Source organism: Pogoniulus pusillus, chromosome 42 (assembly GCF_015220805.1).
Source record: "Pogoniulus pusillus isolate bPogPus1 chromosome 42, bPogPus1.pri, whole genome shotgun sequence".
NCBI lineage: Eukaryota > Metazoa > Chordata > Aves > Piciformes > Lybiidae > Pogoniulus > Pogoniulus pusillus.
This window is the reverse complement of record NC_087305.1, coordinates 417,930-655,638: the sequence shown is the minus strand read 5'-3', so window position 1 is coordinate 655,638 and position 237,709 is coordinate 417,930. Positions and strand designations below refer to the sequence as shown.

Genomic DNA, 237,709 nt, shown 5'->3' with positions numbered 1-237,709 from the left:
GTTGAAGCCCATCACTGGCAGGGTCTATGCTCAGCCCCTCCAGAAGGCTTCTTGGTACTGGCCTGGGCAGGCAGCAGCGTGGTGGTGGCTCCTGGTGGTGGATTTGTGCCGTGTGGCTGGAAGCTGTGCCAGAAAAGTGCTTTTAGCAGAAAGCAGTGAAAGCAGAGAGTGGGCAGTGGGGCTGGGAGGACTACACCAGCCCACTCCCTGCTGCCTGCCCTTGACTGGAAAGGAGCAGAAGTGGCTGAGGCAATGTGAACTGCTCCAGATCAGCTCCTGCAGGAGATGTGATAAAGAGCAAGGAGAAAATCCAGGTGTTCCCTTGGCAGCAGGACTGGCTGGCATCTTCACCCCACAGTCTGGATGCCAGCCTTGGGTACCCAGCAAGGACACAGCTTCCTGCTCTCTGTGCCTGCTGCCAGCCTTGGAGCCTGCAGCCTGCCCAGCCAGGGCCAGGTGCTGCTTCACCCTCCCTTTGAGGGCTCTTGGCCAGACTTGGGGTGCCCAAGCGAAGAGCTTTGGCCAGGGCAGTGCCCACCCTTGCCCCAGGGAAAGCAGCACACGATGGGATGGGAAAGGTTTAGGCTGGAGTTGTTCAGCAACTGAACACCTCTGGCATGAAGCTGCTTTCCCTTTTTTTTCTGTTGGCTTCCCCCCTCCCTGGATTTTTTTTTGCTTTATGTGTTCCCTGCTCTGCAAAATCAGCTGAGTCTGCTCCCCAGGAGCAGAAATCCCTCTGGTTTGTCCCTGCCCTCTCCAGCTGTGTGACAGCTGTGCTTCAGCTCAGCCCAGCATCCAGTGGAGCTTTCTCAGTCAAAGTCTGAGCATCAATTGAACTTAACAAGGTCAAAGCTGCACCTCCCTGAGTCTGAGGAGCTGCTCCTCCAGCCTCAAAGCAGCCTAGGAGAGAGAGAGAGAGACGGACCCCACATTTTTGGGAGGGCTAAGTGTCTCAGAGGGGGCTGTGTGGAGATGCTGGAGAGCACTGCAGGCCAGGAGCAGGGGTTGGTGCAGATGGTACAAGTGTTAATGTTTGCTGTTCAATTGTAGCAGCCCAGAGCAGCAATTCCCTTTCCTTCTCCTTTCTGCTTTGTTTGCACTGGGGCTTGCTTGGGGCTGGCTGCCTGCTGAGCTCCTGCCTCGTGGGTGTCCCAGAAGTGTTTTGGCAGCCGGGTGAGCCTGTCCATCAGTCCATCAGCACCTGGCAGTCGTGCTCTGACCTCATTCCTGCAGCACACCCAACGCGGAGGGGCTGTGGTTACCTCCGTGCAAGGCTTCGCAGGCAGGGGAGGACCAAAGGCTTTGGTTGCTTGAGGATTGCAAACTTTCCTCAGGCCTGGGATGGTAAAACAGAAGTTGGTTGCACAATTAGGGTTAATTATCCAGGAGGAGAAACTACCGGTGGCTCCAGCTCTTCTTGCAACATTCCCGTTCTCATTCCCACCCTCCTGCATCCCCAGGACAGCAGCAGGGCTGGCGGCGAGGCAGAGCCGAGTGTGTGCAGAGCTGGGCTGGCCTCCAGCCCCTTCCTCTGATGCTGGAGGTGCTGTGGGGAGGAATTCTTCTCCCCTCCCCAAGGCCCAGGCAGATGCAGCCAGACCAGGATGGAGCTTGGGGGTGGTTTGTTTTAAAGCAAGCTGAGCCTCTCTCCTCTCTGCCTTCGCCTCTCGGCTCTGCTGCGTCCCCGCAGCCGCTCCCATGGGAGCAGGAGGCTGTGCTGGCAGCGTTCCAGCTTCCCTAGGGATGTGTGTGTGGGTTTGGGTTGCCTGCTGTTGGGAAGGGTGGTAGTGAGGGATGGGTTTGCTCCTTGCTGTGGCAAGTCCCAGGCAGTTGCAGCCAGGCCTGTGGTTCTCAAGTGCTCTTAGGGTCAGCGATGCTGCGGTGGTGTCGGTCACTCACCTCCCCACTCCTGCCCCCACCTGCTGCCTGCAGGAGATGAACCTCTCTGTGCCCTGTGTTTTTAAATAAAGAAGGAAGTCCCAGTGGCTTTTCTGGGCTCTCTGGTTTGGGTCATGATTGCTGCTGGAGTTGAACAGCATCCCCAGGGGGGTGCCAAAGGAGCTCCCCCAGCCTGGAGCCTTTGTGGGGTGGTTGTGGCGCAAGTCAAGGGACTCCACTCTGGTGAGACCTCACCTGGAGCACTGTGTCCAGTTCTGGAACCACTATTACAAGGATCTGGACATGCTGGAAGGTGTCCAGAGAAGGGTACCAGGGATGCTCAGAGGGCTGGAGCTGCTCTGCTGTGGGACAGGCTGAGAGAGTTGAGGCTGCTCAGTCTGGAGAGGAAAAGGCTCCAGGGAGACCTTCTTGTGGCCTTCCAGGGGCCACAGGAAAGTTGAGGAGGGGCTTTTTAGAGTGTCAGGTAGTGATGGGACTAGGGGGGATGGAGCAAAACTGGAAGTGGGGAAATTCAGCCTGGATGTTAGGAAGAAGTTGTTCAGCAGGAGGGTGCTGAGAGCCTGGCACAGGTTGCCCAGGGGAATGGTAGAAGCCTCATGCCTGGAGGTGTTTCAGGCCAGGCTGGATGTGGCTCTCGGCAACCTGCTCTGGTGTGAGGTGTCCCTGCCCATGGCAGGGGTTGGAGCTGGATGGCCCTTGAGGTCCCTTCCAGCCCTCACCATTCTGTGAAGTGCAGAACCCAGCACTTGGCCTCACCCCACTGGCCCCAGGTCTCTCTATAGAGCCTTGTGCTTAGAGCTGCTGTGCTGTGTGCTTCGTTGGGGTGCATTAAGCAGAGTGTGTCCAGCAGAGCCAGAGAGGTTCTCCTCCCCCTCTGCTCTGCCCTGCTGAGACCTCATCTTGAGCACTGCCTTCAGTTTGGGGCTCCCCAGGTGAAGAGGGACAGGAACTGCTGGAGAGAGTCCAAGGGAGGGCTGTGAGGATGATGAGGGGACTGGAGCAGTGCCTGGTGAGGAGAGGCTGAGGGACCTGGGGCTGCTTAGGCTGCAGAAGAGAAGACTGAGAGGGGATTGAATCAATGTCTGTAACTCTCTGAGGGCTGGGGGTCAGGAGGGGGGGACAGGCTCTGCTCACTGCTCCCTGGGACAGGACAAGCAGCAGTGGATGGAAGCTGCAGCACAGGAGGTTGCAGCTCAGCACAAGGGCAACTTCTTGCCTGGAAGGGTCCCAGAGCCTGGCACAGGCTGCCCAGAGAGGTTGTGGAGTCTCCTTGTGTGGAGCCTTTGCAGGCCTGTCTGGATGTGTTCTGTGTGCCCTGAGCTAGCTTGGATGGTCCTGCTCTGGCAGGGGCTTGGACTGGATGAGCTCTTTGGGTGCCTTCCAACCCCTGACATCTGTGAGCACCACAGCCTGGGTCCTGCTCCCTGGGGCTGCAGGGTGGGTGTAGGATGGGATGAGTGCTGCTTTTTGGCTGGGATGCTCCACGTGCCCTGCAGTGGGGGCTGGTCCTGCTCCTCCCTGGGCCCTTTCCCACCCCTGACGTCCTGGGATGCTGTGCCAAGCAGTCAGCTCGAGCTGTCGCCACGAGGTGGCATTCTCTGAGCTCTTTTTGCTAAGGCAGAGGGGGGGAAAACCCAACCCACCGCAACCCAAGCGAAAAACCAAACGTAAGCATCCTTAATAACCACACTAATAACTAAGGGAGGGGGAAACCTCCAACCCTCCCTGTGCTGTCTGAAGTCCGCGACAAAGAAAGATTTGTTCGGAGGCTTCTTCCTCCTCTTGCTGCCTCCGGAGGGGCTGAAGTGAGACCGAGGCTCAAGTCTCTTTAAATCCAAAAAAAAATAAAAACCCCGAGCCGTGGAACAGGGAATTGTGCATCTGGAAACCTGAAACCAAGCAACAGAGCTGCGAGGGAAACAAGGGGGAGAGCCTCGCAGCTCGCCGGGACGACTGCTGCCAGCCGAGCTGTAAGGGCTGAAAGCTCCATCTGTGCCTTCCCAAGGTCGTTGAATGGCTTTTGTGGCTGGAGCTGTGAGATAGAGGAGCCTGGGCAGAAGAGCTTTCTTCCTCTCCTCTCCTCTCCCTCTCCTCTCCCTCTCCTCTCCTCTCCTCTCCTCTCCTCTCCTCTCCTCTCCCTCTCCTCTCCCTCTCCTCTCCCTCTCCTCACCCTCTCCTCTCCCTCTCCTCTCCCTCTCTTCTCCCTCTCCTCTCCCTCTCCTCTCCCTCTCCTCTCCCTCTCCTCTCCCTCTCCTCTCCCTCTCCTCTCCCTCTCCTCTCCTCTCCTCTCCTCTCCTCTCCTCTCCTCTCCTCTCCTCTCCTCTCCTCTCCTCTCCTCTCCTCTCCTCTCCTCTCCTCTCCTCTCCTCTCCTCTCCTCTCCTCTCCTCTCCTCTCCTCTCCTCTCCTCTCCTCTCCTCTCCTCTCCTCTCCTCTCCTCTCCTCTCCGGGTACCATGGCCCTTGTGCAGCAGAGCACCTTGAGGGCTGGCTTCAGATGTCTCTTCCTAGCGACCTTTCTGCTGGCCTGTGATGGACAAGGTGGAAGAAGAGAGAAGGGAGGTCCTGCCTGCTACGGAGGCTTTGATCTCTATTTCATCCTAGACAAGTAAGTGGCTTCTGCTCTTCTCTGCCAGAGAAGTCTTTCTCTGGGCATGAACTGGAGCGGCAAAGGTTAACACCCAGGAGGTTTTCCTGGGACGTTGGGTGTGTAGAAGTCGCTGTGTCCCCAGGGGACCTGTGGGACTCCTTCCTGCTCTTGTTGTGGTGCTGACCTCTTCGCTGGCTTTGCTGTCCGCCCCCCATTGTGCTCTTTAAATGCAAGTTTACTGCAGCTGCTGCAGAAGCCTCGTTGTGTTCCTGCCCCTGTGCCCCTCAGCTTGCCCCTGGGGTGCTGTGGTCACCATCCTGCTCTGTGTGTGCTACGAAGCACAAAGGCTGAGGCACCCCAAAATCCAAGGGGCTGGGGAGTTGTTACTGTGCAGGCATTGGCTCCGTGGAGGAGATGTTGGCCTGCCTGGAGGGCTGCCTCTGTACTCCTTGCCCCTCGGCTCTGAACCTCCCAGAAGCAGCAGCTTGCAGGGAAAGCTCCAGCTCTGAGAGGGGGCTCTGGGTTGGGTGGTGCTGGCAAGCAGCTAAGATGCCCTGTTTCAGGAGAGCTTCCTTTGCCCCACACCGAGTCACATTTCCTTTTGTTTCCTGCTCACCAGAGGCGTCCTCTGACTGCTTCACTCTTTCTCCTGCAGAGAGCTTCCTACCTCCCTGTTTTCATCCCTGGTTATGGCAGTGCCATCTCCTTGGCACTGCTACCTTTGCCCCTTCAGGCTCTGGAGGGAGCAAGGCGAAACAGATGTGGGAAACTTCACATTGAAGCAATCCAACAACTCACAGAAACATTCCCCCCCAAAAAAACATCCCAAACCTGCTCTCTAAAGCCATTCTCCTGCTTTGTCTTGAGGTGGATGAGCTCCTTTGAACCGAAGGGTTGGGAGCAGTGCAGGGTGTGCCCACCAGAGCCCTGCCACTGACATTATTAACCATCAATTTCCACGACAGGAAAGTATTTGCAGGCTGCCAAAAGCTCTCTGGCAGACAAAGCTTTTTCAGAGTGATCCACTGGAGTGCTTTGCAGTAGCTCCCACATTCCAGCAGTGGAAATGCCTTGGAATTACATAAGGCTTACAAAATCCTGGGTGAAGTGCAGGGCCGAGGCTGGCCGTGGTGGTGTGGCAGCTGCCTGGAGTGCTTCGGGGGGAAAGACTTTGGTTTGACTGGGGAAAAGGCTTTGGTTTGACTGCCTGATGCATTCTGTTCTTCTGGCTGCTGGGTTAGTGGTTGGGATGCTTTGATTGCTGCATGTGAAGAAGAAAAAGAAACAAAGCCCCAAACCCCAGCAGGAGTTCTCCTGCCAACAACCTCTGCAGACTGAGTTCCCCTGGAGGCTGAAGCAGAGCTGAAGGTTTCCTCCTGTCTGCTTGGATGTGCTGGGTTATAACTCTGAGCTGATCTGCTTTTAGCAGGCATTTAGTCCAGGTCCTGTGCTGCCTCCTCACTAAAAGCCATGGCTTGCTCAGGGGATTGGCAGTCTGGGTGGGAATCTGGAGCCTGGCACAGCCTTGCAAGTAGGCAGAGGCTGCCTCAGTGCACTCATCCCACAGAGGAACCTGCTCTGGGCAGCTGCAGGGTTCCCATTTCTGGCATTGTGGTTTTTTTTCCTGGTGTTGGAAATGTGCCATTGTCCCTCATCCTATCACCTCAAACCCTTCTCAGCAGTCCCTCCACAGCCTTCTTCTAGGTCCCCTTCAGTTCCTGAGATGCAGTGTCTGGTGTGAAAAAACGTCCTTGGGTCTCCCAGTAGGATTGGGAGGAGAAGTTTGGTGTTTAACCTCCCAATAGGTACAATGTGCCCTGGGCTTGGCTGCTTCGAGGAGGCTGATGGTGGTAGAGCAGCTTGTCCCAAATCCTTTGTCTTTAAAACTCTCTTTGATGCCTCAGATGCTGAGATGAGGCTCTGGGGGGAAAAAAAAGTGGAGTTGTATTTAGCCTGAGTTTTCTCAGCTTCTCTACCTTCTGATTGTCTGGTGCCTTCTCTACCTCCTCAGCTTCTCTACCTCCTCATCTTCTCTACCTTCTAATTGTCTGATGCCTTCTCTATCTTCTCAGCTTCTCTACGTCCCCAGCTTTCTCTACCTTCTTATTGTCTGATGCCTTCTCTACCTCCTCAGCTTCTCTACCTCCTCAGCTTCTCTACCTTCTAATTGTCTGGTGCCTTCACTACCTCCTCAGCTTCTCTACCTTCTGATTGTCTGATGCCTTCTCTACCTTCTCAGCTTCTCTACCTTCTAATTGTCTGATGCCTTCTCTACCTTCTCAGCTTCTCTACCTCCTCAGCTTTCTCTACCTTCTTATTGTCTGATGCCTTCTCTACCTCCTCAGCTTCTCTACCTTCTTATTGTCTGATGCCTTCTCTACCTTCTCAGCTTTCTCAGAATGGGCTGCCCAGGGAGGTGGTGGAGGCACCAACCCTGGGGGTCTTCAAGAAAAGCCTGGATGAGGCACTTAGTGCCATGGTCTGGTTGACTGGATAGGGCTGGGTGCTAGGTTGGCCTGGATGATCTTGGAGGTCTCTTCCAACCTGGTTGATTCTATGATTCTATGATTCTCTACCTTTCTCAGTTTTCTCTACCTTCTAATTGTCTGGGGAAACACAGAATGTGACAACGAGAAGGTAGAGGCTGGAGGGGACCTCCAGAGATCATCCAGGCCCAACCCTCAACCTGCCCAAAGCAGGAATGTGTTGAGAACTGCTGCCTGCAGAGCAAGGTGGTGCTTGCTTGGAGGCCTTCAGGCAATCTGTGGAGTAGCAGATTCAGAGGTTTTTTATTTTTATTTTTTAAATAGCTCTTAAAAAAAAAAAAAAAAAGAGGCTTAAAATGATTACAAATTGGAGGGAAAGGAAAAAAAAAAAAACCCAAAGTGAGGCAGAAGAGATTTGGGTTCTGAGATGTGAAATGTTCGTTTCAGTGGTGGAAGGAAGCCACCGACCCATTAAGCAACCTCCTTTATGGGATCAAAAGGGTAATACAAAACCAACAAACACAGCCCTGGAAATCACCAGGGCCAGAGCCTTCTGCCTGACCCTTCCCTGCCTCAGTGCCTGCTTGGATTTAGGGATTTCTCCAGCCCATTTAGCACCCTGTGTGTGCTGCTCGCCGGACGCGTCCCAGCTGCTGCAGTCCTCTCGCGGCTCTTGAAGCAGTAACTGGTGGCCACAAGAAGCCCTCTCAAAGGGAAGAAGCAACCCACTGGGGAAGGGACTTTTGTTCTGGGCTGTCCTATGACATGAGGACAGGCTGAGAGAGTTGGGGCTGCTCAGTCTGGAGAGGAGAAGGCTCTAAGGAGACTTTATTGTGGCCTTCCAGGATCTGCAGGGGGCTACAGGAGAGCTGGGGAGGGACTTTTTAGGGTGTCAGGTAATGATAGGACTGGGAGGGATGGAGCTACCTGTTCTGGTGAGAGGTGTCCCTGCCTATGGTGGGGGGTTAGAGTTGGATGAGCTTTGAGGTCCCTTCCAGCCTAAACCATTCTATGATTCAGATTGGATGTTAGGAGGAAGACCTTATTGTGACCTTCCAGGATCTGCAGGGAGCTACAGGAGAGCTGGGGAGGGACTTTTTAGGGTGTCAGGTAATGATAGGACTTGGAGGGATGGAGCAGAACTGGAAGTGGGGAGATTCAGGGAGGTTGTGGATGCTCCCTCCCTGGAGGTGTTCAGGACCAGGTTGGATGAGGCCTTGAGCTACCTGTTCTGGTGGGAGGTGTCCCTGCCTGTGGTGGTGGGTTAGAGTTGGATGAGCTTTGAGGTCCCTTCCAACCTAAACCATTCTATGGTTCAGACTGGATGTTAGGAAGAAGACCTTATTGTGACCTTCCAGGATCTGCAGGGAGCTACAGGAAAGCTGGGGAGGAACTTTTTAGGCTGTGAGGCAGTGATAGGCATGGGGGGAGATGGAGCAACACTGGAAGTGGGGAGATTCAGACTGGATGTTAGGAAGTTCTTCAGCATGAGGGTGCTGAGAGCCTGGCAGGGGTTGCCCAGGGAGGTGGTGGAAGCTTCATCCCTGGAGATGTTTAAGGCCAGGCTGGATGTGGCTCTGAGCAGCCTGCTCTGGTGTGAGGTGTCCCTGCCCATGGCAGGGGGTTGGAGCTGGATGGTCCTTGAGATCCCTTCCAGCCTTGCCAGTTACTCTGTGATGCTCTGGCTCTCTGCAACGTTCTCCTCAGCAGACTGCTGCACACAAGCAGGGTGAGCTGTTGGAAGGAAAGCAGCTCTCCTCTGGCTGTCTGCAGCCAGCTGGAGCTGTGGCTCCCTGCAGCTGGCACGGCTCAGAGGACCTGAAGCAAAGCTCCCATTCCTCATGGACATGAAGTGGAAGGGAATCCATTACTCAGCCAGCCAGAGATAATCCTGTTATGTTGTACAGCCAGAACAAGAGGCCACAGCCTCAAGCTGTGCCAGGGCAGGTTCAGGCTGGATGTTAGGAAGAAGTCCTTCACAGCAGCTGAGATTGACATTGGAATGGGCTGCCCAGGGAGGTGGTGCAGTCCCCGTCCCTGGAGGTGCTTAAGAGCAGGCTGCATGAGGCACTTAGTGGTTGGTTCATCAGAAGGGGTTAGGTGAGAGGTTGAACTTGGTGATCTTGAAGGTCTTTTCCAGGCTGATTAATTCTGTGGTTCTGTGGTTTTCACCTAACAACCTGAGCTAAAGCTTGGCTGACACTTGCTGGGTTTCAGCAGCCTCCCTGACCCCTGTGCAGGCACTTGCTCGGCTGCAGTCCCCTCCCAGAGTCCTCACACAGCTTAGGCAGCAACTGAAGAGGTCCTCTGATGCTGTGACCATGGGACCTGAGGCTAGCAGAGTGAGGTTCCAGAAGTGCTGCAAAGGCTGCCCAGGGCACTGTGGTTGGGCTTGGGCAAACTCCTTGCCAAGTGCAGCCGAAGCTGTCACGCTGCTGGCGGTGCAGGGCTCCAGCTCTGAAGGAAGCTGTGGTTGGAGGCCTCTGGAGAATCCTTTGCATGCAGCAGACTTAAAAGGTCAAAAATGGCATTGCCCAAACAGCAAACCCGAAAGCCTGAGCTGCCTGGCAGCAGGGATTGTGCTCACAGGAGCTAAGAGTGGATTGATGCACTGAGCCCCTGTCTTGGTTGCAAAAGTACCCCAAAAGGTGGTGAGGGCTACAGCTGCAGCTGTATGGGGGCTTGAGCACAGCTGTCTGCTGCCAGCTGGGTAGGGTACCATGGCTGCAGGGTGCTGGGCAGCTCAAAGTGGCCACAGCAAGTTGGACCCAGGGTTGTGGAAAGTAAAGCTGAGTTATCTTGTTGGGAGAGCTGCTCCTAGATGGCATCTCACAGGCTCACAGATTGCATTGAGGTGGAAGGGACCCCCCAAGGACATCTTGCCCAGCCCCCTGCATTCAGCAGGGACACCTCCAGCCAGAGCAGGCTGCACAGGGGCACAGCAAGGCTGAGCTTGAATGTCCCCAGGGATGGGACCTCAAGCACAGCTCTGGGCAGCCTGTGCCAGGCTCTCACCGCCCTCATGATGCACAACTTCCTCCTGGTGTCCAACCTAAATCTTCCTTGCTCCAGTTTCAAGCCATTGTCCCTCACCCTATCACCTTCTCAACAGTCCCTCCCCAGCCTTCTTCTAGGTCCCCTTCAGTTCCTGAGATGCAGCCCTAAGGTCTCCCTGAAGCCTCCTCTCCTCCAGGCTAAACAATCCAAATCCTTTCAGCCTGGCTTCGTACCAGAGGTGCTCAGCCTCAGGTGCTCAGCCCTCTGATCATCTCCGTGGCCCTCTTCTGCTGTGGTGCTGAGGACTGTCCTGCACCGAGGCTCCCACAGGCTGAATGGTAGCAAAAGCAGGGCAGAGAATGTGCAGCCTGCAGGGGAGCTGAGCTGTGAAGCCTTCACTGAGGAGGAGGAATGTGGAAAGAGAGAGATGCTGATAGAAGCCCAAACATTTGGGTTTGCTTTTGACTCGTTGGTGTTGTTGTTTGGGGTATTTTTTTGGTGCTGATGTTTGCTGCTTGGTCTAAAAATAGCCTGCGTGTGACTGATGAATGGAGCTCATGACCCAGCCCCAGTGCCGCAGTGTCTGCTGCCGCAGAATGCACAGCGCCCCCCAAGGAGCACAGCTGGAACCTTCAGCTCCCGGATTAAGGACTTTCCAGGGAGGGAAGGAGCAGCAGCACTGAGCCAGACTGCTCAGCATCTCTTGCTGTGCCCTCTGGCTGCAGAGGGGGTGGGGGGTGGGCTCCTTGCTCTGCTCTTGCCCGTGGCGTGCAGAGGCATTTCCCTCCCCTGTGCAGCCAGCACGCAAGGAGCTGCACATGTGTGAAGGAGAAGTTGGCTCTGAGAGCCCTGCCAGAAGCTCAGAGCCACAGAACCATCCTGCTTGGGAAAGCCCCTCGGGAGCACCAAGTCCAACCCCTCTCCACCAGGCTCAGCCTGAACCACAGCCCCAAGCACCACATCCAAACCACCTTTAACCCTCTCCAGGGCTGGGGACTGCAGCACCTCCCTGGGCAGCTCATTCCAGTGCCTGACCACTGCTGCTGGGCAAACCCTGCCCAGTGCCAGCCTGAGCCCATCCCCTCCTGTCCTCTCCCTCACTGCCTGTGAGCAGAGCCCAGCAGCAGCCTCTGCACAGCCTCCTCTCAGCCAGCTCTGAGCTCTGCCCTCAGCCTCCTCTGCCTCACCCTGACCATCCTCAGCTCCTTCAGCCTCTCCTCAGCAGGTTAATTCCCCAGGCCCTTCCTTGCCCTCCTCTGCCCTGGCTCCAGCCCCTCCACATCCCTCCTGTCCTGAGGTGCCCAACACTGATCCCTGCACTCGAGGTGTGGCCTCAGCAGAGCTGAGTGCCAGGGGACAATCCCTGCCCTGCTGCTGGGCACAGCATTTCTGATGCCAGCCAGGATGCCAATGGCTTTCTGTGCCAGCTGGGCAATGAAAATGAAGCAAGAGCCCCAAGCTGCTTCCTGTGATCCCTTTGCTTCTCAGCCAGCTGAGCTCTTTCTGCCAGCTGTCCTGAAGGGCAGCTCCTGCCCCAGGTGCTTGTGGCTGCTCTGTGAGTGCAGCTTTAGCAGCTGTGCTCACCAGGTGGGACTAAGCCTGGATGTGCTCAGGGGTGGGGAGGAACAAAGGGGCCACGGTGGGGAGGAAGCAGGCAGGGAGGCTGACCTGCAGGAACCACTGCTGGCACCAAGTGCTCCTCCCCTGGGGACCTGAGCCCTCCAACAGAGCCAACCGCTGGACTTTCTGGAGCTGCTCTGATCCACAGAGGTACCACCCTGGGGGGCATTGCTAAAACCAGCTGCAGGAGCAGATTCAAAACCATCTCTGAGTGATTCCTTCACTGTTTTGTTCTCTGGAGTCCCAGGCCTGAATCCAGAGGGTCGCAGAGGGCTGCAAGTCTGCAGAGGCAAAGTTTGGCTTTGCTTCAGCAGGAGGGGCGAGGCAGGTCAGGGAGGTAGGGTGGAGAGAGATGCCGGGGAGGGAGGGTGGAGAGGGCTACTTGGGGAGGAAGGGAGGGTGGAGAGAGATGTCAGGGAGGTAGGGTGCAGGAGGAGGTCAGGGAGGCAGGGTGCAGGAGGAGATCAGGGAGGCAGGGTGCAGAGGGATGCTAAGGAGGTAGGGTGCAGAGAGATGCTAAGGAGGCAGGGTGCAGAGAGATGCTAAGGAGGCAGGGTGCAGAGGGATGCTAAGGAGGCAGGGTGCAGAGAGATGCTAAGGAGGCAGGGTGCAGAGGGATGCTAAGGAGGTAGGGTGCAGAGAGATGCTAAGGAGGCAGGGTGCAGAGGGATGCTAAGGAGGTAGGGTGCAGAGAGATGCTAAGGAGGCAGGGTGCAGAGAGATGCTAAGGAGGCAGGGTGCAGAGGGATGCTAAGGAGGCAGGGTGCAGAGAGATGCTAAGGAGGCAGGGTGCAGAAGGATGCTAAGGAGGCAGAGTGCAGAGAGATGCTAAGGAGGCAGGGTGCAGAGGGATGCTAAGGAGGCAGAGTGCAGAGAGATGCTAAGGAGGCAGGGTGCAGAGGGAGGTCAGGGAGGCAGGGTGCAGAGGGATGTTAAGGAGGCAGGGTGCAGAGGGAGGTCAGGGAGGCAAGGTGCAGAGGGATGCTAAGGAGGCAGGGTGCAGAGGGAGGTCAGGGAGGCAAGGTGCAGAGGGAGATCAGGGAGGCAGGGTGCAGAGGGAGGTCAGGGAGGCAGGGTGGGTAAATTTGTGCCTTCTGGTGCCTTTTTGCTGGTTGCCTGAGGGGTGACTCTAACCCCTGAGCCTGCAGCAGGCAGTGAGTGCAAGGAGCTCAGGTAACAATCAGATCCTTGCCCAAGGTGAATCCAGGGTTAAGTATTCCTTGGTAGCAGGGGTGGGTGGATGCTGCCTCACACCCAGGGTTGTGTGGCCTGCAGCTCTCTGCTCTTTCCTGCTTGAGGTGAATCCAGTCCATGGTTGGTCATCAGCTGTGGCTTTGTGTGTCCCCTGCCAGGCAGGAAGAGAATGTCCTTGGACTGCAACTGGGCTTAAAGGCTTATCCTGCTCTGAACTGGACCTCTAGAGACCCTGCAACCCCAAACCACAGCGTCACAGAGTGACTTGAATGAGAAGGAATCTCAAAGCTCACCCAGTTCCAACCCCCTGCCATGTGCAGGGTCACCTCCTGCCAGCCCAGGGTGCTCAAAGCTGCATCCAACCTGGCCTCAACTCCTCCAGGGCTGAGGTGCCCACAGCTTCTCTGGGCAGCCTGTTCCAGTGTCTCACAGTAAAGAATTGCTTCCTAGTGACCCACCCAGACCTTCCCTGCCCTCCAGCTGTCACCACACACCCTTGCCAAAATGCCCTCCCAGGTACTGGCAGGCAGCTCTGAGCTTCTCTTCTCCAGCCTGAGCAGCCTCAACTCTCCCAGTCTGTCCCCACAGCAGAGCTTCTCCAGCCCTTGGATCCTCTTAGTGGCTTCCTTTGGCCTCCTTCTGTTGCTCCATGTCCCCTTGTGCTGGGGCCTCTGGAGCAGTGCTGCAGGTGGGGTCTCAGGAGAGCAGGGTGGCAGAATCCCCTCCCTTGATCTTCTGACCATGCTGGGAAGAAGTTAGATGTTAGGGAGACGTCTTCAGAGCAAGAGTGGTTGGCACTGGGATGGGCTGCCCCAGGGGGTGGTGGAGTCCCTGTGCCTGGAGGTGCTTAAGAGGAGGCTGCCTGAGGCACCTGGGGCCATGGGTTGGTTAGCAGGGGTTAGGTGAGAGGTTGGACTCAATGATCTCAGAGGTCTTTTCCAACCTGCTTCATTCTGTGATTCCTTTGATGCAGCCCAGGACACAGGTGGGCTTTGGGCTGCCTGCACCCATTGCCAGCCCCTGCCAAGCAGCTCATCTGCCAGCACCCCAAAGCCTTCCTCTGCAGGGCAGCTCTAAGCCACTTCTCAGCCTGCTTGGGATTGCCCCAGCCCAGGTGCAGGACCTTGCACTCTGCTGAGCTTCATGAGGTCAGCCTGGCCCCACCTCTCCAGCCTGCCAAGGTCCCCCTGGGTGGATCCCTTCCCTGCAGCACACCAGCCAGGCCACACAGCTTGGTGCCACCTCAGACTTGCTGAGGGAGCCTCCATAGAATCACAGAACCAAGCAGGCTGGCAGAGAGCTCCAAGCTCCTCCAGCCCAACCTAGCACCCAGCCCTGCCCAACCAACCAGACCATGGCACTCAGTGCCCCAGCCAGGCTTGGCTTCAACACCTCCAGCCATGGGCACTGCACCACCTCCCTGGGCAGCCCATTCCAGTGCCAATCACTCTCTGCCAACAACTTCCTCCTAACCTCCAGCCTGAACCTGCCCTGGCACAGCTTCAGCCTGGGTCCCCTTCTTCTGGCCCTGGCTGCCTGGCAGCAGAGCCCAACCCCACCTGGCTACAGCCTCCCTGCAGGCAGCTGCAGGCAGCAATCAGCTCTGCCCTGAGCCTCCTCTGCTGCAGGCTGCACCCCCCCAGCTCCCTCAGCCTCTCCTCACAGGGCTGTGCTCCAGGCCCCTCCCCAGCCTTGCTGCCCTGCTCTGTTCCAGTATCTCAAATCCCTGCCCTGCTCAGAGCTCTTGGCCTGCCTTAGCAGAGGCTTTCCAAGAGACAAATGTCCCTCACTGCAGCAGCACAGGTGAGAGCTCTGCAGTTGAATGCTCTGAGCTGATCTGCTGAATTCTCCATGGACTTGAGCATCTCCCCTGTGGAGAGAGACTGAGAGGCCTGGAGGTGTTTAGCCTGAAGAAGAGAAGCAGCAGGGCAAGGGAGGGGATTCTGCCCCTTCCCTCTGCTCTCCTCACACCCCACCTGCACTCCTGGGGGCAGTGCTGGAGCCTCCAGCACAAGCAGCACATGGAAGGGTTGGAGCCAGCCCAGAGGAGGCCACCAAGATGCTGAGAGGGCTGCAGCAGCTCTGCTCTGAGCACAGGCTGAGAGAGTTGGGGCTGTGCAGGCTGCAGAGGAGAAGGCTTCCAGGAGAGCTTGGAGTGGCCTTGCAGGAGCTGAAGGGAGCTGCAGGAGGGCTGGGGAGGGAATATGGACAAGGTCTGGGGATGGCAGGAGGAGGAGGAAGAATGGGTTTGAAGTGTGAGAGGGGAGGTTGAGAGTGGATGTTAGGAGGAAGTTGTTGGCAGTGAGGGTGGTGAGAGACTGGCACAGGTTGAGGGTGGTGAGACCCTGGCACAGGTTTCCCAGGGAGGTTGTGGAGCACAGATCAAAGATCCCATTCTGTGCTTCTGTGCTCCTCAACCTCCCTGGAGAGGTGCTCAGGACCCAGGTTGGATGTGACCCTGAGCAACCTGTTCTAGTGAGATTGAAACTGAATGTTAGGAAGAAGTTCTTGGCTGTGAGGGTGATGAGACTCTGGCACAGGTTGCCCAGGGAGGCTGTGGAGCCTCTTTTGAGACTTTCTAAACCCCACCTGGATGTGTTCCTGTGGGACCTGCCCTGGGTGCTCCTGCCCTGGCAGGGGGGGGTTGGGCTGAATGATGTTTCAAGCTCCCTTCCACCTGCTGCCATTCTGAACCAGCTCTTCCTTCGCTCAGGCTCTGCTGTTCCAGGCTGTGCTGCAGGGTTGCTGCCCCTGCAGTTTGCTATTCCCAACTCTAGCCTGGAATGTGAAGCATTTGTGCTTTCCCCAGTCGAGTAGGAGATGACAGTTACAGCCCAGAGGCTCTGCAGAGCAAGAGCAAGGGCAGGGAGTGTTAAACTCAGTCAGAGCAAGAGCAAGGGCAGGGAGGGTTAAACTCAACCAGAGCAAGGGCAGGGAGGGTTAAACTCAACCAGATCAAGGGCAGGGAGGGTTAAACTCAACCAGAGCAAGGGCAGGGAGTGTTAAACTCAACCAGAGCAAGAGCAGGGAGGGTTAAACTCAACCAGAGCAAGAGCAAGGGCAGGGAGGGTTAAACTCAACCAGAGCAAGAGCAAGGGCAGGGAGGGTTAAACTCAACCAGAGCAAGGTCAGGGAGTGTTAAACTCAACCAGAGCAAGGGCAGGGAGTGCTAAACTAAACCAGAGCAAGGGCAGGGAGGGTTAAACTCAACCAGAGCAAGGGCAGGGAAGGTTAAACTCAACTGGAGCAAGGGCAGGGAGGGTTAAACTCAACCAGAGCAAGAGCAGGGAGTGTTAAACTCAACTGGAGCAAGGGCAGGGAGGGTTAAACTCAACCAGAGCAAGGGCAGGGAGGGCTAAACTAAACCAGAGCAAGGGCAGGGAGGGTTAAACTCAACCAGAGCAAGGGCAGGGAGGGCTAAACTAAACCAGAGCAAGGGCAGGGAGGGTTAAACTCAAGCATCCAAGCGAGCAGCTGGGCAAGGGGGGAGGAAGCATTCGGTGGGCACAGCTCCAGCAGCAGCAGTGGCACTGAGGTCTCCTGTCCCCTCTGTCTCCTCAGGTCAGGCAGTGTCCTGCACCACTGGAACGAGATCTATCACTTCGTGGAGCACTTGGCCCATAAGTTCATCAGGTAAGCAGGGGGCTGCAGTGCCCAGGGCCCTGCCAGAGGGGTGCCAGGGACTGCTGGCAGAGGCTGGGGCAGGTCCTTGGCTGGAGAGCAGCTCTGAGAGCTGCCTGCTGCCCCCCAGGCTGCTGCTGTGCAGGGGGCAGGAGCTGTTCCCTTCCCCCTGCCTGACTGCCCTGGGTCAGATCCTGGTTTGCTGGGGAAGGAATGTTTGAGGTGGCTGCCTGCTGCCTGAGCAATGAGGCCTTGGCACTAGAAGGTCACTGGGAGCACTGGGAAGGGATTTTGGAGTCACTGGGAGCACTGGGAGAGACTGGGGGGGAGGGCACTGGGGCCACGCTGGGAGCACTGGGAGCATCGTGTGCTCCTGGGGGCACTGGAAGTGGTTGGGAGGACACTGGGAGGCACTGGGAGCACTGGAGTGGTTGTGAGGACACTGGGAGGCACTGGGAGCACTGGAGTGGTTGGGAAGACACTGGAGGCATGCTGGGAGGTGCTGGGTGTTTCTGGAAGCACTGGAAGTGGTTATGGGGACACTGGGAGGCACTGGAAGCACTGGAGTGGTTGGGAAGACACTGGGAGGCACTGGGAGCACTGGAGTGGTTGGGAAGACACTGGGAGGCACTGGGAGCACTGGAGTGGTTGTGAGGACACTGGGAGGCACTGGGAGCACTGGAGTGGTTGTGAGGACACTGGGAGGCACTGGGAGCACTGGAGTGGTTGTGAGGACACTGGGAGGCACTGGGAGCACTGGAGTCGTTGGGAAGACACTGGGAGGCACTGGGAGCACTGAAGTGGTTGTGAGGACACTGGGTGCATACTGGGAGGCACTGGGTGGTCCTGGAAGCCCTGGAAGTGGCTGGGAGGACACTGGGAGGCAGTGGGAGCACTGGAGTGGTTGTGAGGATGCTGGGGGCATACTGGGAGGGCCTGGGCAGCGCTGGGTGTTACCAGGAGCACTGGGAAGAGGTTCTGGGATGCTGGGAGGGAGCAGGTCTGCCTTCAGGCACTGGGACTCATTGAAGCCTTTCTGCCTTGGCCACCCTGAAGTGCTCCTTCCATCTCCTGGAAGGATTCCTCGTGGCTGGCTCAGGGCAGAGCATCTGCCACAGCTCACTCCTGCCCCTGTGGAGCTGGAATCTGGAGAGCAGTCCCAGCCCTGTGTGTTTAGTGCTGCCCAGGCTGGGAGCTGTGGTCTGGAGGACCAAAATAACTCCTCCTGTTCTCTTCTTCTCCCTCTTTTTCCCTCTTTCCCCCCTTCTGCAGCCCCCAGCTGAGGATGTCCTTCATTGTATTCTCCACCAGAGGGACGATTCTAATGAGGCTGACAGAAGACAGGTAAGGGCAGAGCTGCACAGCAGCGTTTGTGTCCTTGTAGCTGCCTTCACCTTTCCTCCCTCAGCCTTTGCCACTGGAATGGGCTGCCCAGGGAGGTGGTGCAGTGCCCATGGCTGGAGGTGTTGAAGCCAAGCCTGGCTGGGGCACTGAGTGCCATGGTCTGGTTGGTTGGGCAGGGCTGGGGGCTAGGTTGGGCTGGAGGAGCTTGGAGCTCTCTGCCATCCTGTTTGATTCTGTGATTCATTTCCCTGTGGGCAGTGCTGGGACACTCCTGTGCTTCCCAGCTCAGCTGCTTGCATCCCCTGCCCATCCCCACACCCACTCTGCTGCAGTGCACTCCAGGCCTCTCAAAGCAGAGGTTGCCTTCTGCATTTTAGCTTCCAAACCTCTTCCTGTCAGCACTGAGAGCTCCCAAGCTGCTTTCTCTGAGAGGGAGTCTGCATTCCATGTGCAGGTGAGTGGCAGGAGGCTGGAGCCAGCTCTGCCCAGGGATGCCCACTGACAGCACAGGGGCAATGGTGCAAGCTGAGGCAGAGGAAGCTCCATGGAAACAGGAGAAGGAATTTGTGCCCTGGGAGGGTGCCAGAGCCCTGGCACAGGCTGCCCAGGGGGGCTGTGGAGTCTCCCTCTCTGGAGATGTTCAAACTCTGCCTGGAGGTGTTACTGTGTGCTCTGCTCTGGGTGCTGCTGCTCTGCAGGGGTTGGGCTGGCATTGAGCTCTGGAGGTCCCTTCCAGCCCCTGGCACTCTGTGATTCCAGTTTTTTGCTCGGGAGCAGGAGCCTTGCTGCCTTGGAAACTGCTAGGGACTTAATTCTGCAAGCAGGTCCCTGGGCCAAGCTGGAGAGCTGGGCAGGGGTGACCCTCGTCTGCCACAAGAAGCTCCTGGCCAAGCTGGCAGCTCCTGGCTGGGACAGATTCACTCTGTGCTGGGTCAAGAACTGGCTGGATGGCAGAGCCCAGAGAGTGGTGGTGAATGGTGCCACATGCAGCTGGCAGCTGGCACCAGTGGTGTGCCCCAGGCAGCAGTGCTGGGCACAGTCCTGTTCAGTGTCTTTATTGATGATCTGGAGCAGGGCATGGAGTGCCCCAGCAGTGAGTCTGCAGCTGGCACCAAGCTAGGAGCAGCTGTGGAGCTGTTGGAGGGTAGCAGAGCCCTGCAGAGGGACCTGGCCAGGCTGCATGGGTGGGCAGAGGCCAAGGGGATGAGACTGAACAAGGCCAAGGGCAGGTTCTGCACTTTGGCCACAACAACCCCAAGCAGCTCCAGGCTGGGGCCAGAGTGGCTGAGAGCAGCCAGGCAGAGAGGGCCCTGGGGGTGCTGATAGAGGGTAGCTGAAGCTGAGCCAGCAGTGCCCAGGTGGGCAGCAGAGCCAATGGCATCCTGGGCTGGCTCAGGAGCAGTGTGGGCAGCAGGACAAGGGAGGTTCTTGTGCCCCCCCCTGTGCTCAGCACTGCTCAGGCCACCCCTGCAGTGCTGTGTCCAGTTCTGGGCTCCTCCATTGCAGAGAGATGTTGAGGTGCTGGAAGGTGCCCAGAGCAGGGCAGCAAGGCTGGGGAGGGGCCTGGAGCACAGCCCTGTGAGGAGAGGCTGAGGGAGCTGGGGGGGTGCAGCCTGCAGCAGAGGAGGCTCAGGGCAGAGCTGATTGCTGCCTGCAGCTGCCTGCAGGGAGGCTGTAGCCAGGTGGGGTTGGGCTCTGCTGCCAGGCAGCCAGGGCCAGAAGAAGAGGACACAGCCTGAAGCTGTGCCAGGGCAGGTCTAGGCTGGATGTGAGGAGGAAGTTGTTGTCAGAGAGAGTGATTGGCACTGGAGTGGGCTGCCCAGGGAGGTGGTGGAGTCACTGTGCCTGGAGGTGTTCAAGAGAAGCCTGGATGAGGCACTCAGTGCCATGGTCTGGTTGACTGGACAGGGCTGGGGGATAGGTTGGACTGGATGAGCTTGGAGGTCTCTTCCAACCTGGTTGATTCTATGATAAGCACATGCAGAGTCCTGCAGCTGGGGAGGAGCAGCCCCTGGCAGCAGTGCAAATGGGAGCTGACCTGCTGAGAAGTAGCTCCATGGGCAAGCACCTGGGGGACAACCATGTGCCCATGTGCCAGCAGTGTGCCCTTGTGGCCAGGAATGGGGTCCTGGGGGGGACAGGAAAAAGAGTGTGGGCAGCAGTTGGAGGAATGTTCTTCTTCTCAGCTCTCTGCCCTGCTGGAGCCACATCTGGACTCCTAGGTCCAGTTCTGGACTCCAGTTCAGAAGGGACAAGGAACTGCTGGGGAGAGTCCAACAGCAGGGTACAAGGATGGTTAGGGGCTTGGAGCACCTCTGTGAGGAGCAAAGGCTGAGAGCCTGCAGCAGAGCAGCCCCAGAGGGGAGCTTAGCAATGCATGCAGAGAGCTAAAGGGTGCAGGGCAGGAGCCTGGGGCTGGGCTTCTTCACACTGGTGCCCAGGGGCAGGACAAGGGGCACTGGGCACAAACTGGAACCCAGGAGGTTTCACTTGAACTTAGGGGAAAACTTCTTCACTTTGAGGGTGCTGGAGCCCAGGAGCAGGCTGCCCAGAGAGGTTCTGGAGTCTCCTTCTCTGCAGACTTTCCAAACCCACCTGGATGTGTTCCTGTGCAGCCCGACCTAGGCAAAGCTGTGTCAGCAGAGGCTTGGGCTGATGCTCTCCAGGCTGTAGCCAGGTGGGGTTGGGTTCTGCTGCCAGGCAGCCAGGGCCAGAAGAAGGGGACACAGCCTGAAGCTGTGCCAGGGCAGGGTCGGGCTGGAGGTAAGGAGGAAGTTGTTGTGAGAGAGAGTGATTGGCACTGGAATGGGCTGCCCAGGGAGGTGGTGGAGTGCTCATGGCTGGGGGTGTTAAAGAGGAGGTTGGATGGGGAACTCAGTGCCATGGTCTGGTTGGTTGGGCAGGGCTGGGGGCTAGGTTGGGCTGGAGGAGCTTGGAGCTCTCTGCCAGCCTGCTTGGTTCTGTGGTTCTGTGAAGCTCCCTTCCCATCGAACAGACTTGCAAGCTGATGGTGAGGCAGGGGTGAACCTGATTCCTTAGGAGGACTGAAGGGACCTCAAGCACAACTCCAGGCTGGGTGGGGAATGGCTGAGAGCAGCCCTGAGGAAAAGAACCTGGAGGTCTCTCTGGGTTAATGCAAAGCTCCACAGGAGCCTGCAGTGTGAGTGCAGCCCAGACACAACCCTGTGCTGGGCTGCAGCAGGAGCAGTGTGGGCACAGGGCAAGGGAGGGGATTCTGCCCCTTGGCTCTGCTCTCCTCACACCCCACCTGCAGTCCTGGGGGCAGTTCTGCAGCCCCCAGCACAAGCAGCACATGGAAGTGTTGGAGCCAGCCCAGAGGAGGCCACCAAGATGCTGAGAGGGCTGCAGCAGCTCTGCTCTGAGCACAGGCTGAGAGAGTTGGGGCTGTGCAGCCTGCAGAGGAGAAGGCTTCCAGGAGAGCCTGGAGTGGCCTTGCAGGAGCTGAAGGGAGCTACAGGAGGGCTGGGGAGGGAATATGGACAAGGTCTGGGGATGGCAGGAGGAGGAGGAATGGATTTGAAGTGTGAGAGGGGAGCTTGAAAGTGGATGTGAGGAGGAAGTTGTTTGCACTGAGGGTGGTGAGACCCTGGCACAGGTTTCCCAGGGAGGTCGTGGAGCACAGAATGGATCTTTGATCTTTGATCCCATTCTGAGCTTCTGTGCTCCACGACCTCCCTGGAGAGGTGTTCAGGACCAGGCTGGATGAGGCTCTGAGCAGCCTGTTCTAGCAGGATCTGTCCCTGCCCATGGCAGAGGGCTTGGCACTGGCTGAGCTCTGAGCTCCCTTCCAACCTAAACCCACTCTATGACCCCCCCCCCAGGCAGACAGTGTTTAGGGAGGTGCTGCAAGGCTCTGCTCTTCTTGGCAACAACATCTTTGGCTGCCACATTTCTGGAGCACCTTCTTGTCACCCCTCCCCACCCCCCCTCACCTTGTGCATCCCCAAGTTAAACCCCAGCCAGGTCTATGGGATGGATTTATTCATTTAGTCATTTATTTGGGTGAGGGTTTTTCTTTTCTTCCTAGCTCTGGCTTCCATGGAGAGCTGGATGAGGTCCTTGGATGGTTCCTGCTAGCTTCATTGCCACGTGGAGCAGGGATATAGGTTCCACATGTGAAGGCTGGAGGAGCCAGCATGTGTTTTACACATTGGATGTCCACAAAGCTGCATACCAGGGCAGCTCCTCTAGAGCAGCCACTCAGGAGCTGGCTACACTCCCACAGCCACAGCAGTCATGAATAAATGCCTTCAACCCCCCCCCCAACCCCAGCAGGCTGCAGGTTGCTTTGGGTGGAGAGAGCCAACAGCCTCTGAATGTGTGCCAAGGGGAAACCTGCTCCCTGCCCCCCACCCCTCCAGGGTTCCCCTCACTGCAAAACTCTCTGCTCTGTTAAAGCTGTGAGGTTTAGCAGTGAGGTTTAACTCTTCCCTGGGGAGAAGTGTTTCATATTTATCCAACTGACCCAGAAAGCCTCAGCTGGGAACAGGATATTGAGTCTTGAGGTGGTGTTAGGGTAAGGGCAGCTGACTGGGGATGGTTAGCCTGGAGAATCACAGAGTCAGACAGGGGTGGAAGGGACCAGCAGGGGCTTTGAACACCTCCAGGGAGGTTGTGGAGCACAGAAGCACCCAACGTGATCTTTGATCTTTGATCACGTTGGGTGCTTCTGTGCTGCACAACCTCCCTGGGCAACCTGTGCCAGTGTCTAAGCACCCTCAACCTGTGCCAGTGTCTCACCTCCCTCACTGCCAAGAGCTTCTTAGAATCACAGAACCAGGCAGGGTTGAAAGGAACCACAAGGAGCAGCCAGTTCCAAGACCCCTGCCATGCCCAGGGACACCCTACCCTAGAGCAGGCTGCACACAGCCTCAGCCAGCCTGGCCTCAAACACCTCCAGCCATGGGGCCTCAACCACCTCCCTGGGCAACCCCTGCCAGGCTCTCACCACTCTCCTGCTCAACAACTTCCTCCTCACCTCCAGCCTCACTCTCCCCACCTCCACCTTTGCTCCATTCCCCCCACTCCTGCCACTCCCTCACAGCCTCAAGAGACCCTCCCCAGCTTTTTTGGAGCCCCCTTCAGATCCTGGCAGGCCACCAGAAGGTCTCCTGGGAGCCTCCTCTGCTGCAGCCTGCACAGCCCCAACTCTTTCAGTCTGTGCTCACAGCAGAGCTGCTGCAGCCTCTGAGCATCCTCCTGCCCCTGCTCTGGACACTCTCCAGCATCTCCACAGCCCTCTTGTCCCAGGGGCTCCAGAGCTGGATGCAGGACTCCAGGTGGGGTCTGAGCAGAGCAGAGCAGAGGGGGAGAATCCCCTCCCTGGCCCTGCTGGCCACACTGCTGCTGCTGCAGCCCAGGCTCTGGCTGCTCTCTGGGCTGCAAGTGCTCACTGCTGGCTCCTGCTGAGCTTCTCCTCCAGCAGCACCCCCAAGTGCCTCTGCTCAGGGCTGCTCCCCAGCCTGGCACTGCCCAGCCTGGAGTTGTGCTTGGCATTGCCCACACCCAGCTGCGGGACCTGGCACTTGGTCCTGTTGAACCTCCTGAGCTTGGCTTGTGCCCACCTCTGCAGCCTGTGCAGGTCCTTCTGGGTGGATCCTGCCCTCCAGCCTGCCTGAGCAGAGCAGAGCAGAGGGGGAGAATCCCCTCCCTGGCCCTGCTGGCCACACTGCTGCTGCTGCTGCTGCTGCTTAGGGCAGGCTCAGGGCAGAGCTCATTGCTGTCTGCAGCTCCCTGAAGGGAGATTGTAGCCAGGTGGGGTTGGGCTCTGCTGCCAGGCAGCCAGGGACAGAAGAACGGGACACAGCCTCAAGCTGTGCCAGGGCAGGTTCAGGCTGGGTGTGAGGAGGAAGTTGTTGGCAGAGAGAGTGATTGGCCCTGGAATGGGCTGCCCAGGGAGGTGGTGCAGTGCCCATCCCTGGGGGTGTTGAAGAGGAGGCTGCATGAGGCACTCAGTGCCAGGGTTAGGTAATTAGAAGGTGATAGGTGAGACTCAATGATCTCAGAGCTCTTTTCCAACCTGGTTAACTCTGTCATTAGCTGGGAACGTTTCTGCTCCATTCCTCTTCCTCACCCAGCCACCACCTTAGCCTCCAGCATCACCTGGGCCTATAGGAATGCTGGGCTGAGCCTTTTCCCCCTCTCTGTGTCTGGCTCAGCCATGCACTCTTCACCTGCATATCAGCCCCTGACAAGTGTGGGCTGGGATCTAACAAGGGCTCTGCCTCCTCGCAGGGAACAGATCCGGCAGGGTCTGGAGGAGCTGCAGAAAGTCCTTCCAGGAGGCGACACCTACATGCATGAAGGATTTGAAAGGGTAATTCGATGCATGCTCTGCTGCCTCTAAACTGTGTCTGGCTGCTCCTCAGCAAGTGTGGAACAAGGAGTCTGGCTAGGAAGTGCCTGGTGGGTAAGCAGAGCCATTCCCCTGCAGGCCATGGGTGCTCTGCAGCCTGCGCGTTGGGTTGGAGGTGCCATGAGGCAGCTGCAAGCTCTGCTGCTGATCTTCCTTCTTGCCTTCAGCTTGCTTGGGTTGGGGAGCTGCCTGCTCAGCTTAGGGCAAGGCAGGAGGCTTTGGCGTGGCAGCCCCACGTGGAGCCATGCTCACAGAGGGCTGGGAGCTGTGCTGCAGTGGCTTGTCAGGGGTGGGTGGGGGCTGAGGCTGTGACCTTAGCCTGTTCTCAGCGGTGCACAAAGAATACTGCACAGAAGCTGTTGCCTGCTGTGCTCTGCTCCCTCTGTCTTTTACAAGCTCAAGCGTTTTCTCTGCACCTGAAGTCCTCAACTCCCTCCCAAATGCACTTCTGGAGGAGTGAGGAAGAGGCAGACTTGGAGGAGTGTGGAGCAGTCTATGGCCAATGCATGTGAGCACACAGCCAACCTCCAGCTGAGCTGCCAGAGAGCTGCTGGCGCTCTGCTTGGAGCCCAGAACCAAGCCCCACACCAAAAGCCTCAATGCAGGCTCACAACAGAAAGGGAACTGAAAAGCCAAACGTGGTCAGGGTGGACTCTGCTTTGATCTGAACTGATGCACACTGAGGTCTTAGCCCTGCAAAGCAGCACAGAAATGACAGAAGGACAATGAGGTGAAACCAGAACGATGCAAAAGTGATGGCAGAAAAACAGTGACACAAAACCAGTGACATAAAAAGGGGCATGGAAATGATGGCACAGGAGTGACAGCATGAAAACTGCGACACAAAAATGATGGCACAAAGAAGGTGACAGAAAAAGGTGACACAAAAGTGACATAAAGATCATGACACAGAAGCAGTGATGTAAAAATAGTGAGATAAAAATGATGGCATGGAAATAATGACACAGAAACAATGGCAGGAAAATAGTGAGATGAAAGTGAGGACAGAAAAATGAGGACAGAAAAATGAGGGCACAAAAATAGTGATGTAAAAATAGTGACACAAAGGCAATGACATAAAAATAGTGAGGTAAAAATGATGACACAGAAGCAATGACATAAAAATAGTGAGAGAAAAATGAGGACACAAAAATAGTGACACAAAAAGAGTGACATAAAAATGAGGACACAAAAATGAGGACACAAAAATAGTGACACAAAAATGGTGATGTAAAAATCCTGACACAGAAACAATGACATAAAAATAGTGAGATAAAAATTATGACACAAAAAGAGTGACACAAAAAGAGAGACATAAAAATGAGGACACAAAAACAGTGACACAAAAAGAGAGAGATAAAAATGAGGACACAAAAACAGTGATGTAAAAATCCTGACACAGAAACAATGACATAAAAATGATGACATTGAAATAATGACACAAAAACAATGGCATGAAAATAGTCAGATGAAAATGAGGACAGAAAAATGAGGACACAAAAAGAGTGACATAAAAATGAGGACAGAAAAATGAAGACACAAAAAGAGTGACACAAAAATAGTGGTGTAAAAATAGTGACACAAAGACAATGACATAAAAATAGTGACATAAAAATGATGACACAGAAGCAATGACATAAAAATAGTGAGATAAAAATGGGGACAGAAAAATGAGGACAGAAAAATGAGGGCACAAAAATAGTGACATAAAAATAGTGATGTAAAAATAGTGACACAAAAATGACATAAAAAATCCTGACACAGAAACAATGACATAAAAATAGTGACATAAAAATGATGACAGAGAAATAATGACACAGAAACAATGGCATGGAAATAGTGAGATGAAAATGAGGACAGAAAAATGAGGACACAAAGACAATGACACAAAAATAGTGACATAAAAATGATGACACAGAAGCAAGGACATAAAAATAGTGAGAGAAAAATGAGGACAGAAAAATGAGGACAGAAAAAGAGTGAGATAAAAACAATGACACAAAGACAATGGCACAGAAACAGTGACACAAAAAGAGTGACATAAAAATGAGGACACAAAAATAGTGACATAAAAATCCTGACACAGAAACAATGACATAAAAATGATGACATTGAAATAATGACACAGAAACAATGGCATGAAAATAGTGAGATGAAAATGAGGACAGAAAAATGAGGACATAAAAATGAGGGCACAAAAATAGTGACATAAAAATAGTGACACAAAAATGACATAAAAAATCCTGACACAGAAACAATGACATAAAAATAGTGAGATAAAAATGATGACATCGAAATAATGACACAGAAACAATGGCAGGAAAATAGTGAGATGAAAATGAGGACAGAAAAATGAGGACACAAAAAGAGTGACATAAAAATGATGACACAGAAACAATGACATAAAAATAGTGAGAGAAAAATAAGGACATAAAAATGAGGACACAAAAACAGTGACACAAAAAGAGTGAGATAAAAACAATGACACAAAGACAATGATACAAAAAGAGAGACACAAAAATAGTGACATAAAAATCCTGACACAGAAACAATGACATAAAAATAGGGAGATGAAAATGATGACATAGAAATGATGACACAGAAACAATGGCATGGAAATAGTGAGATGAAAATGAGGACAGAAAAATGAGGACACAAAAACAGTGACACAAAGAAGTGGTGTAAAAATAGTGACACAAAGACAATGACATAAAAATGGTGACATAAAAATGATGACACAGAAGCAATGACATAAAAATAGTGAGATAAAAATGAGGACATAAAAATGAGGACACGAAAAGAGTGACACAAAAATAGTGACATAAAAATCCTGACACAGAAACAATGACATAAAAATGATGACAGAGAAATAATGACACAGAAACAATGGCAGGAAAATAGTGAGATGAAAACGAGGACATAAAAATGAGGACACAAAAATGGTGACACAAAAAGAGAGACATAAAAATGAGGACACGAAAATAGTGACACAAAAAGAGAGAGATAAAAATGAGGACACAAAAACAGTGACACAAAAATAGTGACATAGAAATGATGACTTAAAAATGAGGACATAAAAATAGTGAGATAAAAATGAGGACACAAAACCAATGACACAAAAATAGTGACATAAAGACAGTGAGATAAAAATGAGGACACAAAAAGAGTGACACAAAAATAGTGACATAAAGACAGTGAGATAAAAATGAGGACACAAAAACAGTGACACAAAAATAGTGACATAAAAATGAGGACACAAAAATGAGGACACAAAAATAGTGAGATAAAAATGAGGACACAAAACCAATGACACAAAAATAGTGACATAAAGACAGTGACATAAAAATGATGACACAAAAACGGTGACACAGCAATAGTGACATGAAGACAATGACACAAAAATAGTGACATGAAAATGCCATAAAAATAATGAGACAAAAATAGTGACACAAAAAGTGACATGAAAAATGGTGCCAGAAAAATGATGGCACAAAAAGAGGGACAGAAAAATTACTTCAAGATAATGACATCAAAATGGTGACACAAAAATGACACAAAAGTAGTGACATAGAAATAATGACATAAAGATGATGACACAAAAACAGTGACACAGCAATAATGACATGAAGACAATGACACAAAAATAGTGGCAAAGACAATGACATAGAAATGATGACTTAAAAATGAGGACATAAAAATAGTGACATAAAAATGATGACTTAAAAATGAGGACATAAAAATAGTGAGATAAAAATGAGGACACAAAAACAGTGACACAGCAATAATGACATGAAGACAATGACACAAAAATAGTGACATGGAAATGATGACTTAAAAATGAGGACATAAAAATAGTGAGATAAAAATGAGGACACAAAAACAGTGACACAGCAATAATGACATGAAGACAATGACACAAAAATAGTGACAAAGGCAATGACACAAAAATAGTGACATAAAAATGATGACTTAAAAATGAGGACACAAAAATAGTGACATGGAAATGATGACATAAAAATGATGACTTAAAAATGAGGACATAAAAATAGTGAGATAAAAATGAGGACACAAAACCAATGACACAAAAATAGTGACACAAAGACAGTGACATAAAAATGATGACACAAAAACAGTGACACAGCAATAGTGACATGAAAAGAATGACACAAAAATAGTGACAAAGACAATGACACAAAAATAGTGACAGAAAAATGCTGACTCAAAAGTGACACAAAAAGAATGACATAAAAATAGTGACACAAAAATGACACAAAAATAATGGTACTAAAGCAATGACACAAAAAGAGTGACACAAAAACAGGGGCATAAAAATAGTGAGAGAAAAATGATGGCACAAAAATAGTGACAGCAAAATGATAACACAGCAACAATGACATAAAAATAGTGAGATAAAAATGAGGACATAAAAAGGAGGACACAAAAATAGTGAGGTAAAAATGATGGCACAAAGACAATGACACAGAAAGAAGGACACAGAAAGAAGGACATAAAAATAGTGACATAAAAACTGATGGCACAAAAACAGTGACATAAAAATGACATAAAAGTAATGGCACAGAAATAATGACATGAAGATAATGGCATAAAAAAATGGTGACACAAAAATAGTGACACAAAAATAGTGACACAAAAATGGTGACACAAAAATAGTGACACAAAAATAGTGACACAAAAATGGTGACACAAAAATAGTGACACAAAAATGGTGACACAAAAATGGTGACACAAAAATAATGACACAAAAATGGTGACACAAAAATGGTGACACAAAAATGGTGACACAAAAATGGTGACACAAAGATAATGACACAGAAATGATGACACAAAAATGGTGACACAAAAATAATGACACAAAAATGGTGACACAAAAATGGTGACACAAAAATGGTGACACAAAAAATGGTGGCACAAAAATAATGACACAAAAATGGTGACACAAAAATGGTGACACAAAGATAATGACACAGAAATGATGACACAAAAATGGTGACACAAAAATAATGACACAAAAATGGTGACACAAAAATGGTGACACAAAAATGGTGACACAAAAACAATGACACAAAAATGGTGACACAAAAATGGTGACACAAAAATAGTGACACAAAAACAATGACACAAAAATGGTGACACAAAAATGGTGACACAAAAAATGGTGGCACAAAGATAATGACACAAAAATGGTGACACAAAAATGGTGACACAAAAATGGTGACACAAAAACAATGACACAAAAATGGTGACACAAAAATGGTGACACAAAGATAATGACACAGAAATAATGACACAAAAATGACACAAAAAGAATGAATTTAAAATGACGATAGAAAAACAGTGGCATAAAAAAATGGCACAAATAAAATGGCACAGAAACAATGACACAAAAACAACGGCATAAAAAGGGTGACATAAAAATGGTGCCACAAAAATAGTGACATAGAAACGACACAAAAAGAGTGACATAAAAATAGTGACATAAATATGACACAAAAGGATGACACAAAAATAGTGACAAAAATGACACAAAAAGAATGACACAAAAATAGTGATGTAAAAAGAATGAAACAGAAACAGTGACATAAAAATGACACAAAAAGGAGACAAAAATAGTGACATAAAAATAGTGACATAAAAATGACACAAAACCAATGGCACTAAAGCAATGACACAAAAGGATGACACAGAAATAGTGACATAAAAATGACATTAAAAGAATGACACAGAAATAGTGTCATAAAAATAGTGACATAAAAATGACACAAAACCAATGGCACTAAAGCAATGAGACAAAAAGAATGACACAGAAACAATGAGACAAAAAGAAGGAGACAAAAAGAGTGGCACAAAAGGAAGGACACAGAAACAATGAGACAAAAAGAATGAGACAAAAATAGTAACATAAAAATAGTGACATAAAAATGACACAAAAGGATGACACAAAAATAGTGACATAAAAATGACACAAAAAGAATGACACAAAAATAGTGACACAAAAAGAGTGGCACAAAAAGAATGACACAGAAACAATGAGACAAAAAGAAGGAGACAAAAATAGTGACATAAAAATAGTGACATAAAAATGACACAGAAAGAATGACACAAAAATGACACAAAACCAATGGCACTAAAGCAATGACACAAAAGGATGACACAAAAATAGTGACATGAAAAGAACGACACAGAAATAGTGACATAAAAATAGTGACATAAAAATAGTGACATAAAAATGACACAGAAAGAATGGCAGTAAAGCAATGACACAAAAAGAATGACACAGAAACAATGAGACAAAAAGAATGAGACAAAAAGAGTGGCACAAAAGGAAGGACACTGAAACAATGAGACAAAAAGAAGGAGACAAAAATAGTGACATAAAAATAGTGACATAAAAATAGTGACATAAAAATGACACAAAAATAGTGGCACCAAAGCAATGACACAAAAAGAGTGACACAAAAAGAGTGGCACAAAAAGAATGACACAGAAACAATGAGACAAAAAGAAGGAGACAAAAATAGTGACATGAAAATAGTGACATAAAAGTGATGACACAAAAATAGTGATGTAAAAAGAATGACACAGAAATAGTGACATAAAAATGACACAAAAAGAATGACACAAAAATAGTGATGTAAAAAGAATGACACAGAAATAGTGACGTAAAAATGACACAAAAAGAATGGCACTAAAAGCAATGACACAAGAAGAATGACACAGAAACAATGAGACAAAAAGGAGACAAAAATAGTGACATAAAAATAGTGACATAAAAATGACACAAAAAGAATGACACAAAAATAGTGACACAAAAAGAGTGGCACAAAAAGAGTGGCACAAAAAGAATGACACAGAAACAATGAGACAAAAAGAAGGAGACAAAAATAGTGACATAAAAATAGTGACATAAAAATGACACAGAAAGAATGACACAAAAATGACACAGAACCAATGGCACTAAAGCAATGACACAAAAGGATGACACAAAAATAGTGACATGAAAAGAATGACACAGAAATAGTGACATAAAAATGACACAAAAGGATGATGCAAAAATAGTGACATAAAAAGAATGACACAGAAACAATGAGACAAAAAGAATGAGACATAAATAGTGACATGAAAACAGTGACATAAAAATAGTGACATAAAAATGACACAAAAGGATGACACAAAAAATAGTGCCATAAAAGGAATGACACAGAAATTGTGACATAAAAATGACACAAAAAGAATGGCACAAAAAGAATGACATAGAAACAATGAGACAAAAAGAAGGTGACAAAAATAGTGACATAAAAAGTGACATAAAAATGACACAGAAAGAATGACACAAAAATGACACAAAACCAATGGCACTAAAGCAATGACACAAAAGGATGACACCAAAGTAGTGACATTAAAGTGACACAAAAAGAATGGCAAGAAAAGAATGAGACAAAAATAGTGACACAAAAATAGTGACATAAAAATAGTGACATAAAAATGACACAAAAATAATGGCACCAAAGCAATGACACAGAAAGAGTGACATAGAAACAATGATACAAAAAGAAGGAGACAAAAATAGTGACATGAAAATAGTGACATAAGAATGACACAGAAAGAATGACGCAAGAATAGTGACATAAAAGTGATGACACAAAAAGAATGACACAAAAATGACACAAAAATAGTGATGCAAAAAGAATGACACAGAAATAGTGACATAAAAATGACACAAAAAGAATGAGACAAAAATAGTGACATAAAAATAGTGACATAAAAATAGTGACATAAAAATGACACAAAAATAATGGCACAAAAATAGTGACATAAAAATAGTGACATAAAAATGACACAGAAAGAATGACACAAAAATGACACAGAACCAATGGCACTAAAGCAATGACACAAAAGGATGACACAAAAGTAGTGACATTAAAATGACACAAAAAGAACGGCAAGAAAAGAATGAGACAAAAATAGCGACACAAAAACAGTGACACAAAAATAGTGACACAAAAATAGTGACACAAAAATGACCCAAAAAGAGTGACACAAAAAGAGTGACATAAAAATGACACAAACCCAGTGGCGCTAAAGCAGTGACACAAGAGGATGATGCACGAACAACGACAGGAGCACAGCACTGCCTCTCTGCAGTTGGCTTCTCTGCTCTCTGGGCAGCTGATCTGGGGGTGTTAGGAACCCTCTCAACGGAGCTGGGAAGCTTCTCAAGGAGGCAGGAGAGGACTGGAGGTGGCAGAAGTGTGAGGGCTCCACTGATGCTGCGCAACAGCCTCAGGCTCTGAGCTATAAGACCTTGGGGGGACGGCAGCATCCAAACCATGGTTCAGTGAAGCAGGAACTCTGCAAGCAGAGGTTGTGTGCAGGCTCCAAGCACCACCTTCTCACTGCCTTCTCCTCTTCTCCTCACTGCCGCCTTCTCCTCACCGCCTTCTCGTCTTCTCCTCACTGCCCTCTTCTCCTCACTGCCTTCTCCTCTTCTCCTCACTGCCTTCTTCTCCTCTTCTCCTCACTGCCCTCTTCTCCTCACTGCCTTCTGCCTTCTCCTCTTCTCCTCACTGCCTTCTTCTCTTCTCCTCACTGCCCTCTTCTCCTCACTGCCTTCTGCCTTCTCTTCTCCTCACTGCCTTCTCCTCTTCTCCTCACTGCCTTCTTCTCCTCTTCTCCTCACTGCCTTCTTCTCCTCACTGCCTTCTTCTCCTCTTCTCCTCACTGTCTTCTCCTCCTCACTGCCTTCTTCTCCTCTTCTCCTCACTGTCTTCTCCTCCTCACTGCCTTCTTCTCCTCTTCTCCTCACTGCCTTCTTCTCCTCACTGCCTTCTTCTCCTCTTCTCCTCACTGTCTTCTCCTCCTCACTGCCTTCTTCTCCTCTTCTCCTCACTGCCTTCTTCTCTTCACTGCCTTCTTCTCCTCTTCTCCTCACTGCCTTCTTCTCTTCTCACTGCCTTTTTCTCCTCTTCTCCTCACTGCCCTCTTCTCCTCACTGTCTTCCTCTCCTCTTATTCTCACTGCCTTCTCCTCCTCTTCTCCTCACTGCCTTCTTCTCCTCCTCTTCTAGATGCCCCCAAACTGCTCTGAAGTCATTGCTAACAGCCCTCTGGTTTCATTGCAGGCAAGTGAACAGATTTACCACGAGAACGTTCACGGTGAGAGACTTTCTTCATCCTTGCATTGCCTTTTCCCTCTTTCTTTTTGCCTGCTTGAGGGGTTTGAAGTGCACTGGCACCAAGGCCCTCGATTAGCAGCTCTCTGCTCTGGCAGTCATTGCAGGAGTTGCTCATTTGGATCTCTGTCCTCTCAGCAGCAGCTCGTTGAAGGTTATGCTCCTAACCTAACCCTAGAGGTTATGCTCCTCATAACGGCAGCAGAGTGCCTTGGGTGGTTGGAGGGTTAGAAGGTGATGATGCACACAGCTTGGCACACTCAGCCTTTATCTTTCCTGAGGGTGTCTGCACCTGCAGAGCTCCTTCAGAGCAAGTCCACTGTCAGAAATACAAATTCATTCTCTTCACCCCCCCAAAAAAACCAATCTCAGACCTGTCAAGCCCAAGTCATAACCCACACAAGGGGAAGGCTGCAAGGTTTGACTGCTGCTGGAATGAGATCCAGGGAAAGCTGAAGCTGGGAGGGTTTAGTCCCTTTTCCTAGCACAGCTGTTGAAATCCCAACTGAGCTCTTCATCCCAAGCTGAACAGAAATTAAAGGCACCTCTGAGCTCCTTGAATTGACAGGGAAAAGACCTCTAGGAACACCTTACCTGGGATTTTTGGGGGGCTGCAGTCTGATCTACTGCTCTGGGAGATTGAAGTAGTTAGGAGGGGCTGGCAAGTGAAAAGGAGAGTGGCATAAAGCTGGCACCGAGGGCAGGTGTGTGAGTGGGGAAGGTGCAGAGCTTCATGTCTGCTGAAAACAGGGAGGCTGAGGACGTGGGCATGGCAGCCACTGCCTCTGGTCCTTTCAGTGTGCCAGCAGCTCAGCAGCAGGATGCTTTCTAGGCAGGTTTAGCAAACACAGCTCAGCCCCCAGCGGTTAAAACGTGTGCCTGTGTTCAGGTTACAGAACTGCCAGTGTCATCATTGCTCTGACAGATGGAGAGCTCCACGAGGACCTCTTTTTCTACTCTGAGAGGGAGGTGAGTGTGCTACTCCTTGCCAGCCAAGGAGGCAGGGGAGTGTCTGGGATGGCTGCTTTGAAGGCTTAGAAAGGGGAAACTTCTTTTCCTCTAGCAGCAAATCTTCACTCTGGTGATCTGGGGGTGTGAATCTTAAGGATAAACATTACCAGCAAGAGTGCTTCTGACTCATCCCAACGAAGACTGTTCATAGGGGAGGAGGGAGGAGTAAATTTCCAGATCAAAAGAACCCTGAGGGATTGTAGAATGCTCAGGGCTGGAAGGGTCCTGCAGGATCATTCAGCTCCAAGCCCCCTGCCATGGGCAGGGACATCTCACACTGGGTCAGTCTGTCCACAGCCTCATCCAGCCTGGCCTGAAACACCTCCAGGCATGAGGCTTCCACCACCTTCCTGGGCAACCTGTGCCAGGCTCTCAGCACCTTCATGCTGAACAACTTCTTCCCAACATCCAGTCTGAATCTCCCCACTTTCAGTTTTGTTCCATCCCCCTGAGTCCTATCACTACCTTAGCCTAAGAAGTTCCTCCCCAGCTTTCTTGTAGCCCCCTGCAGATCCTGGAAGGCCACAAGAAGGTCTCCCTGGAGCCTTTTCCTCTCCAGACTGAGCAGTCCCAGCTCTCTCAGTCTGTCATCATAGCAGAGCAGCTCCAGCTCTCTGCTCATCCTTGTGGTGCTTCTCTGGACACCTTCCAGTCTGTCCAGACCCTTATTGTAATAGAGGCTCCAGAACTGGACACAGTGCTCCAGGTGAGGTCTCACCAGAGCAGAACAGAGGGGCAGAATCCCTTGCCCTCTGCCCACACTTGTCTCAAAGCAGCCCAGGGTCTGGTTTGCTCTCTGGGTTGCAAGGAAGGAGCAGTTCACAGATGAGCAGTCTCAGTGTCCACCAGATTCTCCTGGGAAATACCTGAGTCTTCTCCCTTCCTTCCTCCACGAAAGGTAAAGCCTGCAGAAGAGGATGATCATTTTCTGTCAGATCAGAGGACCAGCAATGAGCCAGCAGTGTGCTGAGGCAGCAGTGTGCCCAGGTGGGCAGCAGAGCCAATGGCATCCTGGGCTGGCTCAGGAGCAGTGTGGGCAGCAGGACAAGGGAGCTTCTTGTGCCCCTGTGCTCAGCACTGCTCAGGCCACCCCTGCAGTGCTGTGTCCAGTTCTGGGCTCCTCCATTGCAGAGAGATGTTGAGGTGCTGAAGGTGCCCAGAGCAGGGCAGCAAGGCTGGGGAGGGGCCTGGAGCACAGCCCTGTGAGGAGAGGCTGAGGGAGCTGGGGGGGTGCAGCCTGCAGCAGAGGAGGCTCAGGGCAGAGCTGATTGCTGCCTGCAGCTGCCTGCAGGGAGGCTGTAGCCAGGTGGGGTTGGGCTCTGCTGCCAGGCAGCCAGGGCCAGCAGAAGGGGACAGAGGCTGAAGCTGTGGCAGGGCAGGTTCAGGCTGGATGTGAGGAGGAAGTTTTGTGTTGTGGAGTCTCCTTCTCTGGAACCTTTCCAGGCCTGTCTGGATGTGTTCCTCTGTGATCTGCATTAGATAGGATTTTCCTGCTCTGGCAGAGGGGTTGGACTCGATGATCTCCTTGGGTCCCTTCCAACCCCTGACATCCTGTGAGCCTGTGACACAGAGAGAGTGACTGGCACTGGAATGGGCTGCCCAGGGAGGTGGTGCAGTGCCCATTCCTGGAAGTGTTCAAGCCAACCCTGGCTGGGGCACTCAGTGCCATGGTCTGGTTGATTGGGCAGGGCTGGGTGCTAGGTTGGGCTGGAGGAGCTTGAAGGTCTCTCCCAGCCTGGTTGATTCTATGATCAAATCCAAACTTTCCACCAACCTTTGCAGCACTCCAGGCTGTACTTTCAAGGCCTCATTACATGATCCAGCTGTTATGCAACACGTTAGATAAACAGCAGGTTGGCCACTTGAAAGCTTTGCTGTGTGGTGCTCTCTCCTGCTGGCCTTTTGGTGGTCACCTCTGCAGGGCTGAACCAATTTTCACCTCTCAGTCAAACCACTTAAGAGGACTTAAACTTGGAAGGTGCTCTTGTGGCATGGATGTGTTGTGGAGAGAACTTTTCCTCTCTATACCTGTCCAAAGTGCAGCTTTCAACCCAACCACAACAAAGAATGGCCTTTGGAGAATCAGCTCAGTACTGCTCCAGCACAAACTAATGCCATGGATCCAGAGCTCCCCTCCCTACTCTCCACCTCCCTTCTCTGCCCTTCTGATAGCAAAAATCCACAAGAAAAAAGAGTTTTAGGGGCAAATGAAGAAGTTGGTTTGGTTTGGGGAGGAGCAGTGAGTGAGTTCATAGACTCATACACTGTGAGTTGCTTGAGTTGTTTGGGTTTAAGCTCCTCAATGTGAAACTGGAGTGATGTGAAACTGGAGTGATGCGAAACCAGAATGATGTGAAGCTGGGGCGGTGTGAAACCAGAGCAGTGAAACAACTGGAGTGATGCAAAACAACTGGAGCGATGTGAAACAACTGGAGCAGTGTGAAAGTGGAGTGCTATGAAACTGGAGCAGTGTGAAACTGGAGCAATATGAAACAACTGGAGCAATGCAAAACAACTGGAGCAATGCAAAACTGGAGTGGTGTGAAAATGCAGCAGTGTGGAAATGGGAGCGATGTGAAACAACTGGAGCAATGTGAAACTGGAGTGATGCAAAACTGGAGTGATGCAAAACTGGAGTGATGCGAAACTGGAGTGATGTGAAACTGGAGTGATGCAAAACTGGAGTGGTATGAAAATGGAGTGACACAAAACTGGAGTGGTGCAAAACTAGAGCGATGCAAAACTGGAACGATGCAAAACTGGAGCAATGAGAAACTGGAGCGATGAGAAACTGGAGCAGTACAAAACTGGAGTGATGCAAAACCAGAGCAGTGTGAAACAACAAGAGCAATGTGAAACTGGAGTGATGCAAAACTGGAGCAGTGCAAAATTTGAGCAATGTGAAACTGGAGCCGTGTGAAACTGGAGCTGTGTGAAACTGGAGTGATGTGAAACTGGAGCTGTGCAAAATTGGAGCTGTGCAAAATTGGAGCAGTGCAATGCAAAACTGGAGCAGTGCAAAATTGGAGCAGTGTAAAACTGGAGCAGTGCAAAACTGGAGCGGTGCAAGGCAAAACTGGAGCGGTGCAGTGCAAACCTGGAGCAGTGCAGTGCAAACCTGGAGCAGTGCAAAACTGGAGCGGTGCAGTGCAAAACTGGAGCGGTGCAAGGCAAAACTGGAGCAGTGCAGTGCAAAACTGGAGCAGTGCAATGCAAACTGGAGCGGTGCAGTGCAAAACTGGAGCGGTGCAATGCAAAACTGGAGCGGTGCAGTGCAAAACTGGAGCAGTGCAAAACTGGAGCAGTGCAGTGCAAAACTGGAGCGGTGCAGTGCAAAACTGGAGCAGTGCAAAACTGGAGCAGTGCAGTGCAAAACTGGAGCAGTGCAAGGCAAAACTGGAGCAGTGCAGTGCAAAACTGGAGCAGTGCAATGCAAAACCGGAGCGGTGCAGTGCAAAACTGGAGCGGTGCAATGCAAAACTGGAGCGGTGCAGTGCAAAACTGGAGCGGTGCAATGCAAAACTGGAGCGGTGCAGTGCAAAACTGGAGCAGTGCAATGCAAACTGGAGCGGTGCAGTGCAAAACTGGAGCGGTGCAATGCAAAACTGGAGCGGTGCAGTGCAAAACTGGAGCAGTGCAAAACTGGAGCAGTGCAGTGCAAAACTGGAGCGGTGCAAGGCAAAACTGGAGCGGTGCAGTGCAAAACTGGAGCAGTGCAGTGCAAACCTGGAGCAGTGCAATGCAAAACTGGAGCAATGCAGTGCAAAACTGGAGCTGTGTGAAACTGGAGCTGTGCAAAACTGGAGCTGTGTGAAACTGGAGCTGTGCAAATCTGGAGCTGTGCAAAATTGGAGCAGTGCAATGCAAAATTGGAGCAGTGCAAAATTGGAGCAGTGTAAAACTGGAGCTGTGTGAAACTGGAGCTGTGTGAAACTGCAGCTGTGCAAAACTGCAGCTGTGCAAAATTGGAGCAGTGCAATGCAAAACTGGAGCAGTGCAAAATTGGAGCAGTGTAAAACTGGAGCTGCGTGAAACTGGAGCTGTGCAAAATTGGAGCAGTGCAATGCAAAACTGGAGCAGTGCAAAATTGGAGCAGTGCAAAATTGGAGCAGTGTAAAACTGGAGCAGTGCAAAACTGGAGCTGTGTGAAACTGCAGCTGTGCAAAACGAGCTGTGCAAAATTGGAGCAGTGCAATGCAAAACTGGAGCAGTGCAAAATTGGAGCAGTGTAAAACTGGAGCAGTGCAATGCAAAACTGGAGCAATGCAGTGCAAAACTGGAGCTGTGTGAAACTGGAGCTGTGCGAATCTGGAGCTGTGCAAAATTGGAGCAGTGCAATGCAAAACTGGAGCAGTGCAGTGCAAAACTGGAGCGGTGCAAAACTGGAGCGGTGCAAGGCAAAACTGGAGCAGTGCAGTGCAAAACTGGAGCAGTGCAATGCAAAACTGGAGCAGTGCAATGCAAAGCTGGAGTGCTGCTTTCCTTCTGAAGCTCTCTGTGCTCCGCCAGTGTGAGCTCCTGCTGGCTCTGGTAGGACCTGGCTTGCTGCCGTCTGCTCGGGGGGAGGCTGCGCTCAGCTGTTCCCGTTCCAATGAAATGCGTTGCAGTGACCTCACTCAGACTGCTGCAGGGAAGAGCCTCGACAGCAGCTGGGGCTCGGACTGCGACTGCATCTGCAAACAGCAAACCTGTGAGTGTGCTCCCTTTGCTAGCAGGAGATGCTGTGTGAACAGTGCAGGAGTGGTGCAGCTCTGTGGCAGCTCAGACGACTCTGGAATCACAGAATCAAAGAACCAGTCAGGGCTGGAAGGGACCACAAGGCTCAGCCAGCTCCAACCCCTGCCATGGGCAGGGACACCTCACACCAGAGCAGGCTGTGCACAGCCTCATCCAGCCTGGCCTGAAACACCTCCAGGGATGAGGCTTCCACCACCTCCCTGGGCAGCCCCTGCCAGGCTCTCAGCACCCTCCTGCTGAACAACTTCTTCCCAACATCCAGGCTGAATCTCCTCATTTCCAGCTCTGTTCCATCCTCCCCAGTCCTGTCACTACCTGACAGCCTAAAAAGTCCCTCCCCAGATTTCTTGTAACCCCCTTAAGGTACTGAAAGGTCACAACAAGGTCACCTCAGAGCCTTTTCCTCTCCAGCCTGCACAGCCCCAACTGCCTCAGTCTCTCCTTGGAAGGGATCTTAAAGCTCATCCAGTTCCAACCCCATGCCACAGGCAGGGACACCTCCCACCAGCACAGGCTTCTCAAGGCCTCATCCAAACTGGCCTTGAGCACCTCCAGGCTTGGAGCAACCACAACCTGCCTGGGCAGCCTGTGCCAGTCTCACAACCCTCACTGCAAACAACTTCTTCCTCACATCCACTTTCAGTCTCCCCTCTGCCACTTCAAGCCCATTCCTCCTCCTCCTGCCATCCCCAGACCTTGTCCATATTCCCTCCCCAGCCCTCCTGCAGCCCCCTGCAGACCCTGCAAGGCCACTCCAAGCTCTCCTGGAAGCCTTCTCCTCTGCAGGCTGCACAGCCCCAACTCTCTCAGCCTGTGCTCAGAGCAGAGCTGCTGCAGCCCTCTCAGCATCTTGGTGGCCTCCTCTGGGCTGGCTCCAACACTTCCATGTGCTGCTTGTGCTGGAGGCTCCAGCACTGCCCCCAGGACTGCAGGTGGGGTGTGAGGAGAGCAGAGCCAAGGGGCAGAATCCCCTCCCTTGCCCTGTGCCCACACTGCTCCTGCTGCAACCCAGCACATACCTTTGCCCTGGGGCTTTCCTTCTTTCACTTCAAGCCAAACTCCACTTTTGAGGCTGCATTTGAAGATGGTTTTGCCCCAGAGCAGCTGCAGGTTGGTCAGGACAGTGCCATGCAAGGTGCTGCTGAGCAAACACTGCCCCAGCCCCTGCTGCCTCCTCTGGCCTGGCTCAGTTTTACACCAAAGGGTATTACTTAACATCCTTTTTTCCACCCTTTCCACGCTGCAGGAGGTTGCCCAAACGCTGTTGGAGGAACCTGCCTGTGTTGGGGCAAGACCTGTCAGGAACCTTCATTCCACCACCTTTGCATTCACCTTCTGCTGCTTTCCTTCTTGCAGGCTAATCGGTCGCGGGACCTGGGAGCCACAGTCTATTGTGTTGGGGTGAAAGACTTCAATGAGACTCAGGTAAAGGAGCCCCCAGTGCTTGCTGGGGTACTTAGAGGCATGTTGAACACACACAGACACAGACACGCTCCTAAATCACCTCCTCAAGGCTCCTCAAGTGGGTCCTTCTCTCCTTCTCCTGCCTGCTTGATAAAGTGACTGCCTGCTGTTGGGTTTATTCCCCTTTCTGCCTGCATCAGAGCATCAAGGAATGGTTTGGGTTGGAAGGGAGCTCCAAAAGTCATCCTATCAGAGAGTCATAGAGTCATAGAATGGTTTAGGTTGGAAGGGAACTCAAAGCTCAGCCAGTTCCAACTGACAGCTCCCACTAGAAGAGGTCAATCAAGGCCTCATCCAGACTGGCACTGAACACCTCTTCAGGGAGGTTGTGGAGCACAGAAGCACCCAATGTGATCTTTGATCACATTGGGTGCTTCTGTGCTCCACAACCTCCCTGGGCAACCTGTGCCAGGGTCTCACCACTCTCAACCTGTGCCAGTGTCTCCCCACATTCAACCTGTGCCAGGGTCTCACCACCCTCACTGCCAAAAACTGCTTCCTCACATCCACTTTCAATCTCCCCTCTCACACTTCAAACCCATTCCTCCCCCTCCTGTCATTCCCAGACCTTCTCAATAGTCCCTCCCTAGCCCTCCTGGAGTCCCCTTCAGATCCTTGAAGGCCATTCCAAGATCTCCTAGAAGCCTTCTCCTCTCCAGGCTGCAGAGCCCCAACTCTCAGCCTGTCCTCAGAGCAGAGCTGCTTCAGCTCCAGCAGGACAGCTCCAGGGAAGAGGCTGAGGAACCTGCAAGCATCCTGCTTTCCAGAGGCTCCTGTGGCTTGGCCAACAAGCAGTGAGCATCTTCAGCACCTTCCCAGAGCAGACAGGGGAGGGCTGCCCAGAGGATTGCTCTGGATGCAGAGCAGGAGGCTGGCAGCTGGGTGCTTTGCTGCAGCAGCATGGAGTCAGAGGACCATGAAGGTTGGAAAAGACCTTGAAGTAATCACTGAGCTGGAAAGGTGCAGCCAGCAGGGTCCAGGCACAGAATCACAGAATGTTAGGGGCTGGAAGGGACCTCAAGGCTCAGCCAGTTCCAGCCCCCTGCCATGAGCAGGGACACCTCATGCTAGAGCAGGTTGATCACAGCCTCATCCAGCCTGGCTTTAAAGACCTCCAGGGATGAGGCTTCCACCACCTCCCTGGGCAACCCCTGCCAGGCTCTCACCACCCTCATGCTGAACAGCTTCATCTTCACATCCAATCTCAATCTCTCCTCCTCTAGCTTGTACACATCCCCCCAGTCCCATCACTGAGGGGCAGGGAAGTCCCTCCCCAGCTTTCTTGCAGCCCCCTTCAGCTACTGAAAGGCCACAAGAAGGTCACCTCAGAGCCTTCTCCTCTCCAGACAGAACAGCCCCAACTGCCTCAGTCTCTCCTCATAACAGAGCAGCTCCAGCCCTCTGCTCATCCTCATGGACACCTTCCAGCACCTCCAGATCTCTCCTGTAACAAGGCAGGAATCTGCAGCTGCTCTGCTGCCTCCCACCTGTGGCGCTGCAGGAGACGCTGGGGAGGGCTGCGGGGCAGAGGCTGCCTCTGGCCTCTGCCGTGGCAGAGAATGACTGCAACAAGCCTTGGCCTGGCAGCAGCAGCAGCAGAACTTGATCCTGCTCCAGCAGATGCATGGAGAGCTCATTACTTCCAAACTGGGCTCGGCGTTTTGCCTTAACCCTTAGCATGCTGTTGAGAAGTGAACTTGCAGGTAGCCCTTTGCTGCTGCTGTCTTGGACCCCCCTGTCACAGGATCAGGGATGTTAGGGGCTGGAAGGGACCCAGAGACCTCATCCAGTCCAAGCCCCTGCCAGAGCAGGACCATCCAAGCTAGCTCAGGGCACACAGAACACATCCAGACAGGCCTGGAAAGGCTCCAGAGAAGGAGTCTCCACAACCTCTCTGGGCAGCCTGTGCCAGGGCTCTGGGAACCTTCCAGCCAAGAAGTTGCCCTTGTGCTGAGCTGGAACCTCCTGTGCTGCAGTTTCTATCCATTGTTGCTTGTCCTGTCCCAGGGAGCAGTGAGCAGAGCCTGTCCCCCTCTCCTGACCCCCAGCCCTCAGCTCTTTATAAACACTGATCAGATCCCCTCTCAGTCTTCTCTTCTGCAGACTCTCAGCCCCAGGGCCCTCAGCCTCTCCTCACAGGGCACTGCTCCAGCCCCTTCAGCATCTTTGTAGCCCTCCCTTGGGCTCTATCCAGCAGATTCCTGTCCCTTCTGAACTGGGGAGCCCCAAAGATCTTTACTGCCCTGGGGATCTGCCACCCTGATGCTGTGGCCTGTCTTGGCTGAGGACTTGTCTGTCCCAGAGCCCTGGCACAGGCTGCTCACAGAGGTTGTGGAGTCTCCTCCTCTGGAGCCTTTTCAGGCCTGTCTGGATGTGTTCCTGTGTGCCCTGAGCTAAATTGGATGGTCCTGCTCTGGCAGGGGCTTGGACTGGATGAGCTGTGGAGGTCCCTTCCAAGCCCTAACATCCTCTGATCCTGTGGTGCTGTGATGCTGTGATGCTCAGTCTAGGGGGGGGACAGGGTTTGCACTCAGGTCTCTGGGCACCAGCACAAAGCCACATTCTGCCTGGTCTGCAGAGCTCAGGGATGCTGCAACAGCTGAGTGCGGAGGATGCGCTTTAATTGCTGAGTTAATTGGCTGCCTCCTGGCTGACTCATCTCATTCTCTGCCTTTCTCTTTTGTGTGCTTCTGCCCCTCTGCCAGCTGGCTAGAATTGCAGACAGCAAGGACCACGTCTTCCCAGTCAATGATGGCTTTGAAGCCCTGCAGGGGATCATCGACTCTGTAAGTACTGCCCACCTCTGCGGGATGCACCTCTGCAGGTCCCTTGCTGTTTGCTTGCACAGTTGAAGGTTTTCTTATCAGAGAATCAATGAATCAATGAATTGTTTAGGCTGGGAAAGGCCTTGGAGATCCTCAAGTCCAACTGTTAACCCAGCACTGCCAAGTGCACTGCTAAACCATGTCCCTCAGGGACCTGCTGAGTGCTGCTCTGTCGTTTAAACGTTTGGTCTTTGTCCTAAAACTGCTACCCCAAGGTAGGGTTTGTCACTAAGTCACAGCAGAGGGAGGTGTCGGCTCAGACAACACCTTCCTGTGCCTCCCTCCTTGATGGGAGTGGGGACAGCTTGAAAATCGCCTGCCATGGGCTGGGACAGCAGAGACCCTGGCATCCTAGAACGGCTCAGGTTGGAAGGGACCTCAGGGATCAGATGATCTGCACTGGCTCCAGCAGGTCTCTCAGGCGCCTGGCTGCAGTGGTGCACACTGCTCTGGCCAGGCAGCACCAGGCAAAGCTGTTCCCTTGGCACAGGCTCACTGTTCCTCAGTGCTCTCACGAGGAGGTGGAATCTGATCCCTTGCTTAGTGCTTTTCCTGGCACTCTCCAAGTGTGGGGCTCCTGCCTCAGCTCCCTTGGGCAATCAGGTGGTGCATGGCATTTAGGAAGGCAAACCACCACTTTGCTTCCCAGCTCTGCATTCCCTGAGCAGCTGCTTTTAATGAATGCCAGCAGCAGTCCTGACTGCCTGGAAGACTTCAGCCTCCAGGAACCTACTCAGGAACTGCTGCAGCTGAGTGGTGCAAGATTTATCAGCCCTGGCAAGGAGACCTTGCAGGGAAGTGTCACAGAACCAGAGGATCCTAGAAGCTGGGATACAGCTCCAAGGTCATCAAATCCAGCCTGTGAGCTAACACCACCACATCAACCAGACCACCCCCAGGGGTGGGCAACTCCACCACCTCCCTGGGCAGTCCATTCCAGTGGCCAATTACCCTTTCCATGAGGACGTGCTCTCAAACATCCAACCTAAACCTCCCCTGCCACAGCTTCAGGCAATGCCTTCTCTTCTTGTCACAAGTTGCCTGGGAGCAGAGCCTGACCCCTACCTTGCTACAGCTTCCCTTCAGGTAGCTGTGGAGTGTGGTAAGGTCCCCCTGAGTCTCTTCTTTGATCAGCCCTGGTGAAGCCACACCTCGAATACTGGGTTCAGTTTTGGGCTCCTCACTACAAGGAGGACATTGAGATGCTGCAGCACATCCTGAGGAGTGTAACAAAGCTGATGAAGGGTCTAGAGAGTGCAGCAGAGCCAATGGCATCCTGGGCTGACTCAGGAGCAGTGTGGGCAGCAGGACAAGGGAGGTTCTTGTGCCCCTGTGCTCAGCACTGCTCAGGCCACCCCTGCAGTGCTGTGTCCAGTTCTGGGCTCCTCCATTGCAGAGAGATGTTGAGGTGCTGGAAGGTGCCCAGAGGAGGGCAGCAAGGCTGGGGAGGGGCCTGGAGCACAGCCCTGTGAGGAGAGGCTGAGGGAGCTGGGGGGGTGCAGCCTGCAGCAGAGGAGGCTCAGGGCAGAGCTGATTGCTGCCTGCAGCTGCCTGCAGGGAGGCTGTAGCCAGGTGGGGTTGGGCTCTGCTGCCAGGCAGCCAGGGCCAGGAGAAGGGGACCCAGGCTGAAGCTGTCCCAGGGCAGGTCTAGGCTGGATGTTGATAGGAAGTTGTTGTGAGAGAGAGTGATTGGCACTGGAATGGGCTGCCCAGGGAGGTGGTGCAGTGCCCTAGAGGTGTTGCAGCCAAGCCTGGCTGGGGCACTGAGTGCCATGGTCTGGTTGGTTGGGCAGGGCTGGGTGCTAGGTTGGGCTGGAGGAGCTTGGAGTTCCCTTCCAACCTGCTTGGTTCTATTCTCTTCTATTGTATTCTAGAGCACAGGTTTTACAAGGAGCAGCTGAGGAACCTGGGGTGGTTTAACCTGGAGAAGAGCACCCAGCGTGGGCAGCATTGCATCTCCTAGGCCTTGTGTGCTGGAGGACCAAGGGATCTGTCCCTTGGGTTTGAGTGTTTGCATTAGGCTGGGCAGAAATGAGGTGTGTGAAAGCAGTGGCCAGAAGGACACAAATCACTGTGTAGGAGCACAAAGAATCTGTCAGACTCCTGTTGGAGCTGGAAAATGAACTCCTTCATTCCTCCTCTTCTTGTGCTTGCCAAGCATGGCTGTCCAGAGGGCATTTGTGTGCCCAGGAAAGCATTTCAGTGCTGGAAGAGCCCTGAAGGTTGGAAGCTGCTTTTCAGCTCCTGGGTAAGAGCAGCAAGGATGCTCAGCCCTCTGGGGAGGAGCTTGCTCAGGGTACCAGCTGCTGGTTGATGTAGCAGGGGAAGGAAAGGCAAAGTGGTGACCCTGGGGGAGATCAGTGTTTGGGGTCACTCTGGAGATGTGAAGATCTCAGTTGGTCCTGCTCTGCACTGATTTGCTGTGGACTGCTGAGGTGGGCAGACTCTTCCCTCCTCCCCTGGGCCTGAGCAGTAGATCTTTGCCCATTCTGTGTGTGCAGAGGACTTAGAGGCCCCTCTGGAGCAAGGAAGAGAGTGGGAGCTGGGAGTGGTGGAGCTTGAGGCTGCCTTGGCTGGGCCTCTCCATCTGCTGAGCAGAGATGCTCAGGGTAGTGGTTTGCAAATATTCCTCTCCCGTGGGGGGGGGGCAGCAGGTTCTAAGTTAGCAGCTGCAGGGGGCTCTGCTTGGTGCCTTCAAGAGAGGGGGGAAGAGTCTCCCATTGAGCACCACTGAGATACTCAGACTGTGCCCTGGAGGCTGTGCCAGAGTCCCATGCTGTAGTCATGCTTAAACCATGACCCTTAGTGGGAGCTGAGGGCACTCAGGGCACTGTAGGGTTTGGTCCTTTCTCTCCTACACCTTCCAATGCTGGGGAAGAGTCTGGAGAACAAGGCTGGGGAGGAGCAGCTGAGGGAGCTGGGGGTGTGCAGCCTGCAGAAGAGGAGGCTGAGGGGAAAACTCATTGCTGTCTGCAGCTGCTAGAGAGGAGGTTGGAGTCAGGTGGGGGTTGGGCTCTGCTCCCTAACATCAGGTGACAGAACAAGAGGCAAGGGCCTGGAACTGTGCCAGGGGAGGGTTAGGTAGGAAAGAGGGAAAATTTTCTTTGCTGCAAGAGTGGTCAGGGACTGGCCCAGGCTGCCCAGGGAGGTGGTGGAGTCTCCATGCCTGGAGGTGTTCAGGAAACCTGTGGCCATGGCACTCAGGACCGTGGTGCTGTTGGGTTGATGTGGGATGACCTCAGAGGCTTCCCAAACCCAAGCAATCCTCTGCCTCTGGGATTCTCTGCTCATTAAGCAAACATTTGCTTTGTCTCTCTGAGAGTGCTGCAACTTCTCCTCCCCCCATGGTGAATGCTCCAGGCACAGACAGCCCAAAAGGCTCCTGCAGTGTATCAGTGATAACTTCTTGATGCAGGCAGTGGAGGAGCCAGCAAGGAGAGCTGCACTGCTGCACCTTGGCTTAACTAGTATAGAGGGACTGGCTGGGGACATTAAGGTGGGGAACAGCCTTGGGGGCAGTGACCATGACATGGTGGAGTTCAGTATTCCAAGGGCAATCAGAGCAACAGGCAGAATTGCAACTCTGGGCTTCGGCAGAGCTGACTTTGTGCTCCTCAGGGCCATGCTGGCAGCAATCCCATGGGATAAGGCTCTGGAGGGGAAAGGAGCCCAACAAAGTTGGCTGATTTTTAATGATCACTTCCTCCCAGCCCAAGCCAGGTGTGTGCCCCTGAGGGAAACATCAGGCAGACCTGCTAGGAGAGCTGCATGGCTGAGCAGGGAGCTCCTGAAGGAACTCTCAGGGAAGAAGGAATCTTACAGGCCATGGCAGAAGGGATTGGTCACTTGGGAGAACTGTAGAGGAGCAGTCAGGGCTTGTAGGAAGGCAGCAAGGAAGGCCAAAGCCCTCCTGGAACTGAAGCTGGCAAAGGAAGCACAGCAGAACAAAAAGGCTGCTTCAAACCCATCAGCAGGAAGAGGAAGCCCAGGGAAGGTGTGGGCAGTGCTGAGCCAGGAGGCAGCCTGAGAGCTGAGGGTGCAGAGAAGGCAGAGCTGCTGAATGCCTTCTGTGCTTCAGTCTTTGCACCTAAGGCTGAGCTCCCCTATGGACTGCAGACCCTGGGTGAAGGAGAGGAAGCCTGGAGGAGGGAAAGCTCCCCACTGCTCAGTGCAGACTGGGTTAGGATCAGTTACACACATTGAACACTCACAAGGCCCTGAGGAGATGCACCCAAGGGTGCTGGGAGAGCTGCCTGAGGTTATCACTCTGCCACTCTCCATCATCTTTGCCCAATGGTGGAGAGTTGCCTGAGGGCTGGAGCAGAGCCAATGGCACTGCAGGCTTCAAAAAGGGCAAGGAAGAGGTTCCAGGGGACTACAGAGCAGGCAGCCTCACCTCCAGCCCTGGAGAAATGGTGGAGTGGCTCCTGATGGAGGGCATCTCAAGGCACCTGGGAGAGAAGAAGGTGATCAGGAGTAGTCAGCATGGATTTGCCAAGGGGAAGTCCTGCTTGGCTAACCTGAGAGCATTCTGTGGTGACATAGCTGAAGGGGTAGATGCAGGGAGAGCAGTGGATGGGGTCTGCCTTGGCCTTAGCAAGGCCTTTGACACCATCTCCTGTGACATTTTAGTGAGCAAGCTGAGGCAGTGTGGGATGGAAGAGCAGACATGAGGTGGGTTAGGAATTGGTTGTGAGATAGAGTTCAGAGGGTGGTGATCAATGGTGCCAGGTCCAGCTGGAGAGCTGTGACCAGTGCAGTCCCCCAGGGATCAGTGCTGGGGCCAGTCCTGTTCATTCAGCATCTTCATCAATACCATTGATGAGGGCACAGACAGACAGAGTCTGCTCAGCAGGTTTACTGCTGACACCAAGCTGGGAGGCTTGGCTGAGACAGCTGCAGGCTGTGCTGCCATCCAGAGAGTCCTGGGCAGGCAGAGCTGGGCACAGAGCCCTGGGCAGACAGAGCTGGGCATGAAGCCCTGGGGAGACAGAGCTGGGCACAGAGCCCTGGGCAGACAGAGCTGGGCACAGAGCCCTGGGCAGACAGAGCTGGGCACAGAGCCCTGGGGAGACAGAGCTGGGCACAGAGCCCTGGAGAGACAGAGCTGGGCACAGAGGAACCAGATGAGGTTCAACAAGGCCAAGTGCAGACTCCTGCACCTGGGGAGGAATAATGAACTGCCCAGTACAGGCTGGGAGGTGACTGCTGGAGAGCAGCCCCAAGGAGAGGGAGCTGGGAGTGCTGGGAGAGAATATTCATGGCACAGCAATGTGCCCTGGGGGCCAAGAGGCCAATGGGGTCCTGGGGTGTATTAGGAGGAGTGTGTCCAGCAGAGCCAGGGAGGTTCTCCTGCCCCTCTACTCTGCCCTGCTGAGACCTCATCTTGAATACTGTGTTCAGTTTGGGGCTCCCCAGTTGAAGAGGGACAGGAACTGCTGGAGAGGATCCAGCAGAGGGCTGTGAGGATGATGAGGGGACTGGAGGGCATGGCTGATGAGGAGAGGCTGAGGGACCTGGGACTGTTTGGTCTGGTGAAGAGAAGACTGAGAGGGATCTGATCAGTGTTTATAAAGAGCTGAGGGTCAGGAGGGAGGGCACAAACTCTGCTGAGCTGTGCCCTGGCACAGGACAAGCAGCAGTGGATGGAAGCTGCAGCACAGGAGGTTCCAGCTCAGCACAAGGGCAACTTCTTGCCTGGAAGGGTCCCAGAGCCCTGGCACAGGCTGCCCAGAGAGGTTGTGGAGTCTCCTTGTGTGGAGCCTTTGCAGGCCTGTCTGGATGTGTTCTGTGTGCCCTGAGCTGGATTGGATGGTCCTGCTCTGGCAGGGGCTTGGACTGGATGATCTCCTTGGGTCCCTTCCAACCCCTGACAGCTGTGAGCCTGTAATGAGAATGTTGAGTGTTGGGAGGGCAGGTGGCAGTCAAGGTCAGAGCTTTGCTTGGACAGAAACTGTTTGGAAGAGTTGTTCCTTGGGACCAGCCAACTCCTGACCCTTGCTGGTCATTAACCAGGGGCACTGGCTCAGAGCTTATCTCACAGTTGTAACTCCTTAGTAAGGACACTGAGGGGACTGCAGGAAGCCTGATGAGGCAGTTGTGATGTCTAAGCAGTGAAGCAGTGTGAGCTACCCTGTGGGACCCTCCTCTCTGTATGAAGCACCCAAAGGATTCATCCTGTCAAGCAGCATCTCCTGTGCGCTCCTCTCGGAGCACCTGCAGTGGTGGCCACCTGCCCCCAGCAGTTTTCCTGCCCTCCCCCTTGCTGTGGCAGTTCAGCACTGCTTTAGCCCAGAGATTTCAGCTTGGACATGTCCTGTCTGCAAATCTACTGCCACACAAATGCTTTCTGGGCCAGACTGCAGTGCTGGAGGTGTGCAGTGTGGTGACTTCTGCAGGAGCTTGGTGTGGGCGACAAAGCAGGAGAGCGATGCTGTGAGCAGCCTTAGGTAGCTGCTGGGAACAGATGCATTGGTGCTGGGACACTCCATGGATGGGGCAGAGAGGTGAGAGAATCCTGCTTGCTGTGCAAGGCACAGCCTGGATGTGCAAACTCTGTGATGCAGACAAAGTGTCTGGGCCAGCTGCCTGCTGGTGTGGAGTCTGAGCCGCACGTGTCCGCTGCCCAGGGTCAGCAGGCTGGGCTCTGGGAGCAGCCAGGAAGGAAGGTTGGGATCTCCAGGGGGCAATTCAGAGCAGGAGCTTCACACAGATATCCTGAATCTGCCTTCTGTCAGAGCCAGGCTGTCTAGAGAGGCCAGAGGGAAAGCCAACAGCTCAGGTCTCAGCCACAGAGTATTGCTCTGAGTGATATTTATGACCCCATTTTCTGCCTCTTTCTCCCCTCAAGTGCATCCTTACTAAAGACTCACACAGATTCCTTTTGCTTAGCTCATGCAGCTGCTGCTGGCCAGCAAACACATCATCAATAAATTGCTGCCTTGGAACTGGCAGCAGACTCCTGCTGCTTGCTGCTTCGGCAGAGCCTGCTGCTGAGCACCAAGGCTCAGACCCTGAGGCATCCACACTGGCAGTGCCCTGCTGGTAAACTTCAGCATCCTGCTTGCTGCTTAGAATCCCCACGTTGGTGAAAAACAGTAGTGTGAGAAGCATGCAGCTGCTGTGGGGAAGTGATTTGCCTGCATGCCTGTGGAGCAGCGTGCCAAAAGAGAGCTCTCAGCAGCAGAGTTTCTCTGCCCTCCTTCCTCTCCTCTCTGCCATGCCCAGCTGGCCTGCAGGGCCACTCTTAGCCTTTAAGGAAACAGGTTCCAGGAGTGGCAGCCCAGTTCTGTCCTACAGAGGCAGTGTAACAGGTAAAGCTGAGCTGCCACAAGCATGTGCTGCAGTTGCTGTCTGCTGTGCCAAGAAGCATGAGCAGGAGAGCATCTCAGGAGCCTGCAGGGAGCTGGAGCAGAACTGGAGTTGGAGAGGGACAGGAACTGCTGGAGACAGTCCAAGGGAGGGCAATGAGGATGATGAGGGGACTGGAGCAGTGCCTGGTGAGGAGAGGATGAGGGACCTGGGGCTGAGAGTCTGGAGAAGCCTGAGAGGGGATTGAATCAATGTCTGTAACTCTCTGAGGGCTGGGGATCAGGAGGGGGGGACAGGCTCTGCTCACTGCTCCCTGGCACAGGACAAGCAGCAGTGGATGGAAGCTGCAGCACAGGAGGTTGCAGCTCAGCACAAGGGCAACTTCTTGCCTGGAAGGGTCCCAGAGCCCTCGCACAGGCTGCCCAGAGAGGTTGTGGAGTCTCCTTGTGTGGAGCCTTTCCAGGCCTGTCTGGATGTGTTCTGTGTGCCCTGAGCTAGCTTGGATGGTCCTGCTGTGGCAGGGGCTTGGACTGGATGAGCTCTTTGTGACCCTTCCAACCCCTGACATCCTCTGAGCCCATGTGAAGTCCCAGAGAGTGCCACAGGAGGCTGCTGCTTGGGATCCAGCTGGCATCCATGGGCCTGCAGACAGCTACCAAGAAACCCAGCAGTGTGGCAGTGCTCCCTGGGGGAACCAGGCTGGGGAGTCAGTTCCCCCATCAGCACCTTTGGAGCAGGTTAGTGCTCAGCTGAGAGATTGCATCACCTCTGCTGCCTGCTGCTTTGCTTTCCTGGGCAGGCATCCTGCAGTGACTGAAGTGCACCTGCAGCCCACACGAGGCTGTGCAGTCCTTGAGGCAGGAGAGAGCAGAAGGTCTGTTGGCATCTCCTACAGTGGATGTGCTGAAGTCCTTCTTGGATCTGATTTTGTGATGAGGAAGGGACATAAAAGAAATTCTTCTGCATTAGGCACTGCTGCCTGATTCTCACTCCAAGTCAGAGTGGGTGCTTGGAGCTCTGGAAGCTTGGCACCATAAAAAGCCATGGAGGGCAACCTTTTATAGTCATGCAGTGGACTGGACTGGGTTGGGTTGGATAGGGTTGAATTGGGCTGGATTGGAATGGATTTGATTGGGTTGGACTGGATAGGGTTGGGTTGTACTGGATTGAATAGGGTCGAATTGGGCTGGATTGAATTGGGTTTGATTGGGTTGGACTGGATAGGGTTGGATTGGACTAGATTGGATTGGGTTGGACTACATTGAATAGAGTTGAATTGGGCTGGATTGGATTGGGTTGGTTGGATTGGGTTGGATTGGACTGAACTGGGTTGGGCTGGACTGGATTGGGTTGGACTACATTGAATAGGGTTGAATTGGGCTGGATTGGATTGATTTGATTGGATTGGATTAGACTGAGTTGGATTGGGTTGGATTGGACTGGATTGGATTGGGTTGGACTGGATTGAATAGGGTTGGATTGGGCTGGATTGGGTTGGGTTGCTTGGATTGGATTAGAATGGATTAGATTGAGTTGGATTGGACTGAATTGAATTGAGTTTGATTGGATTGGACTGGACTGGATTGGGTTGGGTTGGATTAGACTGGATTGGGTTGGATTGGATTGGATTAGATTGGATTAGATTGAGTTGGATTGGACTGAATTGGATTGAGTTTGATTGGATTGGACTGGACTGGATTGGGTTAGGTTGGGTTGAATTGTACTGCATTGGGTTGTATTGGATTGAGTTGGTTGGATTGGATTAGACTGGATTGGATTGAGTTGATTTGGACTGAATTGGATTGAGTTGGATTGGATTGGACTAGATTGCCTTGGATGGAATTGATTGAGTTGGTTGGATTGGACTGGATTGGGTTGGATTGGATTGGATTTAATTGAGTTGGTTGGATTGGATTAGACTGGATTGGATTGAGTTGGAATGGACTGAATTGGATTGAGTTGGTTGGATTGGATTAGACTGAATTGGATTGAGTTGGATTGGATTGGAATGGATTGGCTTGGTTTGGATTGAGTTGGTTGGATTGGATTAGTCTGGATTGGATTGAATTGTATTAGACTGAACTGGATTGAGTTGGATTGGATTGGACTGGATTGGGTTGAATTGGATTGGATTAAATTGGTTGGATTGGATTAGACTGAAATGGATTGATTTGGATTGGATTAGACTGGATTGGATTGAGTTGGATTGGATTGGACTGGATTGGATTAAGTTGGTTGGATTGGATTAGACTGGATTGGATTGAGTTGGATTGGACTGAATTGGATTGACTTGGATTGGACTTGACTGGATTGGATTGAGTTGGATTGGACTGGGTTGGGTTGGACTGGTCTGGATAGGATTGGACTGTAAGAAGCTCTGCATCACCTAACCGAGAGCCCTGCAATTCCACCCCCATCCAAGCTGGCTCACACAGGGATGTTTGCAAGGGGCAGGCCACAGGTGATGATTTCAGACCCAGTCGTGGGAGGCTCCACTTGACTGGAATAAAAGGGAAGCACTGAGGGAGTTTTTCATGCTTTTGTTCTCCACTCCTTTGGCTGCTCCACAGACTGATAGAGTCCTGGCAGGGGCTGGGTGGGAGCCTGCAGCATTCTCATCTTTCACTCCACTGCTGAAAGGCAGTGAGGGGGAAAACAGACACTGAGCCTTTTGGGGGCTGCTGGGGGGAGAGGGAAACAGAACCCGAAGGGGAAACAGGCAAGGTGTGAGCAGAATCTCTTCCTAAAGGAGAAGGTTGTCAGTGGAGGGGAGAAAGGCTTGGAAAAAGATCAGCTCTTAGCTGTGCTCATTAGCCCTGGCAGTGACTCCAGGAGAAAAATGCTCTATCAGAGGAGCAGGACTTGGAAGGAGTCAGGGGTGGGGAGCAGAGGACTGGCAGGGGCCTCGTGGATGCTCCGGGAGAGTGCTCTTGCAGTCCTCTTTGTTTGGAGTGTGTTTTCCTTCCTCTGCCTCTCAAACTCCTCCAGTGCTTTTTCACTTCTCAGCTGCTGACTTTCTCTCTCTCTCTCTCTCTCTCTTTTCCCACTTGACAGTTCCTGTGTAACCTTCTTGCTGCAAACCTTCTCTCTCCTCCCTGGTGCTGCCAGCAGCTCAGACGGTCCTGGGTCCTTCAGCCCTTTGGTGCTCTTTCAGCCTCTCCCAGCCCTCCTCCTGAGCCACTCAACCTTCTGTTTAGGAGCTGTGACAAGTGACTGGTGGCTCTGTCTGTGCCTTTTGCCAGCAGGTATTAGAGGCAGAAAATCATGACTGGGGAGGGGAGGGTTGGGGGGAGAAAGAGATCCTCCTTTTGGTGCAGACTTCGTCCTGCTGGTGGCTGCTTGCTCCTTACAGATGTTTCAGTTTAAAGCTGGGGGAAAAGAATTCTTTCCTTGGCTTGGAGTCATGGTGCTTGGCTGACATTTCTTTTGCCTCTTGGAGCTGACCTGAACTGATCACTTGTTGCCAGCTCCAGGGGCTGCTCAAGCCCCGCGGAGCACCCACAGCGCTCAGCCGCCGCTGCTGTTCCCACAGCGCCTCGCAGACACTGCCACGAGTTGGCTGAGGGGGTGCAGAGGAGGCTCCGAGCTGATCTGCAGAGCAGGGATAAGGCTGCTGCAGGCACACGGCAGCCTGAGCAGTTGTAGCACCCTGGGGGAATAAAGAGTGTCCAATGGGGGTGCTGCTGGAGGAGAGGCTCAGCAGGAGCCAGCAGTGAGCACTTGCAGCCCAGAGAGCCAAGCAGAGCCTGGGCTGCAGCAGCAGCAGTGTGGCCAGCAGGGCCAGGGAGGGGATTCTCCCCCTCTGCTCTGCTCTGCTCTGCTCTGCTCAGACCTCACCTGGAGTCCTGCATCCAGCTCTGGAGCCCCTGGGACAAGAGGGCTGTGGAGATGCTGGAGAGTGTCCAGAGCAGGGCCAGGAGGATGCTCAGAGGCTGCAGCAGCTCTGCTGTGAGCACAGACTGAAAGAGTTGGGGCTGTGCAGGCTGCAGCAGAGGAGGCTCCCAGGGGACCTCCTTGTGGCCTGCCAGGAGCTGAAGGGGGCTCCAAAAAAGCTGGGGAGGGACTTTTAGGCTGTGAGGGAGTGGCAGGAGTGGGGGGGATGGAGCAAAGCTGGAGGTGGGGAGAGTGAGGCTGGAGGTGAGGAGGAAGTTGTTGAGCAGGAGAGTGGTGAGAGCCTGGCAGGGGTTGCCCAGGGAGGTGGTTGAGGCCCCATGGCTGGAGGTGTTTGAGGCCAGGCTGGCTGAGGCTGTGTGCAGCCTGCTCTAGGGTAGGGTGTCCCTGGGCACGGCAGGGGAGTTGGAACTGCCTGATCCTTGTGGTCCCTTCCAGCCCTGACTGATTCTGAGTGTCCAGCCCCAGTGTGCTCCTCGTGCCCTGCAAGCAGCCTGCCAAGCCTGGTTCAGAAGTGCTTGTGTGGATCACTGCAGATGGAGTGGGTAAGGGCAGTGCCAGCTCTCACTGCTCACTATAGGCTGGGTTCAAGTAGAGAGCATCTGCTCTTGTGCCTTGCTTTGAAGTGGCAGTGCAGCTCTGAGGGTGCACTCAGCTGTGCTCTCACAGAGCAGGAGTCTGAGCCTCTTGGTCAGAGGCTGCAGCAGGGACTGTGGAGCTGTTCCTGGGATGTTCCCATGCAAAGGAAACATCTTAAACCCGGGATGATGGATTGGGAGTGTTTGGCTCCAGGAGCATTTTGGAGAGGGAGGTTTGACTGCACAGGCAGGACACTGATGTTGCCCTGCAGCCCCCTCACAGTGCCCCTTGGCAGTCAGAGATGAGAGAACCACAGAATGGCTCAGGTTGGAAGGAAGCTCAGAGCTCATCTCCTCCAATCTCCCTGCCATGCCCAGGGACACCTCTCAGCTACACTCAGCTGCTCAAGGGCTCACCCAGCCTGGCCCTCAACACCCCCAGGCAGGAGGCAGCCACAGCCTCCCTGGGCAGCCTGTGCCAGGCTCTCACCACCCTCACAGTCAACAGCTTCTGCCTCAGCTCCACTCTCAGCCTGCTCTGCCTCAGCTCCAAACCATTGCCCTTGGCCTGGCTCAGGCTCCCTCAGCAGAAGTCTCTCTGCAGCCTTCCTGCAGGCTCCCTCCAGGCTCTGGCAGCAGCTCTGAGCTGCCCCTGGAGCCTTCTCCCCTGCAGGCTGCACCCCTCCAGCTCCCTCAGCCTGTGCTCACAGCTCTCCCCACCTGCTTTTGCAGAGGGAATGGTACTTTTATGGGTCCCCTGCATGAAGCCAAGAAGGAGCTGAGCAGCTGCTTTGGGTTTTTTGCTCCATAGGCAGGAGGAAAAGTCAGACCTAGAGAAAAGGAGTTCAAAAGCCAGGGGTGGCAAAAGCAAAGGCAGTGAGCACCATGGATCCAGGTTCACTGATCCTGAAGGTCTTGATGGGTGAGGGAGCTCCCAACTTTCCCTGTTAACTTGGAGGGTTTAGAATCACAGAATAGTAGATTCAGTCAGGGTTGGAAGGGACCAGAAGGCTCAGCCAGTTCCAACCCCCCTGCCATGGGCAGGGACACCTTACACTAGAGCAGGCTGCTCAAGGACTCATCCAACCTGGCCTTGAACACCTCCAGGGAGGTTGTGGAGCACAGAAGCACCCAATGTGATCAAAGATCACATTGGGTGCTTCTGTGCTCCACAACCTCCCTGGGAAACCTGTGCCAGTGTCTCACCACCCTCACTGCCAAGAACTTAGAATCACAGAATCAGTCAGAACTGGAAGGGACCACAAGGAGCAGCCAGTTCCAAGCCTCCTGCCATGCCCAGGGACACCCTACCCTAGAGCAGGCTGCACACAGCCTCAGCCAGCCTGGCCTCAAACACCTCCAGCCATGGGGCCTCAACCACCTCCCTGGGCAATCCCTGCCAGGCTCTCACCACTCTCCTGCTCAACAACTTCCTCCTCACCTCCAGCCTCACTCTCCCCACCTCCACCTTTGCTCCATTCCCCCCACTCCTGTCACTCCCTCACAGCCTCAAAAGTCCCTCCCCAGCTTTTTTGGAGCCCCCTTCAGGTCCTGGCAGGCCACAAGAAGGTCCCCTGGGAGCCTCCTCTGCTGCAGCCTGCACAGCCCCAACTCTTCCAGGCTGTGCTCACAGCAGAGCTGCTGCAGCCTCTGAGCATCCTCCTGGCCCTGCTCTGGACACTCTCCAGCATCTCCACAGTCCTCTTGTCATAGGATTTTCTCCAGTCCCACCCATGGTCACAGCTCCCCACTCAGCTGCTGTGGTCACAGCACCAGCTCTGGGGTCAGTGGTGTGTGGCAGTGCTGCTCTCAGGGTGCTGCTTTGGCTCCAGGCTGCTGTCTCAGTCATCTTTGAGGGTCTTCTCCATCCAAAGGCTCACAAAAGAAACTTGTCAGAGTGAGCCCCAGCATGCACCTGGGAGCAGGACTTGTGTCCTTGTCTGGTTGCCAGCTGCTAGAGTGGCAGGGGTTGTGCTCTCTGCAGGCAGGCAGGGACCCCCCTGGGACATGGGGGGTGACAATAGCTAGGGGAGGAAACCAATGCTGAGGCAGTTAGAGGGAGACCAACTGAGCTCCTTGCAACAGCAGAGCTGCTGCAGCCCCTGGATCATCTTTGTGGCCTCCTGTGGCCTCACTCCAGCAGCTCTGTGTCCTTCTTCAGCTGGGGACAGCAGAGCTGGAGGCAGGATTGGAGGTGAGGTCTGAGCAGAGCCAAGGGCCAGAACCATTTCTGACCACAGCCTGCACCATAACCTGTAGCACAGGCAGCAGCAAGCTACAGGAGAGCATCAGCATCCATTGCCTTCCTCCCTGGGCTCCTGGACACAGCCTGGCTGGTCCAGAGGGAAGAGCTCAGGTGGCAGAGTTGTGCCAAGCACAGAGTGGAGCTGAGCACTCACTCACTCTCCTGCTTGCAGCTTTCTGTTGCTACAGAGCCAGGCCTGAGGCACTTCATGACCTCTCTTTCTGTCTTTCAGATCTTGAAGAAGTCCTGTATAGAGATTCTGGCAGCAGAGCCTTCCAGTATCTGTGCAGGAGGTGAGTAGAAACTGAGGCTCTGCTTCTTCATGTGCTCTGAAATGCATCTTTCTGTCTGTCTCTAACTGCTGGAGGGTGCAAGAGTTGCTCATGAGCTGCAGCTACCTCTTCTGGGGTCTTTGGTGGCTCTTTCTCATCTTACAGCAGCTTGCACACATCCAGTTTCTGCCTGCTGATGCCAAATGAGAAGTTCTTGCAGCAAGGGCTTGGTTGTGACCCTTCTGCCTAGCTTCTTGCTCAGCCAAAGCACTCTGCTGTCACAGAGCCACAGCATCAGAGCCACAGAGTGCCAGGGGCTGGGAGGCACCTCCAGAGCTCAGCCAGCCCAACCCCTGCAGAGCAGCAGCACCCAGAGCAGAGCACACAGCAACACCTCCAGGCAGAGTTTCAACATCTTCAGAAAGGGAGACTCCACAGCCCCCCTGGGCAGCCTGTGCCAGGCTCTGGCACCCTCCCAGGGCACAAATTCCTCCTCCTGTTTCCATGGAGCTTCCTCTGCCTCAGCTTGCACCATTGCCCCTGTGCTGTCAGTGGGCATCACTGGGCAGAGCTGGCTCCAGCCTCCTGCCACTCACCTGCACAGCTTTACATGCACTGCTGAGGTCACCTCTCAGCCCCCTCCAAGCTCCAAGCTCAGCTCCTCAGGCTCTGCTCATAAGGAAGATCTTCCACTGCCTTCAGCATCTCTGTGGCTCTGTGCTGAGCTCTCTCCAGCAGTTCCCTGAGGTCCTTGAGCTTGGGGGCCCAGAACTGGACACAGGACTCCAGCTGTGGCCTCAGCAGGGCAGAGCAGAGGGGCAGGAGAACCTCTCTGCCCTACTCACCACAGCCCTTCTGATCCACCCCGGGATGGCACTGCCCCTCCTGCCCACCAGAGCTCATTGCTGGCTCCTGGGCAACCTTCCACCCACCAGGACCCTCAGGACCTTTTCCCTTTCACTGCTCTCCAGCAGCTCAGTCCCCAACCTATCCTGCTCCTTGGGGTTGTGCTTTCCCAGGTGCAAGACTCTCCCCTTGCCCTGCTGCCCCTCAGCCCATGGCTCCCTGCCCAGCTCTCAGCCTGCCTCTCTTGGCCTCTGCCACACCCCAAGGAGATGCACTGTAAACTGCAAACCCAATCACAGAAAGAGACTTGGATTAGGTTTGGAGTTCTGCAGATTCATCATCCCAGAGGATCACAGAGTGATAGGGGTTGGAAGACCTCAGAGATCATCCAGTCCAAGGCCCCTGCCAGAGCAAGCTCCCCTAGGGAGGTCACACAGGAACACATCCAGGAGTCCACAGGAGACTCCAGAACCTCTCTGGGCAGCCTGCTCCAGGGCTCAGCCACCCCCACAGTGGCTGCCTGCTCCCTGGAGGTGTTCAAGGCCAGGCTGGATGAGGCTGCCCATGGCAGGGGGTTGGGGCAGATGAACTCTGAGCACTTCTAGGGTCTTATGATTTCAGCCCCAGGCAGAGGCAGAGTCTCTGTGGCCCCTCTGACCTCCCTGCCAGGCTGCTCTCCAGCTCTGCCTGCTCTCTCTCTCCTTCCCCAGCCCTTCAGGCTTCTGGGATCTCTCTCAGGCGTTCAGCAGCCCCACACCCCGGAGCAGAGCTCTTCTCACACCCCCCTACTCTTCCCAAATGCTCTTGGACAGCACAGAACGGGCCTGAGGGGCAGCTTCCCTGGCTGGACCTGCTGGGATGATTTGCAGCTTGGCTGTGAACGAGTGGGAGCTGGAAGAGAGCCCAGATCCCAGAGCCAGGCTGCCTCCCTGGCCAGGGCAGTGTGCAAGTCCTCCAGGGAGATGAGAGGCAGTCAGGGGCTGCAAAGTGCAAGGCCAATGGGGGTCTGCAAGCCCTGGGCCCCCTGTGCTGCTGGCAGGGGGCTGCAGGAGCAGGGTGGGCTCTGCACTCTCACTGTCCCCTGCCTGCTGAAGCGTTTTGCTCTCAGCCACGCTGCTGTGGGGTCTGAGTGCCTCTCCCAGGCAGTGCCAGGACTCGTGGGGGCTGCTCCCTTCACCGTGGGCAAATGCAGAGTTTGGGGCCCTGTGTCTGCTGCCAGGACTGTTCTGGGCCTGCAGTCTGAGCACTGCTTGCTTGCAGGGCAGCCTCGGTGCTGCTGGCTGCAGGATGCCTGCGGACCCCTCCCGGTGCACAGAATGGGCTGGGCTGGGAGGGACCTCCAAAGGAACACATCCAGGCAGGGTTTGAATATCTCCAGAGAGGGAAGCTCCACAGCCCCCCTGAGCAGCCTCTTCCAGGGTTCTGTCACTCTCACAGTGAGAAAATTCCTCCTCCTCTTCCCATGGAGCTTCCTATGCCTCAGCTTGCACCTACTGCTCCTTGATCTGCCTCTGAGCTCACCAAAGGGCATCCAGACCAACCCCCTGCAGGCACAGGGACACCCTCCCCTAGAGCAGGTGCCCAGAGCCTTCTCCAGCCTCACCTTGGATATCTCCAGGCATGAGGCTTCAAACACCTCCCTGGGCAACCCCTGGCAGTGCTCCAGCAGCCTCCTGCAGCAGAACTTGTTCCTCACATCCCATCTCAATCTGCTCTGCTCTCATCTCAAACCATTGCCCTGCTCCTGTCCCTGCAGGCCTTTGAGCCCAGTCCCTCTGCAGCCTGCTTGGAGCCCCTGCAGGCTCTGGCAGCAGCTCTGAGCTCTCCCTGGAGCCTTCTCCTCTCCAGGCTGCACACCTCCAGCTCCCTCAGCCTGTGCCCACAGCAGAGCTGCTCCTGCAATACTTCTCCTGGCACTCAGCTCTGCTGAGGCCACACCTCGAGTGCTGGGATCAGTGTTGGGCACCTCAGGACAGGAGGGATGTGGAGGGGCTGGAGCCAGGGCAGAGGAGGGCAAGGAAGGGCCTGGGGAATAAACCTGCTGAGGAGAGGCTGAAGGAGCTGAGGATGATCAGGGTGAGGCAGAGGAAGCTGAGGGCAGAGCTCAGAGCTGGCTGAGAGGAGGCTGTGCAGAGGCTGCTGCTGGGCTCTGCTCACAGGCAGTGAGGGAGAGGACAGGAGGGGATGGGCTCAGGCTGGCACTGGGCAGGGTCAGACTGAGGGGTGGCTGTCAGATGAAGGTGCTCAGTGATACAAGCAACAACAGGCACCAGAAGGCTCCACCTCAACAGGAGGAGAAACTCCTTTGGTGTGAGGATGACAGAGCCCTGGAGCAGGCTGCTCAGAGAGGCTGTGGAGTCTCCTTCTCTGGAGACATTCCAAACCCACCTGGGTGTGCTCCTGTGTGCCCTGCCCTGGTTGACCCTGCTCTGGCAGGGGGAGTTGGCCTGGATGATCTCTGGAGGTCCTTTCACTGAGCCACAGAGTGCCAGGGGCTGAAAGTGACCCCCAAAGCTCAGCCAGCCCAACCCCTGCAGAGCAGCAGCACCCAGAGCAGAGCACACAGCAACACCTCCAGGCAGAGTTTCAACATCTTCAGAAAGGGAGACTCCACAGCCCCCCTGGGCAGCCTGTGCCAGGCTCTGGCACCCTCCCAGGGCACAAATTCCTCCTCCTGTTTCCATGGAGCTTCCTCTGCCTCAGCTTGCACCACTGCCCCTGTGCTGTCAGTGGGCATCACTGGGCAGAGCTGGCTCCAGCCTCCTGCCACTCACCTGCACATCTTTACATGCACTGCTGAGGTCACCTCTCAGCTCCTGCTCTCCCAGCAGCTCAGCCCCAGCTCCCTCAGCCTCTCCTTCTAACGGAGCTGTTCCATTCTCTATGGCTCTGTGCTGGACTCTCTCCAGCAATTCTGTGCCCCTCTTGAGCTGGGGGGGCCAGAAGTGGACACAGGATTCCAGCTGCAGCCTCAGCAGGGCAGAGCAGAGGGGCAGGAGAACCTCTCTCAACCTACTCACCCCAACCCTTCCAATCCACCCCAGAGGTGGCATCCCCTACCATCTGTGGCTGTGTGCCACAAGCAGTCTTTGCCCCAGGCAGCCAACAACCTCCTGTCTCTGTGCTGGATAAGGAACTGGCTGGATGGCAGAGCCCAGAGACTGGTAGTGAATGGTGCCACATGCAGCTGGCAGCTGGCACCAGTGGTGTGCCCCAAGGATCAATGCTGGGCCCAGTCCTGTTAAATATCTTTATTGATGATCTGGAGCAGGGCATTGAGTCCAGCAGCAGTGAGTTTGCAGCTGGCACCAAGCTAGGAGCAGCTGTGGAGCTGTGGGAGGGTAGCAGAGCCCTGCAGAGGGACCTGGCCAGGCTGCATGGGTGGGCAGAGGCCAAGGGGATGAGATTGAACAAGGCCAAGGGCAGGTTGTGCACTTTGGCCACAACAACCCCAAGCAGCTCCAGGCTGGGGCCAGAGTGGCTGAGAGCAGCCAGGAGGAAAGGGACCTGGGGGTACTGATAGAGAGTAGCTGAAGCTGAGCCAGCAGTGTGCCCAGGTGGGCAGCAGAGCCAGTGGCATCCTGGGCTGGCTCAGGAGCAGTGTGGGCAGCAGGACAAGGGAGGTTCTTCTGCCCACCCCTGTGCTCAGCACTGCTCAGGCCACCCCTCAGTGCTGTGTTCAGTTCTGGGCTCCTCCATTGCAGAGAGATGTTGAGGTGCTGGAAGGTGCCCAGAGCAGGGCAGCAAGGCTGGGGAGGGGCCTGGAGCACAGCCCTGTGAGGAGAGGCTGAGGGAGCTGGGGGGGTGCAGCCTGCAGCAGAGGAGGCTCAGGGCAGAGCTGATTGCTGCCTGCAGCTGCCTGCAGGGAGGCTGTAGCCAGGTGGGGTTGGGCTCTGCTGCCAGGCAGCCAGGGCCAGGAGAAGGGGACAGAGGCTGAAGCTGTGCCAGGGCAGGTCTAGGCTGGATGCTAGGAGGAAGTTGTTGTCAGAGAGAGTGATTGGCACTGGAATGGGCTGCCCAGGGAGGTGGTGCAGTGCCCATGGCTGGAGGTGTTGAAGCCAAGCCTGGCTGGGGCACTGAGTGCCATGGTCTGGTTGGTTGGGCAGGGCTAGGAGCTAGGCTGGACTGGATGAGCTTGGAGCTCTCTTCCAACCTGGTTGATTCTGTGATTCTATGATTCTTTCTCTGCAGAGTCCTTCCAGGTGGTGGTGAGGGGCAATGGATTCCGCCACGCTCGGAACGTCGACAGAGTGCTCTGCAGCTTCAGGATCAACGACAGCCTCACGCTCAGTAAGCTGCCTGGGCTGCTCCTCTCCCCCCTCCCGGCACTGCCAGCACTTTGCTTGCAAAATAGCTTGGGTGGGTTTGTTTGGATCCTCAAATGCTTTGCCTGAGGAGGTCATAACTGTGGGATGAGGAGGAAGATGCTGAAGGGGCTGGAGCAGTGCCCTGGGGCTGCTTGGTCTGGTGAAGAGTAGACTGAGAGGGGACCTGATCAGCGTTTGCAGGTCCTGATCAGTGTTTGCAGGATCTGATCAGTGTTTGCAGGACCTGATCAGTGTTTGCAGGTCCTGATCAGTGTTTGCAGGTCCTGATCAATGTTTGCAGGACCTGATCAGTGTTTTTGCAGGACCTGATCAGTGTTTGCAGGACCCGATCAATGTTTGCAGGACCCGATCAGTGTTTGCAGGACCTGATCAATGTTTGCAGGACCTGATCAATGTTTGCAGGTCCTGATCAATGTTTGCAGGACCTGATCAGCGTTTGCAGGACCTGATCAGTGTTTGCAGGACCTGATCAGTGTTTGCAGGACCTGATCAGCGTTTGCAGGATCTGATCAGTGTTTGCAGGATCTGATCAGCGTTTGCAGGACCTGATCAATGTTTGCAGGACCTGATCAGTGTTTGCAGGACCTGATCAGTGTTTGCAGGACCTGATCAGTGTTTGCAGGACCTGATCAGCATTTGCAGGATCTGATCAATATTTGCAGGACCCGATCAGTGTTTGCAGGACCCGATCAGTGTTTTTGCAGGACCTGATCAGTGTTTGCAGGACCTGATCAGTGTTTGCAGGACCTGATCAATGTTTGCAGGACCTGATCAGTGTTTGCAGGACCTGATCAGTGTTTGCAGGACCTGATCAGTGTTTGCAGGACCTGATCAGTGTTTGCCGGACCTGATCAATGTTTGCAGGTCTTGATCAATGTTTGCAGGACCCGATCAGTGTTTGCAGGACCCGATCAGTGTTTGCAGGACCCGATCAGTGTTTTTGCAGGACCTGATCAGTGTTTGCAGGACCTGATCAATGTTTGCAGGTCCTGATCAGTGTTTGCAGGACCTGATCAATGTTTGCAGGACCTGATCAGTGTTTTTGCAGGACCTGATCAGTGTTTGCAGGACCTGATCAATGTTTGCAGGTCCTGATCAGTGTTTGCAGGACCTGATCAATGTTTGCAGGACCTGATCAGTGTTTTTGCAGGACCTGATCAGTGTTTTTGCAGGATCTGATCAGTGTTTGCAGGACCTGATCAATGTTTGCAGGTCCTGATCAATGTTTGCAGGTCCTGATCAGCGTTTGCAGGACCTGATCAGTGTTTGCAGGACCTGATCAATGTTTGCAGGACCTGATCAGCGTTTGCAGGACCTGATCAGCGTTTGCAGGACCTGATCAGCGTTTGCAGGACCTGATCAGTGTTTGCAGGACCTGATTAATGTTTGCAGGACCTGATCAGTGTTTGCAGGACCTGATCAGTGTTTGCAGGACCTGATCAGCGTTTGCAGGACCTGATCAGTGTTTGCAGGTCCTGATCAATGTTTGCAGGTCCTGATCAATGTTTGCAGGACCTGATCAGTGTTTGCAGGACCTGATCAATGTTTGCAGATCTTTGATCACATTCAGTGCTTCTGTGCTCCACAACCTCCCTGGAGGTGTTCAAGGCCAGATTGGATGAGGCCTTGAGCAACCTGTTCTAGTGGGAGCTGTTCTAGTGGCAGGGGATTGGAACTGGCTGAGCTTTGAGCTCCCTTCCAGCCTAACCCATTCTGTGGTTCTGTGGTTAAATATCTGAGGGCTGGGGGGCAGAAGGGAGGGCACAAACTCTGCTCAGTTGTGCCCTGGGACACGACAAGCAGCAATGGATGGAAGCTGCAGCACAGGAGGTTGCAGCTCAACACAAGGGCAACTTCTTGGCTGGAAGGGTCCCAGAGCCCTGGCACAGGCTGCCCAGAGAGATTGTGGAGTCTCCTTGTGTGGAGCCTTTGCAGGCCTGTCTGGATGTGTTCTGTGTGCCCTGAGCTGGATTGTGTGGTCCTGCTCTGGCAGGGGCTTGGACTGGATGAGCTCTTTGGCTCCTTCCCAACCCCTGACATCTGTGAGCCTGCAAAGTGGGAAGCCCTCAAGATGCTCCAGTGCCAGAGCATCATTTGTCTCCCTGCCTGGGGTGGAAGACAATGGTGTGCTGGAGAGAGAGCCCAGGGCACTGCACCCACTGCTTGGAACCTTCCTGCACCTCAGCTTCCTCCACTGCCCCTTCTGCTGCCAGTGAGCATCACCCAGCAGGGCCTGGCTCACCACCCTCACTGTGAACCACCTCCTCCTAGTGCCCAGCCTTGATCTGTCCTGGGCTAGATTCAAACCCCTGCCCCTTCTCCTGCCACCACAGGCCCTTACAAATGGCCTCTCTGCAGCTTTCTGCATGGAGTGAGATCAGTTCTGCTTCTCTCCTCACCACATCTTGGTAACAACACTTGGGGCACAACAGCCCCAGGCAGCACTACAGGCCTGGGGCAGTGTGGCTGGAGAGCTGCTGTCAGAAAGGGACCTGGAGGACTGGAATAAACAGGAGCTGAGTGTGCCAGGCAGTGTGCCCAGGGGGCTGAGTGTGAGCCCAGCAGTGTGCCCAGGCAGCTGAGTGTGAGCCAGCAGTGTGCCCAGGCAGGTGAGTGTGTGCCAGGCAGTGTGCCCAGGGGCAGAGTGTGAGCCAGCAGTGTGCCCAGGGGGCTCAGTGTGAGCCAGCAGTGTGCCCAGGGGGCTCAGTGTGAGCCAGCAGTGTGCCCAGGCAGCCAAGAAGGCCAATGGCAATGCTGTGCCCAGCAGCAGCAGGAGGTGACTGTGCCCTTGGACTGGGCTCTGCTGAGGCCACAGCTTGAGTGCTGGGTTCAGTGCTGGGCACTGCCATACAGGAGAGCTGTGGAGGTGCTGGAGCAGGTCCAGAGGAGGGCAAGGAAGCTGTGAAGGGCCTGGAGAGTAAATCTGATGAGGAGAGACTGAGGGAGCTGGGGATGGGCAGTGTGAGGAAGAGGAGGCTGAGGGCAGAGCTCACTGCTGTCTGCAGCTGCCTGAAGGGACATTGTGCAGAAGCTGCTGCTGGGCTCTGCTCACAGGGAACTGCAGGCAGAACAGGGGGGAATGGCCTCAGGCTGAGCCTGGGGAGGTTTAGATTGGACATTAGGGAAAAGGTTTTCCTGGAGAGAGTGGTCAGGGACTGGAAGGAGCTGCCCAGGGAGGTGCTGGAGTCACCTGGGAGCCTGGGGGTGTTTGGATGTGGTGCTTGGGGCTATGGCTTAGGGTGACTTTTGTAGAGCAGGGTTCCAGGTTGGGCTTGGAGGTCCCGAGGGTCTGTGCCAGCCTGCAGGGTGCTGTGGCTCTGTGGTTCTCTTGTGGCACTGAGCAGGCCTGGTTGTGCAGCCTAAATAAAGCCTGCCCTTGGAGGCTGGGCTGGAGCAGAGCTGAGGCATTGCTGTGCTGCTGGAGATGGAAGCTTGGAAGGAGATTTCCTCTACAGAACTTATCAAGCAGAAAACTCAAAGCAGGAGAAGCAAAGCAGAGCCCAAGTGTCTGGCCTGAGAGCCACTTAGCTGGGAGAAACCATGGTCCTCAAAGCCACAGAGAGCACAGCCCAGAGCCAGCAGCCCCAGAGAGAGCAGAACTCAGCTTTCCTAGCATGGGATCTGTTCAGAAGCTGCCTGAGTGATCTGGAGCTGGTCCAGGAGAGCATGGAACAAATGTGGGAAGGATTCAGTTGGGAATTGGACATGTGGAAGTCTAATGGCTCAGGGTTGGACTTGCCCACGCTTGGAGCATCTCTGCCACCTGCCCTTCAGAGCAAGGCTGCAGTTTGCTGGGGCCAGCTGCCCTGTGGGGAGTGCCACTGGGGTCTGTGGCACACAGCCAGGCTGGGGCATCTGGCCCTGAGTGGCAGGAACAGGCAGCAGGAAGCTTGCAAGCTGTGGTTCATGTTTGCTTGACTCAGGTGTGGTGACTGCTGGGACACAAGAAGCAGAGGCTGAAGGGCTCAGTGTCCAGGGAGGAGCAAGAGAGGGGTAGGGAGCGAGAGGGAGCTGGGTGAATGCACAGGGGTGGGGAGAGTTAGAGTGAGCTCACTGCTTTGGAGGCATCTCCATGCAGCCTGGGGAGAAGTGGCTGAGCCCTGGAGCAGTTCTTGTGGAGTCTCCTTCTCTGGAGACTCTCCAAAGCCACCTGGATGCCTTCCCGTGCAGACTGCCCTGGGTGATCCTGCTTGGCAGGGGAGTTGGACTGGATGACCTCTGGAGGTCCCTCCCAGCCTCACCGGTCCTGTGACGCTGAGCAGTGCTGGAGGGTGAAGGAGTGAGAGGAGACTTTCCAAGAGACCAGCAGGAGCAGTCCCAGATCCAGGCATTCCCTTTGGAGCTCCATAAAATCAGCCTGGGAGCTGATCGGGGGCCAGAGCCCCTTCAGCCCTCACCAGAGCTGCAGTTAGGTGTTGAACCGTGGCAGGCTGCACCCCAGAGCACAGACCCAAAGTGTGGTTTGGGTCAGATGCGTTGGGAAGTCTCCCTAGGCAGCAAACCTTCCCTCCTCCCTCCCTTCCCTCCTCCCTCCCTTCCCTCCTCCCTCCCTTCCCTCCTCCCTCCCTTCCCTCCTCCCTCCCTTCCCTCCTTCCTCCCCCTGGATGCTCCCAATGGGAAGGAAATTGCTGTGCAAACAGTGAGGAGTTTGCTTGGCTCGCAGAGGCTGCAGCCATGTGGTGCAAGCCCAAAAAGCCTTTGGGTTTGGTTGCTGGAAGCTGAAAAGTTTGCAGCATTCTCAGGTTGCCTCTCTGCTGGGGTTGGGTTTGCAGCTCAGATGTGAAAATCCCACAGCCAAACACACAGCTTGGGTGGAAAGTTCCACCTCGTGGAGAAGCTGCTTTGGGTCCCAGGGAGAAGCCTGTGGTGGAGTTTCCAGGCAGTGATGTTTTGTGCTGAGAAATGCATCAGCAGGGGGAGGAGATGGAGCTGGAGGGGAGGGTCCAGAGGAGGGCCAGGAAAAATGATCAGGGGCTTGGAGCAGCTCTGCTGTGGGCACAGGCTGAGGGAGCTGGAGGTGTGCAGCCTGGAGAGGAGAAGGCTCCAGGGAGAGCTCAGAGCTGCTGCCAGAGCCTGCAGGGGCTCCAAGCAGGCTGCAGAGGGACTGGGCTCAAAGGCCTGCAGGGACAGGAGCAGGGCAATGGTTTGAGATGAGAGCAGAGCAGATTGAGATGGGATGTGAGGAACAAGTTCTGCTGCAGGAGGCTGCTGGAGCACTGCCAGGGGTTGCCCAGGGAGGTGTTTGAAGCCTCATGCCTGGAGATATCCAAGGTGAGGCTGGAGAAGGCTCTGGGCACCTGCTCTAGGGGAGGGTGTCCCTGTGCCTGCAGGGGCTTGGTCTGGATGCCCTTTGGTGAGCTCAGAGGCAGATCAAGGAGCAGTAGGTGCAAGCTGAGGCATAGGAAGCTCCATGGGAAGAGGAGGAGGAATTTTCTCACTGTGAGAGTGACAGAACCCTGGAAGAGGCTGCCCAGGGGGGCTGTGGAGCTTCCCTCTCTGGAGATATTCAAACCCTGCCTGGATGTGTTCCTGTGTGATCATGGAATCACAGAACCAGTCAGGGCTGGAAGGGATCCCAAGGACCAGCCAGCTCCAACCCCCCTGCCATGGGCAGGGACACCTCACACCAGAGCAGGCTGTGCACAGCCTCATCCAGCCTGGCCTGAAACACCTCCAGGGATGAGGCTTCCACCACCTCCCTGGGCAGCCCCTGCCAGGCTCTCAGCACCCTCCTGCTGAACAACTTCTTCCTAACATCCAGGCTGAATCTCCTCATTTCCAGCTCTGTTCCATTCCTCCCAGTCCCATCACTACCTGACAGCCTAGAAAGTTGTCTCCCCCACCCCAGCTTTCTTGTTGCCAGTCTCTAAAGCAGGACTGGATGGGTCAATGTGTGCAGCATTTTGGGTTTAGGATCCCCAGGGGCCAGATTAGCAACCTGGGTGGGAGGGTGGAAGGTTTGGGTTTGGTCCTTCCTCAGCAGAAGGACATCACTGCTCTGCTTCCCAAACTGCTTCCCATCTCCTCTGCAGATTGCTCTCCAGAGCTGCAGCACAGAGCTCTTTGCAGAGCTGCAGCACAGAGCCCTTTGCAGAGCTGCAGCACAGAGCTCTTTGCAGAGCTGCAGCACAGAGCCCTTTGCAGAGCTGCAGCACAGAGCTCTTTGCAGAGCTGCAGCACAGAGCCCTTTGCAGAGCTGCAGCACAGAGCCCTTTGCAGAGCTGCAGCACAGAGCCCTTTGCAGAGCTGCAGCACAGAGCTCTCTGCAGAGCTGCAGCACAGAGCTCTCTGCAGAGCTGCAGCACAGAGCCCTTTGCAGAGCTGCAGCACAGAGCTCTTTGCAGTGTGACTTCAGAAGCCTGGGAAACTTGGATCCTGGGCTTTGCTTGAGTGTTTTATGAGGAGCTCTAAAATAGATCTGTGGAAAAAGAATCTGCATCCCTGGGAGCTGGGGATGAAGGGGATGAACTCTCCCAGCCCTGCTTCCCTGCTGGGGAGCTGAAGCTGCAGCACTGAAGAGAGCTGCTCCAAGTGACTCGTGGCAGACAAGCAGCAGATGTGCTGACCCCAGCCCAGCTCTCCTCCTGCTGGCTTAGGAGGCCTGTCCAGAAGGCAGAGATCTGCTGCAGGTCTCCTTTCCCTGTCTCCTGTCCTTCACTCGTTTCTGCCTCCACACCCATCCAACAATCCATTGGCCTCCTGATGGCCTCCTCTGCAGTGTGAGCCCAGAGCAGGACTCTGAGCCTGAATGGGAGGTGGAGGCAGCTGCTGCTGCTGCCAGCTGGGTGAGGCACAGCAGTGATGTCAGGGCTCTGCTTGCTACCTCTCCCACCTCAACTCTTTCCAGCCTGGAGTTGCTGGTCCACTCCCTCCTCCAGAGAAGGCTTCTTGCTCCTGTGCCATTGGCTCCAGAGCTGCCCCTGTCACCTGAGGCTGTGTGAGCTCAGTGGCAGGACAAGGAGCTGTGGGTGCAAGCTGAGGCATGGGAACATGAGGAGGAATTTTTTCCCTGTGAGGGTAACAGAAGCCTGGGACAGGCTGCCCAGGGGGGCTGTGGTGAGTAGGTCGAGAGAGGTTCTCCTGCCCCTCTGCTCTGCCCTGCTGAGGCTGCAGCTGGAGTCCTGTGTCCAGTTCTGGGCCCCCCAGCTCAAGAGGGACACAGAACTGCTGGAGAGAGTCCAGCACAGAGCTACAGAGATGAAGAAGGGAATGGAACAGCTCTGTTAGGAGCAGAGCCTGAGGGAGCTGGGGCTGAGCTGCTGGGAGAGGAGACTGAGAGGTGACCTCAGCAGTGCATGTAAAGTTGTGCAGGTGAGTGCCAGAGGCTGGAGCCAGCTCTGCCCAGTGATACCCACTGACAGCACAGGGGCAGTGGTGCAAGCTGAGGCAGAGGAAGCTCCATGGAAACAGGAGGAGGAATTTCTGCCCTGGGAGGGTGCCAGAGCCTGGCACAGGCTGCCCAGGGGGGCTGTGGAGTCTCCCTCTCTGCAGATATCCAAAGCCTGCCTGGAGGTGTTGCTGTGTGATTATAGAATCATAGAATCAGTCAGGGCTGGAAGGGATCCCAAGACTCAGCCAGCTCCAACCCCCCTGCCATGGGCAGGGACACCTCACACCAGAGCAGGCTGTGCACAGCCTCAGCCAGCCTGGCCTGAAACACCTCCAGGGATGAGGCTTCCACCACCTCCCTGGGCAGCCCCTGCCAGGCTCTCAGCACCCTCCTGCTGAACAACTTCTTCCTAACATCCAGGCTGAATCTCCTCATTTCCAGCTCTGTTCCATTCCCCCCCAGTCCTATCCCTACCTGACAGCCTAAACAGTCCCTCCCCAGCTTTCTTGTAGCCCCCTTAAGGCACTGCAAGGCCACAACAAGGTCACCTCAGAGCCTCCTCCTCTCCAGCCTGCACAGCCCCAACTGCCTCAGTCTCTCCTCATAGCAGAGCAGCTCCAGCCCTCTGCTCACCCTCCTGGCCCTGCTCTGGACCCCTTCCAGCATATCCATATCCTTCTTGTAAGAGGCTCCAGAACTGGACACAGGACTCCAGGTGGGATCTGCTCTGGGTGATCCTGCTCTCCAGGGGGCTTGGATTGGATGAGCTTTGGTGGTCCCTTCGAGCCCCTGACACTCTGTGACTGTGACTCTGTGGCTCTGTAGCTCTGTGGCTCTGTGGCTCTGTGATTCTGTGACTCTGTGGCTCTGTGACTGTGGCTCTGTGACTCTGTGGCTCTGTGGCTCTGACTCTGTGGCTCTGTGGCTCTGTGACTGTGATTCTTTGGTTCTGTGACTGTGACTCTTTGACTCTGTGGCTCTGTGACTCTGTCTCTTTGTCTCAGTGACACTGACTCTGTGACTGTGACTGACTCTGTGGCTCTGTGGCTCTGTGCCCTGGCTGCCTGCATCCCAGCTGCTGCTCATCCTCGGGGCTGGCTCAGCAGCAAGGCATTCCTGCCTGGAATGGCACACAGTAGCCAGTGCTGCCAGCAGGAGGAACTGTGTGCAAGGGCTGACCTCACTGCCAAGCACCATGGCCTGATGCTGGGGAAGGTGAGGAGGAAGGCTCCTTGCCCTGTGTGTGTGTGCTGGCTGCTTCCCCAGCCGAGCAGCTCACTGTGGTGTCTGCACCACCTCTCAGGGCAGCTCTCAGGACCAAGCAGCCTGCCCCAGTGCAGCCCATGGGGCTTTTGTCTGCCTGGTCCTCACAACCAGCGTGGGAAGTGAGGGCTCTGCTCCTTGCCTCCTGTGCCTTGAATCCATGCATCCCCGAGCAGTGAGCTCATTCTCCCTGGCACTGCACCAACCCTTCTCAGGTCTCAGCCCTCGATGGATGCAGTGACCTGGAAGCAAGCCACAAACTCAGTTTCTGAGCTCAAACCCTTCCCAGACTGGGGCAGCTCAGCAGCTGCTCAGCAATGTTCTCAAACCCAAGTCCCTCCAGGTGGGAACTGGCACAGCTCTGTCGAGTTGAAGCTGCTCTGCGTGGGAATGCAGCTCAGGGTTTCATAGAATCATAGAAGCAACCAGGTTGGAAGAGACCTCCAAGATCATCCAATTCAACCTGGCACCCAGCCCTAGTCAGTCAACCAGGCCATGGCACCATAGAATCATAGAATCAAGCAGGTTCCCAGATCACTGTGCTGGAGCCTGCAGCTCCCAGCCTGGCTCCTCAGAGTGCCTTAGTGGCACTGAGCTGCAAACAGCTGAGCAGAAGAGCTCAGCAAGTGAGGGGTTTGTGGCAGCCTTGTGGAGAAGGGATGGCTTAGCTGCTTTTGTTTGCTCCAGACCTCTCAGCCTCTGCTGGGCTGAGGGGAGGGAGGTGCTTGAGCAGATAAGACTAAGCCAACAATTCCTGAAGCCTTAAATGATCCCCGAGGAGATGTAGGCCAGCACAGGCAGGGCTTGCTGAGGTTAAGGGCCTGAGCTAATAGGTTTTTATGGGGATTACTGGCAGGGAGAAGTGGCAGGTGAAGAGAGCAGAGGCTCATCATGTTCCTACTTACAGGATAAAGAGAAGAGGAACATCTGTGGAAGCCATGAAGAGCATCTGGCTGAGCAGAGCTGCAATCAGCTGCGTGCTCAAGAGCAGGCTGTGGGCTGCCAGCAGCAGGACCTGGGAGGATTGGGTTCAGCCTGCACAGAGTTAAAAGTAATTACCCAGGGCAGTGATTTACGACTGCTCTGGGGTGCTGAAATGGCTTTGTCTGCCCAGATTGTGCAGGAGCCAGCAAAGATAGTTCTGGGCATAGAGGCAAGATCTGTCCTAGGCAATTTAAAGCTGGAGAGATGAAAGATGGGTGAGGAAGCAGCACAGAGCACAGCAGAGGTGGGGCTGAACATTTGCATGCTAGGGAACGTTCTGGAGCTGGGCCAGAAGTGATCCCCTGCACAGCCTGGCCTGGGTCTAACTCCAGCTCCAGGCACCAGGAGAGAGGGGAAGTGAGGAGAGGAGGAGTGGGGGAGGACTTTGGCAGGCAGCAGCAGGGTGAGGTGTGCAGGGAGCTGGGGGCCAGAGCTACCCAACAAATGCCTGCTGCAAACTGTGCTCTGTGTTCAAAGCCTGGCAGGATGCTCCTTTGTCCCTCTCTTTGCCTCTCCCTGTGCTTTGCTTGCAATGCCTCCTGCACAGCCTGGGCACTCAGCACAGCAGAGCTCTGCAGTTCCCTTCTCCCCCTCTCTGTCATTTCCCTTTAGGCCTCCACTGAATCGTCTTTTATTTCCCTCTAGCAGCTTTTACTGTGGCACTGGAGAGTGCCAGCCCCTGCGTGCCACCTCCAGCGGGTGGATGTGGGTCTGGGAGGGCAGGACCTGTGCCTCCAGGTGTCCTAGCTGCAAGCACACACCCAGGGGAGCTTGGTGCCCTCTAATGAAGGCTGGCACAAGTGGGAGACCTTCCCCCAGATGCTCTGCCAGCCCCCAGCAGGCTGTGCTGCAGTGACTGCCAGAGCAGGACTCTGCATTTCCCTGCTGCAGACTCCTTTGCAGCTCCTCAGGCCACGTGTGGAGGAACCACAGAGACAGAGACAGAGACACAGAATTAGCCAGGTTGGAAAAGAGCTCTGAGCTCATCCAGTCCAACCTCTCACCTCCCTGGGCAGCCCATTCCAGTGCCAATCACTCTCTCTGACAACAACTTCCTCCTAACATCCAGCCTAGACCTGCCCTGCCACAGCTTCAGCCTCTGTCCCCTTCTTCTGTCCTTGGCTGCCTGGCAGCAGAGCCCAACCCCACCTGGCTACAGCCTCCCTGCAGGCAGCTGCAGGCAGCAATGAGCTCTGCCCTGAGCCTCCTCTGCTGCAGGCTGCACCCCCCCAGCTCCCTCAGCCTCTCCTCACAGGGCTGTGCTCCAGGCCCCTCCCCAGCCTTGCTGCCCTGCTCTGGGCACCTTCCAGCACCTCAACATCTCTCTGCAATGGAGGAGCCCAGAACTGGACACAGCACTGCAGGGGTGGCCTGAGCAGTGTTGAGCACAGGGGCAGAAGCAGCTCCCTTGTCCTGCTGCCCACACTGCTCCTGAGCCAGCCCAGGATGCCATTGGCTCTGCTGCCCACCTGGGCACTGCTGCCTCCTCTGCAGCTGCTCTCTGCCAGCACCCCCAGGGCCCTCTCTGCCTGGCTGCTCTCAGCCACTCTGGCCCCAGCCTGTGGCACTACATGAGGTTGTTGTGGCCCAAGTTCAGAACCCTGCCCTTGGCCTTGTTAGAACTCCTGGCACTGGACTGTGCCCATCTGCCCAGGTTCCTCTGCAGAGCCCTCCTGCCCTCTAACAGAGCCACACTTGCTGTTGCTGGAGGCTTAGTTCATCAGAAGGGTTAGGTGAGAGGTTGGACTCAGTGAGGTCAGAGCTCTTGTCTGACCTGCTCAGTTCTGTGACTGTGCTTGTGCAGCAGAGTTGCAAGCACAGCAGAGAAGCTGCAGCTCCTTCCAGATCCCTCCTCTCCAGCCAGAGACTGTTCTGGCTGTGAGATCATCATTCTGTGCTTATCTGCCTCTTCCTCCCTCCCTTTGCTCCCCTCCATCCCCTTTCTCTGCTCAGTCTGCCTTTGGCACTCAGAGCTCCTCTGTCCCTGCACAAAGCAGAGCCAGGCCAGGCTGAGCTCAATGTGGTTTGCATTACAGCATTAACAAAACATTGCTGCTTTCTGAGGCTTTCTCCAAGGCAGAATCTCCAGCTCCCAGGGCCCTGCAGCCTCTCACTGCATTCCTACCTCCCCACAAAGTGGGTTGGAAATGCAAACTTGGCTTGCAGAGCTTTCAGGAGAGGAGGCATCAGAGGAGGGGTCAGCCAGGAGCACCAGAGGCAGTGCTTTGCTAGGTGGGGCAGGTAGGGAAGGGCTTTGCCTCGGCTGAGATAGCAGAGGGACAGCATAGAATGATAGAAGGGTTGGAAGGGAGCTCAAAGCTCAGCCAGTGCCAACCTCCTGCCATAGGCAGGGACACCTCACACTAGAACAGGTCACTCAAGGCCTCATCCAGCCTGGTCCTGAGCACCTCTCCAGGGAGGTTGTGGAGCACAGAAGCACCCAGTGTGATCAAAGATCCCATTCTGTGCTTCTGTGCTCCACAACCTCCCTGGGAAACCTGTGCCAGGGTCTCACCACCTTCAACCTCTGCCAGTCTCTCACCACCCTCACTGCAAACAACTTCCTCCTCACATCCACTTTCAGTCTCCCCTCTCACACTTCAAACCCATTTCTCCTCCTCCTGCCATCCCCAGACCTTGTCCATATTTCCCTCCCCAGCCCTCCTGCAGCTCCCTTCAGCTCCTGCAAGGCCACTCCAGGCTCTCCTGGAAGCCTTCTCCTCTGCAGGCTGCACAGCCCCAACTCTCTCAGCCTGTGCTCAGAGCAGAGCTGCTGCAGCCCTCTCAGCATCTTGGTGGCCTCCTCTGGGCTGGCTCCAACACTTCCATGTGCTGCTTGTGCTGGGGGCTGCAGAGCTGCACAGAGTGCTCCAGGTGGGGTGTGAGGAGAGCGGAGCCAAGGGGCAGAGTCCTCTCCCTTGCCCTGTGCCCACACTGCTCCTGCTGCAGCCCAGCACAGGGTTGTGTCTGGGCTGCACTCACACTGCAGGCTCCTGTGGAGCTTTGCATCTCCTCAGACCCTCAGGTCCTGTTCCTCAGGGCTGCTCTCAGCCATTCCCCACCCAGAAGTTGTCAGGCTGATGGGGGCTCAGGGCTGCCCACCCCCAGTGGGCTGAGTTGCAGAGAAGAGCCTTGGCACAGATCCTCCTGAGAGCAGCCAAGCTGCCAGCCCAGGCTGAGGCCACTCTAGGAGAAGACTCCCAGAAGGTCTCTTAGGCCAAAATGTTTTCTGAGCTCTGCTGTAGTTGAAAGCAAATCTGGGAGGTTCTGCTCCCCCTCTGCTCTGCCCCTGCTGAGACCACACCTGGGATGCTGTGCCCAGTTTTGAGCTGCCCAGTTCAAGGGAGACAGAGACCTGCTGGAGAGAGGCCAGGGGAGGCTGTGAAGATGATGAAGGCAGTGGAACATCTCTGCTGTGGAGAAAGGCTGAGAGCCCTTGGGGGGGGGTCAATCTGGAGAAGAGGAGGCTGAGAGGGGATCAGATCAATGTCTGAGGGTGGGTGTCAGGCATAGGTGGGTGCCAGGCTCAGTTTGGGGGTGCCCAGTGGACAAGGAACAAGAGGTACAACAACCCAGAAGGTTCCACCTCAACGTGAGGAGAAACTTCTTTGGTGTGAGGATGCTTGGAGGAGGCCTGGAGCAAGCTGCCCAGAGAGGCTGTGGAGCCTCCTTCTCTGGGGAGCTTCCAAACCTGCCTGGATGTGCTCTGTGAGCCCTGCCCTGAGAGATCCTCCTTCGGCAGGGGGCTGGGGCTGGATGATCTCCTAGGTCCCTTCCAACCCCTCCCATTCTGTGACTAGCACAGGGGCAGGAGCAGGAAATGGTTGCTCTGTGGAATGTGGGAGGTTGGGCAAACAGCTCTGGCAGCCTCTCCTGGCCCCAGACCCTCGCTGCTGTTGGGAGAGCAGCACTCAGCACTCGAGACCTGGTGCTGGCAGTTGGAAGATGCTGTGCTGGCTTCAGCCCTTCCACGAGGGAGCTCTGCAGGCAGTGCTCAGTCAGGCAGCTGGACCTTGGCTGAGCCACTCAGCAGAGCCAAGGCTGAATGCAGCTTGGTTGTGTGGCTGGGAGAGCACAGAGCCACTCAGCTACCCAGGTCAGAAAGCAGCTCTGAGCTCACCGAGTCCAACCTCTCCCCTGCCCCTTCTGATGAGCTAAGCCCTGGCACTGAGTGCCTCATGCAGCCTCCTCCTCAACACCTCCAGCCATGGGCACTGCACCACCTCCCTGGGCAGCCCATTCCAGTGCCAATCACTCTCTCTGACAACAACTTCCTCCTCACATCCAGCCTCAACCTGCCCTGGCACAGCTTCAGCCTCTGTCCCCTTGTTCTGTTGCTGGCTGCCTGGCAGCAGAGCCCAACCCCACCTGGCTACAGCCTCCCTGCAGGCAGCTGCAGGCAGCAATCAGCTCTGCCCTGAGCCTCCTCTGCTGCAGGCTGCACCCCCCCAGCTCCCTCAGCCTCTCCTCACAGGGCTGTGCTCCAGGCCCCTCCCCAGCCTTGCTGCCCTGCTCTGGGCACCTTCCAGCACCTCAACATCTCTCTGCAATGGAGGAGCCCAGAACTGGACACAGCACTCCAGGGGTGGCCTGAGCAGTGCTGAGCACAGGGGCACAAGAACCTCCCTTGTCCTGCTGCCCACACTGCTCCTGAGCCAGCCCAGGATGCCATTGGCTCTGCTGCCCACCTGGGCACTGCTGCCTCCTCTGCAGCTGCTCTCTCCCAGCACCTCCAGCTCCCTCTCTGCCTGGCTGCTCTCAGCCACTCCCCAGCCTGGAGCTGCTTGGGGTTGTTGTGGCCCAAGTGCAGAAGGTACAGCTCTGTCCTGGGCACCTTCTCTGGGCTTTGTCCCTCTCCTCTCGGGACTTGCTCCTCTGCACCACAGCATGGAGCCTTTAACAGGATGCATGGGCAGCACTCCAAGGCCAAAAGGTTATGCCCTGCTCATGGCAGAAGAAACTGTTCACTGCTGCTGGGGGATGACAGAACTGACAGGCCAGAGGGGGATGGGAAAGGTGGAGGAGTGCTGGGAGAGAATGACAGGAGTGGGAGCAGGGGGAAGTGCCCTGCTGAAAGGGCTCCCAGAGGGAGCAGATGAGAGGTGACCTCATGCATGGTTATGAATATGACAGGAGAAGGCCCAGAGCATGCAGCCAGGCTCTGCTGGGTGATGCCCAACAACAGGGCAGTGGGCAGTGGGTGGAAGCTCCAGGGGGGCTGGGGAGGGACTATGGACAAGGACTGGGAAAGAGAGGAGGAGGAGGAATGGGTTTGAAGTGGCAGAGGGGAGACTGAAAGTGGATGTGAGGAGGAAATTGTTTGCAGTGAGGGTGGTGAGAGACTGGCAGAGGTTGCCCAGGGAGGTTGTGGATCATTGGCACAGGCTGAGAGTGGTGAGACCCTGGCACAGGTTGCCAGGGAGGTTGTGGAGCACTGGCAGAGGTTGAGAGTGTTGAGACCCTGGCACAGGCTGCCCAGGGAGGTTGTGGAGCACTGGCACAGGATGAGGGTGTTGAGACACTGGCACAGGTTGAGGGTGTTGAGATACTGGCACAGGTTGCCAGGGAGGCTGTGGAGCACTGGCAGAGGGTGAGGGTGGTGAGACACTGGCACAGGTTTCCAGGGAGGTTGTGGATCACTGGCACAGGTTGAGGGTGGTGAGACTCTGGCACAGGTTGAAGGTGGTGAGACTCTGGCACAGGTTGAAGGTGGTGAGACTCTGGCACAGGTTGCCCAGGGAGGTTGTGAAGCACTGGCACAGGGTGAGGGTGGTGAGAGACTGGCACAGGCTGCCCAGGGAGGTTGTGGAGCAGTGGCACAGGTTGAAGGTGGTGAGACTCTGGCACAGGTTGTCCAGGGAGGTTGTGGAGCACTGGCAGAGGTTGAAGGTGGTGAGACACTGGCAGAGGCTGCCAGGGAGGCTGTGGAGCACTGGCAGAGGTTGAAGGTGGTGAGACTCTGGCAGAGGTTGCCAGGGAGGCTGTGGAGCACTGGCAGAGGTTGAAGGTGGTGAGACTCTGGCAGAGGCTGCCAGGGAGGCTGTGGAGCACTGGCAGAGGTTGAAGGTGGTGAGACTGGCAGAGGCTGCCAGGGAGGCTGTGGAGCACAGAAGCCCCCAGTGTGGTCAGCGCAGGCTGCAGCCACAGATGCCAGCACAGCTGAGAAGTGCTGCTGGGTTTTGGTGTCCCTCTGCAAAGTTTATTCCAGGAAGGCATCAGATGGCTCAGAGCTGTGCAAACCCAAAAAGGATCTGCCTTTGTTTGGAGCAGAGGGGAAGGACTCACTCATTCTTGTGGTGAAACACAAACATTCCCCAACCAAAATCAGCTCTGCCCTGGAGCCAGCCTGGCCCCAGCCAGGAGCTCCCTCCTGGGACTCTGAGCCTGATAAACTTTCTGGAGAGGCAAAGTTTTGGCAGAGGCAGAGAGTGCAGATTTGGGGGTGGGGAGAGAGAAAGAGAAACCTTCATGAGAGCTGAGTTAAAGGCCCTGCAGAGTGCTGCCAGCTCTTGGTTTAGTGAGAGCTGGCATGGAGCATGCTTTGCCCTTTGTGCCAGGGCTGGCAAAGGAGAGGACAGAGAATGGGAAGGGGTTGGAAGGGAGCTGAAAGCTGAGCCAGTGCCAACCTCCTGCCATGGGCAGGGACAGCTCCTGCTAGAACAGGTTGCTCAAGGTCTCATCCAGCCTGGTGCTGAACACCTCTCCAGGGAGGTTGTGGAGCACAGAAGCACCTCCCCAGCCTTGCTGCCCTGCTCTGGCACCTTCCAGCACCTCAACATCTCTCTGCAGTGGAGGAGCCCAGAGCTGGACACAGCACTCCAGGGGTGGCCTGAGCAGTGCTGAGCACAGGGGCAGAAGAACCTCCCTTGTCCTGCTGCCCACACTGCTCCTGAGCCAGCCCAGGATGCCATTGGCTCTGCTGCCCACCTGGGCACTGCTGCCTCCTCTGCAGCTCCTCTCTGCCAGCACCCCCAGGACCCTCTCTGCCTGGCTGCTCTCAGCCACTCTGGCCCCAGCCTGGAGCTGCTTGGGGTTGTTGTGGCCAAAGTGCAGAACCTGCCCTTGGCCTTGTTCAGTCTCATCCCCTTGGCCTCTGCCCACCCATGCAGCCTGGCCAGGTCCCTTTGCAGGGCTCTGCTACCCTCCCACAGCTCCACAGCTGCTCCTAGCTGTAGAGAGCAGTGAGGTCTCCTCTCAGCCTGCTCTTCTCCAGGCTGAACACCTCCAGAATCTGGAGAGGCTGCTCCCAGTGAGTGAGGCTGATGGAGGCTGAAGAGGTTGCTCCTGGTGGGTGAGGCTGATGTAAGCTCCAGAGGCTGCTCTCTGTGGGTGAGGCTGATGGAGGCTCCAGAGGATGCTCTCTGTGGGTGAGGCTGATGGAAGCTCCAGAGGATGCTCTCTGTGGGTGAGGCTGATGGAGGCTCCAGAGGCTGCTCTCTGTGGGTGAGGCTGATGGAGGCTCCAGAGGCTGCCTTTGGTGGGTGAGGCTGATGGAGGCTCCAGAGGATGCTCTCTGTGGGTGAGGCTGATGGAAGCTCCAGAGGATGCTCTCTGTGGGTGAGGCTGATGGAGGCTCCAGAGGATGCTCTCTGTGGGTGAGGCTGATGGAGGCTCCAGAGACTGCCTTTGGTGGGTGAGGCTGATGCAGGAGCAGCCTGTGGAGCATGTGGCTGGCTGAAAGGTTTCAGCTGTCTGCCAGTGCCAATTACCCTTAACAAAACAGCTGCTGTGGGCCAGTGGCTGACTGAAGGCTGTGCACTCAGGCAGGGAGCTGCTGGAAGCTGGAGGAGGAAAGCTCCCAGTGCAGCTCACAACTTTTCCTGACTTCTTCATCTTCATTTGAATGGAGCTGTGGGAACAAAGCAAAGCAATCCCTAACCTGCCTGGGGCAAGAGCCTCTTCCATGGCTGCCAGGGGAAAGCACTGCAGCAGGGATGAGCCTCTCTGCCAGGAGCCACTGCTTTCTCAGGTGCTCTCTTTAGCAACCCCTGGCTCAGAACACTTGGCTTGGTGACTCCAAACCACCCCTCCATGCCTCACCCACTGGACTAAAGCATGCTGTGTGACCCTGCCTCCAAGTAAACCCTGCTGAGCTAACCCCTGGCAAGGGGGCAGGACCAATGCTGCTGCACTGCTGCCACCCTGAGTGCTGTGAGGCACCCTCCAGGTGAGCAACTTTGGCTCAGCTGCCAGGTGAAGAACCAGCAAGGCTCACAGCTGATGCAGGAATGACCTTAGAGAAGGTTGCTTGGGTCTCTTTGTGGCTTTGCCTCTTTCCACTGGCACCTCACATGGAGCTGGGACATGCACAAGAGTTCAGCTCCTCACTGGACTGGAAATCAATTTGGCTCAGCTTTTATCCTTGCTCCTTTCCACTGCCAGGGGTGCACTGAGCACTGTAGCCTTGCTCCTGTGTTGCCAGTTGCCTCTGTGCCCCAGGGTAGTCACTAAGCACAGTTAGGAAGGGGCATGAGGTGGTTGGGGGCCACAGGCTGCACTTCAGCAAGCACAGCAAGGAACTGTCCCATCCTTCCCAGGGGCTCCTTGGAGGTGGTGAAGTCTCTTTGCTGGGGTGCAGCTACCTCCTGTTCACTTGCATCTGCTCTGACTCCATGAGCTGAACCTCTCCTACAGCTGCCTTGGCACAGCTGCTCTGCAGTGGCTTTTATCTCTCACACTGCTGGGCCTTGTGGATCATGTCCTTGGGCAGGGACTGCTCAGAAGGGGCTGTGGAGATAGGCTGAGGGCAATGTACTTGTGCTCAGCACTGCTCAGGCCACCCCTGCAGTGCTGTGTCCAGTTCTGGGCTCCTCCATTGCAGAGAGATGTTGAGGTGCTGGAAGGTGTCCAGAGCAGGGCAGCAAGGCTGGGGAGGGGCCTGGAGCACAGCCCTGTGAGGAGAGGCTGAGGGAGCTGGGGGGGTGCAGCCTGCAGCAGAGGAGGCTCAGGGCAGAGCTGATTGCTGCCTGCAGCTGCCTGCAGGGAGGCTGTAGCCAGGTGGGGTTGGGCTCTGCTGCCAGGCAGCCAGGGCCAGAAGAAGGGGACACAGCCTCAAGCTGTGGCAGGGCAGGGTCAGGCTGGATATGAGAAGGAAGTTGTTGTCAGAGAGAGTGATTGGCACTGGAATGGGCTGCCCAGGGAGGTGGTGCAGTGCCCATGGCTGGGAGTGTTGCAGCCAAGCCTGGCTGGGGTGCTCAGTGCCATGGGCTGGTTGGTTGGGCAGGGCTGGGGGCTAGGCTGGGCTGGAGGAGCTTGGAGCTCTCTTCCTGCTTGCTTGGTTCTGTGATGCTGTCATGGTTTGGATCTGGAGGAGGGGAGGGTTGTGTTGAGGATCAGGTGAAAGTTCTGCACACTGAGGGTGGTGAGAGCCTGGCACAGGCTGCCCAGGGCTGTGCTTGAGGTCCTTGCAGTGCTTCAAGCTCAGCCTTGCTGTGGCCCTGTGCAGCCTGCTCCAGCAAGATGCCCTTGGAGGGTCCCTCCCAGCCCAGCGCAGTCTGAGGCTCTGTGCACAGGTCAGGAGTGAGGACAAACCTGACTTGCACTTGGCCTTTGAGGCCTGCTTCACATCTCTGCCCTGGTGCTAAAGCTGAGTGCCTCTTGTGTTGCAGATGAGAAGCCTTTTGTGGTGGAAGACACCTACCTGCTGTGCCCAGCCCCTGTGCTGCAGGACGTTGGCATGTAGGTTTGTTTCCAGGTACCCAAATCTTTGCCCTGCACCTGGGGAGAGGCTTCTGCCTGAGCTGCATCACTTGGGATGGAGAGGAAGACCTCCAAAAGCTCATCCAGCCCAACCATCCTCCAGCCCTGCCAAGGCTGGTGCTGAGCCATGGCCCTCAGCACCACAGCTCTGTGGCTTGCAAACACCCAGGGGTGGGCACCCAACCTCCTCCCTGGCAGCCTTCTCCAGGGCCTGGCAGCCCTTTCCATGGGGAAAATGCTCCTCAGGTCCAACCTAAACCTTCCCTGCCTGGAGCAACTTAAGGACATTCCCTCTTGTCCTGACACTTTGTCCTCAGGAGCAGAGCCCAACCCCCACCTGGCTCCAGCCTCCTCTGAGGCAGCTGCAGAGGCCAAGGAGCTCTCCTCTCAGCCTCCTCTTCCTCAGCCTCACCACCCCCAGCTCCCTCACCTGCCCCTCCCCAGATCTCTTCTCCAGACCCTTGCCCACCTTTGCTGCCCTTCCCTGGCCCTGCCCCAGCCTCTCAATGTCCTCCTGGCACTCAGGGGCACACAACTGCCCCCAGGGCTCCAGCTGTGCCCTCACCACTGCCCAGCCCAGGGGCACAATCCCTGCCCTGCTGCTGCTGCCCACACCAGTGCTGAGCCATCCCAGGCTGCTGCTGCCCTTCTTGCCCACCTGGGCACCCCCTGCCTCATCTCCAAGTGCTGGCACCCACAGCTCCCTGCCTACTGGGCACTTCCCTGCCACTCTGCCCCCAGCCTGGAGCCTTCCTGGGGTGGTTGTGCCCCAAGGGCAGGTCCCAGCCCTTGGCCTCAGCCTAACTGGTCTGGCCTGGCCAGGTCCCTCTGTGGGTCTCAGATGCATCTGATTCTGGCAGTGCCTCCTGTTGCTGGGCTGGCAGCTGTGCACTGGGGTACAGTGGGAGAGCAGCAGCAGCATTAACCTGCCCAAAGGGCTTTTGGTGCATCAGGGGCACAGATTTTGGGGCCATTGGCTAGGAGGGGGCTGTGGACTGCCTGGCCTGACTTGTTTCTTGTGTTTTGGGTTGTTTCTGTTTCTGCTTTCAGGGAAGCAGCTCTCCAAGTCAGTATGAACGATGGTCTGAGCTTCATCTCCAGCTCTGTCATCATCTCCAGCACACACTGTGTGAGTTTTGCTTCCTGTGCCTGAGATGCTTCAGGTTGGGTGGTGGGACCAAGTAACAGCTGATTGCTACACCAGCCCTGGGGCTTGCAGGCTGAGTAGCATGGTGCAAAGGACCTGTCCCCCTCTTGCCAAGGTGAGCTCCTGGGAGTGATGAGGATGTTTGGTGTGAAGTCTGCCATGCTGGTGCTGGCTTGGAAGTTGGACTTGATGATCAATATCTTCATCAGTGCCATTGATGAGGGCCCAGACAGACAGAGGCTGCTTAGGAGGTTTGCTGCTGATACCAAGCTGAGAGGCTTGGCTGAGACAGCTGCAGGCTGTGAAGCCATCCAGAGAGCCCTGGAGACACAGAGCTGGGCACAGAGGAACCAAATGAGGTTCAGCAAGGCCAATTGCAGAGTCCTGCACCTGGGGAGGAAGAATAAACTGCAGCAGCACAGGCTGGGAGGTGACTGCTGGAGAGCAGCCCCAGGGAGAGGGAGCTGGGAGTGCTGGGGGAGAGCATCCATGGGCAGCAATGTGCCCTGGGGGCCAAGAGGCCAATGGGGTCCTGGGGGGCATTGAGCAGAGTGTGTCCAGCAGAGCCAGAGAGGTTCTCCTGCCCCTCTGCTCTGCCCTGCTGAGACCTCATCTTGAGCACTGCCTTCAGTCTGGGGCTCCCCAGGTGAAGAGGGACAGGAACTGCTGGAGAGAGTCCAAGGAGGGCTGTGAAGATGCTAAAGGGGCTGGAGCCTCCCTGTGAGGAGAGGCTGAGGGCCCTGGGGCAGTTTGGTCTGGTGAAGAGAAGACTGAGAGGGGATCTGAGCAGTGCTTATAAAGAGCTAAGGGCTGGGGGTCAGCAGGGAGAGCACAAACTCTGCTCTGCTGTGCCCTGAGATAGCACAAGAGGTCATGGATGGAAGCTGCAGCACAGGAGGTTGCAGCTCAGCACAAGGGCAACTTCTTGGCTGGAAGGGTCCCAGAGCCCTGGCACAGGCTGCCCAGAGAGGCTGTGGAGTCTCCTGGTGTGGAGCCTTTCCAGGCCTGTCTGGATGTGTTCTGTGTGCCCTGAGCTAGCTTGGGTGGTCCTGCTCTGGCAGGGGCTTGGACTAGATGAGCTCTTTGTGTCCCTCCCAACCCCTGAGATCTGTGAGCCTGTGAGTTGGAAGCCCTCAAGATTCTCCAGCACCAGAGCATCATCTGTCTCCCTGCCAGAGTAGAAGACAAAGGTGTGCTAGAGAGAGAGCCCAGGGCACTGCACCCACTGCTTGGAGCCTGTGAAGCAAACCTGCCCCAGCTGATCACATCCCCCTGGGTGCCTGGGGGCTGCAGCAGACATCCTCACAGACCCCCACCTGGTGCAGGGTGAGAAGGTTTGTGCCCCAGAGCAGGGGGAAGAAGTTCTTGGCAGTGAGGGTGGTGAGAGACTGGCACAGGTTTCCCAGGGAGGTTGTGGAGCACAGAAGCACCAGCAGTGTGCCCAGGTGGGCAGCAGAGCCAATGGCATCCTGGGCTGGCTCAGGAGCAGTGTGGGCCCTGTGCCCCTGCAGGCCACCCCTGCAGTGCTGTGTCCAGTTCTGGGCTCCTCCATTGCAGAGAGATGTTGAGGTGCTGGAAGGTGCCCAGAGCAGGGCAGCAAGGCTGGGGAGGGGCCTGGAGCACAGCCCTGTGAGGAGAGGCTGAGGGAGCTGGGGGGGTGCAGCCTGCAGCAGAGGAGGCTGAGGGCAGAGCTGATTGCTGCCTGCAGCTGCCTGCAGGGAGGCTGTAGCCAGGTGGGGTTGGGCTCTGCTGCCAGGCAGCCAGCAACAGAACAAGGGGACCCAGGCTGAAGCTGTGCCAGGGCAGGTCTAGGCTGGATGTGAGGAGGAAGTTGTTGGCAGAGAGAGTGATTGGCATTGGAATGGGCTGCCCAGGGAGGTGGTGCAGTGCCCATGGCTGGGGGTGTTGCAGCCAAGCCTGGCTGGGGCACTGAGTGCCATGGTCTGGTTGGTTGAGCAGGGCTGGGGGCTAGGCTGGGCTGGAGGAGCTTGGAGCTCTCTTCCAGGCTGCTTGGTTCTATGATCCTATGATTCTTCTAACCTCACCCTCTGCTTCTTTATACCACCCACTGTGCTTCCTAACCCCCCTGGCCAAACCTCCATTCTTCCTTGGGCCTGGGTAAGGTTTAGAGGGGCAGGGGGAAAGTGAAAGGGCAGTTGAGAGGTTGGGAGCCCCTCCTGGGGACTCAGGTTTCTGGGAGGGGAGCTGTGTTTCTGCATTACCTTTTGTCTCAGTTCTGATTTCAGTTTCCAGAGACTCAAATCAATTTCCTAGAACCAATAACAACTTTTCTAGAGTGCCCTTCCCTCTTCCCCCTTCTGTCCCAAAAGGAAGGGGTTAGATGGAGAGAGAGCAAAGGCAAAGCACTCCCAGATAAATGAATCTCACTCGAGTTGGGAGTCAAAAGCAAAACTTAACAATGACTTTAGAAAGTATCTGAGGTAGGGGAGTTACAAAGGTGCAGGGAAGGGAAAGCAAAGGCAAAAGGCATAAATGCAACCTGACTGTGCTGGTGATGGCTTTGTCTGCCCCATGGGGAAACAAAGAGAAGCAGGAGCAGGATGGTGATGATGGTAAGCAGGGAGCACAGAGAGAGAACAGAAGTCCTCCTGCTTTTATGGCTCTTTAGAGAGGAGGGGGATTGGGCTAACCAGAAGGGCTCTGCAGCAGGACCTTGACTGCCTGCACAGATGGGCAGAGTCCAGGGGGATGGTGTTCAGTAGCTCCAAGTGCAGGGTGCTGCACTTTGGCCACAGCAACCCCATGCAGAGATACAGGCTGGGGTCAGAGTGGCTGAGAGCAGCCAGACAGAGAGGGATATGGGGGTGCTGATTGATACCTGCCTGAACATGAGCCAGCAGTGTGCCCAGGTGGCCAAGAGAGCCAGTGGCATCCTGGCCTGCATCAGGAATGGTGTGGCCAGCAGGAGCAGGGAGGTCATTCTGCCCCTGGACTCTGCACTGGTTAGACCACACCTTGAGTGCTGTGTTCAGTTCTGGGCCCCCCAGTTTAGGAGGGACATTGAGATGCTTGAGCGTGTCCAGAGAAGGGCAATGAGGCTGGGGAGAGGCCTTGAGCACAGCCCTAGGAGGAGAGGCTGAGGGAGCTGGGATTGGTTAGCCTGGAGAAGAGGAGGCTCAGGGCAGACCTCATTGCTGTCTGCAACTACCTGAGGGGAGGTTGTGGCCAGGAGGAGGTTGCTCTCTTCTCTCAGGTGGCCAGCACCAGAAGGAGAGGACACAGCCTCAGGCTGTGCCAGGGGAGATTTAGGCTGGAGGTGAGGAGAAAGTTCTTCCCTGAGAGAGTCATTGGACACTGGAATGGGCTGCCCGGGGAGGTGGTGGAGTCGCCGTCCCTGGAGCTGTTCAAGGCAGGACTGGACGTGGCACTTGGTGCCATGGTCTGGCCTTGAGCTCTGTGCTAAAGGGTTGGACTTGATGAGCTGTGAGGTCTCTTCCAACCTTGGTGACACTGTGACACTGTGATGCTGTGAGACTGTGATGCTGTGATACCTGGTGGTGTTCAGACCCAGCCCTGGGAAGGGGTCAGGCCCACCTAGGGTCAGGTTCAAGGTTGCTCCCCCTGGAGGGTTAACCCTGTTCAGCTTTTCCCTTGCATAGGTCTGTCTGTAACTGTCTGTGCTGTAAATCTCTGCTCATGCATTGTGCTAGCTGTAAACATCAGCTTCAGTCCTATCTCCAGAGCCAGCTGAGCCTGGTCTGGGTGACTTCTAATGTCAGGGGGGGCAGGGAACACCCAAACCATCACATGTGGTGAGAGCTGTGTGGCTGAGGCTTCACCTGTGTGGCTGCTGCCATGTGGCTTGTTGCCAGCTCAGTCCAAATTGAGCACACTGTCTGTGGTGTTCTGTGGCTCCCAGGAGCTCATCGGGTGGTCAGCAGCCACCTGGGCACAGCAGAGTGCAGGTTTGCAGGCTGGAGCAGTCTGACTGAGTGCTGTGTACAGCAAGGAAACAGCCCTCGGGCTGGCAGGGCAGGCTGGAGCAGCAGGACAGCAGGTCCCAAGGTCCAGACTCACTGCTAGGTGATTGCTGGGTTGGGGCTGTGTTACCTGTGTTGGGGCTGCAGCAGCAGGACAGCAGGTCCCAAGGTCCAGACTCACTGCTAGGTGATTGCTGGGTTGGGGCTGTGTTGGGGCTGTGTTACCTGTGTTGGGGCTGCAGCAGCAGGACAGCAGGTCCCAAGGTGCAGACTCACTGCTAGGTGGTTGCTGGGTCATTATCAATGTTCAGGGTGGCAGAGCAGGCTGCAGCAGCAGGACAGCAGGTCCCAAGGTGCAGACTCACTGCTAGGTGGTTGCTGGGTCATTATCAATGTTCAGGGTGGCAGAGCAGGCTGCAGCAGCAGGACAGCAGGTCCCAAGGTCCAGACTCGCTGCTAGGTGGTTGCTGGGTCGTTACCTGTACTGGGGCTGGCAGGGTGGGCTGGAGCTGTGGGATGGCAGATCCTAGTGTTGAAACTCACTGCTAGGTGGTTGCTGGGTCATTATCTACGTTCAGGGTGGCAGAGCAGGCTGCAGTGGCAGGACAGCAGGTCCCAGCTCAAACTCACTGCTGGGTGGTTGCTGGGTCATTATCTATGTTCAGGGTGGCAGAGCAGGCTGCAGTGGCAGGACAGCAGGTCCCAAGTGCAAACTCACTGCTAGGTGGTTGCTGGGTCGTTACCTGTACTGGGGCTGGCAGGGTGGGCTGGAGCTGTGGGATGGCAGATCCTAGTGTTGAAATTCACTGCTAGGTGGTTGCTGGGTCATTATCTACGTTCAGGGTGGCAGAGCAGGCTGCAGTGGCAGGACAGCAGGTCCCAAGTGTAAACTCACTGCTGGGTGGTTGCTGAATCCTTACCTGTACTGGGGCTGCAGTGGCAGGACAGCAGGTCCCAAGGTCCAGACTCACTGCTGGGTGGTTGCTGGGTTGTTACCTGTTTTGGGGCTGCAGCAGCAGGACAGCAGGTCCCAAGGTGCAGACTCACTGCTAGGTGGTTGCTGGGTCATTATCTACGTTCAGGGTGGCAGAGCAGGCTGCAGTGGCAGGACAGCAGGTCCCAAGGTGCAGACTCGTTGCTAGGTGGTTGCTGGGTCGTTACCTGTACTGGGGCTCGATGGGGCAGGCTCAGGCTGCCAGTCGTTAGGCTTAGGCACGATGCAAAGTGTGGCTGCAGCCAGAGGCAGTGAGGCAAACAGGCAGGACACAAAGCAGAAGCAGCAGCAGGCAGCGAACGAGCAGGGAGCGGTGAGCAGCGAGCATCCTGCCTGCCTCTGCTCTCCTCTTTAGCAGATGTGGGCTGAGGTGAGTGGTCCTTTGGCCAGGATATCACCCAATCAGCTTTGGCAGCCAGCCAAAATGCACCACATTAGGCAGGGTCCCCCAAATTAGGCAGGGTCCCCAGGCCTGGCTCCCCCACATATGGGAAGAGCACAGACCGTGCACCTGGCAGCCCATGAGCTACCCAACCTGAGCAAGCTTTATGGTGCCAGGCCCTGTGTGCCCCTTTGTGTCTGTTTGACAGGGTACAAGCCTATTTTGGGCCTATGTGCCCTCCACCACGGGATGCTCCCTCCCTGGGACCCTCACAGCCTCACAGATCCCCCAGCTGGTGCAGGGCGAGAAGGTTTGTGCCCCAGGGTGGGGGAGAAGAAGTTGTTGGCAGTGAGGGTGGTGAGAGACTGGCAGAGGTTGAGGGTGCTGAGACCCTGGCACAGGTTGGGAGTGGTGAGACCCTGGCACAGGTTGCCCAGGGAGGTGGTGGAGCACAGAAGCACCCAATGTGATCGAAGATCACATTGGGTGCTTCTGTGCTCCACCACCTCCCTGGAGGTGCTCAGGACCAGGCTGGGTGAGACCCTGAGCAACCTGTTCTAGTGGGAGCTGTCCCTGCCTATGGCAGGGGTTTGGAGCTGGCTGAGCTTTGAGCTCCTTTCCAACCTAACCCATTCTGGGATTCTGTGATCCTATGACTGGGGGGGAGTTGAGCATCTCCCCTGTGGAGAGAGACTGAGAGCCCTGGGGCTGCTGAGCCTGGAGAGGAGAAGGCTGAGAAGAGAGCTGAGTAATGGGGAGAGATGGATGAGGGCTGGGGGGCAGTGGCTGGGGCCAAGCTCTGTTTGGTGCTCAGCAGCACTGTGTGCATGGAGGGCTGCAGACAGGAGTTCAATCCTGCTCCTCCACAAGCTTACTTCTTCACCCAGCCAAGGAGCAACAGCTCCAAACTGCACCAGAGAAGGTTTCAGAAGCTCAGCAGGAGGAGAACCTTCTTTGCAGTGAGGGTGACAGAGCCCTGGGGCTGCTTAGCCTGGAGAGGAGAAGGCTGAGAGGAGATCTGAGTAATGAGGCCAGATGGATGAGGGGTGGGGGGCAGTGGCTGGGGCCAAGCTCTGTTTGGTGCTCAGCAGCAGTAAGCCGAGGAGCAACAGCTCCAAACTGCACCAGAGAAGGTTTCAGCTCAGCAGGAGGAGAAACTTCTTTGCAGTGAGGGTGACAGAGCCCTGGGGCTGCTTAGCCTGGAGAGCAGATCTGAGCAATGTGGACAGAAGGCTGAGGGCTGGGGGGCAGTGGCTGGGGCCAAGCTCTGCTTGGTGCTCAGCAGCACTGTGTGCACGAAGGGCTGCAGACAGGAGTTCAATCCTGCTCCTCCACAAGCTTACCTCTTCACCCAGCACAGCTAAGGCAGGGCTGTCCTGAGTGTGATTTAGGCTGTTGTTTGGCCTGGGCTAATGTGACCACTGGCAGCTAGCCCAAGAGAGGAGGGGAAGGGCTGGAATGAGTGCTGCTAAGGTTTGGAGACAGGCTGCTGTTTGTGTGCTGGGCTGGGGAGGGGATGCCAGCATCTCCAGCACGACAGAGCTCAGCTGGCTGCAAGGGTTTGATGGATCTGTCTCGTGGCTTGTTTGTCTGATCCACTCCCCTCAAGCTGCCTCCTCAACGTCTCTACCTATTACATCTTGTTTTCCCTTCACTTGCCACTGCCCTGTGGGGGTAGCACTCCTCCCTCTACCCCCCAGAGGGTGATGAGGCTGAGTTGTTGCTGCTTTACCTAAGTGAGAGGTAGCAGAACCATGCAGGGACATCCAGGTGAGCTCTGCTGGGGGCAGAAGGTGCTGGGGGCAGCCCTGAAGCATGCAAAGGTCAGGGGCAGGGCTGGTCAGGGTTGGAAGGGACCACAAGGAGCAGCCAGTTCCAACCTCCTGCCATGCCCAGGGACACCCTACCCTAGAGCAGGCTGCTCACAGCCTCAGCCAGCCTGGCCTCAAACACCTCCAGCCATGGGGCCTCAACCACCTCCCTGGGCAGCCCCTGCCAGGCTCTCACCACTCTCCTGCTCAACAACTTCCTCCTCACCTCCAGCCTCACTCTCCCCACCGCCACCTTTGCTCCATTCCCCCCACTCCTGCCACTCCCTCACAGCCTCAAAAGTCCCTCCCCAGCTTTTTTGTAGCCCCCTTCAGGTCCTGGCAGGCCACAAGAAGGTCACCTGGGAGCCTCCTCTGCTCCAGCCTGCACAGCCCCAACTCTTTCAGTCTGTGCTCACAGCAGAGCTGCTGCAGCCTCTCAGCATCCTCCTGGCCCTGCTCTGGACACTCTCCAGCATCTCCACAGCCCTCTTGGCCCAGGGGCTCCAGAGCTGGATGCAGGACTCCGGGTGAGGTCTCAGCAGAGCAGAGCAGAGGGGGAGAATCCCCTCCCTGGCCCTGCTGGCCACACTGCTGCTGCTGCTGCAGCCCAGGCTCTGCTTGGCTCTCTGGGCTGCAAGTGCACACTGCTGGCTCCTGCTGAGCTTCTCCTCCAGCAGCACCCCCAAGTCCCTCTCCTCAGGGCTGCTCTCCAGCCTGGCACTGCCCAGCCTGGGGTTGTGCTTGGCATTGCCTCGACCCAGCTGCAGGAACTGACACTTGGTCCTGTTGAACCTCCTGAGCTTGGCTTGTGCCCACCTCTGCAGCCTGCCCAGGTCCCTCTGGGTGGATCCTGCCCTCCAGCCTGGCTGCTTCACCACACAGCTTGGTGTGGGCAGCAAACTTGCTGAGGCTGCACTCAGTGCCTCTGCCCATGGCACCCACAGAGATGTTGAGCAAGACTGGTGCCAGGACTGATCCCTGAGGGACTCTGCTTGTCACTGCCTGCACTTGGCCATGGAGCCACTGGCAGCCACTCTTTGGGTTCAGCCATCAAGCCAGTTCTGTATCCATCTGTGCTCCCCCCCTCAGACCCATGTGGCACCAGCTTGGAGATCAGGATGTGGTGCAGGACAGTGCCAAAGCCTTGCTCAGGGCCAGGTCAATGCCATCAGTTGCTTGACCCTCAGCTATTTGTGTTGTGACCTGTTCATAGAAGGCCACCAGGTTTGCCAGGCAGGATGTGCCCTTGCTGCAGGCAGGAGGTGCCCTTGCTGCAGCCATGCTGTGCCCTTGCTGCAGGCAGGAGGTGCCCTTGCTGCAGCCATGCTGTGCCCTTGCTGCAGCCATGCTGACTGTACCCAACCACCTCCTCCCTGTTCTCCTGTCCCAGCAGTGCCTCCAGCAGGATCCACTCCATGAAGTGCTGGAGCAGGGAGGAAGGGAGAAGTGCTGCTCCCTGAGCCAGTCTGCAGGCAGAGGAGCAGGTTGCACACCCGGGGGGGTACCCAACCCCCAAGCTCAGTTGCCAGGCAGCCGTTGGAGGCAGGAACCAGCCCTGCTCTGCTGGCTGGCAGAGGGCTGCCCTCCAGTGCAGAAGGAGAGCACCTCGGAGAGCAGCCAGGAGGGGAACTCAAAGGAGTCTTTGTTCGTTTCCAGAAGTGGTCCCACCCGAGGGAAAACCACAACTGACCTCTTGCACTGCTGACTCTCAGGCTGCAAAGTGGAAGGGAGGTGAAAGCTGAAGGGCTCCAGGGCCAGCAGAAACCAGACCTTCCTGGGCAGCTGTCCCCTGGAGGGGCAAGGGGCAGCACTGGCTGCTCCTCCTGTGCCCCTTGTGCCACCCAGTGAGGAGCACCCTGGGCTGCTTTGCAAGGAGGTGAGGCCAGAGGAGGTACCCACAGGTGGGCTGGGAGAAAGCCTCTGTGGCAGGACCTCAGCCCAAGCAGCACTGACTGGAGCTCACTGCTCTGCCCATGCACATCCAGCCCATGATGGAGACAACCAGAGAGTAGAATCATAGAGTGGGTTAGGCTGGAAAGGACCTCAAAGCTCAGCCAGTTCCACCTCCCACTAGAACAGGTTGCTCAAGACCTCATCTAACTTGGTCCTGAGCACCTCTCCAGGGAGGTTGTGGAATCTTTGATCCCATTCTGTGCTTCTGTGCTCCACAACCTCCCTGGGCAACCTGCACCAGGGTCTGACCACCCTCAACCTGTGCCAGGGTCACACCACTCTCAACCTGTGCCAGTCTCTCACCACCCTCAACCTGTGCCAGTCTCTCATCACTCTCAACCTATGCCAGGCTCTCACCACCCTCAACCTGTGCCAGGGTCTCACCACTCTCAACCTGTGCCAGTCTCTCACCACCCTCAACCTGTGCCAGGGTCTCACCACTCTCAACCTGTGCCAGTCTCTCACCACCCTCAACCTGTGCCAGGGTCTCACCACTCTCAACCTGTGCCAGTCTCTCACCACTCTCACTGCCAAGAGCTTCTTCCTCACATCCACTTTCAATCTCCCCTCTGCCACTTCAAGCCCATTCCTCCTCCTTCTGCCATCCCCAGACCTTGTCCATATTCCCTCCCCAGCCCTCCTGCAGCCCCCTTCAGCTCCTTCAAGGCCACTCCAAGCTCTCCTGGAAGCCTTCTCCTGTCCAGGCTGCAGAACCTTCCCAGCCCCCACTCTGCTCCTTCAGGAGGTTGGAGTTCTGCTTGGCAAAAGGAGCTGGAAGGGACATGTTGGGTCAGGGCATTTGGGAGGCATACACAGAGGCTAAGCTAAGGTAGAGAGCAGCAGAGCAGCTCCTCCCTGCCCAGGATGTTGCTGCTTCAAACCCACTCGTGGGTGGGCAGATCTAAAGGGGGGTTGAGCACTGCTGAGCTCTCCCACAGTCCTGGAGAGGAGTTTGGCTTAGCAGAGGAGAGCTGCTGGGCTGTGGAGGAAAGGTGGGCATGGGAGTAGGCAGTGCCAGGCTGAGGGATAATGGCTTTGAGCTGGAAGAGAGGAGAGGGAGAGTGGAGGTGAGGGAGAGATTAGTGAGAGGGAGGGTGGGGAGAGCCTGGCACAGGTTGAGGGTGGTGAGAGCCTGGCACAAGTTTGCCCAGGGAGGTTGTGGAGCACAGAAGCACCCAATGTGATCTTCAATTGGGTGCTTCTGTGCTCCACAACCTCCCTGGAGGTGTCCAGTGCCAGTCTGGATGAGACCTTTCCTCAGCCTCTCTCCTCCTCTGCCTCCCACATTCCCTCTCAGCAAGGTCCCCCAGGGAGGGGAACTCTCTCACTGATGGCTTCCAAATGTCAATCAGCCACATCCCTTCTGCCTAGATTAGGATTCCTGAGCCTGGCTGAAGTCTCTGCCCTCTGCCTGGGGTGGTTGGCAGTAAGGGAGCAGCTGGGACAGTTGTGTGTGTGCCACTCAGCAGCCATCCTCTCAAGGTTAAGGTGATGGGAATGGGTTGAGGTGGATGGGAGCTCAAAGCTCAGCCAGTGCCAACTTCCTACCAGCAGCACAGGGTGCTCAAAGGCCTCATCCAGACTGGCACTGAACACCTCCAGGGAGGTTGTGGAGCACAGAAGCACCCAATGTGATCTTTGATCACATTGGGTGCTTCTGTGCTCCACAACCTCCCTGGGCAACCTGTGCCAGGGTCTCAGCACCCTCAACCTGTGCCAGTCTCTCCCCACCCTCCCTCTCAACAATCTCTCCCTCTCCCCTCTCCTAGCCTAAATCCATTCTCCCTCCTCCTGCCACTCCCAGCCCTTGCCCAAAGTCCCTCCCAGCTCTCCTGCAGCCCATTGGGTGCTTCTGTGCTCCACAACCTCCCTGGAGGTGTTCAGGACCAGGCTGGATGAGACCTTGAGCACCCTGTGCTGGTGGGAGGTGTCCCTGCCTCTGGCAGTTGGCACTGGATGCTCTCAAAGGTCCCTTTCCAACTCAACTCCACTCTGGGAGTCTGCTCCAGGTGGCTCAGGCTGCTCTCAGCCAGGGGCTCAGCAGCAGCTGCCCTGTGCTGAGTGGGTTCCTGCTCTCCACAGCAGAGTCACCTTCAGCACCTCCTGACTGTGCTGCTGAATGCTCCTCTCCCCCCAGGACCTGCCTGAGTGCCTCTGCCTGCCTGTGTGTGGGTAAGGTGGCAGCAGGCAGCAGAAGGACTCAGCCCCAGGCTGGTTGGGGGCTTGGCTCTGGTGCCAGGCTGGGGCTGACTGCAGCTTGGCTTGCTTGAGCAGCATGGGCAAAGGGGGCCTGGGGGATAAGGGAAGGGCAGGCTGTGGGCATCTGGGTGATCTGCTGCCAGCTTCTGCTGGGGAACTTCGTGTCCCTGAGCGGCTTCTGCAGGAGAAAGCAGTGCCAGGAGAGGAGATGGAGAGGCAGAAGTGGATTGCAGTGCCTGAGGGGGCTACAGAAACGCTGGGGAGGGACTTTTGAGGCTGTGAGGGAGTGGCAGGAGTGTTGGGGATGGAGCAGAGCTGGAGGTGGGGAGAGTGAGGCTGGAGGTGAGGAGGAAGTTGTTGAGCAGGAGAGTGGTGAGAGGCTGGCAGGGGTTGCCCAGGGAGGTGGTTGAGGCCCCATGGCTGGAGGTGTTTGAGGCTGAGGCTGTGTGCAGCCTGCTCTAGGGTAGGGTGTCCCTGGGCATGGCAGGGGCTGGCACTGCCTGCTCCTTGTGGTCCCCTCCAACCCTGCCTGGTTCTGTGATTCTATGATCTGCAGCCCTCACTCTCATGCCAGAGCTGGCATCAGCTGGAGGATGTTTGCTGTCACTCCTGCAGCCATGCACTCCCCCAGCAGCCAAACCCCCACCCTGGGCACCCAGCTGGAGCAGGGTGTTGGAAACACAAGGGTTGGGTTCCTGGATGTGGGTGTTTTTGCCAGTGGAGTTGTGATTCCAGTCCCAATTTGGCTCCAGAGGGAAGCTGCTCCCAAACACCTCCTGCTGTGTGGGCTCAGGTCACACTGCCATGCTCTTAACCCTGCCTGGCTCCTGCCATGCTGCCTGTAAGGGTCTGTGAGGAGCTTCTTGTGTTCAGCAGGGCTGGGGGGGTGATGCCCAGGAGTGTTGGCTCAGGGAAGGTGCTCCTGAGATGCTTGAATGCTGTGAAGCTCCCAGACCTAGGCAGGGGGAGGACATCCCAGAGCTGCAGTGCTGGGGTCCCTCCTTTCCTGCCTTGCAAGGAAGCAAACCCAACCCCAGCCATAAGTGGTTGCTGTGATGACCAAATCCAACGCCCCAGGATTCTGCCTGCTCTTGTTCCAGTTGCTCTTCTCCTCCTGGGATGGACTTAGCACACTTCTGGTGAAGAGCTGCCCCCAGGCACCCATGGAAGCCCAAAGAGCTGCTTGGGTTTCACCTGGAGGCCTTTGGTCAGGGAAAACAACTCTTTAATCCCTGCCAGCAGCCACCTCAGCTGAACACCAAAGCTTGTCCCTTGGACCAGAGGGAGTGTTGGGTCCTGCTCCTCCCCACCCTGCAGCTAAGGACCAAAGCTTCTCCCTGTACCAGAGGGAGTGAAGAGTCCTGCTCCTCCCCACCCTGCAGCTGAACACCAAAGCTTCTCCCTGTACCAGAGGGAGTGTTGGGTCCTGCTCCTCCCCACCCTGCAGCTGAACACCAAAGCTTCTCCCTGTACCAGAGGGAGTGTTGGGTCCTGCTCCTCCCCAGCCTGTTTGCAGTGTGAGCTCTGCAGGAGCAGGGCTGCCTCTGGCTCTGTGTTCATGCAGCATGTGATGCAGTGAGGCTGCACTGGCAGAGCACTGGCAGAGCACTGGCAGAGCACTGGCAGGGCTGCATCCCTCCTTACACAGCACAGCAGATCTGGGGAAGGGAGCTGAGAAATGCCTGAGCAAAGCTGCAAGTGGGCAGGTTCAGGTTGGACGTTAGGAAGAAGTTCTTCAGCATGAGGGGAGGGAGACCCTGGCACAGGCTGCCCAGGGAGGGGTTGGAAGCCTCATCTCTGGTGGTCTTTAAGGCCAGGCTGGATGTGGCTCTGAGCTGGCCTCTGTGCCAGCTGATTTCAGCCTGTGACATGGCAGCCACCAAGCCAAGGCTCACCTGGGGACACCTGGGGCCAGCCAAGATGCTGCAGCCTCTGCCTGGAGCTGGAGGATGAGGCCCTGCTCACTTTGACCTCTGCTGCTGCTAAAGTTGTGAGCCCTGAGCTGTGAGCATTGCACCCAATGGCATGGGCAGCAGAGAGCTGAGCAGCTCTTCTGTGGCAGGAGCTCTCACCTCTGTTTCCAGCCCTTGGCTCAGATGAGGACCCTTAGTGCTGAACCTCAGGGGTCAGGAGCTTTGTATCAGAAAGAACAACAGAGTTCTGAAGGGCACAGAGCTGCTGGGGGAGGCCAGAGGAGGCCACAAAGGTGCTGCCAGGGCTGCAGCAGCTCTGCTTGGAGCACAGGCTGAGGGAGCTGGGGGGGTGCAGCCTGCAGGGCAGAAGGCTCCAGGGGCAGCTCAGAGCTGCTACCAGAGCCTGGAGGGAGCCTGCAGGAAGGCTGCAGAGAGACTTCTGCTGAGGGAGCCTGAGCCAGGCCAAGGGCAATGGTTTGCAGCTGAGGCAGAGCAGGCTGAGAGTGGAGCTGAGGCAGAAGCTGCTGAGTGTGAGGGTGGAGAGAGCCTGGCACAGGCTGCCCAGGGAGGCTGTGGCTGCCTCCTGCCTGGGGGTGTTGAAGGTTGGATTAGAGCTTAAGCAGCTGAGTGTAGCTGAGAGGTGTCCCTGGGCATGGCAGGGGTTGGAGGACACAAGCTCTGAGCTCCCTTCCAGCCTGAGCCATTCCATGGTTCTATGAATCTGGAGTGTTTGACCAGACCAGATGGGATGCCTGAGGGAGCTGGAAGACCAAAGTGGAGGGCAAAGGTGTTTGTAGCTCAGCATCTCAGCACAGCTGCATCCCAGTGCTGCTGCAGAGTGCCTGCAGAGGGACAGCTCAGCAGGCTGCGAGGGTTTGCTCCACGATCCATGCCAGCAGCTCCTGTTGTATTCCACCAGGAGTGTTGGTGAGGCACCAGCCTGGCCCTGGCACCCCAGGCTGTGTTCTGCCAGCCCTGCCTTCCAAAGAGCACTTCTGCCACCTCTGCTGAGCTGCAGACCTTGGTGGCTTTCTTCTGAAGGGGAGGCTCAGGTTGTTGCCATCAGCAGAGCACAGCTGGCAGGGATTAAAGAGTTGTTTTCCCTCACCAAAGCTTCTCCCTCGTACCAGAGGGAGTGATGGAGCCTGCTCCTCCCCAGCCTGCTCCTCCCCAGCCTGCTCCTCCCCAGCCTGCTCCTCCCCAGCCTGCATTTGCAGTGTGAGCTCTGCAGGAGCAGGGCTGCCTCTGGCTCTGTGTTCATGCAGCATGAGGTGCAGGGAGGCTGCACTGCTGCTTACAGTGGGCTACAGGCTGTGGGGCAAAGGAAGGAGGATGCTGGAGAAGGCTTTTGCAAGCAGGGTCATAAGGGAGGCTGTAGCCAGGTGGGGTTGGGCTCTGCTGCCAGGCAGCCAGGGACAGAAGGGGACCCAGGCTGAAGCTGTGCCAGGGCAGGGTCAGGCTGGATGTTAGGAGGAAGCTGTTGGCAGAGAGAGTGATTGGCACTGGCATGGGCTGCCCAGGGAGGTGGTGCAGTGCCCATGGCTGGGGGTGTTGAAGCCAAGCCTGGCTGGGGCACTGAGTGCCATGGTCTGGTTGGTTGGGCAGGGCTGGGGGCTAGGTTGGGCTGGAGGAGCTTGGAGCTCTCTGCCAGCCTGGCTGATTCTGTGGTTCTATGGCAGGAGGGAAGCAGGTCACTGCCTGCTGTTATTGCAGTTGCTCTTCTCCTCCTGGAATGGAGTTGGCACACTTCTGGTGAAGGGCTGCCCACAGGCACCCATGGAAGGCCAAAGAGCTGCTTTGGTTTCCCCTCAAGAGGGCTGTGGAGGTGCTGGAAGGTGTCCAGAGAAGGGCCAGGAGGGTAAGCAGAGGGCTGGAACTGCTCTGCTGTGAGGAGAGACTGAGGCACTTGGGGCTGTGCAGGCTGGAGAGGAAAAGGCTCCCAGGGGACCTTATTGTGGCCTTCCAGGACCTGCAGGGGGCTACAAGAAAGCTGGGGAGAGAGTTTTTAGGCTGTGAGGGACTGTTAGGACTGGGGGGAATGGAACAGAGCTGGAAATGAGGAGCTTCAGCCTGGATGTTAGGAAGAAGTTGTTCAGCAGGAGGGTGCTGAGAGCCTGGCAGGGGCTGCCCAGGGAGGTGGTGGAAGCTTCATCCCTGGAGGTGTTTCAGGCCAGGCTGGATGAGGCTCTGAGCCTGACACATTGCAGCCCCCAAGCCAAGGTTCAAACACTCAGCTCAGGATGCCTGAGGCCAGCCAAGATGCTGCAGCCTCTGCCTGGAGCTGCAGGATGTGGAGTCTCCATCCCTGGAGGTGCTCCAGAAGAGCCTGGATGAGGCACTTGGTGCCATGGCCTAGGTGACTGGGCAGGGCTGGGGGCTAGGTTGGGCTGGATGCTCTTGGAGGTCTCTCCCAACCTGGCTGATTCTGTGGTTCTAAGATGCTGAGCCCCTGCCTGCTCTGAGAGCACCTGGCCAAAGGCAGAGGTGGGGAGATTCAGGCTGGGTGTTAGGAAGAAGTTCCTCACTTCTCCCCGTGGAGGAGGCCCCTGCTGGCTGCAGGGGGCTTGGGCTGGATGCCCTCTGGAGGTCCCTTCCCACCCAAACCATTCTGTGCTCCCCATGACCACCCAAAGCACATCCCCAGGTGCCAGGGCCAGAGTTCTCCAGCGCCTCCAGGCATGAGGACTGCAGCACCTCCCTGGAATATGCATTCCCAGGTCACCACCTCTGCTTAGGGGGCAGATTCCTGAGGGGTCTCAGGAGAAGTTCCCTGGTTCAGAGCCCAAACCCTCCTCCTTTTTGCCCCTCATTGCAAGCTGTTTGCCTGCCCTGAGCTGCCAGCCTCCAGCACAGCTCCTCGAGTTGTTCCATGCTTCAGTCTTTCCATGAGCAGCTTGGATCCTTCTCCCAGGCTTTGATTAAAGAAAGAAAGGAGGGCTGGAATGAAAGCAGACATCTCCAAGGCTTCAGCCTCTTCCTGAGCAGCTCCAAGGCTGGCAGAGAGCTTTCCAAATGGCAGTGGAAACATTCAAACTCTTGCAGCAGGAATCTTCTCCTCCTTGCTTGTTGCTCAGCTGCTGCCCCAGCCTGCTTCTGGCTGTCTTTAAGCTGTGGATGTCACAACACAGGATGAGGCCAAAGTCCTGGCACCAAACCAAACCTCCTCCCCAAGAGGATTGGGGAGGCAGGCAAGGATTGGGCAGGCAGAGATGGAGCAGGCAGAGATGGGGCAGGCAAGGATGGGGCAGGCAAGGATGGAGCAGGCAGGGATGGGGCAGGCAAGGATGGAGCAGGCAAGGTTGGAGCAGGCAAGGATGGGGCAGGGAAGGATGAGGCAGGCCAGGATGGGGCAGGCAAGGATGGGGCAGGCAGAGATGGGGCAGGCAAGGATGGGGCAGGCAGGGATGGGGCAGGCAAGGATGGGGCAGGCAAGGATGGAGCAGGCAGGGATGGGGCAGGCAAGGATGGAGCAGGCAAGGTTGGAGCAGGCAAGGATGGGGCAGGGAAGGATGGGGCAGGCAGAGATGGGGCAGGCAAGGATGGGGCAGGCAAGGATGGGGCAGGAGGCCAGGATGGGGCAGGCCAGGATGGGGCAGGCCAGGATGGGGCAGGCAAGGATGGGGCAGGCAGAGATGGGGCAGGCAAGGATGGGGCAGGAGGCCAGGATGGGGCAGGCAAGGATGGGGCAGGCAGAGATGGGGCAGGCAATGCCTCATTGCTCCTCCAATTCCAGGCAGCAAAGAGCCATTTCCTGCAGTGCTGAGCAGCAGCAGGCTCCGGTCTGCAGCTGCTGCCTGGCTGGAGCAGCAGCACCAAGCCTACAGCTCTGCCTTCTCAAATGAGCTTTTTGGCTTCTTGTCAGGCTCCAAGTTGCATTTCCAGAGAAGTCTTGGGTGGATTCTTCTCTGGTGTGGATTCTCTCTCATGTCCAAGTGCCAGAGGTCAGGCTGCCTTCAGCCAAGCTCTGCAGAAGCTCCTTCTGCACCAGAGGGGAGCTTGAAAAATGCTCTCGACCTGCTTGGTGGTTTTTTTCCCCTTGCATTTCCCATGGGATGGGAGATCCTCAGGCCACAGAGTTCCAGTGACCTAAGCAGGCACCCATCAGGCAGGTCAGGATGCTCTTGAGTGTGGCCTTAATCTGTGATCTTGACCCTTGGGTGGGGACTGAAAATGCCTGAGTCTTACTTCCTACACCCAGAAGACCTCCAAGAGGCTGCAGTGAGGACTGCCTGGAGCTTGCTGGAGCTGCTCTGCTGTGGGACAGGCTGAGAGAGTTGAGGCTGCTCAGGCTGGAGGGCAGAAGGCTCCAGGGAGAGCTTCTTGTGGCCTCCCAGGACCTGCAGGGGGCTACAGGAAAGCTGGGGAGGGACTTTGTAGGCTGCCAAGGAGTGATAGGACTGGGGGGGCTGGAGCAAAGCTGGAAATGAGGAGATTCAGCCTGGATGTGAGGAAGAAGTTGTTCAGCAGGAGGGTGGTGAGAGCCTGCCAGGGGCTGCCCAGGGAGCTGCTGGGAGCCTCATCCCTGGAGGTGTTTCAGGCCAGGCTGGATGAGGCTCTGAGCAGCCTGCTCTGGTGTGAGGTGTCCCTGGGCATGGCAGGGGCTGGAGCTGGGTGGTCCTTGGGGTCCCTCCCAGCCCTGACCATTCTAGGAAAATCATCTCAGAGCAGGGGGGTGCTGGGGGGGCGCTTTGGGGCAGCTGGCACCAGGAAGCCAGGAACATCTGCTGTGGGACAGACCTGAGCACCAAGGGGTAGCACAGCCCTGGCTGCTGGCTGGGGCTGCCTGCTGCAGCTCTTTGCACTGCTGATCAACAGCAGAGACCTGCAAACGGCTTTGCAAAGGGGGAAGTGTCCTAGCTGGGGGGGGAAGGGTCCTGTGGAGCTCCTGGCTGTGGCTCTGGAAGCACTCTGGCCCCTGTGCTGCTGCCTGTGTGCTCAGCTGCCCAGCACAGCTCACGGCAGAGCTGCCCTGACCCAGCACAGCCAAGAGCAGGGCGACCTGAGGCAGGGGCCCCTGGGGACCTTGCTTGGAGTTTGCTGGTTGGATCCAGCATTGCTTCCAGATTGGTACTGTGAGAGGGGAGAGGAGGGGGAGGAAGGAGGGAGGGAGGGAGGAAGGAAAGAAGGGAGGAAGGGAAGAAGGGAAGAAGGGAGGAAGGGAAGAAGGGAGGAAGGGAAGAAGGGAAGAAGGGAGGAAGGGAAGAAGGGAGGAAGGGAAGAAGGGAGGGAGGAAAGAAGGGAGGAAGGGAAGAAGAGAGGAAGGAAAGAAGGGAGGAAGGGAAGAAGGGAGGAAGGGAAGAAGGGAGGAAGGGAAGAAGGGAGGAAGGGAAGAAGGAAAGAAGGGAGGAAGGACAGAAGGGAGGAAGGAAAGAAGGGAGGAAGGGAAGAAGGGAGGAAGGGAAGAAGGGAGGAAGAGAAGAAGGGAGGGAGGAAAGAAGGGAGGAAGGGAAGAAGGGAGGAAGTGAGGAAGGGAGGAAGGGAAGAAGGGAGGAAGGGAGGAAGTGAGGAAGGAAGGGAAAGGAAAGAGGGAGGGAGATGCTTAAACTACAGTCATGGAATCATAGAATCAGTCAGGGCTGGAAGGGACCCCAAGGACCATCCAGCTCCAGCCCCTGCCATGCCCAGGGACACCTCACACCAGAGCAGGCTGTGCACAGCCTCATCCAGCCTGGCCTGAAACACCTCCAGGGATGAGGCTCCCAGCAGCTCCCTGGGCAGCCCCTGGCAGGCTCTAAGCACCCTCCTGCAGAAGAGCTCCAAGGAAATGCTGTGCTGTGAGCTCCTGTTGCAATCAGGTTCTCTGGGGGGGATCCCAGGCTGGGGCTGGGCTGAGGTGCAGTGAGTGATGCTCATCACTGTGAAGCTCTGAGGAGCAAGGCAGAGCCTGGAACTCTCTGGGAAGTGAGTTGAGGTCTCAGCCTCTTTGCACTGAGCTGGGAGGGTCTCAGGTATCACTCTTGGATGGAAGAGAAAAGAGGGAAAATTCACTTTGTCTGAGAAGGCAACAGAGGGGAAAAGGATCTGGGGGTCTTGGTGGGTGGGCAGTGCCCAGGAGCCAGCAGTGTGCTCTGGTGGGCAGGAGGGGCAATGCCATCCTGGGGGGGATCAGAAGGGCTGTGGTGAGTAGGTAGAGAGAGCTTCTCCTGCCCCTCTGCTCTGCCCTGCTGAGGCTGCAGCTGGAGTCCTATGTCCACTTCTGGGCCCCCAGTCCAAGAGGGACACAGAACTGCTGGAGAGAGTCCAGGGCAGAGCCACAGAGATGCTGAAGGGAAGGGAACAGCTCTCAGAGGAGAGCCTGAGGGAGCTGGGGCTGAGCTGCTGGGAGAGGAGCCTGAGAGGAGACCTCAGCAGTGCCAGAGGCTGGAGCCAGCTCTGCCCAGTGATGCCCACTGACAGCACAGGGGCAATGGTGCAAGCTGAGGCAGAGGAAGCTCCATGGAAAGAGGAGGAGGAATTTGTGCCCTGGGAGGGTGCCAGAGCCTGGCACAGGCTGCCCAGGGGGGCTGTGGAGTCTCCCTCTCTGCAGATACCCAAAGCCTGCCTGGATGTGTTGCTGTGTGCTCTGCTCTGGGTGCTGCTGCTCTGCAGGGGTTGGGCTGGCTGAGCTCTGGAGGTGCCTCCCAGCCCCTGGCACTCTGTGAGAAACAAAAGGAGCTTGGCAGTGGCCTCTGGGGCATGGCTGGGAGCAGGAGGCACAGGGGAGGCCCTGTGGAGAGAGGAGTTTTGTGTCCATGGTGCTCACTTCCCTCTCTCTCTGTTTCTCTTCCAGTCGGATGGGACCATCCTGGCCATTGCTTTGTTGATCCTCTTCCTGCTGCTGGCTCTGGCCCTGCTCTGGTGGTTCTGGCCTCTGTGCTGCACAGTGGTAAGTGACAGCAACCCTCAGCACAAAGCAGCAGCTCAGGGTCCCCTGAGCCTCAGAGATGAGTGGGGAGGAGGCAGAGGAAGAAGAGCACAGCACCGGTGGCTGAACCAGAGGCTGCTCCTTCCACTGCTGGCACTGCCTGGGGGCTTCTGGGTCAGCAGCCTGAGCTCTGGACTGTGCCTGGCAGACAGCAGAGCTGCAGACATGCAAACCCTGTCAGGAGCCTTCCACTTCCATCCAACACAGGAATACTTTGCCAGTTCTGGGTGCTCCTGGCCCAGTGCTGGAGGGACCCTAGGGAAGGGCAGGAGACACCACAGGAGTCCCTGTTCTGACCCAGGGACCAGGAGCAAACAGCTCTGAGTGTGCAGATTGTTGCAAGGTTCCCTTTGGCTCTTTTCCTTTTCCCTCTGCCTGTCTGAAAGTCTGAACCCCCAAATTCAGCCAGTCTGACTGGGCCTCACTGAGCAGGACCCTTCCTCCCTGCTGCTCACCAAAGGTTCTGCAGGCACAGAGTAAGGAATTAAAAGGGACAGGCAGAGAGCAGGAGAAAACAGCAGAGGAGGAGCTCAAGGGAAGCAAGAAGGAAACCAAGGACTTGAGGCAAGTTTTCCTCTCACACCTGACCCTGCTGATGGTCTGCAAGGACCCATCACAGCCCTGCACATCTCTGCTGCTCATCTGGGGCAGCTCTGGGCTCTGCACATCTCTGCTGCTCATCCCTTAGGGCAGCTTTGGGCTCTGCACATCTCTGCTGCTCATCCCCTGGGGCAGCTTTGGGCTCTGCACATCTCTGCTGCTCATCCCCTGGGGCAGCTTTGGGCTCTGCACATCTCTGCTGCTCATCCCCTGGGGCAGCTTTGGGCTCTGCACATCTCTGCTGCTCATCCCCTGGGGCAGCTTTGGGCTCTGCACATCTCTGCTGCTCATCTCCTGGGGCAGCTTTGGGCTCTGCACATCTCTGCTGCTCATCTCCTGGGGCAGCTTTGGGCTCTGCACATCTCTGCTGCTCATCTGGGGCAGCTTTGGGCTCTGCACATCTCTGCTGCTCATCCCCTGGGGCAGCTTTGGGCTCTGCACATCTCTGCTGCTCATCTGGGGCAGCTTTGGGCTCTGCACATCTCTGCTGCTCATCCCTTAGGGCAGCTTTGGGCTCTGCACATCTCTGCTGCTCATCTGGGGCAGCTTTGGGCTCTGCACATCTCTGCTGCTCATCCCTTAGGGCAGCTTTGGGCTCTGCACATCTCTGCTGCTCATCTGGGGCAGCTTTGGGCTCTGCACATCTCTGCTGCTCATCTGGGGCAGCTTTGGGCCCTGCACATCTCTGCTGCTCATCCCCTGGGGCAGCTTTGGGCTCTGCACATCTCTGCTGCTCATCTCCTGGGGCAGCTTTGGGCTCTGCACATCTCTGCTGCTCATCTGGGGCAGCTTTGGGCTCTGCACATCTCTGCTGCTCATCCCCTGGGGCAGCTTTGGGCTCTGCACATCTCTGCTGCTCATCTGGGGCAGCTCTGGGCCCTGCACATCTCTGCTGCTCATCCCCTGGGGCAGCTTTGGGCTCTGCACATCTCTGCTGCTCATCCCTTAGGGCAGCTTTGGGCTCTGCACATCTCTGCTGCTCATCCCCTGGGGCAGCTTTGGGCCCTGCACATCTCTGCTGCTCATCCCTTAGGGCAGCTTTGGGCTCTGCACATCTCTGCTGCTCATCCCCTGGGGCAGCTTTGGGCTCTGCACATCTCTGCTGCTCATCCCCTGGGGCAGCTTTGGGCTCTGCACATCTCTGCTGCTCATCCCCTGGGGCAGCTTTGGGCTCTGCACATCTCTGCTGCTCATCCCCTGGGGCAGCTCTGGCAGGGGCTGGTTATTGAGGAGCACACCACAGAGTGAGGCTCTGCTCTGGGATTTGTTTGTGCTGCAAATAGAGCCCAAGACTTGAGGCTGCTAAATGTCAGCAGAACTGAGCTGGGGTTTGGTGGCTGTGAGCTTCCTTTTCAGGCTGCCCAAAGGAGCTGCAGCTCCTGGGGCACTGTTCCTGATTTAAATCACTTCCCTCAGTGCTGTAAATCTGCACCACCTTGGGCCTGAGCTAGGACCCAGTGCTGAGAGCTTCAGCAGCACAAGCTGCAGGGGCAGGCACGTTGGAAGGGGAAGCCTTTGTGCAGTGCTTGTCCAGCCAGAGCCAGGGTGGGAGTCCCACAGGAAGAAGCTTAGTTGCCTGTTTCTGTTTCTGGCTGCAAATGCCAGGGGGTAAAAGGCTTCTTTTCACCTCTGTCCTGACAGCTGGCAACAGGAATCAGAGTCACAGAGTGCCAGGGGCTGGGAGGCACCTCCAGAGCTCAGCCAGCCCAACCCCTGCAGAGCAGCAGCACCCAGAGCAGAGCACACAGCAACACATCCAGGCAGGCTTTGGGTATCTGCAGAGAGGGAGACTCCACAGCCCCCCTGGGCAGCCTGTGCCAGGGCTCTGGCACCCTCCCAGGGCACAAATTCCTCCTCCTGTTTCCATGGAGCTTCCTCTGCCTCAGCTTGCACCACTGTCCCTGTGCTGTCAGTGGGCATCACTGGGCAGAGCTGGCTCCAGCCTCTGGCACTGCTGAGGTCTCCTCTCAGTCTCCTCTCCCAGCAGCTCAGCCCCAGCTCCCTCAGGCTCTCCTCTGAGAGCTGTTCCCTTCCCTTCAGCATCTCTGTGGCTCTGTGCTGGGCTCTCTCCAGCAGTTCTGTGTCCCTCTTGAGCTGGGAGGCCCAGAACTGGACACAGGGCTCCAGCTGCAGCCTCAGCAGGGCAGAGCAGAGGAGCAGGAGAAGCTCTCTCGACCTTCTCACCACAGCCCTTCTGATCCCCCCCAGGATGGCATTGCCCCTCCTGCCCACCAGAGCACACTGCTGGGCCCTGGGCACTGCCCACCCACCAGGACCCTTCCAACAGCCCTGCCACAGAAGAGGGAGAGGATCCCAGCCCAGGAGCTGGCAGTGCTCACTGAAAGAGCTTTGGAGTGGATGGGAAGGGGGAAAGGCACAACCCCAGCCTAGGGCAGCACAGCACTGGCTGAAGGCTGGGGAGCTCTGCAGGGCTGGCACTGCCCTGGCACTGGAGGCAGTGCCCACCTGGCAGCAAAGGCACAATGGGCACTGGTGAGTCAGCAAGCACAGGAGCACCTGAGCAGAGCCAGGCAGGAACTGGGGCTCTGATCCCTATGGGAAGGTGGCAGCTGAGCTGCACCCACAGGGATGCAGGAGGATATGAAGCTGTTGTGAGTCAGGACTGAGGTCTAGAGACCACCACAGAGGTCTGGTGAGAGGATTTGGTGAGTCCACTTCTGCCCCTCAGTTACAGAGAGATGCTGAGGTGCTGGAAGGTGCCCAGAGCAGGGCAGCAAGGCTGGGGAGGGGCCTGGAGCACAGCCCTGGGAGGAGAGGCTGAGGGAGCTGGGGGGGTGCAGCCTGCAGCAGAGGAGGCTCAGGGCAGAGCTGATTGCTGCCTGCAGCTGCCTGCAGGGAGGCTGTAGCCAGGTGGGGTTGGGCTCTGCTGCCAGGGCCAGGACTGTTCCAGGCCAAGACACTCACCCAGACACTTCCCATCGTTTCCCAGCCCTGCTGGCTCACTGGGGAGGTGCCAGTGCCAGTGCCAGTGCCTGGCACACTCTGACCCCCATCTGCATGGGGGCTGCAGGCAGGAGCCAGGCAGCTGCAGAGCTGCCAGTCTCAGCTCAGGGGTGAGGAAGGTGATGGAGCAGATCACCTCGAGGGCCAGGGGCAGGGCAGCCAGGGGGTCAGGTGCCCTGAAGGGCAGGTCCTGCTGGGTGCAGCTTCTGCAGCAAGATGCCCCCCGTGGGGGCTGAGGGACAGCTCTGGAGGACTTTGGTCTGCACTTCAGGGCCTCCTTTGTGCAGTTTTGGGGCTCTCAGCCTGAGAAGGACATTGAGGGCTTGGAGCAAGGCCAGAGAAGGGCAACAAAGCCTGGGGAAGGTCTGGAGAGGAGCAGCTGAGGGAGCTGTGGCTGCTTAGTCTGCAGAAGAGGAGGCTGAGAGGAGCCCTCATTGCCCTCTGCAGCTCCCTGAGACTGGGGCCAGGAGGGGGTTGGGCTCTGCTGTCCAGCATCAGATGATGGAAGGAGAGGGAAAGGTCTCAAATTGTGCCAGGGGAGGCTTAGGTTGGAGGTGATGAAAGATTCCTTTGCTGCCAGAGTGGTCAGGGTCTGGCAGAGGCTGCCCAGGGAGGTGGTGGAGTCCTCATGCCAGGAGGTGTGCCAGAAGCCTGTGCCCATGGCACTGGGGGCTGTGGTTTGGTGCCCATGGTGGGGCTGGGTTGGTGTTGGGCTGGGTGCCCTCAGAGGCTTTGCCAACCCAACCCATTCTGTGCTTCTGTGCTTCTGTGGCAGGGAAAACAACAGAAGGGAGATAAAAACTGATTTGGCTTTTTCAGGAGAGGGAAAGGAACAAAAAGGTGAGCAGGGGGAGGCTGCTCCAAGCCCAAACCAGCTGGCAGCTCCCAGAGGCTTTCTGCCACCTCCTTTGCTGGCAGAGCCATGGGCAGGGTACCCTGTGGAGATGTCTGTGCTGGGCCTTGGTGGAGAGCAGAGGAAAGGCTCTGGGTGGTGCTGCCATTTCAGGGCTCTGCCAGAGGAGAGAGATGGAGCTGAGAGGGAAGAGGCACAAAGGAGAGCAGCAGATGCTGGAGCACAGGGAGGGTTTGGCTGCTCTGCTGTCCCCAGCAGCAGCAGGAGGGCACAGAGCTGCTGGGGGAGGCCAGAGGAGGCCACAAAGGTGCTGCCAGGGCTGCAGCAGCTCTGCTGGGAGCACAGGCTGAGGGAGCTGGGGGGGTGCAGCCTGCAGGGGAGAAGGCTCCAGGGGCAGCTCAGAGCTGCTGCCAGAGCCTGGAGGGAGCCTGCAGGAAGGCTGCAGAGAGACTTCTGCTGAGGGAGCCTGAGCCAGGCCAAGGGCAATGGTTTGGAGCTGAGGCAGAAGCTGCTGAGTGTGAGGGTGGTGAGAGCCTGGCACAGGCTGCCCAGGGGCTGGAAGGGATCTCCAAAGCTGATCCAGTCCAACTGCCCTGGCAGAGCAGGGTCTCCTAGAGCAGATGACACAGGTTGGACTGGATGGAGGTGAGGGCTGGATGCTGGGAGGGAGTTCTGCACAGAGAGTGATTGGCACTGGAATGGGCTGCCCAGGGAGGTGGTGCAGTGCCCATCCCTGGGGATGTTGCAGCCAAGCCTGGCTGGGGCACTGAGTGCCATGGTCTGGTTGGTTGGGCAGGGCTGGGAGCTAGGTTGGACTGGAGGAGCTTGGAGCTCTCTGCCAGCCTGCTTGGCTCTGTGGTTCTATGATTCTCTGTGCCTGGAGGTGTTCAGGAGGGGACTGGAAGGGGCACTTGGTGCCATGGTCTGGTTGATTGGATGGGGCTGGGTGCTAGGCTGGGCTGGATGAGCTTGGAGGTCTCTTTAATCCTGGAGCAGAGGGAATATGGAGCTGTGGATTCCAAGGGCAGGATTCCTGCAGGGCTGTGGATGCCAAGGGCAGGACTGGGACTGCTGCAGTGGAATGAGGCCACCTAAGAGCCTTCCTGAGCTGTGCCAAGGGCAGCCCAGAGAAGCAAGGTGTGAGCAGCAAGGACAGGGAGCCTCTTGTCCACAGCAAGCTTGAGGAGCTTTAATATGTTCCAGACTTCAGTCCTGTCCCTTGAAGCAATCTGCTGCAGATAAAAGCCTTTCCTCAGCCTCTCTCCTCCTCTGCCTCCCACATTCCCTCTCAGCAAGGTCCCCCAGGGAGGGGAACTCTCTCACTGATGGCTTCCAAATGTCAATCAGCCACATCCCTTCTGCCTAGATTAGGATTCCTGAGCCTGGCTGAAGTCTCTGCCCTCTGCCTGGGGTGGTTGGCAGTAAGGGAGCAGCTGGGACAGTTGTGTGTGTGCCACTCAGCAGCCATCCTCTCAAGGTTAAGGTGATGGGAATGGGTTGAGGTGGAAGGGAGCTCAAAGCTCAGCCAGTGCCAACTTCCTACCAGCAGCACAGGGTGCTCAAAGGCCTCATCCAGCCTGGCACTGAACACCTCCAGGGAGGTTGTGGAGCACAGAAGCACCCAATGTGATCTTTGATCACATTGGGTGCTTCTGTGCTCCACAACCTCCCTGGGAAACCTGTGCCAGGCTCTCACCACCCTCAACCTGTGCCAGGCTCTCACCACCCTCAACCTCTGCCAGGCTCTCCCCACCCTCCCTCTCAACAATCTCTCCCTCTCCCAGCTCAAATCCATTCTCCCTCCTCCTGCCACTCCCAGCCCTTGCCCAAAGTCCCTCCCCAGCTCTCCTGCAGCCCCTTCAGGCACTGGGAGCTGCTCTGAGCCCTCCCTGAAGGATTCCTCAGCCTGAGCAGCCCCAACTCTGCCAGCCTGTGCCCACAGGGGAGGTTCTGCAGCCTCTGCTCAGCTCTGTGCCCTCCTCTGGAGCCTCTCCAGCAGCTCCAGGTCCTTCTTGTGCTGGAGGCAGTGCTGCAGGTGGGGGCTGAGCAGAGCAGAGCAGAACAGAGGGGCAGAATCCCCTCCCTGTGCTGCTGCTCTCCCAGCTCTGGATGCCCTTCCAGGTCCTGGAAGGCTGCTGTAAGACCTCCCCAGAGCCTCATTCAACCCCCAAAAGGAGACAAAGAAAGCTCATTCTGCTGGGCTGGCAACCCCAGCACTGTGCCCATGAGGGGAATGGTGGCAAAGACAAAGTGGTCTGTAAGAGGATGACCACAGCTGCCCTGGGCAGGGCATGGCTCAACACCAGCAGATGCCAGCTGAAGTCAGTGGGCATCCTGCTGTGCTCTCCCTGTTCCTCCTCTTTCCTGACCACAGCTGAAGGTGTCCAAGTGATCCCTGCAGTCCTTGTGTGTGCTACTGAGGTGCCCAAGGCTGATATTGCCCTGGGGGAGAAGCCAACCTAAAAGCTCAGGTTTAACTCTGATGCCAAGCAAAGAGATTTCCATGTAGATGTGAGGCAAACAGATCAGAAACCTCCAAATCCACCTCGAGGAGGATTTTGCAGGCACTTTGTTGGAGTGGCTTAGCCACGGAGCTGGGAGAAGTGTTTTGGATGCAGAGTGAGGGTGGAACAATCAGGAGCTGGAAGGGCACTCGGTGCTGGGACTCCTTCCCCAGTGCCTGCTGAGCCAGCATCTCCCACGGGCACCAGAAGGGGCAGCCTGAGCTGTGCTTGTGCCATGCTCCGAGCTGAACAGCATCTGCATGGCCCTGGCACAGCTGAAGTGGGAGCTGAAGTCAGCCTGAGCCAGCCCTGGGCTGGGTTTTAGCTGGGGCAGCTCAGGGCACAGGCTGGGAGGGTTGGGGTGGGTTAGGCTGGAGAAGAGAAGGCTCCAGGGAGAGCTCAGAGCTGCAGTTCAGGAGCTGCAGGCAGCTGGGGAGGGACTGCTCAGGAGGGGCTGTGGGGATAGGCTGAGGGCAATGGTTTGGCAGTGGAGCAGGGCAGGGTTGGGTTGGACACCAGGAGGAAGTTGTGCACCAGGAGGGTGCTGAGAGCCTGGCACAGGCTGCCCAGGGCTGTGCTTGAGGCCCCATCCCTGCAGCCCTTCAAGCTGAGCCTTGCTGTGCCCCTGTGCAGCCTGCTCTGGCTGGAGGAGTCCCTGCTGGGTGCAGGGGGTGGGCAAGATGCCCTTGGGGGGTCCCTTCCACCCCAGTGCAGGCTGTGAATCTGTGCCACTGCAGTGGGCATCAGTGGAAGCCTCTCCCTGGTGCAGCTGAGGCTTGAGGCATTTCCTCACCTTCTCCTCTGCCACATCTCCTGGTGGTGTTGTGAGGTAACCACAGAGCCTCTTGGGTTGGCAAAGCCTCTGGGGTCCTCCAGCCCACCCAGCAGCCCAACCCCACCATGGGCACCAAACCACAGCCCCCAGTGCCATGGGCACAGCTTTCTTGCATGGCATGAGGACTCCACCACCTCCCTGAGCAGCCTCTGCCAGTCCCTCACCACTCTGGCAGCAAAGGAACTTTTCCTCATCCCCTTCCTTACCACCCAGGCAGTGTGGCCTGGGGAAGGAGGGCACCAGAGGTCTGTGCCCATTGCCCACTCCAGTCTCATCCTCTCACCTGGTTTGGTGCTGCAGCAGTCTGGGGAGCAGGGGGGTGGCTGGGGCAGGGCTGAGGGGTTGAAGCCTCCAGCAGCACTTGCAGCTTTGGAGCTGTTTTGCTGGAAGGAAGCATGGAAGAACCCAGCAATTGGCTTGGCTCTGGCTCAGGGCTGCAGCTGAGCAGGGAAGTTTTGGAAACAAAAATCTGGCTGGAGGGGGAAAGAAAGACAGAAAATGTATATTGAAACCACCTGAAAGTGGTGGCTGAAGAGGAGGAAGAGGAGGGGGGGAGATGGGTAGAGGCTTCAGCAGCCCTGAGGAGCCCTGAACTGGCAGGATGCACATTGGCTGGGTGCAGATCCCTTGCAAGGGTCCACCTCTGGCTGTGGGCACCTGGTGCCAGCTGCAACCAGGCAGTGTGGGTGGTTTGGGGAGCACAGGGCCAGGGAACCTCTGAGGCACTGAGACAGAGCAGCAGAGAGGGAGGCACAAACCTGCAGCAGAAGGGCTGAGAGTGGTGCTGAGCTCAGAGCCCTCACTGCAGGCAGGACACTGAGGGGCTGGAGCCAGAGCAGGGCAAGGAGGCTGGAGAAGGGCCTGGGGCAGCTGGGGGTGAGCAGGGGCTGAGGGATGGGGACCCCAGCACTGCCCTGGGCAGCCTGTGCCAAGGTTTAGAAACCTTTCCAGGGCAGAAATATTTCCTGAGCCCCAGCCTGAGCCTGCCCTGGGCAGCTTGGAGCCATTCCCTCTGCTGCTGTCCCTTGCCCCCAAGGAGCTGAGGCTGCTCCCTCCTTGCTCCTACCTCCCTTCATGGAGCTGCAGAGAGGCCTCCCTCAGCCTTCTCTTCTCCAGCCTGACCCCCCCCAGCTCCCTCAGCCCCTGCTCACCCCCAGCTGCTCCAGGCCCTTCTTCAGGCTCATTGCCCTGCTCTGGAAGGGCTCCCAGACCCTGAGGGGAGGTTGGAATGAGGAGGGGGCAGCCTCTGCTGCTGGGGGGCAAGGGACAGGAGAAGAGGAACTGGCTCCAAGCTGCCCAGGGGAGGCTCAGGTTGGGGCTCAGGAGATACTTCTGTCCTGTCAGGGCTCCCAGACCCTGAGGGGAGGATGGAATGAGGAGGGGGCAGCCTCTGCTGCTGGGGAGCAAGGGACAGCAGCAGAGGGGATGGCTCCAAGCTGCCCAGGGGAGGCTCAGGCTGGAGCTCAGGAAATATTTCTGCCCTGGAAGGGTTCCCAAAGCTTGGCACAGGCTGCCCAGGGCAGTGCTGGAGTCCCCATCCCTGGGGGTGTTCCAGCAGGCTGTGGAGCTGTGCTGAGGGCCATGGCTTAGTGGTGAGCCTGCGGTGCTGGGTGGAGGAGCCTGGAGGTGTCTCCCAAGCAGATCTGTCCTGTGGTTCTGTGTGGCCACAGCCCCTGCCTTGGGAGCACCTCTGAGCTCTGGAGCAAGCCCTCACTCACCTGGCAGCCTGGGGGGGTTGTGGAGCCTCCATCTCCAGAGACTTCCCAAACCCACCTGGATGTGCTCCTGGGTGCCCTGCCCTGGGTGCCCCTGCCCTGGTGGTCCCTGTCCTGGGTGTCCCTGGGGGTCAGCCTGGATGATCTCAGGAGGTCCCCTCCAGCCCCTGCCATTCTGTGCTCCCTTCCTTCCCCAGCTCATAGCTAAAGAATGAAACTGTCACAGGACTCAGAGGAGGTCAAAGCTATAAATATGAGAGGGGAAAACACAGAGATGAGTCAGATGGGGCAGAGTTAATGCTCCTAAAGCCTTTGCTTGTGAGCACAGCCTCAGCCCATGCTCTGCCTCCTCCAGAGAGGGAAGGTAAATAAGACAAAACAGCTGCTCAGTCCCTGCCTGCTCCCTCCCCAGATTTCAGAGGCTTTCTGTCTCCTCTGGTGCTGCTCCTGCAGCCTTCCTTTCAAATGATGATCAAATGATGACCTGCTGCAGCTTCCAGCAGATCCACTCCACTGACATGGAACACATTGCCCCAATCCATCATCCAAACCTCCAGGGGCTGAGCGAGTGCTCGCTGGACACTGGAGACCAGGGGAGGTTTCTGCTCTGCCGAGGTGGAAAACCTCCCAGACACATTCCTGGAGCATGCAGAGGCTGGAGGCAGAGTGTGCTGAGTGCCTGCAGCAGAGCAGCCTCTGCAGGGCTCTTCCTCTGCCGCCTGAGGGCTGCTGGCATCGCTCGGTGCTGCCACTCAGTGCCCATCGCCAGAGGCTGCTGCTCCAGGAGCCCCTGCCCCAGCCCTCTGCCACTTGCCTGTGCTCAGCTCTGCCCTGGAAGGCAAGAGAAAGGCAAAGAACTGCTTTCAGGTCCTGGATGGTCACAGCTGAGGGTCTGGAAGAGCTGACAACAGCCCTCAAAGCTCCTTCCTCTGCTGGCAAAATCCTGTGGCCACTTCTGCATCCTTTACCGCTGGGAAAAGAAAGGCTGCAGAGGGAGGGTTTGGCTGCTCTGCTGTCCCCAGCAGCAGCAGGGCACAGAGCTGCTGGGGGAGGCCAGAAGAGGCCACAAAGGTGCTGCCAGGGCTGCAGCAGCTCTGCTGGGAGCACAGGCTGAGGGAGCTGGGGGGGTGCAGCCTGCAGGGGAGAAGGCTCCAGGGGCAGCTCAGAGCTGCTGCCAGAGCCTGGAGGGAGCCTGCAGGAAGGCTGCAGAGAGACTTCTGCTGAGGGAGCCTGAGCCAGGCCAAGGGCAATGGTTTGGAGCTGAGGCAGAGCAGGCTGAGAGTGGAGCTGAGGCAGAAGCTGCTGAGTGTGAGGGTGGTGAGAGCCTGGCACAGGCTGCCCAGGGGCTGGAAGGGATCTCCAAAGCTGATCCAGTCCAACTGCCCTGGCAGAGCAGGGTCTTCTAGAGCAGATGACACAGGTTGGACTGGATGGAGGTGAGGGCTGGATGCTGGGAGGGAGTTCTGCACAGAGAGTGATTGGCACTGGAATGGGCTGCCCAGGGAGGGGGTGCAGTGCCCATGGCTGGAGGGGTTAAGGAGAGGACTGACTGGATGGGGCACTTGGTGCCATGGTGTGGTTGATTGAATGCTCAGGCCACACCTTGAGTGCTATGTCCAGTTCTGGGCTCCTCCATTGCAGAGAGATGTTGAGGTGCTGGAAGGTGCCCAGAGCAGGGCAGCAAGGCTGGGGAGGGGCCTGGAGCACAGCCCTGTGAGGAGAGGCTGAGGGAGCTGGGGGGGTGCAGCCTGCAGCAGAGGAGGCTCAGGGCAGAGCTCATTGCTGCCTGCAGCTGCCTGCAGGGAGGCTGTAGCCAGGTGGGGTTGGGCTCTGCTGCCAGGCAGCCAGCAACAGAACAAGGGGACACAGCCTCAAGCTGTGCCAGGGCAGGTCTAGGCTGGATGTTGATAGGAAGTTGTTGTCAGAGAGAGTGATTGGCACTGGAATGGGCTGCCCAGGGAGGTGGTGTAGTGCCCATGGCTGGGGGTGTTGAAGCCAATCCTGGCTGGGGCACTGAGTGCCATGGTCTGGTTGGTTGGGCAGGGCTGGGGGCTAGGTTGGGCTGGAGGAGCTTGGAGCTCTCTGCCAGCCTGCTTGGCTCTGTGGTTCTGTCTCAGGAGGTCCCTTCCAGCCACTGCCATTCTGTGATCCTGTGCAGCTTTGCTCTCCCAGCTCATAGCTAAGGAATGAAACTGTCACAGGACTCAGAGGAGGTCAAAGTTATAAATATGTGAGGGGAAGGCTGCAGAGAGACTTCTGCTGAGGAGCTCTGAGCCAGGCCAAGGGCAATGGTTTGGAGCTGAGGCAGAGCAGGCTGAGAGTGGAGCTGAGGCAGAAGCTGCTGAGTGTGAGGGTGGAGAGAGCCTGGCACAGGCTGCCCAGGGAGGCTGTGGCTGCCTCCCGCCTGGGGGTGCTGAAGGTTGGATTAGAGCTTAAGCAGCTGAGTGTAGCTGAGAGGTGTCCCTGGGCATGGCAGGGAGTTGGAGTGGATGAGCTCTGAGCTCCCTTCCAGCCTGAGCCATGCTGTGGGTCGTGACCCTGTGCTGCAGAAGCCCCCAGATGCTCCTCACCTGCTGAGCAGAGCTGGGTGCTGGCTGCTGCTGTGGCCCTGCTCCAGGCTCAGGGACAGGGGCTGCAGTTGCAGCAGCAAGCACAGGCATGCTCTGGGCTTATCTAAACAACCACAGCACACACGAGCAAACACTTCAGCCCTGCCAAGCCAAACTGGGCCCAGCAGGCTCCCAGCTGAGTGCATTCAGCAGCCCCATCTGTGTCATCTGGCCAGGCACAAGAGAAGCAGCCCAGAGGCAAAACCTGTGCCCAGTGTGGGCTGCACCCTTGCCAGCCTCCCTCTGCTGCCATTTGCTTCCTCCTGCTTCAGGAACTGCTTCCTCTCCTTGGCACAGGCTGCCCAGGGAGGTTGGGCACAGGCTGCCCAGGAGGTTGGGCACAGGCTGCCCAGGGAGGTTAGGCACAGGCTGCCCAGGGAGGTTGGGCACAGGCTGCCCAGGGAGGTTGGGCACAGGCTGCCCAGGGAGGTTAGGCACAGGCTGCCCAGGAGGTTGGGCACAGGCTGCCCAGGGAGGTTGGGCACAGGCTGCCCAGGGAGGTTAGGCACAGGCTGCCCAGGGAGGTTGGGCACAGGCTGCCCAGGGAGGTTGGGCAGTCTCCTTCTCTGCAGACTTTCCAAACCCACCTGGATGTGCTCCTGGGTGCCCTGCCCAGAGTGATGCTGCTCTGGCAGTGGGGCTGGACTGGATGACCTCCAGGGGTCCCCTCCAAGCCCTTCCATTCTGTGACTAGTGGCAAATGAGCAGGGGTAAGGCTCTGCCTTCCGGCTCTGGGACCTGCTTACTGCCATCTGGTGCTTGCTTTGCTCCCTGGCACAGAGGTCCCTTTGGCTGCTCTGCTCTCAGGACTCCAGAATGCATGAAGGAGGCTACAGGAAGGCTGCTGAGGGAGGGTGGGGATAGGGCAAGCAAAGGGAGGGGGGCAGGAGAGGATGAGGAGAAGCCTGGCCAAGAGGTTTGCATTCATCAGCCTGCAGAACTCAGACCTGGAGAGGAGAAGGCTCCAGGGAGAGCTCAGAGCTGCAGTTCAGGAGCTGCAGGCAGCTGGGGAGGGACTGCTCAGGAGGGGCTGTGGGGATAGGCTGAGGGCAATGGTTTGGCAGTGGAGCAGGGCAGGGTTGGGTTGGACACCAGGAGGAAGTTGTGCACCAGGAGGGTGCTGAGAGCCTGGCACAGGCTGCCCAGGGCTGTGCTTGAGGCTCCATCCCTGCAGCCCTTCAAGCTGAGCCTTGCTGTGCCCCTGTGCAGCCTGCTCTGGCTGGAGGAGTCCCTGCTGGGTGCAGGGGGTGGGCAAGATGCCCTTGGGGGGTCCCTTGCACCCCGGGGCAGGCTGTGAACCCCTCCTGCAGCTGCAGCTAGAAGAATGCAGAAGGGAGAAGGAAAAGCTTCTCCTGTGTGTAGCCCAAAGCCCTTCCAGGGCTGGGCAGCAGGGCAGGAAGCAGCTCTGGGAAGGCTGTGAAAGGGCTCTGAGAGCTCTCACAGACCAAAGGCAGAGCAGGCTCAGCTCTGCCCCCCTTGGCCTTGCCAACCTCGGGGCTGTGTGGTGGCTCTCAGAGCTGCACTGCACTGTGACCTGGAAGGACCTCCCTAGGCTGGATGCTGGGAGGGAGATCTGCACAGAGAGTGATTGGCACTGGAATGGGCTGCCCAGGGAGGTGGTGCAGTGCCCATGGCTGGGGGTGTTGCAGCCAAGCCTGGCTGGGGCACTGAGTGCCATGGTCTGGTTGGTTGGGCAGGACTGGGGGCTGGGTTGGGCTGCAGGAGCTTGGAGCTCTCTGCCAACCTGCTTGGCTCTGTGGTTCTGCCTCCCTGGGGCTGGGGCAGCAAAGCCTTGGACCCTTCAGAGGAGTGGGGCAGTTGGTGGCAGGTGTCTGCCAGGGGAGGGCATGCAGGTGTCTGGGAGCCCACAGCCACCCCCAGGGCCTGGGCTGGCCCTTCAGGAGCTTCTGGTGGGGCTGGCTGAGAACCTGTTTGAGGGCTCAGCTGGACCAGCTGCCTTGGAGGGATTGGCAGCAGTTGGCAGCTGGCACCAGTGCTGTGCCCCAGGCAGCAGTGCTGGGCACAGTCCTGTTCAGTGCCTTCACTGATGATCTGGAGCAGGGCATGGAGTGCCCCAGCAGTGAGTCTGCAGCTGGCACCAAGCTAGGAGCAGCTGTGGAGCTGCTGGAGAGTAGCAGAGCCCTGCAGAGGGACCTGGCCAGGCTGCATGGGTGGGCAGAGGCCAAGGGGAGGAGACTGAACAAGGCCAAGGGCAGGTTCTGCACTTTGGCCACAACAACCCCAAGCAGCACAACCTGAGCCCCAGAAGGAGCAGGCTGCAGCCACCAGGCTCTGCAGGGCTCACTGCAGAGAGGGCATTGTGCCCCCTGGCTCTGCCCAGACCTCACCTCATGCCCTTTCTCCAGCTCTGCTGTCCCCAGCAGCAGCAGGGCACAGAGCTGCTGGGGGAGGCCAGAGGAGGCCACAAAGGTGCTGCCAGGGCTGCAGCAGCTCTGCTGGGAGCACAGGCTGAAGGAGCTGGGGGGGTGCAGCCTGCAGGGGAGAAGGCTCCAGGGGCAGCTCAGAGCTGCTGCCAGAGCCTGGAGGGAGCCTGCAGGAAGGCTGCAGAGAGACTTCTGCTGAGAGAGCCTGAGCCAGGCCAAGGGCAATGGTTTGGAGCTGAGGCAGAGCAGGCTGAGAGTGGAGCTGAGGCAGAATGTGCTGAGTGTGAGGGTGGTGAGAGCCTGGCACAGGCTGCCCAGGGAGGCTGTGGCTGCCTCCTGCCTGGGGGTGTTGAGGGCCAGGCTGGGTGAGACCTTGAGCAGCAGAATCTCACTGAGAGGTGTCCCTGCCTGTGGTGGGGAGGTTGGAGCAGATGTCTGAGGTCCCACCCAACCCAAGCCATTCCCTGGTTCATGCTGCTTGGTGCTCCAGTGCCTGCAAACACAGGACCAGTGCTGCTGCTGCCAGCTGGAGGGTTCTGTAGCAGAGATTTCCCCTCAAATAAAGAGAAAAGCAAAACCCTGAGCCCAGGAGCAGGCAGTGGCAGAGATCTGCAAGCACCACTGCCCTGGGCTGGGATACAAAGAAGTGTGCACAGCCCAGACACAGCCCTGTGCTGGGCTGCAGCAGGAGCAGTGTGGGCACAGGGCAAGGGAGGGGATTCTGCCCCTTGGCTCTGCTCTCCTCACACCCCACATGCAGTCCTGGGGGCAGTGCTGCAGCCCCCAGCACAAGCAGCACATGGAAGTGTTGGAGCCAGCCCAGAGGAGGCCACCAAGATGCTGAGAGGGCTGCAGCAGCTCTGCTCTGAGCACAGGCTGAGAGAGTTGGGGCTGTGCAGCCTGCAGAGGAGAAGGCTTCCAGGAGAGCTTGGAGTGGCCTTGCAGGAGCTGAAGGGAGCTGCAGGAGGGCTGGGGAGGGAATATGGACAAGGTCTGGGGATGGCAGGAGGAGGAGGAATGGGTTTGAAGTGGCAGAGGGGAGACTGAAAGTAGATGTGAGGAAGAAGTTGTTGGCAGTGAGGATGGTGAGACCCTGGCACAGTTTTCCCAGGGAGGTCGTGGAGCACAGAAGCACAGAATGGGATCAAAGATCAAAGATCCCATTCTGTGCTTCTGTGCTCCACAACCTCCCTGGAGAGGTGCTCAGGACCAGGCTGGATGAGGCCCTGAGCAACCTGTTCTAGCAGGAGCTGTCCCTGCCTATGCCAGGGGGCTTGGCACTGGCTGAGCTTTCAGCTCCCTTCCAACCTAACCCATTCTCTGACTCTCTGCCTGCTCCAGCCCCAGCTCCTCTCCAGCCAGAGCCACATGCTGCTGGTTCCTGGCCACATTGCATGACTTGAGGGGAATAAACAGAGTGAGCTCATCTGACAGGGAGCAGCAGGAGTGAGAGGAGAGCTGTAAACATTTGTGTCTTCAGGGCCCTTCATCTGAGTGGCATTTGCCCTTTCTGCATGCAGGCAGCCAAGCTCTGCCACCTTTGGGACTGGCAGCTTTGCTTTCCAGCTTCCACACATCTGTGCCCCATGCCCAGGCAGCCTCTGCACCCAGTCCTGAAGGGCACTCAACACCCTGGCAGCAGCTGCCTGGCATGGCAAGAGAGAGAGCTGCCTCATCCTGATGGGCTTGAAGGCACTGGAGCAGATCCAGCCCTGGGGCTGGCATGAGTGGCTGTGGATTCACAGAGCCAGAATGGGTTAGGTTGGAAGGGAGCTGAAAGCTCAGCCAGTGCCAATCATAGGCAGGGACAGCTCCTGCTAGAACAGGCTGCTCAGGGTCTCATCCAGCCTGGTCCTGAACACCTCTCCAGGGAGGTCGTGGAGCACAGAAGCACAGAATGGGATCAAAGATCCAAGACCAAAGATCCATTCTGTGCTTCTGTGCTCCATGTCCTCCCTGGGAAACCTGTGCCAGGCTCTCACCACCCTCAACCTCTGCCAGTCTCTCACAGCCCTCACTGCAAACAACTTCCTCACATCCACTTTCAATCTCCCCTCTGCCACTTCAAGCCCATTCCTCCTCCTCCTGCCATTCCCAGACCTTGTCCATATTCCCTCCCCAGCCCTCCTGCAGCTCCCTTCAGCTCCTGCAAGGCCACTCCAAGGTCTCTCCTGGAAGCCTTCTCCTCTGCAGGCTGCACAGCCCCAACTCTCTCAGCCTGTGCTCAGAGCAGAGCTGCTGCAGCCCTCTCAGCATCTTGGTGGCCTCCTCTGGGCTGGCTCCAACACTTCCATGTGCTGCTTGTGCTGGGGGCTGCAGAGCTGTCCCCAGGACTGCAGGTGGGGTGTGAGGAGAGCAGAGCCAAGGGGCAGAATCCTCTCCCTTGCCCTGTGCCCACACTGCTCTTGCTGCACCCAGCACAGGGTTGTGTCTGGGCTGCACTCACACTGCAGGCTCCTGTGGAGCTTTGCATCAGCCCAGAACCCCCAGGGCCTGTTCCTCAGGGCTGCTCTCAGCCATTCCCCACCCAGCCTGGAGTTGTGCTTGGGATTGTGCCCACCCAGGTGCAGGAACTTACACTTGGCCTTGTGGAATGCCATGAGGTTGGCCTGGGCACAGCTCTGCAGCCTGTGCAGGTCTTTCTAGATGAATCCCTGCCCTCCAGCAAGTCGACACCAAGCTGGCAGCAAGTGTGGCTCTGTTAGAGGGCAGGAGGGCTCTGTGGAGGGACCTGGGCAGGCTGAGCACAGTCCAGTGCCAGGAGTTCTGACAAGGCCAAGTGCAGGGTTCTGAACTTTGGCCACAACAACCCCAAGCAGCTCCAGGCTGGGGCCAGAGTGGCTGAGAGCAGCCAGGCAGAGAGGGCCCTGGGGGTGCTGGCAGAGAGGAGCTGCAGAGGAGGCAGCAGTGCCCAGGTGGGCAGCAGAGCCAATGGCATCCTGGGCTGGCTCAGGAGCAGTGTGGGCAGCAGGACAAGGGAGGTTCTTCTGCCCCTGTGCTCAGCACTGCTCAGGCCACCCCTGCAGTGCTGTGTCCAGTTCTGGGCTCCTCCATTGCAGAGAGCTGTTGAGGTGCTGAAGGTGCCCAGAGCAGGGCAGCAAGGCTGGGGAGGGGCCTGGAGCACAGCCCTGTGAGGAGAGGCTGAGGGAGCTGGGGGGGTGCAGCCTGCAGCAGAGGAGGCTCAGGGCAGAGCTGATTGCTGCCTGCAGCTGCCTGCAGGGAGGCTGTAGCCAGGTGGGGTTGGGCTCTGCTGCCAGGCAGCCAGGGCCAGAAGAAGGGGACCCAGGCTGAAGCTGTGCCAGGGCAGGTTCAGGCTGGATGTGAGGAGGAAGTTGTTGTCAGAGAGAGTGATTGGCACTGGAATGGGCTGCCCAGGGAGGGGGTGCAGTGCCCATGGCTGGAGGTGTTGAGGAGGAGGCTGCATGAGGCACTCAGTGCCAGGGCTTGGTTCATCAGAAGTTAGGTGAGAGGTTGGACTCGGTGAGCTCAGAGCTCTTCTGCAACCTGCTTCATTCTGTGTTTCTGTGACTTGACTTTGAGAGGACATCAGCAGCAGGCTCTGAAAAGCAGCCCAAACAGAAACCACAGGGCAAGGCTGAGCTCACTCTTACCCACAACATTTCACATGCAGGTCCTGCCCAGAGAGGTGGTGCAGTGCCCATCCCTGGAGGTGCTGAGGAGGAGGCTGCATGAGGCACTCAGTGCCAGGGCTCAGCTCATCAGAAGAGGCAGCTGAGAGGTTGGACTGGAGGACCTCAGAGCTCTTTTCCAGCCTGGGTGATTCTGTGGTTCTGTGCAAGCTGCCTGTGGCTGCTACAAGTGTCAGGGCCAGGAGGAGGGGATGCAGGAGGTGTCCCAAAGCCCTGCCATGTAGACATGGTCTGAATTGCAGCTCCAGGCTCTACTGCTCAGCAGCTGAGCCCTGCCCTGTGTGAGGGAGCAGCAAATTCCAAGCGATGTGTCCTTGGTTCTGCAGCATCCCAGTGCCAGCAGGGGACAGAGCCACTGCTGGCTCTAAGCACAGGACAGTAGGCACTGGTCACAGAATCACTTCAGAGGCTGGAAGGGACCTCCAGAGATCATCCAGTCCAACTGCCTTGCCAGAGCAGGTCACCCAGGAACACATCCAGGTGGGGTTGGAAAGCCTCTGGAGAAGGAGACTCCACAGCCTCTCTGGGCAGCCTGCCCCAGGCCTCTGTCACCCTCACTGCAAAGAAGTTTCTCCTCCTGCTGAGCTGAAACCTTCTCTGGTGCAGTTTGTGAACACCTGAGCAGCTCTGCTGCAGACCAGCATCTCCTCCTGCTCTGCTCCCCATGTGCACAGATCCTGCCCCCAAGCAATTTGGAGCCTGAGCAAAGCCTGGAAAGTGGAACCAAGCTGCAGTGAAGCCCCCTGGAGACATTGTAGGGCACTGAGAGCCCCCAGGCTCTGCCTCCTGCCCTGCCCTGTGTGCCAGAAGGCTCTGCCACCTCACCCTCCCCTGGAGAAGTGCTTCTGGCCTCACCAGGCTGGCAGGGCTCACCCTCACAGGCTCACAGATGTCAGGGGTTGGAAGGGACCCAAAGAGCTCATCCAGTCCAAGCCCCTGCCAGAGCAGGACCATCCAAGCTAGCTCAGGGCACACAGAACACATCCAGACAGGCCTGCAAAGGCTCCACACAAGGACACTCCACAACCTCTCTGGGCAGCCTGTGCCAGGCTCTGGGACCCTTCCAGGCAAGAAGTTGCCCTTGTGCTGAGCTGCAACCTCCTGTGCTGCAGCTTCCATCCATTGCTGCTTGTCCTGTGCCAGGGAGCAGTGAGCAGAGCCTGTCCCCCCCTCCTGACCCCCAGCCCTCAGAGAGTTACAGACATTGATTCAATCCCCTCTCAGTCTTCTCTTCTGCAGAATCTCAGCGCCAGGGCCCTCAGCCTCTCCTCACCAGGCACTGCTTCAGTCCCCTCCTCATCCTCATACCCCTCTGCTGGACTCTCTGCAGCAGTTCCTGTCCCTCTTCACCTGGGGAGACCCAAACTGAAGACAGTGCTCAAGATGAGCTCTCAGCAGGGCAGAGCAGAGGCAGAAGAGAACCTCTCTGGCTCTGCTGGACACACTCTTAGAAACTCCAGAAGTGTGTGAAGAGCCCCCAGGCAGGGGGGGCTGGGGCAGGGGCTCTGAGCAAGAGCTCAGGGTGAGGCTGCAGCCTGCTCCAGGATCCTCTCCATAGAAACAATCCCAGCTGCTGTGGGTGTGAGGCTTATTTCATGCAGAAGGTTTGCATCCAGGGCTCTGCAAGGCACTTGGCTACCAGCACAGCCCTCGGCTCCAAGAGCAACAGAGAAGCCTTCCAGAGGCAGGGCAGTGGCTGCAGGCACAGCAAAGATCCCTCCTGTGCAGGCAGAGCCACTGCAGCTGCCAGCCACAGGACCACTGAACTGAGCAGGTTGGAGAAGAGCTCTGAGCTCACCGAGTCCAACCTCTGCCCTGCCCCTTCTGATGAGCTAAGCCCTGGCACTGAGTTCCCCATCCAGCCTCCTCCTCAACACCTCCAGCCATGGGCACTGCACCACCTCCCTGGGCAGCCCATTCCAGTGCCAATCACTCTCTCTGACAACAACTTCCTCCTCACATCCAGCTTCAACCTGCCCTGGCACAGCTTCAGCCTGGGTCCCCTTCTTCTGGCCCTGGCTGCCTGGCAGCAGAGCCCAACCCCACCTGCTACAGCCTCCCTGCAGGCAGCTGCAGGCAGCAATCAGCTCTGCCCTGAGCCTCCTCTGCTGCAGGCTGCACCCCCCCAGCTCCCTCAGCCTCTCCTCACAGGGCTGTGCTCCAGGCCCCTCCCCAGCCTTGCTGCCCTGCTCTGGGCACCTTCCAGCACCTCAGCATCTCTCTGCAATGAAGGAGCCCAGACCTGGACACAGCACTGCAGGGGTGGCCTGAGCAGTGCTGAGCACAGGGGCGGGAGAGTGACTGCAGCCACAGCAGAGCCTGAGCCCAGCCTGCTCCAGTGGCAGTTGCACTGTGCCAAAGGGCAAAGCATTCATTCACTGTTCTCTTTCTCTCTGTTCCCTGCAGATCATCAAGGAGCCTCCCCCACCTCCGGCAGAAGAGAGCGAGGTGAGTAGCACAGGCAGCTGATGGCAGGACAGGGCTTTGCTCAGCCTCCTTGCTCAGAGGCTGTGTTCTGCTCTCTGGTGGAGTTGCAGAACACTTAAACCTTTGTACTCAGCTCTGGAGCCTTGCAGCCAGTCATGGTTCAGCCAAACGAGGGGAGGTTTAGCTGCTCTCTGCCCTGTGTCTCACCCACACTCAGCCACATGCACAGAGCTGGAAATGTGCTGCTTGTCTCAGAGCAGCTGTAGGCAGCCCTGGAAATCAGCCCAGGCTGGGGGGGTGAGGAGGGTGAGAGCAGCCCTGCAGGAGGTGGAGGTGTTGAAGCCAAGCCTGGCTGGGGCACTCAGTGCCATGGTCTGGGTGATTGGGTAGGGCTGGGTGCTAGGTTGGGCTGGAGGAGCTTGGAGCTCTCTTCCAACCTGCTTGGTTCTGTGACCCAAACCTCCTTCCCTCTCCCTCTTCCCCTCCCTTCAGAAATACCCAGATCAGTCCCTGCAGACCTCACATGATCAGTCTGGAGGTCTGAGGTGAGACGTCCAAAAGGACAAGAAGGAGGTTAGAGGAAAGAGGCTTAGGTCAGATTAGAGTCAAGGCAGAGGCAGCCACAGAGAACAGACTGCCAGAAAGGAGGAGCAAAGCAGAGGTGGGAGCTGCCTGAGCAGTGCCTGAGCAGTGCCTGAGCAGTGTGGGAGCAGTGTGTGAGCAGTGCGTGAGCAGTGCGTGAGCAGTGTGTGAGCAATGTGTGAGCAGTGTGTGAGCAATGTGTGAGCAGTGTGTGAGCAGTGCGTGAGCAGTGCGTGAGCAATGTGTGAGCAATGTGTGAGCAGTGCGTGAGCAGTGCGTGAGCAGTGTGTGAGCAGTGTGTGAGCAGTGTGTGAGCAGTGCGTGAGCAGTGCGTGAGCAGTGTGGGAGCAGTGCGTGAGCAGTGTGTGAACAGTGTGTGAGCAATGTGTGAGCAGTGTGTGAGCAGTGCGTGAGCAGTGCGTGAGCAGTGTGTGAGCAGTGTGTGAGCAGCGTGTGAGCAGTGTGTGAGCAGTGTGAGAGTAGTGTGTGAGCAGTGTGGGAGCAGTGTGGGAGCAGTGTGTGAGCAGTATGTGAGCAGTGCCTGAGCAGTGTGTGAACAGTGTGTGAGCAATGTGTGAGCAGTGCGTGAGCAGTGCGTGAGCAGTGTGTGAGCAGTGCCTGAGCAGTGTGTGAGCAGTGTTTGAGGAGTGTGTGAGCAGTGCCTTAGCAGTGTGTGAGCAGTGTGTGAGCAGTGTGGGAGCAGTGCCTGAGCAGTGTGTGAGCAGTGTGTGAGCAGTGCCTGAGCAGTGTGTGAGCAGTGTGTGAGCAGTGTGTGAGCAGTGCCTGAGCAGTGCCTGAGCAGTGTGTGAGCAGTGTGTGAGCAGTGCCTGAGCAGTGCCTGAGCAGTGTGTGAGCAGTGCCCTGGCAGTGTTGGGCCTGGCTGTGCTGCTTAGCAGGGCATGAGGCAGCCAAGGCACTGCTGGGGTTGGGTTTTTGTCCCTTTCTCCTCACAGGTAAAGATTGAATTCCTCTTAGTAAAAGACTCCAATGAGCCTCAGAGCAGCACAGCTCTGCTCCCGCTGCTGCCTTGCCCTGCAGGCAGAGCCCAGGCAGGGCTGGAATCATAGAAGCACAGAACCAGGCAGGGTTGGAAGGGACCACAAGGAGCAGCCAGTGCCAGCCCCTGCCATGCCCAGGGACACCCTACCCTAGAGCAGGCTGCACACAGCCTCAGCCTCAAACACCTCCAGCCATGAGGCCTCAACCACCTCCCTGGGCAACCCCTGCCAGCCTCTCACCACTCTCCTGCTCAACAACTTCCACCTCACCTCCAGCCTCAGTCTCCCCACCTCCAGCTCTGCTCCATCCCCCCCACTCCTGCCACTCCCTCACAGCCTCGAAAGTCCCTCCCCAGCGTTTCTGTAGCCCCCTCAGGCACTGCAATCCACTTCTGCCTCTTCATCTCCTCTCCTGGCACTGCTTTCTCCTGCAGAAGCCGTTCAGGGACACGAAGTTCCCCAGCAGAAGCTGGCAGCAGATCACCCAGATGCCCACAGCCTGCCCTTCCCTTATCCCCCAGGCCCCCTTTGCCCATGCTGCTCAAGCAAGCCAAGCTGCAGTCAGTCCCAGCCTGGCACCAGAGCCAAGCCCCCAACCAGCCTGGGGCTGAGTCCTTCGGCTGCCTGCTGCCACCTTACCCACACACAGGCAGGCAGAGGCACTCAGGCAGGTCCTGGGGGGAGAGGAGCATTCAGCAGCACAGTCAGGAGGTGCTGAAGGTGACTCTGCTGTGGAGAGCAGGAACCCACTCAGCACAGGGCAGCTGCTGCTGAGCCCCTGGCTGAGAGCAGCCTGAGCCACCTGGAGCAGACTCCCAGAGTGGAGTTGAGTTGGAAAGGGACCTTTGAGAGCATCCAGTGCCAACTGCCAGAGGCAGGGACACCTCCCACCAGCACAGGGTGCTCAAGGTCTCATCCAGCCTGGTCCTGAACACCTCCAGGGAGGTTGTGGAGCACAGAAGCACCCAATGTGCTTCTGTGCTCCACAACCTCCCTGGGCAACCTGTGCCAGGCTCTCACCACCCTCCCTCTCACCAATCTCTCCCTCTCCCCTCTCCCAGCTCAAAGCCATTATCCCTCAGCCTGGCACTGCCAGCCCTTGCCCAAAGTCCTTCCCCAGCTCTCCTGCAGCTCCTTCAGGCACTGGAACATGGACAAGGATCCAGTTGCCAGAGCAGGGCTCTACCAGGGCTCCAGTTTGCACATCAGGGATGTACCAGGGATCCAGTTAACAGGGCAGGGGTGTACCAGGGCTCCAGTTTGCACATCAGGGGGGTACCAGGGACCCAGTTGCCAGAGCAGGACTCTACCAGGGATCCAGTTTGCACATCAGGGATGTACTAGGGATCCAGTTAGCATGTTGGGAGATACCAGGGATCCAGTTGCCAGAGCAGAGTTGTACCAGGGATCCAGTCAGCATGTCAGGGATGTACCAAGGGATCCAGTTACCAGGGCAGGGATGTACCATGGATCCAGTTAGCACATGAGGGATGTATCAAGGATCCAGCTAGCACACCAGGGATGTACCAGGGATCCAGTTACCAGGGCAGAGCTGTACCAATTAGCACATCAGGGGTCAAGGGGGGATCCAGTTAGCATGTCAGGGGGATACCAGGGATCCAGTTGCCAGGGTAGGGATTCAAATGTCCCTGCCCAGCTCTCCTGGAGCCCTTTCAGATACTGAAAGGCCACTCCAAGCTCTCCCAGCAGCTGGAGGTTCTCATTAGCAGGCAAAGGTTGCTTCAGAAGCAGAATAGAGCTGATCCTGGCTTAGGAACTGTGCAGCATCAGAGCATCCTCACTCAGCAATCTCGCCCTCATCCCCACTCTCCTTCTCCCCTCTCCCAGCTCAGAGCCATTGTCCCTCCTCCTGGCCCTCCCAGCCCTCGTCCAAAGTCCCTCCCCAGCTCTGCTGAGCCCTCTGTGAGCTGATCTCTTTCTCCCAGGCCAGAAAGTGGCTGAGAGAGATTGATCTGCCTGGGGAGCTGCTTGCACCCTCACTTGTTGGTCCTCGTTAACCTTCTCCAAGTTGTTTTCCTCCATGCTCCTGAGAAGCCTTGCTGAGGAGATGGCAAAAGAAGCTGCAGAGAAAGGAGCTGAGAGGAGTTTTCTGCAGACACCAGGGCAGGAAATGTGTTCTGTTGTTCCTGAAGCTAAGCCAGCTGGCAGTGCTGGGCCAGCTCTGCTCCTTCCCCTTCACTCCCCTGTTACAGTGAGCTGTGGAAAGGGGGGAGGAGGAGGAGGAGAAGAGGAACCTCTCAAGATGCAGGAAGTTGAAAAGATTTGGGATGTTACCAGGAGAGTGTGGACTTTAGAGCCACATCCCACGGGACACATCTCAGCACAGCATGCTGAGTTAGTGCAGTTGGCTGAAGTCACAGCAGAGTTGCAAGGAGGCCTTGCAAGAACTTGTTTCATCTTCCTGTAGCTCAGTGGCTGGGCTGGGCCAGCAAAGTGCCCTTGTGGCCAAGAGAGCCAGTGGCATCCTGGGGGGCAGCAGGAAAAGTGTGGCCAGCAGGGCCAGGGAGGTTCTGCTCCCCCTCTGCTCTGCCCTGCTGAGAGCACAGCTGCAGCACTGTGCCCAGTGCTGGGCTCCCCAGGTCAGGAGAGAGAGAGACCTGCTGGAGAGGCACCAGGGCAGAGCCACGAGGGTGAGTGGGGGAGTTGAGCATCTCCCCTGTGGAGAGAGGCTGAGAGCCCTGAGGCTGCTGAGCCTGGAGAGGAGAAGTCCCTGCTATAAGCTGGGGACTGAGTGGCTGAGAGCAGCCAGGAGGAAAGGGACCTGGGGGTACTGATAGAGAGTAGCTGAAGCTGAGCCAGCAGTGTGCCCAGGTGGCCAAGAGAGCCAATGGCATCCTGGGCTGGCTCAGGAGCAGTGTGGGCAGCAGGACAAGGGAGGTTCTTCTGCCCCTGTACTCAGTACTGGTCAGACCACACCTTGAGTGCTGTGTCCAGTTCTGGGCCCTCCAATTCAAGAAGGATGTTGAGGTGCTGGAACATGTCCAGAGAAGGGCAACAAAGCTGGTGAGGGGCCTGGAACACAACTCCTATGAGGAGAGGCTGAGGGAGCTGGGGGTGTTTAGCCTGGAGAAGAGGAGGCTCAGAGGTGATCTTATTACTGTCTACAACTACCTGAAGGGGCATTGTAGCCAGGTGGGGGTGGCCTCTTCTCCCAGGCAACCAGCAGCAGAACAAGGGGACACAGTCTCAAGTTGTGCCAGGGTAGGTCTAGGCTGGATGTTAGGAAGAAGTTCTTCACAGAGAGAGTGATTGGCACTGGAATGGGCTGCCCAGGGAGGTGGTGGAGGCACCAACCCTGGGGGTCTTCAAGAAAAGACTGGATGAGGCACTTAGTGCCATGGTCTGGTTGACTGGATAGGGCTGGGTGATAGGTTGGACTGGATGAGCTTGGAGGTCTCTTCCAACCTGGTTGATTCTAAGGCTGAGAGGAGATCTGAGCAATGTGGGCTGAGGGGTGAGGGGCAGTGGCTGGGGCCAAGCTCTGTTTGGTGCTCAGCAGCAGTAAGCCAAGGAGCAACAGCTCCAAACTGCACCAGAGAAGGTTTCAGCTCAGCAGGAGGAGAAACTTCTTTGCAGTGAGGGTGACAGAGCCCTGGGGCAGGCTGCCCAGAGAGGTTGTGGACTCTCCTTCTCCAGAGGCTTTCCAACCCCACCTGGATGTGCTCCTGGGTGACCTGCCCTGAGTGATGCTGCTTTTGGCAGGGGGCTTGGGCTGGGTGATCTCAGGAGGTGCCTCCCAGCCTCTGAGGTTCTGTGGTTCTGCAGGGTGGGAATAACTCCACGACCTTCATTCCCCATCCCCACCAAAGAGAAGCTCTCTCTGCTGTGCAGCTGCAGTGCTCTGCCCCTTGGAGAACCACAGCACCTTAGGGGGTGGAAGGGACCTCCAGGGACCATCCAGTCCAACCCCCCTGCCAGAGAGGGCTCACTCAGGGCAGGGCACCCAGGAATGCATCCAGGTGGGTCTGGAATGTCTCCAGAGGAGCCCTTCTCGTGGGATAGAATTTGGAGTCCCAGACTGGTTTGGGTTGGAAGGAACCTTGCAAGCTCATCCAGCCCAGTCCCCTGCAGCAGCAGGGACATTCCCAACTAGAGCAGGTTGCTCAGAGCTCCAAACAACCTGAGCTGGAATGGCTGCAGGGATGGGCAGCTCCCACCTGGATCAGGCTCTCCCCACTCTCAGGGCTGAACATTTCTCCCTTCTCTCCAGCCTGAATCTCCCTCTTTCAATTCCAACCCACCACTGCCAGAGCAGGCCCTGCTGAGACTGTGCTCAGCTTCTCCCAAATCCTTTTTAAGCACCAAGAAGCTGCATTAAGGTCTCCCTGAAGCCTTCCCTTCTCCAAGCTGCCCCCAGCCTGGAGCCTTCGTGATGAGGTTGTTGTGACCCAAGGGCAGGACCCAGCAATTGGCTCTGTTAAATCTCCTCCCTTTGAGCTCCATCGAGATTCATCCAGCACAGAGCCAACTGTGAAAAGAATTCAAAGGGCAGGGAGGAGAGGAAGGAGTTGTCCAAAGGTCCTGAGTGGCAGGCCAGGCTGAAGCTGAATTCCCAGCCCAGTTCATTCACAAGCCCCTGGTGGAGCCTGAGTTATCCTCGTGTTACCCACAGAGGAGGTTCCCTCGGGTCAGGGTCAGAGATCACAGAGCCTGGCATGGGCTCGGAGATAAACAGCAGCACTTCTGCATCTGGGGCCCTGCCTGTCCACTGCGGCTCTGCCCTGCTCCCTCCTGCTCTTTGAAAGAGGCTCTAGCTCCACCTAAAGCAGATTTGGAGGCTGGAGAGGGGCCAGGCTCTGTGCAGGCAGTTTCCAGCATCCTTAAATGCACTCGGATTTTCCAGGGCTGTTTTCTCTGCTGCTGCTGCTGGGTCTGAGCTGAAGGTCCTGGGGAAGCTCTTCCTCAAGCACAAGCCCCAGTGGAGCTAAATGCAGACAGAGCTGGGCAAAGCAGCCAGGATGTGACCCTGGATTCTTGGTGCAGGTCTTGGGGCAGTGAGCCAGGATGTGTAAGGCCACATCTGGAGTGCTGTGTCCAGCTCTGGGCTCCCCAGCTTGAGAGGGATCTGCTGGAGAGGATCCAATAGAGGCTCTGAGGATGAGGAAGGGGCTGGAAGATCCCTCATGGGGGGAAAGGCTGAGAGCCCTGGGGCTGTTCAGCCTGGAGAAGGCTGAGAGAGGATCTGATCAATGGCTATAAATATCTGAAGGGGTGGGCAAGAAAAATGTGCCAGGCTCTCCCCTGTGGTGCCCTGTGACAGACCAAGGAGCCATGGGCACAAGGTGCAACCCAGCAGCTTCCACCTCCACACCAGGAGCAACTTCAGTGCTGCGAGCAGGCTGTGGAGTCTCCTCCTCTGGACACTTCCAAGACTCCCCTTGGATGCATTCCTGGGTGCCCTGTCCTGGGTGCCCTGTCCTGGGTGCCCCTGCCTTGGCACATCTCCAGTGACCATTTCCCTCTCAGGAGATAGTCAAGACCCCCTTGGATGCATTCCTGGGTGCCCTGTCCTGGGTGCCCTGTCCTGGGTGCCCCTGCCTTGGCATATCACCAGTGACCATCTCCCTCTCTGGAAGTACTCAAGACTCCCCTGGATGTGTTCCTGGGTGCCCTGTCCTGGGTGCCCTGTCCTGGATGCCCCTGACTTGGCACATCTCCAGTGACCATCTCCCTCTCAGGAGAGAGTCAAGACCCTCCTGGATGCATTCCTGGGTGCCCTGTCCTGAGTGCCCCTGCCTTGGCACATCTCCAGTGACCATCTCCCTCTCAGGAGAGAGTCAAGACCCCCCTGGATGTGTTCCTGGGTGATCTGGTGTAGGTGATCCTGCTCTGGCAGGGGGGGGATGAGCTTTGGAGGTCCCTTCCAGCCTCTGGCATTCTGTGAGTCTGTGACTGGATGGTCCCTGGAGGTCCCTTCCAACCCTTAAGGTGCTGTGGTTCTCCAAGGGGCAGAGCACTGCAGCTGCACAGCAGAGAGAGCTTCTCTTTGGTGGGGATGGGGAATGAAGGTCGTGGAGTTATTCCCACTCTGCAGAACCACAGAACCTCAGAGGCTGGGAGGCACCTCCTGAGATCACCCAGCCCAAGCCCCCTGCCAAAAGCAGCATCACTCAGGGCAGGTCACCCAGGAGCACATCCAGGTGGGTTTGGAAAGCCTCTGGAGAAGGAGAGTCCACAACCTCTCTGGGCAGCCTGCCCCAGGGCTCTGTCACCCTCACTGCAAAGAAGTTTCTCCTCCTGCTGAGCTGAAACCTTCTCTGGTGCAGTTTGGAGCTGTTGCTCCTTGGCTTACTGCTGCTGAGCACCAAAAAGGAACCTCCAGAGATCATCCAGTCCAACACTCTGCGATGCCACCCACGGGCATCCCCCCCTCCTCCTCCTCCTCCTCCTCCTCCTCCTCCTCCTCCTCCTCCTCCTCCTCCTCCTCCTCCTCCTCCTCCTCCTCCTCCTCCTCCTCCTCCTCCTCCTCCTCCTCCTCCTCCTCCTCCTCCTCCTCCTCCTCCTCCTCCTCCTCCTCCTCCTCCTCCTCCTCCTCCTCCTCCTCCTCCTCCTCCTCCTCCTCTTCCTTCTGTCTCCCTCCCCTGCCCCCCACCTTCCCAGCCCCTCAGGAGCTCTTTGCCCAGGCTGTAGACCATCCCTGCTGGGTTGAGCAGGAGCTGGGCGGGGGGGGGGGAGGGGGAAGTTGTTGCTGTTGTTGTTTTTTGCTGCTGTTGCAAAATCTCCTCCTGCCCTTCCCAAGACGTCAGCAGGCTCAGCCCCAGCAGGCTCAGCCCCAGCGGGCTTGTGACCGCCGCTGCTTTCCGGCGCCTGCTGTTGTCCTCCCGGGGCTGCGCTCTCGCTCCGCTGCTGGCTGCCGGCCGCGGCTGCAGCCACTCGCAAAGGCTCCGCAAGAGCCTGCGGGGAAGAGTTCCTAAAGCCTGGAATTTCCTGTTGTGAGGAGTCCAGGCTGGGCTGAGAGTGAGCGGAGAGAAAGAGAATCGCTGGAGGAAAATATTTAGATGAGTTTTGGGGCCAGGAGGGTTTTTTGCTCCTTTTTTTTTCCGCTCTTTTTTTTTTCTTCCTCCTTTTTTTTTTTCGGTTTTTCCCCCTCTTTTTTCTCTCGACTTTTTTGTCCTTTTTTTCTCCTTCTTTTTTCCTCTTTTTTTTCCTCCTTCTTTTTTCCTCTTTTTTTTCCTTCCTCCTTTTTTTTTCCCGCTTTTTTCCCTTTTTTTCTCGCGACTTTTTTGTCCTTTTTTTCTCCTTCTTTTTTCCTCTTTTTTTTCTTCCTCCTTTTTTCCCCCGCTTTTCCCCCCTCTTTTTCTCTCTACTTTTTTGTCCTTTTTTTCTCCTTTTTTCCTCTTTTTTTTTACTCCTTCTTTTTTTCCTCTTTTTTTATCCTTCTTTTTTCCTCTTTTTTTCCCTTCTTTTTTCCTCTTTTTTTATCCTTCTTTTTTCCTCTTTTTTTCCCTTCTTTTTTCCTCTTTTTTTCTCCTTCTTTTTTCCTCTTTCTTTTTCTTCCTCCTTTTTTTTCTCGCTTTTTTCCCCTCTTTTTTCTCTCGACTTTTTTGTCCTTTTTTTCTCCTTTTTTTTCTCCTCTTTTTTTTTCTCCTTCTTTTTTCCACTTTTTTTTCTCCTTTTTTTTTTGCCTTTTCCCCCTCTTTTTCTCTCGACTTTTTCCCCCTTTTTTTCTCCTTCTTTTTTTCTCCTTCTTTTTTCCTCTTTTTTCTTCCTCCTTTTTTTCCGCTTTTTTCCCCTCTTTTTTCTCTCGACTTTTTTGTCCTTTTTTCTCCTTTTTTCCTCTTTTTTTTCCTCCTTTTTTTCCGCTTTTTCCCCTTTTTTCTCTCGACTTTTTTGTCCTTTTTTCTCCTTCTTTTTTCCTCTTTTTTTCTCCTTCTTTTTCCTCTTTTTTTCTCCTTTTTTCCTCTTTTTTTGTCCTCTTTTTTTTTTGTTTTTTCCCCCTTTTTTCTCTCGACTTTTTTATCCTTTTTTTCTCCTTTTTTCCTCTTTTTTTTTCTCCTTTTTTTTTTCTTCGCTTTTTTCCCCTCTTTTTTCTCTCGACTTTTTTGTCTTTTTCCCCCCTTCTTTTTTCCTCTTTCTCTCCTCTTTCTTTCTTTTGTTTTCTTCTTTTATTTTTTCTTTTTTTCTTTTTATTTTCTTTATTTTTTTCTTTTTATTTTTTCTCTTTTTCCTTTTTAAAAATCTTTTTATTTTCTTTATCTTTTTTCTCTTTGATTTATTTCTTTATCTTTCTTTGTCTTTTAAATATTTTTCTTTTTTTATTTCTTTTCCATTTTCCTCTTTTTTCTTTCTCTTTATTTTTCTCCCTTTTCCCTAATTTTTCATTTTTTCTTTTCATTTTTCCTTTTTTTTTCCTTTTTTCTTTTGCCTTTTTATCCTTTTCCTCTTTTTCTTTTTTATTTTCTTTTTTAATCTTTCTTAATATTTTTTCACTTTTTTCTTCTTTTCTTTTTTCTCTTTTTTCCTTCCTTTTTTTCTTATATCCTCTTTTTTCTTTTTACCTTTTTCCTCTTGTATTTTTCCCCTTTTTCTTGTTTTTCTTCTTTTTTCCTCTTTTTTCTCTTTTTCCCTCTTTTTTCTTTTTCCTCCTTTCCCCTCCTTTTTCTCTTTTTTCTCTTTTTTATTTTTTCAGCCTCTTTTTTCCTCTTTTAGTCTCTTTTCTCATCTTTTTCTCCCTTTTTTCTCTTCTTTCCTTCTTTCTTTCTTTCTTTCTTTCTTTCTTTCTTTCTTTCTTTCTTTCTTTCTTTCTTTCTTTCTTTCTTTCTTTCTTCCTTCCTTCCTTCCTTTCTTCCTTTCTTCCTTTCTTCCTTTCTTCCTTTCTTCCTTTCTTCCTTTTCCTTCTTTCCTTTTCCCTTTCCTTCTTTCCTTTTCCTTCCTTCCTTCTTTCCCTTTTCCTTCCTTCCTTCCTTCCTTCCTTCCTTCCTTCCTTCCTTCCTTCCTTCCTTCCTTCCTTCCTTCCTTCCTTCCTTCCTTCCTTCCTTCCTTCCTTCCATTTCCCTTCCTTCTTTTCTTTTTTTAATTCCTTTTTTCCTTTTCCTTCCTTCCTTCCGTCCTTTCCTTTCTCTTTCTCTTTCTCTTTCTCTTTCTCTTTCTCTTTCTCTTTCTCTTTCTCTTTCTCTTTCTCTTTCTCTTTCTCTCTTTTCCTTCTTTCCCTTTTCCTTCCTTCCTTCCTTTCATTTTCCTTCATTTCTTTCTTTCTTTTACTTCCTTTTTTTTCTTTTCTTTCCTTCTTTCCTTCCTTCCTTTCCTCCTTTCCTTTCCTTTCCTTTCCTTTCCTTTCCTTTCCTTTCCTTTCCTTTCCTTTCCTTTCCTTTCCTTTCCTTTCCTTTCCTTTCCTTTCCTTTCCTTTCCTTTCCTTTCCTTTCCTTTCCTTTCCTTTCCTTTCCTTTCCTTTCCTTTCCTTTCCTTTCCTTTCTCTCTCCTTCCTTCCTTCCTTCCTTCCTTCCTTCCTTCCTTCCTTCCTTCCTTCCTTCCTTCCTTCCTTCCTTCCTTCCTTCCTTCCTTCCTTCCTTCCTTCCTTCCTTCCTTCCTTCCTTCCTCCCTCCCTCCTTCCCTCCCTCCCTCATGGAAAAGGTCATGCAGTGATACTCAGTTCTTGGGTTGCAGCAAGGAGCCTCAGCAGCTCTTCCCCAGAGCTAAGGAAGAGGTCAGCTCAGGAGGAGAGCAACTTTCTCTTTGTGACTCTTCCCTCTGAGCAGGACCAAATTGAGCAGCTGAAATTCTCTGTGTCTAACCAGAGCAAACCAGCCCCAGCCCAGAGCAGCAGAGCTTTAGTTTGGCACCAAGGGCAGAGCTCAGCCTGCACTGAGTGTTTCTTCTTTTCCATTCAGCTTTCCTCCTGGGGAATTCCATTTCTAGTTGGGGGGGGGGGTTGGGTTGGGTTTTTTTTGGGGGGAGGTTTCCAGTTTTGGAAAGCTCTGAAGTTTTTGGCCTTCTGCCAGGTCCTTGTGATAAATTAAAGGGAGGCAAAGGAGAGCAAAATAAAACCAAAAGAGAGAGAGGGGAACAATTTTTCCTTTCTCTCCTCACATTTTCCCCAAGAAATTCTTCAGGTTGTGATGAGCTCTGCTGCTGCTCTGCTGCTGCTCTGCTGCTGCTCTGCTGCTCTGCTGCTGCTGCTGCTGCTCTGCTGCTGCTGCTCTGCTGCTGCTGCTCTGCTGCTGCTCTGCTGCTGCTCTGCTGCTGCTGCTCTGCTGCTCTGCTGCTGCTGCTGCTGCTCTGCTGCTGCTGCTCTGCTGCTGCTCTGCTGCTGCTCTGCTGCTGCTCTGCTGCTGCTGCTCTGCTGCTGCTGCTGCTCTGCTGCTGCTGCTCTGCTGCTGCTCTGCTGCTGCTCTGCTGCTGCTGCTCTGCTGCTGCTCTGCTGCTGCTCTGCTGCTGCTGCTCTGCTGCTCTGCTGCTGCTGCTGCTGCTCTGCTGCTGCTGCTCTGCTGCTGCTCTGCTGCTGCTCTGCTGCTGCTGCTGCTCTGCTGCTGCTGCTCTGCTGCTGCTGCTGCTCTGCTGCTGCTGCTCTGCTGCTGCTCTGCTGCTCTGCTGCTGCTCTGCTGCTGCTGCTCTGCTGCTCTGCTGCTGCTCTGCTGCTGCTGCTCTGCTGCTGCTCTGCTGCTCTGCTGCTCTGCTGCTCTGCTGCTGCTCTGCTGCTGCTCTGCTGCTGCTCTGCTGCTGCTCTGCTGCTCTGCTGCTGCTCTGCTGCTGCTCTGCTGCTCTGCTGCTGCTCTGCTGCTGCTGCTCTGCTGCTCTGCTGCTCTGTTGCTCCTCTGCTGCTCTGCTGCTGCTCTGCTGCTGCTCTGCTGCTCTGCTTGCCCAGCCCACAGCCTGCACACATTAAAGGGAAAGGCACCAAATAAACTGCCTCCAGCTCTGGGGAACCCAGCACAAGGACTTGGAGCTGCTGGAGAGGCTCCAGAGGAGGCCACAGAGAGGAGCAGAGGCTGCAGAACCTCCCCTGTGGGCACAGGCTGGCAGAGTTGAGGCTGCTCAGGCTGGAGAAGGCTGCAGGGGGAGCTCAGAGCAGCTTCCAGTGCCTGAAGGAGCTGCAGGAGAGCTGGGGAGGGACTTTGGGCAAGGGCTGGGAGTGGCAGGAGGAGGGAGAATGGATTTGAGCTGGGAGAGGGGAGAGGGAGAGTGGAGATGAGGGAGACATTGGTGAGAGGGAGGGGGCAAAGGCTCTGAGCTTTAATGGCATGGGCAGCAGAGAGCTGAGCAGCACTTCTGTGGCAGGAGCTCTCACCTCTCTTTACAGCCCTTGGTTCAGGTAGGGACCCTTTTAGTGGTGAACCTCAGGGGTCAGGAGCTTTGTATCAGAAAGAACAACAGAGTTCTGAAGGGCACAGAGCTGCTGGGGGAGGCCAGAGGAGGCCACAAAGGTGCTGCCAGGGCTGCAGCAGCTCTGCTGGGAGCACAGGCTGAGGGAGCTGGGGGGGTGCAGCCTGCAGGGCAGAAGGCTCCAGGGGCAGCTCAGAGCTGCTGCCAGAGCCTGCAGGAAGGCTGCAGAGAGACTTCTGCTGAGGGAGCCTGAGCCAGGCCAAGGGCAATGGTTTGGAGCTGAGGCAGAGCAGGCTGAGAGTGGAGCTGAGGCAGAAGCTGCTGAGTGTGAGGGTGGTGAGAGCCTGGCATAGGCTGCCCAGGGAGGCTGTGGCTGCCTCTTGCCTGGGGGTGTTGAGGGCCAGGCTGGGTGAGGCTTAGAGCAGCTGAGTGTAGCTGAGAGGTGTCCCTGGGCATGGTGTGAGGGTTGGAGATGAGCTCTGAGTTCCCTTCCAGCCTGAGCCATTCCACATGGGCCAGGGCAGATGTGGAGCTGTGACAGAGTGCAACAGAGACAGAGAATCTGCAGAGTGCCCTCCCTGGAGCTTTAGCCAGGGTCCTGCTGGCTAATTGGAGGAGGTTTTGTCCCTGTGGCTGTCCCTGAGCAGCAGCAGCAGCAGCATCAGAAGGGTCAGGCTGCTGCAGGATGTGTGGCTGTGGCTGGGCTGTGCCTTGAGTCCTGCCTGAGGTGGAACTCACCCAACTCTGTAGAGAGTTTCAAGTCTCATTTTTCAACCCAGGGCCTGGTTTCTGCTGGCATAAGGCCCCCTGGAGTTCCTTGGGCAGCCTCCTGGCAGAGGCAGGAGCCAATTCCAGCCTTGTAACTTTTCCACTGCACTTTTCCATCCTCTTGCCCTTGGCCAGCTCAGCCCCAGCAGTCCTCGTCCCCAGCCTGGGCACTCACTCTGGGGGCATTGCCAAACCTGCTCCGAATTTGCCTTCACTCAGAAGGAATTTTGCCTCCCTTGCTCACTGCTTTCCACCCTTTGCTGTCAGATCTGAACCACAATGTCACAGAATCACAGAATGGGAGGGGTTGGAAGCACCCCCAGGGCTCATCCAGTCCAACCTCCCTGCCAGAGCAGGAGCACCCAGGGCAGGGCACACAGGAACACATCCAGGTGGACTTGAGAGTCTCCACAGAATGACCCCAGAGCCTCTCTGGGCAGCCTGCTGCAGGCCTCCAGCACCCTCACAGCAAAGAATTTTCTCCTTCTGTGGAGGTGGAACCTCCTGGGCTCCAGTTTGTGGCTGTTGCTCCTTGTCCTGTTGCAGGGCACTGCCGTAAAGAGCCTGGCACCTCCACCCTGGCACCCTTCAGACCTTTGCAAGCACTGAGCAAATCCTCTCTTATGATGATTTACCTGGCACAGCTGGCAGCTCATGGCTGGGACAGATTCACTCTGTGCTGGGTCAGGAAGTGGCTGGATGGCAGAGCCCAGAGAGTGGTGGTGAATGGTGCCACATGCAGCTGGCAGCTGGCACCAGTGGTGTGCCCCAGGCAGCAGTGCTGGACACAGTCCTGTTCAGTGTCTTTATTGATGATCTGGAGCAGGGCACTGAGTCCAGAAGCAGAGAGTCTGCAGCTGGCACCAAGCTAGGAGCAGCTGTGGAGCTGTGGGAGGGTAGCAGAGCCCTGCAGAGGGACCTGGCCAGGCTGCATGGGTGGGCAGAGGCCAAGGGGATGAGACTGAACAAGGCCAAGGGCAGGTTCTGCACTTGGGCCACAACAACCCCAAGCAGCTCCAGGCTGGGGCCAGAGTGGCTGAGAGCAGCCAGGAGGAAAGGGACCTGGGGGTGCTGATAGAGAGTAGCTGAAACTGAGCCAGCAGTGTGCCCAGGTGGGCAGCAGAGCCAATGGCATCCTGGGCTGGCTCAGGAGCAGTGTGGGCAGCAGGACAAGGGAGGTTCTTGTGCCCCTGTGCTCAGCACTGCTCAGGCCACCCCTGCAGTGCTGTGTCCAGTTCTGGGCTCCTCCATTGCAGAGAGATGCTGAGGTGCTGGAAGGTGCCCAGAGCAGGGCAGCAAGGCTGGGGAGGGGCCTGGAGCACAGCCCTGTGAGGAGAGGCTGAGGGAGCTGGGGGGGTGCAGCCTGCAGCAGAGGAGGCTCAGGGCAGAGCTGATTGCTGCCTGCAGCTGCCTGCAGGGAGGCTGTAGCCAGGTGGGGTTGGGCTCTGCTGCCAGGCAGGCAGGGACAGAAGAAGGGGACACAGCCTCAAGCTGTGCCAGGGCAGGTCTAGGCTGGATGCGAGGAGGAAGTTGTTGGCAGTGAGAGTGATTGGCACTGGAATGGGCTGCCCAGGGAGGTGGTGGAGTCACTGTGCCTGGAGGTGTTGAAGCCAAGCCTGGCTGGGGCACTCAGTGCCATGGTCTGGTTGATTGGCCAGGGCTGGGGGCTAGGTTGGGCTGGATGATCTTGGAGCTCTCTTCCAACCTGCTTGATTCTGTGATTCTATGATTCTACCTCAGCCCTGGAGGGTCCCTACAGCACAGGACTCTTTGGGAACCCTTCTCAGAGCAGCAGCTGCTCTCTCCCTAACCACAGGCATAGGTGAAGGGATGGCAAAGAGGTGGTGCCTGCTGCCAGCGCTCCTGGCTGGCTCACCAAGCAGACCTGCAGCCACAGACCTCAGCTCCTGAGCTCTGCTCTCTGCTCATTGCTGCCTGCTGCAATGATTCTGCAACTTGGAACTGGTTAATTACCCTGAATTTGAGGACTGGAACCTCTGCTGCAAGAAAGGTGTGGAGGTGCTGGAAGGTGTCCAGAGAAGGCCACCAGGATGAGCAGAGGGCTGGAGCTGCTCTGCTGTGGGACAGGCTGAGAGAGTTGAGGCTGCTCAGGCTGGAGAGGAGAAGGCTCTGAGGTGACCTTGTTGTGGCCTTGCAGTACCTTAAGGGGGCTACAGGACAGCTGGGGAGAGATCTTTTAGGGTGTTGATAGTGTAGGACTGGGGGGGATAGAACAAAACTGGAAGTGAGGAGATTCAGATTGGAGGTTAGGAAGAAGTTGTTCAGCAGGAGGGTGCTGAGAGCCTGGCAGGGGCTGCCCAGGGAGGTGGTGGAAGCTTCATCCCTGGAGGTGTTTCAGGCCAGGTTGGATGAGGCTGTGCACAGCCTGCTCTGGTGTGAGGTGTCCCTGCCCATGGCAGAGGAGTTGGAGCTGGATGGTCCTGGAGGTCCCTGACAATTGTGTGGTTCTATGATGCAAGACAGTGTCCTGGGAGGGGAAAGCCCAAATGCCATTCTTGGTGGAGCTGCAGCTGGATGGCACCTTCCAAGTGGTGGTGTTTGTGCCATGAAACATTTCCTCTTCGTGAGGGTAACCTCCTCTGGAAGGCAACCAAGAGGAGAGCAGAACCCCCATGGCACTGCCTCTGGCAGGCTCAAAGGACCACAGAGCCTGAGGCTCTCTCCTGCTCCCCACCTCGGTCATGCTTCCTGACAGTGCAACCTCTTCTCTTGCCCAGGAGGAAGATGATGATGGCCTTCCAAAGAAGAAATGGCCAACAGTAGATGCCTCTTACTATGGTGGGCGAGGAGTTGGTGGCATCAAGAGAATGGAGGTAAGTGGATGCCAGGCACAGGCTCACAGGTGGAAGGGACCCAAGGAGCAAATCCAGGCCAAGCCCCTGCCAGAGCAGGACCATCCAATCCAGCTCAGGGCACACAGCAACACATCCAGACAGGCCTGGAAAGGCTCCACACAAGGAGACTCCACAACCTCCCTGGGCAGCCTGTGCCAGGCTCTCCCCATCCTCTCTCTCAACAATTCCTCCCTCATCTCCACTCTGCCTCTCCCCTCTCCCAGCTCCAGGTCTTTATCCCTCAGCCTGGCACTGCCAGCCCTTGTCAGAGGTCCCTCCCCAGCTCTCCTGCAGCCCCCTCAGGTACTGGAACGTGGACAGGGATCCAGTTGCCAGAGCAAGGGTACAGCAGGGATCCAGTTAGCACATCAGAGGTACCCCAGGAATCCAGTTCCAGGGCAGGGGTGCCACCCCCAGCAGCAGCTGCCCCCCAGGGATCCAGTTCCAGGGCAGGGGTGCCACCCCCAGCAGCAGCTGCCCCCCAGGGATCCAGTTCCAGGGCAGAGGTGCCACCCCCAGCAGCAGCTGCCCCCCAGGGATGCAGTTCCAGGGCAGAGGTGCCCCCTCCAGCAGCAGCTGCCCCCCAGGGATCCAGTTCCAGGGCAGAGGTGCCACCCCCAGCAGCAGCTGCCCCCCAGGGATGCAGTTCCAGGGCAGGGGTGCCACCTCCAACAGCAGCTGCCCCCCAGGGATGCAGTTCCAGGGCAGGGGTGCCACCCTCAGCAGCAGCTGCCCCCCAGGGATGCAGTTCCAGGGCAGGGGTGCCCCAGGGATGCAGGTACAGGGCAGGGGTACCCCAGGGATGCAGGTACAGGGCAGGGGTGCCACCCCCAGCAGCAGCTGCCCCCCAGGGATGCAGTTCCAGGGCAGGGGTGCCACCCTCAGCAGCAGCTGCCCCCCAGGGATGCAGTTCCAGGGCAGAGGTGCCACCCCCAGCAGCAGCTGCCCCCCAGGGATGCAGTTCCAGGGCAGGGGTACCACCCCCAGCAGCAGCTGCCCCCCAGGGATGCAGTTCCAGGGCAGGGGTACCACCCCCAGCAGCAGCTGCCCCCCAGGGATGCAGTTCCAGGGCAGAGGTGCCACCCCCAGCAGCAGCTGCCCCCCAGGGATGCAGTTCCAGGGCAGAGGTGCCCCCTCCAGCAGCAGCTGCCCCCCAGGGATCCAGTTCCAGGGCAGAGGTGCCACCCCCAGCAGCAGCTGCCCCCCAGGGATGCAGTTCCAGGGCAGGGGTGCCACCTCCAACAGCAGCTGCCCCCCAGGGATGCAGTTCCAGGGCAGGGGTGCCACCCTCAGCAGCAGCTGCCCCCCAGGGATGCAGTTCCAGGGCAGGGGTGCCCCAGGGATGCAGGTACAGGGCAGGGGTACCCCAGGGATGCAGGTACAGGGCAGGGGTGCCACCCCCAGCAGCAGCTGCCCCCCAGGGATGCAGTTCCAGGGCAGGGGTGCCACCCTCAGCAGCAGCTGCCCCCCAGGGATGCAGTTCCAGGGCAGAGGTGCCACCCCCAGCAGCAGCTGCCCCCCAGGGATGCAGTTCCAGGGCAGGGGTACCACCCCCAGCAGCAGCTGCCCCCCAGGGATGCAGTTCCAGGGCAGAGGTGCCACCCCCAGCAGCAGCTGCCCCCCAGGGATGCAGTTCCAGGGCAGAGGTGCCACCCCCAGCAGCAGCTGCCCCCCAGGGATGCAGTTCCAGGGCAGGGGTACCACCCCCAGCAGCAGCTGCCCCCCAGGGATGCAGTTCCAGGGCAGGGGTACCACCCCCAGCAGCAGCTGCCCCCCAGGGATGCAGTTCCAGGGCAGAGGTGCCACCCCCAGCAGCAGCTGCCCTTCTAACAGACGATGCCTCCCTCGCAGGTGCGCTGGGGGGAGAAGGGCTCCACAGAAGAAGGAGCCAAGCTGGAGAAAGCCAAGAATGCCAGGGTGAAGATGCCAGAGCAGGAGTATGAGTTCCCTGAGCCCAGGACCCTGGGCAGCAGCATGCCCAGGCCTTCCTCACCTCGCAAGTGGTACTCCCCCATCAAGGTAAGCCCAGCCCTGCCCTCTGCTGCACAGGATGCTGCCAGGGGGGATCTCTGTCAGCTGTTTGCACATTCCCTGTCCAGGAACCTGGCAGCTCAAGTTCTTGCCTGGGGGAGTCCCCCTGAGTATGGGTGCAGGCAAGAGCCACCTGGGGCAGGGGGAATTTCAGAGGGTCAAAGAATGGCTTGGGTTGGGTTGGGTTGGGTTGAGTTGGTTGGGTTGGGTTGGGTTAGGTTGGTTTGGGTTGAGTTCAGATGAGTTGAGTTGAGTTCAGATGGGCTGGGCTGAGTTGGGTTGGTTTGGGCTGAGTTGAGTTTGGTTGAGTTGTGTTGGGCTGAGATGAGTTGAGTTGGGTTGTGTGGAGTTGAATTGAGTTGGGTTGGGTTGAGTTGAGATGGGTTGGGCTGAGTTGGGTTGGCTTGGGCTAGTTGAGTTGGGTTGGCTTGAGTTGTGTTGGGATGAGCTGAGTTGGGTTGGGTAGAGTTGAGATGGCTTGGGCTGAGTTGGGTTGACTTGAGTTGGATTGAGTTGAGTGGGGTTGGGTTAAGTTGGGTTGAGTTGGGTTGGTTTGGGCTGAGTTGGGTTGAGTTGAGATCTGTTGGGCTGAGTTGGGTTGAGTTGGGTGGGGTGGGGTTGGGTTGAGTTGAGTGAGGCTGGATTGGGTTGAGTTGAGTTGAGTGGGGTTGATTTGAGTTGAGTTGGGTTGGGTTGGGTTGAGTTGAGTTGAGTTGGGTTGAGTTGAGTGAGGTTGGGCTGAGTTGGGTTGGGTTGAGTGGGTTTGGGTTGAGTTGAGTTGGGTTGTGTTGGGTTGAGTTGAGTGAGGTTGGTTTGAGTTGAGTGAGGTTGGGTTGAGTTGAGTTGGATTGTGTTGGGTTGGGTTGAGTGAGATTGGTTTGAGTTGAGTGAGGTTGGGTTGAGTTGAGTTGGGTTGGCTTGAGTTGGGTTGAGTTAGGTTAGGTTGGGAGGGACCTTAGAGATGATCCAGTTCCAAGCCCCCTGCCACAGGACACCTCTCATTAGACCAAGGCCTCAGCCAACCTGGCCTTGAGCTGTCCCAGCAGGCTGACTGGGGGCTGGAGCTGCACTGCTTTGTCAGCTCAGGCAGGGTCCTGATCTGCTGCAGGGGCAGTGCCAGCCTCTGGGAAGTGCTGCCAGGCTCAGCTGCACTGCCTTCAGTGCAGACTGCATGCTCCTGGCAGGCAGGGATGGAGAACATCCCCTCCTTGGAAAGGGGGGCAGAGCAGGCAGGAAATCGCTGCTAGATGTCACCATGGAGGTCTGTGCTCAGCAGAGGAAGGCAGAGGGGGGTGTGCCAGCGGGCACAGGGCACAGGGCAGGCTTGCTGCAGGGCAATGTGCCTGCCTGGCGAGCAGAGGATGCCCTGCAAGAGCTGCATGGCTGAATTTCAGTGCCTCACAGTCAGTGCAGGTCAAATTCATGCAGCCAGCAGGTCACAGGCAGTGCCAAGCTGCACAGCAGGCAGCCAAGGCAAGTGGGAAGAGTCCTTGGCTGCCATCTGTGCCAAGGGCAGGCAGCTGCCCTCCGGTTTGCCTGCACTCATCCAGGCAGCTGGAAGCAAGCAAGGGGCTGAGTGCTGCAGCGAAGCAAAGCTCTGCCTTGCACATGCAAATGCTGCTGGTGCCTGAAGGGAAACCACCCACAGAAACCAGGCAGCAGCTGCCCCACCCAGGGCCTGGCACAGGGCACTGCAGTGGCAGGCAGCTGGCCACAGAACCAGAGGCTCACAGAGTGCCTTAGGTTGGCAAAGGCCTCCAAGCTCCTCGAGTCCAATCATCAGTTTCACACTGCCAAGGCCTTGCCCAGCCCAGAGCCCTCAGCACAGCAGCTGAGCACTGTGCATGGCTGTGGTTGCAAAGGGCCCCCAGGACCAGCCAGCCCAGCCTTCATCCCAGCATCCTTCATCACCACAGCCTCAAGCACCACAGCCACTCTCCCCCTAAACTCCTCCAGGGGTGGCAACTCCACCACCTCCCTGGGCAGCCTGTGCCAGTGCCTGACCTCCTGCTCAGGAAAGAGCTTCCCATAGCCAACCTCAGCCTGCCCTGGCACAGCCAACCTCAGCCTGCCCTGGCACAGCCAACCTCATCCTGCCCTGGCACAGCTTGAGGCCATTTCCTCTTCTCCTACCATTAGTAACTGGGGAGCAGAGACCAGCTCCAGCCTCACTGCAGCCTCCTCTCAGGCAGCTGTAGAGGGCACTAAGGTCCCCTCTCAGCCTCCTCTCCCCCAGTCTAACCACCCCCAGCTCCCTCAGCATCTCCTCAGGCCATGTTTGCAGCCCTCTCCCCAGCCTCATCTCCCTTCTCTGCCCCTGCTCCAGCACCTCAGTGTCCCTCCTGTGCTGTGCTGACCCAAACTGGGCACAGTACTCGAGGTCCAGAGGTCCCTTCCAACCCCTACCACAGAATCACAGAATAGAACTGGTCTGACAGCCTCACCCCACCTGGAGGCTGTCCCTGCTGCTGTGTGCTGGTGGAAATGACCTCAGCCAGGCGAGGGACACAGCTCAGCTGCTTTCAGCAGGGCTGAGAGCACACAAAGCTGTGCTGGGACCAGGGAGAGGCTGACAGAAGCACTGAGCTGAGCACAAAGAGCCCTGAGCCTGTTCTCAGGCAGCTGCAGTCCATGTGGGTGCAGCTCCTTGAGACCCTCAGCTGAGAGCTGGGCCCTTTCCCCCAGCAGGCTGTGCTGTCTCCAGCCCCTGCAGCTGGACTGCAGCCTCTGGAGAGCTGCAGTTGGTTTGCAGAGTTGATTCTGCACCGTAGGAAATGAGCTCTGAGCAGTTTGCTGCAGGTCTGTGCCCCAGCTTGGGGAAAAGCTTAGCTGAGAGCTGGGTTCAGCTCCAGCTCTGACTCTGACTGGGAGCAGCTTTGGCTTCATGGGTTGTAAGGGGCCCCACATACATCAGGAGCATCTCCTGGGTGATCCATGTCCTGAATCCCTTTGGAAAGCTCTCATCTGCCATCTGAGTTGTGTGCAGCAGAAGGGGCAGTTCCAACCCCAGGCTCCACATCCAGGGCACAGTCCTGCTCAGTGTCCTCATTGATGGTCTGGAGCAGGGCACTGAGTCCAGAAGCAGAGAGTCTGCAGATGGCACCAAGCTAGGAGCAGCTGTGGAGCTGTGGGAGGGTAGCAGAGCCCTGCAGAGGGACCTGGCCAGGCTGCATGGGTGGGCAGAGGCCAAGGGGATGAGACTGAACAAGGCCAAGGGCAGGTTCTGCACTTTGGCCACAACAGCCCCAAGCAGCTCCAGGCTGGGGCCAGAGTGGCTGAGAGCAGCCAGGCAGAGAGGGCCCTGGGGGTGCTGGCAGAGAGGAGCTGAAGAGGAGGCAGCAGTGCCCAGGTGGGCAGCAGAGCCAATGGCATCCTGGGCTGGCTCAGGAGCAGTGTGGGCAGCAGGGCAAGGGAGCTGCTTCTGCCTCTGTACTCAGCACTGCTCAGGCCACCCCTGCAGTGCTGTGTCCAGTTCTGGGCTCCTCCATTGCAGAGAGATGTTGAGGTGCTGGAAGGTGCCCAGAGCAGGGCAGCAAGGCTGGGGAGGGGCCTGGAGCACAGCCCTGTGAGGAGAGGCTGAGGGAGCTGGGGGGGTGCAGCCTGCAGCAGAGGAGGCTCAGGGCAGAGCTCATTGCTGCCTGCAGCTGCCTGCAGGGAGGCTGTAGCCAGGTGGGGTTGGGCTCTGCTGCCAGGCAGACAGGGCCAGAAGAAGGGGACCCAGGCTGAAGCTGTGCCAGGGGAGCTCTAGGCTGGATGTGAGGAGGAAGTTGTTGTCAGAGAGAGTGATTGGCACTGGAATGGGCTGCCCAGGGAGGTGGTGCAGTGCCCATGGCTGGGGGTGTTGCAGCCAAGCCTGGCTGGGCACTGAGTGCCATGGCCTGGTTGGTTGGGCAGGGCTGGGGGCTAGGTTGGGCTGCAGGAGCTTGGAGCTCTCTGCCAGCTTTGGAGTGTTCCACATCTGGACAATATTTAGCAACCTGAGCCCATTCATGGCCCAGGATTCACCTAATTCTGAATTGCCACCACAGCCTCTGCTGGGCTGCACCCAGAGGGGCTTGGGGCTCACTGCAGCCAGCAGCTGCCCCAGCCCAGCCTCCAGCACTCCTCATCGTGCCTGTGGAGCAAGGCTCTGCCTCTGCAGAAAGGAAAAGGCAAAACTGGCCCAAAATACAGTCCAAAACTGGTCCAAAGTCCTCAGCACTCCTGGCAGAAGCTCTTGTGCTGGAGGTGTGAGCACATGGATGTGGGCTCACATGCAGGGAAGCTGTCACCAAGTGCTGCAGGCAGAGGGAGGAGGGGAGGGAGGCTCTGTGCTCTCCAAGCAGGGCTGCTGCTTGCTGCCTTCAACCTCTGCTCCCCTGCTTTTCCCAGCCTGCTCTTTAAAGTGGCACAGAGGTTTCCACTGCTTCCCACGGGGGGGAACATTTCACAGCCTGACAGAGCTCACCCCCAGGAAATGGCTCCTGATAAATGTCTCCTTGCACCTCCCCTCCCTCCCATGCTCTCAGGGCTCTCAGCTCTCCTTTGGTTACAGCAGATGGGGAAATTCTGCCTGCTCCCCTGGGCTGGCTGCAGCTCAGAGTCAGAGTCACAGAGCCACAGAGCCACAGAGCCACAGAGCCACAGAGTCACAGAGCCACAGAGTCACAGAGTTACAGAGCCACAGAGCCACAGAGCCACAGAGTCACAGAGTCACAGAGCCACAGTCACAGAGCCACAGAGTTACAGAGTTACAGAGCCACAGAGTCACAGAGTTACAGAGCCACAGAGTCACAGAGTTACAGAGTCACAGAGCCACAGAGCCACAGAGCCACAGAGTCACAGAGTTACAGAGCCACAGAGTCACAGAGTCACAGAGCCACAGAGCCACAGAGCCACAGAGCCACAGAGCCACAGTCACAGAGTTACAGAGCCACAGAGCCACAGAGTCACAGAGCCACAGAGCCACAGAGTCACAGAGCCACAGAGCCACAGAGCCACAGAGTCACAGAGCCACAGAGCCACAGAGCCACAGAGTCACAGAGCCACAGAGCCACAGAGTCACAGAGTCACAGAGCCACAGAGTCACAGAGTTACAGAGCCACAGAGTCACAGAGCCACAGAGCCACAGAGCCACAGAGTCACAGAGCCACAGAGTCACAGAGCCACAGAGTCACAGAGCCACAGAGCCACAGAGTCACAGAGTCACAGAGCCACAGAGCCACAGAGTCACAGAGTCACAGAGCCACAGAGCCACAGAGTCACAGAGCCACAGAGCCACAGAGCCACAGAGTCACAGAGCCACAGAGCCACAGAGTCACAGAGTCACAGAGCCACAGAGTCACAGAGTTACAGAGCCACAGAGTCACAGAGCCACAGAGCCACAGAGCCACAGAGTCACAGAGCCACAGAGCCACAGAGTCACAGAGTCACAGAGCCACAGAGTCACAGAGCCACAGAGCCACAGAGCCACAGAGCCACAGAGCCACAGTCACAGAGTTACAGAGCCACAGAGCCACAGAGTCACAGAGCCACAGAGCCACAGAGTCACAGAGCCACAGAGTGCCAGGGGCTGGGAGGCACCTCCAGAGCTCAGCCAGCCCAACCCCTGCAGAGCAGCAGCACCCAGAGCAGAGCACACAGCAACACATCCAGGCAGGCTTTGAGTATCTGCAGAGAGGGAGACTCCACAGCCCCCCTGGGCAGCCTGTGCCAGGGCTCTGGCACCCTCCCAGGGCACAAATTGCTTCTCCTGTTTCCATGGAGCTTCCTCTGCCTCAGCTTGCACCATTGCCCCTGTGCTGTCAGTGGGCACCACTGGGCAGAGCTGGCTCCAGCCTCCTGCCACTCACCTGCACAGCTTTGTAACCACTGCTGAGGTCACCTCTCAGCCCCCTCCAAGCTCCAAGCTCAGCTCCTCAGGCTCTCCTCATAAGGAAGATCTTCCACTGCCTTCAGCATCCTTGTGGCTCTGTGCTGAGCTCTCTCCAGCAGTTCCCTGAGGTCCTTGAGCTTGGGGGCCCAGAACTGGACACAGGACTCCAGCTGTGGCCTCAGCAGGGCAGAGCAGAGGGGCAGGAGAACCTCTCTGCCCTACTCACCACAGCCCTTCTGATCCACCCCGGGATGGCACTGCCCCTCCTGCCCACCAGAGCTCATTGCTGGCTCCTGGGCAACCTCCCACCCAGCAGGACCCTCAGGACCTTTTCCCTTTCACTGCTCTCCAGCAGCTCAGTCCCCAACCTATCCTGCTCCCTGGGGTTGTGCTTTCCCAGGTGCAAGACTCTCCCCTTGCCCTGCTGCCCCTCAGCCCATGGCTCCCTGCCCAGCTCTCAGCCTAAGCCTGGCTGGATGGCAGCACAGCCCTCTGATGCCAGCCACTCCACCCAGCTCTGTGGCACCAGCAGGCAGCTCTTGGCAAGGTGGAGAACTGTGCCTGGGACAAGCTGCTCAACAAAAGCCTTGCTAAAGGAGCAGGGCAAGGAACTGAACCTCAGGAAGAGCAAACCAAAGCAGCCCCAGTCTGAGAGGGAGCCTGGAAATAGACACTCCAGGGCCAGGAGCAGTACCAGTGCCAGCCTCTGCTTAGCACACTCTGCCCTGTGCCAGGGTCTCTGATGGGGTTTCTATTCCTCCTCCTTCTTACTCTTCCCAGTCTAACATCTCTGAGTGTAGGAAGTGCTTTCTGGAATGTTCCAGAGATTCACTGGCTGCCAAAGGTGGCTGCTGACACTTACCAGACTCTGGTGGTTGTTCCTGCTCGTGTTGGCTGCTGCTCTGCTGGGTGCCAACTGGACCCTCCTGATTTTAAGTGATCCTTCCAGCAGTGCCAGGAGCCCCAGCAGAAGGAATGCCAAAGCTGAAAACTTCTCCTGGGACTTGCCAAGTCCTCAGTGTGGCTGGCAGAGGGAGGAGCAGCACAAAACATAGCTGCCAGGGGAAAGGGACTGCTGGAGAGCAGGCAGGCAGAGAGGGCCCTGGGGGTGCTGGCAGAGAGGAGCTGCAGAGGAGGCAGCAGTGCCCAGGTGGGCAGCAGAGCCAATGGCATCCTGGGCTGGCTGAGGAGCAGTGTGGGCAGCAGGACAAGGGAGGTTCTTGTGCCCCTGTGCTTCTGTGGCTTCTTTGGCCTCAAGAGGACATCACCATCAGGCTCTGGAAAGCAGAATTACCCAGGCTGGGAAAGAGCTCTGAGCTCACCAAGTCCAACCTCTGCCCTAACCCTTCTGATTAACTAACCCCTGGCACTGAGTGCCCCAGCCAGGCTTGGCTGCAACACCCCCAGCCATGGGCACTGCACCACCCCCATGGGCAGCCCATTCCAGTGCCAATCACTCTCACTGCCAACAACTTTCTCCTAATATCCAGCCTAGACCTGCCCTGGCACAGCTTCAGCCTGGGTCCCCTTCTTCTGGCCCTGGCTGCCTGGCAGCAGAGCCCAACCCCACCTGGCTACAGCCTCCCTGCAGGCAGCTGCAGGCAGCAATCAGCTCTGCCCTGAGCCTCCTCTGCTGCAGGCTGCACCCCCCCAGCTCCCTCAGCCTCTCCTCACAGGGCTGTGCTCCAGGCCCCTCCCCAGCCTTGCTGCCCTGCTCTGGGCACCTTCCAGCACCTCAACAGCTCTCTGCAATGGAGGAGCCCAGAGCTGGGCACAGCACTCCAGGGGTGGCCTGAGCAGTGCTGAGCACAGGGGCAGAAGAACCTCCCTTGTCCTGCTGCCCACACTGCTCCTGAGCCAGCCCAGGATGCCATTGGCTCTGCTGCCCACCTGGGCACACTGCTGGCTCAGCTTCAGCTACTCTCTATCAGCACCCCCAGGGCCCTCTCTGCCTGGCTGCTCTCAGCCACTCTGGCCCCAGCCTGGAGCTGCTTGGGGTTGTTGTGGCCAAAGTGCAGAACCTGCCCTTGGCCTTGTTCAGTCTCATCCCCTTGGCCTCTGCCCACCCATGCAGCCTGGCCAGGTCCCTCTGCAGGGCTCTGCTACCCTCCCACAGCTCCACAGCTGCTCCTAGCTTGGTGCCAGCTGCAGACTCTCTGCTTCTGGACTCCCTGCTCCAGACCATCAATGAGGACACTGACCAGGACTGTGCCCAGCACTGGTCCTTGGGGCACACCACTGGTGCCAGCTGCCAGCTGCATGTGGCACCATTCACTGGGGGACAGGATGAACTCCAGTTAAAGGAATGACTGAGTCTGTGCCCTCCTTCACCTGCCCTGATTCTTTCTCCCCCATCATCTTCATAACTCTCAAAGCTTTATTTGCCTTCAGACATTTGTGCTCCTAACAAGCTCATGGCTCAGCTGCAGAGGAGCTCCCCAGCCCTGGGGCACAGCCCAGCACAGAGCTCTTTCTGTTTCCAAGTGAATTCATTTCCACTTCATTTCTTTGACCAGCATCATCCTTTCCATGAGCCACTCTCCCCTCTCTTCCACCCAGCTGCCTCAGGCAGACCCTGCAGCCCCACTCAGGCTCCCAGAGGTGGAGCTTTTAGCTTTTTCCCAGGAAATCTTGGTGGGCTCCTGGAAATTAGGAACTGCAGAGTGAAAGAGAAAATATAACCCAAAAAAAGGACTTTTTGGTCCCCTGGAAAGTTGTCATTTTCCCTCTGGGTTCCTGGAGGAGAAGTGGAAGAAAAGACAGTGCCAGAGGGGACAGGAGATGAGGAGCTGCAGCCAGCTCTGGTGTGGGGGAAGGATGGCCTGGGACAGGCAGGGTCTGAGAGGTGCTGGCCAGAGGCAGGAGGCTCTGACAGGAGCTCCTTGCACCTTCCCTTGAGCACAGGAGGCTTTATCCTGGCTGCCACCTTCTCTGTCTGTCTGTCTGCTCCCGTGGATCCCTCCAGCTCCCTACCCTTCTGTGGCTCTCTGATTAATGCATCCCCAGCTGGCAGCCTTCCACTGAGCCAACCAGTGGGAAGCCTTCTGGAGAGCTCTCTCAGAAGCTGAATCCACTTGGAATGAGAGACCTTGGCCTAGAGGATGGAGCAGGGAAGCCTTCAGCAGCAGGTGGCTGTCTCCATACATCCACCTCACACTGCTCCTCCTGGCCCTGGTCAGCTGATGTGGGCAATAGCCACAGCCTGGTGCTGGGTGGCAGTCAGCAGGGAGCAGAGAGCATTGCAGGAGTGCAGGGAGGGTCCAGCTCCACATCACAGAATCACAGACCCAAGCAGCTTGGCAGAGAGCTCCCAGCCCCTCCAGCCCAACCTAGCACCCAGCCCTGCCCAACCAACCAGACCATGGCACTCAGTGCCCCAGCCAGGCTTGGCTGCAACACCTCCAGCCATGGGCACTGCACCACCTCCCTGGGCAGCCCATTCCAATGCCAATCACTCTCTCTGACAACAACTTCCTCCTCACATCCAGCCTAGACCTGCCCTGGCACAGCTTGAGGCTGTGTCCTCTTTTTTGTGTCCCTGGCTGCCTGGCAGCAGAGCCCAACCCCACCTGGCCACAACCTCCCTGCAGGCAGCTGCAGAGAGGAGGCAGAGCAGCTGGGGAACACAGCCTCGAATTTTCCCTGACCACCTTCTGCACTGTGCTGGCCTGGCAGGAGCTGGGTAGGAATCAGATCCTCAGCCCAGGAGGTACCAAAGCCACCCTGGGAGGCGTTCAGAGGCACAGGTAAAGGCTGGACAGAGAATCAGAGTTACAGAACGTTGAGAGTTGGAAGGGACCTCTGCAGGTCACTGCCCCTTGCCCAGCACAGGCAGCAGCACAGGCAGCAGCAGACCCACCCCAGACTCACAGTGTGGGCAGGGGCTGCAAGGGACCTCTGCAGATCACCCAGGCCAAGCCCTGCCACAGCAGCAGCACCCAGGGCAGGGCACACAGGACACATCCAGGTGGGTTTGCAAAGCCTCCAGAGGAGACTCCACAACCTCTCTGGGCAGCCTGCTCCAGCCTCCAGCACCCTCACAAAGTCTCCACTTCTATTGCTGTGGCACCTCCTCTGCTCCAGCTGGCACCCAGTGCCCCTTCTCCTGTCCTTGGGCACCCCTGGGCAGAGCCTGGCTCCAGCCCTGCACATCTCTAGCACAGCACTGAGGGCAGCCCTCAGGCTCCTCTGCTCCAAGCCCCCAGCCCCAGCTCCTCAGCCTGGCCTCACAGGAGATGCTCACTGCCTGCAGCAGCTCTGGCTCTGGGCTGGGCTCTCTCAAGCACTTCCCTGAGCTCCTTCTTGAGCTGAGGGGCTCAGAGCTGGACACAACATTCCAGATGTGGCCTCAGCAGGGCAGAGCAGAGGGGCAGGAGAACCTCTCTGACCTACTCACCACATCCACTCCAGGATGCCCTTGGCCTTCTTGGCCACGAGGGCACACTGCTGGCTCCTGGGCACCCTGGCAGTGCTGCCTGCCTGAGCCCTCTGCCTGCTGCCATCTGAAAGCCTCTTCCTTTGCATCCTGCACAGCAGCACAGGAGCTGAGGAAGTGACAGCTGTGTGGGCCTGAGCTGCAGTGCCCCTGCAGAGCTGCAGTGCCCCTGCAGAGCTGCCTGCACAGCACACCTGACCTTGCCCTGGAGCTGACCCTAACCTCTCCCTCTCTCTGTTGCAGGGCAAGTTGGATGCTCTCTGGGTGCTGCTGCGGAAGGGCTACGACCGCGTGTCGGTGATGCGCCCCCAGCCGGGAGACAAGGTACAGAGCCCCGCGGGTCCTGCGGCTGCCAGGGGCGGGAAGAGCCCCCTGAGGCTTCTGCCTGCTGCAGCTGCTGCCTGCCTTTGCACGTGGGGCTGGGAGCAGAGCCTCCTGGCAGCGGAGAAACCAACCCTGAGCCACCTCTGCCAGCTGCGCTTGCAGCAGCCCTGCCTGGCGGGGAAGGACTTGGGGGTGCTGGTGGGGAAGGAGCTGGGCAGGAGCCAGCAGTGGGCACTGGCAGCACAGAAGGCCAAGGGCAGCCTGGGCTGCAGCCAAGCAGTGTGGGCAGAGCTGCAGAGAGGAGCTCCTGCCCCACTGCACTGCACTGCACTGCACTGCACTGCACTGCTCTGCTCTGCTCTGGGGAGAGCTCAGCTGCAGGGCTGGGGGCAGCCGTGGGGGACACAACACAGCAGAGACCTGGAGCTGCTGGGGAGGGGCCAGAGGAGGGCACAGAGCTGGGCAGAGGCTGCAGCAGCTCTGCTGTGGGCACAGGCTGGCAGAGCTAGGGCTGAGCAGCCTGGAGAGGAGAAGGCTCCAGGGAGAGCTCAGAGCAGCCTTCAGTACCTGAAGGGGCTCCAAGCAGGCTGCAGAGGGACTGCACAAAGCCCTGCAGGGACAGGAGCAGGGCAATGGTTTGAGATGAGAGCAGAGCAGACTGAGATTGGATGTGAGGAACAAGTTCTGCACCAGGAGGCTGCTGGACAACTGCAACAGGCTGCCCAGGGCTGTGCTTGAGGCTCCATCCCTGGCAATAAATTGGGGCTGTTTAGCCTGGGGGGGTGCAGCCTGCAGCAGAGGAGGCTCAGGGCAGAGCTGATTGCTGCCTGCAGCTGCCTGCAGGGAGGCTGTAGCCAGGTGGGGTTGGGCTCTGCTGCCAGGCAGCCAGCAACAGAAGAAGGGGACCCAGGCTGAAGCTGTGCCAGGGCAGGCTGAGGCTGGATGTGAGGAGGAAGTTGTTGGCAGAGATTGAGATTGGCACTGGAATGGGCTGCCCAGGGAGGTGGTGCAGTGCCCATGGCTGGGGGTGTTGAAGCCAAGCCTGGCTGGGGCACTGAGTGCCATGGTCTGGTTGGTTGGGCAGGGCTGGGGGCTAGGCTGGGCTGGATGCTCTTGGAGCTCTCTTCCAGCCTGCTTGGTTCTATATTCAAGGTGAGGCTTCACCAGGCTGTGAGCAACCTGCCCTAGTGGAGGATGTCTCTGTTGACTGCAGGGCATTGGACTGGATGCCCCTTGGGGTTCCTTCCAACCCAGACCACTCTGTGTACCCTCAGGCAAGCAGTGCTGCCAGCACAGGCCATGCACAGTTAGCCTGGGGGGGTGCTGGAGGTGATTCAGCCTTCACATACACCAAGCTCTGTGTGGCTCTCTGTGCTCCAAAGGATCCCTCTCTCGGGTGCAAGCCTACTCTAGTGTGAAAGAGAAGCAAATGCACCCAGGCTTGAAGCTGCTGAAGTGCCTGCACCCCTCCAGCTGGCTCCTGGAAGGCTTGCAAAGCTTTGGGCACCTTCCTGTGTGGCTGTGAAGGGCACAAGCAGGGCATGGATCTGTTGGAGAGAGTCCAGAGAACACCATGAAGATGCTGAGAGGGCTGCAGCAGCTCTGCTCTGAGCACAGGCTGAGAGAGTTGGAGCTGTGCAGCCTGGAGGGGAGAAGGTGTTGGGTGAGAGGTTGGACTCCAAGGAGGGCATTCTGCCCTTTGGCTCTGCTCTCCTCAGACCCCACCTGCAGTCCTGGGGGCAGTTCTGCAGCCCCCAGCACAAGCAGCACATGGAAGTGTTGGAGCCAGCCCAGAGGAGGCCACCAAGGTGCTGAGAGGGCTGCAGCAGCTCTGCTCTGAGCACAGGCTGAGAGAGTTGGGGCTGTGCAGCCTGCAGAGGAGAAGGCTTCCAGGAGAGCTTGGAGTGGCCTTGCAGGAGCTGAAGGGAGCTACAGGAGGGCTGGGGAGGGAATATGGACAAGGTCTGGGAATGTCAGAAGGAGGAGGAGGAGGAATGGGCTTGAAGTGGCAGAGGGGAGACTGAAAGTGGGTGTGAGGAAGAAGTTGTTTGCAGTGAGGGCTGTGAGAGACTGGCAGAGGTTGAGGGTGGTGAGACCCTGGCACAGGTTTCCCAGGGAGGTTGTGGAGCACAGAAGCACCCAATGTGATCAAAGATCCCATTCTGTGCTTCTGTGCCCCACAACCTCCCTGGAGAGGTGCTCAGGACCAGGCTGGATGAGACCCTGAGCAACCTGTTCTAGTGTGAGCTGTCCCTGCCCATGGCAGGAGGTTGGCACTGGCTCAGCTTTCAGCTCCCTTCCAACCCAAACCATTGTCTCATTCTGTGTCTCTTGGACCTTCTGTGAGGGCAAACTGCTCTTGGGAGATTTGTTCCTTCCTTCGTGTGAACAGAAGGAGGGAGCTGAGTGTTTGCCTTTGAGCATCCATGGCTGAGCCCCTGGATGCTGCTGACCACTTCCAGACCCCAGCCAGCAGTTTGTGCTCTCTCCCAGCAGTGCCAGAGCTGCCAGGTGATGTCATTCCAGGTGAATCCAGCCTGAGACCCCCCCAGTCAGGCACTGGCAGACATCCATTCAGTTGGCCCAGCTGAAGTTGGCACATTTGGCAGGTTCTCCCCTCCCCTGCACAGCAGAAGTGTGGGAGTTGGTTCCCTGCTTTGCATTCGAAGCAGGCATTGAAATGCAGCTTTGGGATGTCTGAGTCACCTCCCACCAGCTCCCCAGGAGGTGGCTCACAGAGCCAGAGAAGCATTGAGGCTGGAAAAGACCTTTTAAGGTCGTCAAGCCCAAGCATTAACGCAGCACTGCCAGGGCACCTCTAAACCACATCTCCACAGCTTTGAAACCCCTCCAGGGGTGGGCACAGCCCCGGGCAGCCTGAGCCAGGCTTTGGCATAGAATCATAGACTTAACCACGTTGGCAGAGAGCTCCAAACTCCTCCAGCCCAGCCTAGCCCCCAGCCCTGCCCAACCAACCAGACCATGGCACTCAGTGCCCCAGCCAGGCTTGGCTGCAACACCTCCAGCCATGGGCACTGCACCACCTCCCTGGGCAGCCCATTCCAGTGCCAATCACTCTCTCTGACAACAACTTCCTCCTCACACCCAGCCTAGACCTCCCCTGGCACAGTTTCAGGCTGTGTCCCCTTCTTCTGTCCCTGGCTGCCTGGCAGCAGAGCCCAACCCCACCTGGCTACAGCCTCCCTGCAGGCAGCTGCAGGCAGCAATCAGCTCTGCCCTGAGTCTTCTCTGCTGCAGGCTGCACCCCCCCAGCTCCCTCAGCCTCTCCTCACAGGGCTGTGCTCCAGGCCCCTCCCCAGCCTTGCTGCCCTGCTCTGGGCACCTTCCAGCACCTCAGCATCTCTCTGCAATGGAGGAGCCCAGAGCTGGACACAGCACTGCAGGGGTGGCCTGAGCAGTGCTGCGCACAGGGGCACAAGAACCTCCCTTGTCCTGCTGCCCACACTGCTCCTGAGCCAGCCCAGGATGCCATTGGCTCTGCTGCCCACCTGGGCACTGCTGCCTCCTCTGCAGCTCCTCTCTGCCAGCACCCCCAGGTCCCTCTCTGCCTGGCTGCTCTCAGCCACTCAGTCCCCAGCCTGGAGCTGCTTGGGGTTGTTGTGGCCAAAGTGCAGAACCCTGCACTTGGCCTTGTTCAGTCTCATCCCCTTGGCCTCTGCCCACCCATGCAGCCTGGCCAGGTCCCTCTGCAGGGCTCTGCTACCCCCCAGCAGCTCCACAGCTGCTCCTAGCTTGGTGCCAGCTGCAAACTCACTGCTGGGGGACTCAATGCCCTGCTCCAGATCATCAGTGAAGTCACTGACCAGGACTGTGCCCAGCACTGATCCCTTTCTGTGAAGAAATTCTTCCTCATGTCCAACCTAAACATCCCCTGGGGCCACTTAGGGCCATTACCTCTCATCCTGTTTCTCATTCCTTGGGAGAAGAGACCAACCCCCGAGCTGGGCATTAGGGAGCAGTGATCAGTGAAGTGTCCTGCAGTGAGCAGCAGCCCCAGAGGGAGCCTCCAGATTCCAAACCCAGCCCCTGCTGCATTCTCAGCCTAGACAATGCTCAACCCTCTCAGGCAAACCCCAGAGCTGGTGAAGAGGAAACTGAGATCTGCAGCCAGGAGCCTGTGAGCATCCAATATGCCTGAGGGCTACCAGGAGGAGCTGTTCTCAAAGCCTCCTTCCTTCTCTGTCCCGAGGAACAGAAGGAAGGTTTCAGACTCTGGATGCTGTTGCTTGGGCACCTTTGCTCCCCCAGTGGCTGGCACACAACAGGCAGCTGGAGGACAGCTGAGAGGCTTCTCTGCTTGCTGTGCAGCCTGACAAGGCCTGGCCTGCAGCCCAGGCTTGCCTCATGCTGCTTGCTATCAGCAGTGCTGTGTGCCCTGCCAGCACATCAGGCAGCTCCCTGCTGCCCAGGAGATGTGGACTCAGCTCCTGTTGAGTAATTGTTGCTGCTGCCCTGCTGTGGCCCAGGCAGCTTCCTGGGCACCAGACACCTCCTGCCCTGGGGGCCAGGCTGCTCTGCAGGCAGGCAGTGGCTGCAGGGCAGTGACTAAGGCATTTGCAATCCAGAGATGCTCAGTGGGTAATGTGGGGACTGAGGCTCAGATTCCAGTCTCCCTGCTCTGGGTGTCCTCAGACAATCCCTCCTCCTTGCCTCTCCTCTGTTCATGGCCTGGAAGCAAGGTTGAGATGTCTTCTAGCACAGCTGTTCCTTCACTGCCAGAGGTGCAGGCAGAAAGAGCTGAGCACAAGAGCTGGACGCTGGGGTGGAGCTCAGACCTCTTCAAGGCAGACTGCCCTGAGCCAGAGTCTGACCTGGCCTTGACCACTGCAGCTCTGTGGAAGCTCCAAGGCTACCCAGAGCAGCACAGGACCTGGGCAGTGTTGCTGCCCCCATGCCTGCCTGTGCTTGCAAGGGCAAATCAGGACCAAACTCGGGTCTGGATTGCAGAAAGCTCTTAAAAGTGCTACTTGCATCCTAAGGGAAAGAGAAGGATGCTGAGTTCCATCCTAAGGGAGAGAAGGATATTCAGTTCCATCCTAAAGGGAAGAGAAGGATGCCCAGTCCCACCCTAAGGGAAAGGGAAGGATGCTCAGTCCCATCCTAAGGGAAAGAGAAGGATGCTGAGTTCCATCCTAAGGGAGAAAAGGATGCTCAGTCCCATCCTAAGGGAAAGAGAAGGATGCTCAGATCCACCCTAAGGGAAAGGGAAGGATGCTCAGTCCCATCCTAAGGGAAAGGGAAGGATGCTCAGTCCCATCCTAAGGGAAAGAGAAGGATGCTGAGTCCCATCCTAAGGGAAAGAGAAGGATGCTCAGATCCACCCTAAGGGAAAGGGAAGGATGCACAGATCCATCCTAAGGGAAAGGGAAGGATGCACAGATCCATCCTAAGGGAAAGGGAAGGATGCTCAGTCCCATCCTAAGGGAAAGGGAAGGATGCACAGATCCATCCTAAGGGAAAGAGAAGGATGCTCAGTCCCATCCTAAGGGAAAGGGAAGGATGCACAGATCCATCCTAAGGGAAAGGGAAGCTCAGTCCCATCCTAAGGGAAAGAGAAGGATGCTCAGTCCCATCCTAAGGGAAAGGGAAGGATGCTCAGTCCCATCCTAAGGGAAAGGGAAGGATGCTGCCCACACTTTTCCTGATGCCCCTCAGGATGCCATTGGCTCTCTTGGCCCCAAGGGCACTTTGCTCTCCATGCAGCACTTGCTGCCCACCAGCACTCCAAGGTCTTTCTCCAGGGAGCTGCTTTCCAGCAGGGCAGCCCCAACCTGTCCTGATGCCTGCTGTTATGACTCCCCAGTACATCTCCATCATAGAATCACTCAAGGCTGAAAGGGAGCACAAGGATCAGGCAGTGCCAACCCCCTGCCATGCCCAGGGACACCCTACCCTAGAGCAGGCTGCACACAGCCTCAGCCAGCCTGGCCTCAAACACCTCCAGCCATGGGGCCTCAACCACCTCCCTGGGCAGCCCCTGCCAGGCTCTCACCACTCTCCTGCTCAACAACTTCCTCCTCACCTCCAGCCTCACTCTCCCCACCTCCACCTTTGCTCCATCCCCCCCAGTCCTGGCACTCCCTCACAGCCTCAAAAGTGCCTCCCCAGCTTCTCTGATCATGGCAGATCCTGTCCTGACCACTCTCTGCCTGCTTTGCCCAAAGACAAACTGCACCCAGAGGGCTGCTCCCCAGCTCACTGCCTGCAGCAGCTCCTGGAGGCTCCTCCTTGCCCCCCAGAGCGCAGCTCAGCATCGCCCTGCAGGAGCTGCCCGGGCAGGGGCTGCCAGGAGAAGGAGCTTCATGCTCCGAGCTGCTCTCCCTGCCCCTCTCACCCAGCAGGCCTCTGTGCCCAGCCCTCAGCTGACAGGCTGCAGCCTGCTGCCAAGCAGTGGCATTGCTGTGCCAGGCAGTGGCGTTGCTGCGCCAGGTGGTGGCATTGCTGTGCCAGGCAGTGGCGTTGCTGTGCCAGGTGGTGGCGTTGCTGTGCCAAGCAGTGGAGTTGCTGTGCCAGGCAGTAGCATTGCTGTGCCAGGCAGTGGTGTTGCTGTGCCACGCAGTGGCATTGCTGTGTCAGGCAGTGGCATTCCTGTGCCAAGCAGTGGCATTGCTGTGCCAGGCAGTAGCATTGCTGTACCAGGTGGGGGCGTTGCTGTACCAGGCGAGGGCGTTGCTGTGCCAAGCAGTGGCGTTGCTGTGTCAGGCAGTGGCGTTGCTGTGCCAAGCAGTGGCATTGCTGTGCCAGGCAGTAGCATTGCTGTGCCAGGCAGTAGCATTGCTGTACCAGGCGGGGGCGTTGCTGTGCCAGGCAGTAGCATTGCTGTACCAGGCGGGGGCGTTGCTGTGCCAAGCAGTGGCGTTGCTGTGCCAAGCAGCCTCACTGCAGCAGCAGACACCTCCTTGCCGAAGGCCGAGGGCAGGGACCCGCAGGGCTTCCTGGCAGTGGCATCCTGCCCACGACCTCAGCTGCCCAGGGCCAGCTCCTGCTGAGGCCCTCAGCGCTGGCTGCTGCCATCCCAGTGCCCACTCACCGCCAGGAGCCCCAGCGTGGGCATGAGCCGAAGCCTGAGGCTGTGAATCTCATTCCCACGCTGGAATGTGGCAGGGTGGGAGCCTGCAGCAGCTCTTCCCCAGGCTGGGCTGGGGTCTGGGAGGAGTTTGGCTGCTTCTGAGTAGGTTCCCCAGCTGGGCTGGCTCAGAGCTAGCAAGGGGCAGAGGCTGGCAGGGCAGTGGCTCTCTGCCCATCCTCTTGACCCTTCTCTGGACACCTTCCCTCTTGTCCCAGGGGCTCCAGGACTGGATGCAGTACTCCAGATGGAGCAGAGGGGCAGGATCACTTCCCTCACCCTGCTGCCCACATACCAATGTGCAGCTGGGGTCTGCTCAGCACCTTTGCAGTCAGCTCTGGAGGTGCCTTCCAACCCAGCCCATCCTGGGGTTCTGCCTGGGACTGTATCTGGCTCAATGACAGAGCCCAGAGGGTTGGCACCAATGGTGCAGAGTCATAGAATGGTTTAGGTGCCAGTTCCAACTAGAACAGGTCACTCAAAGCCTCATCCAGCCTGGTCCTGAACACCTCTTCAGGGAGGTTGTGGAGCACAGAAGCACCCAATGTGATCTTTGATCACATTGGGTGCTTCTGTGCTCCACAACCTCCCTGGGAAGCCTGTGCCAGGGTCTCACCACCCTCAACCTGTGCCAGGGTCTCAGCACCTTCAACCTCTGCCAGTCTCTCACCACCCTCACTTCTTCCTCACATCCACTTTCAACCTAACCTCTGCCACTTCAAACCCATTCCTCCTCTTCCTCCTCCTGCCATCCCCAGCCCTTCTCAACAGTCCCTCCCCAGCTCCCTTCAGCTCCTGCAAGGCCACTCCAAGCTCTCCTGGAAGTCTTCTCCTTTCCAGGCTGCAGAGCCCCAACTGCAGCTGGAAGTGTTCCCCAGAGGAGGTGGGGGGTGGGGGGTCAGAGCTGGATCCAGCTGGATGAGGAGCTGGAGGGAAGCCTCAGCCAGTTTGACTGATGATAGCAAACTGGGAGCAGTGGTTGATGTCCTGCCAGGCTGTGCTGCCATCCAGCAAGTGCTGGACAGATTGGAGAGCTGAGCAAAGATGGTAGAGCCTTGCAGCTGGGGAGGAAGAGCAGCATGCAGAGAGCACATCAAGTTCTTGGCAGTGAGGGTGGGGAGAGACTGGCACAGGTTGAGGGTGGTGAGATGTTGGCACAGGTTGAGGGTGGTGAGATGTTGGCACAAGTTTGAGGGTGCTGAGACCCTGGCACAGGTTGAAAGTGGTGAGATGTTGGCACAGGTTGAGGGTGCTGAGACCCTGGCACAGGTTGAAAGTGGTGAGATGTTGGCACAGGTTGAGGGTGCTGAGACACTGGCACAGGTTTGAGGGTGCTGAGACCCTGGCACAGGTTGAAGGTGGTGAGATGTTGGCACAGGTTGAGGGTGCTGAGACACTGGCACAGATTTGAGGGTGCTGAGACCTTGGCACAGGTTGAGGGTGGTGAGATGTTGGCACAGGTTGAGGGTGCTGAGACACTGGCACAGGTGGAGGGTGTTGAGATGTTGGCACAGGTTGAGGGTGCTGAGACACTGGCACAGGTGGAGGGTGTTGAGATGTTGGCACAGGTTGAGGGTGCTGAGACCCTGGCACAGGTTGAAGGTGGTGAGATGTTGGCACAGGTTGAGGGTGGTGAGACCCTGGTACAAGTTGAGGGTGGTGAGACACTGGCACAGGTTGAGGGTGGTGAGACCTTGGCACAGGTTGCCCAGGGAGGCTCTGGAGCACAGAAACACAGAAGGTGAAGAGAGACTGAGGCAGTTGGGGCTGTGCAGGCTGGAGAGGAAAAGGCTCTGAGGTGACCTTCTTGTGGCCTTGCAGGATCTGAAGGGGGCTGCAAGAGAGCTGGGGAGGGACTGTTTAGGCTGCCAGGGAGGGATAGGACTGGGGGGGATGGAACAGAGCTGGAAATGAGGAGATTCAGCCTGGATGTTAGGAAGAAGTTGTTCAGCAGGAGGGTGCTGAGAGCCTGGCAGGGGCTGCCCAGGGAGGTGGTGGAAGCCTCATGCCTGGAGGTGTTTCAGGCCAGGCTGGCTGAGGCTGTGCACAGCCTGCTCTGGTGTGAGGTGTCCCTGCCCATGGCAGGGGGTTGGAGCTGGCTGAGCCTTGGGGTCCCTTCCAGCCCTGACTGATGCTGTGATGCTTTGCTGTTCACCTGAGGTGGCTGCTCCAGCACAGAGCTCCTCAGTGGAAGCAGAACCCTGCAGCACCAACCCTGTGCTCTCAGGAGGAGCACTCAGGCTGCTGGCAGCTCCTCAGCACAGCTGTGTGCAGGCTGCACCTGAGCAGAGGTGGAACAGAGGCAGAGGTGGATCCTGTTCCTCCCCACCCAGTGTGAGCTCTGCAGGACCAGGGCTGCCTCTGGCTCCGTGTCCATGCAGCAAGCACTGGGACTGGCTGATCCTTGTGGTCTCTGCCAGCCCTGACTGATTGATTCTGTGCTCCCTACCCCAGGCAGGCTCCCTGGCAAAGCAGTGCCTGTGCCCAGGATGCACAGGATGAGGCCTCTTGCCCATTCTGAAGGCTTTAGCCCTGCCCCAGCCCCAAACCCAGATATTTCTGGGCTGTGCTGCATCCTCTTGACTGCTCTTAGGGTGGTGCTCAGTTCCATCTGGATCAGCAGCTCCATAACCTCACCCCTGGAGCATCCAGACAGACAACCTCTCCACACAGAACAGCAGTGGCAGAGTGCTTGCTCTCTGGCTGGGCTCCCTGGGCTGTTGCTGTCCCATCAGGTTTGATCTCTTCTCAACAGAAACAAAGCAAAGCAAAGCAGTGGTGCAAAGCAGAGCCTGAGCCTCCTGCAGCTGCCTTGCAGGAGATGTGGAACCAGAGCAAGGAAAACATTCTCAGGGGGTCGATGCTCTGAGCAGAGTTGGTTGTTCTTGGGCTCAGGCCTCCACCCCCTCTGCAGGCTCTGCCCCACGATATTGACTTTAGATCACAGCAGAGTGCATTAAAAGGCTGTTAAAGCTGAGCCACCAGCCCGGGGAGCAAACAGCCCCAGGGCTGCCCTGGGAGGAGGCTCTGCAGATTCTCTGTCTCTGTTGCACTCTATCACAACTCCACATCTGCTCTGACCCATGTGGAATGGCTCAGGCTGGAAGGGAGCTCAGAGCTCATCCACTCCAACTCCCCTGTCGTGCCCAGGGACACCTCTCAGCTGCACTCTGCTCTGGGAGGAGGCTCTGCTCTGCTCTGCCCTGCTCTGCTCTGCTCTGCTCAGGGCTTCCTTTGCCTTTCAGAGCTGCTGGGATGCTCTGCAGGGAAGGTTGCCCACTTGGGCACTTCATTTGCTGTTGGCATCTTGGCCCCGGACAGCATCTTCCTGCTGCTGCTGTTACACCCAGGGAGGTGCAGGGAGCTGTGGCCAAGCCTCTTCTCCTCTTCCTCCTGCTTCTTGTCCTCCTGTAGGACAAATCCCCCCTGGAGAGCATTGGACCTCCAGGAGGGGCATCCCCAGGGGAGTGTTCAGAGTCATGGAATGGCTCAGGCTGGAAGGGAGCTCAGAGCTCATCCACTCCAACCCCTGCCATGCCCAGGGACACCTCTCAGCTACACTCAGCTGCTTAAGCTCTAATCCAACCTTCAACACCCCCAGGCAGGAGGCAGCCACAGCCTCCCTGGGCAGCCTGTGCCAGGCTCTCACCACCCTCACACTCAGCAGCTTCTGCCTCAGCTCCACTCTCAGCCTGCTCTGCCTCAGCTCCAAACCATTGCCCTTGGCCTGGCTCAGGCTCCCTCAGCAGAAGTCTCTCTGCAGCCTTCCTGCAGGCTTCTCAGCTCTGAGCTGCCCCTGGAGCCTTCTCCCCTGCAGGCTGCACCTCCCCAGCTCCCTCAGCCTGTGCTCCCAGCAGAGCTGCTGCAGCCCTGGCAGCACCTTTGTGGCCTCCTCTGGCCTCCCCCAGCAGCTCTGGGGACAGCAGCACTGGGGGCAGGACTCAGCCACTCATGGCTGCTGCATTGGTCTCTGCCTGGGTCTCTGCCTTGGAGCCTAATTCTGGAGGAGATGCTGAGCTGAAGGCAGAGTTCCTCCTGCTGGCAGGAGGGCAGGGCTGAGCCATGCAGAGGGAAGACACCTCCAGGCTCCTCCACCCAGCACTGCAGGGTCACCACTAAGCCATGGCCCTCAGCACAGCTCCACAGCCTGCTGGAACACCCCCAGGGATGGGGACCCCAGCACTGCCCTGGGCAGCCTGTGCCAAGGTTTAGAAACCCTTCCAGGGCAGAAATATTTCCTGAGCTCCAGCCTGAGCCTGCCCTGGGCAGCTTGGAGCCATCCCCTCTGCTGCTGTCCCTTGCCCCCAAGGAGCTGAGGCTGCTCCCTCCTTGCTCCTACCTCCCTTCATAGAGCTGCAGAGAGCAGAGAGGCCTCCCTCAGCCTTCTCTTCTTCAGCCTGACACCCCCCCGCCCCCCAGCACCCTCAGCCCCTGCTCACCCCCAGCTGCTCCAGGCTCTTCTCCAGCCTCCTTGCCCTGCTCTGGAAGGGCTCCCAGACCCTGAGGGGAGGATGGAATGAGGAGGGGGCAGCCTCTGCTGCTTGGGGGGCAAGGGACAGCAGCAGAGGGAATGGCTCCAAGCTGCCCAGGGCAGGCTCAGGCTGGGGCTCAGGAAATATTTCTGCCCTGGAAAGGTTTCTAAACCTTGGCCCAGGCTGCCCAGGGCAGTGCTGGGATCCCCATCCCTCAGCACCTCCTCACCCCCAGCTGCCCCAGGCCCTTCTCCAGCCTCCTTGCCCTGCTCTGGCTCCAGCCCCTCAGTGTCCTGCCTGCAGTGAGGGCTCTGAGCTCAGCACCACTCTCAGCCCTTCTGCTGCAGGTTTGTGTCTCCCTCTCTGCTGCTCTGTCTCAGTGCCTCAGAGGTTCCCTGGCCCTGTGCTCCCCAAACCACCCACACTGCCTCCTCCAGCACTGCCCTGGGCAGCCTGTGCCAAGCTTTGGGATCCCTTTCAGGGCAGAAATATTTCCTGAGCTCCAGCCTGAGCCTGCCCTGGGCAGCTTGGAGCCATCCCCTCTGCTGCTGTCCCTTGCCCCCCAGCAGCAGAGGCTGCCCCCTCCTCACCCCAACCTCCCCTCAGCATCTGGGAGCCCTTCCAGGGCAGAAGTCTCTCCTGAGCCCCAGCCTCAGCCTGGTCTTGCTGCCATCCTGCCAGGCTCTCATCCTGCCCAGCCCTTCTCCAGCATCCCCCTACCAACACCTCCCTCCACTTTGGGTCCCTCTTCTGCAGAGCATTTGCCCACAGAAGGCACTGAGCTCTGCCTCCCCTCCTTCCCCTCCCCCCCCGGAGCTGCTCCAGCTCACTGCTCCAGTTGGCATTTTTTCCCTAGGAAAAACATTGACTTTGGGAGAGGAAAGCAGGAAAATGAAGTCCAAAAACAAAGGCCTGGACCCAGGAATCCTCTGGTGCCTTCTGGGATGACTTCATAGCTGAAGGAATGAAGGCAGGGAAGGAGATTGCTGCTGCTGACGTTTGGGTATTTACAGTGGGAGCTTTTGCAGGTGGAATTTAAGGGGGGGGTGGGAATGAATTTAGAACAGCTCAGAGGGCAAAGGTTCTGTTTAAAAATGTACACCAAACTGTAGCTTAGCACCAGAGAGCAGGAAAAGCACTTTGTGGGCTCCTGAGGAGCACTGGGAGAGAAGAAGTACATCCTGAGCAGGGAGGGATGGATTTCAGGAGAGAGCCTGAGCAAGGAACTCACTGAACTGAAACCTTCTCTCCTGCCTGCTGGGGGATGGCTGCAAACAGGACACAGAAGCCAAGAGGCTGTGAAGGTGCACAGGGCATGAGAAGGGCACAGAGCTGCTGGGGGAGGCCAGAGGAGGCCACAAAGGTGCTGCCAGGGCTGCAGCAGCTCTGCTGGGAGCACAGGCTGAGGGAGCTGGGGGGGTGCAGCCTGCAGGGGAGAAGGCTCCAGGGGCAGCTCAGAGCTGCTGCCAGAGCCTGGAGGGAGCCTGCAGGAAGGCTGCAGAGAGACTTCTGCTGAGGGAGCCTGAGCCAGGCCAAGGGCAATGGTTTGGAGCTGAGGCAGAGCAGGCTGAGAGTGGAGCTGAGGCAGAAGCTGCTGAGTGTGAGGCTGGTGAGAGCCTGGCACAGGCTGCCCAGGGAGGCTCTGGCTGCCTCCCGCCTGGGGGTGTTGAGGGCCAGGCTGGGTGAGGCCTGGAGCAGCTGAGTGTAGCTGAGAGGTGTCCCTGGGCATGGTGTGAGGGTTGGGAGGAGATGAGCTCTGAGCTCCCTTCCAGCCTGAGCCACTCCACATGGGCCAGGGCAGATGTGGAGCTGTGACAGAGTGCAACAGAGACAGAGAACCTGCAGAGTGCCCTCCCTGGAGCTTTAGCCAGGGTCCTGCTGGCTAATTGGAGGAGGTTTTGTCCCTGTGGCTGTCCCTGAGCAGCAGCAGGGGGAGAGGTGTCCCTGGGCGCGGAGACCTCTGAGCTCCCCTCCAACCTGAGCCCCTCTCTGATGCTTCCATCCAAGCTGGAAATTGAACGCTGAGGTCTGGCAGGAGGCAGCAGCAGGCACCGGGGGCCGTGCCCTGCTCAGACACCAGCCCCACCCCCCCCCGGCTGCCTGCTGCCAGCCCTTCCAGCGCCTGCCTCGCAGTGCTCTCGATGCTGCCTTTAAAGATGCTGAGCGCAGCCCGGGAGGGTTTCAGCCTCCTGCCCTGCGGCAGCTGCCGGCGGCGGTTAAGCTCTTGGTCACCCAGCACAGGACCTGTCCTTAGGGCATCTGCCCGAGGGAGAGGCAGCGAAGCTGTGCCCAGCTGCTGCCTGCCGTGCAGGGAGCCCCCAGCCCCCCCCCCCGGCTGTGCCCCCATCGCTGACTCTGCTTTCTCTCCCTGCTCTCTGCCGTTCCAGGGCCGCTGCATCAATTTCACCAGGGTGAAGAACTCGGAGGCCCCCCCCAAGTACCCCCTCAACAACGCCTACCCTGCCTCGCCCCCGCCCCCGGCCCCCAGCTACAATCCCCTGCCCCCCGCTCCCATCTACACCCCCCCCCCCCCCCAGCTCGCCCACCCCCCCACACCCCCTCCCCATCCTCCACGCTCCCCCCGCTCCCCCCGCTCCCCCCCCCCGCCCCAGGCGCCCCCCCCCAGCAGGGCCCCCCCCCCCTCCCGGCCCCCTCCCCGCCCCACCGCCTAGGCAGGTGGCCTCGCTGCCGGCTCCTGCGGGAGCGCCCAGAGGCTCTGCAGCAGCACTGGGGCAGGGCCAGCCGCGGGGGGGGCAGAGGCAGGCAGAGAGACAACCAGCCGAGGGGGCACAGAACCAGCCCCCTCCCCTTCAGCTGCCTCCCGCTGCCAGCCCCGTCGGGCATCAGTGCCACCCAGACTCTGCCAGCAGGAGAAGCCGAGAGACTGCAAACCGCTCGAGGTCCCTTTCTGCAAGGCTCTCCCCCTCTTCGCCCCTGTCCCTTCCCCCTGCCTCGCCACGACGACTCCAGGATGCCTTGAGGCAATAGAAGGATGAGTGACCAGAGCCAGAGCCCTCCGGGAAGGCTTCCCCCCGGGGAAGGGCTGCGAAGGACTCCTCCGAGCGCAGACCTCCCGCAGGCTGCCTGGAGACACCAGCGCGGAGGGACTCCGGGGTGCAAGACTCGAGGTGTGGCACAGAGCTGCCCACATCTCACCCACCGGTGCCAGCAGCAGCTCTGCAGGCACAGAAACCCTCCTCAGCCTGCGAGGAGCCGGTGCCAGGCAGCTGCTCCACGCCCCTCAAGCTGCGGGAGGGGAGGTGTTGGCATCGCAGGGGGGGTCCAGAAAGGAGCAAGGGGTAGGTCTGTGGTGTCTGTTGGCATGTGGCAGGGCAGGTGACTGCAAGTGGAGTGCCAGCAGGGAAATCAGGAAGAGCAGCTGGCATGTCCCAGGGCACATCCCCCCGAGGACAAGGAATAAGTGGGGGCAGCATTCAGCACTCCCAGGGGGCAGAGGTGGTCATGAGGAGGGAGCAAAGGAAGGCTGTGACCGACAGCAGAGCCTCTGCGTTCGGCTTGGGCTCAGTGTGCCCACCCAGCTAACAGCTCTGCAGTCCAGCAGTGCCTTTCAGTGCCCATGCCCATCGCAGAGGGCAGCCTCTGCATCCAGAGGGGGGCAGGGCAGGTGCAGCCAGTCCAGCCCAGCCCAGCCTGCTTGGGCACCTTGTCAGTGCCCCTGTGGCATGGGCACCACTGCACCTTGTCAGTGCCCCTGTGGCATGGGCACCACTGCACCTTGTCACTGCCACTGTGGCATGGGTATCACTGCACCTTGTCACTGCCACTGTGGCCTGGGCACCACTGCACCTTCTCACTGCCCCTGTGGCATGGGTATCACTGCACCTTGTCACTGCCACTGTGGCCTGGGCACCACTGCACCTTCTCACTGCCCCTGTGGCATGGGTATCACTGCACCTTGTCACTGCCACTGTGGCATGGGCATCACTGCACCTTGTCACTGCCTCTGTGGCCTGGGCACCACTGCACCTTGCCAGTGCCACTGTGGCCTCGGGACCACTGCTGCCTTTCTGGGTTGTCTCTACCTTGCATTGTTTTGCCCTGCCCCTCCTGCCACGTGGACCTGTTCCCCTTTGCTTCCCTTTCCTGCCTGAGCAGCAGGAGCCTTCCCAGCTGGTGCCGACGAGGAGCAGTTTGCTTGCTCTCAGCAGCTGTTGGCTAAGGCCAAACTCATCACACAGAAGATGCCAGATGGGACTCAGCCTCCCCAGAAATGCACTGGTTGCATTTCTCTGTGCTTCTCCTCACCTCCACGGGACCCCCCCCCCCCTCCCCCACACACACACTGCCTGCTCACACCTTGCACCCTCTGGCAAACCTGCCCTGGCAACACAGTGCCAGGAGCAGGTGAGAGCACTCAGCACTGCCCTCAGACCTGCAGTCTGGGTCAGCTCTCCCTGGCAATTGCCAAGGCACAGGAGGCAGATCAGGGCTATCAATAGCTAAAGGTTCTCATAGTCAAACCTTTTGGGTTGGGTTGGTTTTTTTTTTTACCAGATAAAGAAATGCTTTGCCAAGTACTTACTTCAGTGCTGTTGGAAATACTAATGGTAGCTTTTCTAGCAAAAAAAGAAAACAAATAAACAACCAAAAAAAAAAAAGAGGAAAAAAAAAGGAAAAAGAAAAAAAATAACAAAAAGGAAAAAATAAAAATAAAATGAAAAATAAAATAAAAAAAAGAAAAAGAAAAAAGGGGGAAAGAAAAAGGGAAAAGAAAAAAGGGAAAAGAAAAAAAGGAAAAAGAAAAAAGGAAAAAGAAAAAAAGGGAAAAGAAAAAAGGAGGGGGAAAGGGAAAGGGAAAAAAGGAAAGTAAAATAGGGGAAAGAAAAAAAGGAAAAAGAAAAAAGTAACAAAAAAGAAAAAAAAAAGAAAAAAGAGGAAAAAGAAAAGGAAAAAGGAAAAAGGGAAAAGGGAAAAGAAAAAAGGAGGGGGAAAGGGAAAGGGAAAAAAAGGAAAGTAAAATAGGGGAAAGAAAAAAGGGAAAAGAAAAAAAGAGAAAAGAAAAAAAGGAAAAAGAAAAAAGTAACAAAAGAGAAAAAAAAATAAAAAGAAAAAAGAGGAAAAAGAAAAGGAAAAAGGAAAAAGGGAAAAGGGAAAAGAAAAAAGGAGGGGGAAAGGGAAAGGGAAAAAAAGGAAAGTAAAACAGGGGAAAGAAAAAAAGGGAAAAGAAAAAATTTTTAAAAAGGGAAAAGAAACAAGGAAAAAGAAAAGGAAAAAGGAAAAAGAAAGGAAAAGGGAAAGGAAAAAAGAGGGAAAGGAAAAAAGAGGAAAAGGAAAAAGAAAAAATAAAAAAAAAGAAAAGAACAAAGGAAAAGAGGAAAAAGGAAAAGGGGAAAAAAAGAGGAAAAGAAGAAAGAAAAGAAAAAAGAAAAAGGAAAAGGAAAAGAGGGAAAAGGAAAAGGAAAAGGAAAAAGACAAAAGGAGAAAAGAAAAAAAAATGAAAAATGAGGAAAAGGGGAAAAAAGGAAAAAGGAAAAAGGAGAAAGGAGAAAGTAGAAAAAGGGGGGAATTGAAAAATAAAAAGGAAAAAGAAAAAGGAAAAGAGGAAAAGGAGAAAAGTGGGGGAAAAGGAAAAGGAAAAAAGAAGAAAGAAAGAAAGAAAGAAAGAAAGAAAGAAAGAAAGAAAGAAAGAAAGAAAGAAAGAAAGAAAGAAAGAAAGAAAGAAAGAAAGAAAGAAAGAAAGAAGGAAAGAAGGAAAGAAGGAAAGAAGGAAAGAAAGAAAGAAAGAAAGAAAGAAAGAAAGAAAGAAAGAAAGAAAGAAAGAAAGAAAGAAAGAAAGAAAGAAAGAAAGAAAGAAGAAAGAAAGAGAGAAAGAAAGAAAGAAAGAAAGAAAGAAAGAAAGAAAGAAAGAAAGAAAGAAAGAAAGAAAGAAAGAAAGAAAGAAGAAAGAAAGAAAGAAAGAAAGAAAGAAAGAAAGAAAGAAAGAAAGAAAGAAAGAAAGAAAGAAAGAAAGAAAGAAAGAAAGAAAGAAAGAAAGAAAGAAAGAAAGAAAGAAAGAAAGGGAAAAAGGAAAAGGAAAGGAAAAGAGGAAAAAGAAAAAATGGGAAAGAAAAAGAAGAAAAGGGAAAAAAGAAAAAGGAAAAAAAGAAAAAAGAAAAAGGAAAAGAGGAAAAATGAAAAAGGAAAAGAGGAAAAATGAAAAAGAAAAAGAAAAAGAGGAAAAACAAAAAAATGGGAAAGAAAAAAAAGGAAAAGGAAAAAAGAGGAAAAAAAAGAAAGGAAAAAGGGAAAGAGGAAAAAGGGAAAATGAAAAAGTAGAAAAGGGGAAAAGGGAAAAGAGGGGGAAAAGGAAAAAGGAAGAAAAGGAAAAAAGAAGAAAGAAATGAAAAACAAAAAAAGGGAAAAGAAATAAAAAAGGAAAACAATTTCTTTAAAGGGAGAAAAAAAGCTGAAGGAGGAAAGGGAAGAGAGAAAAAGGCTCAGTGGAGACTCGACCTGAACCCCTCCTGCTCAGGGCATTTGTGACTGGACCCTTCCCGTGAGGCTCAGAGTCCCTCCGCAGGCTGAGTGGCCCTGGCAGAGTCTCCTGCTGCTGGGGCGCTGCTCGGTGACCTGGATGCAGCCCTGGCCGCGGGTCCGAGGGCTCAGCACACAGCCAGGGCTGCCCTGGCTCCCTCCCCCCCCCCTCGCTGCTTCGGCTGCAGGCAGCGCAGAGCAGTCCCCGCGAAGCAGCCCCAGGAGGTTTGCCGCTGCTGATGCCTCAGCTGCAGCCGGGGCTGGTCCAGCGGCAGGAGTCTGCGCTCGGCAGGTGGCAGTGGGAAGCTCCTGGCACCTGACTGGACTCAGCTTGTGACGGGGGGGACCTGGTTCGAGAGCTCTCGGGTTTGGCTTCCTGAGGAACGGTGTGAAAAGTGGGAGTGGTGCAGGGCAGGAGCGGCAGATCCCGCCCGGAGCCTCAGGATTCCTCTGGGAAGGGAACTGAGGTTCAGCCGCACAGCGTCGGGAACTTGGCTTTGTTACCTCTCCCTTCACCGACCAACTCCAAACCCCTGCTGGGGGCAGTGGGGGCAGTGCCTGCTCCACCACCGAGCTGCCTGCTGGCAGGTGGAGAGAGCAATTTGCGTTCTCCCCAGACTGAGGGGGGCGGGGGGGGGGGAAGAAACAAAAGCTCTGCGGGGTGAAAGAAGCAAAAGGAAACCGAGATCAGGGTAGGGAAAGGAAGGAAAAGGAAACCGAGATAAGGGTAGGGAAAGGAAGGAAAAGGAAAGCGAGATCAGGGTAGGGAAAGGAAGGAAAAGGAAAGCGAGATCAGGGTAGGGAAAGGAAGGAAAAGGAAACAGAGATCAGGGTAGGGAAAGGAAGGAAAAGGAAACAGAGATAAGGGTAGGGAAAGGAAGGAAAAGGAAACAGAGATCAGGGTAGGGAAAGGAAGGAAGGAAAAGGAAACCTAAGTCAGGGTAGGGAAAGGAAGGAAAAGGAAACAGAGATAAGGGTAGGGAAAGTAAGGAAGGAGAAGGAAACCTAAGTCAGGGTAGGGAAAGGAAGGAAAAGGAAACAGAGATAAGGGTAGGGAAAGGAAGGAAGGAGAAGGAAACCTAAGTCAGGGTAGGGAAAGGAAAGGAAAAGGAAACCGAGATAAGAGTAGGGAAAGGAAGGAAAAGGAAACAGAGATCAGGGTAGGGAAAGGAAGGAAGGAAAAGGAAACAGAGATAAGGGTAGGGAAAGGAAGGAAAAGGAAACCTAGATAAGGATAGGGAAAGGAAGGAAGGAGAAGGAAACCTAAGTCAGGATAGGGAAAGGAAATGAAAGGAAAAGGAAACCAAGATCAGGGTAGGGAAAAGAAAGGAAGGAAAAGGAAACCGAGATCAGGGTAGGGAAAGGAAGGAAGGAGAAGGAAACCTAAGTCAGGGTAGGGAAAGGAAAGGAAAGGAAAGGAAAGGAAAGGAAAGGAAAGGAAAGGAAAGGAAAGGAAAGGAAAGGAAAGGAAAGGAAAGGAAAGGAAAGGAAAGGAAAGGAAAGGAAAGGAAAGGGAAACCAAGATCAGGGTAGGGAAAAGAAAGGAATGAAAAGGAAACCTAGATAAGGGTAGGGAAAGGAAGGAAAAGGAAACCTAGGTCAGGGTAGAGAAAGGAAGCAAACCAAAACCTAGGTCAGGATAGGAAAATTAAGGAAAATGAAACCTAGATCAGGATAGAAAAAGGAGTCAACCCAAAACCTAGGTCAGGATAGAAAAAGGAAACAAAACCAAACCAAGATCAGGCTAAGGAAAGGAAGCAAAATGAACCCTAGGTCAGGATAGAAAAAGGAAGCAAACAAAACCTAGATCAGGAGAAAGAAAGGAACCAACTCAAAACCTAGCTCAGGAGAGAGAAAGGAACCAACTCAAAACCTAGATCAGGAGAGAGAAAGGAATCAACCCAAATCCTAGCTCAGGCTGGGCACAGTGATGCTCTTCAAGCTCCTCTGTGTGTAGCCCTGCAGTGCTGTAGCAGCCCAGTCCAGCTCCCTGGCTGCACAGCTCCTTGCTGCCTGCTCACGCCGCGTCCCGTGGAAGCATTTCCTGTCCCCTGGGGACAAAAGAACACTTCTCAAGGTGTAGTAACTTACTCTGACGCCAGAGCCGCTGGGTGGCCTCTTACCAAGCCGTGCTTGGCTCTGTGTTTGCCTCCTTAGCCACGTTCAAACCCTTCCCCTAGCGACGAGCACCTCTGTTGCGTGGCACTGATGGAGGCACTGCAGTGCCAGCCCCTGCCCTCCCCTCACCCAACAGCAAGGAAGCTTTGCCCATCGAGCCGGGGAGGATCCGTAGGGACAGGCAGAAGGGCTGTGAGGGATCCTTCTCCGTGCAGATCAATGTCTAAAGGGTGGGGGCGAAGGAGCCAGACTCTTCTCAGTGGTGCCCAGTGCCAGGGCAAGGGGCAGTGAGGACAAACTGGAGCCCAGGATGGAGCCCAGATCAAGCCTAGGATGGAGGCTAGGATGGAGCCCAGATGGAGCCCAGATGGAGCCCAGGATGGAGCCCAGATGGAGCCTAGGATGGAGCCTAGGATGAAGCACAGATGGAGCCCAGGGTGGAGCCCAGATGGAGTCCAGGATGGAGCCCAGATGGAGCCTAGGATGGAGCCTAGGATGGAGCCCAGATGGAGCCCAGGATGGAGCCTGGATGGAGCCCAGATGGAGCCCAGGAGGTGCCATCTGACCAGCAGGAGGAAAGTCTTTGCTGTCAGGGTGCTGGAGGCCTGGAGCAGGCTGCCCAAGAGGCTGTGGAGTCTCCTTGTGTGGAGTGATTCCAGACCCTGCTGGAGAGAAGCTTCAGCAGCCAGCTGTGGGGAGCCCTGCTCCAGCCCCAAAGGTCCCTTCCAACCCCCACCAGCCCTGTGGGGCTGTGCCAAGCAGCACCCCTGCTGGTTTGGGTGCACCTTTGCTAACCTCCTCAGCCAAACCAGAGCAGGCCTGGTGGTTGGGCTCAGCCCTGTACTGAGGCTCAGCCTAAACCTGCCTGCTGCAATGGCACCAAGCCTGCTTTGAGAGCTCAGCATCCTGCAGTGCTGCCCCCTGGAGATTAACTAACGTCAGGCAAGCAGAAGGCTTTGGCCCTGAGCTTGAACCAGCTCCCACTGCCAGTCAGTGCTGTTGACTTAGCTGCTGTGCCATGCCCTGCTGGGTGGCAGCTCTGCACTCTCTGTCCACAGACCCTGCCCACAAACACATCACATTACCCCCTCTGAGGGGTCCATGCAGCACAGACCCAAAGCACCTGAGTGGCACTGCCTGAAGGGCTCACTCAGCACAGACCCAAAGCACCTGAGTGGCACTGCCCAAAGGGCTCACAGCACAGACCCAAAGCAGCTGAGTGGCACTGCCTGAAGGGTCCATGCAGCACAGACCCAAAGCAGCTGAGTGGCACTGCCCAAAGGGTCCATGCAGCACAGACCCAAAGCAGCTGAGTGGCACTGCCTGAAGGGTCCATGCAGCAGAGACCCAAAGCAGCTGAGTGGCACTGCCTGAAGGGCTCATGCAGCACAGACCCAAAGCAGCTGAGTGGCACTGCCCAAAGGGTCCATGCAGCAGAGACCCAAAGCAGCTGAGTGGCACTGCCCTCTGCCCTGCAGCTGCAGAAGGCAGGTCCCACAGCTGCACACCAAGCACTTAGCCAGCTTGGCACTACCTGCCCAGGCTGCTCTGAGCAGCACCCAACAGATGGCATTTGGTACAGAGCTGTTCTGTGTGCCCCAAGCAGCCCACTTGGATCTGGGCACACAGCTCTGGCACACAGCTGTGAGCACACAGCTCTGGCACACACTCAGCTGTGAGCACACAGCTCTGGCACACAGCTGTGAGCACACAGCTCTGGCACACACTCAGCTGTGAGCACACAGCTCTGGCACACAGCTGTGAGCACTCAGCTCTGGCACACACTCAGCTCTGGCACACACTCAGCTCTGGCACACAGCTGTGAGCACACAGCTCTGGCACACACTCGACTATGAACACACAGCTCTGGGCACACAGCTCTGGCACACACTTATCTGTGAGCACACAGCTCTGGGCACACACTCAGCTCTGGCACACACTCATCTGTGAGCACACACTCAGCTCTGGGCACACAGCTCTGGGCACATACTCAGCTCTGGCACACACTCATCTGTGAGCACACACTCAGCTCTGGGCACACAGCTCTGGGCACACACTCAGCTCTGGCACACACTCATCTGTGAGCACACACTCAGCTCTGGGCACACAGCTCTGGGCACACACTCAGCTCTGGCACACACTCATCTGTGAGCACACACTCAGCTCTGGGCACACAGCTCTGGGCACATACTCAGCTCTGGCACACAGCTCTGGGCACACACTCAGCTCTGGGCACATACTCAGCTCTGGCACACAGCTGTGAGCACACACTCAGCTCTGGCACACAGCTCTGGGCACATACTCAGCTCTGGCACACAGCTCTGGCACACACTCAGCTGTGAGCACACACTCAGTTCTGGGCACACACTCAGCTCCCACTGATCTTTTGTTCATGCCAAACTCTCTGGCAGCTCCTGGCGGCGCCTGGCAGCTCCTGGCAACTCCTGGCGGTGCCTGGTGGTGCCTGGCAGCTCCTGGCAACTCCTGGCAGCTCCTGGCAGTGTCTGGCAACTCCTGGGAGCTCCTGGCAGCGCTTGGCAAGGCCTGGCAGCTCCTGGCAACTCCTGGCAGTGCCTGGCAACTCCTGGCAGTGCTTGGCAGGTCCTGGCAGCTCAGGCAGCGTCTGGCAGTGCCTGGCAGCCTGGCAGGGCCTGGGCACTGCGGTTGGGGTGGGGTTGGCTGCTGAAGGGCTGCAGGTCGGTGCTGGCTGCATCTGGAAGCTCTCCCCCAGGGGACCTCTGTGCCCATCCAGGTTCCCTCTGCTCGGTGTGCGAAGGCATCTGCTGGAGCTGGTGATTGGGGGGGGGGGGAGGGGAAGGGGTTTGGCTTCTGAGAGCTCTGGCAAGGTCTGAGCGCACCCAGGGGGCACTGCTGCCTCCTCGGTGGTGCTGATGCAGCCAAGGCCAAGGAACAGGAGCCCTGCTGGGGTGTGGGACACCTCTGCCAGCCCGGGCAGGGCTGGGTCTTGCTGCCCCTGTCCCTTGCATGTGTCCCCTGCCAAACGCAGTCATTGCTCCTGCTGCCCCTGATGGTATTGGCTAAAGACCTGCACCAGCTCCTGCTGGGCTCCCTGGCACTCACTGCCTGGGCAAAGGGAAGGGGCCAGGAGAGGAGGAGAAGTCTGGGCAAGAGGTTTGCATTCATCAGCCTGCAGAACTCAGACCTGGAGAGGAGAAGGCTCCAGGGAGAGCTCAGAGCTGCAGTTCAGGAGCTGCAGGCAGCTGGGGAGGGACTGCTCAGGAGGGGCTGTGGGGATAGGCTGAGGGCAATGGTTTGGCAGTGGAGCAGGGCAGGGTTGGGTTGGACACCAGGAGGAAGTTGTGCACCAGGAGGGTGCTGAGAGCCTGGCACAGGCTGCCCAGGGCTGTGCTTGAGGCTCCATCCCTGCAGCCCTTCAAGCTGAGCCTTGCTGTGCCCCTGTGCAGCCTGCTCTGGCTGGAGGAGTCCCTGCTGGGTGCAGGGGGTGGGCAAGATGCCCTTGGGGGGTCCCTTCCACCCTGCTGCAGTCTGTGGCTCTCTCCCTGGCAGCTCAGAGCACTTCTGCCTGACAAAAGCTGTTGTGTGTCACCACCTCAGCTGCCTGCTCCTGCACCAGCCCCAGAGCTGCCCTCAGACACAGGAGAGCTTCTCAGGTCAGGCAGCCAACAGCTCCCTCAGCACAGGCAGCCCTCAAGGCAGCCTCACCCCCCCCAGCAGCAGCTGGCACACACTCAGCTCTGGGCACACAGCTCTGGCACACAGCTCTGGCACACACTCATCTGTGAGCACACACTCAGCTCTGGCACACACTCAGCTCTGGCACACACTCATCTGTGAGCACACACTCAGCTCTGGCACACACTCAGCTGTGAGCACACACTCAGCTCTGGCCCACACTCAGCTCTGGCCCACATTCAGCTGTGAGCACACACTCAGCTGTGAGCACACACTCAGCTCTTGGCACACACTCAGCTCTTGGCACACACTCAGCTGTGAGCACACACTCAGCTGTGAGCACACACTCAGCTCTTGGCACACACTCAGCTCTGGCACACATTCAGCTGTGAGCACACACTCAGCTGTGAGCACACACTCAGCTCTGGCACACACTCAGCTGTGAGCACACAGCTCTGGCCCACACTCAGCTCTGGCACACACCCAGCTCTGAGCACACACTCAGCTGTGAGCACACACTCAGCTGTGAGCACACACTCAGCTCTGGCACACACTCAGCTGTGAGCACACACTCAGCTGTGAGCACACACTCAGCTCTGGCACACACTCAGCTGTGAGCACACACTCAGCTGTGAGCACACACTCAGCTCTGGCACACACTCAGCTGAGAGCACACACTCAGCTCTGGCACACACTCAGCTGTGAGCACACACTCAGCTCTGTCAGGTGAGGCATCCCACAGCTCCCTCAGCACAGGCATCCCTCAAGGCAGCCTCACCCCCCCAGCAGCAGCTGCTGCCTTTGCTGCCTTTGTTCCTCCTCCTCTCCTGCTTCCTTCTTCTCTCCTTGCTCGCTGCTTGCCTGCTCCTGAGCCTCCTCTGCTGTGCCTGGAGGGGTTTGTGCCACAGAGCAGATCACAGCATCACAGTATCACAGTGTCACAGTGTCACAGCATCACCAAGGTTGGAAGAGACCTCACAGCTCATCAAGTCCAACCCTTTAGCACAGAGCTCAAGGCCAGACCATGGCACCAAGTGCCACGTCCAGTCCTGCCTTGAACAGCTCCAGGGACGGCGACTCCACCACCTCCCCGGGCAGCCCATTCCAGTGGCCAATGACTCTCTCAGGGAAGAACTTTCTCCTCACCTCCAGCCTAAATCTCCCCTGGCACAGCCTGAGGCTGTGTCCTCTCCTTCTGGTGCTGGCCACCTGAGAGAAGAGAGCAACCTCCTCCTGGCCACAACCTCCCCTCAGGTAGCTGCAGACAGCAATGAGCTCTGCCCTGAGCCTCCTCTTCTCCAGGCTAACCAATCCCAGCTCCCTCAGCCTCTCCTCGTAGGGCTGTGCTCAAGGCCTCTCCCCAGCCTCGTTGCCCTTCTCTGGACACACTCAAGCATCTCAATGTCCCTCCTAAACTGGGGGGCCCAGAACTGAACACAGCACTCAAGGTGAGGTCTAACCAGTGCAGAGTACAGGGGCAGAATGACCTCCCTGCTCCTGCTGGCCACACCATTGCTGATGCAGGCCAGGATGCCACTGGCTCTCTTGGCCACCTGGGCACACTGCTGGCTCATGTTCAGGTGGGTATCAATCAGCACCCCCAGATCCCTCTCTGTCTGGCTGCTCTCAGCCACTCTGACCCCAGCCTGTATGAGCAGAGTGCAGCTGGGCTCAGGGTGGTGCTGGAAACAGCCCAGTGGAGCTCAGCCCAGGAGGTTCCACCTCGATGCCTCTGCTGTGAGAGGCACAGAGCTGCCCAGAGGGGGTCAGCATCTCTGCAGCTCTCTGCTGGACTCTCTCGAGCAGGTTTATGTCCTCCTTGAACCGGGGGGGCCAGAACTGGACACAGTCCCCCAGATGCAGCCCCAGCAGGGCAGGGCAGAGGGCAGCAGAAGCTACAGAAGCAGCCCCCAGCAAGCCCCCAGGCAGGTTTGGTTGCCTCTGCAGCCTGCTGCCAGCCCCAGGAGCAGGCTCAGGAGCTGCCAGCAAGGCAGACCTCAGCACCATGCACCCAGGGGGCCAAGGCTGCCTCAGGTAGAAGGTTTAGTTGGAGCAAAGCTGCCACTGACAGTGCCCTGTGCTCTGCAAGTCCTCTGCCAGCCAGGAGAAGTGCCCACACTGCTCCCCACAGCATCCTCCTGGCTGCTTGGGCTGGGTGGGCAGCTTCAGTGCTGCCTGATGGGCAGGCCCAGAGGGGGGTGGGCAGTGGAGTTACCTCCAGCAGGGGCTGGGCACCAGTGCAGCTCCCCATGGCTCAGAGCTGGCACCACTGTTGCTGCCTAGGGCTCAGGTCTGGCACCAGTGCAGCTCCCCAGGGTCCAGGGCTGGCACCACTGCAGCTCCCCAGGGCCCAGGGATGGGGCAGTTCTGTTTGACATCTTCATCCATGACCTGGGTGAGGGCACTGAGGCAGCCTCAGTGAGTCTGCAGATGGCACCAAGCTGGGTGGCAGCTGATCTGCTGGAGGGTTGGAGGCTCTGCAGAGGGCTCTGGAGCCAGGGCTGAAGTTCAGCAAGGCCCAGGGCTGGGTCGTGCCCTTGGGGCACAACCACCCCAGGAAGGCTCCAGGCCGGGGGCAGAGTGGCAGGGAAGTGCCCAGCAGGCAGGGAGCTGTGGGTGCTGGGTGCCAGCAGCTGGAGATGAGGCAGGAGGCGCCCAGGGGGGCAAGAAGGGCAGCAGCAGCCTGGGCTGGCTCAGCACTGCTGTGGGCAGCAGCAGCAGGGCAGGGATTGTGCCCCTGGGCTGGGCAGTGGGGAGGGCACAGCTGGAGGCCTGGGGGCAGTTGTGTGCCCCTGAGTGCCAGGAGGACATGGAGAGGCTGGGGCAGGGCCAGGGAAGGGCAGCAGAGAAGGGCAACCTCCCCTGGCACAATTTCAGGTCATTTCCTCTCCTATCACCTTGGCAGCAGAGCCCAAGCCCCACCCTGCTGCAGCCTCCCCTTGGGGAGCTGCAGAGAGCAGTGAGGTCTCCTCTCAGCCTCCTCTTCCTCAGCCTCACCTCCCTCAGCAGCCCCTCCCCAGCCCTCTTCTCCAGAGCTTGGTTGCCTTCCTCTGGCTCTGCTCCTGCCTCTGGCTGCTCTGCAGGGATTTGTGCCTAAGGGCTGCAGGATTTGGCCTTTCCCTTGGACCTCTGCAGAGCCTCTCCCTGCTGGCACAGCTTTGGCTGAGGCCAGGAGCTGCAGCACCCAGGCCAAGCAGCCCCAGCCACTGGGGCACCACTTTCACAGTCCCACCCCATGGAGTTAAATCAGTCAGAAGCAGAACAGAAGCTGAGCAGTCACTTTTTAAACTATGATGATGATGATGATGGTTTTTTTCCCCTCTCCCTCCCTTCTTCCCTGCTTTCTGCTCCTCAGCCTCAGCCTGAGCAATAAATCTCCTCCTGGATTTGGGGCTTGGACTTCTATTTCCCTGCCTATCATTTGGGTTGCCCCCAACCCAGTTTGGTTTCCTAGAGGCAGTTCTGCTCCTCTGAAAGCTGAGATCAGCTCAGGCAGATCACAGAGTCCTGGAATGGCTCAGGCTGGGAGGGAGCTCAGAGCTCAGCTCCTCCAACCCCTGCCATGCCCAGGGACACCTCTCAGCTACACTCAGCTGCTCTAAGCCTCACCCAGCCTGGCCCTCAACACCCCCAGGCAGGAGGCAGCCACAGCCTCCCTGGGCAGCCTGTGCCAGGCTCTCAGCACCCTCACCCTCAGCAGCTTCTGCCTCAGCTCCACTCTCAGCCTGCTCTGCCTCAGCTCCAAACCATTGCCCTTGGCCTGGCTCAGGCTCCCTCAGCAGAAGTCTCTCTGCAGCCTTCCTGCAGGCTCCCTCCAGGCTCTGGCAGCAGCTCTGAGCTGCCCCTGGAGCCTTCTCCCCTGCAGGCTGCACCCCCCCAGCTCCCTCAGCCTGTGCTCCCAGCAGAGCTGCTGCAGCCCTGGCAGCACCTTTGTGGCCTCCTCTGGCCTCCCCCAGCAGCTCTGTGCCCTCCTGCTGCTGGGGACAGCAGAGCTGGGGGCAGGGCAGGAGCTGAGGTCTGGGCAGAGCCAAGGGGCACAATGCCCTCTCCTGCCCTGCTGCCCACACTGCTCTGGCTGCAGCCTGCACTCAGCTGCCTGAGCTGATCTCAGGGGGGCACTGCTGGCTCCTGGGGGGCTGCTCAGCACCCAGCACCCCCAAGCCTCTTTCCCTCAAAGCTGTCACTGAAGGGGGGCAGAGAAGGGGAGCGAGGAAGAGTCACAAACTTGGCTTCATTTCTTGGGCTGCCACAGCCAGGGAGGGAAGAAACCACCCAGGGAAAGCCAAACTGGCAGCTCTGAGGAGGAGATGCTCTGCCCTGGGCACTGGGCAGCCTGGGAGACCTTTATTGTGCCAGACCTAAAGGGGAGGTAAGAACTGAGTGCCAGGGGCAGCCAGCAAGGACTGGAGGGGAGCTGGTGCCAAGCACCCACAGCTGGGGTGCTGCAGAGCAGACAGGACCTGGCCGATGCCTGCTGCTGCCCTGGGGTGTGGGCAGAGAAGGTGGCAGCCCAGGGAGGTGGCTCTGGCTGCCCGCAGCTCACCCCTCTCACTCCTCCTCCTCCTCCTCGAGGCTGCAGGCAGCAGGCGGCAGCGAGGTGGCAGCGCAGGCTCAGTCCCTGGAGGCAGCAATGCGATCGACCTGCAAGAAGGACAGCAGGCATCAAGAGGGCAGCCCTGGCAGCATTGCCATCAGCCTGCAAGGACAGCAGGCATCCAGAGGGCAGCCCTGGCAGCAGGCATCCAGAGGGCAGCCCTGGCATCAATGCCATCAGCCTGTAAGGACAGCAGGCATCAAGAGGGCAGCCCTGGCAGCAGGCATCCAGAGGGCAGCCCTGGCAGCAGGCATCAAGAGGGCAGCCCTGGCAGCATTGCCATCAGCCTGCAAGGACAGCAGGCATCAAGAGGGCAGCTCTGGCAGCAGGCATCCAGAGGGCAGCCCTGGCATCAATGCCATCAGCCTGTAAGGACAGCAGGCATCAAGAGGGCAGCTCGGGCAGCATGTATCAAGAGGGCAGCCCTGGCAGCAGGCATCCAGAGGGCAGCCCTGGCAGCATGTATCAAGAGGGCAGCCCTGGCAGCACTGCCATCAGCCTGCAAGGACAGCAGGCATCCAGAGGGCAGGCCTGGCAGCAGGGCCTTGCTTCCATGCCATCCCTGCCAGCACCCCGGGTGGGCATCACCATGGGCAGCTGCAACTTCAGCAGCAGGACAGGCAGCCTGGGGCAGAGGGGCTGGAGGGCAGAGGGGCTGGAGGGCAGAGGGGCTGGAGGGCAGAGGGACTGGAGGGCAGCCCCAGCAAGCTGGCAGCTGGCAGCAGTGCCAGTGTGGCTCTGCTGTAGGCTGTGCTGAGGCTCCTGGGCAGCTGAACTCGATGAGCTGAGGCCACTGGGCTGAGGTTTGCCAAGGCCAAGGGCTGTGTCCTGCCCCTGGGGCACAGCAGCCCTGAGCAATGCTCCAGGCTGGGGGCTGGAAAACTGCCTGGTGGAAAAGGCCCTGGGGGGTGCTGGGTGACAGCAGCTGGAGATGAGCCAGGGGTGCCCAGGTGGGTAAGGAGGGCACCAGCAGCCTGGCCTGGATCAAAGCCAGTGAGCCCAGCAGGGCACTGGTGAGGCCACAGCTCGAGTGCTGGGTTCAGTTCTGGGGGGTCCAGAGAAGAGCAATGAGGCTGGGGGGGGGGCGGGGGGGGGATTGGAGGGCATCAGTGAGGGAGCTGAGGGTGTTGAGCCTGGAGAAGGCTGAGGGGAGGTCTCTGCAAGCAGTGAGGCTGAGGCTGCCCTCTGCTGCCAGGGAACCAGCCACAGCAGCAGAGGCAAAGGGCTGGAGCTGTGCCAGGGCAGCCTCAGACTGGGCACCACAAAATAAACCTCTGCACTGAGAGTGGTGAGGAGGGTGGCAGAGGCTGCCCAGGGAGCTGGTGGAGTGCCCATCCCTGGGGGGGCTCATGTGGTGCCTCAGGACCTGGTGGAGTGGCCATGGCAGCTGGGGTGAGGTTGGACTCAACCATCTTAAAGCTCCTTTCCAGCCTCAGTGATGCTCTGGCTCCATGAGCCCCCTGGAGATGAGGCCTGGGGGGGTTCATGAGGGGCACAGTGGGGGACAAAGGAGGCCTTTGGGTGTGCAGGATGCCAGCCCAGCCCTGCTGGGGTGCTCACTGCAGGGGGGACTGACCCTGGCTCTCAGGGCACTCCTGCTGCAGTGCAGCTCCACTTCTCTCCTGCCTCCTGACAGCCAGCAGGGTGCTGCCTGCTCTGCACCTCTGGGTCCTGCTGGCAACAGCTCTGCAGCCTTGGGCAGTCTGTGGGGCAGGGATGGTGTCTGGGGGCACTGAGATGCAGTCAAAGCCTGCTGGGCAGGCTGGAAACTGACCCAGGTGCTGCAAGTCAGGCACTGAAACTGCTGGGGGAGGCCACAAAGGTGCTGCCAGGGCTGCAGCAGCTCTGCTGGGAGCACAGGCTGAGGGAGCTGGGGGGGTGCAGCCTGCAGGGGAGAAGGCTCCAGGGGCAGCTCAGAGCTGCTGCCAGAGCCTGGAGGGAGCCTGCAGGAAGGCTGCAGAGAGACTTCTGCTGAGGGAGCCTGAGCCAGGCCAAGGGCAATGGTTTGGAGCTGAGGCAGAAGCTGCTGAGTGTGAGGGTGCTGAGAGCCTGGCACAGGCTGCCCAGGGAGGCTGTGGCTGCCTCCTGCCTGGGGGTGTTGAGGGCCAGGCTGGGTGAGGCCTGGAGCAGCTGAGAGGTGTCCCTGGGCACGGCAGGGGCTGGAGGAGCTGAGCTCTGAGCTCCCTCCCAGCCTGAGCCATTCTGTGGTGGTGAACCTGCCCTGGCCATGGCTGCTGGCTCTCAGTGGAGCAGCCTTGCCCTGGGGCTTTGGGGAAGCTCTGGAGTTGGAGGCAGCAGGAGCCTGGGGCAGTTAGGGACCCAGAGGGTGAAGAGCAGTGCCAGCCACAGGCTCTGTGCCAGCCACAGGCTCTGTGCCAGCCTGGGTGCTGCTTTGCAGCTCCTGTGGGTCCTGCAGGACTCCTTGCTTCAGGCTCCCCCTCTGGGGAGCAGCCTCCACAGAGGCTCTGTGGCCTCAGGAGCAGCTGGAACCATTCCTGTGCTTGTTCTGCAGCTGCAGGATGCTGGCAGAGAGCTCAGCGTGGAGCAGGACACGGCAGAGGGCTCTCCACAGCCACTCCACCTAGCAGCAGCTCAGAGGACCACAGCACTGCCACGCTGCTGCCCCCCAGCCCAGCTGCCCTGCTTGCTCCTGCTGCTCTGAGCTGGTCCCACAGTGCCCAGGCTCAGGTCTTGCTGCAGTTCCCTTCTCCTGTGCCAGCAGCAACCAACCCCATCCACTCCAGAGCAGCCTTCCTGGGAGCTGGCACCAGTTAGCCACAAGCTCCTGGCTGCTGCCACAGCCCAGCTGGGTGCATCCAGCTGGGTCAGTACAGCAAGGACAGCTCCAGAGGAAACACTTAGGGTCACTGCTGTGCCCAGCTGGCACTGGCCACGGTGCCCCTTAGACGTGGGAGGGGTGAGCCAATTGTGCCCTGGCACTCAGCTCTGCTGAGGCCACACCTCGAGTGCTGGGATCAGTGTTGGGCACCTCAGGACAGGAGGGATGTGGAGGGGCTGGAGCCAGGGCAGAGGAGGGCAAGGAAGGGCCTGGGGAATAAACCTGCTGAGGAGAGGCTGAAGGAGCTGAGGGTGGTCAGGGTGAGGCAGAGGAGGCTGAGGGCAGAGCTCAGAGCTGGCTGAGAGGAGGCTGTGCAGAGGCTGCTGCTGGGCTCTGCTCACAGGCAGTGAGGGAGAGGACAGGAGGGGATGGGCTCAGGCTGGCACTGGGCAGGGTTTGCCCAGCAGCAGTGGTCAGGCACTGGAATGAGCTGCCCAGGGAGGTGCTGCAGTCCCCAGCCCTGGAGAGGGTTAAAGGTGGTTTGGATGTGGTGCTTGGGGCTGTGGTTCAGGCTGAGCCTGGTGGAGAGGGGATCTGGGCTGGCCTTGGGCATCCTGAGGGGCATTGCCAGCCTGAAGGGTCCTGTGGCTCTGTGAGGTGTGCAGATAGAGACCTCCTGGGGAGCTGTGGCAGGTTCTAAGCTGCAGTGGGTGCAGGAGCAGGGCTGAGCTCTGCCTTTGTCTCAGCTGCTCACCAGGAGCTGCTCCTTCCTCTGGGTGCCACTTGGCACTCACGAGGTGGCACCTAAGGCCTTCAGGGCTGGGTCAGCAGGGGTGACCTGTTCTGGGTCCAGCAGTGCCTGGAGGAGGGCTGAGTGCTCCCAGGCCTCCAGCTCCTTCCCCTTGCAAGAGGCTTCACCAAGCTGAGAGCAGCCTGCAGGGGCCACCTGAGCCACATTGCTGTGCCCCTGAGCCTTGTGGAGCTCTTGAATAGCTCCAGGGATGGGAGCAGGGATGGGACCTCCAGCACCTTCCTGGGCATGAGTAGCTCCAGGGATGGGACCTCCAGCAGCTCCCTGGGCATGAATAGCTCCAGGGATGGGACCAGGGATGGGACCTTCAGGGATGGGACCTCCAGCACCTCCCTGGGCATGAATAGCTCTAGGGATGGGACTTCAAGCACCTCCCTGGTCAAGAACAGCTCCAGGGATGGGACCTCCAGCACCTCCTGGTCACGAATAGCTGCAGGGATGGGACCTCAAGCACCTCCTGGTCACGAATAGCTGCAGGGATGGGACCTCAAGCACCTTTCTGGGCATGAATAGCTCCAGGGATGAGACCTCCAGCACCTTCCTGGGCAGGAACAGCTCCAGGGATGGGACCTCCAGCAGCTCCCTGGGCACCCTCTGGCAGTGTTCCAGCAGCCTCAGCAGCAGTTAAATGAGAGTGAAGGGGCAGAAGGTGACTGCTGTGCCCTAGGGGCTTCCTTCTTGGTTAGTTCCAAAACCAGGGTCGGGAAAAGGCAGCTGGAAGAGGTCTTGGCTCAGCTGGCTGAGGGGGAGGAAAGGCTGAGCTAAGCCCCAGGTGCTTCTGCCTGGTGGCACAGTGCCCTGCTCTGCCCTGGGCTTTGACTTACAGACCAGCACTGCCAGCAGGCTCAGGTAGGGCACTTGATTTTATTCAAAGGGTGAGAGAGATACAAAAGCAAAAATAAACCCAAACCCAAAATAACCCAAACCCAAAATAACCCAAACCCAAAATAACCCAAACCAAAACCAGGGAAAAATAAAACCAAAGGGGGGAAAAAAAAAACCAACCCCCAAAAGCCCCAAAGAAAAGAACCCAACCCCCAGGTGAGAAAACACTACAGAGACAGAAGTCAAAGACATCTGCACACAGCACACGACAGGAGACGAGACACAGACTGGTCCCCACTAACCAAGCCAGCTGGGGCTGCACAGGCAGAGGCAAGGAGGGCTGGGAGGGCATTTGCCACCCTGGGGAGGGCATTGGCCACCCTGGGGAGGGGTCTGTGTACAGCCACTGAGCTGAAGGCAAAGAGCTGCTGGTGCTTTGTCTCAGCTGCATGCTCAGCACTGCTCTCTTTTGCTCTTCTTCCTGTTCTCCTGCTGCAGAGGGAGGGCTCCAGGGCTTGGAGGTGAGTTTGGAACCTTCAGGTAGGGCCTAAAAGCAGCCACAGCTGAACACAGGCATCAGTCCCAGCCCCTCACACACACACACACAGAGACAACCTCTGCCTGTGTGCTGCCTGCTCGTGGGGACAGCTGGAGAGGGAAAAAGCCTAACCCTGCTCAGCCTGGTGCCTTCAGCTGCTTCCACCTGCAGCTCAGCCAGACCCAGGGCCTGGGCTGGTCCCCAGGCTGCTGCCTGAGTGTGGCTCTGCAGGGGGGGGTCATGCCCAGCAGCTCCCTTCCACCTGGCTCAGACACCCAGACAGGCTCTGGGCAGCTCCCTTCCACCTGGCTCAGACACCCAGACAGGCTCTGGGCAGCTCCCTTCCACCTGGCTCAGACACCCAGACAGGCTCTGGGCAGCTCCCTTCCACCTGGCTCAGACACCCAGACAGGCTCTGGGCAGCTCCATCCCACCTGGCTCAGGCATTCAGGCTCTGGGCAGCTCCATCCCACCTGGCTCAGGCATTCAGGCTCTGGGCAGCTCCATCCCACCTGGCTCAGGCATTCAGGCTCTCTGCAAAGCTTTCAGTCCTTTCAATCCATAGGGGCTGAGGCAGCACAGACATTGGGGGTCAAGGCAGCCTTCTGGCCTGAGGGGTGTCCCCCACAGGGGGGTGCCCCCCAAAGGGGTGGTACCCCTCACAGGGTTGGTGCCCCTCAAAGAGGTGGTGCCCAACTGCCTTCAAGGCTAGAAAGGAGGTGGCCTTGGCCATGTCACTGCTGCACCCTGCAAGGCCAGAGGTGCCCCAGCATTGCTCTGGGCTCCTCAGCAGAAGGTGCACACAGAGGGTGCTCAGCAGACAGAGCCAGGACAGGGCTGGCTACAGCCTCCTACCAGTGGAGTGAGGAAGAGGAGGGAAAAACCTTCTGCCAGAATGCACTCATCCAGCCACAGCTCAGCTGCCTGCTGGCAGTGGAACAACCTCAGCAGCAGAGTGGAGCTCAGCTGAGGACTGCTGAGCCTGAGCTCCTCTGGTCTTTGGTCACTACAACCCCAAGGCCTATGGGCCTGAGCTTCCCTCTGAGCCTCTGCAGGCTTGGCTGGGAGCAAAGTCAGCTCTGAGCAAGGAGGAGGCAGCAGCAGGCAGCTGGCAGAGGCTGCTGCCTGTGTTTAGCTGTGGCTCGGTTGCAGTGCCAGGGCTGCTGCACTTGGGCACCAGCTCAGGCAGGCAGGAGGGCACTGCAGGGGCTCAGTAGGCATGGCACTGACTGCTGGGGGGGCAGAAGGGCCACTGGCTGCTAATAAATACCAGACAGAGGCTAAAAAGGGGTTGCTAAGGGACAGAGAAACATCCTCTGTCTGTCCAAAGGCAACGACACAGCTCAGACACACACAAAATGAGGTAAGGATTGCCCAGGAGAGTCCTGGTCACAGCCACGGCCCCCCCCCAGCAGGCAGCCACCCCCCAGCTGCTTCCCAGCTCCCTGTCAGCCCCAGCACAGCAGCTCCTCAGGGCCAGCTTGCTCCACGGCAGCCTCTGAGCTTCAGCATTGCAACCTCTGGCAGCAGGTGGAGGCTGTGGCAGCAGCAGGGGGGTGCAGCCTGCAACAGCAGCAGAGGGTTGCAGCCTGCAGCAGCAGAGGGTTGCAGCCTGCAGCAGCAGAGGGTTGCAGCCTGCAGCAGCAGAGGGTTGCAGCCTGCAGCAGCAGAGGGTTGCAGCCTGCAGCAGCAGAGGGTTGCAGCCTGCAGCAGGAGGTGCAGCAGCAGCAGAGGGTTGCAGCCTGCAGCAGCAGAGGGTTGCAGCCTGCAGCAGCAGAGGGTTGCAGCAGCAGCAGAGGGTTGCAGCCTGCAGCAGCAGAGGGTTGCAGCCTGCAGCAGGAGGTGCAGCAGCAGCAGAGGGTTGCTGCAGCAGCAGGGGGTTGGAGCCCACGGCAGCAGCAGGAGTTGCAGCAGCAGCTGAGGGTTGCAGCCCATGTCAGCAGCGGCAGCAGAGGGTTGCAACCCATGGCAGCAGCAGCAGAGGGTTGCAGCCCACAGCAGCAGCAGCAGCAGAGGGTTGCAGCCCACAGCAGCAGCAGCAGCAGAGGGTTGCAGCCCACGGCAGCAGCAGCAGCAGAGGGTTGCAGCCCACGGCAGCAGCAGCAGCAGAGGGTTGCAACCCACGGCAGCAGCAGCAGCAGAGGGTTGCAGCCCACGGCAGCAGCAGCAGCAGAGGGTTGCAACCCACAGCAGCAGCAGCAGCAGAGGGTTGCAGCAGAGGGTTGCAGCCTGTGGCGGCAGCAGTAGAAGTTACAGCAGCAGCAAGGGTTGCAGCCTGCAGCAGCAGCAGGAGTTGCAGCAGCAGTAGCAGGGGTTGCAGCCTGCAGCAGGGGGATGCAGCAGCAGAAGTTGCAGCAGCAGGAGTTGCAGCAGCAGCAGCAGAGGTTGCAGCAGCAGCAGCAGAGGTTGCAGCAGCAGCAGGGGGGTGCAGCCCGCGGGCAGGACGCGGCAGGGGAGCACTGCCCTGGGGCCCTGGCAGGCAGTGAGGAGCAGGCAGCTTAGTCCCTCCCAGCAGCAAAACCAAGCAGCTGGGCAATAGCCACAGCTGCACCGGCTGGGCCCTGCCGGCTCAGGCTCCTGCTCCTTGGTCCTCTTGTACACAACAGCAATTAACAGCCTGCACCAATCAACTGCACTGCACAGCTGCCTCTGCCTGCACCAATCAACTGCACTGCACAGCTGCCTCTGCCTGCACCAATCAACTGCACTGCACAGCTGCCTCTGCCTGCACCAATCAACTGCACTGCACAGCTGCCTCTGCCTGCACCAATCAACTGCCACTGCACAGCTGCCTCTGCCTGCACCAATCAACTGCACTGCACAGCTGCCTCTGCCTGCACCAATCAACTGCCCCTGCACAGCTGCCTCTGCCTGCACCAATCAACTGCACTGCACAGCTGCCTCTGCCTGCACCAATCAACTGCCCCTGCACAGCTGCCTCTGCCTGCACCAATCAACTGCACTGCACAGCTGCCTCTGCCTGCACCAATCAACTGCACTGCACAGCTGCCTCTGCCTGCACCAATCAACTGTCCCTGCACAGCTGCCTCTGCCTGCACTGCACAGCTGCCTCTGCCTGCACCAATCAACTGCACTGCACAGCTGCCTCTGCCTGCACCAATCAACTGCCCCTGCACAGCTGCCTCTGCCTGCACTGCACAGCTGCCTCTGTCTGCACCAATCAACTGCCACTGCACAGCTGCCTCTGCCTGCACCAATCAACTGCACTGCACAGCTGCCTCTGCCTGCACCAATCAACTGCACTGCACAGCTGCCTCTGCCTGCACCAATCAACTGCCCCTGCACAGCTGCCTCTGCCTGCACTGCACAGCTGCCTCTGCCTGCACCAGTCAACTGCACTGCACAGCTGCCTCTGCCTGCACTAATCAACTGCACTGCACAGCTGCCTCTGCCTGCCCTCCTCTGGGCCAAGCAGCTGTGCAAGGCCAGGGCAAAGCAATGCCTGCTGCTGAGAGGAGCAAAACAGCTCAGCAGCATCAGAGGAGATCCCAGCCAGAACACAGCTGATGGTGCAAGTCCTTGTGCTGGGACAGGGAGAGAGGGAGGGAAGCCTGCCCTGGGGCAAGCTCCTGTGCTGGGACAGGGAGAGAGGGAGGGAAGCCTGCCCTGGGGCAAGCTCCTGTGCTGGAGTGGGAGGGAGGGAGGAAAGTCTGCCCTGGTTCCAGCCCTCCACATGAAAGGTTTGCAGCTTCTCTTCTCTTTAAGCAAGCTGAGTGGGAGCAGGAGGAAGAGGAACTGTCTGCAGGCTGTTAGCACTGACCATGCCTTGGCCTCTCCTTAAGGACAAGGTCAGCCTGGAGGGCTGCAGGTCATGTTGAGGCAGAGGCACTCAGCTGAGCCAGGTCAGGGCCTCACCAGCAAAGGCTGTGTGAAGAAAGGGCAGTTTTACTGCTGTGGTCTTCCACAGAGCCTGGCAGCAGCCTGAGGTCAGCACTCAGCTGAGTGTGAGGTGTTGCTGAGCATCCACACAGCCCTCTGGAGAAGCTGCAGCACTGCAGCCACCACCAGACTAAGCCTGCAGCTGACACTGGAGTGATGCTAAATAGTTTTGGTTTGACAGAGAAGAGAATTGCTGCAGCCTGTTTGGAAAGCCCTCAGGCAGCTTCCAGCAACCACTCAGGTGAGTGCTGCATGCCAGGAGCACTGCCATGCCCTGCAGGGAGAGCTCAGAGAGGCCACCCCAAGAGCCATGCCCTGCAGGGAGAGCTCAGAGAGGCCACCCCAAGAGCCATGCCCTGCAGGGAGAGCTCAGAGAAGCCACCCCAAGAGCCATGCCCTGCAGGGAGAGCTCAGAGAGGCCACCCCAAGAGCCATGCCCTGCAGGGAGAGCTCAGAGAGGCCACACCAAGAGCCATGTCCTGCAGGGAGAGCTCAGAGAGGCCATGCCAAGAGCCATGCCCTGCAGGGAGAGCTCAGAGAGGCCATGCCAAGAGCCATGGGGGGCAGGGGTTGCCTTGGAGTGTTGAGCAGCCCTTAGCAAAGCACTGCTTTATGCCTTGAGGTGTGGTTTCTTCTTGTAGGGTGTGAGTGAGGCTAACTCAAATCAATGGAGCTGCCCCCCCTGAGCAGGAGGGAATGCAGAGCTCACTGCACTCCAGTGGCTGTGAAAGCCAGTGCCAGGTCTGGGAAGTGGCATCTGTGTGAGTGCTGATTCCCTGCAAGCTTGTCACAGAACTGCTCCCAAGGTCATCTCTGCTGAGCCTTTCTCATCCTCTCCCCTTTCCAACCAGCTCCACACAGAGAGCTCCAGGAGAAACCAGGCTGGCTCCAGGGCCCTGGCAGGGCAGTGCTGGTGCTGCCTCTCTGCCGAGACAGACACCAGGCAGAAGCCTCCTCCTGGGCATGCAGAGCAGCAGCAAGCTGGCTCCTGGGGATGTGTTTCTGGTGCCACAGTGCTTGGTTCAAGGGGGAGGAAGATCCTCAGCACAGGAAGGCTTCTGCTTGTGAACAAGGAGAGCACCAGCAGAGGGCAAGCACTGCTCCTGCCCCTCTCCTCCCCACACACTCCAGCTCCTCTGCCTGCATGGGCACAGCTACAGGGCAGCTGCTGGTGCCACACAGGCTGTGGTGGCCCAGCCAGGCTGCCAGATTGTCACTTGCTAGGTATTTGGCATAGGTCAGGCCCTCCAGAAGCAAGGTTTGGCTCAGCACAGTGACTGTGGGCATCAGTTCCCTCCCGTGCAGCAGGCAGAACCTGAGCCCCAGCTCCTTGCTTCCACCTGCACAAGCAGCAGCAGCAGCAGCTCCTGTTCCACTTGTCTGGGCTGGCATCCTGCCCTCATGGCTTCTCACCAGCCACTGCCATGAGCCCCAAAGCTCTTCCAAGCCAGCTGGAGGCTTCCTGACCCAGAAGGCTGAGGAGTCCTTACAGAAAACCACTGAGGGAAGGTCTGGCACTGGAAATGAAACGACAGCAACAAACAAACCCCAAAGCTATGGAGACAGCGAGGTGGAACCGACTGGACAAGCACTAATGAAATGGAATCGTGGTGACCTTGGGCACAAAGGAGGCTTCCCCCCAAGGAGGTGTGCCCAGGGGGCCTGAAAGCCAAGGGGCTGGGCACCGAAGCCAGGAGTCTCTGCCCGGGTGCCCTGCGCCCCTGCGAGGCAGCAGATCTCTGTCACTCTACAGTTACAGACTTGGCCAGATTGCGTGGGAAATCCACCTGCAGAGGGAGGAGAAAGAACAGGCAGGTGAGTGCGGGGGGAGCTCGGGCAGCTGGGCACCGCTGGGCACCGCTGGGCACCGCTGGGCACCGCTGGGCACCGCTGGGCACCGCTGGGCACCGCTGGGCACCGCTGGGCACTGCGGGCAGGGAGCGGCGCAGGCCCAGAGAGCTCCTCCGGAGCAGCAGGAGCAGGAGTCAGACCCTGCAGCCTCCCCTGCAGCCTCCCCTGCAGCCTCCCCTGCAGCCTCCCCTGCTGAGAGCTTCCCCAGGGGCACAGGGCAGAGGCTGCCTGCAGAGCCAGGACCTGGCACAGGCTGCACCAAACCCCCTGCTGAGGATGGCTGCCACACCTGGGCCCTTGCCAGCCCTCAGCCCCTGCCTGCCTTCTTCAGGCCCCTGCCAGCCCTCCTTAGCACCCTGCCTGCCCTCCTCAGCACCCTGCTTGCCCTCCTCAGCACCCTGCCAGCCCTCACACTCTGCCTGCCCTCCTCAGCACCCTGCCTGCCCTCACACTCTGCCTGCCCTCCTCAGCACCCTGCCTGCCCTCCTCAGCACCCTGCCTGCCCTCCTCAGCACCCTGCCAGCCCTCACACTCTGCCAGCCCTCCTCAGCACCCTGCCTGCCCTCCTCAGCACCCTGCCAGCCCTCCTCAGCACCCTGCCTGCTCTCCTCGACCCCTCCAGCCTCACCCAGCACAGCTCCTGCAGCCCCAGACACCTCCAGCATCCCCCAGCACAGCTCCTGCAGCCACAGACACCTCCTGCCTCACCCAGCAGAGATCCTGATGCTCCACAGACACCTCCTGCAGCCCCAGACACCTCCAGCCTCACCCAGCACAGCTCCTGCAGCCCCACAGACACCTCCTGCCTCACCCAGCACAGCTCCTGCAGCCCCACAGACACCTCCTGCAGCCCCAGACACCTCCTGCCTCACCCAGCACAGCTCCTGCAGCCCCACAGACACCTCCAGCAGCCCCCAGCAGAGCTCCTGCAGCCCCACAGACACCTCCAGCATCCCCCAGTACAGCTCCTGCAGCCCCACAGACACCTCCAGCCTCACCCAGCAGAGCTCCTGCAGCCCCACAGACACCTCCAGCATCCCCCAGCAGAGCTCCTGCAGCCACAGACACCTCCAGCCTCACCCAGTACAGCTCCTGCAGCCCCACAGACACCTCCTGCAGCCCCACAGACACCTCCTGCCTCACCCAGCAGAGCTCCTGCAGCCCCACAGACACCTCCAGCAGCCCCACAGACACCTCCTGCCTCACCCAGCACAGCTCCTGCAGCCTCACAGACACCTCCTGCAGCCCCACAGACACCTCCAGCCTCACCCAGCACAGCTCCTGCAGCCCCACAGACACCTCCAGCAGCCCCACAGACACCTCCTGCCTCACCCAGCACAGCTCCTGCAGCCTCACAGACACCTCCTGCAGCCCCACAGACACCTCCTGCCTCACCCACCACAGCTCCTGCAGCCCCAGCAGAGCTCCTGCAGCCCCACAGACACCTCCAGCAGCCCCAGCAGAGCTCCTGCAGCAGGCAGCAGCAGGGCAGCAGGGCAGCAGTTCTGTACTCACATCATAGCCTCTGAGCACTGCCAGGTGGAAAGCCAGCAGCTGGAGGGGGATCACACTCAGGATCCCCTGCAGACAGTCCACTGAGTGGGGAACTTTGATTGTCCTCTTGTTGTTCTTGATGGTCTCAATGTCCTCCTTGTCACAGATCACCACAGGCCTCCCCTGCAGCAAAGGGAAGGGTTGAAGGACAGAGCCAAGCCTGGAGGATTCTGCTCTCACTTCTGCCCTGAGCAGCAGCAGCAAAGGATCACAGAGTGGAAGGGACCCCCCCAAAAGCTCATCCAGTCCAACCCCCTCCCCCCTACCAGAGCAGCATCCCCTAACACCAGCAATGCCTCCAGGCAGGCCTTGAATATCTCCACCCTCCACAACCCCCACCCTGAGCAGCCTGCTCCAAGAAGCACCTCAGAACAGAGCAGCTCAGCACCACCACCCCCCTGGGCACCCCCCTGCAGCCTGGGTAAGGTGAGGAGGGGGAAGAAAAACCACACCAGGCCTCTGCAACCTGCTGCAGCAGCTGCAGCTGGAAGGTGCCAGGCTGGAAGCAGCATTCCTGATTCCCAGAGAACATGGAATGGGCTGGAAGGGACCTTCAGGACCATCCAGTGCCATGGGCAGGGACAAATCACACCAGCACAGGGTGCTCAGGGCCTCATCCAGACTGGCACTGAACACCTCCAGGGAGGTTGTGGAGCACAGAAGCACCCAATGTGATCAAAGATCACATTGGGTGCTTCTGTGCTCCACAACCTCCCTGAGCAACCTGTGCCAGGGTCTCATCACCCTCAACCTGTGCCAGGCTCTCTCCACTCTCCCTCTCACCAATCTCTCCCTCTCCCAGCTCAAATCCATTCTCCCTCCTCCTGCCACTCCCAGCCCTTGCCCAAAGTCCCTCCCCAGCTCTCCTGCAGCCCCTTCAGGCACTGCAAGCTGCTCTCAGCTCTCCCTGCAGCCTTCCTCAGCCTGAGCAGCCTCAACTCTGCCAGCCTGTGCCCACAGGGGAGGTTCTGCAGCCTCTGCTCAGCTCTGTGGCCTCCTCTGGAGCCTCTCCAGCAGCTTCCAGGTCCTGCTTGTGCTGGGAGCCCAAAGCTGGAGGCAGTGCTGCAGGGAGGGGCTGGTACAGGATGCTCTCTAAGTTCCCTTCCAACCCAAAGCATTCACTGATCCCACTCCAGGTAGGATCAACCCTCCCAGCCTGTGCCACACCAGGGAAGCTTCTGCAGCCTCTGCTGAGCTCTGTGGCCTCCTCTGCAGCCTCTCCAGCAGCTTCCAGGTCCTTCTTGCGCTGGGAGCCCAGAGCTGGAGGCAGTGCTGCAGGGAGGGGTTGGTACTGGATGCTCTGTAAAGGTCCCTTCCAACCTGTGCCAGGGTCTCTGCAGTCTCCAGCTGCCCTCTGAGCACTCTGGGTACCCCCTCCCCCCCATCCCTGGCACTCACCTGGCGGGCAATGACCTGCTGCAGGGCATTCTGGCACTTGGCATAGGTGTGGTCTCTCATGATGATCATGATCACTGGCATCAGCTTGTCCACCAGGGCCAGGGGGCCATGCTTCAGCTCCCCTGCCAGGATGCCCTCAGAGTGCATGTAGGTGATCTCCTTGATTTTCTAGGGGGAGACAAAGCCCTCTCCTTGGCACCCCTGCTGCTGTGCCACCCCTGCTGCTGTGCCACCACTGCTGCTGTGCCGCCCCTGCTGCTGTGCCACCCCTGCTCCTGTGCCACCCCTGCCATGCCATCCTTGATCCTGTGCCACCCCTGCTGCTGTGCCACCACTGCTGCTGTGCCGCCCCTGCTCCTGTGCCACCCCTGCTCCTGTGCCACCCCTGCTCCTGTGCCACCCCTGCCGCTGTGCCACCCCTGCTCCTGTGCCACCCCTGCTCCTGTGCCACCACTGCTCCTGTGCCACCACTGCTCCTGTGCCATCCCTGCTGCTGTGCCGCCCCTGCTGCTGTGCCGCCCCTGCTGCTGTGCCGCCCCTGCTGCTGTGCCGCCCCTGCTGCTGTGCCGCCACTGCTCCCGTGCCACCCCTGCTCCCGTGCCACCCCTGCTCCCGTGCCACCCCTGCTGTTGTGCCACCACTGCTGCTGTGCCACCCCTGCTCCTGTGCCACCCCTGCTCCTGTGCCACCCCTGCTCCTGTGCCCACCGCAGCACCAGGGCTGAGGGCTCCACCACCTCCCTGGACAGCCTCTGCCAGGCCCTGAGCACTCTGGCAGCAAAGAAATCTTTCCTCACCTCCAACCTAACCCTCCCCTGGCACAGTTCCAGGCCAGTTCCTCTCCTTCTGAGCCTTGGCAGCAGAGCCCAACCCCCACCTGGCTCCAGCCTCCTCTCAGGCAGCTGCAGAGGCCAAGGAGGTCTCCTCTCAGCCTCCTCTCCTCCAGCCTCACCACCCCCAGCTGCTCCTCCCCAGCTCTCTCCTCCAGACCCTTCCCCACCTTTGCTGCCCTTCTCTGGCCCTGCTCCAGCCTCTCAGTCTCCTCCTGGCACTCAGGGACCCAAAACTGACCCCAGGATCCCAGCTGTGGCCCCGGGGAAGTGCCAACTTCCTGCCCTGCGTCTCCTGGCAATGCCTCCCAGGCCCTGAGCTGGCACAAACAGAGGAGGCTCCACCTCACTCACCTCTGCAGTCACCAAAGGTCACCCTTCCTGCCCTCCTCTGGCCTGCCCCAGCCTCTTCATGTCCTTCTGGCACTGAGGAACCCAAACCTGACCCCAGCCCTCAGGGTGTGCCCTCACCAGTGCCCAGCCCAGGGGCACCATCACTTCCCTGCTCCTCTTGCTCACACTCCTGCTGGTCCAGGCCAGGCTGCTGGTGGCCTTCTTGGCCACCTGAGTACACTGCAGGCTCACATTCAGTTGGTTGTCACCAGCACCCCCAGGTCCCTCTGTGCCAAGCTGCTTTCAAGCCACTCTTCCTCAAGCCTGTGGCACTGGTGGGGGCTCTGTGACCCCAGTGTCAGGCAGCAGGGCAGAGCTGTGAGCTGCAGGCATCAGGCATGGCCTGGGTGGAAAGCTGCAGCTCCCAGCTTGAGGCTGGCCTCAGGCAGCTTTAAGCCAAAGCCTCTCTTACCAAAGCTCCCTCCAGGCAGGTAGCATAGTGATAGCCTCTGCCCATGATCAGCACAGACTTCTGGTGGTAGAGCTCCGTGGCCAACTTCTGGATCTCATCATCCATGCTCAGCACTTCTTTAATTAGGTCTGGGAGGGAAGAGGAGAGGACAAAGTGTGCAGGCTCCTACTGCTGAGCCTCTCAAACCCTACCCAGTTTGTCCTGCAGAGAGCAGAGACCTGATCACAAACTGCATCAGTGTGCCCAGGTGGGCAGCAGAGCCAATGGCATCCTGGGCTGGCTCAGGAGCAGTGTGGGCAGCAGGACAAGGGAGCTGCTTCTGCCCCTCTGCTCAGCACTGCTCAGGCCACCCCTGCAGTGCTGGGTCCAGTTCTGGGCTCCTCCCTTGCAGAGAGATGCTGAGGTGCTGGAAGGTGCCCAGAGCAGGGCAGCAAGGCTGGGGAGGGGCCTGGAGCACAGCCCTGTGAGGAGAGGCTGAGGGAGCTGGGGGGGTGCAGCCTGCAGCAGAGGAGGCTCAGGGCAGAGCTCATTGCTGCCTGCAGCTGCCTGCAGGGAGGCTGTGGCCAGGTGGGGTTGGGCTCTGCTGCCAGGCAGCCAGGGACAGAAGAAGGGGACACAGCCTGAAGCTGTGGCAGGGCAGGCTCAGGCTGGGTGTTAGGAGGAAGTTGTTGTCAGAGAGTGATTGGCACTGGAATGGGCTGCCCAGGGAGGTGGTGCAGTGCCCATGGCTGGGGGTGCTGAGGAGGAGGCTGCAGGAGGCACTCAGTGCCAGAGCTCAGCTCACCAGAAGGGGCAGGGCAGAGGTTGGACTCGGTGAGCTCAGAGCTCTTCTCCGATCTGCTTCACTCAGGGACTCTGTGACAGCTCTGAAGGCAGCAGAGGCTGCAGAAGCTGCTGCTGCCAAACAGCCACTTGACCCCTGAGGGTCTCCCCCCCTGAGCCCCCTGAGCTGGTGAGACAGAAGCAGCAGAGCAGGTCCCTACCTGGCAGCCCCTTCAGGCCACGCATGATCTCCTTGCGCCTCTCCTGCATGGAGATCCTGTCGTCACACATCATCAGGGCAAACATCACCAGCGAGATGAACTGGCTGGTGTAGGCCTGGGGAGGGAGAGAGAGAGAGAGGGACACACAAACATCACTCTGCCAACCTCCAGACAGCTCTCCCCTGGGCCAGCTGCGGGCACGGTGCCAGGCGGCAGCGAGGGAGCGAAGGTGAAGATGGCAAAGCTGATCTGGGCAGGTCCCAGCCAGGGCTGAGCAGTGGCTCCAGCAGTGGCTCCAGCAGTGGCTCCAGCTCATGCCCCAGCAGATGGAGGCACAACGAGCACCTGGAGTGCTTCCAAGAGGCCTGCTTGGTGATCAGACCTGGAGTGGGATCAGTGAATGCTTTGGGTTGGAAGGGAACTTAAAGAGCATCCAGTACCGACCCCTCCCTGCAGCACTGCCTCCAGCTCTGGGCTCCCAGCACAAGAAGGACCTGGAGGCTGCTGGAGAGGCTCCAGAGGAGGCCACAGAGAGGAGCAGAGGCTGCAGAAGCTTCCCTGTGAGGACAGGGTGGAAGAGTTGATCCTACCTGGAGTGGGATCAGTGAATGCTTTGGGTTGGAAGGGAACTTAAAGAGCATCCAGTACCGACCCCTCCATGCAGCACTGCCTCCAGCTCTGGGCTCCCAGCACAAGAAGGACCTGGAGAGGCTGCAGAGGAGGCCACAGAGCTGAGCAGAGGCTGCATAACCTCCCCTGTGGGGCACAGGCTGGGAGAGTTGAGAAGGCTGCAGGGAGAGTTGAGAGCAGCTCCCAGTGCCTGAAGGGGCTGCAGGAGAGCTGGGGAGGGACTGGGAGTGGCAGGAGGAGGGAGAATGGATTTGAGCTGGGAGAGGGAGAGATTGGTGAGAGGGAGGGTGGGGAGAGCCTGGCACAGGTTGAGGGTGCTGAGACCCTGGCACAGGTTTCCAGGGAGGTTGTGGAGCACAGAAGCACCCAATGTGATCTTTGATCACATTGGGTGCTTCTGTGCTCCACCACCTCCCTGGAGGTGTTCAGTGCCAGTCTGGATGAGGCCCTAAGCAGCCTGTGCTGGTGTGATTTGTCCCTGCCCATGGCACTGGATGGTCCTGAAGGTCCCTTCCAACCCAACCCACTCTGTGAATCTCTAAGGCAGTTCAGGACACAACACCTGAGCCTCTAGGACCTGGTATCAAACCCCTGCAGCAAAGCCCAGCTCCTGAAGTGCTGCCAGGGCAGAGGTTATGAAGTGGTCCTGAGGTGCCAGCCTGAGCCTGAAGGTGCTTAGAAACCAGCTGAAGGTTCACAACATTTCAGCCCCTCCCTGACCAACCTCCCAGGAACCTTCCTGCTGGAGATGCCTTAAACAGCTCTGAAGTAAGCCAGAAAAGCTTCAGCTGCCAACCAGAGGAGGGCACAGCCCAGGTCAGTGCCAGGCAGAGCCTGATGTGGGTCTGAGCTGCTCTGCTTTGGGTCTGAGATGCTCTGTTTTGGAGTCTGCTGTGGGTCTGAGCTGCTCTGCTTTGGGGTCTGAGCTGCTCTGCTGTGGGGCCTGATGTGGGTCTGAGCTGCTCTGCTGTGGGGTCTGAGCTGCTCTGCTGTGGGGTCTGAGCTGCTCTGCTTTAGGGTCTGAGCTGCTCTGCTTTGGGGCCTGAGCTGCTCTGCTGTGGGGTCTGAGCTGCTCTGCTTTAGGGTCTGAGCTGCTCTGCTGTGGGTCTGAGCTGCTCTGCTTTGGGTCTGAGTTGCTCTGCTTTAGGGTCTGAGCTGCTCTGCTTTGGGGGCTGCTGTGGGTCTGAGCTGCTCTGCTGTGGGGTCTGAGCTGCTCTGCTGTGGGGTCTGAGCTGCTCTGCTTTAGGGTCTGAGCTGCTCTGCTTTAGGGTCTGAGCTGCTCTGCTTTAGGGTCTGAGCTGCTCTGCTTTGGGGGCTGCTGTGGGTCTGAGCTGCTCTGCTGTGGGGTCTGAGCTGCTCTGCTGTGGGGTCTGAGCTGCTCTGCTTTAGGGTCTGAGTTGCTCTGCTTTAGGGTCTGAGCTGCTCTGCTGTGGGGTCTGAGCTGCTCTGCTGTGGGGTCTGAGCTGCTCTGCTTTGGGGTCTGAGCTGCTCTGCTGTGGGGTCTGAGCTGCTCTGCTGTGGGGTCTGAGCTGCTCTGCTGTGGGGTCTGAGCTGCTCTGCTTTAGGGTCTGAGCTGCTCTGCTTTAGGGTCTGAGTTGCTCTGCTTTAGGGTCTGAGCTGCTCTGCTTTAGGGTCTGAGCTGCTCTGCTTTGGGGGCTGCTGTGGGTCTGAGCTGCTCTGCTTTGGGGGCTGCTGTGGGTCTGAGCTGCTCTGCTGTGGGGTCTGAGCTGCTCTGCTTTGGGGGCTGCTGTGGGGTCTGAGCTGCTCTGCTGTGGGGTCTGAGCTGCTCTGCTTTAGGGTCTGAGCTGCTCTGCTTTAGGGTCTGAGCTGCTCTGCTTTAGGGTCTGAGCTGCTCTGCTTTGGGTCTGAGCTGCTCTGCTTTGGGTCTGAGCTGCTCTGCTTTGGGTCTGAGCTGCTCTGCTTTGGGTCTGAGCTGCTCTGCTTTGGGTCTGAGCTGCTCTGCTTTGGGGTCTGCTGTGGGTCTGAGCTGCTCTGCTTTGGGGTCTGCTGTGGGTCTGAGCTGCTCTGCTCTGGTGCAGCTGCAGGTGACAGCAGTCAGCAGCCCCCAGCAGCCTCAGGCTTGTTTCTGATGTTCTCAAGTGCAGTTCTGGGCACCCTCAGGGTGGAATCTTTCCAGGCTATTTCCCAAGCTCAGGTGACACCAGTGCAGGCTCTCTGCTCAAGACCACCCCTTGAAGCCTTCATCTCAGAGGTTCTCAGCAGAGAATCAGAGCTGGAAGAGCTCTTTAAGCTCACCCAGTCCAAGCTTCACCCCAACACCACCCGAGGCACCAAACCACAGCCCCCAGTGCCACAGCCACAGGTCTCTTGAGCACCTCCATCACCTCCCTGGGCAACCTGTGCCAATCCCTGACCACTCTTGCAGGGAGGAAATGTTTCCTCATCTCCAACCTAACCCTCCCCTGGCAGAAGCTCAGGCCAGGCAGGCTGCCCAGGGCAGAGCAGCTGCACCAGAGCAGAGCAGGCTGCCCAGGGCAGTGCCACTCAGGCAGCTTCCAGCACTTTGTCTTTCCATTTCCCTTTTCACTTTCAGGCTTTCCACTGAGTGCAGCTCAAGGCAGGGATGGCCAAGAGCAGACAGTTCTTGCCCCTCTGAGACCTCTCTGTTGGCAATGTTTAAGGTCACTTCTGGTTCTGTAAAGGGAAGGGGGGAGAGGGAAGCATCTTCCTGTGTCCTGCAGAGGGGCTGAGTGCTCCTTAACCACAGAGTCAGCAACCAGGGGCAGAGAGGAGAGCCTGACCCTGTGCTCTGGGCAGACCTCAACCTGCACTGCTGCCTCCAGCTGTGGGAGCAGAGACCTGGAGCTGCTGGAGAGGCTCCAGAGGAGGGCACAGAGCTGGGCAGAGGCTGCAGCAGCCCTGCTGTGGGCACAGGCTGGCAGAGCTGAGGCTGAGCAGCCTGGAGAGGAGAAGGCTCCAGGGAGAGCTCAGAGCTGCAGTTCAGGAGCTGCAGGCAGCTGGGGAGGGACTGCTCAGGAGGGGCTGTGGGGATAGGCCGAGGGCAATGGTTTGGCAGTGGAGCAGGGCAGGGCTGGGTTGGACAGCAGGAGGAAGTTGTGCACCAGGAGGGTGCTGAGAGCCTGGCACAGGCTGCCCAGGGCTGTGCTTGAGGCCCCATCCCTGCAGCCCTTCAAGCTCAGCCTTGCTGTGCCCCTGTGCAGCCTGCTCTGGCTGGAGGAGTCCCTGCTGGGTGCAGGGGGTGGGCAAGATGCCCTTGGGGGGTCCCTTGCACCCCGGGGCAGGCTGTGAACCCCTCCTGCAGCTGGAGCTAGAAGAATGCAGAAGGGAGAAGGAAAAGCTTCTCCTGTGTGTAGCCCAAAGCCCTTCCAGGGCTGGGCAGCAGGGCAGGAAGCAGCTCTGGGAAGGCTGTGAAAGGGCTCTGAGAGCTCTCACAGACCAAAGGCAGAGCAGGCTCAGCTCTGCCCCCCTTGGCCTTGCCAACCTCGGGGCTGTGTGGTGGCTCTCAGAGCTGCACTGCACTGTGACCTGGAAGGACCTCCCCAGGCTGGATGCTGGGAGGGAGATCTGCACAGAGAGTGGTTGGCACTGGAATGGGCTGCCCAGGGAGGTGGTGCAGTGCCCATGGCTGGGGGTGTTGCAGCCAAGCCTGGCTGGGGCACTGAGTGCCATGGTCTGGTTGGTTGGGCAGGACTGGGGGCTGGGTTGGGCAGGAGGAGCTTGGAGCTCTCTGCCAACCTGCTTGGCTCTGTGGTTCTGCCTCCCTGGGGCTGGGGCAGCAAAGCCTTGGACCCTTCAGAGGAGTGGGGCAGTTGGTGGCAGGTGTCTGCCAGGGGAGGGCATGCAGGTGTCTGGGAGCCCACAGCCACCCCCAGGGCCTGGGCTGGCCCTTCAGGAGCTTCTGGTGGGGCTGGCTGAGAACCTGTTTGAGGGCTCAGCTGGACCAGCTGCCTTGGAGGGACTGGCAGCAGTTGGCAGCTGGCACCAGTGCTGTGCCCCAGGCAGCAGTGCTGGGCACAGTCCTGGTCAGTGTCTTCACTGATGATCTGGAGCAGGGCATGGAGTGCCCCAGCAGTGAGTTTGCAGCTGGCACCAAGCTAGGAGCAGCTGTGGAGCTGCTGGAGGGTAGCAGAGCCCTGCAGAGGGACCTGGCCAGGCTGCATGGGTGGGCAGAGGCCAAGGGGATGAGACTGAACAAGGCCAAGGGCAGGTTCTGCACTTTGGCCACAACAACCCCAAGCAGCACAACCTGAGCCCCAGAAGGAGCAGGCTGCAGCCACCAGGCTCTGCAGGGCTCACTGCAGAGAGGGCATTGTGCCCCCTGGCTCTGCCCAGACCTCACCTCCAGCCCTGCCTCCAACTCTGCTGTCCCCAGCAGCAGCAGGGCACAGAGCTGCTGGGGGAGACCAGAGGAGGCCACAAAGGTGCTGCCAGGGCTGCTTGGCTCTGTGGTTCTGCCTCCCTGGGGCTGGGGCAGCAAAGCCTTGGACCCTTCAGAGGAGTGGGGCAGTTGGTGGCAGGTGTCTGCCAGGGGAGGGCATGCAGGTGTCTGGGAGCCCACAGCCATCCCGGCCGGTGCAGGCTGCTCCAGGGGCAAGAGAAGGGCTGGAGCAGAGGCCCAGGCTGCAGGCAGCAGGCCGAGGAGCAGGCCCAGCAGGAGCTGTGGCAGGTGCTGGGGCTCACCTTGGTGCTGGCCACGCCGATCTCGGGCCCCGCGTTGATGTGCACCCCGCAGTCGGTCTCGCGCGAGATGGAGCTGCCCACGGTGTTGGTGATGCCCACGGTCAGGGCCCCTCGCTCCTTGCAGTACCTCAGCCCCATCAGGGTGTCTGCTGTCTCCCCTGCAAGCAGAGGCCAGCAGCAGCCTGCTGCAGCTCAGCCCTGCCTGGCCCTGCAGCCCCCCAGCTGCGGAGCTGCTGCAGCTCGGAGCCCCCAGCAGAGCTCTGCTCGGAGCCAGGGCAAGGGCAGAGACCTCAGAGCCCAACCCCTGCTGGGGTCTCTGGAGCAAGGATGCTGCTGGGGCCTAAAGGGCAGCTTGGGGGGAGGCGGAGGGGGGCAAAGGGCAGCCCAGGGGGAACCTGAGAGGGGCAAAGGGCAGCCCAGGGAGAGCCTGAGGGGGGCAAAGGGCAGCCCAGGGAGAGCCTGAGGGGGGCAAAGGGCAGCCCAGGGGGAACCTGAGGGGGCAAAGGGCAGCCCAGGGGGAACCTGAGGGGGGCAAAGGGCAGCCCAGGGGGAACCTGAGGGGGGCAAAGGGCAGCCCAGGGGGAGCCTGAGGGAGCAAAGGGCAGCCCAGGGGCAGCCTGAGGGAGCAAAGGGCAGCCCAGGGGCAGCCTGAGGGGGCAAAGGGCAGCCCAGGGGCAGCCTGAGGGGGCAAAAGGCAGCCCAGGGGCTCTCTTTCTCTCATCTGATCCTAGGGAGAAGAGCCCAAGCCCCACCAGGAGAGAGGAGGAGAACACAGCAGGACAGCAGAAGGGCTCCTGGCCAGAGGGGGACAGCAGAAGGGCTCTGGTTCCCCCCCCCCCCCCCGCTCTGCAAGTGCAGACTCCTCCTCTCTGGCCCTCTGCACACAACCCAAGCAGCAGGAGCAGGCAGGAGAGGTTGTCCCTGCTGAGCAGCCAAGGGGGCAGTGAGCTGGGGGGTGAAGAAGCCCATACCTGACTGGCTGAGGAAGAAGCAGACATCATCCCTGAAGACAGGAGTGTTCCTGTCCAGGAAGTCACTGGCAAGCTCCACCATCACTGGCAGCTCTGTCAGCTCCTCCAGCACCTGCCGGGTCTGGGCAAGAGGTGACACAAACAGAGACACAGAATGGGTTGGGCTGGAAGGGACCTCAAAGATCATCCTGTGGCTGCTCAGCCAGGCTGGCACTGAGCACCTGCAGGGAGGTTGTGGAGCACAGAAGCACCCAAGGTGATCAGAGATCACCTTGGGTGCTTCTGTGCTCCACAACCTCCCTGGGAAACCTGTGCCAGGGTCTCACCACCCTCAACCTCTGCCAGGCTCTCCCCACCCTCCCTCTCACCAATCTCTCCCTCTCCCAGCCCAAATCCATTCTCCCTCCTCCTGCCACTCCCAGCCCTTGCCCAAAGTCCCTCCCCAGCTCTCCTGCAGCCCCTTCAGGCACTGGGAGCTGCTCTGAGCTCTCCCTGCAGCCTTCCTCAGCCTGAGCAGCCTCAACTCTCTCCCAACCTGTCCTCACAGGGGAGGTTCTGCAGCCTCTGCTCAGCTCTGTGGCCTCCTCTGCAGCCTCACCAGCAGCTTCCAGCTCCTTCTTGTGCTGGGAGCCCAGAGCTGGAGGCAGTGCTGCAGGGAGGGGTTGGTACTGGATGCTCTCTAAGTTCCCTTCCAACCCAAAGCATTCACTGATCCCACTCCAGGTAGGATCAACTCTTCCAGCCTGTGACTACAGGGAAGCTTCTGCAGCCTCTGCTCAGCTCTGTGGCCTCCTCTGGAGGCTCTCCAGCAGCTCCAGCTCCTTCTTGTGCTGGGAGCCCAGAGCTGGAGGCAGTGCTGCAAGGGGGGAGTTGGTACTGGATGCTCTCTAAGTTCCCTTCCAACACAAAGCATTCACTGATCCCACTCCAGGTAGGATCAACTCTTCCAGCCTGTGCCCACACCAGGGAAGCTTCTGCAGCCTCTGCTGAGCTCTGTGGCCTCCTCTGCAGCCTCTCCAGCAGCTTCCAGCTCCTTCTTGTGCTGGGAGCCCAGAGCTGGAGGCAGTGCTGCAGGGAGGGGTTGGTACTGGATGCTCTTTAGGTTCCCTTCCAACCCAAAGCATTCACTGATCCCACTCCAGGTAGGATCAACCCTCCCAGCCTGTCCCACACCAGGGGAGGTTCTCCATCCATTTGAGCATCTTGGTGGCCTCCTCTTAACCTGAATCCTTCTCCTGCAGCCGCCCCCCTGCCCCCCGGGCACTCACGGCCACGCCCGCATGGTAGCTGGTGCCGCAGGCGATGAGGATCAGGCGGCGACACCTCTGGATCTCCTTGATGTGATCCTTCAGCCCGCCCAGATTCACTGCAAGCAACAGGGCAGAGGGCAAAAGAGATCAGCTGGGCAGGGAGGAGAGCAGCTGCAGGTGCCCGGGGCCAGCTGCAGGCACTGCCAGCACTGCCAGCACTGCCAGCACTGCCAGCAGAGCGCGGGCAGCTCACTGCCCCCGCAGGGAAACCTGGCACTGCCCCCTGGCACCCACCCCCCCCACCTCTGACAGCATCTTCTGCTCTGCCAGGGCACAGAAACAGAAGCCTTTAGGCTGGGAAAGGCCTCCAAGAGCCACCAAGTGCAAGCCCCCCCCCGACACTGCCCAGGCTGCTGCTGAAGCTCAGCACCACAGCTCCCAGGCTCCTCCATCCCCCCGGGGCTGGGGGCTGCAGCTCTGCCCTGGGCAGCCTGGGCCAGGCTTTGAGAAGCCTTTCAAGGGAGAAAGTTCTTCTAAGAGCCAACCTGAACCTCCCCTGGTGCACTCTGAGGTCCTTTGCTTTTGGCCTGTGGCTCACTGCGTGGCAGCAGAGCCCAACCCCCACCTGGCTGCAGCCTCCTCTCGGGGGGCTGCAGAGAGCAATGAGGCTGCTGCTGAAGCTCAGCACCACAGCTCCCAGGCTCCTCCGTGTCCCCCCCGGGGCTGGGGGCTGCAGCTCTGCCCTGGGCAGCCTGGGCCAGGCCTGCCCAGGCCCTTCAGAGAGGAATTTCCTTCTCATACCCAACCTAAGCCTCCCTTGGCACAACCTTGCCTCTTGTTCTCCCACTTGGGAGAAGAGGCCAAACCCAACCTGGCTCCAAGCTTCTGCCAGGGAGCAGTGAGGTCTGCTCTCAGCCTCCTCTTCCTCAGCCTCCCCACCCCCAGATCCCTCACCTGCTCCTCCCCAGCTCTCTCCTCCAGACCCTTGCCCACCTTTGCTGCCCTTCTCTGGCCCTGCTCCAGCCTCTCAGTCTCCTCCTGGCACTCAGGGACCCAAAACTGACCCCAGGATCCCAGCTGTGGCCTCAACTTCCTGCCCTGCATCTCCTGGCAATGCCTCCCAGACCCTGAGCTGGCACAAACAGAGGAGGCTCCACCTCACTCACCTCTGCAGTCACCAAAGCTCACCCTTCCTGCCCTCCTCTGGCCTGCTCCAGCCTCTCCATGTCCTTCTGGCACTGAGGAACCCAAACCTGACCCCAGCCCTCAGGGTGTGCCCTCACCAGTGCCCAGCCCAGGGGCACCATCACTTCCCTGCTCCTCTTGCTCACACTCCTGCTGGTCCAGGCCAGGCTGCTGGTGGCCTTCTTGGGGGGGAAGTGCCAACTTCCTGCCCTCCATCTCCTGGTAATGCCAACCAGAGCCTGAGCTGGCACAAAGGAGGCTCCAGCTCAATTACCTGTGTAGTCATCAAAGTTGACCCTTCCCCTCATGGTGTTAACCACAGATTCTGGCTGCTCAAAGATTTCCTTCTGCATAAAGGAGCTGAAGTTACCTGGAAAAGACAGAACAGAAGCAGGCACTTAGCAGCAGCACTGCCAGGGCTGCCTGGGCCAGCTCCTGCCCCACCAAACATCAGCTCCTTGCCAGAGACAAGGCAGAGAAGGCTCAGATCTGGGATGCTCAGCCTCTGGGGATCAGGTTTGGGAGAAATGGATGGCTCCAAGCAGGAGGAGAAGTCCTCAGCCCCAGAGCCCTGCTCCTTCTGCTGTGAGAAGCTAGAGGAGAGGTCCCACGAGAGGCCAGGACCAACTGTGCCACTGGCAGGGCAGCAGAGCAGCAGCTCAGGCAGCCTGTGGGACTCCTGTCCCTGGAGATACTCCAAACAGCCCCAGCCTGCTCCCAGGAGGGCTGAAGCACCCCAAACACTGCCCCAGGAGGGCTCAAACGCCCCAAACACTGCCCCAGGAGGGCTGAAATGCCCCAAACACTGCCCCAGGAGGGCTGAAATGCCCCAAACACTGCCCCAGGAGGGCTCAAACGCCCCAAACACTGCCCCAGGAGGGCTCAAACGCCCCAAACATTGCCCCAGGAGGGCTCAAACGCCCCAAACACTGCCCCAGGGTGGCTGAAATGCCCCAAACACTGCCCCAGGAGGGCTCAAACGCCCCAAACACTGCCCCAGGAGGGCTCAAATGCCCCAAACACTGACCCAGGAGGGCTCAAAACGCCCCAAACACTGACCCAGGAGGGCTCAAACACCCCGAACACTGCCCCAGGAGGGCTCAAACGCCCCAAACATTGCCCCAGGAGGGCTCAAACGCCCCAAACACTGCCCCAGGAGGGCTCAAACGCCCCAAACACTGCCCCAGGAGGGCTGAAGCACCCCAAACACTGTCCTCCACAACCTCCCTGGGAAACCTGTGCCAGTCTCTCACCAGCCTCAACCTCTGCCAGTCTCTTACCTCCTCCTCCTGCCATCCCCAGACCTTGTCCATATTCCCTCCCCAGCCCTCCTGCAGCTCCCTTCAGCTCCTGCAAGGCCACTCCAAGCTCTCCTGGAAGCCTTCTCCTCTGCAGGCTGCACAGCCCCAACTCTCTCAGCCTGTGCTCAGAGCAGAGCTGCTGCAGCCCTCTCAGCATCTTGGTGGCCTCCTCTGGGCTGGCTCCAACACTTCCATGTGCTGCTTGTGCTGGGGCTGCAGAGCTGCCCCCAGGACTGCAGGTGGGGTCTGAGGAGAGCAGAGCCAAGGGGCAGAGTCCCCTCCATGGAGTCCAACCTCTCACCCAACACCTTCTAATTAACTAAGCCCTGGCACTGAGTGCCTCATGCAGTCTCCTCTTGAGCACCCCCAGGGATGGGCACTCCACCACCTCCCCTGGCAGCCCATTCCAGTGCCAATCACTCTCTCTGCCAACAACTTCCTCCTGACATCCTGAATATTTTCATTGGGGATCTGGAGGAGGGGATTGAGTCCTGCCACAGAAAGCTTGCAGACAGCACCAAGCTGGCAGCAAGAGTGGCTCTGTCAGAGGGCAGGAGGGCTCTGCAGAGGGACCTGGGCAGGCTGGGCAGATGGGCACAGAACAGTGCCTGGAGTTTGAACAAGTCCAAGTGCCAGGTCCTGCATTTGGGCCACAACAACCTCATGCAGTGCTACAGGCTGGGGACAGAGTGGCTGAGAGCAGCCAGGCAGAGAGGGAGCTGGAGGTGCTGGTTGGTACCCCTGGCACTGAGTGCCTCATGCAGCCTCCTAAACACCCCCAGGGATGGGCACTGCACCTCCTCCCTGGGCAGCCCATTCCAGTGCCAATCACTCTCTCTGCCAAGAACTCCCTCCTAACATCCAGCCTGACCCTGCCCTGGCACAGCTTCAGCCTGGGTCCCCTTGTCCTGTCCCTGGCTGCCTGGCAGCAGAGCCCAACCCCACCTGGCTACAGCCTCCCTGCAGGCAGCTGCAGAGAGGAGGCAGAGCAGCTGAGGAACACAGCCTCAGAGTTCCTCTGACCTCCTTCTGCACTGTGCTGGCCTGGCAGGAGCTGGGCAGGAACCAGATCCTCAGCCCAGGAGGTCCCAAAGTCACCCTGGGAGGTGTTCAGAGGCACAGGTAGAGACCTGAGGCTGCTTCCTCCTCTCCTGCCCCTGCGCGCCTGAGACCTCGGCATAAACCCAACCCTCCAGCAGCCCCTCCGTGCCACGGGAGCTGCCAAGACGCCATCCTCTGCGAGGAGGAGGAGGAGGTAGCAGCCAAAGGCTCCTCACCCTTCATGATCTGCTGCAGCTCCATCTGCAGGGTCTGCACAGCCCTGCCCGGGTGGTCCCCGGCGGTGCGCTTGATGCGGTGGATGGAGAGGCGCCCGTCCACCACGGCTGCCACATCGTCGTCCTCCAGGAAGATCACTCTGTTGGTGTGCTCGATCACAGCACTGCAAGGCACACACCCCCCGGAGCCATCAGACACCCCCTGCCCACGCAGCGGGGCTGCAGCCCACCCCAGGCCTTCTGCCTGCCAGCACAGCTCCTCCGCCGGCTGCAATCGCTGCTGCGGGCAGGGCAGAGCTGCAGGGGGTGGGAAGCAGCTCTGGGTGCAACCCCACTGCCAGAGCAGGGTGGCACAGGGGCAGGAGGCAGCTCTGGGTGCAACCCCACTGCCAGAGCAGGGTGGCACAGGGGCAGAAGGCAGCTCTGGGTGCAACCCCACTGCCAGAGCAGGGGGGCACAGGGGCAGAAGGCAGCTCTGGGTCCAACCCCACTGCCAGAGCAGGGTGGCACAGGGGCAGAAGGCAGCTCTGGGTGCAACCCCACTGCCAGAGCAGGGTGGCACAGGGGCAGGAGGCAGCTCTGGGTGCAACTCCACTGCCAGAGCAGGGGGGCACAGGGGCAGGAGGCAGCTCTGGGTCCAACCCCACTGCCAGAGCAGGGGGGCACAGGGGCAGGAGGCAGCTCTGGGTGCAACCCCACTGCCAGAGCAGGGTGGCACAGGGGCAGGAGGCAGCTCTGGGTCCAACCCCACTGCCAGAGCAGGGTGGCACAGGGGCAGAAGGCAGCTCTGGGTGCAACCCCACTGCCAGAGCAGGGTGGCACAGGGGCAGAAGGCAGCTCTGGGTCCAACCCCACTGCCAGAGCAGGGTGGCACAGGGGCAGAAGGCAGCTCTGGGTGCAACCCCACTGCCAGAGCAGGGGGGCACAGGGGCAGAAGGCAGCTCTGGGTCCAACCCCACTGCCAGAGCAGGGTGGCACAGGGGCAGGAGGCAGCTCTGGGTGCAACCCCACTGCCAGAGCAGGGTGGCACAGGGGCAGGAGGCAGCTCTGGGTGCAACCCCACTGCCAGAGCAGGGTGGCACAGGGGCAGGAGGCAGCTCTGGGTGCAACCCCACTGCCAGAGCAGGGTGGCACAGGGGCAGGAGGCAGCTCTGGGTCCAACCCCACTGCCAGAGCAGGGTGGCACAGGGGCAGAAGGCAGCTCTGGGTGCAACCCCACTGCCAGAGCAGGGTGGCACAGGGGCAGGAGGGAGCTCTGGGTGCAACCCCACTGCCAGAGCAGGGTGGCACAGGGGCAGAAGGCAGCTCTGGGTCCAACCCCACTGCCAGAGCAGGGTGGCACAGGGGCAGAAGGCAGCTCTGGGTCCAACCCCACTGCCAGAGCAGGGTGGCACAGGGGCAGAAGGCAGCTCTGGGTCCAACCCCACTGCCAGAGCAGGGGGGCACAGGGGCAGAAGGCAGCTCTGGGTCCAACCCCACTGCCAGAGCAGGGTGGCACAGGGGCAGAAGGCAGCTCTGGGTCCAACCCCACTGCCAGAGCAGGGTGGCACAGGGGCAGGAGGCAGCTCTGGGTGCAACCCCACTGCCAGAGCAGGGTGGCACAGGGGCAGAAGGCAGCTCTGGGTCCAACCCCACTGCCAGAGCAGGGTGGTACAGGGGCAGGAGGCAGCTCTGGGTCCAACCCCACTGCCAGAGCAGGGTGGCACAGGGGCAGAAGGCAGCTCTGGGTGCAACCCCACTGCCAGAGCAGGGTGGCACAGGGGCAGGAGGCAGCTCTGGGTGCAACCCCACTGCCAGAGCAGGGTGGCACACGGGCAGAAGGCAGCTCTGGGTCCAACCCCACTGCCAGAGCAGGGTGGCACAGGGGCAGAAGGCAGCTCTGGGTGCAACCCCACTGCCAGAGCAGAGTGACCCTAACCCTAACCCAACCCCACTGCCAGAGCAGGGTGGCACAGGCCAGGTCACACAGGAGCACATGCAGGTAGGTCTTGAAAGCCTCCAGAGCAGACTCCACAACCTCTCTGAGCAGCCTGCTCCAGGCCTCCAGCAGCCTCACACCAAAGAAGTTTCTCCTCATGTTCAGATGGAACCTCCTGGGTGCCAGTCTGTGCCACTGCCCCTTGTCCTGTCCCTGGGCACCACTGGGAAGGGGCTGCCCCATCCTGTTATAAACACCCCAGGGGATTCCTTCCACCCCCCTCATCCTCAGTGCCTGCTTCCAGAGGAGGAGCAGCCAGAGCAGGGATGGGATCCAGCTGAGGAGGCAGGCAGTGAGGGCAGCAGCACAGCACAGCTGCCCCAGCACAGCTCCAGCTGCAGGCTCCTGCAGTCCTCAGCCCTGTCCCACTCTGCAGCTCCTCCTGCCTACCTGTGGGCCTGGGGCCAGCTTGGCCACCTGCTGACCACAGAGCCACAGAGCCAAGCAGGCTGGCAGAGAGCTCCAAGCTCCTTCAGCCCATCCTAGCCCCCAGCCCTGCCCAACCAACCAGACCATGGCACTCAGTGCCCCAGCCAGGCTTGGCTGCAACACCCCCAGCCATGGGCACTGCACCACCTCCCTGGGCAGCCCATTCCAGTGCCAATCACTCTCTCTGACAACAACTTCCTCCTCACACCCAGCCCAGACCTGCCCTGGCACAGCTTCAGCCTCTGTCCTCTTGTTCTGTCCCTGGCTGCCTGGCAGCAGAGCCTAACCCCACCTGGCTACAGCCTCCCTGCAGGCAGCTGCAGGCAGCAATGAGCTCTGCCCTGAGCCTCCTCTGCTGCAGGCTGCACCCCCCCAGCTCCCTCAGCCTCTCCTCACAGGGCTGTGCTCCAGGCCCCTCCCCAGCCTTGCTGCCCTGCTCTGGGCACCTTCCAGCACCTCAACATCTCTCTGCAATGGAGGAGCCCAGAACTGGACACAGCACTGCAGGGGTGGCCTGAGCAGTGCTGAGCACAGGGGCACAAGAACCTCCCTTGTCCTGCTGCCCACACTGCTCCTGAGCCAGCCCAGGATGCCATTGGCTCTGCTGCCCACCTGGGCACTGATGCCTCCTCTGCAGCTCCTCTCTGCCAGCACCCCCAGGGCCCTCTCTGCCTGGCTGCTCTCAGCCACTCTGGCCCCAGCCTGGAGCTGCTTGGGGTTGTTGTGGCCAAAGTGCAGAACCTGCCCTTGGCCTTGTTCAGTCTCATCCCCTTGGCCTCTGCCCACCCATGCAGCCTGGCCAGGTCCCTCTGCAGGGCTCTGCTACCCTCCCACAGCTCCACAGCTGCTCCTAGCTTGGTGCCAGCTGCAAACTCACTGCTGCTGGACTCAATGCCCTGCTCCAGACCAACAATGAAGACATTGAACAGGACTGTGCCCAGAAGGGCATCCCTGCAGGGATGCAGGACTGGCAGAAACCTTCCCTGCCTGCAGCTCACTTGGGGAATGCCACCACAGGAACTGCCAGTGGGGTGCAGGGTCCCTGGGCAGGACTCAGCCTGCACCCTGCCAGCTCAGCTCAGAGGGCAGCTGGAGTGAGGCACTGCAGCCTCCTGCTCTGACCTCGGGCAAGGCACTGAATGCTCTCTGAAAGCAGAGCACTTCAGGGGGGCCTAAAGGCTCTTCACTGCTGTGTCCCTGGGCTGGGCACTGGTCAGGCCACACCTCAGATCCTGGGGTTAGTTTTGGGTCCCTGAGTGCCAGGAGGAGACTGAGAGGCTGGAGCAGGGCCAGAGAAGGGCAGCAAAGGTGGGCAAGGGTCTGGAGGAGAGGACTGGGGAGGAGCAGGTGAGGGAGCTGGGGGTGGGGAGGCTGGAGGAGAGGAGGCTGAGAGGAGACCTCACTGCTCCCTGGCAGAAGCTTGGAGCCAGGTTGGGTTTGGTCTCTTCTCCCAAGTGGCAGAACAAGAGGCAAGGTTGTGCCAAGGGAGGCTTAGCTTGGGTATGAGAAGGAAATTCCTCTCTGAAGGGCCTGGGCAGGCCTGGCCCAGGCTGCCCAGGGCAGAGCTGCAGCCCCCAGCCCCGGGGGGGACACGGAGGAGCCTGGGAGCTGTGGTGCTGAGCTTCAGCAGCAGCCTCATTGCTCTCTGCAGCCCCCCCCCGAGAGGAGGCTGCAGCCAGGTGGGGGTTGGGCTCTGCTGCCACACACTGAGCCACAGGCCAAAAGCAAAGGACCTCAGAGTGCACCAGGGGAGGTTCAGGTTGGCTCTTAGAAGAACTTTCTCCCCTGAAAGGCTTCTCAAAGCCTGGCCCAGGCTGCCCAGGGCAGAGCTGCAGCCCCCAGCCCCAGGGGGATTTAAAGGCTGAGGAGCTGTGGAGCAGCCTGAGGAGTGCTGGGGTGAGAGAAGCTCTGGGAGATGCTCTCCTCCAGCCTGAAGGGTTCTGTGCTTCTGTGGCAGTGCTCTGCCAAGAAGAGCTGCAGAAGCCAAGCACTGCCTGAACAGAAACTCCAAATCCAATCCTCCTCTGGCTCCTCCAGGGCCACTCAGGGGCTGGATCCTGGGGGTGAGGTCATGGCCACCTGCACAGAGCTTACCTGGTCCACACAGAACCCAGCTGGGCAAAGTGAGATGCAGGGAGGGACAACAGCTGATCACTGGGAAAACCAAGGCAGGAGTCTGGGGGTGCATTGGATGACCCCCAGAGGTCCATTCCAAGTCCCAGCCTGGGGCCTGGTGGAGCAAGTCCAGAGCAGAGCCATGGAAACCATCAGAGGGTTGGAGCAGCTCTGCTGTGGGACAGGCTGAGGGAGCTGAGGGTGTGCAGGCTGGAGAAGGCTCATGGGAGACCTCAGGGCTGCTGCCAGTGCCTGAAGGGCTGCAAGGAGGCTGCAGAGGGACTGTGCACAAAGGCCTGCAGGGACAGGAGCAGGGGCAGTGGTTTGAGAGGAGAGCAGAGCAGACTGAGAATGGAGGTGAGGAACAAGTTCTGCAGCAGGAGGCTGCTGGACCACTGCAGCAGGTTGCCCAGGGGCTTGAGGACCCATCCCTGGAGATGCTGAAGGTGAGGCTGGACAAGGCTCTGGGATGTCCCTGCTGACTGCAGGGGCCTGCACTGGAAGCCCTTTGGAGGTCCCTTCCAGCCCAACCCTTCTGTGCTCCTATGACTGAACTGATCCTGTCCAGGTGGAACTCGAGTGGGGACGCAGGGGAAGGTGCTGGAGGCTCTCAGCCCTTTGTGCTCAGAGGAGAAGATTGTGACCAGGAGGCAGAGGATGGGCACAGCCTCAGCTCAGCTGTGGCAGCACCACGGAGAGCAAAGCCACCTGCTGCAGGAGGAGCTGCAACCTGCAGCAGCAAACAGAAGTGCTGCAGGAGGAGCTGCAACCTGCAGCAGCAAACAGGAGGTCCCTTCCCACCCAGAGCAGTCTCTGGTGCCTTGCTCAAGGCTCTCTGCAGCACCTCTCTGTGGCCCTCAGGCAGAGCTCCCTTACCTGGCATCCGAGGCAAAGTAGTACTCCACAGCCTTCTCCTCCACGGGGAACAGGCAGGTGGTGCTGTCCACCCGGGACAGGTTGCAGCTTCCCTTCTTGTCCTTCCCTAGAAGACAGCAGGGTTGGGCACCCGGAGGGCAGAGGCAGCCCCCAGGGCACAGCACCAGCACCAAGCACCCTCAGTGGGCATGGGCAATTCAGCAGCAGCAGCGAGGAGGGCAGCACAGGGGCACTTGGGGCCCTTCCTCGAGGCTCTTCTGTGCTTCTGAGCAAGGTCTGGGAGTGCTCAGAGCAAAGCAGCAGGGCAGATGCACCCGAGGGGGGGCTGTGTGGCTGCACCAGGAGGCTTTTCACACCTGCCAAAGCTCTCCAGGTGGATCTGTTCTGTTTGCCACCAAACCCCAGGGTGGCTCAGGCTGGAAGGGAGCTCAGAGCTCATCTCCCCCATCCCCTGCCATGCCCAGGGACACCTCTCAGCTACACTCAGCTGCTCCAGGCCTCACCCAGCCTGGCCCTCAACACCCCCAGGCAGGAGGCAGCCACAGCCTCCCTGGGCAGCCTGTGCCAGGCTCTCACCACCCTCACAGTCAGCAGCTTCTGCCTCAGCTCCACTCTCAGCCTGCTCTGCCTCAGCTCCAAACCATTGCCCTTGGCCTGGCTCAGGCTTCCTCAGCAGAAGTCTCTCTGCAGCCTTCCTGCAGGCTCCCTCCAGGCTCTGGCAGCAGCTCTGAGCTGCCCCTGGAGCCTTCTCCCCTGCAGGCTGCACCCCCCCAGCTCCCTCAGCCTGTGCTCCCAGCAGAGCTGCTGCAGCCCTGGCAGCACCTTCGTGGCCTCCTCTGGCCTCCCCCAGCTGCTCTGTGCCCTCCTGCAGCCAGTGCCCAGGAGGAAGGACACTGCCCTGTGACAACCTCAGCTCCAGGAGGCATTCTGGGGAGCACTGGGGTCAGCACTGGCAGCAGCCTCCTGAGTCCCCTCCATGGCTTGGGCTGTTTGGGGTATTTTTAGAGGTCATTTCCTGCCTCCTTCCATCCTGGAGCAGCACAGCAGGAAGCTCCCAGCACAACCTGCATCCACTGAGCACCATCAGCACACCTGAGAGGGGCTGGGGGTGCAGGGTTGGTTATCCCTGATCCAGAAGGAATTCCAGTGTATCCCACTGGTTTTCACTGCACTGCACACACTGAAGAGACCATGCACAGCTGAGGCCCTCCCTAAGGCAGTGCAGGATTTGTCTGGATGCTTTTTCCCTCCTCTCCCTTCCTCCATTCTCATGGATGTTCCAGCCAGAGAATGAGCCACAAAGTCTGCAGCTGGAAGTGGCACTGGGAAAAGCCCAAACCCCACAAACCAAAGCTGGAGCTAAGCAGTGCCAGCCAAAGCAGAGCCAAGGGACACAGCTGAAGGCTCCCTGCTAACTGCCCACCCACCAGCCAAGAGCCTACTGGGAATGGTCCTCAGGGGAGGTGGTTGTGGGTGGAAGAGCCCTTTGAGGCCATCCAGCCTTAAACTGGGGCTACAGCATGGCCCCAGGCACCACAGCTCTGTGTGTTCAACCCCTCCAGGGATGGGGACTCCACCACTGCCCTGGGCAGCCTGGGCCAGGCTCTGCCAACCCTTGCAGGAAGAAATTGTTCCTCCTCATGGCCAACCTGAAGCTTCCCTGGAGCCTCTTGTCCTGTCACTTCTTCCTTGGCAGCAGAGCCCAACCCCCACCTGGCTCCAGCCTCCTCTCAGGGAGCTGCAGAGAGCAATGAGGTCTCCTCTCTGCCTCCTCCAAACACACCACCCCCAGCTCCCTCAGCTGCTCCTTCCCAGCTCTCCTCTCCAGATTCTTCCTCAGCCTTGGTGCCTTTCCCTGATCCTTTTCCAGTTCCTCTCCTCCAGCCTCAACACCCCCAGGTCCCTCAGCTGCTCCCCACCTGCTCTCTGTTCCTGTTAGCCTGCAGTGAGCCACCCTCAGCAGCCCCAGCAGCAGTGAGAAGAGCTGCAAGAGCCAAGCCCTGCTCTGCAGTGCCCTGAGAACTCATCCAGTGCCCAGCAACTGGGTTCAGCCTCCTCTGACAAGCCATGGGGATAATTCTCAGCCACTTTCCTCTCCCCAGGCCGTGAGTTTGTGTCTCCAGTGCTGAAACACAGGAGGGAGGATGATGAGCAGAGCACACTCAGACTGCCAGGCTGAGGGGAAGGCCCTCAGCTGCCTGAACACTGTGCTGGGGCAGGAGGGCAGAGCTTTGTGAGGGTGGAAAGCTGCAGGCTGTGGTGCAAGGGCACTGTGGTTGTCAAAGACACAAGTCCATGGATGCCAACATGCCACAAACGAGCTCTGAAACAGCTCCTCTGACTCTGTCCCCTTAGGGCTACTCTCCCTGAGCTACTCTCTTGCTGCACCAAGAGGCAAGCACTGAGGGCATCAGAGCTGGGACTGTGAAGCTAGAAACCAACAGGGCCACAGCCCCCAGCATGTCAGGGGCTGGAAGGGACCCAAAGAGCTCATCCAGTCCAAGCCCCTGCCAGAGCAGGACCATCCAAGCTAGCTCAGGGCACACAGAACACATCCAGACAGGCCTGCAAAGGCTCCACACAAGGAGACTCCACAACCTCTCTGGGCAGCCTGTGCCAGGCTCTGGGACCCTTCCAGCCAAGAAGTTGCCTTTGTGCTGAGCTGCAACCTCCTGTGCTGCAGCTTCCATCCACTGCTGCTTGTCCTGTGCCAGGGAGCAGTGAGCAGAGCCTGTCCCCCCCTCCTGACCCCCAGCCCTCAGAGAGTTACAGACATTGATTCAATCCCCTCTCAGTCTTCTCCTCTGCAGACTCTCAGCCCCAGGGCCCTCAGCCTCTCCTCACCAGGCACTGCTCCACTTCCCTCATCATCCTCACAGCCCTCCCTTGGACTCTCTCCAGCAGTTCCTGTCCCTCTTCAACTGGGGAGCCCCAGAGTGAAGGCAGTGCTCAAGATGAGCTCTCAGCAGGCAGAGCAGAGGGGCAGGAGAACCTCCCTGGCTCTGCTGGACACACTCTGCTCAATGCCCCCCAGGACCCCATTGGCCTCTTGGCCCCCAGGGCACATTGCTGCCTATGGATGCTCTCCCCCAGCACTCTCAGGTCCCTCTCCTTGGGGCTGCTCTCCAGCAGTCACCTCCCAGCCTGTACTGGGGCAGTTTATTTTCCCTCTCCAGGTGCAGGACTCTGCACTTGGCATTGCTGAGCCTCATCTGGTTTCTCTGTGCCCAGCTCTGCCTGCCCAGGGCTCTCTGGGTGGCAGCACAGCCTGCAGCTGTCCCAGCCGAGCCTCCCAGCTTGGTGTCAGCAGCCGAGCAGCCTCTGTCCCCTGTCAGGAGGCAGAGGGTGGCACAGCTCATGGTTAAAACCTTCCTTAGCCCCCCCAGATCTCTTTAAGCATGGCTTAGTGGGAGCCACAGAATGGCTCAGGTTGGAAGGGACCTCAAGGATCATCTCCTAGTTCTGAGATGCAGGCTCAGAAGTGGCATTCCAGAGTCCACGGGGAGGTGCTGCGTGGCGCTGCGAGGGCAGCAGGAGCTGTCCCGGCGGGGACGGGAGGGAGCTGCACTCACCTGTGCGGTAGAGGATGGGGATGTGGTCGGTGGAGAGCTTGTGCTCGCTGCGCACTCCGATCAGCAGGGGACTGCCCCTCCTGCAAGAGACACCAAGCTGCAGGGAGCCGCACACCGAGCTGCAGGGAGCCGCACACCGAGCTGCAGGGAGCCGCACACCGAGCTGCAGGGAGCCGCACACCGAGCTGCAGGGAGCCGCACACCGAGCTGCAGGGAGCCGCACACCGAGCTGCAGGGAGCCGCCGCAGCGCCTGGCCGGGACAGGCTGAGCCGAGCCGAGCCGGAGCGAGCTCACCCGAGCCGAGCCGAGCCGAGCCGCACAGCACTGGAGCGAGCAGAGACGCACCCGAGCGAGCCGAGCCGAGCAGCGCCGGAGCGAGCCGCGCAGCGCCGGAGCGAGCAGCGCCAAGCCGCGCAGCACCGGAGCGAGCCGAGCCGAGCCGCGCAGCACCGGAGCGAGCCGAGCCGAGTCGCGCAGCACCGGAGCCGAGCCGCGCAGCACCGGAGCGAGCCGAGCTGAGCCGCGCAGCACCGGAGCCGAGCCGAGCCGCGCAGCACCGGAGCGAGCCGAGCCGAGCCGCGCAGCACCGGAGCGAGCCGCGCAGCACCAGAGCGAGCCGAGCCAAGCCACACAGCACCGGAGCGAGCCGAGCCGAGCAGCATCGGAGCGAGCCGAGCCGAGCCGCGCAGCACCGGAGCGAGCCGAGCCGAGCCGCGCAGCACCGGAGCGAGCCGAGCCGAGCCGCGCAGCACCGGAGCGAGCCGAGCCGAGCCGCGCAGCACCGGAGCGAGCCGAGCCGCGCACCACCGGAGCGAGCCGCGCAGCACCAGAGCGAGCCGAGCCAAGCCACACAGCACCGGAGCGAGCCGAGCCGAGCCGCACAGCACCGGAGCAAGCCGAGCCGAGCCGCACAGCACCGGAGCGAGCCGCGCAGCACCAGAGCGAGCCGAGCCAAGCCACACAGCACCGGAGCGAGCCAAGCCACACAGCACCAGAGCGAGCCGAGCCAAGCCACACAGCACCGGAGCGAGCCACGCAGCACCGGAGCGAGTCGCGCAGCACCGGAGCAAGCCGCGCAGCACCGGAGCGAGCCGAGTTGAGCCACACAGCACCGGAGCGAGACGAGCAGCACCAGAGCGACCGAGCCGAGCCAAGCAGCACCGGAGCGAGCCCCTCCGAGCCGAGCAGCACCGGAGCGAGCCCCTCCGAGCCGAGCAGCACCGGAGCAACCGAGCCGAGCCGAGCAGCACCGGAGGAGCCGCACAGCACCGGAGCAAACCCCTCCGAGCCGAGCAGCACCGGAGCGAGCCCCTCCGAGCCCAGCTCCTGGTGCTGCACACGCAGGAGGCCACAAGAGAGGTCGAACAGAATCACAGAATGGACCAGGCTGGAAAAGAGCTTCGAGGTCGCAGACTCAGAACGGCTCAGGTGGGAAGAGCCACAGCAGCCTGATGGATGCTGACCCCTTCCAGAGGGGAGAAGCAAACCTGAGAGCAATTCAAGCAGGGGCCCGGGCCCTGAGCTGCCTCCCTGGCAAACACAAAGGCAAAGCCAAACCCATCTCCTGCCAGAGCTCTCACGGGCAGACAAAGCTGCTCCAGGCACAGTGCCCACCCAGACCTGTCCACACCATTCTGTTATGGCAAATGGGAAGTGAGAGAGGGGAGGACAAAAAACCCCAAACAGCAAAGCAACAACAGCAGAGAGAGAGATGACAACAACCTCTGCTCCACTGCCTGCTGGCCTGGGGGGGGCAAGGAAAGCAGCTCAGGGGGTGCAGCCAGAGTGGCTTTTCCCACAGCCATACCCACCTGGTGCCAACTGCTTGGCCTGGGTAGTGAACGCTTTTGAAGACGAGGGCGAAAGCTCCTTCCTGCAAGGAGAGCAGCAGAAGTGGCTGGACCCTGCTGGAGGCCTGGGCCACCACTGCAGCAGTGCCAGCGCAGGGCACCGAGGGACACTGAGCAGAAGGGTTCAGAGCTGCCTCCAGGGCTACCAGAAGCTCCTGGCACCTCCTTCTGGAAGTGGCCTGAGCCTGGGCTGCTTACACCCAACCACTGCAGGAGCCTCCTGAGCTTCCAGACACTGCTCAGACACCAGTAGTGCTCTGCAGTGGTCCCAGTGCCGTGCAGTGCTCCCCAGTGCCCCCAGTGTTCTGCAGTGGTCCTACAGCTGTGCAGTGCCCCCCAGTGTTCTGCAGTGGTCCTACAGCTGTGCAGTGCTCCCAGAGCTGTACAGTGCTCCCCTGTGCTGTGCAATACTCCCAGAGCTCTGCAGTGCCCCCAGAGCTCTGCAGTGCTCCCCAGAGCTCTGCAGTGCTCCCCAGTGTCCCTGGCCTGCTGCCACTGCAGCTCCTGCCCAGTGAGGCTGAGCCCAAGCCCGGGAGGCTGAGGCTGTGCAGACCAGCCCCCACAGGAGGCCATCAGCAGCTCTTCCACAGTAGCCACTGCTTGGCACTGCCCCACCCAGCTGCCAGCCCCTGCCCATCACCCACCCACACCAGGGACTGGCTGCCTCAGCTGCTGCCACAGCTCCAGCTGGAGGCATCTGGCACAGGAGCATGGGCTAAGGGCAGGGAAAACAACAAGTGCCTGGCAAAGGGAGTGGAACCAAAGCCACTCCTTGAGGTGTGCCAGGCTACCCGGGGTGCCACAGGGGTTGGGTTTGGTGCCTGTCTGCCTCTACTTGAACACCTCATCCAGACTGGCACTGAACACCTGCAGGGAGGTTGTGGAGCACAGGAGCACCCAATGTGATCTTCGATCACATTGGGTGCTCCTGTGCTCCACAACCTCCCTGGGCAACCTGTGCCAGTCTCTCCCCACCCTCATTTCTTCCTCCTCTCCCATCTCAACCTGCCCTCCCCTCTAGCCCTGTGCCCAGCAGCCCCTTACCAGCTGCTGGATGACTCTCTCCACCAGGGTGGTGAAGCTGATGTCGTCGCTGTCCCTGTTGTCGTACATGTACTTGACCAGCTTGGCGATGCTCTCCGTGTCCGTCTCCGACTCGAAGTCGTAGCCCTTGCTCTCCTGCAGCCACAGCCAGGTGGGCACCAGCCCCCTGCCCTCCCTCAGCCCCTTGCCCTCACCCTCAGCTTGCAATGGGCACCAGTCCCCTGCCCTCCCTCAGCACCCTGCCCTCACCCTCAGCTTGCAGTGGGCACCAGTGCCCTGCCCTCACCCTCAGCACCTTGCCCTCACCCTCAGCCCACACTGAGCACCCTGCTCCCTGCCCTCTCTCAGCACCCTGCCCTCACCCTCAGCACCTTGCCCTCACCCTCAGCTTGCAATGGGCACCAGCCCCCTGCCCTCACCCTCAGGCCCTTGCCCTCACCCTCAGTTTGCAATGGGCACCAGCCCCCTGCCCTCCTTTGGCCCATGCTGAGTACCCTGCCCCCTGCCCTCCCTCAGCCCACACTGGGCACCAGCCCTCTGCCCTCACTCTCAGCACCTTGCCTTCACCCTGAGCCCACACTGAGCACCCTGCCCCCTGCCCTCCCTCAGCACCCTGCCCTCTCCCTCAACTTACACTGGGCACCAGCCCCCTGCCCTACTTCAGTCCCTTGCCCTCACCCTCAGCACCTTGCCCTCACTCTCAGCTTGCAATGGGCACCAGCCCCCTGCCCTCCTTCAGCACCCTGCCCCCTCCCTCAGCTTGCAATGGGCACCAGCCCCCTGCCCTCTCCCAGCACCCTGCCCTCCTTCAGTGCACGCAGAGTACCCAGCCCCCTGCCCTCCCTCAGCACCCTGGCCCCTCCCTCAGCTTGCACTGGACACCAGCCCCCTGCCCTCCCTTTGCCCACACTGGGCACCAGCCCCCTGCCCTCCCTTTGCCCACACTGGGCACCAGAACGAGAGTGAGGAGTGTGAGTAGGCTATGGGGGAATCAGTGCAAGAGTCTGAGTGAGGGAACAGGGCTGTGAGTGGGGGCAGGAGCAGAGGGGTGAGGGGAACGTGTGGAGAGTGGGGCTGAGAGAAAAGGCTGTGAGAATAGGAGGGCATTAATGGGAGAGGGAGGAGGAGAGGGAGAAGGAAGAGGAGTGTGAGGCAGGAAGGGACCAGGGTGAGAATGTCCACAGAGCAGGAGAGCTGGAGTGTGAGTGGGGGACTGTGAGTGTGTGAGAGTGAGTGAAACCCTGAGTGGGGCAATGTGAGGGGACAGGGAGTGGGAACAGGAGGTGGGGAGGGTGAGCAGAAGGGAGACACAAGAGCAGGAGTGGGGAGTGAGCAGGGAGGGAGGGAGGCAGGGCAGGGGGACAGGGGACAGCAACAGCCGCAGGGCAGGGACTCACCAGGAACTTCCGCAGGTCTTTGTAGTTGGTGATGATGCCATTGTGGATGACAATGAACTCTGGGGACAGAGGAGAGCCCTGCTCAGCCCTGCCAACGAGTGCCCACAGCCAGCAGAGCCCAGCTGTGCCCTGCGCCGAGCCCAACCCCACAGGGCACAGGGAAGAGTTCCTCCTCCTGTCTGATGGCCTCGCCCTGGCAGGGCTGGCAGCAGCAGCAGATCACAAGCACCTGGGGGGGCCCAGGGCTGGCAGACCCTGCAAAGCCTGGAGGCCCCGAAGCAGTGCCCAGCTCCCAGCCCAGTTAAACCCCCACACGGCTCCTGCCAGCTCAGCAGTGCTGCACCCAGGGCGCCTGCACCCAACCCTGCCCAGCTGCAGCATGCAACAGCAGCAGTAGCACACACCAGCAGGCACTGCAGCGTGCCCAGCAGCACCCAGCAGCAGCAGAGCAAGGCAGTGCACACCAGCAGGCACTGCAGCGTGCCCAGCAGCACCCAGCAGCAGCAGAGCAAGGCAGTGCACACCAGCAGGCACTGCAGCGTGCCCAGCAGCACCCACAGCAGCACCCAGCAGCAGCAGCGCAAGGCAGTGCACACCAGCAGGCACTGCAGCACACCCAGCAGCACCCACAGCAGCACCCAGCAGCAGCAGTGCAAGGCAGTGCACACCAGCAGGCACTGCAGCGTGCCCAACAGCACCCACAGCAGCACCCAGCAGCAGCAGCGCAAGGCAGTGCACACCAGCAGGCACTGCAGCGCGACCAGCAACACCCACAGCAGCACCCAGCAAGGCAGTGCACAGCAGTAGGCACTGCAGCATGCCCAGCAGCAGCAGCACCCAGCAACACTCGGCAGCAGCAGCAGTGCAAGGCAGCAGCAGCAGTGCAAGGCAGAGCACACCAGCAGACACTGCAGTGCACCCAGCAACACCCACAGCAGCGCCCAGCAGGCAGTGCCCAGCAGCAGCACCCACAAGTGCCCACAGCAGCAGTGCCCAGCAGTGCTGCACCCAAAGCACTGCACCCAGGGCACCTGAATCCAACCCTGCCCAGCTGCAGCACTCAGCCCCCAGCAGCAGCAGCAGCCCCAGCAGCAGCAGCAGCAGCAGCCCCCAGCAGCAGCAGCAGCCCCAGCAGCAGCAGCAGCAGCAGCCCCCAGCAGCAGCAGCAGCAGCAGCCCCCAGCAGCAGCAGCAGCAGCAGCCCCCAGCAGCAGCAGCAGCCCCAGCAGCAGCAGCAGCAGCCCCCAGCAGCAGCAGCAGCCCCAGCAGCCCCCAGCAGCAGCCCCCAGCAGCAGCCCCCAGCAGCAGCCCCCAGCAGCAGCCCCCAGCAGCAGCAGCCCCCAGCAGCAGCCCCCAGCAGCAGCCCCCAGCAGCAGCCCCCAGCAGCAGCCCCCAGCAGTAGCCCCCAGCAGCAGCAGCAGCAGCAGCCCCCAGCAGCAGCCCCCAGCAGCAGCAGCCCCCAGCAGCCCCCAGCAGCAGCCCCCAGCAGCCCCCTCCCCTGCACTGCTGACTGGGACAAGGCAGAAACACAAAGGGGAAGAGCCCCCAGCCCTGGGCCAGATTGGCCTCCACAGAGCAGCCCAGACTCTGAGCAGCCCATGCCAGCCTCTGCCTACCCCTGCCCACTAATCCCCATCCTCGGGGAGCTCCCCACGGCCACCTTCACAGTGCCAGCGCCGGGGGCTGATGCAACGCCCTCCCCCGGCCGCAGGCAGCGCTCCCCGCGGGGCAGAGGGCAGCGGCAGCGGCAGGCACCGCCGGGGGGCACTCACCGTTGTCCTTGTCGGAGCGCTGCGGGTGGCTGTTGACAGGGCTGGGCTCGCCGTGCGTGGCCCAGCGGGTGTGGGCGATGCCCAGGTGCACGTCGAACTCGATGTCCAGGTCCATGTCCTGTTGCTCTGCAGCACAGGCAGGAGAAGGTCTTAGCACCAAGGAGCAGAGGGGCAGGGGCCGGGGGGAAGCAGGGGCAGAAGGGAGGGGGAGGAAGGGCAGGGGCAGAAGGGAGGAGAAGAAAGAGCAGGGGCAGAAGGGGGGCGAGGAAGGGCAGGGGCAGAAGGGGGAGGGAGGAAGGGCAGGGGCAGAAGGGGGAGGGAGGAAGGGCAGGGGCAGAAGGGGGAGGGAGGAAGGGCAGGGGCAGAAGGGGGAGGGAGGAAGGGCAGGGGCAGAAGGGGGAGGGTGCGAGGACGAGCAGGGGCAGAAGGGAGGGCGAGGACGAGCAGGGGCAGAAGGGAGGGGGAGGAAGAGCAGGGGCAGAAGGGAGGGGGAGGAAGAGCAGGGGCAGAAGGGAGGGGGAGGAAGAGCAGGGGCAGAAGGGAGGGGGAGGACGAGCAGGGGCAGAAGGGAGGGGGAGGACGAGCAGGGGCAGAAGGGAGGGGGAGGACGAGCAGGGGCAGAAGGGAGGGGGAGGACGAGCAGGGGCAGAAGGGAGGGGGAGGACGAGCAGGGGCAGAAGGGAGGGGGAGGACGAGCAGGGGCAGAAGGGAGGGGGAGGAAGAGCAGGGGCAGAAGGGAGGAGGAGGACGAGCAGGGGCAGAAGGGAGGGGGAGGAAGAGCAGGGGCAGAAGGGAGGGGGAGGACGAGCAGGGGCAGAAGGGGGGGGGAGGAAGAGCAGGGGCAGAAGGGAGGGGGAGGACGAGCAGGGGCAGAAGGGAGGGGGAGGACGAGCAGGGGCAGAAGGGAGGGGGAGGAAGAGCAGGGGCAGAAGGGAGGGGGAGGACGAGCAGGGGCAGAAGGGAGGGGGAGGATGAGCAGGGGCAGAAGAGAGGGGGGAGGACGAGCAGGGGCAGAAGAGAGGGGGAGGACGAGCAGGGGCAGAAGCCACGCCTAGGGGTGGGGGGTGCAGATCCTGAGCCACCCAAGCACAAAGGAGGCTCTCAGGGCACTCAGAGCCCTCCCTGCACTCCTCACTCCTCTCCCAACGCCCCCCCCCCCAAAAAGCCACAAAGCATCCCAAAGAGGGGATCCAGGCTCAGTTTTATCCAGGGCTTCACAGAAGCTCAAAGCTCAGCCAGTGCCAACCTCCTGGCATGGGCAGGGACAACTCCCACCAGCACAGGGTGCTCAGGGCCTCATCCAGGCTGGCACTGAACACCTCCAGGGAGGTTGTGGAGCACAGAAGCACCCAATGTGATCAAAGATCACATTGGGTGCTTCTGTGCTCCACAACCTCCCTGGGCAACCTGTGCCAAGGTCTCACCACCCTCAACCTCTGCCAGTCTCTCCCCACCCTCAATCTAAAGAACAGGACAAGGAGCAGTGGCAGCCTCTGGCACAGGCTGCCCAGGGCATGGATGCCTCCTCCACAGTGATCTTCAAGGTTCAAGCTGAGCAACCTGCTCTGCTGGGAGGTGCCCCCTGCTCTGCTGGGAGGTGCCCATGGCAGGGGGTTGGGCACTGGATGAGCTTGGGAGATGCTTTGTGTGAAGCTGTGAGGATGCTCCGAGGGAGGAGAGCAGGGCAGGAACAAAGGGACGATGCTTACTGTGGACCTCCTCGTCCAGAGCCTTCACCTTGCCCTTCTGTTTGATCAGGTGGATCTTGCAGGCGTTGGCTTCCCAGTCCTTGTCGTTGCCACCATCCACTCCCACTCCTGAGCAACCCCCCCAGGGATGAGGAAGGAAGTGTGAGGAGCAGCCCAGGACATTCCAGCGCTGGAGCCAAACCAAGGCCACCCACTGGTGTGTACAACAGTGCCCCTGCTGCACGCAGCTGGCCCTCCAAATGCAGGCAAGAAGCCCCTCAGGAGACACAGAGCCACAGAGCCAAGCAGGCTGGCAGAGAGCTCCAAGAGCATCCAGTCCAACCTAGCCCCCAGCCCTGCCCAACCAACCAGACCATGGCACTCAGTGCCCCAGCCAGGCTTGGCTGCAACACCCCCAGCCATGGGCACTGCACCACCTCCCTGGGCAGCCCATTCCAGTGCCAATCACTCTCTCTGACAACAACTTCCTCCTCACAGACAGACTCAACCTGCCCTGGCACAACTTGAGGCTGTGTCCCCTTCTTCTGTCCCTGCCTGCCTGGCAGCAGAGCCCAACCCCACCTGGCTACAGCCTCCCTGCAGGCAGCTGCAGGCAGCAATCAGCTCTGCCCTGAGCCTCCTCTGCTGCAGGCTGCACCCCCCCAGCTCCCTCAGCCTCTCCTCACAGGGCTGTGCTCCAGGCCCCTCCCCAGCCTTGCTGCCCTGCTCTGGGCACCTTCCAGCACCTCAGCATCTCTCTGCAATGGAGGAGCCCAGAACTGGACACAGCACTGCAGGGGTGGCCTGAGCAGTGCTGAGCACAGGGGCACAAGAACCTCCCTTGTCCTGCTGCCCACACTGCTCCTGAGCCAGCCCAGGATGCCATTGGCTCTGCTGCCCACCTGGGCACTGCTGGCTCAGCTTCAGCTACTCTCTATCAGTACCCCCAGGTCCCTTTCCTCCTGGCTGCTCTCAGCCACTCTGGCCCCAGCCTGGAGTTGCTTGGGGTTGTTGTGGCCAAAGTGCAGAACCTGCCCTTGGCCTTGTTCAGTCTCATCCCCTTGGCCTCTGCCCACCCATGCAGCCTGCCCAGGTCCCTCTGCAGGGCTCTGCTACCCTCCAGCAGCTCCACAGCTGCTCCTAGCTTGGTGCCAGCTGCAAACTCACTGCTGCTGGACTCAATCCCCTGCTCCAGATCATCAATAAAGACACTGACCAGGACTGTGCCCAGCACTGATCTCTGGGGCACACCACCAGTGCCAGCTGCCAGCTGCATGTGGCACCATTCACCACCACTCTCTGGGCTCTGCCATCCAGACAGTTCCTGACCCACACCAGAGTGACTCTGTCCCAGCCAGGAGCTGCCAGCTGTGCCAGGAGCCTGCTGTGGCAGAGGTGCCAAAGGCTTTGCTGCAGTCCAGGCAGACTCCATCCACAGCCTGCCCACAGGCACCTGGCAGGAGCCTGACCCTAAAAGGAGCTCAGGTTGCTCAGGCAGGACCTGCCCCTCCTAAGCCCATGCTGGCTGGGCCTGAGCCCTTGGCCTTGCTGCAGGTGCTGTGTGCTGGCACTCAAGGTGACCTGTTCCATAATGTACCCTCAGAGCTGCCTGGAAGCACTGCAGGGATGAAGGACTGGCAGAGACCTTCCCTGCCTGCAGCTCACTTGGGGAATGCCACCACAGGAACTGCCAGTGGGGTGCAGGGTCCCTGGGCAGGAGTCAGCTGCCAGCTGCATGTGGCACCATTCACCACCACTCTCTGGGCCCAGCCCTCCAGATAGTTCTTGACCCACACCAGAGTGACTCTGTCCCAGGCAGGAGCTGCCAGCTGTGCCAGGAGCCTGCTGTGGCAGGCAGTGCCAAAGTCACCTTTAGGTGTTCTTAAAGCTAAGGGCACCAGGAGGGGGCGCAGGCAGCTGGGGGCACTGAAGGCTAAGCCAACATCCTGCCCCCATCACCGTGGGCACAGCCAGCCTGGGGCTCAGCAGCAGGAACCATCACAAACTGAGCATCCAGGAGCTAACAGAAACCAAAGCCCAGGGCCCTGCTGGCCCAGAGAGCTACCTGCAGAGTCATAGCCTCTGTACTCCAGGCGCTGCAGCCCCTTGATGAGGGTCTCCAGGATCTCCCGCCGGGTCCTGGGCACATGGTAGTTCAGGTAGGCAAAGATGCCTGCAGGAGAGGAGGGGGAAAAAAGAACCCTGTAAGAAAACCACAGCTGAGTGTGGGCACTGCAACAGGTCTGAGAGCAAGAAACACCTTCCTGGAGGGAGGTGTTCAAGGTCAGGGTGGAGGAGGAAGAAAGGAGGGTGGGGAGAGACTGGCACAGGCTGTCCAGGGAGGCTGTGGAGCATGGAATGTCATCAGAGATCACACTGGGTGCTTCTGTGCTCCATGGCCTCCCTGGAGGTGTTCAGTGCCAGGCTGGATGAGGCCTTGAGCACCCTGTGCTGGTGGGAGGTGTCCCTGCCCGTGGCAGGGGGGGGTTGGCACTGGGTGACCTTTAAGCTCCCTTCTGACCCAACCCATCTGTGAAAACCCCTGGCAAGGAGGCAGCTCTGAGCTCCCAGCTTGTCCTCAGCCCACCAGGGAAGGAGACATCACTGACACCTGAGAGCAGAAACAAGCACCAGGAGCCAGCAGCCTCCTCCTCCTCCTCACCACGCAGAGGGCAACCAAAGAGGACAGGCCTGGGTGTGATGGGAGAAGGAACTGACTCATGAGCTGGAGCTACACAGAATGGCAGGGGTGGGGAGGGACCTCTGGAGATCACCCAGTCCAACCCACCCTGCCTCAGAGCAGGGCACCCAGGGACAGAAGGGACCTCTCACTGAGTCCAACCCTCTGCCAGAGCAGGGCACCCAGGGACAGAAGGGACCTCTCATTGAGTCCAACCCACCCTGCCTCAGAGCAGGGCACCCAGGGACAGAAGGGACCTCTCACTGAGTCCAACCCTCTGCCAGAGCAGGGCACCCAGGAACAGAAGGGACCTCTCTTGAGTCCAGCTCCCCTGCCCCAGAGCAGGGCACCCAGGGACAGAAGGGACCTCTCACTGAGTCCAACCCTCTGCCAGAGCAGGGCACCCAGGGACAGAAGGGACCTCTCATTGAGTCCAACCCACCCTGCCTCAGAGCAGGGCACCCAGGGACAGAAGGGACCTCTCTTGAGTCCAGCTCCCCTGCCCCAGAGGAGGGGCACACAGGGCAGGGACACCCAGGAACAGAAGGGACCTCTCATTGAGTCCAACCCTCTGCCAGAGCAGGGCACCCAGGAGCAGAAAGCAGCTCTCATTGAGTCCAACTGCCCTGCCCCAGGGCAGGGGCACCCAGGAACAGAAGGGACCTCTCTTGAGTCCAACTGCCCTGCCCCAGGGCAGGGGCACCCAGGAACAGAAGGGACCTCTCACTGAGTCCAAGTCCCCTTCCCAGGTCAGGGGCACCCAGGGCAGGGCACCCAAGAACAGAAAGGAGCTCTCATTGAGTCCAACTGCCCTGCTCCAGAGCAGGGCACCCAGGGCAGGGCACCAGGAACAGAAGGGAGCTCTCATTGAGTCCAACCCTCTGCCAGAGCAGGGACACCCAGGGCAGGGCACCCAGGAACAGAAATGAACTCTCATTGAGTCCAACTGCCCTGTCCCAGGGTAGGGGCACCCAGAGCAGGGGCACCCAGGAACAGAAGAGACCTCTCTTGAGTCCAACTGCCCTGACCCAGAGCAGGGGCACCCAGGACAGGGGCACCCAAGAACAGAAGGGAGCTCTCACTGAGTCCAAGTCCCCTTCCCAGGTCAGGGGCACCCAGGGCAGGGCACCCAGGAGCAGAAAGCAGCTCTCATTGAGTCCAACTGCCCTGCCCCAGAGCAGGAATGCCCAGAACAGGGCACCCAGAGCAGGGGCACCCAGGAACAGAAGGGAGTTTTCATTGAGTCCAACCCTCTGCCAGGTCAGGGGCACCCAGGGCAGGGCACCCAGAACACATCCAGGAGGGTCTTGAAAGTCTCCACAGAAGGAGGCTCCACAACCTCTCTGGGCAGCCTGCTCCAGCACCCTGTGGGCACAGGCTGGCAGAGTTGAGGCTGTTCAGGCTGGAGAAGAGAAGGCTCCAGGGAGAGCTCAGAGCAGCTTCCAGTGCCTGAAGGGGCTGCAGGAGAGCTGGGGAGGGACTTTGGGCATAGGGTGGCAGTGCCAGGCTGAGGGACAATGGCTTTGAGCTGGGAGAGGGGAGAGGGAAAGATTGGTGAGAGGGAGGGTGGGGAGAGCCTGGCAGAGGTTGAGGGTGGTGAGACCCTGGCACAGGTTGCCCAGGGAGGTTGTGGAGCACAGAAGCACCCAATGTGATCAAAGATCACATTGGGTGCTTCTGTGCTCCACAACCTCCCTGGAAGTGTTCAGTGCCAGTCTGGATGATGCCTTGAGCAGGAAGTTGGCACTGGATGGTGTTGAAGGCACCTTCCCACACAGGACACCACCCCTGGCACTGCACCAAGCCCCAGATCCTGCTGCTGGAGTAGGCTCCCATCATGTGCTGCTTGGTGCTGCAGATGGCACCAAGCCCTATCTGCAGGGACAGCTCTGACCCTGCCCCACTCAGGCATCAGCCACCCTGCAGCTGGCAACCTGAGGCTGTCTTCAGCCTGGTTTCACTCCCAGCCAGCAGCAGAGCTGAGTCCCAAGGACAAAAAGGGTTTGCAGGAGCAGCTGAGGCACAGGACAGGGTCCCTGAGCAGTCCCTTCAGCCTGGCCTCCCTGACAAACCTGTTTGCCAAACTACTTCCTAGATGCCATTGAAGTGCTCTGGGGCATTCATGCCAAAGCACACCCAGGTCAGAGCTGGTCCCTGCAGGGCACAGCCAGACTGGGAGAACCAAGCCCCAGCACAGCCACAGCCTGCCCCTGCTGCTGGAGCCACCAGGGAGCAGGACCCAGAGCCTGCTTGGGCTGCCCTGGCAGATGCTCTGAGCACAGCAGGTGAGAGAGGCACAGAACAGGAGGGGTTGGGAGGCACCTCCAGAGATCATCCAGACCAACCCTCTGCCAGAGCAGGGGCACCCAGGGCAGGACACCCAGGAACAGAAGGGAGCTCTCTTAAGTCCAACCCTCTGCCAGAGCAGGGCACCCAGGAGCAAAAAAGAACTCTCATTGAGTCCAACTGCCCTGCCCCAGAGCAGGGCACCCAGGGCAGGGGCACCCAGGGCAGGGCACCCAGGAACAGAAGGGAGCTCTCATTGAGTCCAACTGCCCTGCCCCAGAGCAGGGATGCCCAGAGCAGGGCACCCAGGGCAGGGGCACCCAGGAACAGAAGGGAGCTTTCATTGAGTCCAACCCTCTGCCAGAGCAGGGGCACCCAGGAACAGAAATGAACTCTCACTGAGTCCAACTGCCCTGCCCCAGAGCAGGGCACCCAGGGCAGGGGCACCCAGAGCAGGGGCACCCAGGAACAGAAGGGACCTCTCTTGAGTCCAACTGCCCTGCCCCAGAACAGGAGCACCCAGGAACAGAAGGGACCTCCCACTGAGTCCAAGTCCCCTTCCCAGGTCAGGGGCACCCAGGGCAGGGCACCCAGGAACAGAAGGGAGCTCTCATTGAGTCCAACTGCCCTGCCCCAGAGCAGGGGCACCCAAAGCAGGACACCAGGAGCAGAAGGGAGCTCTCATTGAGTCCAACCCTCTGCCAGAGCAGGGCACCCAGGGCAGGACACCCAGGAGCAGAAGGGAGCTCCCATTGAGTCCAACCCTCTGCCAGAGCAGGGCACCCAGGGCAGGACACCCAGAGCAGGGGCACCCAGAGCAGGACACCCAGGAGCAGAAGGGAGCTCCCATTGAGTCCAACCCTCTGCCAGAGCAGGGCACCCAGGGCAGGACACCCAGGAACAGAAGGGAGCTCCCATTGAGTCCAACCCTCTGCCAGAGCAGGGCACCCAGGGCAGGACACCCAGGAACAGAAGGGAGCTCTCATTGAGTCCAACCCTCTGCCAGAGCAGGAGCACCCAGGGCAAGGCACCCAGGAGCAGAAGGGAGCTCTCATTGAGTCCAACCCTCTGCCAGAGCAGGGGCACCCAGGGCAAGGCACCCAGGAGCAGAAGGGAGCTCTCATTGAGTCCAGCTGCCATGCCCCAGGTCAGGGGCACCCAGAACACATCCAGGAGGGTCTTGGAAGTCTCCACAGAAGGAGACTTCCCAACCTCTCTGGGCAGCCTGCTCCAGCACCCTCACACCAAACAACCTTCTCCTGGTGTTGAGGTGGAACCTCCTGGGGGCCAGTTTGTGCCCACTGCCCCCTGTCCTGTCACTGGGCACCCCCAAAACAGAGCCTGGCATCTTCACCTCGGATATTGACAGGCATTGATGAGATCCCTCTCAGCCTCCTCCTCTCCAGACTGGGCACCCCCAGGGCTCTCAGCCTTCTTCCACACCAGAACTGTTCCAGGCCCCTCAGCATCCTCTCAGCCTGCCCTGACTCTCTCCAGCAGGTCTCTCTCTCTCCTGAACTGGGGAGCCCAAACTGGGTACAATACCCCAGGTGTGGTCTCAGCAGGGCAGAGCAGAAGGGCAGAACCTCCCTGCCCTCCCTGATGCCCCTCAGGCTGCCCCTGGCTCTCTTGCCCACAAGGGCACATTGCTGCCCACGCAGGACTTGCTGCCCACCAGCACTCTGAGGCCTTTCTCCACGGAGCTGCTCCCCAGGAGGACCACCAGGACCAGCCCTGGTCTGTGCTGGTGCCTGCTGCTGTCCCTCCACAGATGCAGGACTCTGCCCTTGTCCTCAGTGAGCCTCCTGAGGTTCACCTGTGCCCAGCTCTCGTGGGATGCCAGCACAGGCTGATGGGTGTCAGCCACTCCCCAGCTTGGCACCATCACTGCTGAGGAGAGGACTTCATAGGGTGGCACACAGGGAAGCCTGCAGATCAGGCACCTTGGAAGCACTGCCTTGGGAATTCCAGCCTTGGAACAGCCCCATGGAGCACAGGGATGCCAAGGGCAGCACTGCCACCTCGGCTCTGAGCTGCTCCATCCCCACCTTTCCACTGGGATGAGCTGGGAGGAGACCTGAACACAGGCAGGGACTCCCCAGGCAGCCTGGCCAGGCAGTGCTGCACCTCCCCTCGCTTGGCCCCAGCACAGAAACCTTCCCTGAGGGCTGCTACAACGAACCAGGTCTGCACCTCCACCTCCACCACCGCCAAGCAGCTGCTCAGAGCCTGGCAGGAGAAACCAAGTCTCACTTCATGGGAGCCTGAGCAACCTGCCCTAGCTGGAGGTGTCCCTGCCCACTGCAGGGGCGTTGGACCAGGTGACCTTTGAGGGTCCTTCCCGACCTGATGCACTCTGAGTCAGCTGAGCCTTGCTAGAGTGCCCGGAGCAGCTCCCAGCCAGCTCTGCCCACTTGTAGCACTCAGGGGGCTGAGGGCAGTGCCTTGGTTTGCTCCTCTGCTGGACGCTGCTGCTGCTGCTCTGTGGAGGAAGCCCAAAGTGGCAGCAGAGTCAGAGCCCAGGGCCCCATCCCCTCCACCCTCTGCTCACCCTGGGCCAGGCTGGGCTGTGCCATTGCTCCGCTCCTGCCCACCGCAAGCCACAGGAGCTGTGTGGCTGCACCTTGGGACTCAGCTCTGCTCCTGGCCCCTGCAAAAACCTTCTCTGTCTTCAGTCAGGAGCTTACAGCAGCTCCTTCATTGCCACCACTGCTCCCCTGGCTGCTCCCCACAGGGTGCACCTCTGGCTGCCAGAGCAGAACCCTGCGGTGCCTTTCCGAGTGCCTCACAGGATGCTCCAACAGCCCTGCAGAGCTCTGCCCAAACCAAACACATCAACCCCTGCAGGGCTCCTCTCACAGTACCACAGTGTCACAGTGTCACAGCATCACCAAGGCTGGAAGAGACCTCACAGCTCATCAAGTCCAACCCTTTAGCACAGAGCTCAAGGCCAGACCATGGCACCAAGTGCCACGTCCAGTCCTGCCTTGAACAGCTCCAGGGACGGCGACTCCACCACCTCCCCGGGCAGCCCATTCCAGTGGCCAATGACTCTCTCAGGGAAGAACTTTCTCCTCACCTCCAGCCTAAATCTCCCCTGGCACAGCCTGAGGCTGTGTCCTCTCCTTCTGCTGCTGGCCACCTGAGAGAAGAGAGCAACCTCCTCCTGGCCACAACCTCCCCTCAGGTAGTTGCAGACAGCAATGAGGTCTGCCCTGAGCCTCCTCTTCTCCAGGCTAACCAATCCCAGCTCCCTCAGCCTCTCCTCGTAGGGCTGTGCTCAAGGCCTCTCCCCAGCCTCGTTGCCCTTCTCTGGACACGCTCAAGCATCTCAATGTCCCTCCTAAACTGGGGGCCCAGAACTGAACACAGCACTCAAGGTGAGGTCTAACCAGTGCAGAGTACAGGGGCAGAATGACCTCCCTGCTCCTGCTGGCCACACCATTGCTGATGCAGGCCAGGATGCCACTGGCTCTCTTGGCCACCTGGGCACACTGCTGGCTCATGTTCAGGTGGGTATCAATCAGCACCCCCAGATCCCTCTCTGTCTGGCTGCTCTCAGCCACTCTGACCCCAGCCTGTATCTCTGCATGGGGTTGAAGGTTCTCATTGTCCAGCTCAAAGGCAGGACCTCAGGCAAGGCACCCAACCCATCCCTCCCCTTGCAGCAAGCTATTTATAATCATAATTATTCCTTCTATTCCTGGCTCCACTTCGTACTCCTAACACACATTAGCAGTGCTGGGTGCAAGCTGAGGGCTGACTTTCTGCCTCGGCAGGCTGGGGGTGATGCTGGTTCATAGACTCATAGAATCAACCAGGTTGGAAGAGAGCTCCAAGCTCATCCAGCCCAACCTAGCCCCCAGCCCTATCCAGTCAACCAGACCATGGCACTAAGTGCCTCATCCAGGCTTTGCTTGAACACCTCCAGCCACGGCCACTCCACCACCTCCCTGGGCAGCCCATTCCAGTGCCAATCACTCTCTCTGACAACAACTTCCTCCTCACACCCAGCCTAGACCTGCCCTGGCACAACTTGAGACTGTGCCCCCTTGTTCTGTTGCTGGCTGCCTGGCAGCAGAGCCCAACCCCACCTGGCTGCAGTGCTCCTTCAGCCCTCACAGACACCAGAGTGCAACCTGCCCAGCCCCGTGTGCGGGCTGCACCCGAGCGGCTCAGCGGAAAGAAGGGAAGGTGGAAAGACAAAGAAGGAGGCAACAGATCCCTGCTGGCTGAATTTCCAGGTGAGAGCAGGAAGCTGATGCGGTGCGGAGAGAGAGAAGGGAGCAGACACATCCCTGGGTCCGAAAGGTGAGGGACGGCAACGGCGCCAAGCGAGGCACACAGGAGGGCAGAGCACCCAAGCGGGGACCGAGCCGGGCAGGGCATTAGGGGTACGGTCAGGCTGGGCTGGGCACTGGGGGTCCGGTCAGGCTGGGCTGGGCACTAGGGGTACGGTCAGGCTGGGCTGGGCACTAGCGATACGGTCAGGCTGGGCTGGGCACTGGGGGTCCGGTCAGACCAGGCTGGGCACTAGGGGTACGGTCAGGCTGGGCTGGGCACTGGGGGTACGGTCAGACCGGGCTGGGCTGGGCACTGGGGGTCTGGTCAGACCGGGCTGGGCACTGGGGGTACGGTCAGGCTGGGCTGGGCACTGGGGGTCCGGTCAGACCAGGCTGCGCTGGGCACTGGGGGTACGGTCAGACCGGGCTGGGCTGGGCACTGGGGGTACGGTCAGACCGGGCTGGGCTGGGCACTGGGGGTACGGTCAGGCTGGGCTGGGCACTGGGGGTCCGGTCAGACCAGGCTGCGCTGGGCACTGGGGGTACGGTCAGACCGGGCTGGGCTGGGCACTGGGGGTCCGGTCAGACCGAGCTGGGCACTGGGGGTACGGTCACGCTGGGCTGGGCACTGGGGGTCCGGTCAGGCTGGGCTGGGCACTGGGGGTCCGGTCAGGCTGGGCTGGGCTGGGCACTAGGGGTACGGTCAGACCGAGCTGGGCACTGGGGGTCCGGTCAGATGGGGCTGGGCACTGGGGGTCCGGTCAGGCTGGGCTGGGCACTGGGGGTCCGGTCAGGCTGGGCTGGGCTGGGCACTGGGGGTCCGGTCAGGCTGGGCTGGGCACTAGGGGTCCGGTCAGGCTGGGCTGGGCTGGGCACTAGGGGTCCGGTCAGGCTGGGCTGGGCACTGGGGGTCCGGTCAGCCCGGGCTGGGCACTAGGGGTCCGGTCAGGCTGGGCTGGGCACTGGGGGTCCGGTCAGACCGGGCCGGGCTGGGCACTGGGGGTCCGGTCAGACCGGGCTGGGCACTGGGGGTCCGGTCAGACCGGGCTGGGCACTGGGGGTCCGGTCAGCCCGGGCTGGGCACTGGGGGTCCGGTCTGGGCACTGGGGGTCCGGTCAGGCTGGGCTGGGCACTGGGGGTCCGGTCAGGCTGGGCTGGGCACTGGGGGTCCGGTCAGACCGGGCTGGGCACTGGGGGTCCGGTCAGCCCGGGCTGGGCACTGGGGGTCCGGTCAGCCCGGGCTGGGCACTGGGGGTACGGTCAGCCCGGGCTGGGCACTGGGGGTACGGTCAGCCCGGGCTGCGCTGGTGCCCCAGGGGCGCTCCTAAGCCATGTCAAACCAATTCACCTCGCTGCCTGCACGGGGGAGAGCCGAGGCAGGGTCCGAGCAGCCGGCGCAGGGTCCGGGATGCCTCCCGAGCGCGGCACCGGCACCGCTCAGCTGCTCGGGGCAGCGGCGGCTCCCAACAGCCGATCTGCGCTGCCGGCCCCGCCGCTGCCCTGCCCGGAGCACCCAACCGCGGCTGCGGCTCCGTCCCCCCTCGACCTCAGCCCCCCCATCCCCAGGTCCTCACCGGCAGCCCGGGGCTGTCGCTGTGCCCAGCACCATCCGCCCCCGAACCGACCCCACCGGCACACACCCCCCCGGGCTGCCGCACGGCGGGGACAGCCCCGGCCCCTTCGCCCCGGCCCCGGCCCCTTCGCCCCGGCCCCACCGGCGCACAACTCCGGGAGGATTCGCCCCCCGAGCAGCGAACGCGGGGCGCGGACACGCCGGTGACATCCGCGGATAACGGCCCCGGGCCCCTGCGAGCCGCTCGGCAGGCAGCGGCCGGGCCCCGGTTCAGCCTGCGGGGCCGTGCCCGAGCCGCTCCGCCGCGGCACCGACCGGCCTGGCGCTGCGGCCCCGGGGGCGAAGAGGAGCCGGGCAGGGCCGGCAGCGGCCGAGCCCCCTCCCGGCGCCGCTCTTACCGCACATGGTGTCCCCGTCCGCGGCTCCACTGGCCCTGCCGCCGGGGCTGTGCCGCCCCCCGCCGCCGCCGCCGCGCCCAGCGCGCAGCCGCTCCGCCCGCACCGCCACTGGCCGCCGCCGCCGCCCCGCCCCGCCCGGCCCCGGCCCCGGGACGTGGCAGCCGCAGCTGCTGCCGGGAGGGAGGCACCGGCCGCGACCCCGCCCGGGGCAGCCACCGAGCCGCCGGCACGGGTGGGGGCGGAAGGCTCCGGGCCGCAGCTCGGCTGTGCCCGCAGCAGCTCGGGTGGCAGCCCCGGGACAGGGCTCGGCTCCGCCGGGCGGGGGTCGGGCTCCGGGGGCGGCCCACGAAGGGCGCCTGCGGCACAGCCCCGCGGGGGAGGCCTCGACAGCGCCCGGGGGCAGCACAAGCGGAGCCGCTCGGCGCTTGCAGAGGCCCCGGGACCGGCGGCTGGAGCTTGGCCCGGCCGGGACAGGGCACACATCTGCCCTGAACCCATCCCTGTGCCCGCAGCAGGGCACACATCTGCCCTGAACCCATCCCTGTGCCCGCAGCAGGGCACACATCTGCCCTGAACCCATCCCTGTGCCCGCAGCAGGGCATACATCCGCCCTGAACCCATCCCTGTGCCCGCAGCAGGGCACACATCTGCCCTGAACCCATCCCTGTGCCCGCAGCAGGGCACACATCTGCCCTGAACCCATCCCTGTGCCCGCAGCAGGGCATACATCCGCCCTGAACCCAGCCCTGTGCCCGCAGCAGGGCACACATCTGCCCTGAACCCAGCTCCATGCCCCTCAGCAGGGCACAC

At 58.3% G+C, this 237,709-nt stretch overlaps 3 protein-coding genes and 1 long non-coding RNA gene across 7 annotated transcripts; 2 read left to right on the top strand and 2 right to left on the bottom strand.

The window, feature by feature from the left end:
* Nucleotides 1–4,251: 4,251 nt before the first annotated feature.
* On the top strand, nt 4,252–167,241 carry ANTXR1 (ANTXR cell adhesion molecule 1). The gene is made up of 18 exons (XM_064175602.1): nt 4,252–4,504; nt 16,345–16,416; nt 17,677–17,748; nt 24,004–24,085; nt 33,264–33,297; nt 34,204–34,283; nt 40,419–40,487; nt 43,232–43,312; nt 57,609–57,669; nt 62,686–62,784; nt 82,008–82,077; nt 83,149–83,227; nt 103,208–103,303; nt 123,863–123,904; nt 140,250–140,345; nt 142,218–142,385; nt 152,930–153,010; nt 166,957–167,241. Exons 1-18 carry the CDS (start codon nt 4,353–4,355, stop codon nt 167,239–167,241), a joined length of 1,719 nt encoding a protein of 572 aa, XP_064031672.1. The 5' UTR covers nt 4,252–4,352.
* LOC135192493 (puff II/9-1 protein-like) lies at nt 36,873–40,132 on the top strand. Its single transcript, XM_064175670.1, has 5 exons — nt 36,873–36,961; nt 37,673–37,903; nt 37,958–38,101; nt 38,933–39,015; nt 40,116–40,132. The coding sequence occupies exons 1-5, from the start codon at nt 36,873–36,875 to the stop codon at nt 40,130–40,132; spliced, it is 564 nt and encodes a 187-aa protein (XP_064031740.1).
* A 13,871-nt stretch (nt 167,242–181,112) lies between the features above and the next one.
* GFPT1 (glutamine--fructose-6-phosphate transaminase 1) lies at nt 181,113–236,968 on the bottom strand. 4 transcript variants are annotated; one of them, XR_010308992.1, is made up of 20 exons: nt 236,900–236,968; nt 227,745–227,852; nt 225,701–225,808; nt 223,992–224,117; nt 222,221–222,279; nt 220,824–220,958; nt 219,741–219,802; nt 217,929–218,008; nt 214,357–214,462; nt 208,959–209,122; nt 206,655–206,750; nt 205,214–205,311; nt 203,946–204,066; nt 202,975–203,132; nt 197,683–197,797; nt 196,700–196,827; nt 195,066–195,233; nt 193,629–193,790; nt 191,878–192,049; nt 181,113–181,456 (listed from the first exon to the last, which is right to left on the bottom strand). XR_010308992.1 is itself a non-coding variant. In XM_064175600.1 (19 exons), the coding sequence occupies exons 1-19, from the start codon at nt 236,904–236,906 to the stop codon at nt 181,427–181,429; spliced, it is 2,031 nt and encodes a 676-aa protein (XP_064031670.1). In that variant the 5' UTR covers nt 236,907–236,968; the 3' UTR covers nt 181,113–181,426. The 4 variants fall into 4 exon arrangements, 3 of the variants coding, with proteins under 3 accessions (XP_064031670.1, XP_064031669.1, XP_064031671.1); XM_064175600.1 differs by lacking the exon at nt 191,878–192,049; XM_064175599.1 differs by lacking the exon at nt 181,113–181,456 and having other exon boundaries at nt 191,775–192,049.
* On the bottom strand, nt 185,845–188,348 carry LOC135192464 (uncharacterized). Its single transcript, XR_010308995.1, has 2 exons — nt 186,875–188,348; nt 185,845–186,796 (listed from the first exon to the last, which is right to left on the bottom strand). It is a non-coding gene; the product is annotated as an uncharacterized LOC135192464 (long non-coding RNA).
* Nucleotides 236,969–237,709: the final 741 nt, after the last annotated feature.

Coding starts and splice junctions, on each gene's coding strand:
- LOC135192493 (XM_064175670.1), top strand. CDS start 36,873: ATGCAGCAGTGTGGAAATGGGAGCGATGTGAAACAACTGGAGCAATGT. Junction 36,962..37,672: donor TGGAGTGATGCAAAACTGGA/GTGATGCGAAAC, acceptor AAACTGGAGCAG/TGCAAAACTGGAGCAGTGCA. Junction 37,904..37,957: donor GCAAACTGGAGCGGTGCAGT/GCAAAACTGGAG, acceptor GCAAAACTGGAG/CAGTGCAAAACTGGAGCAGT.
- ANTXR1 (XM_064175602.1), top strand. CDS start 4,353: ATGGCCCTTGTGCAGCAGAGCACCTTGAGGGCTGGCTTCAGATGTCTC. Junction 16,417..17,676: donor TTGGCCCATAAGTTCATCAG/GTAAGCAGGGGG, acceptor CCCCTTCTGCAG/CCCCCAGCTGAGGATGTCCT. Junction 62,785..82,007: donor CAACGACAGCCTCACGCTCA/GTAAGCTGCCTG, acceptor CTTGTGTTGCAG/ATGAGAAGCCTTTTGTGGTG.
- GFPT1 (XM_064175599.1), bottom strand. Junction 203,133..203,945: donor CTTCTTCCTCAGCCAGTCAG/GTATGGGCTTCT, acceptor CTCTGCTTGCAG/GGGAGACAGCAGACACCCTG. Junction 195,234..196,699: donor CCTGCCTGGAGGGAGCTTTG/GTAAGAGAGGCT, acceptor GTCTCCCCCTAG/AAAATCAAGGAGATCACCTA.